The 288,358-nt window shown below is 39.6% G+C and overlaps 1 protein-coding gene and 2 long non-coding RNA genes across 4 annotated transcripts; 1 reads left to right on the plus strand and 2 right to left on the minus strand.

The window, feature by feature from the left end:
- Positions 1–3,093: 3,093 nt before the first annotated feature.
- Positions 3,094–22,022, minus strand: LOC125327138. The gene is made up of 2 exons (XR_007204140.1): positions 21,780–22,022; positions 3,094–3,523 (listed from the first exon to the last, which is right to left on the minus strand). It is a non-coding gene; the product is annotated as an uncharacterized LOC125327138 (long non-coding RNA).
- Positions 17,438–86,592, plus strand: LOC125327137. 2 transcript variants are annotated; one of them, XR_007204139.1, is made up of 6 exons: positions 17,438–17,929; positions 62,348–62,444; positions 62,701–62,803; positions 64,845–65,005; positions 67,980–68,161; positions 85,704–86,592. It is a non-coding gene; the product is annotated as an uncharacterized LOC125327137 (long non-coding RNA). The 2 variants fall into 2 exon arrangements; XR_007204138.1 differs by lacking the exon at positions 17,438–17,929 and having other exon boundaries at positions 57,285–62,444.
- Positions 32,602–218,403, minus strand: SPON1 (spondin 1). Its single transcript, XM_048306230.1, has 16 exons — positions 217,938–218,403; positions 211,278–211,384; positions 184,118–184,251; positions 163,666–163,739; positions 162,870–162,992; positions 158,835–158,983; positions 63,803–63,867; positions 43,377–43,578; positions 42,363–42,503; positions 41,967–42,042; positions 41,347–41,529; positions 40,867–41,037; positions 39,659–39,826; positions 38,616–38,780; positions 37,082–37,345; positions 32,602–36,344 (listed from the first exon to the last, which is right to left on the minus strand). Exons 1-16 carry the CDS (start codon positions 218,158–218,160, stop codon positions 36,181–36,183), a joined length of 2,409 nt encoding a protein of 802 aa, XP_048162187.1. The 5' UTR covers positions 218,161–218,403; the 3' UTR covers positions 32,602–36,180.
- Positions 218,404–288,358: the final 69,955 nt, after the last annotated feature.

Raw genomic sequence — 288,358 nt, forward strand, 5'->3', positions numbered from 1 at the left:
GTGAGGGCTGCGTCACCGAGAGATGGGAAAGTCTCATGGAATGGCTGCAAGGGTGCTTTCAGAAGCAATAAAGCTCAGCATATGCCAGCGTGCTGGAAAGCAGGGGAAAAACAATCCAAGCATCATCTCATACTTTTTTGAATCTACAGAAAGTGAGTCCACTCTAACTGCACACAAGTGATGCCCTTTGGGATTCCTTCTCATCCTCTCACACACCTTCCATACAGGGACTCATACAAGGGAGCAGGGCAGTTTCTTTCACTTGTATGATTCTGGCAGCAATTTAGTCTTAAATGTGCAGCACAGGAAGCATATTTTCAGAAGCCTACATGGAGTAATTCTAGCTGGTAGATGACCCAAATTATTTTGTGCCATTCACAGTAAATATGTGTAAAATGGCAAGGTAGCTCTTTGTCCTCCTAGCATGTGCAAGCTGACTTCCAGAAACATGATCTCCTGAGAAGTTTGTGTATACAGGTAGCTACTTAGGAAATTAAAATGTCAACGATATTAATTAAAAAGAGTGACATTGGTCCCAAAGATTTAAGTGAATCCTTTCAGTTTATTACCTTATAGCCTCTCTCTTGGTGTGATGTAGTGCAACACGTGTATGGCAGCATCACAAGTACTGGTAGGCAACTTACTAAAGCATAAATTGTCAAAGGTTTGATAGTTTTTGATACCCAATTTTACATATTACATAAGGCAAACTACTATCTAGGGATTGTTAGTGGGGGAAAAAGGATGCTGGAGGCTGTACGAACTGGTTTATAGAATGTGGTTGCCTGAGAGGGTAGAGAATTGGACTGGTTGACCCAGCTGATGTCTGTGTTCAAGTGACATTGCAAGCCATCATGCTGTACATGCACAAGAAATACCCTCCTACTGTCATTTTCTGTTGGCAAACATCAACTAGGACAGATTTTGGCTTCAGTCATTATCTTTTCACCTAAGAGTTTTCTTTTTGCAGGGAGTGCATGGTTTGAACATCTCTGTTTTAAAATACAGAATAGGCACTTCCTGGAGGGTATTGACTTGGTATTGAGATCTTGGACTTTGGTTTAAGAAATTTGTCTAAAGCTTTAGTGTGGAGCCTTTGTGGTTGCTGGATTGTGGAGAATTGCCTTCGTAAACCTGGGGGCCACTAGTTTGTGTCTTGGCTGAACACTGTTTGTGTACAGGCATCTGTTTGTGTCTTTTGTCTTTGCCTTGTGGTTTCTCCAGTCAACCTGGAGAGAAAAATACAAAGGCACGGGTGTTCAATGTGTGTGGTAAATGAGACGTGCAGTCATTTTTTGACTAGCAAACGGCAGTCTGATGGCCATGTGAGAGAGATGAAAGGCTGTCATTTGCTGTTCAGAGCATTTTCAGTGGGAAAACACACAGCCTCATTATATGGAAGCATGAACTGGTAGACACAGGAAGGTAAAAGGGCTGGAACTGGAGTCTAAGAATTTTGGAAATGAATTGCTTACTAAATGTGATAAACCCCAGAACGGTTTAGAAGAGTGTTCCAGTTTGGCCAAATTTGGAAATATATCCTCTGAGACAAGGCAGGCTATAACCACCCCTCCCCCACCAGGTTCGGGAAAAAATACATTTTCCTTGAAGGAAAGTGAAAGAGATAAAAACTATTTCTTTAACAAACACACAGGAAAAGGATAATGATGCTAAATAATAAAACCTCCCGCTCTGCTGAGAGAAACCTGGGGGAAAATTCAGAGTCCTTCCGTAGATCTCTCTTGCCCTCCTTGGAGCTGGGACGGGGTGGTGGGCCCACCTCCAGGGCCAAGGCCTCAGTGGAAAGTCCTCCCAATGTATTCTGATGTTGAAACCGTCCAGCAGAGGGAAAAGGAAAAAGAAAAAAGAAGTCCCAGAGAAAAACAAAAGTTCAGCTCTCTGGAGGAAAAGGAGCTGAGGAAAAAAAAAACTGCCGAAAAGCTGGCTGGAAAGAAGACCAAGCCGGGTGCTTCCCTTCCCTCTCGCTCTATCTCTGTGTGGCCTTGAACAAGCTGCAAACTGCTTTACAAAAGTTTTGCTCAGTTTTTCCTCCCCCCTCTCAGGCTCAGTTTAAAGGCATAGAAAGGCACAAAAATTAATTTCTGGGCATAGGGCAGCGATATGGGATATACATCATAAAGTCACTCCAAGACAAAGAGGGAGAACAGATATTTAAAACAAATACGTCAGATCCTCGGTGAATAACTGGTCTAGCTCTAAATAACTTCTGGTTTAGAAGTGTTTCATTTTTCAAGAAGAACTGTCTTATGTGACAGTCACTGTAGTATAAGGCTGAAATGGAGGACATCAGGGAGGAGGCTGACTGGATGTTGAAGAGTGTTGCTGATGATGCAGTGAGGAGACAACTGAAACAACACAGAAAATGATCACAGGGTGGTCAGGATGGAAGGGACCACAGTGGGACACCTGGTCCAGCCTCTCTGCTCAAGCCGGGCCACCCCAGAGCACATGGCACAGGATTGTGTCCGGATGGTTCTGAAATATCTCAGGGAGGTGACTCCACAGCCTCCCTGGGCAATGTGTCCCAGTGCTCAGTCACTGCACAGTGAAGAAGTTCTTCCTCAGGTTTAGGTGGAACTTCCTGTGGATCAGTTTCTGTCTATTGCCTCGTGTGCTATTGCTGGGCACGACCCAGCAGAGCCTGCTCCATCCTCTGACCCCTCCCTGCAGACACTGACACACATCGACAGGGTCCCCTCCCAGCCATCTCTCCTGGAGGCTGAACAGGCCCAGCTCCCTCAGTCCATCCTCATAAGAGATGCTCCAGTCCCTTTATCATCTCTGTTACCCTCCACTGGACCCGCTCCAGGAGCTCCATGTCTCTCTCGTCCCAGGGAACCCAGAGCTGGGCACAGCACTCCAGATGTGCTTCACAGGGCTGAGCAGAGGGGCAGGATCACTCCTTCTGGGAATGCTCTTTCTGATGCACCCCAGGAGAGCATTGGCCTCCAGCACACAGTTAATAATTTGCAAAGAAGCTACTGATGATACATGACAAGGCTAAACCATGGAACAGATCTTTGCCTGATGTAAATCAGCATAGCTCCAGGAAAGTCAAGAGAGGAATTCTAATTTGTGTCACAGCTGGTAGTTTATTCTGTTGAACATGTATTTTACTTCTTTATTTTCCATGCAGGATCAGAGTTACTCATCTGTTCATCTCTGTACTCCAGCCAGGATTCCCTCAGTTTGATAATCCTTCATTTTTGTGTAATATCTTAATCACTTCTGGTGCAATTGCTTAGGATATTGTGGCTATGCAGAGGATTGTAATTTGAAGTGAGAAGCAAAGCAGCTGGAACAGAAGAATTCATAATGGTGATAACTGAATTTTTTACTGTCTTTCATCTCAGATGCTTCATTACTTTGGTGATGGCAATAGAGAATACGGAGTGTGGAGAGTGAGGTTCCATCGTGACGGCAACCTGTGGTTGGTCAGTCCTTGCCCAGAATGACACCTGCTGGCCCATGGCACCTCCTGAATGCAGAGGGAGTCTGAATCCTGTATTAAAAGTACAAGGCAATACCCATAAAGTATCAGCAGAATTATGACAGAAATAATTGTTTTTGAAATACAATGGGGTGATTTCCCCTAAGGCTTTTTTTTTTTTTTTTAATTAAATATATTCCAAGAAATTGCCTCCAGACAGTAGTTACTGTGGGATAAAAATCTCTTTCCATAGTAACTGTTAAATTTATAAAATGCTCCTGGAGTCTCTATAGGGAAGCACATTCAAAGCAGGCACTGGGCAGGTCGTAAAGTGGCTGCTCTCAGACCTTTTAACACAATACAGTTATTTACAGACATTTGTTCCTCTGAGGAAACATTTTAGACCTCAGTCCTCTGATGTCAGACTGGGCTAGTAACATTCGATCTATTACAAGTCTCTGAGGTCTTTTATGACTGGTGCAATAATAGATGTTTCATGTTATGACACAATATGGTTGAGAAAAATGGCAGAGTACCAAAAATATAGTAGAAAGTTTTGTATTTTTGTGATGTGATGCTAGTGGGACAGGCAGAGGATGGTACTTTAGAGCTTTACGTAGCACAGAAGTGGATATGCTCTGGGACCATGGTTAGACCCAGGGAAGCTATTTTGGATAAATAGTTAACTAAACAAGGTATGCTGAGGTCATTAACGAAAAGCCATCGTTATCGAACCAAAATTATTCACAAATGAGGGTCAAAGATGCAAATTTTTCCCTTTTGAGTTGTGCTCTATTTTTAGAGCTCCCGAAATTAAGCTTTAAAGGTGAAAAGAGGCTTTGATTAAATGAAATGTAATTTCAGAAATAAATTCTACATTTCAGATGGAACAGAGCTTTCTATTTGGAGAAAACGGATATTTTTTGTTCTAAGTTACTTTTCCACTTTTTGGCCGAAGAGCTGCATTTCTGTGAAGTCAGAACACTGGGCCAGCCTGTCAGTGCTCCTCACCTCAGATTCCGGCTGATGTGGATGGAAGAGCCCTTCCCACTCAGGGCTCACCTTCCCGCTGCTCTCCCATGACCCGCTGCTGCTCCAGCGCTTCCAGGGCCTTCCCTGCCGTGCCTCAGCTCTGCCCATCCCTGCTTCTCCCACTGCTGCCGTCCCCGTGTCACCAGGGCCAGGGTGGGGACAGGTCCAGGTGAGCTGGTGGCAGCCGGCGGCGGGGGCAGGAGATGGGAGCTGGGCTGTTTCGAGTTACAGTTTGCAGACGGTTTCCAAAGTGCTCCATCCTCCCTTTAGCTGCTACCGGATTCTCCTGGGGGATTCTGAGAGTGGTGACAGCTCAAGGGCTCTGCCTGCCCTCGGTGGCAGCAGAACTGTGGGACGGGAGCTGGCAGTGCCCGCTCAGCCCTTCGTCTGCTGAGGGGACAAGTGGCACCAGCTGCCTGCCGAGGGGAGTGGTTCTCCGTGCAGTGTGCCCTCTTTGATCGCACTCTCAGCAATCCTAAAATGCTATTGCACTTCAGCCTAATTTCTGCCGCTGTTTTCCATCTTGATAACATGGCTACAGTGAGTTCTGTGTAAACTGATTATCTGCCCCTCGGGCCGCTCTTTTGTTTGTGCTCTGTAAGCCCTTATGAGAGGCTTTTGTTTCCCACAGATGTTGATTGTGTTGTACTGCATCAGAAGGAAATGATCTCTGCCTCAGCTGAGGCTCACTTTGAACATGCTTTTGCACCGTATCCATACAATGATTGCTCTTGATTTCAGGAGAGGAAAATTAAGATATATAGAGCCAGACACCTTTATGTTCAGCTGTCTGAGCATGAGTGTGTGGTCTAATACTTTTTTGGACTTTCAGTGAAAACAGATTGAACTTCTTTTTACTTTTGCCAGGAAAAGAAATTGCAGGGAAAGAAATTATATCCTGAAGAGCTCTAATTCCTTTGAGTGATCTGAAAAGCAGTATAAATTTCTGGGTGATAGATGGCAGAGGAATACCCAGACAACACTGAATCGTTCAAACAGCTCTACTGCATGATTCCATCACACCCCCACGCTCCCCCTCACAAATGAAGCTGGTGACAGTGGTAGATGGCTGGAGAGATAGAACTGACAAAATACAAGGTGGCTGAACCCTGGGGGGGTTACAAAAACAGAAAGCAGACTGAACGAAGGGAAGTTTTTAAAGATCTGAAATGCATTTCATTTTCATCAAAAATTCTCATATTTTTTCCAGCTGCTTGCCTAGCAGCGTGGTGTTGTGACAGCAGCTAAACCTTGGAGCGCTTTTCAACCCTATAGAAGAATAATGCAATTTCATGTATTGGTTTGTTTTTCAAATGAAATCACGCCAGGTTGCATGCTGTACTGTCACTTGTTAGCAGGGCAGGGCTGGCCAGGGGGCTGCCGAGCAGCCTGGGTACGTTCTGGTGTCTGGGAGCTCAGCAGCTCCAGTGCTGCCCCTCCTGCCTGGATGTGCTGAGCTCTTCACCAGTGAGTAAACCCGGAGTAACTTACGTCTGTTAGGCCTTGTACAAACCCTAATCCTGCCCCCCTCCAGGAACCAATCTGCCTGTCTCTCCATTAGGAGGAATTTATGCTGCTGTGTTATTAGCTTTCCTTCTCTGTTGCACTTTACTCTGAAGGAATAATAGAGCTCTGTATTATGAAATCTCCTTCCATTATTTATCAAACCAACCACATCCTGGCATGACTTTGCTTTTTCCCGTTGTAAGTCTTCCAAGCCAGAACTTAATAAATAGCCTCTGCACAAATGCTACTGTATCCAGGGTGGTCTGTATAACTGGAGTGCAGTTCTTTATATACCTTGGTGGATTTGGGATCAGAAATTGAATTGCCAGATTCCTGGATGCATTTTGAAAAAATACATCGACACTAATTAGGTATAAACATAGATAAACTATATTCTTTTTAACTGCGATGCTTTTCTTTTGCACTTTGAATTAAGAATTTTATATTGAAACATAAATAATTATATGGATTAGTAGCTGACTGCAAAACGAGACAAAATAAAAATCCAGGTTGTCTTGAATTTAAGTGTTACAACACTTAGCTTTTTGTCATTGATTGTACAAGCACAGAGTCCAGAACTCAGATTTAGAACACAGACTATAAGATGGTTTCTGCAAGAACTTAAATTGCGGTGGAAGAGATGCTGCAGAATAAGGTTAAGCACATCAGAATAAGGTTAGGCACATCTGAAGAGCATTTCAAGGTAGCAGGAGTGCAGACCAGTCTATGAGCACCTACTTTGAATGAGTTGAAAGAGAGCAGGGATGAAAATTAACTCATTGTCATGGAATCAGAGCCCCAGGAGCCTGGCTCCGTGCACTAGGAGTGCATATTTCTGTGCCATCTGCTGAAGCTTGGTACCTTTGGTCTGTGTTGAAAAATGCACAGAGTGCACTCCTCATAAATTGACTAAAAGTAAAGGTAGTGGAATGATCTTTGATGTAGCAGCTCGGTGGTTTGAGCCTCAGTCTCGGCAGTGAAATAGCAGCAGGTTCCTCTGGAGATAATTCATCCTCCCTCCACCACCTGCTGCAGGAGTGGGAGCAGCGAGGGATGAAGGGGCTGGGGAAGGCACTTTGTGTTACAGCTGCTGGTGCTGTGTCCTCATGGCAAGGCAGGCTCCAAAGACCACAAGTGGAAAAATATATCCTACAGAGAGAGAGTTTGGCTCAAGGCATCCCTCAGGACTGAGCAAGTCCCGTGCCTCAGTAGTCTCCAGCTCCCTGTTTATGTGCTCTCTCAAGAAATGGTCGTGTTGGTTTTCTCAAAAAAGGAGAAAGTGCTGGGCATGTTGGGAGACTACAAGTTTAGATACCTGGAGAGTTTGAAATTCAAACTGGGAGTTGATTCCTTCCACTGTTACTCAAAAGCTGATGGGTTTTTCTGGGACCTTCCCTTACCCACCTAAATCATGCAGTTTATTGCTTCATGACACTTTAAAAAGCTGTAAAAGCTGATGCTGGTCTTCAAAGTTGCACTTAATCTCAGAGTACTGGTAAGCATTTAGAATGAAATCTTAAATACTCCAAGTTTGAGGCTTTACTATAAAAATGCTTAAGTAAAATTAAAAACTATTGCTCCTGATGACTTTTCTTTATGGCAGAGCTCACCCTTAAAAAGGTAAAAGTGTACTTTGATTTCTGTCAGCGTCTTCAGATTTTCTGGCAGTGAGAGGCAATATGATCAGTACTTAGTTTTCAAATTAGAACCTCTTTTAAGTCATTTATTGATATATTTTTTAATTAATCACTCCATAACTTGTTTTTTTCAGACAGGCTACTTCATAAGGGAGAAGTTTATCAATAGATTACATTTACCAAACCACAGGAGCATTGCATATTGTTGAGGTATTTACAGCTAAATTCTGCTAGTTAATGGTTTCTTGTTTTCTTTACACTGATTTTGTCACATTTTTGGGTTCAGAGTATAAAAATTGACAACGTGAAATGTTAAACTGGGGATTGACTTAATTGAAACTTTTGATTTTCAATGCTTTTGATTTTAGTAATGCAGAAAATATTCCAAATTCAGAGTCTTGGATCTTCTCATCAGAAAGGACATACTTCTCAGTAATACGTTGTCATGTTTTGAAATCTTTTGAGGGCTGAGGGAATATGTACTGAAAATAATCAACTAAACTGGTTTGGGCCTTGCGAAGCCAGTCTGTCATGGAAATGCATTTCAGAGGATGTGGGGATGTTTCACCAACGTGGCAGACAACATTGCTGGTACTGATATGTTCTGCAATCTCTCTGCTGAGTATGAGCTCTTACAGCCAGATTTCATGCTCTGGAGCAAGGATGACAATCCTTTGCATGTTCAGTAGGGGGAAGGATTGAAAGTCAGGGCTAAACTGCACTTTGGCATAACCAGGGAACACAGCTGTGTAGTAGAAAAAGAATGTATAATACATATAATGTAATAACATGTAATAATGTAAAATGTTCCCTTCTCCATACTCTCATAGATCACTTCTTTTTCTCTGCTGGTGTGTCATGTCGCATCTTTCCTAGGTTTGCTCGGAGTATCCTTTCCCCAGTTATGTGTTATTGAAGCTGATCTAACTTTAGTGAAAAGAATTATTCAGAAGCAAAAGGTTCTCGTTTTGACATGCTTTCTCTCAGCCTCAAAATCTCCATTTTCTGTTGTTCTGGAAACAAAAATACCCTGTCATCTGCAACCACCCAGTGCTGCTCTATGGTGGGTCTGATTTATTCTGCTGCCTTGTGCAGAGCACTGGTGCTGGCAGGTTGTGGCAGTCCAAGTTTGGTGGTGGTGGTGGTGTGGGGAAGCTCAAGAGCCATCTGGTCCTGTGATGATGGCTGTGTGAAGGGCTTAGTGGGTGCAAGGACGTTCTCTGACCAACTAAAATGCATTCAAAGCTATTTGTGGTGCTGTGGAAGCCCTTGATAAAGCCAGACCCAAGATTTTGAGAGAAGGTATTTGTGTGTTGTGCATTATTTACATTTCAGGGTGCATCAAAGTCTCCTGATCTCAGATACAATTGCTGGTAGGGAAAGGATTTCTGGATTACCCATGGCAGAAAATGAGGAATTGCCTGGTGGTGGGGGAAGGAAACCACATCTCAAAATTCACTGCAGGTTGTGAGGGCATCTGCTCCGTCCAGCACCGCTGCTCCTGCAGGCAGAGGGGTAAACTCCAGGTCCAAGGCACCCAGGGTAAACTCCAGGCCTAGGGCAAGCCAGAACCTAAAGCACAGAGTGCCATAAACCAGAGTGGCCTGAATGATGATTTCAGTCCATCACCTTGTCGCTATCGATTCGCGTTCGTTGGATTGATGCAGGCAGATTAAATGTGAGAATGAACAAGCAGAGCTACAAGGAATGACCTGCAGAATCTTCCAGCAGTTGAACTCGCTGTACAAGTGCCAGGATTTGATCAAAGCGTGTCTTTGTATGACTGGAATGTAAGGAAGTTTTAGGATGACTTGAAGAGAAGGTCTCATTATTTTTGTTTGAATGTAAATACACGGATTATTTCCTTTAAGAAGGAGAGAATGTTTTGTTCATACTTTTTTCTGTCTGTGTGCTGGGAGACACAATATTACATAAATATTGGTCAAAGCAAGCCATTTTTGATCTCTGTACTCCCTTCAAATCCTGGGTGTTTGTCATGAAAACAAAACCAGCTATAAATCTGTTATATTTATTGCTTTGCATAGTTGCAAAGACGACTTCTACTGAAACCCCTTCCTTGATAAGTAATTAAAAATTTACTCACTTGCTCATCCTTTTTGAAAACATCTTTGTAGCTCATTTCCGAATTTAATGAGCCTGACTTCAAACTAATTCAAGATTTAACAGCTACTTTTACTGCTGAGAATTGTCAGCAGCAGCCCTGGACAGACTGTTGACTCGTTCAGCAGGCAGAGAGGCAGAAACTCTGAAAGCAGCCTGTGCAAAACTCTGTGCTCTCTCCAAAGCCATGGCAAGGCAGGACACGAGTCTGCAGCTGGCCCACACCTCTGACTCTGAGGTGTTGCTCACCAGTTGTGTTTAGAACCTGCTGGTTTACACTTACTTCTGAGGTTTCAGCCTTTTGTTTACTAGCGTGTGTCCGTGCCCATGCCTGTAATTTGCTGGAGATTTCCATGGGATTAGTGCACAGGAGAAAAAAAGTAAAAATTAACCACTCTGCCTGTGCCCATCTCGATAAGTGTGTGGTTTTCCAATGCTTTACAGATGCATGAGTGAATGCAGAAACTTCCTAATACTCAATCTTCCTCTCAGGTTCCCTTGGATGATGTGACATGATGTCTAAACTTCAGTGACAGTGTCTTAAAACTAAAAGGGAACCAAAGAGAATCAGGCAAATGGAAAAGGCAGGATTTTCTCCTGGTTTGGTGAAACTGCTGCTGCTTTTTTTGTTTTTTTGAGGAGGGGGGATTTCACCTTTACTGTGCTGTCACTGGCCCCTGTTAATATACTAAACTTTGTGGTGGTGAACATGGCCTGACATGCTGATCACCTCTTCATTTTAAATACCTTTGTACCTGCAGCTGAAACACAGCCTGTAAGTAGATATTGACCTTCATCCAAAAATTAGGCTCTGTTTTATCATCTCTTCGGGTTCCAGCTCCAAGTGTATGTATGGGTAGTTAGATGTGTGAAATGCAAGAACCAGGGACTGTTAAAGCCTGGGGATAATATTCTGCAGCATTTTAAACCCCAGATATCCCTTGTCAGTGCAGAGAAAGCCCAGTTATGTCATTATTCTTTTCCTCCTTACACAGGCAAGGCTGGCATGGTGTGCTGGAGAAAGTAGCACAGGCTGAACATTTTTCCCGTTCCTGGTTACCCAGTGCTGGAGGCAGGAGGAGATGGGTTTAGGATCTAATGGAATAGAGTTATTCTAATGTGCTTGTGCTCTGAGGGTTGCAAATGTGACAGTAAACTGTAATCCCTTTTCCTCTTTGCTTCTGTATAATAAATTGTGTTTACCAATTTCCCCTTATAGATCTGCACTAAAATAAAATGTAAAAAATTGAATATGTAATTCAACACATATAGGCATGAAGGTTGGTAATATTTGCTCTAATTGTCTCTTTAAAAACGTATTTATTAGTAGGATAGTCATAAGTGAAAATATGAGATGAGCTTGAGTGGGGCTTTTTAGAGTTTTGGGGTTTGTTGGGGATTTGTTTGTTTGTTTGTTTGTATTTTGCTTATTTTCTTCTTAGTCTTATATGTGTGGCTCAGAGGGTCTAAACTTAGAGTAAACTTAGTTGATCAAAAACAAATGTACAAGGTTTTGTGTCTGTGCACACACAATGTCCTGACTGTGCTGTGGTTTTCCTGCTGGGATCTGGAAACAAACTCACCAGGACCTTCTTCATCTTTGCTCTATTTCCCCTCTGCTGTCTGTGCCTGGCTGATGTGTCTGAAGGCCTTTCCTATAAGTCAGGCTGGCAGAAACAAAATCTTTGAGAGGCTTTATGGAGTCTTTTGTTCTTCTTTTTGTTCAAAGGAAACTTTGTTTGGTATAGGATTTTAATTTTGTTTCAGGGACTAAAACGATTTTTGTTCTTTCCTTAATAAAAGAGGGTTTCCTCAAGTGATACAGTGATGTCAAAAGTATTTTAACAGCTAAACCCAAATACTGAGATGCCATAATTTATACAGCAGTAAAATAAGAGTCCCTTTTGTAAATGTGTGTTTGTTTTCCTTGGTACAGCCTTTCCTTGTACAGACCCCAGAAGTTCCACAATCGCCTTTGTCAAAAAATCACTGAATTGTTTCTGACTGGAAATAAATGTTTGTCTTAAGTAAATCGTAAAGTGGGTAGCTGTAGGATTTCTTCCAGGCAATTTGCTTCCATTATATATAGAAGAAACACGCTAATTTGTATTTTTTCTATGAAGATGTAGAGTAGACTTGCAGCAGTCAGACTGTTTGTTCACAATATGATTCCCGCTTGCATTCCTGCTGCTAAAGAGCTGGCTGAAGGGGAAAGCTGAGGCTCATGGACAGGAGGCTTCAGCCAGCAGAAACAGCCTCTCTTAATTCTCCCAAAAATGCTGTTTGAAGCATGATGGATTTACTGTCTTTGCTGTCATCAGTGTCAGACGTGTCTCACAAAATACAGCTCTCGCAGAGCACACCAGCAATGGCACAGGGATGAGTTCCCCCCAGAAGAGGTTGTGTGATTTAAAGCTCAAGCTGAACTCACTCCGTGGCTGCAAATGCTCTCTTAGCTGAAGATGCTGCCTGTGGGAGGGAAAATGGGCGCTGCCTTGGCTGGGTTTTCTGGCAGCCACCCCTGCCCCAGTGCCTTTGCCACGTCCTTCAGTCCCCTGCAGGCCTGGTGGCTGTGCTGGATGCTGGGCTGATGAACTTCTCGAGAATGCTCTGGCGCCGTGAGTTGTTGGCAGTTTGTAATCAGGGCAATTTAAAGATTCAAATCTTTAATCAGAAGGAAAGAACCCTTCAGAAGAGGCATCTTAAGTGAAAAAGAACTTTTGGGTCATGATTTATTATCTACTTTGTGCCAAGATAATCTGACAAATTAGAACTGAAAGTGTTGTTGGGTATTACTTCAATTTTTAGATTTTTTTTCTTCCCAGAAACAAAAATGCACTATCTGTTCCATGCTCTGTAAAAACACAAATACAGAGTGGTCTGGGTGGTAATAAAAAGCCTGAAAATTATATTTTGCCAGATGCCTCGTCTCTTTGGGGCTTTCCCTCCAGTCCAGACCCTCATGGGTTCGTTAAAGGAAATTTCCTTGTGTGAACCGAACAGAATTTTCCTGAGTCCAGCTGATACAGTCTTTACACACAATATTCCCCCTCAAACTAGATGAATTCCAGCAAGACAATTGAGTATTTATTGTGTTCCTGCTCTTGAAATCAAGTGGGCTGTTTTTAATCAAGTTTCATGTTGAATCTATTATTTTACAATTATCTCATCAGGAACATTTCCAATAGGCTCTGACAGAAAGACCAACAATCTACAGAGATCAAAGAAAATCATATAAATTACCTTTTAAACTATGAGCTGGAAGGACAGTAAGCTCTGCATTACTGACATAACTAATCTCCAAACCTCACAAAATTTGCCTCATTCTGTATGAGTAACAGATTTTGGTAGGTTTTTGGTTTTTTTGTTTGGGTTTTATTAAATAAATGAGTAGAACATTGCCTGGTTTTTCCTTAGCATCAAGGGAATTTTAGTTTCACTTTATTTTCATGTATTGTTTGCTACTGCCTTTACAAATAATGTAGCAAACAAATATGTTTTGGAGCTCTTATTCCAAGAGTTCTCTTGTATTTGAGCGTCCTCCTTCAGACTTTCCAAATGGGAATGAAGAATATCTGAACTATACCACAATAGTGACCTGTTCAAACCCAAAAACAAACAAACAAACAAACAAACAAACAGACACCAGAAAAAGAACCTCGGCACTGTGTCACTGCAGTGCGCTCTAACCATCATCTTCTTCTCTTTTTCCTTGACAGAATATGGAAAAAAATCACCCATCTTCAACAGAAGGCAGAGTCACAAATCATCTGTTCTTCCTCCATTTTCTCCCTTGCAGTTCTTAGCAGAATTTGAAGAAACCTTATTTCTGAACTAAAGCAAATTCACTGACCAAAAATGTCAATGCACCTTCCATCGATGGATTTAAACAGTGAAATTATGCAGAGATTTCCCAGTGTGTAAATACCCAAATTAGTAAATGCTAGAAATGCCAGCAATAATGCCAGTTCTTGTCCTATTTGCTTTCTATATTTGAAATCCTGTATAACCTTTGCTGAAACCTTTCAGAAAATTGAAGTAATCTGAGTTTAGCTTCCTTTGTCTCAGGGGTTGTTCAGCATATGTGTTTTCCTCTGCTCTTCCAGCCTTCAGAAACTGGTTCGTTTAGCATTTGACAAAAGTCTGGAAGTATGATCCAAATCCTTTTGGTTCATATAAGATTTTAATTTCTGCTCAGCTATTCAGTTTACGCTATATTTATTCATAAAGAGAAGTAACAACCCAAAACAGATGGCTCCTACTTTATAGTAGTGTTGTTATTTTCCGAGAGGGACACCCTCCTTTTGCCCTTCTCCCGGTAGACATGGGTTGAATTAAGTCAAGAATCCAGGAGTTCTATTCTTTGGTCTTGAAGTGGTTTTCCTTGAAGTTGTGCATTTGTAAATTGGATGAATATGTCCCTATTCCATTAGAAAAGAAGCAGACAATAGTGATCATAAGGGATCATAAATATATCTGCTTTTTATATTAATTTTGTTCAAATCTTAGCTAGATTAAGGTTATAATTTTTATTAAAAGTATAGATAATTTAAAATATAATAGTTTTTGACATTGGTTGTATGATCTGATATTCTCTTTCAAATTTTCATAGGAAACTCCCTTTTTTATTTTAATTTTTATTACACTATGTCCTCAGTTGCCTTCCATATGGTAATGGAATAACACAGTGAATTTAAATAATGGTCCTCTGCTAGAAGAATGAGTTAATATGTCCAGCAGACAACTTCTCAGTGTCCCTGCAATATTTTAAGGAGAAAACCATGAAACAGTACCTGCACTGATCTTTCTTTCTCAAGCTTTCACATCCAGTTGTTGCGTTTTTTCCAGAGCACCTGCTCCTTCAGCTCCTTCATTAGGTTTTTTTTTTTAAATCCCTTGTACATGTGAGAAAAAACAACTGTTTGTTTCAGGTTTCTTTCATTTTAACCTGGAATTTAAAAGCGTATTTCCTGTTCCTTCACTTTATCAGTAGAGAATAAAACTGTGGGATATCAAAACTTGAGAATATTTCTGTTGCAGTTATTGTCTAAGGATCCAGGAGCAGGGAGGGCTGTAGGGATGGGTCAGATTTATGGCTGGACTTGAGGATTTGAAGGTCTTTTCCAAGCTAAGTGGTTTTATGATAGGTAGTTTATTTTATTACACCACCTGGCATGGTTAGAAAGTGCATTGAAGCTGTGGGGCTTTTTAACTTTCTATCACATCTGAAAAGGAAGAAGGGTCTCCAAAACAGAGCAGCTCTGAGACACTACAGCAGGGAAAAATCCCTCATGTATGAGGGATTATTAAGCCTCTAAGTATGGTGACCAAGCCTGCTGAAGTTTTACTGCTCTTTAAATTTAGCATGGTCGCTTTTTGGAAAGTGTGATAATTAAGCAGATATGGCTCCTCTGCATCTTTTTATTATTCTAAGGCAATGCAGTGACAAGCCACCTCTAGTTTAATGGGAGAGCTTAATTTTAAGGAGGGTAAGACGTTGAAAGCAAAAATATATACTTTATACTTCATCAGATTTTCCAGCTTAATTTCTCCTCTGTCCTTTTTATAACGTAGCTTTAACAGTAATAATAAAAAGTGAAGGCAGGCACACAGCCTACAGATATAAAAGAAGAAATTGCTACCAAAATTTAGTCTATGCACTGACTTTATAGCATAAATTTGAGGAAAACATAAACATTATAATTCTGTTTTTCCACTTTAGGGCTGTTTCATTGTCTAACTCCACAACTGAGAGTATTTGTTTCATTATAATCACCTGATTATTAACGACACAGTCATTGAGCAATTGAATTGCCAAATTAATAACTCCCACTATATAAAATTGCTATAATGAACACTTATCTTCTTGAACATTACAAGCAGGCTGGCCTTAATTTTCTATCCTTTTTTTTTCTTTTTTACTTATGATTACAATGTCATTGGAATATAAAACCTTTAACTGGAGAAAAAGAATAAGATTAATATTAATATCACCATCAGGAATAGTCAATAAATCAGTGTTTTCTGTCAAGAAGTCTGTAAAGCCATTAGCACACTTCACCCTCGCACATCTGTGCGAATGCACTGTGTGGCACCACTCTTCCCTCCAAGTTCTTTCCCAAGTTTGTTGTTCTGGATAATTACACTCCTCTGAAAAGTGTATTTTCCTTCCAGCTCTGTGTTTGTGCAGTGCCTAAATTAAAACCCCTCCTGTTCTGGCTTGGAGATAATACTTTATTGAGTAAAAACGATGTGTATGAACTGGAGAGAAGGGACAACTTGCTGCTAAGCCCCCAGGCTCGTGTGGAACTTAGGGAGGAGGTTCAAAGGGTGATCTCAGGGGCTCTGCAGAACTGCTCAGTGCAGTGGGAGGCTGCTGTGTCCCTACCTTCACTTTCAAAAGGCTGATTTACAAATTGCTGCTCTCTGAAACCTTCCTGTTAACACCGCACATAGATGGAGCTGCTGCTATTTACCCAATACATTGTCTTATAAATAATAATAATAAAATTATGGAGAGCTTATGTGGAGATTAAATGTGTTTCCCCACAGCAATATGAATATTGACTCTGGAAGGCTCTTCCTGCCAGAGCAGAAACATGCAATTTTGTTACAGCCTCAGAGGTAAATACTGGTATTTGAACAGTGCTCAGAAGGAATAATGAAGTGTTTTAGTAGCTCCGTGCTTCATTTATATAGGTTCAACAATTTCTGTGAGTTCTGATCATGGAGAGAAAAGCTTCAGAAAATATCCAGTGTTTAAAATGTGGGAATCCTACTGCACTGATTTTGTGATAGGCTTCCATTTATATGGGATTCTTTCACATAAGTTTGAATTCTTGTTAAAATTTGACTGATATAAATTCTGCTGTCTTAAGTATGTGTCAAAAAATGACAGGTAACATTATGCTGGTGGAATCTGGATCTCTCTAAGGGGAAAAACAGTCCCCAAAATGCTTTCCTTCCTCCACCTAGAGGGAGCACATTGGGAAGCAAAGCAGAAAGAGTGAGTGGAAGGGGCATTACTAAAGGAGACAGGAGTTTCATTATTGCATTATGTGCCGGTTTGGCCAAATTTAGAAATATATCCTCTGAGAGAAGGCAGGTTACAAACCACTCCTTCCCCACCAGATTCAGGAAAAAACCTTTTGCCTTGAAGGAAAGTGAAAGAGATAAAAACTATTTATTCAACAAACACATGGGAAAAGGAAAATAATGCTAAATAATAAAATCTTTCGCTGTGGAGAAAAACCTGGGAAAAATGTCAGAGTCCTCCCTTTGGTCTCCTCAGAGCTGGGGCTTGGCCCAGGGCCAGGCCCTCTGTGCCCGGTGGAAAGTCCTCCCGATGTGCTCTGGTGTTGAAACTGTCCAGCAGAGAAGAAGGGAAAAAATCGGAGTTCCAGGAAAACAAAGGGCAATTCTCTGGAGGAAAAGGAGCTGAAAAACTGGCTGAAAGCTGGCTGGAAAGAAAGCAAGCAGGGTGCTTCCCTCCGCTCTCGCTCTCCCACCGCAGCTGAACGCAGAGAGCCGTCTCTATCTCTGTGTGACCTTGAACAAGCTGCAAACTGCTTTGAAGAAGTTTTGCTCAGTTCCCCCCCCCCCCCCCCCCCCCCCAGGCTCAGTTTAAAGGCATAGAAAGGCACAAAATTAATTCCTGGGCATAGGGCAGCGATAGGGGATACACATCATAAAGTCACCCCAAGACATATTGCACTAAACATATGTAACAATCTCATGTATGTAACTAAATCTGGTCCAGGAAAATACACCACACGACTTGGAAGACAGAAGAACAGGTTGTCCTGATTTACAGTGTAAGATCCTGATGTTTTAGGGGTGCTTTCACCCTCCAGTCAGACACAGAAACCACAGGGAATGGGACGGGGTGGCTCATGGAATAAAGTAGAACACGGTCAAAGGCAAGAAAAGGTTAAATGTGAGGAGAGCAGAAGAAAAGAACCAGTGAGGAGCTGGGCAGAGGGCTGCAGGCACAGAGGCTGGTGCAAAAGGGCATCTCTGGTGGCTCTGTGACCTTTGGCAAAACATTTCTCATTCCAGGGCTGCTTCAGCTACAGCAGGGGATTTTGGAATGTGAATTAGCTGATTTCAGAAGGTGATCTGTTTCATGCCTAGACATCCTGTGTTTCCTGGCTCACTGTTCACACAGCCTGTGTCTTCTAAGGTAGGTAACTTGTGGTGTCTGGTGAGGGGAGGGATGAATGGGGGTCTGAAAGCTTCCAGCAACAAGAGAGAAAATACTGCTGAGTGAAAGAGCTTTGTGTGGCCCTTATTCCCTGATGTAGGACCAGGAGCATGTACTTGGCTTTGAGACCCCATGTGTACTGGGGGTTCATCCTTGTGTGAAAGGTGTGTGTTAAGAGTGTCAGACCTCAGGTACCGGTTCAGGATATGGGATCTGAGGGAAATAGGTGTTTGTCAGGGTGTCAGCAGCTGAAGAGTGTCTGAAAAAGAAAAGTTTTGTCATTTTTTCTGATTAAAAGGCACCGATATGAAAGAGCTTGTACAAGGAGCCTTTCTTGTGTTCTCAAACAGCACCTCTGTTCTATACACCCATACTGAGATCAGAATTTGATTCTGAAACTCATTCTGCAAGGTGATGTGTATGAGGAAAGGGAGAGTGATCCCAGACAGATAATAAATACAGGAGAATTATGTCAAATACTGTTTCAGAAGTGTTGCAGATGGAAAATTACATCACAATATATTACACTGAGTTGCAGTGGAATCAATGTCTGTTGGCTGGAGCTCTGGGTGTCACAGTGCCCTGCTTAAAGCTGACCTCCAGCCAGCAGCTTAAAAATCAGGCCAGGAGCCACGGTGACCACTGTTTTTTGAGAGTAGTTTTTTCTCTCCAGATTGAGGGTTTCAAAAAACAAAATGTGTGTGCAAATGCATAGCATCTCTGTTGTTGTTCCCCTTTCCTTGAACTCTGTTATTTTCAGTATTTTCAGAATATTTTTCAGTTGTTGTGTCTTCAACTTTTCCTTATTCTGTTATTTCAGGAATAACGCTCCCCCTCCCCCAAACCTACTTGTTTACCATCTGTACTCAGCTACTGAGAAACAAACAGAAGCTTCCATTGCTAATCCCTGTTTAGAATTATTTTTCTGTAGCCCCTTCAAAAGCTTTCTGGGGTCATTAATGCTCAGCCACATTGCATTTCAAATCAAAGAGCCCTTTGTCTATGGGTGGGTGGAAGAGGGCTGCTTCAGTCAGGGTGCTGCTGAAGATGTGAGGGCTCTCCTAGAGGCAGGTCTGACTGATACAGGAGTTGGTTAAATCCTATTAGAATCATTAGAATAAAATTACCGTTTGTTCCAGTGTGGCATTTCCATCCTTTATAAAACTTCACTGGGCTGAAATTTTGCTGGATTCTAAAGTGCTGTGCATCCTCCTGAGGGCACGATTTGCCCTGACAACTGATGTGGATACTGCTCCTGTATTTAAATATTCAGTATGCAAACGTTTGTGCGGGCATCATGAAAACTTTCTGTGTACTTCAAACTGGAAGCAGAAACGAAATCATGCATTTGATTTACAGAGAGAAAGGAAAAAAACCAAACCCACAACACGCCCTGCAGCAATGGAATGAGAATATTTTAAGAGCCTTAGGCCCTGCAGGGGATTATAACTAGGGAGCACAGTTCTTTTTTCCCTCCTCTGATCCACAGCTGCTCTGCTGCAGCAGGTTTCCCTAACCAGCAGCCTCCCTGTGGGGATCTGATCCCTCTTCTGCCTCCCAAAGTGGGGCATGCAAGGCACCAGGAGAATAAGCTGGATAAAAGGGCTGGATGAGTGACTGGGTGTTGCGAGAGGAGTGTGAACTGTCTTGACTCCAAAAATGCCTCTGTTTTGTGCAATCCTGCCTGTGGCACTTGTAAGGCTGACACCTGCATATGTTGAACCCATTCTAGGCAAGGCAGACAGCTGGATTTCCAACAAATATTTTTTTTCCAGAACACATTGTTTCCTGCTGCTTTATGAGCTGAGGGATGCAGTATCTTCACAGTCAAGTAAAATTTAACTTGTGATGTGTGCACAGCATACCATGATTTTTGGAAGGAGAGTTACCTGTGTCTCCTATGTTGACTATGGAAGGCATAATATTTAACACTGTCTTCAAAACCATCAGCAAGTACCTCCTGAACCTGCCTTACACAACATTGCAACATACTTTTTCAAAGCAAATCAACCTCTGAAAGTGTTGGTAATGCCAGAATTCCGGTTGCTCGTGCCGCAGCAGAGAGATTTCCACCTCCGCGTTCTCAGTTTGGCAGGAAAAGTATTCCCTAATTTGCTTGGTGTGATGAAAGCCGCCTCATCTGTTCTCCAGCCTTCTGAAACCAGTGTCTGTTAAAAGGCAAGGAGTATTACGGGGCTTGAGATTTGGTGGTGACATGGGCCTGTTGGTTTGAAATGATTTTTCATTTATGCGGCTGTAATTATTGTTGGTTAGTGTAATAATTGCTGATGATGGTCAGTAGTTGTCTGGTACCAGCATTTCACAAATGCTGTGACAAATGGCAATGGTGAGAGGACACCACTTCGTTCCTCACGAGTCCAGCCTCATGAGTCACATCCTGGGAGGTCCTGTAACATACAGATCATGTCACTGATGTTAGACTGAATAAATATGGATTTGCTGCACCCCCATAGTGATAAGGGCAGCTAAAATCCCTGGCTGCTTTAAATTGCACCTCATTTCTACCAGGGATGGAGAATTTAATGAAATTGTTAAGCAGATGAAGCATTATAGAGATCGTTTTAGACAAAATGAATGGCTTTAGCTAATACTGTTCTTCTGAGATGGAAGGGAGCAAGTGTATCAAAAAGCATCATGTTTAATCTCATCATTTTCCTCTACTACAGGCTTTCATGAGTTATTAGGTGAAGCTATTTGGATGGAAAACATGTACATAACAGATGAGTATTTCACTCAAGTATGTTATTTAGTTTTTGAGAGGCACTGTTACTTATGATCCTGACCAAAATGATGGATGCACTCAAAGGGGTTAAGCTGAAGCCACTGCTGTATGAATCACCTACCAAAATCCAATTGCGTCGGAAGTGGGGAAATGTGTAGAATGTGAGGATTCCTGTGTACTTGAAAATATGAAAATAATTATCTGAGCATGTTTTTGTGCAACACTGCAGGAGCCGTTTCCCTGTTAGAGAGAAAGCACAACTTCCTTGGAACACCTGGGGAAACATGACAGAGTAGCTGGGTATTTTTTGACAGCTACAGAATCCACCTTTTTGGATTTGGCAAATGTGCAATTTCTGCTGCTATTACACCAGAGCTGGCAGGACAGTGCCTCAGCCTAGCAGGGCCTGCAGCTGTGTCTCCCACCGGTGACAAAGAGGAGCTGGTGGCTTGTGGCACTGCAGGATGAATGTGACTGCACGGGGGACAGGGGGAACATGGCTCAGCTGAGCTCAGCACGTGTAGCTGTAGCAGGGCTCACCAGCCCTGCCTGCACCGTGATGGATGCAGCTGATTAAGACAAGTCATTAGGAGTGGCTGCCGTGTTTGATTAATTCAATAATAGGCTGAACAAAACGTATGGGAGTGTGTGAGTGGAGATACAGACTCTGACACCGGCTGTATACAGATACTCTGGCTTTGACAGCCTGAAATCTATTAATGCTTTAATTAAAATGATCTGTGGAGCAGATGAGGAATACATCAGGACCACTCTCACAGGAGAAACAGCACCAGAATGTATATAAAGCAGCTGTGGTTCAGTTTCTGTTATTTTCCAATGCTCTTTTTATGCTCTTATATGGATATGAAAATAAAATATTTACAACTTTGTATATTTCCTTTACCATAATCCTTCCCTTCTTCCCCCCTGCCCTCACAGCACCTGAATTCTTTGAAAAAGGAGGAAATTTTGATGTAAGTGATGGAAAGCAAAGTAGATGAACCCACTGCTGCCTGGATATGCCAGGAGGCAAATGGATAGAATCAAGTTTTATCTAGGATTTAAGACACCAAAAGAATAACTTACCTGCCTTTTTTGTGGTAGAACTCTGAGTTACTCCTCCAGTGCTTCACCATTACCTTTTCCAGGGTTTTACTGTCTCCATGTTGATACTGTTTTGTGAAAAGAATTCTCCCTTCTCCCAACTCTTTTTCTAGTAATGTGTAAGTTGCAGTTCTCCTTTTAAAGCACTCAAGCTTTGCACTTGAACCTGCGTTGCATTTGAAGAGCCCAAGATTTATTCTCTCCTTGTTAAAGCCCTTTCCCCTCCGATCATGTCACTGGCTGGGTTAAAAGCTCTTCTCTGGTATAAAAGCTAATTTTGTTTCATTGGTGACGACAAGAACCATATTTACAGTGGTTTGATTATTGCATGACATCATTCTAGGACAGATTAAAAATACATCCTGACATAGATGTGGGTTGATGTCAGACAGGGGAGCTCTGAGCCACGGAGTGGGTGGCCTGAAAAGTTGACTTTTCATTATGGTTCCATCATCTAAAAGCAGAACATCTCCACCACCTCCTTCTGCAGACTCTCACCTCTCCAGTGCTTCCTAGGATGGACGAGTTCCTTCTTTCCACTTCACATTTTCTTTGGAATGGCTGATTTTGTAGTATTTTACCATTAAATTATTCATGTTTGCTCACAATTTAACGTTTGCAATATATACAGGGTCAAAATATAGACTGGCAGAGCTGGCAAAAGACAGAAATGGGTGTAATGTATCAGTTCTCTAATTCTTAGTGGAATCATGGAATGGCTTGGATCAGAAGGGACCATAAAATTCACCTTGTTCCACCCATCCTGCCATGGGCAGGGACACGTTCCACTAGCCCAGGTTGCTTAAAGCAGTATCAGCTCATGTGGAGTAGCAGCCCTCTCCTGGTTTTATTCTTAGGGAAAAGCAGAGTATTTTAGAGAATTCCTGTTTATTTTTAATGAAGAAGATCCAGTTTTTGCACTTTGTAGCTCTGGGAAGTGAGACAAGCATAAACATTTTAACCAAAGGAGAAGAAAAAAAGTATTTTGGTTGCCCTAGGGGGATCCAAATGAAAGTAGAGTTTTTGAAATCTCAGGCAAAAAAAGCTGTACCTGATCCACCTGGGAATTACATATCAGGATTCACGGGGTTTTACATAGTTCCTCCTTGTATAATTTGGTTGCATGGGGGTTTCGTGGGTCCAATACCTTCGATTTACAACTCATATAAAAGTTATGTGATTTTTTTTTTTTTAAGAATGCTGTAGAACAGATTGATCTTTGCTGGTCTTCTACTGGAGTCAGTGGAGTTATGCCATGAGGCCAAAACTTTCTTTTACCTCATTGTGATGTTAAAGTTAAGGATGCTTTAAACCGTCAAACAAACAAAAAACCAACCAACCAACCAAAAAGCCCCCAAAGAAGAACAACAAAAAAATCAGGTGTCCAACCTTGACAACAAAATGTCCTGGGGCAGGAGGAGAAGGGGAATAAAGGAGATGAACAATGAGATCTCCTGGCTCTCATCTTCTCTTGGAAAAACGTTAAAGAAATGACCCCTTTCCCCCCAGGAAACCCTGGATACAAGTAAAGGGTATATTATGGAAACTCTTTTTGTAGCCACCAAAACTGGTCGTGGTATAGAAGCAGATTATGGGAAGGATTGGCACTTTTGTTGTGCTTCTGTGTAAAATGAAGCCATCCCTGTATGAAGTGTGTACACAATGTAATGAAACCAAAGGATCTCTAGAAAAATAAAATCAAGTGATTTGTGAGTAACAGCTTGGTTTTTAAAAATTTTTGAAAAATATCTGAGTCATCCTCAGTTTTGCCTGTCAAATCACTGGTGCAAGGAGATATTAAAATGATATTTATTATGCATTTGCTCTGTTTTCTCCAGCCGTTTGTTTTGTCACTTCTTTGGCTTTTGTAACACTTTTTGCCTTTTGTTGCTTGTTTCCAACTTTATGACCAACTGAAACATTAGATTATTGCTGTGGGGATCCAGCACAGATGGTTCAAATCCTGGGCTCAGCACATGGCTCCAGAGAGGGCTGGGATGAGGGAGTCTAGCTCTTTGCTGAGCCACTCCATGGTAGCTTCTCCCTCCTCCATCTGGACGTCTGTAGTAGCCCCAGCCCTTTTCCTCAGTCCTGGGGAAGCTGAGCCTCCTCCATGTGTTCTGTCCTTGGATTTCCTGCCTCTTTGCTTATGCCAGTACAACATGCAGTTCTTTCCCTTCCTCCTACAAAAGGACTTGCTTGGTTCTGATGAGAGCCACCACTTCAAGGGAGGGGAAGGGTATTTCTGCATGTTTTACCTCCAAATGATTGTGAACAAAGCTTGCAGGACCAACTCTCTGCACTTAGAAACCCCCTTTTCTAGCACATACAAGGCAAAGTCCATTCAATGTTGCAGCAAGAACTTTGCACGGGGCACTTGTGTTTCATAAAAACCACTGAAGCGGATTTTAGATAAACAAAACAAACCCCTCCCATACTTCCATTTAAAAATCATGAGATTCACACTGGTTTTTTTGTACTGGAAAGGTTGTTTATTTTGTGAGGCAAGCTGCTGAGATAAAGTCCTGTTGAGGAGGGGAGGAAAAATGTTTGGGGTTTTTTTGCTGCAATTTTGCCTGCTGTTCTCAGTTATTATCTGGAAAGTTGTGAAATTCAGTTAAACCATTTTAGTCATCTCTTGGCTGCGGGAAATGTGTAACGGAGAGTTGAGGAATTATGAAATTGTTGAAAAGTTAAGTATCAGCCATGTGAATGTTATGTTTCTGTACAATTTCTGCTGACTTTTTTGCAGCCAGACATACTCTCAGTTTTATAGGGCTTCCAGAGAGATTGATTAACATTGATTCCTTTAAATACTGAAACCAAAAACAATGAGAGGATCCTCAAGAGTTTCTGAAAGAGCAAAGAAGGTCCAAGAAATGGTCTTTATTTCCTCTTAGACACTGAAATCTTGCTGAAGTCACCGGGCAGTTTGGCTTTCATAGACTTATGGAGGAAAAGTACTGAACTAAGTTACGAGCATTAACCCAAGTGTGGCCTGAGAAAACACCAAAATTACTTTGAAAGCACCCAGCCATTATTTTTCTTGGTAAGATTTTGGAGAAAATATTTTTCCAGTTCTGAACCATCATGTTCTTTATTCTAAAAGGGCTTTTTGGAGGACAGGGTAGGTGTAGGCTCTTCTGCCCTCTGTGTGGCTGTAGTTGTAAAATGCCAACACATGGCACCACCAGCCAGTGAGCTGTTTGGAAAAAAAAAATCCAGAAATAATCTCTGTCAGGAAAATAAAGCAAATGACAGCTGTGTATAACAATATAATGCCTCAGAATTTAATGATGAGGTAAAACTCCTCCCTGTTCCTGTCTTTGCGTTGTTCATTGCCATTGTTATTACAAATGCTGGAGTAGATGGAGCAAACAGCTCCGGGTTTTTGTTAATATGGAAGTTATATTTTGCATTTTTATGGTTCTTCCTCTGCATGATGGGTGCTCTCTACCATGTGTTGTTGAAGCCATAGCAAAGTGTCCTGTGGAAATATCAGTTCAAGACTATTTGTACCTCCCCAGTTTGTCTCTGCTCCAGGGCAGTAACATGCAGCCCCTTAATTTTTGCTGCCATTTTAAGCCAGAGTGGTGTCCAGAGCCCAATTCAACCCCACAAAATGCTGTACCAGGTGGTGTGGACAGTCAAAAACAAGGAGGTGTTAAGGCCATTAAGCCTTTTTATCTACCCAGCATTTCATGGTGTGGAACAACAAGCTGAGGGAACCATCTCATAATTATGTTAATCATTAATGATATTCACAGCTGCATTTAATCTGAAGTGAAGCCAGTGTCCTGTACAAACCCCATCTAAAGGGCAGAGACAGATGTTGAGCAGCTGAGAGCCTGCTGCTGGCCTTCTGTGTCACGAGGAGCTGCAGCACTGGCAGCACTCAAAAGAGATGGTTCACATATGGCAGTAAATCAACAATGATTCAGCCAGCAACCTCTCCAGAAAATATTATGGGGCAAAAATACATGGTTTAAGTAAACATTATCACACAAATATTCACTGTCCATACATCACACAGATGTACCAGCCAGTGCTTGGATGACTGCAGCCTCACTTAGTCTGATCTTCAGACAATAGATTTTGTTCTTTTGGCAACTCATATAATAATACAGTAGCAAAAATCTCCTTTCATGGTAAACGTAAATTCAGAGTTGTACATGTAAAAAGTATTGTGCATATCTGGAAAATATTACATTGGAAGCACTGAAAGGATATGATTGTCAGAGGGTGAGACTGAAATACGAACTTCCAGCAACTTTTCCTGTAAGTACTGAGAACATTTTTCCTCTTTTGCTCCTCGGCTTTTGGTGATTTTTAGTGCTTCCATGAATTCCTGATGAAGTCTGCCTAAGTGGTGGACAGGTGTAACTTATCAGGGCTCAAATGGGGAATAGCATAACCATTAATCACAGAGCAGGAGCCCTGGGCAGAGAGTCAAAGTGCATTGTCTGCCAAGCACTTTTCTGCAGATTACTTGATAACGATATTAAGATTGATCACACGGTGCTGATCTTTTAGGCGATGTGAGCTGACCCACTTTTAAAGGGGGTTAATTTGCAATTTCACTGTAGCAAACAGAGATAATGTAATGCAATTTACTAACAGGATTCCAAACATGCATAACCTTAACCCTGTTTTGGGAAGAAAGTATGACCAATTCACTTTGTCAGACCTCTTTTCTACAGGGAAGGATCCTTTTTGCAGAGGTTTTCAGGTATTATTATTATTATTATTACACTGAAGAAATACACAGTGAAAAGAAAGGTGTAAAGACCTGTTACATAATCTACGTGTCACAGAACAATGCCTGATCCAACCTACTCCCCAACAGGCAAAAAAAGTGGGAAAAGAAATTGTTAACAATCCTTTACAGATGAATTCTTCCTGCTAAATCCTAAGTACCTGCTACAATGAGTGGTGGGTTGTAAAAATTAGTTGTGAGCAAAGCAATACCTGAGGATCTGAGAGACCTTTTCCAATGTAAACAAATCTATGTTTCCATGTTCTCTTAAGTGAATTATTGAAACACCTGAACAATCCTACCTATGTTTTAGGTATGACAGAAAATTTTAGATTATTACTCTTATGATCAGAAACTAGATTTTTAAGAGGGAAAGTGTTAAGGAGAAGATGTTGATGTTAATTTATAGTAGTCATGGCAACCTAGTTCTTGCTTTTGTAACATTCTGGTCTTACTGGATTTGAGGGAGGGAAGAGGGAACAGGTTTTGTTGTATCACAAGCAAAGTTTGCTCTGCTGAGACTGTGCTTTGCTTTGGCTTTTCAGTAGTTCTGTTACCCAGTTCCCAATTGCTCCAACCTAATCCCTTCATGCCAGCAGGAGTAGCTCAGGGAAGACAACAGACCTAAAGGAGCAGTTTGAAAACGGAGGGCTGAGCAATCAGTTCCCTGCTGTTATTTATGGGATCGGTTTTGAGGGGCCTGGCTCTTCCAAAATGTTCAGCAAGAGGCTTCAGATGTGTGAATTGTTGCTGCAGGGATGTTCTGTGGGCTACGTACCTAAAGCTGAAGCATGACAATACTGCTGGGTTTAACAGTTCGGGTTCTCTTTCACATCTGCCATCAGCCAAAGTGACTTAGCTCCAGAGTGCTGTCTTAATTAAAAGAGAAACCTCGCTCTCAAGAGATGGTGGCATTTCAGAATGTGTAAGGAGTCAGTTCCAGGTTGGAGCTATGATCAGTAGGAGTCTGAAGGACTGACCTGCCCTGAGTCCCATCAGCTTTGGCACCGTCCGACCCTCTCGCTGTGCCTGGTGCTCAGCAGGTCTGGGTTTGTGTGGGTGAGCCCAAAAACATCAACGCCAAAAGGGCTCTTCTGTTTCATGGGGAGCTCTGCCTGCTCCTGTTCATCTCCCAGCACTGCCTGAGCCTCTGCGGGAGCGTGGGAGGCTGGGGAAGAGCGGAGCATCCTGCGCTGGAAAGCTGCTCTCATGCTGCCGCCTGCAGACGTGTGGGAGCAGCTCAGAGGGGCTCCAGCTGGGCTGGACGCAGGTTATGGGGTTTGCCTGCACTTCTCTCTTCTGGAAATACCTTCAAGCTGTTACTTAAAGGAATTCAAGATATTAGTTGAAATTAATTTTTCCTGGAATGAATTAAACACGAAAATGGGGCATCTTGACAGGTATAACTGAGTTGCCCCCACTTAGAGAAGGCATTCTGGTTTTGGTCACCACAGAAATGCAAAGCTCTAAAAGATTCATCTGAGAGCAAACTTCTTCAGGAAGGCAAAATATTAATTATGAATGTATTTAAAATTATAGAAAATAGAAATACCAAGCTCCAGACCTGTTTGTTTGTTTTGGTTTTTTTCTTAATAGTACTTTAGAATAAATGCAGCACTTCATCTTCTAGCAATACAAAAGGGAGCAAATCTATTTCCCAGGTGTCCTGTTATCCCTATGGCCACAAAAGACTTTACAGAAGTACAGCTCTGCTCACAAACTACTGCTTCAACAACATTGCCCTTCCTGAAATGTGGCAGGCAGGATGCTCTGTAAGCCAGTGCAAGCCATAATTTTTCAGCTAATGGTCTAAATATAAACAAAAATGAAATCTTGGTGAGAAATCTATGACTTTAAAGGAATATTGGGTTGGCTGGCAGTTGTATTTTATATTTTGAACTCTAAAATGAGGAAATCAGCTTTTTTATAGTCTTAAAATAAAAATGTTATGAGTATTCTTCGAGTACTGTGTGTTGTAACCACCAGTGAAAATTGGCATCTTAATTAGCAGAACAGTGTCTTTTGCAAACTAGAATTAGTTTGTCAACAGGTACTTGGAATAATATGAATACATGTTGCTCTTATTGAAAATTGAAATTGTGATTTCAAATCATGATTGGCAAAAATAGAAAAAAAAAATTAATAATTTATCTTTGTTGATAAAGAGCTGGAAATGTTCTGGTTTGTTAGGTGACTCATGACCTTTTTAAATTATATCAAAATAGACAAGGCCATTGTTGTCTTGACTTATAAGATGGTTCTAATTTTAGAATGTACTTTAATGTGAATAAAGAGAAAAAGCTGTTTTGAAATAGGTAGCTCATGTGAAATTAAGTAATACATTTAAACTTTTTAATTTCAGCTGCAGCAAAAATGTTTCTAAATTGGTACTTGCATATGAAGTCTTTTAAAGTTTTGTTTAACCCCCAAAAAGATTAATTATTTAAGGTTTATTTTCCTTTTTCTGATTCAGAGCTACAAAACTTTCAGGGTACAATGAACGAGCACCTGTCCTAAACCTGAAATCCCTGCTGGGACACATCCCTGCCTTTGGTCCAGTATGGTTTGGTTCCAGCTGGAACGTTTTGGATGGAATGCATCAGAGCATGTGTTGCAAGCCCTGCTTACAGGAGGACAGGGAATTGGTGCTGCCTGCATCACTTAGGACATGGCTCTGGACATGACTTGGATGAAATAGCTATGGCTGATTTTCTTATTTTTGCATTATTTATGATAAATGGCAAATGGCCTTTTGCCATCTGTTAATGGTGTGGGGATCACTGCACGTGACACAGTAAGTTTTAGTGGATGGCTCTCCACAAACACGATGCTTTCTACAGGCTTTTCAAGAAGAAAAAAGCAAACTTTCCAGACCTGTAAGCTTTGCTCTATCTGAGCACAGAAAAGATTTCCTAGGTAGGAGAACTGTGTGATGGAGCTGGCCATTGCCCTCAAATTAAACAGGAGGAGGCTGGGGCTGCATTTCTGTGCACAGGCTGTCATTCAGCTTTCTTAGCAGTTCTCAGCCATTCCCACCTCAGAAGTGCTTATCTTTATATGATAGTGGGGAATAAAATAATGTCACCACAACTATACAGGTGCTTTACTGTCTTCAGTACAGGAAACCTTGCCCGAGAAGAAACTAGGCACCAAAGTGACTTCTGAGTCACAATGGCCTCAAAATCCCATATGTAATTCTAACCCTGGGTTCAGCCAATGTGTTTTCCTCCTCAGCAATCCTGGCTACAGCCCCCAGCTCAGCTGGGTTACCAGCACCTTCACCCTGGCACAAAAACTCCAGGAGGCTGGCTATGAACCTGCTCTCCCTGACCTCCCTTGCAGGAGTGTTTGAAATCCTAGGCCTCTCTCTCCTAGCCAAGTAGTTATTGCCTGGGCTGAAGGATTCCCTACTTCTAAAGATTGATAAAAACACCTTTTTCCTGCAGGGGAAGGTACGGATGCCTCTCTGGAAGAGCAGTCGACAGCTGTGGCTTCATGGGCAGGGAACAGCAGAGTGTTACTGTAGCTCATTTCACTGCCTGCTCTTACCCCCTTCCCATCTGATTTGCACCCACGAGCATTCCTGGGCTAATTAAGGCAGGCTGGGACAAGATTCCAGCCTCCCTGCGAGGTGCCTGGCATGGCTGCAGGGGTGATGCTCTTGGTGTTAGCAGGGAGTGGGCAGATACAGGGAGAAAAATGCTGATTTAGGGCCTGAGAGTCTCTTGCCACACTGATACTCCGCATGCAGGCTTGCCGGCTTACTTGGGTTTATGTTTTGTTAGGTCTTTTTTTTTTTTTTTTTTTTTTTTTTTTTTTTTTTTTTTTTTAAACCCACACGCAGCCGTCTGCGTTGGCTTCCAGTGCCATCTAGTGGGATGTCATTTTATGGCTCTAAGAGATGTAACTCCAGTTAAGACATTTCAAGCCTTTGCGTGTGAATACATTGATTCCTTTCTGTGCACTACCATGTCCTTCAGGAATGATCCATTTACAGATATTTATCCTCGTTTCTGATATTTAAAGTGCATATAAACTGGAAGTTGAAACCTGTAACAAAAAAAATATAGATCTGTTTGCAAGTAGATGGATTGACAGATGTTTGTCTTTTGCTTTAGTGGAGACTTTTGAGAGAGCATGCAAATGTTCTGATGTTTTAAATAGTAGAGCTGCTTGTTTGCACTGGGAGCACTGTTTCTATATTGCGCACCTCATTTTCTGTGTATCTTTTTTATCTAAGTGGTATAAAATTATATTCTGCCATTCATAACGTTAGGCACTTTGAAATCATGACATAGAACATTTTCAAATTTTTTACTTGTAATCTAACTCCATGGTTTCTAGACACTCCTTTGGTTCCCTCACTGCCCAGATGGTCTTAAAGGTACTGTAAGTAAAAGACTTTTTTTTTTATTTTTAACTTCTGACTTATGTGGATAAAGTAGTATCTGTCACCTCGAGGTTTACAAGTAAAGTGTGGGATCTGTTATTTATGTTTTTATCAGCTGTTGGCCCAGCTCCCTTGGCTCATAAAGAAGTATAAATCCTAATCCCAGCCTCATCAGTTGTATCTGGGGAGGTTACTTAAGGAGATTTTGTGGATGTGCCACTGGCTACTCCTGTATCTTGTCCTTGCAATATCACAATATTTTTGGCTGCATCAGTGGGAAGGAGAGCATTGCTTGGAAAGGTTCTGTGTCATAGCCATGTGTCCTCTTTCCTCTTTTTCTTTATATGCATGTGTACTCTGTCTCTCTCTCTTTTCAGATACAAAGGCAGTTTAGGTCCAGCTGGTTTGGTACACACCAAGCTGCTGTGTGGTGCTTTCTGCACTTGAGCCTTGGTGGGTGAGGGTTTAAGGTCTTTGAAATGCATATAAAGCACATAATATAAAAGACCTATCTCAAAATACCCTGCCATGAAAAGGAAGCAAACTGTGAGTTATGAGAGGCTTAATTTCTGCTCCTTTTGCAAATGTGGTACTTACACAGAGAGGGAGGACTCGCCCGTCTCAGTGCTTGCAAGTTCATTACTGATGGCAGAGTAACTGAGGTTCCTGAGGGCTTCAGTGAAGAAGATGAGAATGCAGAGCTCCCAGCATTAACATTTTAGGTGCATTAAGATAGCCAGACCACATGTGAAAACTGTCGTTGTCTACTGAGCAGGTAATGTGCCCACCAGTTATGGCACAAACGGTTCTGCCTTTTGGAAAGCAGGGGAGGCAGATCTCAGCATCATTCAGGTGGCCTGTAATTGCTTTGTTTTGCACAACACTACGTGAAGTGACTGAGTCCCATGGTTGAAAGTGTTGCAATAAAAATATTAAATGGGTTTGCATGTGGAGCAAAGAACACTAAGTGCCTTAAATGTGGTAGCAAGAGGTCTAGGTTTCTAGCATATTTCAATTACTACCTCCAGGTTCCCCTCATCTGGTGACACTTTAGTTTTAGGTTAGAGGGGTTTTTGTGAACACACAGGCCACTTTTAGCTGGCTGCAAATGTTACAGACAATTGGATTTCTGGAGCAGCAGCATTGCTGTGTGGCCTCCCTCACCTCCGTGATTTCTGTGGAAACAGAATATATCAGTGGCACACTTGGACCCGCAGTGTCCCAAAATAGTTTTCTAGTAGCACACAAGATCACTCAAAGGTTTCACAAAATCTCAGACTTTTTGAGAGCTTATTTTTAACAATTTTTCCTTTCATGTACCAGCAGGCTTTAAAATGGCTTCTTTTAAATAGTTTCTCTTTTATTAAAAACCGACAGTGGCAACAAAACCCACATGAGAGTAATAAATACATTATGTGATGTTCCTAAGGTACCCTGTGATTTCAAAAGAAAAGAAACTATTTGACAAAGACCTTGATGCAAACAACTTCCAAGTAGAAAGAATGACTGGTTCTAGAAAAATCCACTCACTCCTGATATCCTGTTACCTTGAACAGGAGTAAAATGTAAATAAGAATATGACTAGACTCATATTAATAAATGTTTTGTTGGTGTACATAATCGTATTATTTGAACAGAAATCTCATACAAGTGTAAAATTCATAGTAAAGATGTCTTTATTCCAAAATAATAATAATAATAATAATAATAATAACAATAATAATGTGTTAGGCAGACAGCTACAAAACATCTACACAAGACTTTGGTAAGAAATGTTCATGGTAGCTTTTTCATAATTCCACAGCAAACAAAAACAACAAAGGAAATCTAAAAATGCAACCAAACAAAACTTTGTTTAACTTGTATGCCACACACACAGAGTCCTACTGTACATTTGTTAAGCCCCTAGCTTTTCTTTTTTATTATGTGTAAAGATCCTATAGTTTGTATATTAGAAAAAAAACCATACGCACAATGCTAAGATCTGATAGTTGAGGCCTACAAAACTGGTGTGACATCTGTGCTTTCAGTTCAGCAGGATTATTCAGGACATCAGAACGGTAACAGTTCTTATTTTTATTGACTGGTAACCAGTGCCTATTACACTACTAGAAAGTTTACAGTAACGATGCAAGACTTCTACATATTGTATGTCAGAGCTTTATTTTTTTCTGAATAGAAAATCAACCTCTTATTTTTTTAATCATTTGTTTGTGTTTCTTTTTTTTACAAAATGTAACAAGCGTAAATGTTTCTCTTGTACCAAGTTAGAAGAAAGACAAGTGATCTGTAAAATGCTTCAACAGAAAAAACAAGTGTGAAAAGCTGAGCATAAGCAGGAGTGGTCACACATTTCTGACCCGGTGCAATCTACCTTGTCACTTCATGTATTAACAAGGTGGGGAAAAAAGCAATTTGCAACATTAAGAACTTTAATGAGCCTAAGAGAAATGACTGGAAATCACACTGAACAGCCTTCTAAGAGAGAGAGAAAAAAAGTATGTGGAGAATCAAATTAGTAAGAGCCACGGAGAAAGGAATGCCAGATTGTTTGAATGGACAATTTTGTGGGCATGTTCAGAAAGGCATTGTGTGTTTTCCGTAAGTGTATTTGGACTATATGGCCTTTGGCAAAGGGAGTATTTAGTGGGACAAAACAGCTTGATGTACTGGAACAAACGTGAAAATGAAAATACAACACTGGGTTTAATTGATTATTTGCAGAAACAGGCACGGTTTTGCAAGATAAGCTTGAACAAGTGGTAAGGGTTGATGAAATAAATCTGGTTGCTGAACTCAGCAATTTTTTTCTGTTCAGGAGAAACTTCTTCTGCTCCCTCCACCCCAGGCTCATAGATCCTTCAGAGCCTTTAAAAGCACTCTGCCACACATTTTATGGTCAGAGATTACTTTTCTGAGTGAATGGCCTCAGCTGGGACAGCCCTGACAGCTCAGCCACAGATGTGGCTCTGCCCTGGCCGAGCCCCTGGCATTGATCATTGTGGCCCTTCTCTGCAGTTTCTTCACCCAAAACAGCTCAGCTGGTCACTCCTCCCGTACCTATATCATTCCACTGGGGTTTTTTTGTTGTTGTTGTTGGGTTTTCTTTTTTTTTTGGTTATAAAAGTGTAATGTAAGCTCCTAAAAGCATTAGTGAGGGCCAGTCTTGCTGCTATGCTGTAATGGCAGTTCTGTAGAGACATAAACTGCAGAATTTTTCAACAGGCACAAGGAGGCAAGCTATCTGAATTAATATTATGCAGTAAGCCAAGCTGTGCAAAAAGTAAAATGTTTGGTTTTAGCATTAAACCTTGTTGTATTCTTTTTTCCCCTGGTTTGGTTGAGTATGGACGTGCACCCATTTCATTTAGCAGCAGCAGGAGAGGGTTCACACTGCAGCTGGGTTCCATTATTTCCCTGGCCTTTCCTTCATTCCAAACCTGCAAAAAGCAGTAAAATCCCTTGAGAGGGCGGGATGTGATGGCTGTGGAAGTCCTGAGCAGCCCTTGCAGTGTCCAGTGGAGGATGAACAGCTGATGAACAGCCCCACAATTAATGCCACCAGCCCGTCGAGCCAGGTATCTTTGTACCCATTGTTCAGGTACAGAGGATCCCCAGCGTGGTGGTGGTGAGGAAGAAGAACAGCTCAGAAGGTTGTAGTGCTCAGCAAACAGGGACATTTAAAACCCAGGTGTCAGGTCCTCAGGGTAGTGACTGAATGCTAAGGAAGTGAGTAAATTACTTAAGGCTGGTTTAAAGAGACCATTAAAAAAATTTCTCTCCATTCATTTCTCTCAAGCTTAAGAGTTAGTTAGCATCAACAGTCTTTATTTTCAGTGCATTGTTTTTATTTCTGTAGAGACATAGGTGGATGCTGCCTTGCTTGGACCAAAAGAGAACCCTTCACCTTCCCCTCTTAATGTCAGATTGTTGAACTTACAGGACAATACTGTATTCCAATAGCAAGTGGGGCCCAAGGGTGTCGCTGACTATACCTGACTCCGTGTAGGGATGAGAGCTAAATTCTGCAGAAGGTGGGGTGAAACAGCAATTAGAAGGATGAGGAGGTATTTTCTAATCTCAGGCAGTTTGTTGATCACTTAAGTAGTCAGGAAGGGCATTTAACCTGGCTAGTATATCTACAAATGGGTAATTCTCACAAATTTAGTAATTTTTAGATTACCCTATACTCTGAGTAAAAAAGACATAAATGACACTGCTGTAAATGTATTCTTGGGCCAATCTATAATTAGTTTTTTAAAATGACTGTCATTTTCTTTCCTTTCAGAGGCTCATTTCAGTTTTAAGGGATGCATGAGAACCTGGCTCACCTTTTCTTGACCATTTTTGTTTTATTATAAACCTGTTTCCCTCTTCACCTGTGATTAACATCCTCGTGAAACTGAACCTAATTTTTAGTGTCTTTCATGTGGAAGACTTCCTGTGACACAGCTGCTGCAACACTCTGGGCCAATTTTTACTAGTTCTGTATCCAATTTAAAAGGCAATGGATAGACCCAGTATGGACTGCACATACAATATTTGCATGTTTTCCTTATGTGCTGTCTTGACTGTGATTGTGTAGTGGTCAGACATCACTACTGAACTGCAAAAATGATTCCCTTTTTAAGTTTTGAAGAAACAAAGACCTCTTTGCATGGACCACAGCATCCATGTGAAGAAGAGTGTTGAGGATTATTATTATAATAACTATTAGCTTAACCCAACAGTGTAAAAAGATAAACATGCACCTTTAATGTTATTGAACCAGCATTACTGAAATTACTCCTTGGCATAGTTGTGTAATAACAGAGGCACTGCTTTGGATTTTCAAAATCAGATCTAGAGAGAAATCCTCCCACAGATGAAGCTTTCTGTCACTTTAACTTAGTTTTGTTAGTATGCATGCATCCCATGTCTTTACAAGTAGTATTTCTATATGGCTATTCCAGGTCCACAGATATGTCTGCATTTTAGTTAAATAACTCATTATGACTTTATTATTTTTATGCATTAAGGGCTGGCTGGAGTACCAAAGATTTACTCTCAGCATAAATCCGTGAGGAAGTATTTATAAAATATTTTTCTTGCACCAGCAAGACTAAAAAGCAAAACACACTGCAAAAATGAAAACTAATATACACTTTATATTTTGTTGTTGTTGTTGTTTTAAAAAAACAAACCAAGGTTGACTTTCCATTTAGCTCAGAGTGCATCACTTGGAGCCTGGTGTTTTGTTAACAAGGATGGACATTACATGCTCTTAGCTCCTTTTTGTCTTTGCAGCTGGTAAACTGAGTGCTTTTGGACCTCTTCTTCACCATCATGTAGCGCTCCTGAATTCCACCTCCACACAGTGTAGAACATTCTGTCCAAGCAGTCCATGGTTTCAGCCTACAAACTGAAAAAAATCAGTGATTTGATTAAGTTTTCAGTAGTAGAAACCCCTGCTAAGTATAATCAAGTTGTGTTTGTCAAACATTGGAAAAAGTATTAAGAAAGAAATTTAATATCTACATCATAAAAGACAGATAAAATTAAGAAATTGTTAAATGTCATACAAGCATGAGCCACAACTTAGCAGTAATTCCTATCCAGATAATGTTAATTATACCACAAGACACTATGTTTTGGTGATTGTAGGAATCAGGACTTGATGATACAGTCTCCCACTGGAAAAGCAGTCCACGCAGATCTCTTGGAGCAGCCTGAGTCTGAATCAGACTGTTGAGGTGGAAATCAGTTCAGTTCTGAAATTCAGCATTGGATCCAGGAAGAAGTATTTCAAATGTTTGAAGCTAATTGGATGTAAAGATTACCCCCCAGCTCTGCAGAAACTGCAATCAGTCCTTTGCCAGGTGTAAATGTTAAACTTTTTCACACTTCCGTGTGAAGCAGCTAAAATATTTTTAGTGATGGGACATGGACAGATGTGGACCTTTCTCCATGGTGCCCTAAGCTTAGGCTGGGTGATTTTGGTGATGGGCAAGCACTGAAAGTGGCTGTGTTTTATTGTATGGCTAAAACCTTCCCCAGTTGGAAATGCTGAAGATGCTCTCACAGAATGCCGTGGAGCTGCTCACAAGCTCCTGTCATGCAGAAAAGCCATGAACACACCAAAAGTGGTTTCACACTCACCTGGATATTGCTCACTATCTAAATTCTTCTTTGCTTGTTCACTTCTCCTTTTATCCCGGGCCTCCTTCCAGCGCCTTTTTTCCATCCCCGGGCCCCGCAGGCACTTCCTCACTCTGCATTTTGTACGTTGGACGGTCTCTGGGCAAGCTGTTCCTCCAAACTGGGGCTCGATTTTAATCATCCTTGTCCTGATCATGTGGCCCTTCCCACAGGAGGTGTTGCACTCGGACCACTGGGACCACTCCGTCAGCTCACAGTCGATGGCTGCAGAGAATAAGAAATGTGACACAAAACCCATGAGATCTGAACACAAGGTCAAGAAACACAAGGGTGTGCCTGATGAATCTTTACACCCCAAATACGTGAACTCTACTTAAGCCTCCAATCTCCTCAGCAAATGTTTAGAGGCTGCATGTCAAAATTTTCTGAGTCCATTTCTAGCAGAAGTATTAATTGACACTCCCCTCAATTTCTTCTTCAAGAGTGGTGCTGGCAGATCACTAAAATTACAAAGAACATATAAAAAATTCTCCTGTGCCTTTTTCAATTTTCCCACCCATCTGTCTCTTTTGTAATGAAAAGCTGTTGAAAATTGAGTTATATTTAAAAATAATTTTCTACCTCTGAGATCTGAGCCTTGCTTTGCTGGCAGTGTTATGCAATAAGCCATATTTGCCAATACCATTATATCTTAAAAGTTTTCATCTTTCAGCACTGCTTAACACTTATAGCCCCAGTGAATAATAATCAAAATGATATTTCACATTATTTAAGTAAAGCTGAATGAGCAATTACAGTGTAAAAGCCTTTTTAACCAATACTTTCTGTGAAAAATAATGTAATTTGTCATGAAACCTTGTAAACCAGCTGGCAACAGGATGCTAAAAGCAATCATATCTCATTCATTCAGCAGTGCCTTAGGCTATCACACTTCACACAGACTGAAAAGCAACTAGAAATTTGCTCTACCCAAGAAGTGGGGGATTTTAATGGAGTAAGGTAAAAAAATCACTGCAGCTGCCTCCACACCATCCAGCAGCAGGTTGCAAAGTGATACTGTTCAGAGATGTATCAAAAGTGGAGAAAGCCTCTTTTGTGCCCTTTCTGAGCTAAAAGAATCACACAGGTGATTTCAACTCTTCTTTCTTTCCCTCCTGGAACATGGTCTGCATTTGAGTTATAAACCATGTTTTATACTTCTGACTCATTTCCTACTGGGAAGTTGCCTGGAGCTGTTAGTGTGTTAAACATGGAGAACTGTATTCCCACAGCAGTATTGGGAGTCAGCATAGGGTGAAGTAAGGCAGGCTGAACATAAGACATGGTTGTATTCCAGCTCTCAGTTGGTGAAAGTGGATGATAATAATAATAATAATAATAATAATAATAATAATTAAAAAATAGATTTTTAAACAATCCACAGTTGATACCCTGCCAATTTAAGAAGTGATGCTAAGAAAAGCTGATGGAGGTTTGACCCATCAATTGTGACACATAATTAGCCTCCTCTTTCCAGGGAGTTTTCCAAACTCACGGCATTCGGGCAGCATGCACTTCTCTGCTTGCTCCAGCTCCTCGTTGCAGTCTCCAAGCTCAGCAGCAGATTTCAGCATCCTTTGCCGGGTTCTCATTCCCTTCCCACAGGTTACACTGCAGTCACTCCATTCAGACCAGGGAGAGAGGAGGCAGGGGATGGTATCTGACAGGAAATAAAAAGGGAATGAATTCTTGTTATTAATGATTTCTTATTATAAATAAATTATGAAGGTATACATTTTGAAAATGGTACAGCTGGAAAATGTGCTACATTTTATCTGTCATCAGCCAATTATACTTTCTTGTCACAAGCTGAATGGTGTTGCTGAAGAAGCTCAGGAAACTTTCTATTAAATTGAAAGGTTTGCTTGATTTAAATATCTTTGCTACCTTTTTGTATATCTAAGTCATATCTGCTGGGTCCCAGTGCATCTGGGGAATAAATAGTTTAAGGAGCTATGTTTTAATCATAACTCCTGTAAAAAAAAAAATGGATTGTTGCAGTGAACAGAACTGGAAGTCAACTTAATTTAGTCTAAGAAGTGAAACTTCCATATTTAATCTACCAAAAGTATTTTTTAAATTATCTCTGTCTTTGATGAAGATTTAACATTTCCTAAGAAATTAATAGTGACAGTAAGGGTGAGGCTGGCTGACTGCACAAGAGAAACACCTCAATTTCTGACCTCTTCATGGGTTAAAAGGAGTGGGCACTGTTTCATTTGTTTTTTTCTAGCCTTGTGGTCAAATATACCTCATATTGCATAACTTAGAGTTGTTTAGGTATGGCTTGCTGATACATACACCACTGTGTGGGTCATACAGCAACAGGATACCACTGAACATTTTTGATTGATGCTCTCATCCTGATGCTGAATGTGCTACTTAATGCACAGTCCCCAAGGTTTTTCTCCTAATTTTAAGGAGAACAAGGAAAAGCAGCATTGCTTCTGGTTTGGCTGTGTTCTTTGTGTGTTGGGACAATGTGTCAGAAATGATGTTTGTTTTTGTAGCAGAGCAGAGGAACTCCTGGGCACTCACGGCATTCGGGCATCATGCATTTCTCTGCCTCCGTGGTTTCTGCCTTGCACATGGATCCATCAGCAGGAGTCATCTTGATCATTCTGTGCCGTCTCTTCATCCCTGTGCCACAGCTGGCACTGCATTCATCCCACTCGCCCCATTCAGTGACCAGGCAGCTGCTGGGAGCTGTTCAAAGTGGACAGAGAAAATTGTTCATAGGTATCACAGGATCAGCTGAGTTGGAAGGGACCCACAAGGATTATTGAGTCCAACTCCTGGCCCTGCACAGGGTCATCCCCAAGTGTCACACCATGTCCCTGAGAGCGTTGTCCAAACACTTCTTGAACTCTGTCAGGCTTGGTGTTGTGACCAGTTCCCTGGGGACCCTGTTTCAGTGCCCAGATATCCAACCTAGACCTTCCCTGACACAACTTCGGGCCATTCCCTTGGGTCCTGTCACTGTCACCAGAGAGGAGAGATCAGTGCCTGCCCCTCCTCTTCCCCTCACAAGGAAGTTGTAACTGCAATGAGGTCTCCCCTCAGTCTCCTCCAGCCTGAACAGACCCAGTGCCCTCACCGCTCCTCACACGGTTTCCCCTCAAGGCCCTTCACCTTCCTTGCGGCCTCCTTTGGATGCTCTCTGTAACAGTTTAATGTCTTTTTTATATTGTGGCACCCAGAACTGCCCCCAGCACTTGAGGTGAGGCTGCCCCAGCCCAGAGCAGAGCAGGACAATCCCCTCCCTTGCCCAGCTGGTGATGCTGTGCCTGATGCCCCCCAGGTTGGCCCTCCTGGCTGCCAGGGCACTGCTGGCTCATGTTCAACTTTCCATTGACCAGGACCCCCAGGTCCCTTTCCCTGGCACTGTTTTCCAGCCTCTCATTCCTCAGTCTGTCTGTACATCCAGGGTTGCCCCATCCCAAGTACAGAATCCAGCACTTTCCCTTGCACAGCTTCACATGGTTGGTGACTGCCCAGCCCTCTCAGTTTGTCAGGGTCTCTCTGCAGGGCTTCTCTGCCTTCGAGGGAGTCAGCAGCTCCTCCCAGTTTTGTATCCTCTGTGAACTCACTTAGTATCTCTTCCAATCTTGCATCCAAGTCATTTATTAAGGTATTGAAGAGCACAGGGCCTAAGATGGGGGACCCCACTAAGACTCATATAAAAAAGGATTTGGGCAGTGCTCCTGCCATTGGCTGGATTTTATAAAGCTGAATACAATACTTACAGCATTCCTCATTTACAATACACTTCTCAGTCTCTTCAGTAGGCACTTTGCACATGGAGCCATCCTCAGGGAACTGCTTTACGTATCTTTCCCTGGATCTCGTTCCCATCCCACAGGAGACGCTGCAGGGGGACCATGTGATCCAATCAGACATCATGCAGGTGGAACCATCTGGAACACAGAGAGTATTCAGTTGTGGGTATTGAGAGAACTGCTGCCCATTTCTGTGCAGCATCCCTTTCATGCTGCCTTTCACACTGTCCTCTCCTCCACTGCATCCTTCACTCCTTTCCTTTATACTTCTGGATACTTCATCCCCCGACACAGCTGAGATGCAGAATTGACCACAGACAGCTTCTTCAGCAATTTTCTCTTTGCCACAACTCAAGCCATACTACAGCAACCAACATCCCTAAGAACTCTGAAGGAAAAGTAAACTCTACAAGGTATTCTTCTCCTGCACCTTCCATTCCTGGTTACCTTCATCACTGCAGCCTGGACCCATGCAGGGCTGAAAATCCTGGGTGTCTGGGCAGGGCACACTGAGGTCCAGCTGAGCTTTAAGCATTCTCTGCCTCATTCTCTTGCCCTTTTCACAGGTAGAAGAGCTGCAGGCCGACCAGGGGGACCAGTTTGAATATATGCAGGTCTCAGGGGTGTCATCTGAAAAGTAACGAAGGGCAGTGAATGTTAAAAACAGTCTTCCATTTTCTTCCCTTTACTTGGCTGATGATTACTTTAGATTCCAACAGGACATATTATTTCTTTCTGCATTCTATCCTCTCCATTTTAGCCCAGAAGAAAGAAGAATTACCAATTGCCAATTTTCATTAAAAAAAAAAAAATTATTTGAACCCCAAAAGTCTTCTCTCTTCTATTGCCTGTATTGTTACTGTCATCTCCTAGGTATACATGCAATTTATTTTCTGTATAAAGGAAGGCTAATAGAAGAGACCAGAAGAGATGAAAACCTAAATCATTGTTTGGCACTGAGTACAATTTTTGCTTCTAAGTCAGTTTTGTACCTTATCTACAAATGACAGTGGGGAATGGAACAAAATATAAATTATTAGTAACACACAAACTAATTTCAAACGTACCTTCTTCTTTTTCCTCCGGTGCTAGATCTGCCACAATATCATCTATGTTATCAGGAACGATATTGCACTGCTCCCCCTGCAAAAAAAGGATTGTGAACACTGAAAAGAGGAAACCCATCCTTGAGGGGTTCAACCAGTACATTGCTGTGTCTGCAGCACCTTTTTCTCTTTGAATTCCTTGGCATATGTAAAGAAAATCCCCAGCTGAGAAGATGAAATAATTACCAGAATTAGGAGAACTAATACTTTAAGACAGTTTAATTTTTTTCTGCTGTTGTGTTTGCTGTGGGTAGGTTAAGGACTGTAGATTTGGAGGGAAGGGGGAGAAAGAACTGATTGGTTTTTTGGTTTATTAAGTGCATTTTTGCTTGCTTGAGAATTTTACTTATATTCTACCTTTCGTGCAATTCTCTCAATGACAACTCTGGCCACCAGTTTGATAGATCCTCCTTCTGGGTCATAAAATGGGCTTTGAGGATGATCTAAGCTTGTAAGTGGTCTGATCTTCTCCTGAGGCACTGTAGGTTTGTTAGGAGACTGCAATCAAAAAGAAAAAAACATGTTAAAAAATAAACTAATGATTAATAGCACAATTAATCTGCAGAAATGAAAACTTCTTTGAAATGCTAAACTGCAAAATTCAAATGTAAGTTGAACTTGGTACATTTGTAATTACTGGTGAGGGGATTTTTTGTTTTTGTTTGGGTTTGTTTGGGGGTTTTTGTGGTTGTTTGGGGTTTTTGTTTGTTTTGGTTTTGTTGTTGTTTTTCTTCTGCTTTGCTGTAAGAAATAGTTGAAGCTTTCTGTGCCAAACAGAACAGTTGGCATTGGATGGGAAGAGGCCCAAACTCAAGTTGATGTATCTGCTGATGGCACTGCTTTGATCTGTAAAAGGGGGTGAGCACCTAAAGGCTTAGCTGTGACCAAAGTCCTCTGTTTATTCAACAGGTGAATATAACAGGTGAACATGAATAAGAAGTTCTTTGCAGTGACCAAGCACTGGAAAAGATTGCCCGGAGTGCATGCAGAGCCTCCCTTACTGGAGATATTCAAGAGCTGCACAGAGTCCTATAATCTGCTCTAGGATGACCCTGCTTAGATGGGGATGTTGGAGCAGACGACTCATTGTGGTTGCTTCCAACCTTACCCATCCTGTCATTCTGTGCTAATGATACCCCAGGTGAATGTAATATTATCCCATTCATACTAATGCTGAAGGAATTCAGGCAGAACAACCGACAGTTCAGTGCAGTTAACATTCGTTTAAATGAATTTTAATTCATTTGAAGAAAAATTTTTGCTGGAGTAAAAAGTATAAAGGCGCCTAGGGCATCACCATGGATCAAACAGCTTTCCTACCTCACTGCTTTGAGGTGATATATTTGGCTAAATTACAGATAGCGCCTATACCTCATAGGTGACGCCACTGTCCGTGCCAGCATCCCAGGGGATTAAATCCTGCACGACCTTCTGGACCCAGCCACAATCCTTGGTGCAGAGATCCTCGGCAGAGAGCCCCACGTTCCAGTCGGGGCTGGGGCCCAGCATGGTGAGGAAGGACATCAGGTGCCGGTGGCGATCCACGGAAAACTCAGCAGAGGGAGCAGCTCTCCTGCAAATCCAGAGGAAGAGTGTTAGTAACTGCGGCAAGGTTCGCAGCCGGAGGGAATTGAATGAAGCTGGTGCTTCGAGCTGGGAAATACTGAACCACTCCTGGTTTGTGGGGATGGCTGAGCAGGGCCGGGAGAGGGCACTCCCAGGTCCCAGAACCCAGAGACCTTCGGCATCATTCAAGGAGGTTTGCACTTCAATAGGCGAAAGGGATATAGAGATACAGAGCTGCAGCAGTGTGCTTATGCCTCAGTGGCATAATAATAAAAAAATCTGTCAAAACACTTGCAAAAATTAGGGCTAAAATGATGCCATGATGATTTTTTGCCTTTCCTTTTATACCCCTGTTATACCTTTTCAGAACTTCTGTATTCCTAGTGCTTTTTGCCTACATTCTTAGACTTGTTTGTTCAGCTAGAAGACTAAACCTTTTAGAAGCTTCGTAGCTAGGGATCAATTTGCCCCAGACCCCAAGGAGCTCTCCAGAACACATTCTGTAAACTAAGATAGAACCATCCAGGGGAAGGTTCCTTCAAGCCTCCCACTGGGGAATCTTTGATAGCTATACTAATTAGTAAGACCTATAATGTTATACCTGATCTTTTGGGGGTATTGCCATCTGCGTTTCAGTGCATTCGACCTGGACACGGTGCACCTAAGGATCCTTAAAATAAATACCGAGGTAAAATCCCTTTTTCCCCTTCTAACCGTGTATGACTTAATTTTAAGACCAGGAAAAGGCATCAAAATAGCAGAGAAATACCCCGAGGCCTTGATTGCTGGCTTACATTTTACCCCTGCCCCCAAAGCGAATAGGCGCTCTAACGCCAAAAGTTCTTGGAAGTGCTACTGTGTGTGCAGAAAAGAACTCATTAATAGAGTTTTAATGCTCATGTAAGTGAGAGATGAGTGGTCACTGCCAGCCCTGGAGAGTTCAGCCAAGACTTTGGCAGACTGCTGCCAGTGGATGTGAAAACGCCTCTGTTCATCCCGCCTTCGTCAGCGCTCCCTTGGGAAGCAATCTGCTGAATCATGCACTGCTCTGCCCTGCTGACAGCAGCTTCCACATTCCTCTGCAAATGGCAATAAAATCAGGCCTGGCTGGAGGCTTCTGTTCACAGAAGAAGAGCTGGAACCCTTTGTGGCATTTTTCTCATGTGGAACAACAAATGCAGAATTATTTAAAATATTATTTTGGTAATTCTGTTCTAACTACTGCTCTGATGTCAACCCAAGTTTTCTTCAGCTACAGGACTTGGGTTAATAGAGTCAAGTCGAGGTTTTGTTGGTTTTTTTTCAATTTTATGCCAAAATACGCTGGTTCAGAGCATCTAAAGGCCACATTTATTTTAAATGTGAGGTGTTTTTAAAGTGTTATTTATCCTTCCCATTTTAGTTAGGTAACCAATAATAATGCCCATGCATGCATAGCAGTGCACAGACACTGTTCTACTGTAGTCATACAGAGTTTATTCTTCCTATAAATGCTTATAAAAATGTGGTATTATTTGTGGGGTTTTACTGGCTCATAGCACTCTGAGCATATTAATAAAAACAGAACAGCTCAATGACAATGACTTTTTAGTAGTTACCACGAAGTTTCAAAAGTAAGATATCTAAAAGTTAGTGTATTTAGTGCCTCTTTAAGAGGCAAGTTAAGAAGAATTTGCTAATGTGTAAAATGTTCTGGCCACTTCTGTTCCAGAGTCTTTAGAAGTTGTTTCTTACTGTGCAAATTATCTTACATTGAATTAAAGACTCTGAGAAGAAGAGTTGTTAAGTCTTTAATGCCATTAATCCTGCCTTTCCCAGAAACTAATGCAAATGACTTTTTTTTTCATTAGCGATAGAAGCCTGATTTCAGTTTGTCTAATGCAAAGTCATAAAATAATGAATGACGGTATCAACTTCCTTCAGTGAATGCAGTATCCTGATGTATTTGTCAAGTACAGAGCTGTGATTAGTCTTAAAAAGCCTATTAACTGACTTCAAGTAGCTAAAGGATTTACTGCACTATAAGGATTTCCAAGAATTCTCTATAGGAATTCTCTATTTCAAACAGTGTAAGCAATACACTGTAAAAATAACAGAGAGATGGGATCTTTAGATGGAGAATACGTCTAATATGGATGTGGCAGAACAGGGACAGGGGAAAAGCAAGTGGAGAGCAGCTCCTGGCACCTGAGCTGATACCAGATCAGGTGGAATGTGTGGAGTGGCATTGCATTTCAATGCCCTGTCTCAGAAAAGACAAGAGGCAGACACAACTGCACCATTTAAAGGCAGGAGGCCGGGAAGCACTTGATCACTTGACCCAGAGTGATGGAAAGATTCTGTCACATGTCAGTCTGGTTCAATTAAGGCTTTGAGTTCTTTGTTAGGAAAACTAATATTAATCATGATATTAATATAAATAAAAATGTTTGTATTTAAATTATAACTATATTTAAATTATAACTATATCAGTGTTGAAACCCTGTTAAGCAACACTACAGTGTGAGACACACTGCCTACAAGACTTAGGATGTGTTAAATATCAGTAAACTTGAGCCTGCCGTGTTTCCAATTCAGAGCACTTTGCCAAAAATTACCTATGTTCTGCTCCTTTGTTAGGGCAGATAGATAATGTTATGGCCATTTCACTGTATTTTGTCCTGTAACAATTTAAGACAGAAATGTGAAAGTTCACAGAAGTCAAATGGAGGCATGTTCTCTTCCTTCCTCCACTCCTGTGCAGACGTTTTCCAGATGCACACAAATTTTGTCTGCAGTGCCGGGTTGGAAGTTGTATATGCAGTGTTTAAGAATTCATTTAAAATACACACTAGCATAAACCACAGTTGTTGCACTTACTACTTTATTATTTTTTGTGTGCATTCTTGTAAGGAGTACAGATACAAATTTGAGCAACCGTTGTTTAATGCTGCCCAGTATCCAAAAGCCAGAGTCCTTCCTGAGTTGCTGTAATTAAGGGGAAATGGGCTGATCTTAGGCACCACCCAAAACTACTACCCAGGTGTAGGGATAGGCACAGACCAGACACATACAATAGAAAACTCTCGTGGGTTTTGTTAGCTTTTTAATAATCTGACAAATTTCTACTGCTTCCAGTATCCACATGAATGACAGATTTATGAATCTGGCAGGAACCTAAATTCTTCCTGCACCCCTCAGCAGCACATCTAGCTGAAGTGAACTATGGATCTCTGTGAAGGAAACCAGTGTAAAAATGTACTCAGCACACCCTAAACCCAACCTTTTTCATTTTTGTATTGTCAACACTTTGGATAAAATAGGAATTTGGATCATCTTCTTTCTCTTTCAAAGGCTTTTAGATTTAAGAAAGTGTTCTGCAACAAGCTGAGCATGTTTGGTAACGCCCACAGGAAAGCCTAAAGGGTAAATAACTTGTGAATTTTCTGCAAGAGACAAATGAGTCCCTTTTCCTTCCCCTGCACAAATACATGTTTAAAACCAGTGTCAAATGAGAGTTGCAGAGCAAATCCTGACCATTAGGAAAGTGCCAGGTGAGGACCTTGAGAGCCCCGTGGGGCAGGGGAACCCTGCTTTCCTTGGCTGAAGCAGACAGTACTTTTCCACTGTGAGCCTGAGCAGCCTGCTGGCAATTCCTGTCACACAGCACAAAGTGAGGCAAGTACCAGGCAGCGTCCTGCATCCTAATAGTTTCCATTTTCTTTATTTCTGTTCTATGTTATTTTTGTTGCCGTGATTAGGATCTCCAGCTATAGGGATGCCATATACTGAGCAGTGTAAGAAAATGGTCTTTTTTTTCCCTCTCCGTTTTTGTGTGTGTGTGCTATGTGGTGTTTTGAATTGTGGGGTTTTATTGGTTTCTTTTTTTGTTTCCCTTTTTAAAGCTGAAAGAGCACAAACATGATTTTGCTTCACAAGTTTTCTCCCTAAGTGACAATCTAGTTGCTATCACTGCTGAGGGTGGGGGTTAAGAAAGTCTTTGACAAACCAACAGAAAACTCAAGTTGCTGCAAGACACATTTTTGAGTGTTGAGTCAATATTATTGTGTTCTACTGAGGTCCACGAGAAAGGTAACCGAGCATGCATAAGGAAGGTGGTTGTGTAGAGTTGCTGAATAGAAATAGCAAAAATAGTATTTGGCAGAATAAAACTTTGTGGTTACTTTTGGTTTAATATTTGCTCAGCAAAGTAGAAGAAGTGATTAGCAAGTAAAAGAAGAAGCAAAAGGCAGCCTGAGCATACACCCTTTTCTTTTTTGGTACTAACTAGCTCAACAAATAAGACTGTTTAGAGGGTTGAGATTGTAGCCCCTTTGAAATTAAACTCTAATTCAAGCAGTCTTATAGATTTTATGCAGGGGGAAAAAAAGTCTGATCTATACCACGGATTGAATAAGTATATGGAGTGTAAGGGTGTTTGAAATAGCTTACACCTTTCCAGAATTTTTCACAGAGCTATTAAGGTGTAATCATCCTAACCCCATTCTTAGAGCCTAGATCCTAGATTTATTTCAGGATCTGATCTCACTTGTGCTCAGGATGATGCAGTAGCCCTTTCAAATAGGAAGAAAAAAGTGGAAACAGAGAAACTATTCTAAGGCTGATGCCTGTCAGAGGTGGCAGGGAGCTGACAGCACCATGGACCACATTGCCATTGCCCTCATCTCAGTGGTCCTGATGATTGGAAAACACAATTTTTTAAAAAATTAAGAATTTAGCTGACTACTTGACCATGAAAACAGAGTATTTTCAGAAATACTAAATGAATTTTCCATTCTACTTCTAGTAAGCAAAAGCAACATCCTTCCTTTTCTTTTCTTGCACTGCAGCACATCTACAATTTCCAGGATGAACATTCCTATTTACTCATCTTTAGAACCTTTTGCTATCGATACAAATAACACTGTGAGCATGGAAACACACTTTCACACTCTTGAACTTTCTACCAGCAGCACCTACGCAATATCTGTTTTATTGAACACACTTTAAAGTCATAACATCCTGAAAAGTGAAGTAGCTTCAAATAAAAGAAAGGAAGAGATTTAAGATCTATAATTGAATGGAAAATACTCTTAGAAGTCTGCAACTAACAGAACAAATTAGATGGTGTATTTAGATGATGTATTACTGAGAAAACCATTTATGAAGTAATAGAAATTAGTATCACTGCATGGACAACAACGTTTTACACACAGGGATCAACACCTAAACATAAACCCAGAATTTCAGGTTGCACAGAAGGAGGAGGAGGAGGATCTTTAGTTCTTATTAAATGCAGGGAGGTAAGGACTTTAGCTTATGAATAATTTAAACATGTGCATGTCTCAAAAGGGCCAGGGAAAGGAAAGCTACAATTATATGAGCACTGAATCAATGAAATGTGATTGACATCCATATAAAAAGTTGAAAAGCACTTTAATGTCAAGTTGTTGGTTTCTCTGAGCACCAAAACAGAGGAGGTGACAGTAAGAGTTTGGCTATTTTATTTCATAAGGAAAGAATGAAGAAGGCCAGAAAACTTCTTACACATTTAGCATTTGGACTGTGAAACCCCCTACATTACAGCCTCTTACCTTTCTGTGTGTCAACTTTTAAAAAAATAATGTTGCTATAACCAGCTGAAAGGGGTGGATATGCTATTACATATTGCACTAGGGGGTTATATCTTTACCACTGGCATTTAAACCACTTATCAGAACAAACATTGCTCTAAAATATCATTAATCTGAGTGTTTTTAGAAAGCATTGCAAAAGGAAGGGACTTTGGGCACACATGTTTCAGGCATTTTCATACTGTCCTCTAAGCATGCCTGGATTACTACTGTAGATAATAATGATATATTTATTCATTAACACATCAGCTCTTTGATTTAATACCTTCATTCATCGATGGGCATACCTTAATGATGTGATGAACAAATGTGAGCAGGTTTTCTACCCTGCAAAAACTTCTCAGGTACCTCAAGTTAGGACTGCAGTTTATGTAACTGTGGATTTTTTTGTGTCTTCTTTGCAGTCTGTCACAAACAAGGTGTGGTTGTCCCACATGGCGCTGGCAACACTTACTCCTGCTTCGAAGAGCTCTATGTGCCTTCTTAGATTACTTACAATTCCATATTAGATCACATTTACAACCAAACCATGTTTCAGGAGTCACTGGATGGATTCAGGAAACATCTCTTCTTCATTTCCCAGGAGGTTTCAGGCTACAAATTGTCTGCCTGGAGTAATTACAGCTGTATTTACAAAGGAAATCCCACGGGATGTTGTAAGAGCACTTGCTTTGTATCTATCTCCTTTTTCAGCTGGCTGGTCTGCAAACCCTGCTTGGCCTGAGAAACAGCAGTGGCAGAGCAGTTCTTCAGCCTGACATAAGAACCATCACAGCCAGATGTCTGATCCTCTCCTCTCCCATTAACAGCATCAGATAAACAGCACAGATCTATTTATGAGACTGGTTAGCAATGAACTCTGATTTGTTATCAATTTAACTATTCTGAATATTAGATTACAGCAAACATCTCCTTTTAACAAAAAATACCGTGAGGCTATTGACTGGAATACCTTAAAAATATGGATACTCCTTCAAAATCCTTTAAAGAATGTTAAAGTAGTACTGTCTTTCTTCTCAAAACCATTTAATTTGCAAATATCCTAAGATGGGAATTGCATTTTGCATTTCCCCAGTCCCAGTGTAATCTCTGAAGATGCCCAGCACCGTAATTAATACAATGCACATTCCAGTTCATTCAGCATCTCTCTCCATCCAGCATGCACAAGCCTTTTGGAGTCTGGAGATGAGCACTAGAGTAAATGTTTAATTATCATTTCATTAATAACAATGCAAAGGGGTAACAACCAGCAGGTTGAAATTTTGCAAATAGAGTTCTGCTCACTAGTAATTGAAATGGCAAATTGTCCCAGTTACTGGGTGAGTATTTACACAAGAATGAGGAGGCAGCATTGGTAAGGACACGTAAAATTGCATGGAAATGATGCTAACGTGATTACTCACAATATTATAAAGGGAAATTATTTTGGCTCAAGGAAAGGCAACAGATGGTTGGGAAATAATCATAAAACTGTAACTACCGATGGGAGGAACATGTTAAGGGGGAAAAAAAAAAAAGCAAGGACAGAATGGGATGAGGAAATTTGATTTAACTGGATGGCCATTAATTTCCATGAACAACGAGTATGCAGTTCTTGCAGCGATTGTTCTTAGTTAATTCTTTTCTATGTTTTAATTCTCCACATTTTTCCTTGCCTAGTGACATTTGAATTTTAAGTAGAAAGTAAATGGTGTCAGAAGATGGAACTGCCATATGTGCTTGCTCTGACAAAAAAATGGTTGATACAATTTTTTTTCTTTTCCAACAAACACATATGTTCTTACCTAGAACTCCTTTTTCTTGAGATCGGATTATGAATTTCTTAACGTGGGTGCCAGACCATCTGTCAGACAATGAAGTTTCCCTAGGTCTCAGTAATACACATTACACTTAAGACAATGCTTTTTTGTAAGTATGATCTATTTTTTGGATTTCTTTTTTTTTTAGTCAACACTTAGTAAATGTATATAATTTTAGGTGGCACTCAGGTGACATGGATTCAGGAAACAGGGTACTCTACAAAAGCAGGGGAATGGATACCAAGAGAGGCAGAAATTTGCAGCCTTGGGCTGCTAAAATACAACTCAGCAGTGTTTTGTCCTGATGTCTGAGAAAAAATAAGAGACTGAGTTAATTTCTCATTTAAATGGAGCTCTGTAGAGACATTAAAACAGAGCAACTGAGTTGTGAGGGCAGCCTATGTTCTTGGGTTTACTCATTCCTGTTAAGTTCCTGACTTATCAATAGAATGGAAATTCATATCATTAAAGATTTTATCTTATATTAGTTATCCAAATATATACATGCACTTTGAGCCCAATCTCCCGCATCTCAAATAAAAATACCTATAATTTTATATGGATTTTTTAAAAATGTGTTATTTCTGAGATATATCTTCTGAGATTTTTGGGTTTGGTATAACAAATATTTCTACTTTGTGGGAAAAAATAGAATCTATATTTAAAGAAACCCTAAAGCACTAAATAGACTTTATTTTTTCAAGATGAAAAAGAAAAATACAATTTAGATCCAATTCTTAAATGAAAGCTTTCATTCTGAAGTCAAAGCCTTTTAGCAAATGTGCTTTGATTAGGTTTGCTGATGGATTCTCTGTTCATTCAACATAAATTTCTCCTGCATCCAGCTGTCAGGAGTTTAGGGACACAACTAAACCTTCTAAAGTCAGGCAAGTGGGGATCCCCTGAGGGTTTGGGGTCTGTAGGACAGGACACCAACAGTGTGAAGGAATAAGATGCAGCAGGAAGGAAGGATGTACCACAGGAAATTTGCTGACATGAAATACAGTTTAACCATTAGCCAAATGCAGAGCTGGAGCACTCAGAACTATTTCACAGCTCCAGAGGAATTTATGTATTTTCCCCCAGGTTATCAAAAGTCACACCTGACTTTTTCCCTGTATTTTGGTTTTTTATATTGGATTGTCCTCTGTGCATTACTGTTTCTGATTAGATTGGGGGTTAGGATTCTATTTTTGACAATATTAAACTTCACTGGACGAATCCCAGTTATCTATAAAATCATAAAAAAAGAAAATAGCTGAGCCAGACACATCATTGTGTTGCCATAGAAACAAGAGACTCTGTCTGGCCTCCTCATTCCTGTCGTTTTGTACACGAAATCTCCAAACTTTGAAAATGTTTCCTGGTACCACACTGTCATTTTGTGGAAGCAAACTCAGTTTACAGAGGAATTGACAGATATTGGCTTTTACCCCATTTTAGGACAGACAGCACAATGTGACAGTGGCAGATGACAAGAGAGATAAGGATTCCTGGGGGGAAAAAGAACCCTCCAGAGATTTACAAAAAATAAAAAGTAACGACCCATGCTGTAGTGGCACCATTGAAACAAAATGCTGCCTTGCAAGAATAAAAATACCTACTTTATAGAATATATCTGGGGGAAAGCAACAGAAATCTCTGCAGGCCATCATTATTTTAAATTCCTGGGATGCATATCATCAAGTTAGTATGACTTTTAAGGCTCCAATTGTACATCCGCATTCATAAAAGATTACATTATAAAGATCAGAGCTATCAGAACATCATATCTTTGTTTTTCTTGATGTATCTTTCGGCAGTAGTGAGTACCACAGAATGCCTAGAAAGTTCTGGGAGTATTAATTGGTACTTCCAAAGCTTATGTCTAACTAGATCTATTGAAAATCTAAAGCCAGAAATACTATTTTTTAAAGATTGCACTCCTGTTCCCTTCTGAGGAGTTGACTGTGAAACCTGAGTTTTTTAAAGACAAAGCATCATCACTGCATAGCATCCCGTGAGGAAGCATTTTTACCACACAGCTATGACAAAAGATCTCATCCAAAAATTAAGTACATTAATATGAAAAAGATTTTTATTTTAATTGAAGTACTTTCCTTTCTGCCACATGTAAGGTATTTTTCCTCTGAGAACTGGCTTCTTTTGCCCTTTTTTATATTTCCTGAGAACGCTTTTACTCTAAAGAAGTTAGTTTCTAAGAAAATCAGCTTGAATTTGACCATTTTTTACTTTTGGGACTTCAAGATTTTTTTTTTTTTTTTTACTTGTAATTAATGTAAGGAAAACATCATTATTGTGATAAAGAATGAGGGTTTCCCATTCCCATCTGCTTATGTATTATATAAATTCAGGTCCTGATTATGTCCTGCAAGAGTGATTCTGCCAGCTGTGATATGGGGTTGAAATGCCAATTCACATGTGCAGCCTTCTTCTACTTCCTCCTGCAGTTTCACCAGAACAGCTCGCTTTTAACTATTAGAGATTGTTTTTCATTCCAGAAAGCTTTAATCCAAAAGTGTTTCCCACATCAGCCTGAGCTCTGCATTCTGATTTAGTTCTCCCTGCATTTCACTGGATTTCACTGTGGCCTCTGCAGAATTTGTGCTCATCCATTTATGGCATCTCAGATAAGGTCAGTTTCTGAAGAAATAATGAGCTACCAGATGTTACCAAGCAATCACAGGGACACTGAGATTTCTGTGCATTCATTAAACTCGGACAGATTTGGAGGAGTTTTTCCACTCATTGGCTGTCAAGTCATTTTTCCAAAGGATGACAATACAAGACCTCAATCAATACACAGCTATTATAACATGCTAAACACAAGTAAAACTTTGTATTTTCCTCTAGCTTGGCATGAAAATTTCAATCTGCATACTTAGCATGCAGGGGTTTAAGTATAGACAAGACATACCTCACACAAAACCATTTTAAAATATTCCCAGAGCGCCTGTTGAAGGGAAAATACAGCCCATACAATACAGCATTACAACTTCTATTCTTGTAACAGCGTAGCTGGAGCTGGAGAGAGCCACTTAGGGAATTCAAAAAATACTTTCAAGCATCTCAACATTTAAATCAACTCATCTGTCAAGAGAAAAGCATATCATAACTCTTCAGGAAAAAAAAAAGGTATTTTCTTTTAGGATAACATAAATCCAATGAGGTGTCAAATATAACCACATTTCACTCATTACAATGGCAAGTCACTGAGAACGAATTTGCAACTCAGACAATTCATCAGCCTATTCCTTGTTTCAATTTTTCATGCCTTAGCTGCCAGCAATTTTATTTCCTTTTATTTTTCGTTGTTCATGATGATTTGTTATCAATGAGATGGGCCTGTGCAAATGTCATTATTTCTTTGCTGGAAGTTTTGCTTCCCTGGATGCAGCTGCTGCTGATGGGAACGATGTAATTGTGAATTCAGAGTAGGTCAGGCACTGTGACACTGCTGCTCTAAAGGCAATGACTGGTTTGGGGTTTTTGGCTGACTACCCAACCATGTACCAAGCAATGGTCACACCACTGTGGTCAGAAACCTTTTGCTGTTGCAAGCTATTAGCAGCAATTAACAACATAAGCTATTTTTGCCCCCAAGAATCCCTAAAAGTTCATTAAAGCTGTCTTCAGGCAATAGTGGGGCTCTACCTTAGCACATTCACATTGTACCAGTTTGAAATCAGATATTCTTTTTGAGCTGTTCGTGCAGTTCACTTTACTCTATGGAGTGATGCTGTTACTTTGTAACAAGAGTTAACTCCACTCACCTTTCTTATTGAAAGAAACTTAAATGTAATTCACCACAGGCACACCGTAAGGTGTTCAATGGGTTAAATGCAGCTATGGAAGGATATAAAAACTTGGAAGGCAAGAAAATGCACAAACTTTACCATTTTAAAAGTACAGAGGAAGTGGAAAGCAGATAAATGCAGTATTCACCTAGGAGAAAATGTCTAAGAAGTATGCATGAAAAACAAGCATTTTAAGGAATATAAGAAGGAGCAATAAATAACGATCTTCCTTATTTCTATATAACCCTCTGTTGACTCTTAGTCACATAAGAAAAAATTATCCATGCATGATTTATTTTTCAAATCATTAGGTGGAACAGTGTTATAAGCAATTTGTATAACCAAATATTAATGATATCCAGTGCAGAGATGATTAAAGGACTGTGATACAAGCTTTCCTTATCCCTTTGGAGACAGCAACAAATAAAATGTAGACAATGCCCATTACAGCTGGTTAATTGCAGTACATCTGTATTTTGCCCTTCTGAATGCCATTTAAACCCAAACACAAGTGTGCATGTTCAAATGTGGGGTTCTGTTGGGTTTTTAAAAAATCTCAGTTGGGTAATCTGAGAATTTGATTAATTGAGCAACAGAATAATTTACTCATTTCTATTGCCCATTTTTATAAATTACATTCTGATACCAATATCACCTATTTATGGGCAGCTACTTATTTATTGCAAGGCAAGCCAAGAAAAAATTTCATCTCTCCTAATGGGACAGCACAAGGGTTACATCAACTGAAAACGAGCAACCAGCACCAAATTTACTCAACTAATGCAAAGCTAAACTTTTGTGACCTCATAATATTTTAAAATAAATTATGGCACAATTTCAAATATTTTAAGTAGATGGATAGGAACTGGTAGAAATTTTCCAATGCATTTTAGTTTGCAAGCTCTGAGGAATTTGGTGTGGTACTTGTGAATAGTTCTAGCAATCCTTAATAAGATGTTCTAGGAAGACTAATTCACAGAATTAACTTAGAGACATTGTCAGGTCTCCAGTCTGCAGAGCTCTGGGTGCTTCATTATTTTTCATCTCTGTTATCAAAGCTGAAAGGTGCATTGATTTGAATCTTCCCCTCTCAATGCTGATTAAAATTTAGTAGAGACCAGCGCTCAGCGCTGCCACTGGGATTCCAAGAGAGACACAGCAAACATCTGGCTCCAGAGGAAAACAGAGGGAGGATTTCTAATTGGGTTTGGTGTGCTGGTGTGTCCACACTGAGCCAGTAAGGGAGACAGGAGCTGGTGCAGGGCATCCCTGGGTGTGTCCATGTCCTGCTGACACAACTGATGGACCAGCAAAGATGTGTGGGTTTCCTGAACACCTAAACAAACTCTACAGGCTCTGAACAAACACTTTCTGGCCCTACAAAAAGTGTAGCATTGCCTACAGCAAGTGAAAGCAGCTCTATGGGAAGGTCATTTAAGGTACATGTGAGCAGTAAAGGTGGTTTCATTTTGGTGCACTCACGCAGCAGCTGAGGCAAGATTTGGCAGCAGAGGTGTTGGTGTGAGTTTGTGCTGGGCACTCTGAGCTCGTGCTGGGGACAAACCTTGTCTGAGGCTGCACACTGGCATCTTCTCTGCTCTTTTTGTCCTGCCAGGCTCAGTTGGCTCAGACCTGGGCTGCTGTCATGTGATTTCAGCACATATCAGCACTATCTGACATGCCTTAAAAAATGTAACTGGCATAAGCTGCACGATTATTTGAACCTTGGCGTTTGTAATAAATAACTGCAGTGGACTGTCTCAACATTAAAACATGATACAAGGGAATAAGCAGCTTGGTTTTACCAAAATCTGAGGCAACATTTAAACAGAGAGATAGAAAAATTTTTTTTTGCTCTAGTAAAATCACTGATCAAGGCCACAAATCCACTCTGTACATCTGCTTCTTTTTTCTCCAACAGTGTACACATTAATCTCTCCAAAACAAATCACTCCAAATGTAGGTAGCACAACAAGATACTGATTTTGATTACAGCTTGTAAGTATTTTTTTAATATAGGTCTTATTAAAAGAAAAGTGCCAGCTTTAGTTGTGGCTTATGTGCACATATTTTATCCACATATGCAGCTTAGAGAGAAATAGATAATTCATACAGTTGAACTGGTAAATTAATTTCTCAAAATCTCCAGACAGAGAGGTATACAGATCAATTACATAAATCCTAAAAAAAAAAGATTAATTCTATCAGATTGTCTGACAATCTTAAAAAAAGATTCCTCAAATAACATTTATTTTATAGGACATCACAAAAAGGAATGTCTACTTGAAACTTTGATTCTAAAGAACTACTTCATCTATTTTTAATTTAATGCAAATGTTGTAATTTTCTCCTATTTTCAGTGCAGAGAAATGAAGCAAGTAATAGAAAATCAATTTCAACTAGATATAAGTAAATTATAATTTACTTTAAAAGTGCATCTTTGGTTGAACAGCAGCTTTGTGGGTTTTAAGTTGAATTCAGTAAATAACAGTGAAAAAAAGGAGACAAATCTAAGTGTTTTCTTTTCAAATGTACCTAATTCATGCATTCTGTTTTAAGTTCTGTAAAGGTGTTTAAAAAAAAAGAAGGTAAAACCCTGGAAATAGAGCAAGACATTTCTGTTCTCCAGGAACAGTCTCTATTCCCAGGCAGCTAGGAAAGGGAAAAAGCCATTGATTATTAATTAATTAGCTAATTAATGAGAACATGCAGCTGATCTGTACCCATTCCACACATACCCCCCTCCCCATCTTACAAAGTTGTTACCTCACTGTTTGCCAAACATTTTAGAGATTAATTCCCTTCAGAAAGCTCTGCTGTCTCTCCTCCCTTTTCTGAAGGGGAAAATCCTAGTGATTGCTTTCTTTCTCTGGCTAATAATTATTCAACTATTCCATGCAGAACAGCAAGGCTTGAGCTGGAAGAATGTGCTGTGTGATAGTGGTTGCCGGTTTGAATTTTACATTCAGAGGGAGGTGTCAACATACAAATCTCACCAGGGGAAAGCAGAATCAAACCCAGACATTTCGTCCTTGGGGTGATACCCTTTATTTGGCTGAGCATATGCCTGTGTGGCTGACTTAAAAGTTATGCTTGAAGATCAGGCCTTTACTGATTAAACAGGCAGGGAAACAATTAAATTATGGAAGTTTCAATATGGTTTAGTTGCAGTCTGTTGCCTGAGAGAGGTCTGCTCATCCTTATGAAAACATGGGGTTGTTGGTTATATTTTTATCCATACAGTAATGTCACTCGTAAGTATTTAAGTATGTAAACACCTCAGGAACTGAAGGACTGTGAATTAGGTGTTTACAGCCGCAATAAATGGAGCTGTTTAACACTGAAGAATAAGATGAGGAGATGGTGTTATTTTCTTACATTTCAGAAGAGAGCAAGGAGTTCCAATTCTGACTGAGGATGTTCTCTATCTAACAACATCTAACAACATCACATCATTCAGTGATCTAAGTGTGGAGGCTGTTTTAAGGCAGGAAAGTTCTATGGGCACAGGAACAGAAGCAATTTACAGTAAAGTAAGAAAAAAGAGTGCAAAAGTTAAAAATTTATATAAAATAAAAGTAAAACGATAAGCAAACCAACACAGGAACCTCAAATAGACACATCTGTGGCCTGGCTTTCAATTCCCAAATGCTGTAATGGAAACTTATTGATCAGAGCAAATCCACTGCAGGATCAAAATGTACACCGAACATTTTTTGTCAAATTGTGACAGAGGAATTCTGGAAGATTGAAAGAACTTTTATTCAAGAATAAAGGGAGGAAAATGCAAGCAAGTATGTCAGCATTTTCCCCTCCAGCTTGTATGATCTGTCAACTCAGACTTACTTTGGATCAGAACAGTTTTTCTTTTCCCACCAGCTTTCTGTAAATTACTCTTTGATTTCTGGAACAGTTTAAGTCACATTATCTAAATAATGCTAAAAACCCATACTTGGGAATATGCTGTCCCGTTTTCTGATACCCTCCATGCAAGCCAAGAAAAACAGCCCTAACATCTCTGTAGTCAGAGAAAAGATATCACAGGGATGCAAAACCTGAAATGGAAAGAGGTTGATGGGATAATTTTAGGGGATGATGGGGGAACCTTATTAAAATATAAACTTTGGACTAAATACTTCCATCCATGGGAATTATAAAGGAATAGGCCTCCTTTTATGCTAAGCTTCACAAGTGCTTACTGGAGCGTTCTCAGGTAATCTCTAAATAAATGGAAAAGAGCTGCTTAAGTGGGGGAGAAAAAGAGTAAATCTGGGCACAGCCCCGAGCCACTGGGAAACCACAGGACCATGGCTACTCACACAGACAGCACGGAGAGGTGAAATGGAAACAGGAGAGACACTAAGGAAGGAAAGGATAGTTTTCTAAACTTCAGATAGTTCAGAATTATAGTAAAGAAAAGCGCCTCACTTCAGGGCACATCGGTTGTAACTAGGAATGGAAAGGTAATGGAAAGGTAATGGAAAAGTAAAAAGGTTGGAAAGAAAAAGTTTTTGCATCAAAGAAAAAAAAAATAAAATGAGAGAGAAGTAAGAAAATTCTTGTGTATACTTCAGAGAAAGCTAACCTTTCTAGATGTCAGGTACTCTCACCTGTTTACCAAGATAAAACACCTTGAATTTTTGCATTGAAATATATTTGCTATAGGTTGACCTACTAAACTTTAAATTTACATACTGGAGAATAATTTCCATCCTGTATGGGATCCATGTTTGTATTTATCAGTGGTAGGCTGTACATGTACACAGAATTTCAGGTTCCACAGTGTTGCAGAGGTCTACGTGCTTCCCTGGTTTACAGGGAATACAAAAGACTGATTAGAAACAAGAATTGCAATTCAAATATTTCTTTTGTGTCTCAATAGTGATGTCTGGATTTGAAATAAAAGGAATAAAGGAATAATGAGTACAGCCCATTAAAAAAAAAAAAAAAAAGATGTCATATATTTTGGGACAGGGAATTCAAGGCAAAATTTAAAAAGGTACTAGCTCCCCATGAATTTGATGCATATTAACTTCAAAAGTCTTGCCTTCCTTATCCCAAATTTTTCTGTCATGGCTTGTTTATTTTACAGGTACCAGATATGCAGATTCGGATACCAGTGGTACTATCTGGTTTTGATATATTTTATCCTCCATACTGCCAAAGGCCAATGATTTGCAGCTGGGTATGAAAATAAAATTTGACTCTGCCTGAAACATGGCTGTGAGGGAGGGAGAAATGAGCTGTGCACTTGTTTATACAAGAAAGATAAGAAAAACTACTTTGATTTGACACCATGCTGTAGACTGATACCAGTGTGCTCAAGGAAGAATGAACTCCCTGCGAGTACTTTAAAGTCAGAATTTCAGGCACACAACTTGGTAATTCAAATATAAGCAACAGCAAAATATTTTATTACTTGCTCTGGCACTCATCCTTCTCAGGCTACCAGTGATGCTCTTTCAGTTAGGCAACCATAAAACTGGTTCACAAATATCACCCAAAGCTGTCTCCTACGTGGAAAAACTCAGGAGAGTTTTCTGCATGCTGGTGCCCCGAATTAAGAAACTGAATTAAGGAAAACGAAGATGAGTGATAGGAGGAAAAATAAAAATGGAAAACAGTGACAAAGAGTGGGCACATACAGGAACTGAGGAGAGGATCAATAAAAAACAGACAGTGAAGTTTGGCAGGATGTTGTTTTCACATTATATCGCACTGGGAGATGCCAATATGCTGAACTGTAATTAACAGAAAGCATTTCAGAGAATTACTTACTGTCATTGTATCCTTCCCTGTTAAGGGCTGACAGTTTGTCTCTGTCCCTACTGTAATTTCTTGTATCTGAACTCATATCTGAAGCTAAATAACTCTCCCTGGGGAGACACTTCATGCCCACTTGGATCTGCACTTCTTCTCCATTAGCAGAGGAAAAGCTCCCAATTATATTTCCCTCCTTATCTCTGGTGTCATGAACCGAAGACTTTTAACACCCTGGTCAGATTTAGACACAGACTTACTCACTTCATGCCCTCAGTATCGACAGAGCCCAAACCTTTTCTTAATGAGGTGTGACTGGCCGCGGGAGTCACAGCCTCACTGACCGGGAGCAGAGAGGCCATTTAGCTCCGTGATGAATCCCTGGGAGGTGCCCAGCCAGGACCATCCTCCCACGCTATTGGGGGTGACCAGAGTGGAAACACCAGGGCTCAGCAGCAGCTACTCAAGATGCAGCAAGAACTGGTGTCCTCCGGAAGGAGAGGAGGTGCTGCAGCGTCCCTCGCTGTTTGGGGGAGCTGGGACAGGAGCCAGGTCCAGGGGCAGGCTGGAATCAAACTCAGCCTGAGAGCAGGCTGAGTTTTCCAACTTTTGACACTTCACACCTCCATAAAGAAATTAATATCATGCATTTTATAATTGTTGTGAAGCACACTCGGGAAGGTTTTTATGCTGGGCTTATTATGGCACATTGTAATGTCACCTTGGCACTACTGTCACACCCTCTTATCCATTACATACATAACCAAGGATTATGCAAAAAAAAGAATATTCATGACTTTTAGTCGACTCTTGATTAGTAAGATGGTTGTGCTATGCATAATGATAGAAAAAATGTTTATCCTGAGGAGCCATTATCCAATACTTGCAGAGCTCTAATCTAAATTCCAAGGGCAATCCATTCTAGAAAATGGGAGGTTATCCACAGTTAAAGGATATTGAAAATTTTGTCCTCTTGTGAAGCTTAGATCATATGTTTTAAGAGGAATCAAAAAACAGGACACCATGTCAAAATATGATTAAAAAATATTGTTTAAAAAGCCAGAAATCAAACACTACCTGTAAAGTGAAGGGTTAAGGGAACCCCTGCAGAGCATTTGAAAGCAAAAATGCCAAGATTTATTCTTTTTGATGTTATTGAAAGGTGAGAACTGTCATCTAGAAAAGGTAAGAATTGACTGAAAAAACATGTGGAGGATGTTGCAAAAACATTTGCAGGCATGTCTGTGAAAGAATATGCCTTAGAAAGCATCTGAAATTGTTCACACTCAAATTTTTGTGAAGTTTCTCAGGGCTGTACAAAGTTAGGAATTGTGTTTGGGGCAACACACTTCAATTAGCATTAATTTTTGTGATGTAATAATATATTCAAGATGATGTGTTGAGACTTTGGAGCAGGACATCCTCTCTCCAGCTTTCTGTGAACAAAGCACAACCCTGCTCTCTTGGCAATGCCAAAGCCTCCCAAGCACCCACAGCAGCCAATTCTAGGTGGTATTGTTCACTTTGGTAACAGAAACATCAGACATAAGTGTTGCTTTAGGAAAGTGACGGGAATTGGAGTGAAAAAATAAACGGCTTGTTTCAGATCGAGAACTCATCAGAGCACAACAGTGAAAAAGTTTCAATTTTAAAGTCTTAATTTGGAGTGAATGGAAAGAAGGCAGGAAGGATAGAACTGCTATCCACAACTACTACATGGCAAACACTACCAAATCCAAATCCTGGAAACCTGCAGGATAGGACTGTAAATAAGGAATGCCATTATTGTCACCTCTTGCATTACACAGGCCAAAGAAATCTAACCTGCAGCTCCTGTGCAGAGCCTACAACTGTGGCTGAGGCTTGAAATATATTCCAGTGGTGGAAAATCCATCTTATGCTCAGGTAAGCTGCTCTCAAGGTTACTCACAGTGGTAAAGTCTTTTCCCAAACCATTTCCTTTTCATGAATTTCCTTAGCTTCCATGCTAGGAGGGATTTCATACTTTGATACTTTGGTGTTGGCTTTCTTTTTTAGTTTGTTTGTCGGGTTTATTTTTTTTTTCTAGATTAAGGAGGGATCAACTATCAGAAATCTTTTCACTATTTAAGCTGAGTTCACCTTCTAACCTTTTTTTTTTTTTTTTTTTTTTTTTTTGCAGAGGGGAAAGGGATGAAGTGAATAGCTTAAGTCCTAAGCTGCTTAAGAGATTCTAAGCCCCTTAAGGGTAGGGGATGTTTTCTGAAAACTGAACTCTTTTGCAGGTTTGTTGGTTTTTTTTATTAACTAACCTTCAAGTTTTCACATACTTTCTGAAATGCAGATAACAAACTCAGACACAGTGTTTCACTAACTGCTTCCAGGAAACAGGAATCGGGACTATCTGTTCTGTACAATCTTGCAGTAAACTAATTGCCATGCTTCTCCAAGGGCTTAATTTACTGCCAGCTAATAGGGTGACCCCTTCTAGTGGGTTCTCATCTTTAGTCACTTCTTGTAGGTCTCACTCATTTGGGCTTGGATAATGAGTATGAACTTTGGGCCAAGTGTAGATAAGTTATCCAGGAACCACCACCCCTACCCCAACAATTCCCCCACTTCCCCTGAAGAGCCACCAGGAAATTCAAGAGCATCCTGAAAGAGAAGTTTTCTCCTCTCTTCTGCTGAGTGCTGGAGAGCCCAGAGTCAGGATCCTGGGAAGCAAATTTCTGCCTCACTTGGTGAAACATCCTGGCACCACCAGGACCATGAGGCCATCATGGAGTGTTTCAAGCTGGCATTTTAAAGATTGTTTTTAAAGAAAACCCTTTAAGAGTTTTTTGTTGGTGGATGAGTGTTTGCTGTACCAGTGCATTGCACAGAGTGTGAGACAGGATGCCACAAAATGCTGCTACTCCATGCAGAACAGTATAACATATTTGAGAAAGCATTGAATAAACATCTCCCTTTATGTGTGGGAGGCACAAACTCCATGAGATGGTCCTGCTGCAACAGTTAGCCAACCAAAGCATGTAAAAAATGAAGAGATGCTAAAAAGCAAAGAAAGAGAGAAGCAGATGTTGGAAAAAAACCCAAAAACCAAAAACCAAAACAAAAAACCAAACACCCACCACCACACACACGCACGCACACAAAAAAAGTTGAAAAACTCATCTATCAACAAATTTTTTGATTGTTTTTTTACCAGAGTGAATGGTTAGAGCAGCCCATTAGCCAACACCCAACACAAAGCTCTTGAGACAGACAATTCCCTACTTACTTACACATTTAGAGGTTGCCAGGCTGGCCACTGTGCTTTGGCCTTGATGACTGTTAAAACCTCATCGCTCTGTGAAAGAGACAAAGGACACTTTTACAATGAGAGCAATATGTTTTGCAGCAGCAAAAAGTACAAGGCACTAGATCATACTGTGACTATGAGCTTTAAGCACCAGCAGCAGTTTGCAGTTTGGTAGTTTTGCATCATGAGCTGAGGGAAAGCTTCCACCAGGAATTCACCAGGTTGATACAAAGCAAGGACAGAAAAATTGCTCTTAACACATTACAGATCTACAGATAAAAACTGTATCAGGCAACCTAGAAGACCCTGTGAGCATGTATGATATGTTATTTATTATCTGTACATATGTAAGGATGTGTGGAAGGATGTAGAGGCTCCATGGTGGATGCACTGCTCTGGCAGCACGTTCTCTTTGCTCTCCATTTATGCATGTGAGAATTCCAGGGTGAAATGTAGCAGCCATCTGTGGAAGCCCACGGTGCCGCAAAGCACTGCACAGAGATTATTTCCTAAAGTCTGTTGTAATCCTTGCATCAGCACTTTTAAACTTTATATGGCTACAATAAACTCAGGACAAAGGCAGGAGACCATTAACAAGTCTCTGATGCCCAAAAGACATCTATCACACTTCTATAGAAGCATTTTCCCCATCTCCCTTAGGAATCCACACCAGTAATTCACCTGGAGGGACACAAAGTTCACCATTCACTCCCACTATTTCTACTGTCTTTTAAAAATATTTCCCAATTAGACCAAGAAACCCACTTCATATATTACCAGTAATTGGCACTTCCAGCAGAGCTGACCCTTCAGTTTAGTGATAACAGTGCCATTCCTTGCTTGATAGCAATAGCTCTGACACTCCAAACTAGCCCTAGTCCATATACCAGTTCAACCCCAGTTCAAAGAAAACAGATTTCACTGGTTGTTTCTACCATTCTCAATATTCTCTGAGTCCCTCTTTTTACCAAATCAAGGGCATTACAGAGCTGATGGGCCCTCTCTGTGACCTACAATGCTTCCAGTTTCAGGAATATACATGAGACATGACCTCTCCCATAATGTGAGTGGCTGGAAAAACCACTTTTTGGCAATCGCTTTGATAAATCCAGATGCCTGGAAAAATCCTATACTGCATGAAGTGTCCTGAGCTAAGACAGCTGAAAATCCAACTCTACAAAGGCAAGTAAGTATAAAGATATTTTGCCAAGCTCCCACACTACTGATACAGTTAGAAAAAAGAGAATTTTGTGATGACAGGGAGCAATCAAACAGGCAGCAGGGCTATGCCAGCAGGCAGATCCTCGGGGGCAGGCACACCCTGGGTGAGCAGCACCAGCCCAACACTCTCTCCCAGCCTGCTTGATCCATGAAGGAGAGATTCATCACATCCAGGTTCATATAGGGCAGCCTTCTTCTCACCTCCTTGCTTTCAAAAGTAGAAGAGACAGTTTTGCACTCAAAGTGGTTTAAAAAGCAACTGATTAAATTAATGAAGTTAAAGGTTTGAAGTTAAAAGACTTCTGTCTCTGACAATGGAATTTGCCTCCATTTTTAGTTTTCCTAGTTTCAATACCCTAAAGCTTTCCAGCCAGGTATATCATTTACTTGCCTTGAGAAGAGATTTGAGTCAAAATTATTAACTGTGCATTTTACATCCCAATGAAAGTCTGTCATGAGCATAGATGGCTACGTTTATTAAAGTAATACACTCCTTATCTAATAGCAGGCAGTAATTATGTCACTAGTATCAAAATCAGTCATGTCTGAAAGCATTTCAGCATGTGCTATTCGAATTAAAAATGCACACCAAGAGTAGACGAGCAAGGACTAATAGCTCAGTAGAAAGTGCAGAGGGAAGGAAATAAGGAACAGAGTACGGAAGATTCAGACATCCCTGAAATTTTAAAGGAGGTGAAAATTCAGATGCAAACACTGAATTCATGGACACCTCCTGAATCAAAATTAAAGAAAAAAAAAATAGAAGAATGCGGTGTTCTGTTGAGTGTGGAATGAAAACACACCTTTTTCACACCTAGAGCTCTTTGACAATTACAAAGGATTAAGCTACAACTTGAGTTAAGTCATTACTATTCCAGACTGATATTCTAATGACGCAGGTGTCCCTATCACGCACATTTCCAACATTTCTAGTGAGGTCTGGCTGCCAGGCTTGGGGATCCCAGCCCCACTTGCCACAGGCGTTGCCACAGTCCTGCATCTCCATGGCCTCCTGCAGGATCATCAGGCTGGGGAGTTCCTCCAGAAAGCCGTGACCTTCCTCTGCCTCCAGACTCTCTAGCTGACCTCCATCTTTTTGAGAATAAACACAATAAATTTAAAGAGCCCACAGAAACTGACGCTGTCCAGGAATTCACAGCCTTGCGATCGATCCATGGATAGAGAGCAATCTATGGAAAAGCTACTGTGCTTGGATTTGCCAGCCAATCTCTGTAGCTGTAATTATTGGCAGGTGGTAGAAGCTGAGAGGATAAGAAATGCCTGAAGAGAAATCCACAAATTAATAATAAATAACCAGCTGATGTAACCCCACTGCTTTGAATAACCCAACTGCACAGACTTTAGAGTAGAGAAAAAAAACCCACTTTTTTTTATATAATAAAAATGTAATTTTGTTGACATTCTCTTAGTGCTTGCTGCCCTACATTTGTACCCATTTTACTCTTCATATCCCCAAAGTTTTGCTTTAATTAAAGTATTTTAAGTAAACAAAATCTCGAATTTCCATCAAAATATGGAAAAGAGGACTAGGATGTTTCACTGTGGTATGTTGCAAGTTGTCTTGTCATCAGTTTTGTATTTGTCTTGGAAGCAATTATTCAGAAGTAATGAAACTCTTACATTTTGGCAAAGAAAATGAGATTGTTTGTAAAATGATGGAGTGTCAAAATGTTACACTGTCAGGAGAAGTTAAGGGGAAGGGCACCAAAGCTCCTGCTTGGAGCTGATGAAAATCCCTTAGGTCAAGTGTGGTTAGACATAATCACTGACAAAACTTGGTATAAAGTCTTTCTCCTGAAGCTTCTTCTCCAATTTCTGTTATTAGTACAATTATAGGATTCCAGCTTCCATTTGAAGTAGAATGGCTCCTTCTCTACGTGCTTAAAACTTGCTCCAGTGAAGCCAAAGTGGTTTCTATATTAACTTCAATTTAATTTGGATTGTGGCCTAAATTAAAACATGCAAAAATAGCAAACAACTCTCCTTTTCTCCACATCCACTTTCTACACTGGTATTAAACCTGGGGGTGAGTGTTTGACTCAATCGCTGTTCCCTATGGAAGTACTGTTCTCCAAAAAGTCCAATAGCATGATTTTAAAAGGTTGATACTGTCATTCAGATACTGACAGCCTTACTGATACTCTGAAGTTGTTAAAAATTAATCCTTTGCTTTACATCCATTTGTTCCTGCAACGTAAAAATGAATGCTCATGCAGAATAAAGTAATTAAATGACAACACACAGAACCCTGTGGTATAAAACCACTGCTAAGTTAAAACCTTTTACTGTGCACCTACAAAAGATTAAAAACGTTTCCTCACTTCAAGAACAGAAAGTGGGACATCGCTCAAAAAGGCAGAATTAAAGATAGAATTTGATTAGAAGTCTTTCTCAACCAAGGGGACTTAAAACTACATGTTTGAAAGGTAACATCCATTAAAAAGTAATGAAAGCTTTCAGCAAAAGTTTTAAGTATGATCTGAATGCCTTTGGAATAAAAGAGAGATTAGTAGGATCTAGAGAGCCATGTAAGTTATCCCATGTGGTCCTGCCACTTTTTGGTAACCAACATGATTAGCATCTATTCCATACTGGAAGTTATTTCTAGAAGTTTTATTACTATTTTTATTTTAGGTGTGCCAAATAACATTAGAAACTACTACTGTGCAGATCACTTAGCACTTTGTGATAACAATATGATTCCGTTCAGCTACACAAATTGCTGTGTTATCTGACATCAAAATCAGAGTCAGAGTCAATGAACTGTGGGAATGAAGAACACCTGATTTGGGCCAGAGCTTAATTTCACTCATTTCATACTGCTGCTGCTTGGCATTCATTCCATTGTTTTAGAACAGAGAACATTTAATTCCTTCCACAACACTCCTCACACTGTCTGAATGCCTTTCTATCCACAGTGGATTCATTTTCACAAGACTCTTAAAAAGTAGAAAAAGCAACATTATCTTCAGTTCCCAGAGGATGAATTGAATGTCTTCTGCAAACAAACCTACATATCTGAGTTCTAAGATAGCATCTTCCCCTGCAGGATCATCCTTCCCCTCAAAAATAATTTGTTATTAAAGGAGAAAGAGATAAGGTGAGCATAAAAAAGTGTATTGCACATTTCTGTGGGGAACCAAATGCTATAAAAATTAGAATGATGTAGTGCTTTGGAGGGATAGTTGGGTGCTCTCAAAATCTGATCAGTCTTTTTGATTGCTATAAATTGTCCTCATTCCACCTCCACTGTGTGCAGACAAACAGAAATCACAGAGAAGAATAAAAACCCAGTCTTGCATTTAAAGTATTATCTAATGCAAAATACCTGATTAATTAATACTCAACAAATTATGGACTTCCATGGTATATTACTCAAAGCATGGCATGTTTTCTTGTATTGATAAAATCTGTAGAAATCTTGCCTACCTCGGTTTTGCAGATGTATTTGAATGAAAAGGGACACTGATGTAGGCACATTACTGAAATTTGTAAAAACCTTAAAAGAAAAAGGAAGTAGTTGTCTTTTCTGTGATAAAATATTTTTGTGATAAAAGCAGAGCTAAAATGCAGTTCAACATGCAGAGATGTTTTTAGGAAAGTATGTACAAAAGCTGGTTTTTTCCAGTTCTTAAGAAAGAGCACTTTTGAAAAGGCTAAGCTTTTAGTCACAAATTACTTCATTTGAGAGGGAAAAAAGCCCATAATTAAAGACAAAGGCTTATTTTTATCATTTCATGACAACTAAATTCTGTTTAAGTCTATGAGTGACTTAGATTCAGGCAGATTATACTTAAAGCCACTAGCACAGGTTTAGAATTATCTTAAAAAACAGCAAATATGCATTTCAGCCAGTGGAATTATACCAGGACTGTGTTTGCCCATTTTACTTTGACTTCTCTATGTTTATGACAGCAATTTTGTGGCAGCTGAGAAAGCCACACATATTATAAGATATATAAACATGCCTGAATGGAATTCATTATTTGATCATAGTACCTACAAATTCAATACTTCTCTGTACAAATAGCCATTTCTTTAATTAAAAAGGTCTTATTTATTTCCTTTGAAAAATAGGTAATGTCATTTCAGGGAATACAAAATCTGAGTTTTTCAGTTCACCAATTATGAAAGTCTGAGGGAATTTCCAGGCTTTTAATAATAACCAATCAATTACTAAACACAATTTTGGGCTTGAGATAGATACAGAAATACTGCTGCGGTGAAACTGAATAAAAACAGAAGGAGAGCTGGGCATTTAAATCTATTTCTGAATTGTTACTGCCTGAAAACATCCCTGCTTCGGGAGAGCAAATAAGCCAGCACCTCAGACAGTCCCAGTTTAACTGCTGTGCTGTACAGGAAAGCTTTCCTGAATTGGATACTTAGCAATTTTGTATTCACTTTTACAAAGAAAAACCTCTCTGTCAGATAATCAGGCTGAGAATTTTCCCCAAATGTGGGTATTGTCCACATTTCCCAGAAAATACGGAAATACGTGTTAAAGCTTCACCATTTCAGGATTTCGGGATGGTGACTGCGCAGATGTTAGCTGACACTGTGTGTTTTGAAATAAGCTTTCTAAGGGTATTACAGGAATTTTAATTCTAAATTACTAGGATGGGATGCAAAAAGAAGTGTGTTCATTGTTAATCTGACTACAGATCCCAAAAGCACTGATTCACTTTGCATTGACAACCTTCTGCATTACCTGTCCCACAGGGTTTCCTTTCACTGAGGTGGAGGTTTCAGGAGGTGAATGTAGGCTGAAATTGATAACAGAGCTGTTGCTACTGGCAACATTGAAAATCAGATGCGCTGGTTTATTTCCATGAAGGTGCAGTTACATAATCTGGGGTGTTCCCACTAAAGCAATAATTCATGTTTTCTGGAGTATAAAGCTTAGCAGTGTGTGTTAATGAGCCCTAGGTATGCTCTGAAGATCTGAGCTCTCATTTTCTCTGCCTGAGCAGATTCCTTAGAAAACAGTCTCCCTCAGGAATCCACTTCTTGATTGCATGATGATTTTCTACTGCACATTTTGCTTCATTCTACATTGAATGCTTTGCTGTCTCTAGGACCACGAAAACATTCTGAGATCCTAAATTACTTCGCCAAACCCAAGGGAAAATCTATTTACTACAGTTCACCGTGGCTACTTTTTAAAGTAGGGGATCAAACTAGATTTTGGAGCTGACCTTAAGTGGTGCAACTCCTACTCTCTGCTTAATAGGTTTATCCAACACACACCCTTTTGACCTCCTCCTGTCTTAAATTTCCCAGTTCCATCGATCCTTTAGCCTAACCCAGCCTTTGAACCTAAGTGCTACAAAGCTACTGCTATTTTAAACTCTCAAAAGTTTGGACACCAGAAAACAAATGGGGAGAAAACTCCAGACAGCAATCCAACAGATTCTGTGTGCAATAAAGCAGCTGTTATGCAACTGAGTGGCAAAACAAAACCTGCATTCACTGGAGATAATGATAAAACTGGTTTAAATCACTAGGTTCACTCATCAGATTCATATTCACGTAACTACAGCATTTTTTGCTCAGGCTCCTGGAAATAGTTTCAAAACAGTCAAGGATGAAAGCATTGAGACAGGCTCTTGGGCATGCTAGGAATAAGTGAGTCTCAACTGCTTAAATACCAGCAGGAAACCTCAGGAGAAGGCTGGGTCTGGTCTGAGAAACAGCCCAGGGAATGGGAGCACAGAACAATTCTGTCATCTGGTAAATGCTGGCAGTGAGACTCCAGGTGTCACAATTATTCTTCCTGATGCTTTGCTTACACATTAGCCAAATGTGGGAGCCTGAACAGAGGAGAAATAATTATTTGGATAATAGCAAGGGATTTTAAATAAGACCAGCAAATTAGCTCAGAGGGTGAGCTTTCCTGACCCTTGATAGCACTTTGACAAATCAATGCAGGGGATTTTTTCCATTCAGGATGCACAATAAAATTTTCTCAATGTGCTTTAGCTGCTGTACAGAGGCAATCACAACAGCTTAATTTCCCTTCAGTAAAGGTATTGTGTCTAAGCCACCCTTTACCATTTCTTCTGAAAAACCCCCAAATCAAACTCACCAAAACATCTGACCAGAAATACAGCTTTTTAACAAATTGAGGAATTGAGGATCCTACCATGAATTATATTTTCTGTAATCTGGAAAGCAGTATTCCTTTAGGGAAATCAACTTAACATCCCTTCCCATGCCCAACACGTTCAGCAGTGCTGTGACAGGACACTGCCATGTGGGCCCTTCCTCTGGCACACTACAGCCTCATGGTTTATGCTTTGACATTAACCTGCCTCCGAGTTTAATGACCAAAACACCTGTGTCTGGGATTTGGGATAAAGTCATCTCAATCTCTTCCAGGACTTAGGAGAGCAGGGTTTTAAGAGGAATGTCAGAGATTTCTCCAAGAAATGGAGGCGTTGCCGTTTTTCCCGTCAGCGGCTCCCTTTACCACCTCCTTGCCTTGCAACTCCTTTCCCCTTGAAAAGCAGCTCAGTCAGCACTGTGTGACTCCAAGGACTTTCTCTGCACAGAGAGCAGCTCCAGTCTGACAGCCCTGATTCTGCTTGTGGACTTTAATTCTGCCTCAGCTTTGCTTCTGCACCCCTGTAAGTGCAGACAGACAGAGAGGAGACTGACTGCACTGCCCATCTTGCAGGCACGATTGGCTTTTAGGGGAGTGGAGGGCCTTTGTTTTTCTCTGGTAAGGAACTCTCCTGTCCTGTTTCCCACTGAGGATTTGCAAGGGGGTCTTTTCTGGACCCCATGGCTCAGTGGAAGCCTCTCCCTGACAGTTTTGTCTGACCCCATCCTTAGTGCAGTAAACACTCAGGTGGACCTTGTTAAACCACTGGAGCAATTTCTCATTGAACCCCGTTAATATTCTTGCTTCTCTCTTGCAAGAAGTGCATCTCCCCATCCACAGCATTGGGGGCAAATCCAGAAACTGAGACTGACCCTGAAAATTTCCTTGCTACTTAGAAATTTCAGTGGTCTGGGTGTAGGTAATGTTGTCATCCATCTCTGAGGGTTCACTCTTGCTTTCCAGCAGTTAAACAGCAGGGAAATGGTATTTTATTGAGGGTTTGTTTGGTTTTTGGGTGTTTTTTTGTTTGTTTGCTTGTTTTTGTAAGCTATTTAGCACTAACTGTTCCCCCACAACAGTGTAGGAAGTGAGATGAACATTATCTCCCTACCTGGTGCCCACAATACTTGTTGCTTCAAGAGCTTCAAGTATCTTTACATCAGTTAATATGACTACACTTTACATGTGCCACTGAATAATTAACATTAAAAGAGGAATTACATAATACTTACCGCATTAAAAACAGTAGGAGATGCTACTAGAGTGACATCTGCACTTGATATAATTAATATACTAGGGAAGAGCTAACAATTCCTCTGTAGAAAGTACCATTTGGGTTTCTATTTGCTTGTTTGGAAAAGCACCAACAGAAGAGGAAATGAAGAGTTAAACCCTGTAGCCACAATGCCGCAGGTCATCCTGTAGTAACCAGATGTAAATGGTTGATGTTGTCTCTGTAATAAGCCAGACATGAACAAAGGTGTTTGTCTTAAGGAACATCCCTAAAGTGCTCTGGAAAAACCCAGGGACATCAAATTGGTGAGTGCAGCTCTCATGTAGTTATTTTATTATCAGAATAGTTCTGAGTTAAGGATCATGAACAGAGGCATGCACTCTAAAAGAAGGTATTTGCCATATTGCACTGTACTCACAATGTTAACTCTAAAAATAAGAATTTACTGAGAAACAATCACGGCAGCAAAGTCAGGATAAACTAAGTATTTTGGTTTTAGCTGTGAGATACCACTGACTGGTAAGGACACACCTTAAGGCTGTTGCCTCAGTGCACTGCTAAAAATGCTTATTGTGAGGTGCATCCTTTGTTATTTAATGTGGTTGTTTTGAAATTGTGTGTACACTGACCTGTTTATAGGCTTATCTCTAAAGCTGATGTTCTGAAGTTAGGCTTAAATTTTAGAGCTTAGCTGCTAGCCATGTTATCATGACACAATGCATTCTTATGCCATGAAACAGGCATTTTGAATATTCCATGGCAGGTTCAGTCCCCAAAAAAAGTCACAGTAATTGCATATTTAATAGACCCCTGGTAGTTCTCATTCCCTTAGTAAAGTGCATATTTCTGTTGTGATCATCTCAATTGTATTCCTTTAGGTCTCTAATAAACTCGTTTCTAGTAACTCTGTGATCAGGATTGTACAGTATTAGATTTGTGCTCAATTCTCTTAAATCAGGGCTACTATGTACAGATATTTCTTTTCCCTCATTTTTTATTTTCTCTCCCTCGAGTCCACTCTGACACCAGGCTCCTGCTGGGGGATTTCCAGAAGAACTCTGAAGACCACCATCATTCACCACTTTATTTGTACAAAAGCACCAGACCAGACTGGTACCCACTGAAGTCCTAGTTCCACGTGTTAGGCCACTTTATTAAAATGCTTTGCTATCTCTTAAAATAAAACTAGGTTGTTTTTCTTTTTATTAATCTCTAAAGAGATTAGAACAGCCCCGTTATTGAAGGGCAAACTTCCAAAGTGGTTAATAATTGGAGCAGCAAAGCAGGGTAAATGCCACATCTTCTTACCAAACCAGTGCTTGGACTCTGTCCATTGGAGTAACTTTAAGAATACATCATCCTGTGGCTAATCAGAAAAAATGTTTTCAGCATTCATGTTTCTAAGGCAAAAGCACTCAAAATTCACAGGGCTGTCCCTTCTTGCCTTCTCCTGACACTGCAGCTGCACACTGAAATAAACCGATGGAAATGTTTGCTCACAACAGAATTGCTGGGTTGCTGCACCACTGCAAATGGTGAGAGTCTATTAAATATGCAATTACTGCTGCATTCTCTCAAGTCTGATGAACCAATTAATAGCACTTTGTATTTCATGGCACCTTGCCTCAAAGAATATTAAAATGCTTTTAAATAACAGAGCTCTAGAGCTCTCCTGTAAATCCTTTGCACCATAGTGCACAGAAAGTACAGAAAAGTTAGCAGACCAAATAAACCACTTACAGTTCAGAAAGTTTTTTTTCCAAGCACCCTGACAGAGTTGTCTGTCTGACTGCCAAGGCTTCAGCACTGACCTCAGCACCACGATGACACTACAGGCCTTGCCAGAGTAAGCCTGACAATGACACTCTCCCTGCTCTGATGTAATAACTCCGAAGTGACACCAGGTAATCCACAAATGAAGGTGGGGGCACCAAACTTTCTCTCCTACACTGAATGACGTGTTGTTCCACTTTCTGAAAACCAAAGCAGCTACATGCAAACATGGCACCATCCATAATCAATTTAAATTTGTGGTTAAAACATTGATTAATCCCGTGAGCACGATCCAGCTGTCTGAGAAACACATTAACTACATTAATTTTGTGCAAACTAACAAACAGATAAGGATAATCTATGGCTCAAACCACACTTTTCACAAAGCCAAAACCCATGTTAAAGTCACCTGAAAGGCAAATTGTAAACCAGACCCTGAGCAGGCACAGCTTTGAAGAACAAGTGGATCTCCTTTGATATGCACCTGGCTGTAACTGGCTTATAAATGAGGACACTTGTCTAAGGAAGGGAGGTGAAAATTTTGAGCAATTCCTTTCCCCTAATTCCATCCACAAAGCTGGACACCTGCTATCTCTCATCCTGTTTTGATTCACTGCATTATTATCTATGCTTGGAAAAAAAAAAATCAACCTTCAGAAAAAATCCTTTCCAACGATTAATTCACCCTCATCCATCTCTACCCGAGTCAGAAAACAAGTGACCTTTAGCCACTCCATTCAGTCTTGACAGTCATAATGTCAAAACTAAGTTTTCTGCACACCAATAGACTTTGTACAGTGCTATTTGCTGTGCCAAAACCCAAACAGAGGACAGAACATTTCACAGGAACTATGCAAATGAAATAAAAGAGAAGATAGAATATGATCTAGAAAGAAATCCTACAGTCAGGAAAAAAGAAAATCCAGTCTCCAGTAAGATCTATTCTGATAGTAAGGAAAATCTACATAATATTTTCAAAGTCTGGGGACTTAGATCCTGTACTCTCTGCTGATGAACAGTTCCTGCTGTCTTACACGGTCTTTCTCCCCCACCACCCAGCTGATTAATGAGTTAAACACAGTCAATGTTCAAACTTTAGAATTCCCTGAAATTTTAAGCATTATCTGTTCCTGTAGACTTTCCTCCTGTCAGACAAACATTTGTGAAAACTCTGGGAGCAAAACCCACTTCTACTGAGCCACGGTTTAATGCTCTGAACCACCCAGCTACAATTTCTCCAAAATGTCCTGCTCATTTTAGAAATGAAAGCAAATTTCTTTCTCAAAGATCTGAAAAGATCCCAATTGCTCACAGGCTTACACCTTATCAATTATTCATTTTCTGAGTCAGAAGTGCTCTATACAACAGGCAAGAACATTTGAAAGGGCAGATATTGTTCACGAATAATGTTAGTTTAGTTCTGAAATAACTGAACTATACAAAAGTTATGACTCTTTTTGAAGAAGGTACTACTTGCCGTAAGCATGACCAGGTGAATCCAAATTTAACACTTTGTAAGATATGATCAGAGTTCTGAAGTAATTAGGGTTTTTTTATTTTCCACCTGTTTTACATGTAGTTCTTTGTACCTTTTCCAGGGGCAGGGACTGCTCTGAATGCCTCTCTCTCCCTTACCAGTCCCAATTGTATCAGTCCTTCTCAAAGACTTCTCTTAATCACTGCTTCCTATGGCTCCACAAGAACTTACACATTAAAGCCTTAAGCATTTACAGTTTCTTTTTCTACTTTCAGGTCCACATTTCTCCTGCTTTGTTCTGCACAACTCTTCTACTATAAATCACAGAGCATTATTGGTCCCATGTGGCTGCATGCCTTTCATTTTTGTGAACTAAAATCCAACCATCTTATTGACTGCAGCTGCTTTTAAATACACTTTGGTGTCAGCAGTGATTTACTTTTTAATTATATTATTTTATTTTAGATGAGTGGTCCTATTGTTTTTTTAACAGCTGCTTTAAAGGCAGTGCTCAAGTAAATGAAACCTCAGCATCAGAGCAAGGAAAACAAGCTAGTTCACAATTCCTTAACGAAAGAATTTCCTACAATAACATTCTTGACGAAAATATCACCACACTTCCCAAATGTTTTACATTTCAGTGCGATGATAAAGGGCGTCATTTCCTTGAAGTATGTCCTAGCTGAGCATTCTTGGGAGATTCTTGCTAAAAAGACCAGCAGGGACTGTACAAAGATAAGATTATTTCTGTCTCTCTTCCAAAAGCCTGGGAGACTGTTTTACCAGTTTTCTATTTCAGTTGCAAAGACAAGTTCTGAATCAAACGCTCACCTAAATTAAAGACTAGGGATTCGATCTGAGGAGAAGGTCCATTTTTGCCCTCTGATATATGTATGCAATTTGTCTGCAGCAGCACATTTATACTGCATCTGGGGAAATATTGAGCATATAGGTAAGCTGGTATTTCTCCAGGGAGAGATTATAATCAGTAAAAACAAAAACATCACAATCCATTGCAAAAATGCACTCTAGGCAATGGAAATGGGAAGCGAGAATGCATTTGTGATCGTGGAAGGTACAAGTTTATCCATGTTCTGTGGAGTTGATTTTAAGAAATATTTCATGAAAAGAATAACCTGGGAATGCACTGTATATTGTTTCTTTCACACATGCATGAAGCATCAGATATTAAAAATATTTATTTAATCCTATTAAACATGTGATGCACTTTCACGACATGGAAACTTTATGACCACAAATGATAAAATTGCCCACCAGTTCAAGATCAGGTAATTGCTTTCAATTTCTACTCTACTGGACTGTTCATCTGGCTGAATGGAGAACAAGGTATTGTACATTTTTGTAACTTTTTCTTTTTTAATTTAATATATAGAGTTGAAAAGTAGACAAATAAAATCTGTGGTCACTGTTTCTTCTGATTCTGTGTATCTGCCAAAAGCCCCCAGTGCAGTGCAAGGATAATTTCGTAGTGGGCTGTGATATTTTTTTATTTTTTTCCAACTCCTTTTGTCATTTTGAAGGTCTTTCTCTGCTCCTCACAGCATTCGTCTTCAAAAGAACAGAGAGGAGGGGACAAAGGGAAGGAGCAGAAGTTTTAGGCTAATGAGTAAACAACAACAAAATAGTTGCTGTGAGGGTCTTCACATGACTTTGAATCTGAGCCTTGTTTATTCAGCACTAGAAATATGTTTGGTTGCTGAAAAATATGTTAGGATCAGCCAAAGCCATTTTCCATGGAGCAGCTTTCAGCCTTTGTCCTAACTCTGAAGTAAGGGCCAGGAAGAACCCAAAGTGGTGATCCCTGTGAGGCCACCCCAAGAAATCATTAACCACCAGTGTCTCCATCTGCTCATTAGCCAGACACGACTGCAGCTGGAACTGAGCTGTGACAGTCTTCCCCTCACTCTTCCACAGATGTTCAGACTGCAGGTGCCCTCCAGCTCTGCAGTAGTCACATTCAGAACAGCAATGATCTGGCTATCAGAGTTTCCTGACCACTTCCAAAGGGCACCTTTCCATTCTTCAGCCATGGACTGACAGTGGAAAACAAGCCTCAGATAAATGCTAACCATGTACTCCACTCTATTTCGGGTCAAACCCTTGCTTTCAGATGTAAATATTTATCTGCTGAAACGAAAAGCTTTTACCAGCATTTCTGAGGATAGAATCTAACTTTTGTTATTAAACTCAAGAGGTCAAGCATTTGTTCCTGCTGTGATCCCTTGCTAGGCTTGAGCAGGGAGTTCTTACAGAATTCATTAGCTCTGCATGTTTGGGTTTTGCATCTGTTTGCTTACCTAGGCAAACAAGGGGAGATAAATTTAGGAGCTCCATCATTCTGCAGCCCACAGAAGGCTTCATGAATGCACAGTGCCAGCATTTCAGAATCTATATCACCTACATACCACTTAATTCCATTATCTTAACAACAACAGTAGCTCTGATGTGTCATGGGAACCTCTAGGGCCTAGAAATTACTTATGAATTATGTGAAGCATAATCATTTAAAAAAAATTTCAAACGTCATGATTTCTCATTCTACTTCATGAACATGCTAGGGAAACAAAAAAGACATTCAGCAAGTTTTCATGTCAATGTTCACAGATTTTTATGCCAGAACAACACATTGAAGGTGAAGAAAGAGCTTTGTGTGTATTGCAGTGAATACAGAATTTCAGTCGCATGGATTTGATGAACACCATAATGCGGGGTTGTATTAAGTGAGACAAACACATCAACAAAATGTCATGGAATTTTTTGTTAGTAACGACACAAAGCCAAAGACAGGATCCATCTCTGTGCTTGGAAAGTTCCTGGAATGTTTTGGGCTCCAAGCCTAAGAAAATAAAATGGATGTGTTGAGCAGCTCACAAGTGTTTGCAAGTTTTCTGCTTTTAGATGGTCAGATTCCACATCATGGTCACCCGTGGTATTTCGAGTTCAAAGAACCATCTAGGTAGATGTATGAAATGGAAATATATTTGCAATCATTATGGTTAAAAGAACTATGGCAGATTCCTGAAAATCACATCCTTTTCTCCCTTTTATTAGGCTACATCTGGATTTTCTGAGCAGCTTCAAAAATGATTTCATTTAGAGAGGAAAAGAAGGAAAAGGAAACAAGAATCAGAGAGGCATTGAGGTTATTGCTGACATCTGTCTCAGAAAATTTTAAAAGGGAGGGAAATAGTGGATCCATTTAGTTCAAAGTGATACCTGGGAAATATATTGCTATGGATTTCTGTGAGTCAAAAAGGACCATTCTAGAAATAGACTGGGAAAAGGGCACAATAGTCTTCAGCCTCTCAACTGGAGAGCCATTTGCAGGGGGACATGCTGTCATCTATTAGTCTAACTTCCAGATCTCACAGAAGAAAAATAAATGCCCTGAAGAGACATCTAACAGGAATCACTGTTACATTCACTTAGAAATTTATGTTTGCTTGTATTTTAACATAAGGCCCCTGGAGGCACCTTTGCTCTCCTGAGAAGCAAGAGGCCCATCTTGTTTGTAGACCCTCCAGTACTGTGTTTTTCCAAAAACCTGGGCTTTTATTCCAGGCTGTGAAATTGAAATGCCTTAACAAGGAATTTGGCCTTGGAAAACCCTGTTCTTAAAAGCACCACAAGCTATTACTGCTGTTATTAAGGTGTGATTGAAGAAAGTCCAAGATCTTTATTAGCTTGCAATGCTGGAAGATGGGGTTTTCCATTTTAGTGGGAGATAGCTTTTTCTTAAAATAACTTCAGTGAAAATAATCAATTGCTTATTAATCTTTGGAGCATAATTTCTTCTAGAATACATTAGAACTTAAGGAGTCATTGTTAAACAAAATGCCTGAAATAATCCCCTACTGAATTCATCCCACTGATTTCCATCTAGCTCAGGAGGCAGCTGATGGCTGGGGCTCTGTAGGACAATCTCTTCTCAGCAATGGCAACTAATCAATTAGTATGGCACTAGCTAACACCTTCTGAAGTCTTATCTTCTCATCCACACGTTGCTTCTGCAACATCTGCCTCAGGGGTGAGCTGTATTTTATCTCGCGGCAGTACGGGACTTGTTCTCATCAATGTGTGCAGGATTCCAGAGAACTAAAATTCAGTAAGAGCTGATTTATCTAAGTGTTTGACATTTCTTGGCTGTTTTGTAAGTGAGGGCCCAAGCACAATAAAGAATATAATGTTGCTATCTGGTAAGAACTTGTCATTTATTCATTATACTCACATATCTGTAAGGCAAAGTTCTTGTCATAAAGTTCTTATTGTCTGAGGAATGGAGAATTGACTCTTGAATTACAGCTGCTCTTGTGCAGACTAATATACAATATAGTATTGCTATCACATTGCCTTAAAAAGAAAATAACCATGAGCTTGAGAGATTATTTTAGAAGAAGCAGATCTCTGTTTAATGAAATAACAGAGCACTAGCCATTAATAGTATTTAAAAGTTAGTACTACTGTTACAATTCTGCTATTTTATATATAAAACATAAAATAAACTTTTCAATAACACATTTTAACCTGCAGTTAAAGTGCTGTAATTTCCAACATGCATTCAGCCAATCTACTGTGTAGCATAAACACTTAATTTTATCAGCAATTATGGCATATGTGAGTGCTTTTATTGTATTGTTTGTATAAATAGGGCTCTGTTTATACAGACATGGTGGTATTTTAAACAATAATGAACAGAAAATAATTGGCTTCCTTCCTACTATACTTCACACAAGCACAGCATAAATGTCTTCAGTCAAATACTTGCTTTTTTTTATTACAGTAAGTTTTTGTTACTGAACTTTTCTAAGAATTCCTTCTTTTGCTATGGGAGCATGGAAAACAGCATGCATGAAAACTGGAAGGCAGTCAATGAAGAAGGAGTTGGTATGATTTTTAAAAAAATAAAAAGAAGATATTAATTCAATGAACATATTGAATCAGTGAACATCGAGATTTTCTACTCTGAAATATAAAGATGCAGCTTGTGTAAACACACTTCAAATCTGCAGGTGCTGATCTAGTTTCTACATATCCTAAATCCAAATCTGTGCATGAAATAGAGGTGCAAAGATATATTCACACTAGGCACAAGACTGATAACTGAAGTTTAGAAATGGGCTCTTATCTCTCTTGGTAGCATTTTTCTGGGATGACACTCCATGACAGGAAGATGCCACCACTGATTCCACTCACGGATTGTCTTGACCCCTCTATGGCTGTGCTGTCACAATGCTGAGGCTCAGACACCCCCAGTGCTCCCAACTAAATGAGTTGTGAGAACATTGCAAGAAAAAGGAAGACAAGGAAGAAATATTCGTATTTATTCAATTACAGTAATTGAATAAATGAGATCCAAAAATTAAAATCAGTATGCCAGTGCTCTAAGGCAGAACAAGAAGAGAAGTTTAAAGGGTGCAGATCCCTCTCTGTTGCTCAACAAGGACAATTGGAACAGGGATTTCCAGGAGGAATGGATTTTACCTGGGAGGCTTGTATAAGCATGCCACATGCAGTGGTTTTCAAAACAATAATTGTTAGCTGAAATTAACCCTCATAAATTTCACTGCCTTCATCTGTGGAGCCTCATCCCAAGCAGTCCTGTTAGCAGTCCTTTCAGCTTTGAATATGTGCTGCGATGCAGAATAAAATGTAACTTCCTGCTTTTTATTTGATACTTCCAATAGCATTAAAACTGCTATCCCTGCTACCTTGCCTGAGCTAATTAATATCCCACAACATGATGAAAGCACCCCAGCGTGGATACATTAACAAGATGGTATTTGGTGGGTCTACAGTGACCTGTGGTATGCCTGATGCAAGAACAAGCAAGTCTTTTGTTAATGAATACATTCACGTCCTAAGCACTGAAACCACTGCTTTATCCTGTAATACTGCAGTGATTAACATTAATTAATTTTCACACATGGTATGAGAGAAATAGCAACCTCATCTTCCTGTTTCAGTATTATTCTCGTCTACTGGTTCGTGTGCAGGTTTAACCGTCTCGTTTACTCCTCTTTTCTCCCCATATATTTTTAACAACCTGCTGCTTTTTGACTTGATAACTTCCTAGGGCATGAATTATCTCTGTCTTGCATGCCTATAAAAATATAACACATCTACGCCTAGAGGCCCTGGTCAGGTCCTTAAGGCACTGCTGCAACAGCAAAAAATCAATAATACTTGGTATAGCGGAAATGAAAGAAGGTTTCTGTATGTGAAACCACTTAGGAATTAATGGCTTTGTAGGTACGACAACAGAGTCCTATCCTAATTCCCTTCCTTTGTCCTTGCTGATTGTCCAAGAGGATTTAAGCTGAGGGGCAGGTGACGGTTTCTTTCTGTAGGATAAATTCGTTTGCGCACATCTTTGCTGCCACAGATAACCAAGTTTAAAGCCAGTTTGGGGATTTGTGCATGAGGCTGCGACCACCAAACAGCAGGAGAGACACACACATAGGTTTCACTTCACAGAACCTGACTTTGGGGCATACTTAGTCCCTGACTCTGGTTAAACTCCTGTGGGTTTGGAGTCATCTCAGGTCATTGCAAGCAGCTCACAGTGTGCCCAAACCACTGCGCTTGCAAAGGAAGCATCTCTACGTGCCTTATTCCCCCACATTCCTTAGTCACTGGTCAGCAGTTCCCTATGTGGATAGAAGGATTTTCAGCCAGTCTAGACCACCAAGGCAGACACTGTGCTGTTAAATACCAAAAGCTGTGACTGGCAGAAAGGGTGGGTCATTTTCACAATAAACACAGGATTTTGCCATGTCATTTGAAGCCACTACCGCACACTGCAGTCAGGAGTGACAAGTTCCTGTCCCAGAATCATGAACACTGAGGGAGACATGAGTATAAAGAGAGAGGAGAGAGAAGAAGATTATATTTTGATTAAGGCAGTATGTTAAAACCATGTTAAGGCAATATGTTATATATATCCTTTTGTAGTACAACCTGTTATTCCTTGTTAAGCAGTGTTCATAGCAGAAGAGGAAATCAGGAAAAAGACACTTTATTTACCAAGACACTGGGTAAATCAAGGGTTAATATTATTACAGCTGGATGACAGTTTTTCAGTGAAACAATGCTAATTTGTTGAGATCAAAAGAGATTGCAGAAATACATATTTGTTTTGATTAATTCCTTCAAAACTTGGGCAGCTTTCTGCTGGAAATACATTCGGTTTCCCATCTAGCAAGCTGCTTGGGAGCTTGGGATCTCATTTAATTTGCTCATGGCTGCTGCTTAAAGGTCTGACAAATCCAGGAGCACACTGCATATGCTCCTAACGGGGACTCAGCTCCTCGCTCAAGCCATGACTTTTAGGATTTTTTGGCTCCCTGCCATGGAGTTGAAATGAGGTTGATTCTCTGTGCCACAGCTCTGGCTTTCCGAGCTGCCTGTTGGCTGTGGCAGCTGCCCAGACGAGCGGGCAGGGGAATTGTGGGCTTCTTGCAACACTGGGAGCCTTGCCTGAATTGAAGTCTCTTCCATTACCCCAGCCAATTTTCCGGGAGTTGAAGACAGCCATTTCTGTCTCACTTTTGGAAAACAAACATGCAAACAAAAAGCCCCAACACAAAACAGCCCCACAGAAGCAGAAGGAATATTCCAGTCTGCTGGAAAGGCAAATATTGTGCTGCTGAACAGCTATGAGCAGCTGATGTGGCTGTCTTGGGCTGCCTGTTTATTTTAGGCCACTCTGAGTTCATCCCCATTGCCCACGGATGTCACAGTGAGTCAGGCTTTTTTTGACTGGGTGAACTAAAATACTTGAGATGCTGGAAGAGCATCTTGAAGTGCTTCACCCATTTCACAAAATCATGTATGAGTACTTAGGAATGCCCCCTCTTAAAAAAACACTACTCTGCCTCTATATATCCATAGCCTATTACTGTTGATTAGGAGATTAAAATGCAGAAAGAGCTCTTATTAAACAGAAAATGTAGTTTGGCTCCATCCTTAAGCAAATTAGCACCCTAAACAGGATTTCTAAGTGCATTTTAAAGAGAAACAGCTGTTATTAAGCCACTAGATATTTCGGCTTAAAATGGACTAAAAAGTAGTCTCATTTAAAGAGCATGCACAAGAGATGTGGGAGGGAGGATGATTATCTATATTATGCATGACTGAAAAGCAAGCTCCAATCCTGTCTCTTTGTGCATCTAAATGGTGTGGAGACACACAATTAGAATGATGCACAAGGAGAACGTGAGAGAGTAGCCTTGGTTTGGAAGCTCTGTGGGGTTTTTGAGAAGCATGTGTCTCTGTCTTACATGAAGGGTACACCCTGCCAACAAAGTCCCCAGCCAAATTTCGTATGTCTCTATCTAAGTGGTGCCAAGCACATTTCTGACTGGAGTTTTTGAATAACCCCTACTTCTCAAAAAAATTGCTCTTGACTTCTGCTGATGAAAAATAATACTTCCAGTACTTAACCCCATGGAGTCAATTTTCTCGATGTAAGTTTGCAGTAATGGGGAGTTTTTATACGTGTAAATAATGTTATTTTTATGGTCAGGTTATATGTATGCATATGGAAGTCTGACTGAAAATCTGTCCCTTAGAGTATGAACCAGTTAAATAAAAAGATGTGTGAAATCTTCAGTTGGAAACACAGATTTCCTATGAGTAAAAATCTTACCGAAAACAGTATTTCACAATTTTCATATTGGAAAAATTTGTACAGCATCGCTCTACCATGAACGAATAAAACTGTTTCACCCTGCCGGCCCAGACACCACAATTTATCACATTTAAATGCAAAATTGCCTCAAAAGAAAAAAATTGGGTTGAATGCTGAATAGAAAATGAGTTACATTCATACATCCTAACAAATGTGTGCATGCCTAACAATGTGTTCTGTTGACAGTTTTTAAATATTCAGTTCCCTCATTGGACTCAAAATCATTCTGCTCTCTGAAGAAAGGTAAAAAAAGCTTTCAACTCTTTCAGTCTGAGAAAAAAATAGCTGAACTCTTCAACTTGATACTTCTTTATTCTGACCTTTTTAAAATCCACTGAAAATTCCTTTTTTTCACATCTGGTCATTCCCTGAGTAACACAACACGACCCCCTCTTTGTTCTGCTCTGTGACTGATTAGGCTGTACCTCACTCATGAAAATGAACATTGATTATTGCTGTGCACCTTGCCTATGAACACACTTTCACTGCTCAGCTCACTGTGCCTACAATCCACGTGTGTCCCAATTTATAATGTTGCAAATGGATTCAGTGGAGATGTGAAGATAAATGGCATTGCTGTTCACAGGTGGAGGTATCCACAAATGAGATGTGTGTGCTTGAACTGGACTGTCAATTAAAGCATCTTGGATGCTTCTCCCTTGGCAAAGAGCTGTGCTCAGTAACATGTTTATAAACAGATGTACATAGCTTTTCACATTCCATTTTTCTCAGATGATGCCGTAGAGATTAAAATGCATTAGTGATTGAGCCACACATATAAATGAAATAAACCTCCCAATTAAAAACAAAAAAAAAGAGTAGAAAAACAAACATAAAAAAACCAATGGTGCGGAAAAAAATAAACCATCAGCCACATGCTGAATTAGAAATTATCTGTCTCATTGGCAGCTCCTGTGACTTTGCCTAATTCCTCTGACCATAACACAGCTCAGGGACACTGAGCCGTGGCAGGTGTGAGACTGAAAGGCTGAAAACATCCCCCAAAGTCCTTTTTACCACATTTATTCTTCTTTCTGTGTGGAATGCTCTTTGCCTGTACACTGAGAACTGTAACCAAACACCAAAAGAGCAGGAAGGTTTTGAGGCTGATCTGAATTGTATTCAACCCAAATTAGGTTTAATATTTAGGGGTTTTTTTATGGTTATTTTAGCTATTGCCTCATTTAAGGGCATTTTTCTTCAGAATTGCCAGTGACCCCAGATTTCAGTTATTGCTGGGCTTAAATGCAGTAGTCAACCATAATGCTGACTTTTATAGTGTTTATTATGTTGTTACATTGTATTAGACTGCTCTATTACAATCCCCTATCGTTTGTTACAGCATTCCAGAAACACCCCAATGAACTAAGGCTGCTTTCCAACCACGAAAAAACTGAAGGAAGATGCCGTGCATCCATATGGACTGAGATACCACTTACAGGCAACACTCTGAAAAACATTTATAAATTGAAGTAATGACAAAAGCTTTCCAACCTTTGCAGAAAAGCTGACTGGTGCGAGAGGTTTTCCCTTTATTCCATTCTGCAGGTGGCACCGTGTTATTTGCTAAAATCTAGGGATTGCTGTAGTCTCCTAAGCCCCCACATGGCTCTTTCCAGTCTGAGGATGCCAGAGCTCCTTCAGCAACCTGAAGAAGTGACCAGGTTTGACAGTTTTTGCCTGGAGTTACCACTTATTTCTCAGGTCTTTGTCAGTAACAACTTCCATTAGTTCACCTCAGAGGCATGGATAGGTGGAGTAATTGGGCTTTGGGGATTTTGATGGCCCTTTTTTTTTTCAGTTGTGCTGATCAGTTGAGTACATTTCGGCTACAGGGAGCAGATGGGAGGATCATTCTTGCCTCACATAATGACACACCAGGAGAGCATAAAGCTTCTGTGTGCTCCTCCATGCAACACAGGCACAAAACTTTATAATGGACATGTTCTCAACTCAGCCACTGAATATATCTACAATGCACATCCAAAAAACCCCAAACTTATCTTCTCCACAGCATTACCTCTGAAAGTGCCCTCCCTGGTTCCTGGTACCAGAGCAGGCCATGAGTCTTTTTGAAATAGCTCTCTTCTAAATGTAAACTGTTCTCATGTGTGGTCAGCCCCTCTCTTTCTGAGAAATGAGGATGATCTTCATTTATAAACTGCAACCATGTTTGTGTTAAATGTCTTTCTTTGTGGAATGAGCAATAAACCAGAACGTACTCCTTTTGATACTCTGGACAGTATGAAAGAGCAGGATGAAAAGTGGGACAATTAAAAATAAAAATATATATAAAATATCTTCTATAAGGAAATCAAAATCTCTCACCCGATATGCTTTCAGTCTAATAACTGACTTCGTGTGTAAATAATCATATTTTTAACAGATTTTGGGTTTTGAGGTACTAGCAGCCTAAGACATAATGAAAAATAAGGCAGTCAAGACCAAAACAATGACATTTTAGTGCAGGAAGATGTAGCTGACAGTTAATTCTGAGCTATAGAGCTCACATCAGGACACTACCTTGTTCAAACTGTAGCAGTATTTACAAAGGCATTGAGATGCTTTACTCCCACCACAACCAATTTCTAAAAGGTAAGGGCAATCCTTTTCTATCCTTCAGAAATCTTTTGTACTCTAAGAATATTACATGCTTGGAAAAAGAGTATTCCACGCTCGGAATATACAGTCCTGAGAGGCACATGAGTGGCTGGCCCATCCCTCATGTCACACAGTGGGAAGGACAGAGAGGGACACCACATGGGTGTGCTGCCATTCAGAGGCAAGCACAGGCTGGAGAAATGGGCTTTATGAAGTTCAACAAATGGAAATGGAAATACAAAGTCCTGCACCCAGGGAGAAACAACCCCATGCACCAGGGCAGAGTGTGTGGGCTGACTGGCTGGAAAGCTCTTTTGCAGCAAAGGTCCCAGAGGTCCTGGGGGACACCAAGCTCACCAGGAACCAGAAACCTTGTGACACAGGAAGAAATAATGGAAAGCATTGCTCAGAGTTGTAGCAAATCTCATCCAGTTGTATTCAACAGTTGAACATAAACTAGTGCTGCTGAAAAACAAAGGACACTCGACGGCTTTAAATTCACACTTCAGCAACACAATTAATTTCCTTGTCAAAGACAGGAAAAGTGATATCAACCCAGCTGCAAAAAGGTTACAGACAGAGCTGTTGTCTTATGCTCATAATTAAATATTTCATTTACAGTTTTTATCAAATGTTAACTAGAATATGTTTCTGTCAGCCTCCTCTAGGATTCCATTTAGCAGGCAAAACATTTCCATCAAAAACTCGATTTCCATTTGTCTCGGTTTTGAAAGACAGGTGTCTGCTAAGGAAGGCAGAGGCCCCCCTTGAAGTGGCAGATATAACCCCTTTTCCCTCCAAGTTATTATATTTTGAAATCAAGGGCCTTTAGGCAAAGATGTGGGAAATAGGAATAACAGTTCTTTACTCTATATATATATATGTATATAACCAGTCAAACAAAACAACAACAACTCTGGCAGTAACAGCAATCACAAACCCAGTGCCAGCCCTCTCGGCTGTCAGGCCCTTTCCCCTCGGGTGCAGTTCCGCTCACAGCCGGCAGAGATCGCTGGCGGCTCCCGGTGAGCAGGGCAGGTGCGATGGTTCCCCCGCGGCTGCAGGGGGCGCTCCGGAGCGAGCTCGGGAAACCCGCGGCTCTGGTGCCCTGGGATCCCGGGAAGGGATGGAACAAAGGCTTCACAAACCCCTGGGCAGTTGATCCCGGGCTCTCAGGAACAGTAGGCTGGAATGGCAGGGACGAACGCAAATCCCGGGTGGCAGACGAGATGTATCCAGATGGGAAAACGGAGGCCCAGGCAGGCAGGGCGAGCAGGGCTACAGCGTAGCGAAAGCTCGAAGCAGCAGCGGGGCAGGGCAGCCACAGCTCGGTCTCCAGCAGGGCAGGGAAAGCGGCTTTTGGGGTCCCGGCGTTGCTTCCAGCAGGAAGAAAGAACGGCCAAAAAGAAAGCAGCAGCAGCTCCTTTCTCTGCAGCTTCTCTCTCCGGACGCTCAGAGCGAACTGTCCCCACACCCAGGTGTAGACAAAAGAGTAGCCAGGCCCGCCCCACTCCCCTTTTTGTCTTTCTTAAGTACAGCTATTTGTCCCCTAGCAACATGCATATGGGAGAAAATTCCTTTAACAGGAAAACCTAAGACTAAACTAAAACCCCAACATTATCCACCCCGAATTTTTTCCCATACTAACATGTTACATGAAACTTAACTTTTTTTAACCATATAAATCTATGCATTACCCAAATTATATACAAATATACATGCTGATATTGATACAAGTGCAGAGCCATGGGTAGTTCACCCTAAAACAAGGTCCTCTTGAGGTAAGCATCGGGTCTCTCCATCCTTTTGCATCACCCACCAGGTGCAACCTGGTCCCTGAGCAAAAACAACCCCACGGATGGGTTTGTCTTTGCTCAAGGCAGACTTTACCCAAACAGTTTTTCCAAGCATACCTCTCATGTGCACCACTGGAACCTTATCTCCATCTGTTGTTTGTAGGGGTTCGGATTGGGCAGGGCCTGCTCGGCTGGTGGAACCTCGAGTGTTAACTAACCAGGTGGCTCTTGCTAAATGCATCTCCCAGTTTTTGAAAGTCCCCCCACCCAGTGCCTTCAAGGTGGTTTTAAGCAGTCCATTACACCGCTCAACCTTCCCAGCTGCTGGTGCATGGTAAGGGATGTGGTACACCCACTCAATGCCATGTTCTCTAGCCCAGGTGTTTATAAGGCTGTTCTTGAAATGAGTCCCATTGTCAGACTCGATTCTCTCAGGGGTGCCATGCCTCCAAAGGACTTGCTTTTCCAGGCCCAGGATGGTGTTCCGGGCAGTAGCATGAGGCACAGGGTAGGTCTCCAGCCACCCAGTGGTGGCTTCTACCATTGTGAGCACATAGCGCTTGCCTTGGCGGGTTTGAGGCAGTGTGATGTAATCAATCTGCCAGGCCTCCCCATACTTGTATTTGGACCATCGCCCACCATACCACAGAGGCTTCACCCGCTTGGCCTGCTTGATCGCAGCGCATGTCTCACAGTCATGGATAACCTGGGAGATACTGTCCATGGTTAGATCCACCCCTCGGTCTCGTGCCCACTTATAGGTGGCATCTCTGCCCTGATGGCCTGAGGCATCATGGGCCCATCGAGCTAGGAACAGTTCTCCTTTATGTTGCCAATCCAAGTCTATCTGGGACACCTCTATTTTCGCAGCCTGATCTACCTGTTTGTTGTTACGATGTTCTTCATTAGCCCGGCTCTTGGGGATGTGAGCATCTACATGACGGACCTTCACGGATAGCTTCTCTACCCGAGTGGCAATGTCTTTCCACTCTTCAGCAGCCCAGATTGGTTTTCCTCTGCGCTGCCAGTTTGCCTTCTTCCACCTTTCCAGCCAACCCCACAGAGCATTGGCTACCATCCATGAATCGGTGTAGAGGTAGAGCATTGGCCACTTCTCTCTTTCAGCTATGTCCAGAGCTAATTGGACAGCTTTGAGCTCAGCAAATTGGCTCGATCCACCTTCTCCTTCAGTGGCCTGTGCAACTTGTCGTGTGGGGCTCCATACAGCGGCTTTCCATTTCCGGCTAGCGCCTACAATTCGGCAGGAACCATCAGTGAAGAGGGCGTATTGTCTTTCACTCTCTGGTAGCTCGTTATATGGTGGGGCTTCTTCGGCACGTGTCACCTGCTCCTCTTCTTCTTCAGAAGATAACCCAAAAGTCTCACCTTCCGGCCAGTTTGTAATTATTTCCAAGATCCCAGGGCGACTTGGGTTTCCAATTCGGGCGCGCTGCGTGATGAGGGCAATCCATTTGCTCCAAGTAGCGTCGGTGGCGTGATGCGTGGAGGGAACCTTTCCTTTGAACATCCACCCCAGCACCGGTAGTCGGGGTGCCAGGAGGAGTTGTGCCTCTGTGCCGATTACTTCTGAGGCAGCCTGGACTCCTTCATAAGCTGCCAGGATTTCCTTCTCAGTGGGAGTGTAGTTGGCTTCAGACCCTCTGTAGCTTCGGCTCCAGAATCCCAGTGGTCGGCCCCGAGTCTCACCAGGCACCTTCTGCCAGAGGCTCCAGGACAGACCATTGTTCCCGGCTGCAGAGTAGAGCACGTTCTTCACCTCTGGTCCTGTCCTGACTGGGCCAAGGGCTATGGCGTGAGCAATTTCCTGTTTGATCTGGGTGAAGGCTTGCTGCTGTTCAGGGCCCCAGTGGAAATCATTCTTCTTGCGGGTAACCAGGTAGAGAGGACTCACGATCTGGCTGTACTCGGGAATGTGCATCCTCCAGAAACCTATAGCACCTAGGAAAGCTTGTGTTTCCTTCTTGTTGGTCGGCGGAGACATTGCTGTGATCTTATTGATGACCTCAGTGGGAATCTGACGTCGTCCATCTTGCCACTTTACTCCCAGGAACTGGATCTCTCGGGCAGGTCCCTTGACCTTGCTCTTCTTGATGGCAAAACCAGCTTGCAGGAGAATTTGAATTATTCTCTCTCCTTTCTCAAACACTTCGGTTGCAGTGTTCCCCCACACAATGATGTCATCAATGTACTGCAGATGTTCTGGAGCCTCACTCTTTTCTAGTGCAGTCTGGATCAGTCCATGACAGATGGTGGGACTGTGCTTCCACCCCTGGGGCAGTCGGTTCCAGGTGTACTGCACGCCCCTCCAGGTGAAGGCAAACTGAGGCCTGCACTCTGCTGCCAGAGGAATGGAGAAGAATGCATTGGCAATGTCAATAGTGGCGTACCACTTTGCTGCTTTGGACTCCAGCTCGTACTGGAGCTCCAACATGTCTGGCACGGCAGCGCTCAACGGTGGAGTCACTTCATTCAGGGCACGATAGTCCACAGTCAATCTCCATTCCCCGTCAGACTTGCGCACAGGCCAGATGGGGCTGTTGAAGGGTGAGTGGGTCTTGTTGACCACCCCTTGACTCTCCAGCTCGCGGATCATCTTGTGGATGGGGATCACAGCATCTCGATTTGTCCGATACTGCCGGCGGTGCACTGTCGAGGTGGCAATTGGCACTCGTTGCTCTTCCACTTTCAGGAGCCCAACTGCAGAAGGATTCTCAGATAGTCCAGGCAGGGTGTTCAATTGCCTAATGCCCTCTGCCTCCACAGCAGCAATCCCAAATGCCCACCTGAGTCCTTTTGGGTCTTTGTAGTAGCCATTCCGGAGGAAGTCTATGCCCAGAATACACGGGGCCTCTGGGCCGGTCACAATCGGATGCTTTTGCCACTCCTTCCCAGTCAGGCTCACCTCAGCTTCCAAAAGGGTCAACTGCTGTGATCCCCCGGTCACCCCAGCGATGGATACAGGTTCTGCCCCCACATGTCCCGACGGCATTAAAGTACACTGTGCCCCAGTATCAACCAATGCATCATATTTTTGTGGCTCTGATGTGCCAGGCCATCGGATCCACACCGTCCAGAAAACTCGGTTCTCCCGTGCCTCTTCCTGGCTAGAGGCAGGGCCCCTCTAGCCCTGGTTATCATTCTTTCCCTGGGCGTACATGCTCGAGGTACCTTCAAGGGGATCCGACATATCATCCTCCCTTCTGTAATACCTGGCAGCTCGGTCATGGGAGGCTGAGGCTACCTTCACCTTAGCGGAACCCCCTCGGTTAGTGCCTCCCTCCTTGAGTTCACGCACCCGCGCTGCCAGGGCAGAGGTGGGTTTCCCATCCCACCTTCTCATGTCTTCCCCATGCTCACACAGGAAAAACCACAGCTCAGCTCGTGGGGTGTACCCTCTCTCTCTAGCAGGGGGACGACGGGCTCTGACTTGGGGGCCTGTGACTCGCACTGGTGCCACACTGACCCTCCTCATCTCCTCCCTCATCTCCTCCCTCATCTCCTCCCTCATTTCCTTCCTCATCTCCTTCATGTCCTCTTTGAGGTCCTGGACCACAGCAGAGACATGAGCTTTCAGCGGGCCATTGATCATGCTGTCATAATGCCTGAGCCTGTTGGCAACAGAGCCCACTGTTTCTCGGGTATTGTCAGCATCAATCGTTGCAATGAAGGTGGTGTATTGCGATGGCCCTAGCCTTGCCAGGTTCCACATCATCTGTCCTGTGCACCTGACCTTATCGGGGTCATTATCATGCTGTCCATCCTTCCCAAAGAGTACCTCTAATATTGCCACCTCTCTTAGCTGTTGGATCCCTTGCTCGAGTGTCTTCCACTGCATTCTATGATGATACTCCTGCATTCTTTCTTTGTGAATGAACCTTTCTCTCACACTCATTAAGAGCCGCTCCCAGAGAGAGAGAGGCCCTGGCTCCCTCACAAATATCTGGTCCACACCTGGGTCCTGGGTCAACGATCCCAGATACCTTGCCTCACCACTATCCAGTTGCACACTTGTGCCCATAAGGTCCCAAACCCGAAGCAGCCAGGTGGTATAAGGCTCACGCCCCCTTCGCACAATGTCGTTTCGCATAGCACGGAGACTGTCGTGCGACAGGGACTCAGTGATGACTTCTGGCTCTGGCTCTCCTGCTGGTTGTGAGGGCCCTGGTTGCCCATCATCATTAACTGGTCGTACTGATTTGGTCTTATACTTCCTCCTTTGCACAGGGGCGACTGCTGCTGGCTGTGGTTGTCCTTGTGGTTCAGCTGAAGCCTGGACGGTTGTAACATCCGTGGGTTCCACTGCTGCACCATCGGACTCACCCTCTTTGGGGCAGGGAGAGGGTTTTTCACTAGCTGAGGAGGTGTATTCCCTTAGCAATTGGCATATCTCCTTGCGCACCTGGCCCATCTCCTGGCACATCTCCTTGCGCACCTGGCCCATCTCCTGGCATATCTCCTGGCGCACCTGACCCATCTCCTGGCATATCCCCTGGCGCACCTGACCCATCTCTTGGCACATCTCCTGCATCCCTTTTGCCAGTACCCCCACCCAGTTTGGGTAGTCCATTTCTGAGGTGGACTGTTGGGCAGTATCAGTCTGTGGGGCGGGATCTCTAGTGTCTGGGGCTGTGGCAGGCTCTGGCTCTGGGGTAGGATCTCTAGTGTCTGGGGCCGTGTCAGGCTCTGGGGCAGGATCAGGCTCTGGGGTAGGAACTCTACTCTCTGGGGCCATGTCAGGTTCTGGGGCAGGATCTCTAGTCTCTGGGGCTGGTGTCCGGGTAGATATCCAAGCCAATCTCAACTTATCCTTGAATGCTAAATAGAGTAGGCCTATCAGCAGCAGATGGTTAGTATTCAGAGGGAATTTAAACCCTTCGAAAATTGATGGGGTGGGCCCAAAGAACTGGTTGAGGGGTTGGGAGAAAACTTCCCCTGGTGTCATTTCCTCACAGAAGGTACCATTGTTAACATAACCCCAAAAACATGTGCTCAGTGTGTGATAGCTGTTTATCCATGTGCCCACATTCCGGAGGAAGTTAAAAACCCATGAATTCCTCACCTTCTCGACCCATAACGCAAGCTGGATAACAGCAATGGTAGCCTTAGTCAGAGGACCCATACTCAAGTAAGGAGCTGCAAAGGGGAAGAATATAGCCACGGCTACATGCCACCCAAACCAGGGTAAACTAGACCACATAGTGCTGCCTAACAAGGTTCCAATATCCAGCACACAAAATAAAGTTATCGAGGAACTGTTATTCCTTTTTCACCTCTATCTCTTAATGCCCTCAGGCCCCACGTTGGGCGCCAAGATCTGTCTCGGTTTTGAAAGACAGGTGTCTGCTAAGGAAGGCAGAGGCCCCCCTTGAAGTGGCAGATATAACCCCTTTTCCCTCCAAGTTATTATATTTTGAAATCAAGGGCCTTTAGGCAAAGATGTGGGAAATAGGAATAACAGTTCTTTACTCTATATATATATATGTATATAACCAGTCAAACAAAACAACAACAACTCTGGCAGTAACAGCAATCACAAACCCAGTGCCAGCCTTCTCGGCTGTCAGGCCCTTTCCCCTCGGGTGCAGTTCCGCTCACAGCCGGCAGAGATCGCTGGCGGCTCCCGGTGAGCAGGGCAGGTGCGATGGTTCCCCCGCGGCTGCAGGGGGCGCTCCGGAGCGAGCTCGGGAAACCCGCGGCTCTGGTGCCCTGGGATCCCGGGAAGGGATGGAACAAAGGCTTCACAAACCCCTGGGCAGTTGATCCCGGGCTCTCAGGAACAGTAGGCTGGAATGGCAGGGACGAACGCAAATCCCGGGTGGCAGGCGAGATGTATCCAGATGGGAAAACGGAGGCCCAGGCAGGCAGGGCGAGCAGGGCTACAGCGTAGCGAAAGCTCGAAGCAGCAGCGGGGCAGGGCAGCCACAGCTCGGTCTCCAGCAGGGCAGGGAAAGCGGCTTTTGGGGTCCCGGCGTTGCTTCCAGCAGGAAGAAAGAACGGCCAAAAAGAAAGCAGCAGCAGCTCCTTTCTCTGCAGCTTCTCTCTCCGGACGCTCAGAGCGAACTGTCCCCACACCCAGGTGTAGACAAAAGAGTAGCCAGGCCCGCCCCACTCCCCTTTTTGTCTTTCTTAAGTACAGCTATTTGTCCCCTAGCAACATGCATATGGGAGAAAATTCCTTTAACAGGAAAACCTAAGACTAAACTAAAACCCCAACACCATTCTATTGAGGATAATATTTTGCCTCGTATGTGACTGAAAATTATTCTTCTGGTATTTTTTAACTCTAGTGTTTCTGGATACCTTATTCCCACATCACACGGATATGCAAGATGGACACAGAGCAAAAGCAGCTTGATTATTATTATTTACAGTATATTTACAACAAGGCATCTTTGTTCTTCTCTGCCAGTACAAAGAGATCTTCATTTGATCTCAGGAACAATGTATGGAGGAACCTTCACCAACAAGCTGGTTTACTTTGGTGTGCAATTTGAGAATATTTTCAATGTATTGAAGATCTGTGAATGAGCTTGTTCCTCTGGTCCTCAGACTACCCAAATATAAAAACCAGCTGGAAAAATCAGTCAAGTGTAACTCTTTCTTAATTATCTTTAATCAGAATTAACTGTTGCTCCAGCCACGGGCAGAGGTTTGCACAGAAAAATGTCTGCCTTTTTAACAGCTTCAAACCTGCAATGACTCTTACTGAAATGGATTCCAGAAGATCCAAGAATGGTTACTGTCAGCTGGCTTTTATCTGATTTTATTTGCACTGAGGAAATGAAAAGATCAACTACTTCTAGCAAAATAAAGTAAATCATATAGAAATTTGTAATTTTGAACGCAAGACATGAATTGTAGGTACCCCAGGACAGCTGTTTCTGTTCATATAAATTTAACAACAAAAGATACAGGGTCTGTTTTATAATCAGGGGGTTTGAGCAGACATTTTAGTGCAGTTAATTATGAATTTTTATTTCAATTTAATATATATTTGGTCTTGTATAAAAATTATAAGCAGAGGAGTATTAATTAGACCTAACAAATTACATCTCCAGTGGGCCATGAAACTCATTGAAATGAAAGTAGAATTGAATTTACCAGAGCCCAGGTCAATAAAACATTTGGAATTCTTAATTTTACTTCAATATAATTTGTGTTATTACTCCCCATAAAACTCTGTTTGAACTTTAATGTGAATGAATATCCAATATATATCTCTCAGAAAAGCCTTAGATTTCAAAATCAAGGAGCCATAAAGCACAATTCTCTACTGATCCAGAGTAACATGAAATGTACTTCCAAACTGGGGCACAGCTGCAACACCAGAAAAAAATGTATATATATATATTCATATTCAGTTTTCATGTGTTTGAAGGCCACTGTCAGACTGTCCTGCAGATTTAAATGGTTTTTAATAGAGTGGAGATGATCAAATCAATATGTGCTTAAAGACTAACTCAGGTTGCCAATCTCCATGTAATGGAACGTTATTTGAATCTCTCTTGGGCCTGTCCAAAGAAATTCTCATCCTGCATCCATCCTTTGGAGAATGTCCAATGGGGAGGAAAATCAGCTGACAATAGTGAGGGACTCAGCACAGACGTGGTGTAGGTGTCCCTCAGTGATGGGAAATCCTAAAAGGGAACCTAGACAGCTGCTTTGACTGTGTTGCCCAAATTATCTTAGCACACCCAGCAGATTTCTTCTCAGAAATTACAAATATTACAAAAATCCTCTTAAAACCCCTATTAGTTTGTTTTCATGTCCTTTTATCACTGCTACTAGAAAGTAGATAATTTTAAGAAAACACAGCAAATGGGAAGTCACAATCCAGCCATTTCTCCAGAGTGATGCCAATATATTTCCTTTGAAAATTATTGAATTTCTCCCTATGAACATATCGTTTGTATTCATTATTCTCCGTGCCAGATGGCAGTTTTCAGGCTATTGCACAACATAATGATTGTAGAGTACCAATAGTTCATACATGTTTTTACTCTAAAAAACTTTTCCCCCCGATATCCTTTCTACAGGATCCACAATATTTCCTCAGGTATTCTCTGTTCTTTCGCTACAGGAAACCTGAGAACTCTACAGAAGGTATTTGGTTGTCAAAGGAAAATTAGTTTTAGCAACTGACCACTTAAGCTGTGATCAGCTGTTGTGGATTCTGCTCTCACTTTAAAATCTTCCTCTAGAAAATATCCACATTGAGAACCATACCTCTGACACAAGTAAAAATCTCTCTGCTGATTTAAAAGAAACTATGAAAGCTCAGAAATTACTGCAATCTGTGGGGAGGGGGAGCTTTTGTTGGTTCCTTTGGTATTTTTCCTATAATCCTATCTTAAATCTTTAACTGCTCCTTAACAATGAAGTACGGATGCACGTGGCCAAAAGAAACCCCAAAAAACCCAACCAAATAACAAGTAAATCTACACACACACAGACACATTAAAAAAAAACCAAACCAACAAACCAAAAAAAAACCCAGAAAAAACCCCAAATAACCCTGTGCTATCAATTTACCTGGAGAAAAAATACATCTGTATTTCTCACAAATGTTCTGCCAGTGGGTGACTATAACAACAATAAAGAGATAAAACAATAAATAACAACAATAAAGAGATAAAAAAGCCATCAACAAGCTAGAGAACATGAAAAGGTGGCATCATTTTTGTAACACCCAGTAGATCACTAGCCCGGAGCTGGCAGCACCATTCACAGGAAGAAACAACTCAATTCCCAGTGCCAGGGTAGTCTTTGTAGGCCCAGAGAGCAGAACAGAAGAGATAATGAGATTTGCATTGTGCATACTCAACTATTTAAAAATAAGTTGACATCAGCAACTCATTTTAGTCCAAGTTGTGAAGAGCTACAACTCCTGATAGATGCCCATTTGAGCTGGGACCCAGGAGCTTAAATACTCTGAGCACATGGCTGACTTCAGTGACCTTATTTCCTCCCAGTAACAATTAGAAATATTTATAGGCACTCATGGGCTTAAACTTGAAAAGGAGATAGATGAACTAGTGAGATCCTCAGCCTTGGTCCTCGACTTTCCCTTTATTTTCTTGATAAAATGTGGTTTTTTTCAACAATTAAGTTCAGACAGCTTTGCCTGTTTTATACCCACACCATGCCTGGAATCAGTAAAAGGATAAATCTCTACTGTTCATCACCCAGCATCTCCAGCTGTTCTCTGGGAGTTCATATGTCATCTAAACAGGCTGAGGGAACACAGAAATGACACATTCATGGCACAAGAGAGGGGGACACGGTCACAGTGGAGGCTGTTAATGGACAGGTTAACTCTATGCTTAACGTTTGGAAGTACCAAAAAATTGCAGGCAAGGTTCAAGTCAGATGTTTTTATTAAAAAATTAATGAGGCAAAAGATCATTTAATGTTGTAATGATCTCTCTCTCCTGTTTTCTCAGAATATGTCTTAATGATTTAACTGCAGAGATAGCACAGGTGGCCACAAGTTGTGGGGAAGGAGTGATTGTGGCCACTACCCCAGAGAAATTAGAGTTGCAAGAGAAAGAAATGAATGGTTAGAAAAATAGAGAGAATCTGGAAAGCCAGTGGGGCAAAAGGGATATAGAGCCTGTTTCCAACTGAATTGGCAGAAAGTCAAGGCCTGTCAAAGCAATAAGTGCAGTAAAACTGAAATTGTCAGGCACTGTTAGTCACCCTGTTCATGTGCTGGTGCTATTGGAAGCATTTAAAAGAGGTGTCAACCACTGCTATTTAAAAACACAGCCCCCACTCCACCCGCCCCCAGCCCGCTGCAACCACAACAAGAGTGAGAAGAAACCATCAGGCTACTCCACACCTGTGTCCTGTGGCTCTCCAGCAGTGCTGGGAAGGAGACTGCCCAGGTTCTGATTTGTGAAAGATGCAGAACGATGCTGCCCTGGCACAACTAGGTACACGCTGGGGATGGGATACTGAAGAAAGCATTTTTTAAAGGCTACACAGAGAGAGAGGGGCACTGTTTTGTATGTGGATATCTGGATATTTTTTAGGTCATTCTCATTTCTAGAATTTCTGATGATGGATAAATTATTTTTAAGTGTATTATTCTTCCTAAACAATCAGAGACCTCACTAATGAAGACTTCTGAAGTACATGTGTATGAAAAAAACCCCAAGGTTTTGAGATGCCACCCATGCCTGGAGCTGCCACCTACTGAGGATCCTACAATCTCTACTCCAGTGGCAGTACAAAACATGCACCACATTACTGAAATATTAATCTAGGTAATAAAGCAGGGGTAATGGTATTTGCCTAGTAACAAGAGAATATGGAAATTCATTAAAAATTGGTACGAGAGACACTTGCACTTTAGAAGATTATAAATAATACATAGCGTCTTTGATCACACTATTATTAAAATTAATACATAAAAATTTTCTATCCGCAAACTCAATAAATAGTAGAGAAGATTATAATTTGCTGACACAGATAACACCCTCTGATCTGCAGATTCACTCCTTTCCCAGGTCCCTAGGAACGAGGCCTCAGCACACAGCTGTGTATAACCTTAGCAGCCATTTGGGAAAAAAATATATGGAAACCTTGACAAAAAATCTTCATATGATGCAAAATTTGGCAGTGTGCTGCAGAAAGTCAAGAACAGATCAACCATTCTGCAAGGATCACTTGTTTAGTTCAACTGATTGGCTGCAGAGGTTGATAAATACATTGAGATGGAATACCTGGATTTTAGGAACAAAGCATGCAAAATATATAATCCAAAGAAGAGGATCCCAGAAAAACAATGCTGGAAATGGCTTAGGAAACTGCAATTTAACAACTAAGATGAATCATGAAGACTACTAATTCAGACTCTTGTGTATAATATGGTAAATAACAAGTAGGAGAAAGGAAATTACAGTATTTGTCACCTCGTTATGTGGACAAATGCTAGCACTGGCTTCCACAAAAAAAAAAAAAAAAAAAAAAAGTGAGAAAAGTGTGAGGGAGAAAAATTTTTAAAAATGCAAAAATATCCAGATAAGGTAAAAAGACTGTCTTAATGAAAGATTTCAGACACTAGATTTATCAAATTTCTTTGCAGAAATGTTATGGAATTAATTGATTCCTGGGTTTTTTACACCTTAACAGTGAAAATACTTCACATAGTAGCTAGTTCTCAAATCTGGTATGCAAAAATCCCCACTAAAACCCCACAAAAACGAACAAGATGCCAGTTCCTCAAGTAAGAAAAGCCATATTATTAACTTTGCCATTCTGAAACAACCTCTCCACCTCCACCTTTCCTGAATAAATTAGAAATGTAACTTTCTCATTTGCAGGTCTTTAGATTAGCAGTAAGCTTATGAATCAACCAAGGAGCTTCTCTGTTAAAGAATGACAAAAGTAAGAGGATATTTCAGGGACTGGCAGAAACATTGATGAATTTAAGTCACCAGTTTTTTAATTAGGCACTGAGACATGACGGTGCATGAATTATTATGATATATATCTCATTTGGAACTTGCTAGCTACAAATAAAGAAGCATGACACTGTTTTCTGATAATGATAAACTATCAAAGATAAACATTAGCACACGATTTGCTTACAGGAGGGTGTTTAAAACAGCTGCAAAGAGTGAGATGATCTCTGCTGTGGATCATTCACCAGGGCAAATAAAAATAAAACATCTGTGAGGAAAGGTATGAGAGAGGTCATGTGAATAATTAAAAGGAATTGAGAGCTCCTTTAGGACAGCAATTTTCCCAATGACAGGGCTACCAAAGCTGGCCCTGGTTCAGCTGCTGGTACTGACTTTGGACAGAAAGGCTCATTCAGCCAAGAGGGTTTGTAACACATGAAAAGGTAAAGCAAAGTTTTCAGGAACAGGAGCAGCCAAGCACACGTGTACAGGAACTGGGTGTCAGAAGGTAGAAAAGATGGAAAAAATAGTCTTTTAAAGTTTTGCAGGGATCTGTAAGGAGCTGCTTAGGTCTAACTGGGCAATCTGCAGGTTTCTGACCTGACCTTTTGGCCTGTAAAGTCAATAAGCCATTTGAGTGGATATATATCTTCCCTCCCCCAACCTGACCAGATGTCCTTGAGAGCCAGAGATGCCCATATCTTTTTCACAGAACCACTTTCAGAGTTCAGTGACAGCTGCTAATTTAAGTCCTTTAGGCTTAATTTGGGTGTGCAGCTTTCCTTTTTTTTGCATCCCATATGATGCAAAAAACCTCTTACCTACTACTACTACTTGACTAATGAGTAAATCTTACTGCACAGAATTCTTAGGAACTGATCTGACAGGAATTTGCACATTTGTTAGCAGAGGAAAATCAACTAATACACTTTAAATAGAAACAAATGAAGTGGGAGAGCTGCACTCCAAAGCACCATCATGCAAGGCTATGGGAAACACGGACACACAGTTTTGTGGGAGCAGATCGATGCAACAATCATATATGATGCCCTTTAACCTCAGCCACTGGATGTAAATCGTCTTCTCTAAGAATTAAAGGACATAAAGCTCATGGTGCTCAGGTTTAAAACTGACAGAAAGACCGGGGATGACACCTGAATGACTTTAAACTTGAGGTTACTGTCACAGGACTCCACAGGACACATTAAATCATTCAGGGGGAGATAGGCCAGGTTTATAGAGAAGGAATTAATGGGGAAAAGCATGCATAGCTTGGGAAGTCACTGTGCTGAATACTTTTTTTGTTTTGGTTATGTATCTGCTCAGTGCCCAACATTCTCACCTAATCAGTTATTCACTGATGTTGCGACATTGCAATAATTGATGTTTTAGAAAAAAAAAATGCATTTGGAATTTAAAAGCAATGAAATAACTGCAGTTGTAGTTGATGGATGGAGCACACCTTATGTAAAAGCTCCTTTGAAAAGAAAGAGCATCCAGTTCCTCTGCTCTCTCCCTGCAAGATTTACACTGGACTGTTTTTATCATGGGGAAAATGCAAGAACTGCCCTCTCCAATAAAACAGATATATTCTCCGAATCCTTTTAAAAAACAATACCTATATGAAAAACCATTCAACCAAGAAGAATCTAGTGAAATTAAAGCATCTCACTATACTACAACACTATTTTTTTCCTTGGACAGCCATTAACTAAATTAATTACCTCGCTGCTGAGTTAATTAGGTAATATTAGTACACAAATACCCCAACTAATTATTCTAAGCTAATAAAAAGACAAGTGCCGTCAAACATGTTTGACACAACCATATATGCTGAATGTAAATTTTCCCATTTGCTTCCCAATCCAAATTTAATTAAAACATTATAAATATCAGTCATTCTCATAAATGAGTTTTATAGCATCACAAGATAACCATTCCAGAAAAATAAATGAAAAGACAATAATCCCTTGCATAATTATACTGCCAGTTAGAAAGAATGAGTTTAATAAATAGCTCATCAAGTTCAGAATTTTAACATGAAATGTTCACCAGCCAAATAAATGTACCTGCAGCCTAATTGCCTGAAAATGAGCCCATAAAGATATGAAGGAAACATACTTTTTTATTGGCCTCATAATTGCTCATTTGGGCTACTTCTTTCCTGTTTTCCAAGGAACCATTTTTATAGCATTAGTTATTAATGCAGACAAATGTTATTAATGAAGACAAATCTTGACTGCCATCAGCTTTTTGGGCCCCTCAATACTGTCATGTATGTTTTTCTTTTTTATTGTGTTCACAATGAAGACTCAGATTCATTAGTTTCAGGTTTTGTTATTCAATGGCAGTGTGATTTACAAGAGGAAATTCAAAGTTTTAGGCCAATACTAGTCATAATTCAGAACTAAATATAGCACCTAAAAGCTTACAAAATGGGTAAGAGTTGATAATAAAAGCTTTATAAAAGCTTTTTTGGGGGAGGGTGGTTATGCTTTGGCTTTTTCCAATGCATTTGAAAAGAAAAAGAGATTTTCTGACAGTTATAAGTTCACAGCCAAGGGCACTAAAAACTCTTCTTTCTTTTAGGAAGGTATTTTGAAAGTTTGCAAAGAGAACACGATCTTTTTCTTTAATTGAGATCCCGTGTGCTGGGGTATAGTAATTTTTTCAGCACATCTCTGCACCCACCATTTAAAGAGTTATGCAAAAGAAAAAAAAAAGGAAGAGTTAACAATAAATACTACATGAACTAGGGAAAACAGACCTATCGAAAATACATTTAAAGTAACATTTGGAAATTCCTGTCATTTCTGCTAGAAAAATACGAATCACGTTCAGCAAACGTTCAAGATTTTCATTAGAAATTTTAATTTCATTATCTAAATGAACAAACTATTGCTTGCATATTTTTGTAAACTAAACCAATTAAATGACTTCATTTTGAAAGAATGAAGTACAATCTTTCTTGACCTTATCGTCTTTATTTCTGTCATTGTCTCAGCAAATGCTATTTCTGTGGTTCAAGAAGCTTAAATCTATTTAAAAGGCCAAACACATTCTCTGGTTGTCACTGATATAAACCAAAATAGGATTTAATTTTTTTGCCAGCGCCGCTGGCCTTTTCAACTTGTGACCTAGTCCTAGAGGTTTTGTTCAGTTTTTAGAGTGTGGCCCTGTGAGCAGGTTGCACTACATCTCCCCAGAGCCCAAATTCTTTGTTTGAAACCTTGTCACAAGCCCATCCTCATGTGTATTTTAAGTAAGTATATTATTTAAGCAAGAATATTATTTGCTCGTTATGAATCTGAGGATCTAGGGGTCAGGCAGAACACTGAGGGTGGCAGTACCAAGGCAGAAAGATGTAACTGTAAAACACTGTGCCCACATTAGCACACAAAAACAATAAGCAGGGGAAATCACATGTGTCAGAGTAGTCAGGTGTGAGTCATGACTATTTATTGTCCTGTGGAGTTAAGAGGTGATCCATTCGCTACTTGCTAATTAAAGCATGTTCTATGCCAGCTCTTAAGCCAAAAATATCCCAACTTTTGTTCATATGTTGTGAAGAGCTATCAATGAGGCTGGCTTTTGACCCAAACTTATTTGAAAAGTGTGCAAATGATTATTCTCTAGAAGAAAGGCTTTTAACTAACTTCATTTATTTGCTTTAAGACAACTTCTAAACAACTATCTTTTTGAAAGTAACTTGGAAGCAACAAAGAGAGAACAATCAGACCAAAATCCACATGTCCCAGCCTGCAGTGCCCATCTTTCCAATTCCCAAAGGGTTCTCTGACACGAAGACCTGTGTTAGAGTTTCAGAGAGATGCCCAGCCAGTGTCATGGCAAAATTCTGGAACAGGAATTTATTTCTTTTTCCAGTTACTCAAGGGCTAAGAAAGATTCGTCTGCTTCAAATTTTTCTGTTCTATCACCCCAAGTCTTTTAAACTCTACAAAGAGGATTTTACTTCTCCCATCTATTCAAAAGAGAGAGAGAGAAAAAAAAGAGGTGAATGGAAAGAATGGAAGGGGAGGAAGAAAGAAAAGCTGACTGGCAGCAAGAGCATCTCAAAGAGGCGTTCGTCTTTTGTAGGTCTCCAGAAAAGAGAAAAAAATAAAAGATTAAGATTCAGAGGAACACCTCTGCTCACATGACCATTTCCTTGTCTAACAGAAGCAAAGACAGGAGAACAAAAAATCCCAAGGCTTCCTACACAGATGGAAGGAAAACACTGGGTGCTGCTTTCCAAGAGTCAGAGATCCATAACCAGAAGGCTTGATCTGAGTGCAGGGCTGTGCGCCTGCAGCTGCGGCAGGACCTACCTGTCTGCTCTGCTTCTCAGGGATGTCTCTGGGGAGCAGGGAGCACGCTGCTCTAGAGATCACCTCTCCCAAATTATTATCCCTGAGGTGGTGGGGGGCCTGCGTGCAGCAGGGGACAAGCACATTGTTCCCTATCGGGGTTTCACTGCACGGGAGCACGACCTTCCTCCAAGTGAGGTGGATAAACTTGTGCAACAAAGGCAGCATGGTCATGAATCTTGTCATGGTTTTTTTGCAGAAGTACTTCTTTCTAGTAAGAGAGTTCTTGTTTTCAGGCACTTTTTCCCGCCATAAGTTTATTTTTTGCTGGTTTTCTACTTTTGTTTAACTTTATGCCAGCCTTTTTAGACACATAGTATATAAAGCTGGACATGTGAGTGCCCTGAATCCTGAACCTCATAGCAGGGGTGGGAGAGTAGAGGGAATGAAAAGCATATGTTTATTTATCAGTACTTAAGCACAATCAAACAGACTGTATCACCTCATTATTCTGACAACAGGATCTGCCAGGGACCACTGCCATATTTCTTTATCAAGCATGAGAGCAACTGAGAAATACAGACTATTTCCAAACTGCTGCAGACAGTGCACTCCTGATTTTATTCTGAGTTTACAGCATTAAAAAAATGTAGCAGGAGATAAAAGATCCACTGAGTGTGGCAGCACCAGCCTTAATGGCATTTCACTACCACTCACTTTCACTTTATCTCAAACAGGCAGAGATGGGGAGCCAAATGGGGAATCCATTTTCACAGGGCAGATATCAGTACAATATCTGCCCCACCATCTATTTACAAAAATCTCCCTGCTGCTCCAGCAACCACTTGAGCATGAAATAGCTGAGTTCCAACAAGTTAGAATTTCTGAATTCCTGGCGTAACTGGCTACAGTAAAACCCTTCTGAAGAAACTTGGTAAAGATTATTCTAGCACAGGGCTAAATGAGCAGCTTTAATTTTGTGCTACTTCTACCATACCTTAGATCCACCCAGCAGGGAATCTGAGAAATCTAAAAACTATTTCTTATATTATTTTCTGTTTTCTAGTTACATGCAAGTCCAGTATATATATATTTTTTAGAAGTCTTGCACTTTCATTTAGGTGATTCAAAGTTTCAGTCAAGACTGCTGCCCTGTGTAATCACTGGCATGAAAGAAAAGCAGCACCTAAAATATTTTTCCTTGCCACACTGTCTAAAGCTGAGATCAGTTTGGAGCTCAGTTCTGATAGAATACATGGCCCTTATTTACCAGGAAGAAAAAACTCACTGGGCACTTCTTAGTGATCAAATTTAATTAGCAAGGACTAGAAAGTTTGCTTTTTGTCTTAATGCTTGGTTTTATACAACTAATACAAACTAAAATTTTAGTCAGATTTCTATACTACATCTGCTCAGTAGTTACAAGGAGAAAACACTATTTTCCCATTAGCATTATTCTTTCTAAATGCATGAGGACTACAGGGATTGACACTGACATCTTCCTTTGAGAAAGAGAACTTCCCTTAGAAAACTCATTTATTTCTTCTACTAACAATCATCTTCTTGAACTGGTAATAGTGGATATACTAGTTTGATTGTCCTAATCGTCTAAGAAATTCAGATCAAATACAAATGTGCTAAATAGCTTTGACCAGAAAATTAAAGGAGGAGGAGGAGGACCCACTCTGGGCTGTTTCCAGTTGTCAAGGGTCCAAAATGACCATGGCCAGCTGCAGTCCCAGCAACATCCTGGCTCCTTCCTTGACCTTCCTGGAGCATCTCAGGAGTGGCTGAGATCCAGCAGCAGCACAGACCTGTTTCCTCTCTGGCAGGGTTTTGTGCCAAGCCCTGAACTAGCCTGCAGAACCAGACTCATCCACCTGCCTGCTGTTGGCCTGGACAGCCCTGGCCCCAGGAAGGCACTTCCCTCTGTGACAAGCAAGACACTTGAAAAATTAGATTGAAGAGAAACTGGAAACTGCAAGTCCTTACCACCAACAGAGACAGGATGGCAGCAACCCTCTTCTTTATGCAAGAAGTATGTTTGGGCACATTTGGGGCTGTGCCAGGACACAAACCCCTGGAAATCTCCCTGGCAGAGCTGATTGCTGTCCTTATGAAAGCACTGGCATGCCTGTTCCCAGCAGGTGCCCAAGGACAAAGCCTCTGGAGGCACCCTCAGGCTGTCATATGATTCCATGAAAGGAGCAGCTTTGCAGCAGGAGACTGATGGAAATCTCCAGTGCTTTGTACATCCTGACAAATGGAACAGTTTCCTGGGAACTGGAAGCAGTTGGTTTAACATTTCTGCACAGTGCAGACAGTGGGTTTCTAGACGTGCAAGAAAGTCCAAAAATGTTGCTTATCCAGTCTGGGCAAAAAAAGCCCTAAGAAAGTCCAATGTCTGAAAGCTCTTGTGGGAGAAATTCAGCTCTGAATTAAGGTGCAAATTTCTACCAGGAAGGCTATTAAATATGAGAATATCTCTGATGGGGCAGGTTTATTGGGACTTGAAGTATTTAGGGTATGATTACTTTTGTTCAAAATTGAGGGTTTGGAAGATTCTGAGGGCTGAGCAAACAGATAATAAACAAGAAAACAGCTTTGCTACTTTCAGGTCCCAGCCTCTATAAGGAGATCAAATGTCAAGTTATTCGATGCAGTAGGAACTGTGCAGTGAAGGGATTCTTCAGGTGAGATAAGAACAACAGACATGGAATTGGGGCCTCCTACTTCACTGTTAGATTACTTCAGCTGTGTTTATTCCATGTATTTAGAACTCCCTTGCATCAAGCCTTCTGTTGCCATCTGTGTGCCAGAAACCTCTAAGCCTTTTGCTCCACTGAGCTTTGGAAAAAACAGAGGCAGAATTCTGACTCCAAAAACTCTTCACTTACAGATCCAAGTTACTGACATTTCTAGACCTAAATATAAAATACATTCAACAGCTATTACATCATATTATAGTATACTGTAATATAATAATATTATTATACATTATATTATATAACGTTATAATTATGTATAATTTTTTTGCATGTGAAAGATGGGGACCTTTCAGTCCTAAAGGTTGGTTCTCACTGTTCCTCTGCCACCAACACCATTCTCAGAGGACGCTCAGCTGAGCTGGGGAGTTTATGTTTTCCTTATGCAATTCAGCTTTGCCATCTTAACTTTTCAGAAGCAGGATGACTTTTACGAGGCAGAGAACAGTGCATCACCAGAATTTTTAAGCATTGGCACCTCCTCTGAAAGGCTGCCACAGGCATTAGCTCTAAAGCTGTGGAGATGAGTTAGGAATTTGAGGATGCAAAACTCGTTTCTCAAATAGCCATCATCTCCCAGCCGATGACGCACCATTTCCCAGCACTGCTGTCTTGGCTGAATTCCAGTGGGATCTATGCCTATCAGTGGCATTTTCTGCTTTATTTTGGTTTCCTCAGCCTAATAACAGAGTTGTCATTTAATTATGAGTCACATGCTCTAGCATTTTATGTAATTTCTGTATGCTTTACACACACCATTATACTTCCTATATGGAAAAAAAAAATATGGCAATCCAGATCATTATGAGAATTTAATACAGAAAAATCTAAAAATTGTGTAGAAAAGTGTATCTCTCTTGCAAATATTTGCATTGCCATTTCACCCCAAACAGGCAGCAGATGATCAGCACACAGGCAGCAAATATCTGCCTCATTTTCATTTCCATTTCCATGCCTTATCCTGCAGTGGCAATGGTGTTTCTCTGCCTTGCAAATAAGAACATAAACATGGAACATCTGGATGTTTAATGGGACTAAAGAGACAGTGGTTCCAAATTGTTCACTAAGTGAATGTTATTCCATATGCCAAAAATACTTTGACAGATCCCCTTGAAACATAATTTCAATTATATATGCCTCTGCTCTCAAAAGCTGAGCTGTAAACATCTGACAGCTTCACTCAGTGAGTCTGCTTCCCTGGGGTGCTCAGAGTCCAATCTTCCGATTGAAGAATTAAGAATGCATTTTGCTCATCATTTCTCTTCTCTCAGTTAAAGATCTGAGGAAACTTGTGTCTATCTGCTTCTTATTAACAGAAACATTCACAAATCTCTCGTTAGATATTGACTTAGCCAAACTAACAAGGGCTATAGATCAATAAAATCAGGGCCATAATCTAGGAAAAAATCAGATTGCTCAGTGCCGAGGATAGTTTTATTTAGTGTAGGGGAATATAGACATTAAAGACACGTGAGACTACATGCAAATTTCAGGCAGAGCAAATGGAAAAAAAAGGCCTTTTCTCTACAATTAATAGCATTAATATAGAAATCCCTAATTGAGAATGAGTCCAGAACTCACCCATACTTCAGAACACAATTTAATTTTAAAAGAATTTTTTAGGAAACCTTGCACAGTGGATGGATGGCAAAGTCAAAAGACTGAAAGCTACCAATTATCTGTGAAAACTGTTATAGCAGTATATTATGTGAACTATGAATCTCTGATGGTTCTCTGTAACTTAAATCTCTTTTAAGATGAGTTTTCTTACCTAGATATTCTTTGCTCACAGCTGACACAGAACCTTTAGTTCCCATGTATGGCATGCTAGTTTTAAAACCCCTTTGCTCACACTTCAGATGTTTCTGAAATCCATAGAAACTTTCCACTGAAATCCATGGAAATTTTCTCCCAACCCTCACTACAAATGAAGTACACAGAGCTTTAGAGTGGCTGCTGTCAGAGTGCATGCAGGATGAACCCACTACCAAAAAACACAATTAAGACTTGCACAAGGCAAACAGGAGTCTTCAGCAGTGACCCTTCTCTAAAGGCTGGAACCGTTCTTTTAAGGAATAGGTTAGCACAAACACTCATGTGGAGAACTACACTGGCTAGGTACACTGAAAATATTTATTGTAGCCCAACTGAATAAAAAATGGATATAGATAATACTAGAGACAATCCTTCCCTGAGGCAGTTTGGGCTGTGCGCAGAGGTTGCCCCAGCATTAGTTCATTTATATCAAGGAGTTTAGGACCCAAAACTCAGGGAGCAGAAAAAAGTTAAGCCAACTCAGCAGATGTTTCTTCCCAATCAATAGGTTTTGTTTCTGTCTTGAAGAGGAGGTCACCAGAGTCCCAGGCTGTTTAGCCAGCCCTGAGGCAGGTTGCTTAGTGATGCCTGCTACAAAATGCAATCCAGAAATGCTCTACATTTCTGGAGCTGGGATCACACTTCCTGCTCAGCCCACCCAGAGCTACACTGAAAATGTGTAATAAATTAAAGATTGCTGCTGCCCCTGCAGTTGGGCACCAGATAGAAAATGCCCCCAGCTTAGTGGCCCAAACAGGACTGGTTGAGTCCAGAGAGGTGGCTCCCAGAAGTGGCTGATGAGACTTGGGCTGCACTGGTGGCAAATTAAAGATTAAAACTAGACTCCATCACAGGCTTTATGTTTTGCTTAAACACACCTAACTGTAAAGTTACAATCTTAGAGAACAGCTTTTGAAATCTTTACTCAGTTTTAAAATGACTCAATCATCCAGCAGATCTTTCAGAAATTTGTTTGATTAGGATGGAGTTGGTGAGGGAACAGAGGCAGAAAGAGTCCTGAGTCAATGACTTCCCCCTAACCAAATAAGAAGTCCCAGACTAATAAGCCACAATTATGGTTATGGAAAGTTTTGTTGGGAGGCCCCAGTGAAACATGTGCACACGGTCAGTTTTGTGAAATAGCAAGGGGACCATAATGCAGCCTCCAACTCAGGGATACTCCGTGGGTGTGTGCTTTATCTTGTCACCTCTGCATATTTGATCAAGGTGCCGATACAGGAATTTTAGTGTACATACAAATACATACATACATATTGCCATGCTCTGTAATGGCCTTCAGCATCCTTTTGGCACCTAGGAATCATTTCTTGGTCCCCTCCCTCCCCTGCACATGAGTGCTCTACCAGGGTTATCTGCTTTTGAGTTCTCCTTACCCATGTTTAACTTCCTTTTGCACAACTCCTTAGCAAAGGCATCTGTTCTGTTGCTACTGAAAACTTGCCAAAGTTTCGTTTTTCCTCCTTGGTACCACTTTTACCTTTTCTCTATGTCAACTTGCTGGAGGGAAGCTGGGCTCTTCACTCTGACTCTCCTTACCAGCTTCATCACACCCTCCTGTGCCCAAAAACACACCTTATATTTGTTTGTCCTCTATCACATTGCCTTACAAAGCACAAGTGGGAAGCACCAAGGCTGTACTTCACACATCTTGCCCTTTTCTGGAAGCTACTGCTCTTTACCCTCCCTCTATCACAGTCTCAAATTTGATGTGTTATCTCCTGCCTTCCCTCTGTGTACTCAGTGCGTTGTCCATGGACAGGTTTGGCCTCTTATAAGAAGTAAAAAAGCTGGAAAAAAAACCCCTAAGAATCCAATTTTTGCACTAGCTACTTTTGAGGACTCCCTATAATTACACCCACACATATTTTCCATATAAACAATAAAATAGCAGGTAAAAGAAGCTGTGGAATCATAAATATAGAGGAAATGACATGTGGGCACGGAGACGAGTAAAAATGGGATTAGAAATTCAGGCAGGAGGAGAGAGATAAGTCATAAAAAAGCCTTTTTTGTGGTCCACCCCTCCCCTTAAAATGAGGTCCATGAAATGAATAAGACTGCTTATGGATTGGCTGCTAATAAATTGCCATAACTAAAGAGAAATTAATAAGGAAAACCTTCCCATGTAAAGTGAAGAACATATATGTAGACCAACAATTTGGGTGAGATAATTACCAATGTAATTTTGTTAATTGGGACCAATGTAGTATTTTTTTTTAGAGCACTGCCATAAAAACCAAAATGTTGTTTTTACATGCAGAGAATCTGCCAAGTGTTCTCTTTGTACCTGATGAAAGACCACACAACCAGCTTACTGAAAATCACTTGAAGAAATTTAAAGGCAGAATAATAACAAAACTGCTAGAGGGAAGAACAGGAGAAAGTCTGCTGTAAACATGAGAATATAATGGGAAGAGAGTATAAAAAAAAAATCATGTAAGACTACTGTCACCTGGCTCCTAGAAAGTTGAGCATGGCATAAAAACAGCAATGATGGTGACAGGAACAACAAAATGAATCCTTTGTTCATTAATGTTAAGGCAGAGGAAAAAAGATTTGTTCTTCCTGCTATTACAGAATATTTATCTATGCAAAGCATCATTTCAAAACTGCTGTTCTACAACAAGCAACCACAATCTATTCCCTGGGTCAGTTTGTTGCCCTCTTGTCCCACTGCAGGAATGCTCTTGGGGCTGTAACTCAGAGATGACTTGGTTTGTTTTAAAAAACAACTTGAGAGAAATAAGAAAATTAGAGATTTGGGCATCACAGAACAATTTTTGAGGAATTCATTGGAAATGCCAAGATAAATATTGCATCACAGTCACTGGTTACTGCACACCAATACTTGGAATTTACACGGTCACATTGGTGAGTGCAATTACTCCACTTGGGAAAAGGGAAATGTCCAGAATTGATACTTTTCCTGCTACATGCTTTTGTGTTTGTGGGAGGGAAAGGCTAAAGTTTGACAGGGTTGGTTATGATTCTTTCTTTCTGCTGCTGTTGGAAGGAAACTTCACTTTCATTCCCTGTCCCTTTTCCAGAAACAACTTCCTACTCTCGGAAGTGCCACATGAAAACTCTCAGCCAGGTACCTGCTGGGGGCTCAAATGCAGGTGTGCCTGAGGTCTGGTTCTCCAGACCATATGAAATTATTGGGAACAAACAGCAAAATGGAGAATTAGGGACCTATCAGGGAATTGCACCAAACCCAGAAGTTATGTATTTCCACAGTTTCCATGACTTGTTTAAATTCTCTATCTAAATTTTATGTGGCAATTTGGCTGCTATCTTTTGTCTAATTAGAACTAAATGTAGGCTCTACTTTAACTCTATTAATTCCCTTAATGTCATTATCTCAAGTTTGCAGAGGTGCTCAGCAGCATCTACACTGGTGCCTTTTACATAAGGTTCATTGCTTTTCCAAGTAATAATGCAGGTTGAGGATTCACAGCGTGATTTAGTTAGAGCTAAATAAGAATGATTTGAATGAAAAGAAGAGGCTTCTTAATTTGTGCTGTGATTTGTTCCTTTTGTATTATCACTGCTTTTCCATCTCCCCTTTAATAAGATGTCTCTCCCTCCTGGTAAATATCTGTCTACTTGCAAGGACCTTTGCATCTGTCTTTTTCTTGTCCTATTTTTAGTGCACATCTGTTCCTGTTTTGACCTCAATTCTCTCTCATCTGGGGCTTAATTTTTCTGAGTCTTCCCACTGCCAGTTCTTCTCACAGCTGTCAGATCCCTTCTCTCTAGCAGATCCATAATTCTGTTGGTGCTGAATGCCTGGACTCCCTCTCTTGGCGTGGTAGGGAGAGGCAGCTCTGCAGGATGCCCATGCTCCACTGAGCCTCCTCCTTCACCCAGCCCCTTGCTCCCAAACACTGCCCATGTGGGCAGGTTCCAGAGGGGACAACTTGCTCTCTCTTTTCTCCCTGCACTGCTTTTGTGCTTTTCTGATACCTCAGAGTGTTACCAACCTCTGGGAATTGAGCTTGTTGGCGTGCGTTACCAGCGTGACAATAAATGCCACTTTTGTTCCTTTCATAAGCTGCATCTCATTTTTCTTTGGATCAGTAATGAGGAAATTTGTTTTGTTCTCCCTCATTTTTTCTCTTGGCAGCAGAATTAGGAGCATGAGCAGGAAGATTCAGGAAGGTCTGTACTCTCTGGCTTTACTCAGCCAGAGCGACACGTTTGCAAAGGAAGTGTTTGTCCTCATCTCCTCAAGTGCATCTGCTGATGCTCCTAGTGCTGCTGCAAACCCCAGGAGTGCCAGCGTGCCCCGTGGGGGATGCTGACAGCCCCGATGCCTCCTGGCACTTGGCCCTGCCCTCAGGCTCCAGTGGCTGTGAGAAGAGCAAAGCCCTTTGCCTGCCCTCCTTGTCCTTCCTGAGACCACTAATGCTGTTGTTGCTCCATTTGTATAAACTGATTTTGAAAAAAGAGTGTCATGGCTGTGCAAACAAGGATCAGCTAACGTAAATATTTTCCCCTGTTTAGCTGATGTGTTCAGTATTTTTGTCTCAGTCAAGTTTCCATGCAGTTTCAGTGTTATAAAACAGCAGTGTAGCACCCAGATACATTAACACTTAAATAAGACACTCGGGCTACTCTGTACTCAGTGCATATTATCCAAAGGCCACGTACACCTTTAGCAAATTCAGATAGCACAGTGAACATGTCAATTCTAGAAATTTCTGCTTCTAATTGCATGTAACATCGTAGGAAAGAGGTACATACACTGCAAACACTGCTCAACTGAAACATTAAATATTATCCCTTCTGCTTTTCCTCCCTCTCAGAGCACAAAAAGAATCTAATTAACATGCTCAGTGTTTCTCCAGAATTCAATCCAAACTCAAAGTATGCTATCAAAGGCTTGAACATCAGACAGAAAATGATTTGGGATGACTGAGCTATCTCTAGAAATACATTAATTTAACTCTAATGGGTCCTTATGAAAAATGATCCCAAGTGCAGTTAAGAGGACTTTACCTGTTTTTAAGAGAGAATAATAAAGTTACCAGGAATTTTCTCTAATCTTAAAGCTGTCTTGGAGTTGCTGAGTACGATCGTGTAACTTGACAAATGCAGCAAATCACAGTAACTTGTGAGCAGACTTGTGCGTGACATTTTTCTCTTCAGCTGATCTTTTCTCACTGAAGAAAGTTGCCTCTCTGTCTTGTAAGAGACAGAATCTGTCAGGATCTGCAATTTTTCAGGTTCTCTCCAATTTCACCCAAGAGTGTCATTTACAGGTTTTGCATTCTCTTTTCCTTCTTTGAAAAAAGAAATTTCAATATATTAGATTTCAAGCCACCCTGATAGCATTTCCCAGCCAAGTAATTCCTTTGATGCAGTATCCTGCACCTCTACCTTGCAGATGATAAACCAGGTTTAAGCATTGTTTATCACATGCTCAGGGCTGGTGTGCCATTTCAGTAGATGCAGGATGCTAATCAGCTAAATTATAAAGAAGAAGAAAAGGTGCATAATAGCTGTTTCTCTCAAAATCCCCTTCTGGACTGCACTAAAGCAGACCTTCCCACATTCAGCACAGTAAAGGAGCAGCTCACTATCACCTATCAATTTTCTGGTTTATGCAGGCATCTTATTCTGAACACATTAAAGCAATGTTGATAAGAGCAAAGTGGTTTACTTTTTTTAGTCTAGATTTCAAAGAAATGCTCTTAAGAAGGAAGGTATGTCAAAGCAGCAGTGCCTTACCACAGCACTCTTATTAGCATTTCCTCAAAGATGCCTTTGACTTGGTCCCAGCTACAAAGACAAAATCTGCATTTGAATAAAGATATTCAAAATGAAGTTGAAAATTGTCGGGGTCTTATGGAAAAGATGGACATAAGCCATAAAGCTGAAATGTAGAAAGAGAGAAAAGACAGTAAGTGAGCACAGATAAGCAGCTCTTGTGTGTTAGATATGGCTTCAGAAAAAAAAAGGAGCAACTGCTTTTTTTTTTGGGAACAGCAGCTTCATGCTGATCCCAAAAAGCAGGGAAATTTCAGTCATTTGACTTGTCACCAATTACCACCAGTGCTAATGCCAAGGAGGTCTTGCAGTGTCTCTAAATAATTACTGCCAAGATCACTGAAACAGACGTTCCAATATTTCCAGGCCAGTGTGATGAGAGCCTGATCCTCCACAAAAACATATAACAAACCCAGGGAGGATAATTATGCAGTCTCTATGAGACCATTTTTTCTCATAAACTGAGGCAATTAGGGTTCAAATCTCAGTATGCTTCTTTTCTTCTATACTGTTTAGTTGGGCCAAATGTGTATATAAAAATAAACATTAATCACAGTTTTTGAAATAATTTTTTTAGAAGGGGACTCAGAAAGGATCACAGCAATGAATTCTACATTTCCACCACAGGAATGCAATGTTTGCCAAACCCCATGTTTTATTTCTAACATTAGAAATGTGGGTTTTCTTAGATATTATGCATTAATTGATTAATTTCTCAAATTAACAAAAAGCAAGCAAGCAAACAAACGAAGTCTAACATTATGTATAAATCTGCCCCTTTCAGTGTTTTTCTTCCAGAAAAACAACGGACAATGACACCTCATCCTCATTTTATTACTCTCCTTGTGACTCCATTCATAACCTTTCTCAGTTATAAATGACTGTATTCAGGGACAATGACTAATTGTAATTTAGACAGATCAGTCAGTCTAATCTCCAGGATATAATACTTAATATAATAAAGTTTCACATAAAATGCTTGCCAAGAATACATTGTCTTTATCTTGCCTGCAGTGAAAAACAATGAAGAAACTTGGATCTATTACAGCTTAGCTGTCCAGCAATATTCAGAGGTTTCTCTTACAGAAACATATATTTACCTTTTTTTTATTCCCCATGCGCTTTACTTGTTTGTAAAATTCCTTACGAGTTCCCTTAGCTTGCTGTACATTTCATTTACCTCAGTTAATGTTTCTATGGAGAGTCATTCTTTTTTCTTTCATTCACATTTCATTTTGGTTCACTTAAACTCTCTGAGAACTGCATTTCTTTATTTATCCAAATGTGTCTTCCTGGCTTTCCACTTCCATTCTGCCAGTGGTTAACACAGTTTTTGGTGAAAGAAGACATTAGAGTTCAAACGTGTTTTCAAAATGATTTTGTAAGAAAAACCATTCAGATAGAGCATGAAAAAAATTTAGATGTTACAACGCAATTTTTTCAAACGAAACCTGTTGGAACATCAGTGGGGATAAGTGGTGAATTCTAAATAGCTTTAAATAAAATCTGACACTGTAAATCTGGCACTGACATTGTCATTGTTATCAAGCAGCTGCTCCAGAAGACAGAGATTTCCTGAATCTTCCAATAAAAGATCAAATCTTTAAAGACTCCTCCCTCAGCATAAATCAGTGAGGAATAAAGAATATTCTTTTTTTTTTTTTTAAAGTATACACAGATTTAACAGGTGCTATTTGCTTTTACATAAGTACCTGGTTAGTTTCTAATTACAATGTTGATGGTAATCTCCTAGATTTAGATTGCAAAATTTTGACTGATGGACTTTAATATTTTAAATTTTGAAAGGAACAACTAAAGGCAAGAACAAATAAAAATATCCCCACTGGACAACAGGGAGCAGGACATTTGAACAAATTTACACATAGCAGGAATAAAACTTTGTTTAACTTCATTTGGGATCAGGCAGATAAAGCAAACACTGTTTATATCCTGATTTCCTAACTGGAAGGTTTATGCACACATTCACACATCATTACACACCACTCAATGTATATAAAAAAAGTTCATTATAAAACCCTCCAATATCCCAAAAACTTCAGGCTTTAGTCTGCACCAGTTAAATACGAATGGGTCAGATTTACTTGGAATAGCACAGAATTGCACATCAGGGCATGACCAAACCAAAAATAGTAACTTCATCTATCTGGAAACAAGAAATTCAGTGTCTGAGAAATGCTGCACTATGACTCAGGACCACTTATAAAGATATATTGCTGTAATAGACCAAGGCAGGAATTTTCTTTGTCAAATACCACCAGCTTACACTTTCTTCTTTTATGCAGGTGGGGCTTTTTTGGAGAGATCTTATTTCAAAATATGTAACTCTGAACATGCTCAGGAAGTAACAGACTGCATGGTAAATAAAGGAAACAAACGCAGGTTTCATGAAAGGGGAAGGCATACAGGGAGTATAATCTTAAATTAGTTTGGTAAGGGAATCATCATCACAGGTAAAACCCTCAGCCTCTGCACAGCCCTCCATGGGCTGAACCACTGGTCTACTTACTGCATTATATTAATATTTGTATTATTGCTTTTTATGAACTGCAGGGACAAATGATAGAACTGCACTGATATAAATATTTGTCACAACAAACTGTAACTAACATCACTTCATCATCTTCATATGCTGGGAATTACTAACTCCATCAAACTTGTTACAATGCCTGCTCTACATGGTTACAGAAAAACAAGAATAAAGAACAAAGGGAAAAGCCACAATTTATCTCATGAGTTTTCCTCTTGTGGCTTAATACAATGGTTACCATGCTACCTTGTCAAGCTGGAGATAAATGGAACAGCTGGAAGCTGAAGCCTAACACAGTTTCAAGCCTGGCTGTGCTCACACATTAAGAAATGACTGGAAGCAACCTCAGCTCAAGAACTGAGCACTCTGAGAAAGACATAATTCCAGAAAAACAGTATACTCTCCAGCTATTCTTTCTTTTACCGTCTTTTTTTTTTTCCTCTTGCTGCTGTCGAAATGTTAGCATCAGTTGGCACAATTTCTGCTCCCCACCTGCCAACATTTCAGTAAAACACTGATCATTCTGATGAGAAAGATGAAAAAAACTATCAGGTTCAAACAGAAAGTTGTATAAAGTTCATGCACGATTCAGTCTCCTGAAAGGCTTTTTAGTCTATAGCATAAATCTCTAGAGCTCAAATGTAATAAAGAGGGAAAATAGTGCAGGAAAATGAGTCCTAAAATTTTAAAGACCACATTTTACCCTTGTTATTCACACAGAACATTACCTAATCCAGTATGGCAAAAAAATACCCAGCTACTTTTGAAACAAGCAACAGGGAAAACTTGAGCATAGCACGAACACAAGTGTTTTTAAAATGTACGATCCCTGGCAATGTTATAACTTTGGCACCAAGGTTTTTAATTTCCTGTATGTTACAATTCTAAATGTAAGAGACTTGGATACACTTGGGTTTGTAGAAGAATGGCCCCTCAACATAGCAGGTGTCACCCAGCTCGACTCTCAAACTCACAATTTTGACTGCAATGCTCTCCCCCCAGCCCAGCCCATGCATCCAGCAGAACAAATGTGGGAAAATTCTGCAGTGGATCACAGAATCCTCCTCCACAAAAGGCCAGGAACGACCTCTTCATCTCAATGCAGAAGCAGCTCCAACCTGCAGCACTTTTTCCTGAATCCAAGATCTTAATAGTCTCAGTGCCAGTCACAAAATCAATTTTTAAATTGGAAAAAACTAAGCTCAAAATATTGTAGAAACAGGAGGCATCATAATCAGAAATGGCATAAAATTGTTTGATTTTCAATGAAAATATTACTGAAATAGTCTTTATTCAGCAAGTACTTTTCAGCTCTCCCACTCAAATTCCTATGTCTACAATGCAACATATTTAAAGGTTTTAACCGTTTTCAATGATTTCCAAAAGAACTGGGCTGCAATATGTAAACATGGATCCAGAAGCTGAAATCATAAACAGGTGAAACATGCTCTGAGGAATGAAGAGAACTGATTTCCATTTGTGAGGAAGTTAACTGCTGGTAGGTAGCTTGGAGCTGGCTAGTTAGATAATTTATTTTATTTAAAAACAAAATGTTTGCACAATAGTAGCAGATTCTAGATTTCTCTATTGGTTTTGGGTGATAAAAACCTTTTCTGTGCCATCTTTGTCTATTGGAAATTGCACAACTGTAACTTAGAAAAGTTGGTGAGCTTTTTTGGCACCTGTCCTGTTAAGTAATAAAATTCATTCAAATTGCAGTATTAAATGTTTGTATAGCTGTTTCCATGTGTGTTGGGTGGCTATAGGCCTAAATGAAGCAGAAAATTAAAGAAAAGGAAGATGAGAAGCTCTAAGCAACAAGTTACAGTGGTTTTTTCTCTCAGATGACACAAGATAATTTAAAACCTTAAGAGCTTTCCTCACAGAAAAGCCATACCCCTCCATTTTTCATGATCTATCTTGTACTTTGTTATAATGAGAGAAAAACATTCTAACTATATACTTCCTCAATCTGTCCTTGCCCCTTTCAAATACAAATGAATCCTGTGCATGAGCCTGTTCTGGAGTGGCACCATACAGGAATTGGACACATCTTTCCAAAATTAGGAAAAAATTATTTCTTTTCTTCAATAATGCAAAACCAACCCCCATTATCCAGCTCTGATTATGTCCTTCAGATGGCTGAGAGTCTTAAAAAACCCTCTCTCACCCTTAACTTTTCCTCTCTATAGGTTTGAATAGATACATTAAACAGACAGGAAGCCACTTTTCTCAGTTGCACTAAGAGCATTTAAGGCTTATTTTTCAAGTTACATGAAATGCCTTCCTTATCACGGCTGACAATATATTCTGTTTTTTCAAACCACCATGAGTGTCCTTAAAACTCAAGGCTGATGCTAAGCCCGCATAACATGGTAAGCTGCTCTGCAAGATATCCACACCACTGCTGCAGCTGTCTGCAGCATCAGCCCTGCAGAGAGGCTGCCCATTTGGTCAAAAGGCAGCTCTTCTGAAAAGCCCTCAAGGATAAGATCACTCCTGGTTCGAAGGAGATTTGGGGTTTGTGGCTTTGGAGTGAAAAGCTCAGTGAAATACTTCACTGCACAAACAGCTACGCCTCAGAGCTGTTCTCCAGTGCAGGTATTTGCTCTCCAGTTTTGCCTGTGGTAAAGCAAAGCATGTGTCTGCAGAGGACCTCAGGCCTCTTTCAAAATCCTCTATGTTGGCAACATAATTTGATGTAAAAGGCCACAACATAAGTCAGATAGCTAAAAAGCTTTTAAAAGAAATAATTTTAAAGTTTCCCACATGGGTGTACTTACACATGTAATGCCTGCTGCTTGCCTGTGTGTATATAACTTCAGCAAGAGGAAAGATGCACAGTGCTTCTTGCAGTTATATAAGAAAGTTTACTGTTAGATATATGATTATAGAAGAAAAAATACTGTTTTAAAGGTTCTCTGAATGACTGCCTCCACTGGGCAGGAGCTTGGTTATGAGGAATTGCTCTAAGCTGTTGGGATCTGTTCGATAGTTGATCTCCTTAGATCAGTGGCACACATTTTTGAGTGAGCATCAAGGGCTGGGGTGTTGCTGGGGGTGCTCCTTCTGCTTTCAGCTGTGGGAACAGACTTCCACCCAGAGACGTGGGAAGAGCAGACACAGCGAGTGTGAAGGCACGTCAGAGGGGAAACTCCCACCCAAGCAGAGCTGCTGGACATAAACTCCTGTGGACAAGCTCCTTAGCTCAGCAGAGGAGAGGCTTTGCAGCCCTCCCTGGCTGACAGGTACTGTGGGCGCTCATGCGATGCACGCAGCACTAATTACAGCACTGCTGTCCCTGCTCCATCAGTGTCTCCCTCCTGGGCTGCTCAGCATCCCCGTGGCAGCAGCTCATTCCTCTGACTAATTTTAGGCACGCGGGCAACTTTTCCTGTAATTAGGCAAGAAGCATATGGCTGTTCGCCTGTACCTGTCACCAGCCGCCGTGCTGAGCTTGAGCAGCTATCACTGAATCCTGCAGGGAGCATTCCCTGGACGTCCCATGGCGCTGGTGCTCGTCGTGTGATCACCACGTGCGCGGCGTGTCAGATCCCATCAGCTGAATGCTGTCCATCAGCTCCCAGCAGAGCCACGCTGCTCCAGCTGCTGAGAGCCAGCAGCGCTTCGAGACGCGGCACATGGTGCTCTCCCAGGCCCCGGCAGCCAGGGCACGGTTTTTCCTTATCCAAACCAAGAGCCAAGCTTGGAACTGGCCACCTCCCATTTGCACCGGACCTGACCCCTCCTTCACCCAGTTGAGGAATGGAAAAGTTGAAACTTAATGGATTGGATAGACAAGAAGGTTTAAAATACCCACCATACTCCCCTTCCCATTTTTCTTCCAATTCCTTGATCGTGAGCCAGCAAAGGATTGCGAATTCCAAATGACATATCCACATGAAAGAACCTCGGGGATAACATCAGGGTTTCTGGAGATAATCTCAGAAAAATCACAGCCTCTGCTACTTCTCTGAGATTCTTGATAGGTCTAATAGGATGATTTTACTCGTAACGCATATCTGCTCCTAGACAGGCAATGTGATTACCCAGCATTGGATTTCCACTGTAAAATTCAACTTTTTTCCCCATATGGCAGTAATTGCAGTACAGGATCTTGGTAGGCGTATAAAACAGAGAGTACAAGAAAGATATATGGCAGAGGCAGACTCTGCCAGATCTGAAAACACTTCTATGCAAATGGAAAGCTAAAACCAGAATTTTGACCTAAACAACACAAGTGTTTTCTCAGGATTGGGAATCAAAATAAATGTAGGTATTTAGTTTAGGTCTATCTGTGTATAGAGCAATCATCTCATTGCTTATTTTAAGAAAATTATGTGTAACACAGATTCTAAATAATGCTAATTATACAAATCTTGATAAATGTTGGAGGGAACATCCCTAACTCTGTGAAGATATTGGCTATTCCAATAGTTTTTCTCTTTAATTTGAATCTTTGTCAGTAAAAGTAAATCAATAAGGTAGGGCTCAAGGAATACTGAAAAAAATTAAATGAGAAGGGGAAGAAAAGGAGATTGGTGCAATTGATTTTCTTCTCTTTTGAAGCCTTTATGCCAAGAAACAAAAGAGCAGTTGAGAGAGCACTTACTGAGTCTAGAATGACCAGAAAGTTAAGGTTTTACTAGGAAACAATAAGGGCCACATGAGCCAATATAACTTTTTTATGGGCAGTTGTGATGAGAATTTTTTTATATATATAAAAACAAGGTCCATTTTTCATCTGAAGTTCTACTGGGTGTGTTCAGAGTGGCATTTCTGCAATATATTACTTTTTATTACTTCTCCTCTCTGTTAGCACTGCAATGCTACTTCAGAAAATAAGAAATCTTTTACTTTATCTCACATATAAAACACAATTCTTAGTAAAGTCTACTGTTGCTTCCCTTTTGCACATGATGACATGAAGTGATGATACCAACAGTCTGAATAAGCCTCAAGTGATATTTTGGTCTTGGTACCATTTTTCGAAATTAGAGGTTTAGAACACCATGGGAGCACATCTTTCCACACAGATCTGCCTATATTTGATAATAACAGGAGCTTTATCATCCAATTGGCATTACTAGGTATTTCATTTTTCAAAGGGAAAGTTTTAGAATCTTATTTTGACAACATTATTTCATAGTGTCTCTATAGATTGTATTTCATAAATCTCTGAAAAATAATTTTGCCTCCAAAATGATAGCCATACTCATAAACCACTGGAAAAAAACCACCATACATTTTTTCCTTTAAATCCTGTTGTAAAGGACTTAAAAATTTAGTACTCCTTTAACTCAGTCCCTTGTCTACGACAGGTTCTTGCTAATTTCAAAACCTCTCTAAATCACCATTAGTTTGCTCATTAGAGACGGATGTTTCCTCCTGTAACTGCAGTGTGGTGCACTGAAGATGTGGATCAGAAAGTCTGTCAGACACATGAGATGCTGCTCAGGCATGAGAAACTGATCCTCTAAATATTGGTCCACAAGTAGATCTTTTTCAAATCATGAACATGACTGCCTAGAAAATTCTATTCTATTATTTTCTTAAAGGTGGTAGGGAGAGAAACTTATCACTGAGTAACATTAATTAAGTGTAAAAAATGCTTTGTTTTAGAAGATCAAAACTAATTTTCTCTAATCCTAAAAATAAAGATGTAGGAAATGCCTGTTATAAAGGAGGATACTTCTGAATTAAAAAGACATAAAATATTATCACAAATTTTCTCCTGCTTCTTTAAATCTTTCCAATATTGGAAAAAAAAAGATCAGTAAAGCACAATGGTTTTAATTCTTCAGCTGTTCCACCACAATTGTTGCTAATAGCTTGGAGTGCACCATCCTAACATTATATAAACACAAGTTAGTGTGCTAGGAAATAAGAAAGTAGTAAATAACAGTGTCTCCTCATCTGTAATTAGGAAGCCATAAATTCCAAGCAAATGAGAGGCTTTTTGCTTCTCATATGTGTGTGTGTGCTCGTACAGACAGAGATGCTTCTCCTGTGCTGTAAGAAAATCCTGCAGCAACTGCAATCTGCCTTCTTGGGGGAGCCACAATGGGCTGTTTGTTGGAACAGACTTTGCTTATTTAGAAACCACAGAAACCCATCTCTGGCTCTGAGAGTACTGTCTGCTTACAACAAGCTCATTTTATATTGGCATTGTTAAATTCATTTACTGAAATAGCTCCAGGCTCTACAAGCAGAACCTCCCTCCGACCTCCCCTCTGCAAAGTGAAAACAAAGACTAAATAACTGTGAGTGCAAAACAAGCATGAGAAGTACTTGAAAACAATAACTGGTTAGGCGAGCAGCTATTTAAAATATTAGTAAATCAGCATGTGGCTCTGCAAAAGAAGACATTTAAAGCCTCTCCCATTCCCTTCCTCATTTCTCATTGTTCTTCCAGAGGCATGAAGCAGTCAAGAACAGCATTTGTTTAGCATTAGGAAAGACCTTGTGTAACTGAGAGCTTGGGGAAGCCTCAAGCCCAGGGCAGACCATTTATGAATTTGGTAGGACAAAAGACAAACCTGTATTCATCAGTATGGCATCCTCTGGAGAAAACTTCTCTCTTTTTTTTTCTTTCAGCAATAGATATAAACAACTTTGCAAAGCAATTCTGAGATCTCAAGGAATCCCATTATGACTTAATATATTCCTATAAAAGATACTCTATTTCCATCTTCCTAATAGGTTTATGTACCATACTTTAAGGCAACACACACACAATGAGCATAAATTGTTTATACTGCTCTGCAAATCACTGAAGGAGTTATATATAGTAAAGGAGTAATATACATCAAATTAGCTTGTAAAAGGCAAAGCAAATGTAAGATGGATGGAACAGCAATGCAGAAAAATAAGCCTATTAGTACTGAACTCAGCAGTAACATTTTGAACTACTTTAATTAATACCAGCCCTTGCATGCTTGTGGCAACTGGAACAAACAAACAGATTATTATGAGGTGTCAGTGTTTTCCAGCCTAAGTAAACCCTCACATGATTATTTATGATGGTTTAATTGTCTGTGAGGAGAAATTTTTACTTTTGATTTTACTACATGCTCTTAATTTGTTCCTGCCTTTCCAAATATTATTTCAACGTCAATGCTGGTAGAGAAAAACATAACCTGAGAAAAACATAACTACTAAGGGCAGCTTACCAGAACTGGTGCTGTACCCCAGAGTAGGTGGTGAACAGCAGTCAGATAAGAAACAGAGCCGGGCTGCACAAAACATCTCCAGGCCAAAAGATCAGACAAAAAAATTCTCCCAGGCTTCTTCTTTCAAAAATAATGCTTTTATGCTCTGTGGTGAAGCAATTAAGAAACATTTTTTACTAATAGCTTTTTCCATCTATTTGAGATTGGTACTCTGCACAGCAAACTCCTTACAGCATAATTTCCCTCAAATCGCTCATGATCTTATTTCCTAAATATGGCTCTATAACAAACTTAGAAACAGGCACTCTTAGCAGTAAGTAGAAAAATCTATTTTGATAAACAGAGTCAGTTTAATTTTTACCCTGCGTGAGGAAATAATTGATTTCCAGCATGTCCTGCATAGTACATCATTCTTCCTCCATGGCAAAGTTTACAGAGGTGCTGCATATTTGCATCTTCCATAAGCCAAGCAGCACTAAGTAGCAGTTTAACCAGAGGATGCATAATTCAGCAGCTCCCCAAACTTCTTTGTTCACAGCCACACTGAATATGTTTCCGCTTCAATTCAACACCATGAGGATCTTTGACAGACAAACGTGTTACTCCTGCAAATTTACACATACACACTGATCTTTTACACATTTCCAGCACTCACTTTTCCTAGGATGTTTTTATTTGGGTGATCTGTTCTTACCACTTGCAGTTCTGAGTTTCCAGCTACCCTTACACTGAATCAATATTGAAATGATTTTCATACCAAGCTGGTTGTTCCCCAGTAGGAGAAACTGCGCTATGTGAGACAAAGATCTGCGTGAACAACTTGGTTCTCCTAAAAACGCACCCCTGTCTCTATCCCAGGAGTGCAAGCTCAGAATTCCATCTGCCATTGCGTTCACTGGAAGAACGTGGTAGAAAAGAGGCAGGCAGCAGAGACAATAAGCTCCTTTGAGTACATGGATGCTGGGATCCATTTTTCCAACCGTGTTCCTTCTCTGAGGGGACTTCTGGGCAGCATCCCAGGAATTCAGCGGGCTGCACCTATACCACGCTTTGTCGTGTTGACTGGAGGTTTTGTGCTGGTGGATGGGGTTAAAGAAGCAGTAAATAATTCACTTCAGTTGAAAAGAGAAAATAGGAAACAAGGGAAGCTCTCCTGAGTCTCGGTGAAAACTAAGAGGTGAGGGATGTTATCTTGATTCTTTCCAATGCCCAGCTTATCAACGTGTCAGAGGCAGTGTGGTAATGAATCTCAAATTCCTGAAACAAGATCAGCAACTGGAATTAAATCCGCCTCTAAGAAATGGGACCATTGCTCTGAAGATTTCCTTCATGTTTAACTGAATGTTCCCTACTACTCTTCTACATGGGGCATTTCTGCTTATTAAATACCAAGTGGAAGTGTGTTCAGTGCACCCAATTCTGCCAAGCCACCCAGACAAAACTCAGACTATTTCTCTGAGATCACAGGTCAAGCCATTTTATAAAAATTTTCCTTTTATTCTTTTCAGGAGACAGAGATTATATAAAATCCATCTATTCTGTTGGCACTGTCAGACCTCTGCAATACACAGGTGCTTGATGTATGGTTTTAGCTTTCCAGACGTTTTGATACCCTGTCATTCCAGTAAGCTACTGAGATTGAAAAGTGAATTGAGTGGAGAGCAGGAAAATGCCTCCACTCCTCTGACAGCCAAGAAGAATTTCACAAATGCTCTATTCCCACCGAGGTATCAACAGATAAGCACAAGCTCTATTCCCATTCAGGTGGCACCTGGCCTGTCACAGGAATGAAGATGCATTGTCTTCTTGGGAACGGGATGAGAAAATGCAACAAAACATGAAGAGTCATCAAGAAAATCTGCATTAACCTCTGTGACTGAAAAACACTCTGCTTCTGCAGCTCCAGCTAAAACCCACAAAGCAGTGCGAACAGATGGATTTGGACAGAACTGCAGAAGCATGCAGGCCTTTTGAGGAGTTTCGGATCTGGGTGCTTGTGCTCAGTAATTATGTCTAGTGGATTAGATGTCATCAGGAAACTTTGTTTCCTTATGAAGTTATGCTTTTTGATTTAAATGTTTTGCATGGTTTGCTCATATTCAGCTGTGCAGGGCTGTTCTGTGTAGATTGCCCTGTTTAAAAAGAATGAGAAAAAAGGTATTTTCAAAGCTCATTTGAAGGTGGAAGCATTATTTGGTTATCCCCAGCTGCAGCTACTGAGCAAGAGTCTCAGGTGGGCAGATCCACACACTAAAGCACACGAAGAAAAAAACCCAGCGAGTGCCTGAGAGAGCTTTGCAGTCTGGCTCAATGAAGTCTCTTAGTGTCATCTACAGCCTGGCACAGGGTACCTCAAATGAGCCCTGTCTTCTGAAATGAACAGACCTCAAAGAACCTGCCACACAGAAACATCCCATTTTCATACTTTGTTGTGTTGCCTGTGAAACCTCAAGTTTTGGGCTTGAGCAGAAATTCATTGTGACTGAATGAAACCACAAGATTTTGTCCTCACAGGAGGATAAAACATGATTTTGATTTTTTTTTTTTGATGAAGGGTGAGCAGAGGAACACAGCCAGCAATAGGCAATGTCCCCTACAGCCACTCTACACAGGATATCAAGGTGGCACGTTTTACTGTATATGGCTTTTAAGTCCTCTAGGTACAGATGAAACCCCACCAACTCCACCATCCTCATACCCCTCCATTCCTGAAGAGAGCTGCTGCATGCCACATGCAGAGCTCTCCCAAAACATCCTCAAAAAAAAAAAAATTTAAAAGTCACAAGTAATTTTTTTATGTTGGGCAGGAAGCAGGAAATCTGGATAGTCCCTATCAGAGCTGGTTTTAGAGACCAACCACCAGGAAAAATTCCTTGTTGAGGAAATGGTGGGGAGTGGACTGCAACTGTAGACTGCGTGAAACAGCAGAGCAGGACGACCCAGCACGCACACCTCTGCTCAGAGTCCTTGTGAATCAACCTTCTCCATTTGAAAATGCTGAATTAGCTTTTCCAACCAACTCTACTGATAGTCCCCCACCCTGGTAGGCGCACAATGGGGGCCAGGGGGTTACATGTACCCAAGCAATTGCTGTTTTGTACCATTATGGTCCCATTTATCCTCTTTCCTTGTGTTGCCTCTGAACTAATCCTCGTTGGGATGGTCATGCCGGATCTGCCTCCCTGAGTGAGCATTAGCAAAATATCCTGGCTGAGCTGCTGTAGGAAGAGAGGTGATCTGCTCAGGAGTAGATAGGAGGATTAAAAGAATGAGGATGAAAATTAATTGCTAAGATTTCAGGAGGCAGAACTGACTGAGACGAGAACGGACTAAGGAAGAGGTATGGAAATCTCCCTGAACTGACCATCAGGCTCTAGGCAGTGCAAGGGCCCCCAAAATGCCATACAGGGACACCATATATTCATTATCATGCAGGCTTTAATATTTCTTTGTTCTGTCAAGATGTGTTAGGCACTTTTGAGCTGCTTTATGCCACTGCTGCCTTTTTCCTTCACAGAAATTCAGAGAAGCTTCCTTGGTGCTCATACACAACAATAGGATACAGGAGAAAAATAACTGCTCAGTTAAGATACCTCCGATGGGATAAAGCTCTTCAACTAAGCTTCCTGCACTCAGGCTGAAGAGAAATCTTCTTTACCTCAAGGATTAGGGCTATCATTCACTGAAAGGAAGCTCTTGACAATACATGACACTCTCCCTGCTGTGATGTGAAAATGGACTTTTCACCTAGTTATGAAGAGACCCATTGGTCACTGGGCTGGTTTTTAATTTTAAAAATAGGAAACTTGTACCTTTATTAAAATTAAAAGCCTAGTAATTCTTTGAGTAAAACCATAACATTAAAAGGTTTTGTCCCTAGGAGCATGTCTCTGATACATGACAGTAAATGTGTAAATTTGCTTTGATGTGCTGTTATTAATTTAAACATTGTCATTGCATTACAAGATGAAATGGTCTAAACTATCAGATTTACTCCTGCAAGATTTTCCTCTCTCTTATTTTCAACAGATTTTAATTTTCCCTTTTCCTCATGATATTTAAAAACATTACATACAATCTGGAGAATAAAGAAAATGTGTTCCTGTTACTTTTGCTCCAGCCCTAAAATAAAGCATCACTAAGACAATAAACCACCAGTTTTACAGCATATTTAGCCTACAGAACTAAGCAGAAAAGCTATTAGAAATTCAGTTGTTCATTATATTAGATACAAGGTTTGTCTTATGCTTGTAAAATTTGATCAGAATTTCTTTCCTTTTAGTTCAAAAAGAAAACAATTTCTCATTTTCCTAGAGCATCCCCTGACAGATACTATAAAATTTCATTGATTCCATGTTTATTATTTGGTAATAAAAGCACAGTTAATTCCCTGCATTGTAAAAATGTAATTAATACAAATTAATCCAATGGGTTTAAGTTCGTATGAATTACCACACCAAATATTTGACATCTTCAAGTTTTTCCTAAATATATATTTTAATATATTAATTCTTTTATCAGAAAGCCTCATATACCAGTAGCATCTAACTGTACTGTTCTCCTAATATTTGATTAAGGATATTTTACACAGTTTTTTTCTGATCAGTGGATTTCTCGGTGTGTAGCAAGCATCCCAAAACCAGAATTATTAGCAGATTTTTCCTTCCAGCTTATGGCAACTAAAGCTTTACATTTCATTCATTTGCTGAGTTCTTTGGGTTGATATTCTTAAAAATATAATTTGGGTAAGCCTTAACAGCGTTTTGATTCTTTTTTTCACAATTATTCAACTGACCAGATTGATTAATGCCAAATGAAGAAATAAGGGACTACACGGTTGGACTCAACCTTAAAAGTTTTTTCCGACCTAAATGATTCTATGATTCTACATGAAGTACAAAAAACCAGGATAGATATGACTAATTTTTAGGCTACATTAAAAAAAGAAATCAAAATAAAAAAGAAATGCTGCAAAGATTCCTACTAAAGATTCCTAAATCTATGACATTGCAGCTTCTACACTGGTTTATTTCTTGCCATATATGGATGCAATAATATAATTTAGGACTGCATTAAGGTCTTCACTTAATTAAACTGCCTGATTTCTACAGTCACCACCTTACAGAACAGAAACAAAACCAGGGAACCTAATTTTTTGGCCACAACAAAAGTGGAGAAAGCAGGCTTAGGTTTCTTAGTACTGCTCCCCCATGTTCTCTTTACCACCTCCAGGGTGCCAGATCATCCTTTTCTTTTCAGATTTCCTGCTCAGACCTGTTTGGAAGGAAATGAGAAAGCAAGGCAGGCTGTGAATATTTATTTCCACAAGTGGTTTTGCAGGAACCCTGAGTCAGACTGTGAATGCTCAATGCACTGAACATCAGTCTTGCAGTCCACAGCACCCTAGCAGAAAGACAAGTAACCTGGGTTAATCCTATCAGGCATTCAAATAACAAAAAAATGTTATCCTAGAATATGAAAAGTGCCAATGCTAAACAAGTGTTTTGGAAAGGCATAAATGTGCATAAAAGCTGCATTTACAGGTAGTCAATAATCTTACTAGATGAAGACTCTGCTGTCTCTTCTAGAGAAACATGATGACTCCCACCTTCAGTAAAGCACTCAGAGAAAAAACACCTGTATTCTGGTAGATAAGACAGCCTGTATTTATGTTCTTAGATAAAATTAAACATCATATTATTGTCATATATATATACATCTATATCTATATATATCATGGAATGTAGTCCAAAAGAAGAATTATGAAAAGAGCAATAGAGCTTTTGTCAATTATTTCATAAAGAATTAAAATTTCAGTGTGATAGAGAACAAAATGGGGCAATTAATATAAAATACAGTAGATAAAACCAGGAACAAGATAGTTACTATTCCTATTGATACTGGAGTAGAGTGAAGAAGAAAATAATATTTGTTACAGGACAGAATGGGAAAATAAATAGGATTCATAGAGACCTTATGAATATTAAATTTTGCACAGGGAAACCTGGTGTTTGAAGGTGTCCTGGGCTCCCTAGGGCATGATTAGGTTATGAAATGACCACTTAAAACCAAAATTTTAAAGCTTGTACAACGTGATGATGCTAGGAAAATAAAATGTTTCACATACATTCTGCAAGAATCACTGATTTGAATGTTGGCAATTAGGATGGCAGGACAAGATATTTGTTTATTTGATCATAAATGAAGAGGAGAAGACCCAACAGCAGGAGTGACATAATTTTAGGCACACTCAGCATACAGAATGGAAAGCAGCAGCGAACCCGAGGTTCTACATTAACTTTAATGACCAAGAAAGGAAAACTTAAAAAGCTGATAAAATGAGACTGTAATACATAAAGAAATTAACAGGCTTATTCTAATGACCAGCAACATTTTAAATTTAACCACCGAAGCCAATCATGGGGTGGTTTAAATCAGCATGACTTCAGTCACTAACTATGGTTATATTTTTGTACTCACTGAAAACTTGATCCCTAAACTCAGCCATCTAGAGGACAGCCACAATCCAGTCACTGGGGAGACTTAAATCTTGAGAAATATTACTGATATAGCTGAGAATTATAAGATGACCTGAACTTGCTGACTAAAGAAATTGAAAGTTGTTACCTGAAGCACAAGAAGCATAATAAAAGGCTCAGCTATGATATTAACATTCGGAGTCCATAATTTTGCAGTTCTGCATTTTTGGAGATAAATAGCAATGTTCCATAATTCTTAACAATATGTAAGGAAAATGGGAAAACTTTTGTTGGTGATGCATGGAGAATTGATGAAATCAGATGCTCACTAATCTGCTTTATTGGTTCTGAGGCAGTTGAGGAATCCATGTGTCAATCTAACAGGCTCTCTGACATAAACCTGACAATACCCATTTCATGAGATGGTCATTGTCTGAACCAGGTCTGTCTTTCGACAAAGTTGAAGCATTTTCTTTTAAAATATTTGAGTTTTATTACCTGAATAACAGTCTGAGACCCCTTTGGTTTGGCTGGGAGATGAGTTTATTTTAGCTCAGTCCCTCTTACCAAATCAATTCCATGACGGGGATTCATCCTGACCTGACAGACCTCTGACTGCAAGGGCAGCACTGCATCCTCTGTCTTGGTGAGAGCCACAGTCAGAGACAGTCTCACCACAAGGTTCTCCTGAACTGTTTCATTCTCTCAAGTCTCCCAGCCCAGGGCAAAAGGTGCTGCCCAGCAAGGACAGGGGTAATGCTGCTTCTGTATTTTACCAAAGTTCAAAATGAGATTCTGCCTTCATTTGGACAGAAAAGTGAGAGCAGTGGAAGATGCTCTAATGGCTCAAGCTCCACTGAGAAATATAAGGGGGGAAAGCAGGAATCCTTCTCTGGCACTTCAGGAAAGTGTTTTATATTGTTCTGTGTTGGGGAAGATGAAACAGGAAAGCCTTGGAAATATGATTGCCTGACAAAAGATTTTGGGAATATGAAAACTACAGGCAACATCGAAATGAAAGCCACTTTTGAAATACCAGGTCTTAGTTACTGAACAACTAGAAAACAATGGTATGGCCAACTGAAGTAATCCCCTCTTGATGGAACAATACCCTCTGCTTGCAAACAGGTCCAAGGGTCAGAGCAGACCCTACTAGCTCAGCAGAAGGGGTCCAAAGAGTAGTTTTTAGAAGTTAAGATGTAACACTCTATGGTAATATAAGAACTCTTATAGGCTGTATGTAAATGCTATAGGATTTGTATCTTGTATTAGATTGGTTAGTGACAATTAGAATATTCAGTACAGAAGATGATTTATTGTATTGTAACCAGGACTTCTACTCATTCTCATTCTCACTCTCTCTCTTCTACTCATTCACATTCTCACTCTCTCTCTCCCACTTCTACTCTTGCTCCTACTCTCTCTCTCTCTCTCTCTCACCCGTTCACTCTCTTGCTCTCTTGGGCCTGCTCAGAGCTGAGTCTAGCAGCTCTGAGCAGTGCCCCAATACCCACGCCCTTTACAATAAACCGGCTGTGTCCCAAGACCTGCCTATAGAGATCTCTCGTCTCCATCCGTCACCGTCTACGTCCGGCCGTCCCGACTGGACCCCAGAACCCCGTAACCTACAGTTCTGGTAGGAAATACTAACATAATAAGTGTCTGAACATGACTACAGCACAAAGGCAAGCTTGAAGTTTGCTTCACGAAGTAGAGAGCCTGAAAGGCAGCATCTCTCTGTGTTGTGCCTCTCTGCCCTTCTCTCAGAGGAAGATAATTCATCTGCATCTTTCTCCTCTAACCTCCTGACAATCTTCTCTAATTATCTTCACCTAACACAAATTCGTTTTCACTTTCCACCCTTTGTTCAGGTTTGCTCAGTAGTTTTCAGATTTACAGCTGACAGATGAACAGCACAATCACGTAAACTGCAGTTTCTTAGGAAACCAATCTAAAAATGAACATCTAGGCTTTTCGGATATTTTAACCACAGTGTTACAGTTCAAGATCCATGCTAAAGAAGAACGAATACATGTGACAAAGAAAAGTAAGCATTCAAGTCCTTTGAGAAGCTGAGGTCTCATTTGTGTTCCCATGCCCTGGCCTCTGTAATTGATAGATGCAGAACACAGTACATGCTGTGGAGAATTCAGATACTCAACAGCTTAAGGAAGGGGCCACAGTGCACTGAAGATATATATATAATATTGGAGCCAGCAGGAGGCAAGCTGCTTCCGAGTCATATTTTACCCTAAAATACTTGGTGAAGAACACAGGGATGAGTCTTGGGGTTAGAGACTTGTTTAAAGAGTAAAGAAGGGTGTAAATTATGGACAGATGGGAGGTTATATACAGTTGAAAATCTTGCTGTCTTATGAAAGCTATTACAGCCTTCAAGGTCTTACTCAAAATCTCAAGGAGTTGGATGACTTTTAAAATTTTCTCTTTTTTACAGAAAGATCCACTTCTTTTATTTGTAGCCCAATAGCTGGAAATATAAATGTATAATCAAAAAATGAGCACTTACAGAAAGAGAAAGATTCCTGTTCTTCTAAACCTCATTTTCCCCTGTTCTTACACATTGATTTCAAAACAACTTTCAAATGAATGTTTGGTTTCTTCCTTTTTTTTTTTTTTCCTGGTTAAAACTATATATTGTGTTAAAACTATGACTAAGGGACACACTAATTTGTTGTGGAATGTACAAAGCAGCAAATAGGTTTGGAAGATAGTTAAATTAGGAAAAGAGTTAAGGCACTCGATAACCATAAAGAAAATTCTATTCATTCCAAGCAGTTCTATTCCAAAGCACTAACGTTTTTTTCCATTATATATGATCAGATAAGACAGAAGAACCTACAATGAATGAAGATAATAAAGGAATAAAGGTGTTGTATCCCTAAATTACATGGCACAATGAAGTTCCATGACCAAAGACTTTTCATTGTTTCTCTGTGAATTACTCTGAAGAAATACTTTAAGTTAAGAATTTGAAAAGTGCAAAGATTTCTGAAGAAAAAGCAATTTCTTTATACATAAAAAATATACCTTTAATCTACATTTTTTAATTTTTATTTTTAATGTATAGGTTTTTTACATGTGGCAACTGCACACTATTTATAGCGCACATTAGGTCACCCACAATTTCCCCACATAAAAAGCTGTCTCACCTGTATTTGGAACTTTTTTGTTTTACTTGGATTCGTAAGACTCACTAAACAATCTGGTTATGAACTTTATACCCCCATTAGAAAATCAAGATAGATATAAGAGACATCTGGTTATAAACTACTTTTTTTTACATTTGCTTTTCACGAGGAAGCATTATTTCACACTTGGCTGTACGAAGCAATTGTAAAATAAAAGTGATTTTGTTACGAGACATACCCTATGTTGAGCCCTCACGTTTCACCTCACTGTCAATGTTAACAGCTGTGTTGTGATTTGCTGAAGTGAGGAATCAGTGATACAAAACCAGATAATAACTCTCATGCTAGCTGTAACAGCAGAAAAAAAAAGACTTTGTAAAGCACCTGAGAACTCTTTTTGAAATAAAAGATGCAGCTCTTGAGGAAAATAGAAGGCAACAGGCATTTCCCTGAATAACCCTGATTGTATCCCTGCTCAATCTATAATATATGAATTTCAAGTACTACCAAGTAGCACATTCTTATCGTTACTTTTTTTTTAACTCTCTTAATGGATTTTGTTAAACCAGGAAGAGCTACGTACAACTCAAAGGTTTATTATCCTGTGCTAGGTTTTTCTTGTAATTGACACTTTTTTCACTTTTTGACAAAATTCATAAATATTAAGGTTCACCTTAGACTATTTCAATCTTGCTTCAATTACCATCATCTGTTAATACCGCATGTGTGACATGACAAGAATATCACTCCCTGAAAGTTGTTCACTCTCAGCCAATTTTGCAATTGTCTCTGGCAAATTATTGCATTAAGTGCATTTCCCACCTTTCCAACAGGAGCCCAGTGCAAAAGCTGATAGGCACCAATAGGCTCACACCTTTCTAATTCATCTACACACGATCCTGTCACACTCAACGCACTACAGGACCTCCCAATTAGATTTATTTAACTATTTTAGAGGTGAAACAAAATTGTGTTGCACATGAATAAGGCACAACAGAGCATTTCAGTACAAACAATGAGCTTCCATTGCTGCATCAAGGCATGCTCTGTTTTGAGATGAAGCCAGAGCTGACTCAGAAGAAACAGGTGATTAAACTTCAGTCTAACTGCTCACTATTTGTACATTCAAAATACTAGTTGTTTCAAAAAGAAGGTGAGTATAGCAAAATCTAAAGAAAAGAGTGAAGGTATACACAGCATAAATACCTTAACTTCACAGTCATGGCACTTTTATGGTTCAGAATTTTTATGGTTCAGACTGTTTCCTGGGAAACATGTCTGAAAAAAATATTCAAGAGCAATTAGGTCCACAGATTTATGTACATTTAGAAATTCCCTGTCAAGGAGGAAGATAAGGTATTTGAAGTACTGACAGGTTCTAGCAGCCAGACAGAATGGGGACGGATAAAGGCATGAAAATTTGCTGAAGTCTTTTAAAATAAAGTAATTCCTCACACAGTAGTATTAAAGTCCTACTGCTGTTAGTCTGCATTGTCAGCAAACACCTTAATGAGGAGGTCACAGACAAGCTGCTTTATTCTACAAGCACCATTAAGCCTATTAAATTTATTTCCACCTTATTGACACAGTTTTGCATTTGAAAGCGGGTACCAATGGCATGAAGCCACTCAAGAGTTATTAACATTCAAACAAAAGTCTAATTTCACAGAAAGCCAAAGGTTCTGAGGGTAAGAACCAGAGCTAGGAGGGAGGCATATATGCACTAATAACTTTTCCATGGAAAAGTAAAGCCCTTCTCTGTCTGTAACGTGAGAGGATATGAAACAGGCTGACATGTTGTGCTTACGGCCACACACGCTCAGATCCTGTAGTGATCAGAGCTGTACACGCTGTGAGCAGCAGACAACCAAGGATGGATCTGCAGAACTGCTCCCCACATCTTCCTTGCATGTCAAGAACAAGCAGGGCTCGGTGTTGGCCTCACTTCTTTGGTTGATTGAGGGTGGCAAGAGTGGTGCAACTACAAGGTCAACACAGAAGCTAAAAACACTTGATGATGGGGAAGAAAACATACAGAGAAAACTTTCTTGTGCCACAGCTGCAGCTAAGCACAGTAACATTCTTACAACCCAAGAAATTATATTTAAAAATTTCCTTCATTTATATAGTTCTCTTTAGATTTTATTGTCTTGCAGTTGGCAGGGCTATCAGGGCTGAAATCCTCTCACAGGTGATTCAAACTAAAATCTACTGATGTTTGTAGAGATCTTAATCTAAAGTTGTGTCTGGCACTGTAGCAGCTGTTTCTTTTCTAAAAAAAAACCCAAAAAAACACCACCAAGACAAAACCAAAATTGTTTGACTAACCAAGATTCTTTTCACTCTGTTTTCTCCTGGGCTTCACACTGTGATTTAGAAAGAATGTGTGCATTGGAAAAAGAAGGGAAGAATGGCTTCCAAGGTAAGAGAGAAATGATCTTCTATCAGGTTTGTTTTGGGAGCATCAGCACAGTAGGCAGAGGCTAATATGTGACAGTGATTCAGGATATTTGCTTGGGGGAATCCTGCCTATCAAGACTCCAAATGGACTGACTCCCTCTGCAAGGCTGGGAAATCTGCTGTTTGCCAGTACCATTTTCATTACTGTGACATGAGCCTAGCAGTTACTGCTGCAGCAGAACCAGACTTGTCCTTAACTGTCTTCCATCATCTCTCACAGAGATTTCATCTTCCTCAACACAAATTTTGTTCTAGAAGCCAAATTATTTTGACTCCTCTTCTATGCCACATTAAATCTGTGGATTCCCTCCCAGTGTTGGTCGTATTGGGTGGGTGTGACATTTTTCATTCATATTCTTTCTGTTGGTCATTTCCATGCATGAAATCGATTTTCTACTCCCATCACAATCAAAATCAGTTTAGCAAAAAAAATAGAATTAGGATGAAAATAGGAACCTGTTGGAAGCATCAATATTTAGAATAAAATATTTATGTTCTTAACTTGAAGTGTGTGGGTTTGTTCGAAATCACTAATTCTATAAATTACTCCATCACACAGTAGAGATGGTGCATGTTCAGATGCTCCTTTGAGAGCCATAAAATATACAATATAACAGCAAAGCTAGGGAAATAAAAAAGAAAAGAAAACATAAAAAAGCAACCTGTTTTACCTTGTGAAAAACCTAGGATGAATTAGATGAGCTTTTCTGCCCCCAAAAAATGCAGAACTTTAGAATTTTGCTCAAACCACTTTATCTGTGCCCAGTTCTTCGTACCTACACTGGGGATAAGAGCATGTCCTGGCCTTTAAGATGTGCCATAATATAAAAGACATTTTGAATGGAGTCTTCAGGCAACAGCAGAAGCAGTGGTCATCAAATAAATCCTGCAGGTAATGTATGGCTATTAAAAGAAACCAAGCAATTAATGAGACAGGCTTGGATTTCTCTCTCCTGTGCCCAAGTCCTAAGCAATTACAGGGGGAGCAAGAGCAGAACCACATCCAAGAGCTATGGTGTGCTGTGATGCAAATAAAACAATTAGGAACCAAGGAATTAATAAAGCCTTCATTTGTGTCACATCTGAAATATCTAACCAATATAACTGGTTTTAATTTGACACTTCTTTCTAGGGCATACGACAGGAATTTAATTAAATCAATACATTTCTCCTCGATGTTAAGTATCCCTTTTTTTCATGTCTATACTTGCATCTTGACCATTATTAAACTCAGTAACTCAAGTCAAGTAAATGTGAAAACTTAAGAGGAAAAGCCTCTGATAAGTAGACAATTACGTACAAGGGATATTTTTTTTCTATTTTTAAATACTATTTTTGTTTCAGTGGAGAAAACTTTAACAGCTTCTAGAGCTATTTATCAAGAAGGAGGATATTAGGGAATAAATAATTATGGAAATAATATGCAAGTGGATGACAAATTCACTGAAAGTTTTCTGATAAATACCTCATCTTGTTTGCAAAGTTTACAGGTGAAATTTTGGGAAATGTGTATAGGAAAACCCAAAATGCTACCAGGTGAATGTTTTGATGGGCATCCTGGAAATTTTATCTGAATTTAGGACAAGTTGTCCTACATGACAGTGAAAATGTCTCCTTCATGGGACAAAGGTCCTGTAAACCAGTTATTTTTTATAAATACATCTGAAGAGAGAAATTCTTTAATTTAATACTGAGAAGAACTTGGTTTAATTCTGGGGATGAAACTGTGAGTATGAATCAACACTCAAAGACCAACATCCACAGAACTCACAGCAACACACCACAATTCTCATTTTAAAATTTTGCTCTGTATAAACAGAGTCCTGGAAAAAGGAAAAGAGAGGGAACAAGAGCTCTATTCTTTACTTGGAAAAGAAGGAAACAAGATGGGCTCTTTGCTGCTATGCTCCAGGAAAGTACGAAATCTCATTGGAATGGGAAAATAAAGCTGGAATATTAAACCCTCTCAAGTACAAAATGGAAGGTATGGATGCAAAAGCTGGTGGTTCCCTTCTACCAGCAACCAAAATAGCTGCAGAAAAGTTTATTATCAGTGCTTAAATCAGACAGACTGTTGGGTTAAGTTCTTGCAAGACCACTATATCCTTGATTTGAGGATAATGCCTTTTTCTAATAATTTTATCTCTAAACTAACTTCATCTATAACCAGCTTCCAATAAAAATCTCCCACAGGTACTAGTCCTTGCTTTAATGTGAAAAGGCTCAATCTACCCATTCCTTAGCAATCACTTTACTCCAGGTATAAAGCAGCCCTGTTTCTAGAATCCAAACTGATTGCAGTGATCTGTGTCGTTCCTGAGGAGAACTTACAATTTTTTTGTCATTTGCAAAATAACTTTTTGCCAGCTTTGCACTTCCCAAGGGCACCATAAAGAAGAATGTTTTTGGGTTTTTTCCCTGTATATTTCAATCTGGCCCAATCAGCCTTTTTTACTTAAAAAGATGGGGATTTGTATGGTTTTGTTGCTTGGGGTTTTTTTAAATTTGCTATTGAATCCTGAATCAAGGTGAAACAAGTGTAAAAAGCATTCTTGAAAAACGTATTCTGCACTCATCACCATTTAAACAGATCAGGTGAACCAAGGCACCTCAATAAGAACAGGATTAAGAAAATAACCAGGCTGAATTATGCTTTTAACTTTAAAAGCGATCGTTGTGTTTACCTCCAGAGAGCATTCAGAGAGAAATGGCTCCTATTAAAGTGATGATCTCATCAACACATGGCAGCCTTTCTCTTCTCACTGCCTCTCTTTCTCACTGTGAAGAAAATAGAATTATCCTTCTTCTTGGAGCCCATCTTATTTCCTCACGCCTCACAAACTGGGAGAAATGAAGGCAGTATCATCAAGTGTGAGCTATTGTGGAAAGGACAGGTCAAAATCTTTTCATTCACACTTGCAGATGAGCAACATTTTTAATAGGATTTTAATGAATTCCTATAGAATGTTCCTTCTTCTCTTCAAATAACGATGGAGTGGTTTGCATTTTGCCTTAAAAATATTGGAATGATCCATCTCTCCTTCACTCCTGCATGGGGTATTAAGAGGAGCAGCACACATTTCCTTTCTTGAAGATGAAAGGCACTTAGTAATGTTTTACAAGGCTTTGCAGAAGCACAGACAATATTGACTGTCACAAGAGATCCCTGTCCTGCCTGGCATCACAGGGAATTCACAGGCTGACTGTCAGCTATCAGAGAAAAGACTGCAGAGCCCAGTGTGGAGGGATGCAATGGCATGGCCAGAGCCAAGGAATCCCGACTGTTTTCTGCCTCAGACAGAAGTCAAGACAATTTTCTTTGTCCTGATAGAAAAAATAAACAAGAAAATATATTCTACATTACTCATCCTGTTTAACTAGTTAATAGTCTCACTAACTCTTAAGCAACAAGTTCCCATGCAAACTAAACTTGCTCTTTCACCTCACAATTGGAGTTCAGTCTCAAGCATCCCTGGAAGTCATGTACAGTCAAAAACACCATTCAAAGGCAGTGGCCAAAGAAAAGACCCTTTGACTTAGTTTTTGATTAAAACTGGCACACAATGCTCTTCTTTCACAATTTAGTCTTAGAGATAACACACAATGGAGAGACATCAAAGTGAAAAATACTTATTGATGGAGGTAATGAAGTATTTCTGCCGAGCAACCAGGAAAATCTTTACAAATATCTTTGTCCCTAAATTGGTCCAAAATTTAATTCCCAGTTTAGTCTTTGATTTATAACATATGCAAGGCACTTAACCACTCTACTTTTACTCACCAGTAAAAACTTCTATAGCCAATTTGTCTGAGTATTAGGACATTTATTTTCTTAAATATTTTAACATGCTTTGAAACCATTAGATAAACCCTGTGTGAATAGAAAATATTACTGGACATCTCTGTGGGAAAAGCATTCTTGCCTTAAAGATGCCATCCAGGAATTACATCATCAGTTAAACAAAATGTATAAAAAATTATAATCCAGCCCCTCCCCCTGCATTTTGGTATGCTTCACCAACATGTATTATATGCATATATTTTTATTTATTCTCCCAACACCATAATGAGAAGGAAGGGATGAAAAATCTCTTTTTTCCAAAAAAATTGTAAAATTCTGAGGAGACATGTGACTATCCCAAAGAAAAAATAATGTCAAGCATAGTGGTGACTCAGTAAAGTCCAAGACTACTGCCTAGTCCCAAAATGGATATCCCTTTATTTTCCTATATTTTAAGGTCTTTCTTCTTAATCCCTTAAAAAAACTAGGATCTACATGAGTTCAAATGGCAAAATAGGGAGCTCATCTAAGAGGAATACAACAGGCAGCCCTCAGGCCTGCTGTCCAGCTCAAAATATCCACCAGAATTGAGGTTATTCCATGCCAGCAGCAGGTTAGAAAAACAAAAAGATCCTCAGCTGCAACCATTGAGACACACAGGTTATTGCTCCTTTCAGCCTCCCACATTGCATAGATCTTCCTCTTAGGTGGAAGTTTGACTGCAGGCACTTCAAGCACAAAGGCAGTGCTGTGTTAGGTAGACAATACCCAACCTCTTCTGCTACAAAAAATTAAATTTTACAGCATCACAAAGCTCTGTTTTCTGTAAAGGACAAGATATTTTTTCCTGCTTTATCAAACAGACCTACAGCACAGAGGTAAGAAAAGCCATTCATTTCACTGTTACTTGTTTGAGGGGGCTGGTGTCTGTGTTGCTACTTTTGTTTCTTTTAAAGTCACCAGCACATGGGAAATCTTAGAGGCTTTAGTTGCCATCTGGACAGTCAAAACCTTTTAGGAGTATATAGGAATTCGTATAATTTACCTGTAAATTTAGCAGTGCTTCACAGTATCTTTTTTTCAGTATATGCTGGCCAAAACAAACTGGAATGGAAACAAAGGCTGGTGTTTCTGAAACAGATGTTATAAAGTCATAAAGGCAAAAATAAAAACTGACAAGGGACTTACAAGCTAGTTTATTATACCTTCCACAGAAAAAAAAAAAACGGTGAAAATTTTTCTCATGTAATATTATAGATGAATGAATGGCTAGCAACTGAATTCTTTCACTTCATTTGAACATCTATTTAAAGAAAAGGATATAAACCTTTCAAACTCTGCCAAGTTCCACAATTAAGTACAAAAGAAATGGCCAAATAATGGCACTCACTCTGGGAGAGGTTGAATCTTAGGTGCTCTTTGAGAGAAACTTGTTGCAGTGGGGATCCTGCAACACGCATATATCAAACCAGGAGTCCCGTGGAAAGGAAATATATATATGGACAGACAGATTCTTGATAGCTGTTTCAGAGATGTTTATTTCTCCAGCCGCATGGCCGGGGCTCTGCCCAGGAACTGTCCCAGTCACGGGACCAAGGGTCCTTCTGCCCGCGCAGGGAACACAAACCAACCAACGGGAACGAGGCTGAGCAGGGGCAGGGAAACCCCGTGTCTGTGCCCTCAGGGCCCCTCTCCCAGGGCTACACGGCAGGGGAGGGACCCCAACACCTCACCCGTTTTATTTTAATAAAAGGAGAATGAAAACAACTGGATAAACATAACAAGAACCGTTTCAAAACAAAACAAGCCACCCTCCTGAGCCTTTAAATGTCCAAACAGATTCTCTGGAACATCTTAGGGCTGACAGAAGGGAGACAGAACTCTGAGCATGCTTTGTGGGGAAACTGAGGCAGGAGAGGGTTTAACTTCTTCCCTCCCCCTTTTCATCCCCCACTCGGCATTGGAAAGGGATTTTTGGGGAAACAATTGGCAAAAGCATGGTTTTGTGAGGGAAGCCATGGATGAAAAAACGGATTGGGAATACACTGGGGGTAATAGGACATAGGGTAAAAGGGAAAGGTGGGATTAGGAAAGGGAAACTGTAGGGGGGGCTTACAATGGAGATACTGTCTAACATGACTACGATTTTTTGCATATATACTGCCTTTTACAGGAACACCATCAGGCCCAGTGACCTGCGATGCTTGTAACCCTTTTCTCCCTAGTACAATATTAAATTCCACCACCTCTCCATCTCCCAAGCTTGGGATGCATTTTTCAGGGTTATTCTTTTTAATAGCAGTTCTATGCACGAATATGTCTTGCTGGTTGTCACACCTTGTTATAAAACCATAATTTTGCTTAACATTATACCATTTTACTATCCCTAAGGTCTTAGTTGCTATGATCTTTTCCTTTTTCCGAGTGGCTGCTGTTTTCTGTCTCGCTGCGTCTTTGCTCTCTCCTTCGGTCGCTCCCGTGTTGGAATTGTTGGGGCTGCTGGTGCCTGCACGCTCTTCCCGGGGTCGCGTTCGGGGCTGCGCGGGCCGGGCCGGGCCGTGCCGCTCAGTTCTCCGTGCGTCGCCTCCTCTGGTCGCAGCTTCGCTGCTGCTGCCGGGCGCTGCACCCACGTCTCGGCCGGGCCCCCGAGCGACGACTCCCCCGCGCCCCGCTCCAGCGCGCGTCTCGGCTGGGCGCGGCTCCGTTCCACCGCCACCACCGCCAGCCGCTGCCCGCGTGCCGCCCCTCTCGGCCGGGCGTTCCCGGGGCTCGCTCCCCCACGCGCTGTGCTGGGCCGTGGGAGCACCGCCGGGTCCCGCCACTCCCCGCTCCGCCACCGACACTGCGGCTCGCGTGGCTCCGCCCGCACGCGGGAACTGCCTCGCTGCTGCTCTCAGAGCGCTCGGTGCACGTGGCCTGGGCCGCACGGTCCCTGCGCCAGGCTTCCCTTCGCCAGGACACAGCTGACATTGCTCAACAGTCTCGGTAACTAAATAATATTCACGAAAATATTCTTCCATCGGCATATATTTTGACTCCAGTATTAACTGTGTCCAAACGGTTTTCCAAAAGCCCTTGGTAAGAATTAAATCCCAAGAAACATAGAAAAAGTTCTTAAACAACCATGCCAGGAAGTGTTTCAGTTCTTTTTGAGCTTGAATCAAGCTAAAATTTACAAATCGTTGTTCAAGAATCATTTTAAGTTTAAGATAAATGTCCATATGCGGCTCTGAGAGCCAAGAGTCTTCCCACGGTTCCTCCATAGTTTAGATATGGAATAGCAAAGCAAAACCAAGAAGAGGAATCCAAAGTTTCCAGGGTTTACTCACACAAATCAGTCGCTTAGGGATCGGGGATCGTTCTGCCCGCATTCTCCACCATTTGTTGCAGTGGGGATCCTGCAACACGCATATATCAAACCAGGAGTCCCGTGGAAAGGAAATATATATATGGACAGACAGATTCTTGATAGCTGTTTCAGAGATGTTTATTTCTCCAGCCGCATGGCCGGAGCTCTGCCGAGGAACTGTTCCAGTCACGGGACCAAGGGTCCTTCTGCCCGCGCAGGGAACACAAACCAACCAATGGGAACGAGGCTGAGCAGGGACAGGGAAGCCCCGTGCCTGTGCCCTCAGGGCCCCTCTCCCAGGGCTACACGGCAGGGGAGGGACCCCAACACAAACTTAGAATACAATTTCAGAAAAAGGTCATATATGTTTACTAAAATGCTTTTCAGTGCAAATACAGGAAGATTAGAAAGAAAGAGGAGATGAAAAGTAAAGGTGGGACTGAACAGGTAAAGAACTGACTTCCTCTAGTTTGCACAACAAAAACATAAGAAATGGCAGTGCCATTGCAGAAAACATCACAGATAAGTGTCAAAGGATCAAATTATCTTGATTATTTATTGTGAATATAATTGCAGCCCCTGTCTCCAGTGGAGCTCCACTGAGGTGATCAAGCTGCTTACTGCAGTTCTGTCAGAGCCTCTGTTACGAGGGGACTCAGGGGCACAGTGACGGGCTTAGGGCATGTGGATGCAGTTGTCCAAAGCCATAAAAAGAAGAGACAGTCACTGACAGTGGGGTCAACACAAGGAACCCAGCAGAGAGTGAGAAGGGCCTCCAGGAAGGATACTGATGGTGACTCTAGAAGAGCTAGCGTCTTCTGAAGATTATTCTACAGTGTTGACAAGAGTGACACATATCCCATCATACCACTAAGTGGAGCACAAGTAATCAGCTAATTACCTGTTTTACATAATGAGTGAGGGACGTGCTTTCACCCAAGGAAAACTGATAAAAGGAAGAAATATCATTTGCCGTAAGCATCAGACGGGCTGTGCTTCCAGTCAGTGACAAGGCAGACCAAACTTCAGAGAGATGTGTCAAAACATGGAGTCAAGGAGAAAAGAGCACCATCAGCCCAGGCTGGGAGAGGCAGCAGTGCTGCGATCACAACTCAGAACACTGAGCTGCCAGTGTGGGTGGCTGAGCCAGCCCTGGAATGTGGGAGCACTCAGGAAGGGATCTGCAGCAACAAAACTGAAGCACTGATGGAATTAAGGGGTTGCTTTGATGGCAAAAATTATCTTAAAGGTTAATTAGCCCTGCATAACCTCACAGCACCCTTGTAGTCCTCCCAAACTGCCCCTTCTTCCAAAAGTCTCAAGCTCTCCTCTTTTTCCTGAGTTCCAGCCGAAGTTCTCTGTTCAGCCAGGCTGGTCTGGCCCACCAGCTCATCTTTCAGCACAGGGCATGGCCTGCTCCTGTGCCTTTTAGGACTTCCTTCTTGAAGAATGTCCAGTCTTCCCGGGCTCCTTTGCCCTTCAGGAATGCCTCCAAAAGGACTCTTTTAACCAGTCTCTTAAACAGGCCAAGGTCTGTCCTTCACAAGTCCAGGGCAGCCATTCTGCTAACACCCCTCCTTACTTCAAGAATCAAACATCAAATTTCATGATCACCATTCCCAAGACAGTCTCCAACCAAATAAAATCACAGAATGCCATTATAGCACACCAGACTTCTTGGGGAAAAGGGCTTTTCCCTCAGAAGACCTCAAGTATTACAGACATTAACACCATCATTAAAAAAGCCAGTATGATAAACATAGGCTAGAATATCCCAAAGCTTTTCATTACAATTCTGGATGTTATCAATTTGTTAATTACTTCAGTAATCTCAGGACAGAAAAAATTGGCCCAGAACAGCACTGATAGAGGGATCTCACACTCATTAACAATCAAAACTAATGAATATTGATACTTCTCTGAATGTCTGGGAACACTGTGACCTTGGAACCATGACATTATTAATAAAGAAATAATCAATAAAATAAATCTGACTGCACTTTCTCCTGATAATAATTACTCAGTCATTAATACCATACTTCTTTTGCAAAGTTTCTCTAGCTTGGTGGGCAGTAAACATGACCCTTACTGACAAGAGCATCTTTGCAGTTATGCTGCTGCATATATTTTATGTATTTTATATGTTTCATTAGTCAATTATAAAATAGAAGTATCCTTGATGCCCTTTGAAAATTGCTTTTACTGTTTGAAACATTCTCTTTTTCTCCCTTCGAAGAAAAGAGCATTGGAGAAAAGTAAGGAGGGACTATAGTGAGTAAGGGAAACACACACTATTCTGCCAGCCTAAATTTCTAAACATAAACTTTGGGGTTTGTTGCATGATTGAACACCTCTTTACAAGCGCAATTTATGCTTGCACACTGAAAATTGGGTTATTTAATGTCTTTACATACTCATATTCTCCACTGTTATTTGAAATATATATATAGAGAGAGAGAATATGATCTTTGACATGTTAATTAAAACCTATTAAAAATTCTATAGCAAGCAATAAAGTTTAAATTGTCTCTCTAATTTTAACCTGCATTGCAACTGTGTCCTGAATTCATATAACCATGGATAAAAAACTTGCACAGAGAAGAGCATGGGCTGAGCAAAACATTCTGGGCCTGACACCTAATTAAGTTATACTTCCTCCAATGAAGAAAGTTCTTCATCTAGTACTGCGTGTTACAGTGGTTCAGGGCTTTATGTAAAGGACCATCAAAAATGTACCTGAAGGCAGAGTCAATCTTTATATTTGACAGCTCTTTCGCAGTAAGTAGCAAAGTGAATATTTTACTGCTTTATGATCTAATGACCATTCTGTTTAATCTTAATGGAGTAAAGATGAGCAAGAAAATATGCTTAGGGGATACACTAATGCATCAATTATGGAGAGTGGGAAAGTACTTTAAAAAAGTACCAGTAATCTATTGTAAATGAACATCTCAATAAGCACTCCTAGCCACAGGGAGAGCTGAAAGAGATGCATTAAAAATCTACTCAGATTCTGCTCATTACAGATATGTTCTTCTCAGCTCTTAAGTAATGCAGCAATCACATAATTAACTTTTGAAAAGAGAAGCATTTAAAACAACTTGTATCTATGGAACACTGCAGGCTTTCTCCTTATTTTGTTCAGTGAAAATGAACTTTTCCATCTACTTTCCCTAGCATTGCTGCAAAAGGGCTGAGGCAGAGTGGCATTTCTCCTGAAGGTACTGCAAAAGTATAAACACGATTCCACAAACCAAGCAGATACTAATTTTTGGTCAAAAGAACAGGTAAAGAAAGATAAATAAACTCGTATCCTGCTTCACTGTAAACACACTACCCCATATCAAAGTAGATACTTGTCTCCTCTGTAATTTCATCCTGAAATGATGACCTGAGTTTTACATGGGAAGGTTTTAGCTTCTTAAATAATTTTGATTTAGACCTCAGTCCTGTCAGGTGACATGGGATCACACAGCCCAAAAGATCTGTACATCCCAAACCCACACACTATCTCCAAGGAAAAAGTTTACAGAACTTTCTGAGTGAAATCAGGCCTGCTGTGAAAATGTGAAGAACTCATTCAAGTGCTTAAAACGATGAGGAGCCTCTCAACTGAATCTAAAGAGCTGCACTGATACTACGTGCCATAATTCAGGGAAAGATGCCTCTACTCAGGAGCTCTCAGGACAGGGAACTCTGGATTCTTATCTTCACAGAATGGCTTCAGTTAGAAGGGATGTTAAAGATCATCTCATTCCCACATGCAGAGATACCTTCCACTATCCCAGGTAGCTCAGAGCCACATCCAACCTGCCTTGCACACTTGCAGGGATCCAGGGGCAGCCACAGCCTATCTGGACAATCTGTGCCAGGGCCTCACCACCCTCACAGTAAAGAATTTTTTCCTAATATCCAATCTAAACCCTTTAAGTTTTAAGCCATTCCCCCTTCTCCTGTCACTACATGTTCTTGTAAATAGTTTCTCCCCATCCTTCTCCTACTTTGAACTTGTCTGCAAAAGCCCCAATGAGCTACGGCAGGGTAAATCGCCTGTCAGAACTGTTACTCTGCTCTAGAACCCCTTTGTGCAGCTTCCTTCCTTTGCTTGCTGTCTTTCAGTGTCTTGGAACACTACTAAGCTAAAACACAGGGAAGCCACCTCTCCATGACACCTCTTGAGCTGAGGAGTTAAAGCAGCACAGCTGCTGTGGGTTAAAGTCAGTCCAACCCTCACACGCCCAGGCTGTCCCAGGCAGAGGAGTCTCCAGTGTGCCAACATGCACTGACTCACCCAGGCAGGCTCCCGACTGAACGAAGGAACAGGAGTATCACTGACATGAATGGGACGTGCACCAAGTCTGCCCAACATTTTATGGAGAGAAAAAGAAACAGGAAATATTAAAAGTGGCACTTGACAGAAAATTTACTGACAGGTTTTTTGTCTTATGAATAGGTGTCTACTGTGGGTATATTTCTTTGCCCGTATAACTCAAATGAAACCTTTTTATTTGGCTAATAACATAGCAAACCTTAATTTTAAGGAGTGATTATTAAAGTGAATTTATATGGGATGTAGAAAAATTGCATTTCCATTTGGAAAATGAAAAAGCCTCTGTACTACAATTCTAAGAAGATCTGTGTGTGGGATTCAAACTCATGTACATTAAAAAAAATTCAACTTTCACTTTCCCATCAACACAAGCTGTTTCATGAGTATTTCAGCACAAAGTCTTGTCACGTAGCTTAAATAACCATGAGATTTTATTTCTTTGCAGTATTGTGGATTTTTTTAAGCCAAGGAGAAATGAAGATGTAGCAATAAGCCTCGGTGGCAAATAATTTTTAAAAATTTCTGGATGTCTTTCTTAATCTAAAGACTGGGGAGATGTGTGCATCTTGGGTTTGAGAAAGCAGATTACTACTATTCATGGCTGTATATTAATCAGTGACAAGTCAGCCCCTTGATAAAAGTGCAAAAGCTAGTGATGCTCAAGCAGATTCTAGATAGTGGATCTGGTTACATTTTTATGTCTAGCTACAGACTTTTGATGTAGTTTACATGGATAATGAACTTACTATAAACAGTTTCCTCATGTCTAAACATTAAACTATGTATATTGAAGAGCAATGTATGTTTTTGTATATTATACACATTTTTATACACACATACATTCCACTTTGTGTACATTGCTTTAAGCTAATGATGACAAAGATCTATTTCTTCCTTTAGTTTTTATTTTAAAAGCACGAGTCACATTGTGAAGTCTTCAGCAGAATGCACTGCACAGAGCTGTGGAAAGCTGCTTTTAGAGGACCATTCTCAGCTGCTGGAAGAAAAGAAGCAAAGAAATTCCCATGTTCTGAAAATTGCTCTGAGAAAGTAAAGCTGTGAGCATGGAGTAACAGCAGTGATGCAGCTGAGTGTTTAAACTGAACTAATTGTTTTGGAAGAACACTAAAATGCTGCATTTTTGATGTTTTGAAGCATAAATGTAAGGAACAAGAAAAAGTGCACTAAAAAGCGTCTGGGGATTTAAGTCAGTATTGGATTAGAAGTACAAGGGTTTGTCTTCCACCTTCTGCAAACCCACGACGGCCCATTTTCCCTGTCTTCATTCCTCTGACTCTCACAGAAAATCTGCAGTTCTGATCAAGGTATGCTGAAAATTAAGTTCTTCAAGAAATCACCCATTCTCTTCCACTATCCCTCCACTGTCAAATAATGCAGGAATATATATCCAAACAAGAGCACTAAAATCCCATCTCATATCATTCAGTTTAAACCATCCTGAAGCACAAATGCACTCACTCTTTCTGATTCTTGCTTGGTTTAGAGGTGCATCTGTCAGATATTCAATAAGCAACCCACAAACCTGCAAATAATATCAATAATTGATCTGGCTTGTGAATCAAAATAACACCATTAACTGTGTAGCCCAAATGTTCTCTCAGTCTGTAATTTAAAAATGCTTAAAAACTCTTTCTTCTTTCCATAGTTCAACAGAATTCAAAAATAGAATTTTAAAAAATTCTGTTTTCTATGTTGATACTTAAATAAGATACTTTTAAAGCACCGAATGCACTAAAACTATTGAAAGTATTCAAGAGTACAGTTATAAAGGAAGGAGAGAAGGACAAAAATCATTGCATCCTCAACATCTAAATTAGTATTGCCAACTTATAGGGAATATAGCACAAACAATAATTTTAAGATGCATCCCATTTCTGTAAATAGATTATTTTATCCAGTCTCTTAGCTAATTTTTTTGTCCTTTCCTAAGATTGAGGAGTATTTTATAGAAGAAACCATATTAAGAGGATAGACTGATTTGTCCAAACAAGATGACTCGCTATATTGGTAAGGTGCAAGGTGTTTAAACACCCCTGAGACAACTCCAGATATAGTGATGGCCTCTTCTCACTCAGAAAGAAGAAAATAAACATTTGAGGTACCCAGTGTTTATCCATCAACTTCCTTGTTGTGGTACAGCCTAATATCTCCCTTAAATTTCCACATTTTTATTTGAAAACAAATTTTCTGTAGAACATTTCTAGTTATGAATATACCTACTTTTGAGCCCATTGTTTTATATCATTTGCTAAAATACTGGCATCAAATAGGGGTGAATGTCAATGCAAGTAACCACTTGCATTGGACCCTCTCTACTCTCGATTGGCTCCTTTCCAGTAACTTCTGTATGGCTTCTTTCCCACAGAATGATCCTGAAATAGCAGAATACACCCCATGCTATAAGGAGGGGTATTTATTTGAAGGTATCACTGACTGAAGCAAGAATATAATAAGCTGAGGTGTGTTTAAAGGAGAGAGCTGACTGAGGGAGAATCCAGAAACATCGTCTTAAAAGGAATCTAGAGTTTGTTACCAGCAGTTAAGTACAACAGCAGACATTTTCATCCAAGCCGGTGTTAACCCTAGAAGCTGTTTCAGGCTGCAGCATTTATTACAGTCCCTAAATTCATGCATAAGTTCTTTTCCATCCATATTTGACTGGTGAACTTCAAAGAAACGCACAACCTGCAAGCACGTCGTTCTTTCCTGAGCTAAAGTCTAGCCAATAACATTAACCTCCCCCCCACTAAAAATAAGTATTCCTGCTTCTGGTTTTGACTGACAGAAACTACAACACATTAGAGGCCTTTTGGATTCAGGCTAGAAAAGCAATCCAGGAAAACAAAGTTAAAACTTCATTTCAAGACTTATGAATATCCTCCCTGTTCAGTGTCTTGAACTAGTTGATCTATTACATATTAATACAGATGCAACATAATACCTGAATATTTCTATTCTCTGAACATTAAATGCCATAAATAAATTTTTAAATCAGTCTCTGTGATCGAGATATCTAACTGAGAAGAGCTGTCTTGGAAAAGGACACAGGCTAAGCAGTGTTTGTATGTATGATATTTGTACCATGGTATTTTTCTAACTGTTCTGCTGAAATTTAGGTGGAAATAAGCATTTGATACAGAGTGGGAGTTCTGAACTGAGGTTTCTAAGCAAACAACCCCCCAGAAAGTTAATCCCAGAATGACAAACTTTGCATTGTGGGTTATTTCTTTAGTTTTTGTTCATGTTGAAAATTTGTCTGAATAATTAAGCATTTGCAAGTCAAATGAGCTGGTAGGACTCTTCAGCCTCAGCTGTTATTGCATGCTGTTCCTTTGAACAATATTTACAATGCAACAAGAGAGAAAACAAGGAAGATCCTGTGGTTCCTGACAAATGCTGCTAATGAGAGTTCAGACCCTTGTTTAGCCTTTGCAGCATCTCCTTAATAGGCAGCTGAATGCCACCGGCTATTCAGCCACTGCATTTTAATTACAGGTTGAGCCACTGCAGAGGAAACTATTCAGAGAGAAATCGACTGGTCCCTAATTTAATTTTTAGTTGTACTCTGACCCTTAAAAAGCAGACTTTGCTAAAGTCCACAGGAGTTTGGGCAGTGTCTCCCACAGAAGGAGGAGCCCAACCATCTGCTCTGTATACCTGACAAACAATTCAGCATTATTGGTGTTACCTCTTCTGCAGTTTGTGTTACTTAACATTCATCTTGTGTTGCTTAACATTCAGCTTGTGTTGCTACAAGACAGTTCCTGAGTGCCTCAGAGTCACTCAAATGCAGCTGCTCTGCCATGTTAGGATTCAGAGCTGCCATTCCAAACCAGAAGAGTTGCAATTAACACAACTAATTTCTCTAACCAGAGTCTGGTGTTAGGAGTGCTGAACTTCTGCTATCAGGTGGAGCTGGTCCCTCAGTATCAGCAGCACAAGAAGAATCACCTAAAATGCTCGTGTTTTAAAAGTACAACAGTGGTAGACTGAAGGAAAATAATTTGCAAGTAATTTCATCACATCTTTCCACTGGATGAATCTGCCACAGGATGGTAATAATTGTGTGACAGCAGAACAGCATGATAAGATCTAACTGCAGGAAATGAAAAGGTAAGGTATTTTAAAATACAAAAATTAGCAAATAATGTCTAGCAACCCAATCATATTGTCCCAAACAGGTGACATTTCCTTGTGACTTTTATGTCTGTGTACTGGAGAACCAAAATTATTGCATGCACCCAAATGAATGGATCTACCATAAGCAACAGTTGCCCTCCTCTAGCATTGCTTTGCTGCAATCCAGACAGATATCAAAGAGCCAGAGAAAATCTTCATAAGCTTTGATGGGCCTCTGAGCTATTAGAGAGATTGAAAAAATGGTAGGAATTTTGATAAGTCCCATTTCTACACAATTTAGCATCAGAATTCACTGAGAAGACAGGTCTTTGTGTTTAGACTGCTTTTTTTTTTTTCTTGAAGGGTCTGTTTTCTGCAAAAAAAGTTTGAAAATCTTTTATTCAAAGAGAACCTGATTACTGAAAAGGTGTGCTTCTCCCTGTTTTATATTAGAAATGGACGGTCTGTGATGATCAGAAGAAAATAAGCAGCAAGACAAATTGAGGCAAATGAAGGAGAAATTAAATGTTGAGCTAACTTAACACTGTAACTCATTGTTTGGTTATGCAAATCATTTCATATCAATTACTGGGCAGTTATTCAGAGGGCAAAATCTCAAAGACTCCCATAAAAGTTAGAGGTGTGAAACCTTTGGAATTCATTAAGCAACATGAGAACTCACAACTTGGAGCTTTAAAAATCAAGGTGCCTTATTGATTAATCAAATAGCAAAAGGCTGATTAAAGCACAGAAAATTAAACAAATAAAATTAGTTTAGTTTTTCAAATATTATCTCTCCTTGTTTATTACCAGAAAGAACAGTCTCCAGCTGACAATGGATGAGGGAAGGCAGGAAGAAATGAAGAGAAAAAGCATTATTAACTAAGCCATTATTTTGCTAAAGTTTTGACCAAAGGCTAAATAAAAGTTCAAAATTATATGTTGCCTGGTGTTCCAGACCAGGGAGATTACCACAATAATAGAAAAAACATTTTGCACAAAATGTGTTCAACATCTGCCACCTCTCACAACCCTACAAACAGAAGAACCACACATGGAGTAACAGTGGAACAAGGACTGTGCTCTCATCACCAGCAGTTTATCCATAGGACAACGGTATTTTCAGAGTACCCAAATAAGCACAAATTTTTCTGTTCAGTTTTTATTGGCTGAACTAATAAAAGTGTGTTGAATCTTTCATGTTTTGGCCCAGAAAATAATACACCACTTAATAATAGTTTGTCAGAGCTTAATTTTGTGAAAGAGTCATTACCTTCAAGGGCTTTTAGGCTAACAAAAGGTGTTTTGTGGCACAGATTGCATCAGTTCACTTTTTATTAGACAAGCACATCTTTATTGTCATCAGATACTAAAAAAAGAATGGAGTTGGGATGAACACTTTTGTTTGTTTTTTAAAGAAAACAGCACAAACTGAATCATTCTAATTGCAGTTTCCAACAGAAGTTTATTAAAAGATGGACCCCCCCCCCCCAGAAGAGAGGTTCTGAGCCCTGTTGTACGTGTTATTTATTGGCACATAAAGCTTCTCTTTATGACACAAGTAGACAACAATTTCTTTCTGGCGGAAATACCTTATGAAATTTAGCACAGTATACAAGGGTTTCAAAATTCCTAATTACCAAAATGCCAGAGATTTTGAATTATTACATAAGGTATATCTTCCAAAAGGAAAGCATGATAAATCTACCATTTAACCTTTTCAAAAGGCGTTAAAAAATACCGTAATTCAGAGGTGTATGCACAGAGTGCAGAGCAGTCTAACTGAGCAAACAGAAGTCTAAAAACAAATTTATGACCAAGCAGCTTGATCTGTCCAGAATTAGAATAAATCCCCCACTAAAACCATGCTGTCAGGCTGTAACTAAAGTGGGAAGCATGCTGGGACAGAGTTCTGCTGCTTCACTGTTACACCAAGTCCAAAACCACTGAACATTTCTATGGGCTTTGCACAGAGACCTAAAGGGCTTTGGGATCATTTGGAAGAGCCACAGTGATGCTTTTCATATCAGACTTCATGGCCACAATAATTTTCCTGTCTTTTCAACAGGGAGAGGCTGGTGCCTCTGAAATCTGGATGGGAACAAAAATGCCCTCCCTGGGGACTGACGAGAAAGGGGCTCTGTGTGTGTGTGTTAATGCCATTAACTGAAGGTTTGGCTAGGCAAAGGTAAAACATCCCAGGTGGCCAATTCCTTCTGGTTTCCATCAGTAAGAATAACAGCAGGAATGTCAGTATTAGTTCATGGCAAAAGACCCTTCATTTGTTCCAATCTCCTCCTGCAATGAAGGCCAAGCCACCATGTTGTCACTAATTTTTTAGTTCTTTTGAACAAACAGAGACTGAATAATTTCAACAACAACCGCAGTTTCCCAGTGCAATTCCCAGCCTAATTCCCAGGCATTGTGTCAGGGGTATCCTGGTCTCTGAGGTGAAGTGTTCAGGGAGAATTTTCAGCTGTTCTGTCAAGCACAAGTCAACTGAGTTGAACCTCCCAGGTTGGCTAATTTTAACCTCTCTAAGCACACAATAGCAGCTGATTCAAAAAGCAAATTTTGAGCTTGTTTCAGTAAACACAGTAATTTGCCCAGTGCTGTAATAAAAGGTGATCAATATCCTGCAGATTTCTCTTTGTAATTCAGGTGATTTACCAGCCTCAGCCAGGAAAATCTAGTGACCCCATTCTTCTGTGGAAGAACACAGCACTGCCTTACAAAATGGGTAATAAAATGATAACTATTCAACTGAAATACTGAAATTACCTTAAAAAAAATCAATCAATCAGGATGAATCCAACTATGAAGTTACTTTAATTTTTACTCTCTTTTCTTTTTTTATTAAAATAATCCAAATCAGGACTATTTTGTAGAGACAAATGTTTGGATGGAGTCATAACAATTGCACATTTTTTTCTATAGAAATTTTTTGTTGTTTCAGGTTTCACCTTCAATTCACACATTATCATGTGTCTAAAACTTTACAAGCATCTTCGTGAAAAACAGAACTTGTTCTTCTGAAAGGTCTGGCGGCACAGTCAGCTTTCATCTGGGGATGCTGCAGACAATCTAAGAAGTCATCCCACTGACTGACATTTCAGAGAGCATTAAACCAAATCCGTAAGAATGTCACCTATGGCTCCATAGGGAGCATGCAGAGAGTACACACTGCTTTTTCTGGAGAAAGATGCAAGCTACAGAATATTACTTATCTTGGTTTAAAAAAAAAATTGTTGGCAAAATGACTGCATATTTATTCAGAGATAATTAGGCAAAACCAAATTATTTCTCTTAAGGTGAGAGATATTTAAAACAATGTTTCTATTTGAATCTTGTCCCATTAGCCTAGGACATGAGATTTAGAATTACACTTTACTCCTTCTGATTCATGTTTTAACCATCTTGGTTTTTTGTTCATTTGTTTAAACAGAGCAATCCCAATTTGAATGCAAAATTTCCCCTTCAAATTCTGCATTCATTTCCTATGAGCCTGTTTATCAAATGATGGGTTCTGGAGAATTCAGAATTTCTCAAAGTGAGAGTGTGAATATATCTCAGAGATATGTGAGGTCAGAGCACATTCTTCCCCTCACATAATTCCTCTTCCATCCTTTGTTCATTTATAACCCCTACAGTGTAACGCATGAATTATCCTATTGTACACATCAACCACTTGACAGATTGTTTTAGTACAACTCTTATGTGGCCTGGCTTTCCTTCCAGGCTGCCAGGAACACTTTAACAAAAAGGCTGATTAGTTCCTTTAAGTTCTCCCAGATAAACAAACTACAAAGCAAGTTTACAGTGCCCAGGATCATCCATGCAAAAATCCCACACAGGCTCTTTACAGTAACAACACAAACCAGAGCAGCCCAAGGTGCCAGGTCAAGAAGAAAAACTGATGATGATGCAGCATCCTGTCATAGGGGGAGCAAATGTTCACGCTTGAGGATCTTTTATTTAATGACACGTAATTGTTAGGACACTTCTTAACAAAGCTCCTTGAAAGACAGACCTTTTTGTTGTTGTTGTTGGTTTTGTATACACTACAAATTTTTGGTAATAAAACATATAAATAATTAGATTTTTTTCTTTAATAAAACCTTGGGTAAGGCCTGTGACAGATGCTGGTTACATAAATATGTGTCTAATATGTGTTCACCTAAGAAACTCCCTACAAAACAAAGTAGACACCCAGCAGATTCCCAAATCCAGGTGTGGCCCTGGAAGAAGTGCCTTAACTGCAGTGAGTGAGCTCTGAGTCCAGGCACCAGAATTACAAAAGCTGCCTTTCCTGTGCTTTCAAAAACGTCAAAGCTGTTTGGAGAATGAGTTTAATGAATTGATCCTCCCATCAACCCACAATACAAGACTGGGAGGACAGCAGAGAGGGGAAAGAGAGGTAGAGTAAGAAATGGAAAAGGAGCAAATAGATCCTGGGTAAATTGAAACGTGGGGAAGGAAACAACATTATCAAATCACAAGGCAGGTAGGGATACTTTAAGGGACAAAGTGCAATTAAAAAAAAAAAAAAAATACCAGCCTGACTTACATGTCAGCAAATTAGCTCCTGGCATAACTAGTTCTGCTGTCTTGGTTGCAGAATTTTACCTCAAAATCTCTCAAAAATATCAGTGCAGCTTAAGAATATGTTAAAAAGAAAAAAAATTCAAATAATCTCAATAAAAATGTTATGGCATTTGATGACATGCTGCACTGTTCTAGGTAACAGCCAGTTAGAACACAGGCTCATTGCTTGGATAAACTGACCCAGGAGAATCATGAATTACTGCAGGGTTGACCCAATCAGACATCCCAGTGTTGGAATTAACTGCGACGTTCATTAATTTCATGTTCAATCTCAGCAGCCCCTGAAACTGTAGCCAGTTATTGATCTGAAGTGCTTTGAAAGCCACAAGGTGCTCTGATTTGAATCCTGGGTATAAATACATCCCCTTTTTGCAAACACATGGCACATAGTGACAAAGAAGCCAGGTTTGGTAAGCAGAGGCATGATTTTCATTTTTTTCCATATTCCCTTCAAATTCACTGCCCTTCTCCCACTACTCAGCGTCACCTTTCATAAATGCACCTCTGCTTGCTCCTCACCCCATACCTCCCCCTTGCTCCTGCTGCTTCAAAAGAAGACCTAATCTTTGAATAGTCCCAATTCAGATGTGCCAAACCCCTATTTTATAGAGTATTAATCAAGACTGTAACAGAATTTATCTTCTTCAATACAAAATTGCTGATTTCCTTCATTCCATGTGGGCCTACTACAAGAAAATACTGATTTCCCAAGTAAGCAGCAAAAATGGTAAGTTACATGTGGTATACACAATATTCTGCTATCATTTTCATCCATCTGGGTTTATATTATATTGCTGGGATAAAACCCAGCCACTTTTCGGCATAGGATCAAGGCCTACTTTCTATTTCCAAGTACACCAAGGTTTATGATGGGTTAAAAAATAATGCATCCATGATCACATTTTGCCCCACAATGAAATTGTTTTTTCCCTTTCATATTCCTTTTCTATCCCTTTTATATATTAAGTTATAAGCTGGTTTTATTTTATTTTTCTTGGCTTTGGGAGTTTCTTGTCAAATACACCAGCTGTTCTTGTACCATGATTATATACACTTAAGCATCACAAAAAAGCAAATTGAATTTAGCACACAAAGCTTTTCACTATACAAGTTTTCTCGCGAGCAAAACAGTCTCTGAGGTAATTTTATACTGTTTATATAAATATAATTGAATTTTTTTTTTTTTTTTTTTGTATCTCTTTGTGTAATCCTGTATACAACCTACCCTGTAGGTCTCGAAATACTGTGTCTTTGACATGCAGCAGTTACCAGAAGGAAGAATGATTAATCAACAATATCATCTTGAACACTGCTTTTACTTTTGCTGACTTCATCTTCAGAAGTGTCAAATATAGGAAAGATCCACACAAATGTGGAAAAAGTGACTGTATGTACAGAGGGCTTCGTGCACGTGTTCAAAATTAAGGAATAGATTATTTTCTTTGTAAAAGAGGTTATTAAGGAAAGCATGCTTGTGAACACAAATAATGATGAACAGGGAAACACGGCACTGTATGTATTTGTATAACACAACATGAGGTGATTCATCAAAAAGCAAAATGTAGCATTCTGCAAAGTGTATCTCAATGATACATAATCCGTCACTGTTTTAAGGCAGGGATATTGCTGGCTGTCTTCAAGGTTTTCTCTTAGCAAAAACTTTCATGATTCTTCCCAATTAAGCCTGAAAAGGTGAGTTTTACTTTGCTACCTCTGATTTATGCTTCATGTGGCACACAGATTTTCTAAGTCTAGAATGCTGCCACTTACTTGTCCTTTCCTAGACAAAAACTCTTGCCAGTATAAGAACAAGTCTAGAAAGACAGGAAGAGCTCCTTCTCTACTTAACTGAGAATTATTTGGCAAAATTACATTCAGAGACATTGTCAATGACAGACTGTTCGCAGGTCAAGAGAGGATCCTTTTTTTAAAGTATGCACTGAAATACACCTACCTGCTGTCGAATTTCTTCTTCCATCTTCACAGGGGACCCCAGCTCTGCAACTTGTTTGACACCTTCACTGGCATATCCTCCATACTCCCACAGGATGTAGTTCTTGGAGTGAGAACTACCAATGATCGCAGACCAGTGGTTGGTGCGTCCTTTTCGGGGGAAAAAAAACAAACAAAACAAAACAAAACAAATCAAACAATCATCAAGACAGCCTCAAAGCATAATTCCTGACTTTTAATAAAGTTTTGAAGTCCCCACTCTTGAGGGTTTTGCATGCTGTCAGTTCTCACTACACCAACACACCACATCTTCAGAGCAGTAAGAACAAGCCAGTGACTGACAGAAATCGAGCATAAAGCAGCCCCACAAAACAAATAGGCTTAGTATAGTTTTTCTTCACCAAAAATCTCACTTCAGAAAGTTTAGGAAACCTTTAATTTTAAATTTCTATGTCAAATATTTTAAAAGGAAACCTGCAAGGGAAGACTTCAGTGGTCACCCTCAGATTTAACAGCAAGTTTTTTCCTTACTGAAGGCACCAAAGTAAATTTTGCTGTATTCACTTCTATAGTCACAGAGTTTTCTTGCTCAGATTTCTCATAAGAGTTGTAGAGCTAAGCAAAAGGATTCCCATTCTTGTTTCTTGTCTTGTTGAACAAAAAAAAAAAAAAAGTTTAAGGAAAAAGTAGAGAAATAAGATGGAATTGAAAAGAGAATTGAGCAGAAATAAGGAGTCACAGAAGTCCCACAGTCCTGGAAATAAAAATTAATTCAGTTAAGTGTCAAATAACCTTCTGCAGATATATGGGCTTAAAGGAAAAGGGTGAGAAAATGAACTGCTCACACAAGAAGACAGTCTGGTAATAAGGCAAGGACTGTAGGAGATGAGGGAGTCAGAATGATGGAGTGAGACAATATTTAACATTTTTCTTTGCAATGTGAAAGGTAGAGAGCAGCAGTAAAAACAGCTGCAAACTGAATAAATGAATGAAAAATGAATAATGAAGTAAATAAAAGGAATGCAAATTTAAGATGTGAGGGGTGGAACAATGAAATTGAAGAAGACAGTGTAGAGAATTGTACAAAATCAGATGCAGGAACCTAATCATGGGAGAGTAGAAAATAGATTAGAAATAAAAATGAACACCAACAGCAGGGGAAAAAAAGCTAGAAAAGTGTAGGAAGCAGAATAGATAGATGAGGGAGATGGCCTAGCAGAGCAGCACACAGAGCCTTCACAGCTTCCTTAGTCCTAAACTTGGACCAAAATACACCTAACAGAGCTCTGAACTGTAGCAGGCCTGACGTTTTCAGAATCAACTAAAGCTAAGCAGTAATTGAGCCCTAAATGTGGAATAAAACCAAACTAAACCTTCCCTCCTCCATAGCTGAAGAGACTGCAATGTCAGGAGATGATTTCTTGATCTGAGATCTAGCAATTGGTCCTCAAATATACAGTGGCACCCTGTCAAAGCACAGAGAGGTGTTGTCACTCAGCTCCAGTGGTGGGAACTCCAGCTTTGCCCATCCTCTCTCCCTAGCACAGGGGTCTGACTGCCCCACAAGCCACAGACAGCAGCTTACCCTGAAACACAGCAAGTGGCACTGAAACTTTTTGAAAGAGAATAGTCCCTACAAAACAAAAATGTGTCACCACAGAGAGGAACCTGAGCGCCTGTAAGTCTTTAGTCAAATGGATAAGGAATTGTTCCCTGTGCTCCAAAGATTCTCTCCCCCCCTGCCCCGAACAGGACAGGAACATCTGATGCCTTTGCAATCAGAGCACAGCCTCTTCCACCAAGGAGCCCTCCCTGAAGACACTGGCTCTGCAGAGAAAGCTCCTGGCCCCCCTACCTGCCCAAATGAGCTGTTCCACATCACACCACATCTTCCCTAAACTCTTCACAAAACCCTGCTGCATTTGCAAGTGTTTCACTCCTCACCTTGAACCATCCATTTCTTATGAGAACACAGAGACAACTTGGTATTTCCTAAGCTTTTTCCTCTAACCATCAAAGAAACTTCTCTTTATGAGATAATCTGAGCAGTACAAGGCCAGAGCTATTTTGCATCCAATGTCACCCTCTAGGTCTTAAGACAGCGAACAGAACACTGACAGCTTTCCAGTGCTGTTATTTCATTTCATTCTTATAGTTTTGAGTAGTTTCTCAATTTATAGACTTATTTGTGTATTTTTGCAGAAAAATCAAGGTGCCATCACAACATGAGAATTTATCCTCTGACACATTTCACAGATGTGCTCATATCATATCGTATCATGATGAAGAGCATGTGGATTTCTGTTATCAAAAATGGGTGATACCCAGAGAGAAGAGATGCTTTGCACAAACTGCTTAATCTTTAGGGCTTTTTAAAAACAAATCAGAAAATAAAGAAAAGATGCAAAACAAAGTTTATGATCTGCTTTCTATTCCAGCCTTATTGATGGTACAAGAATAGAGCAGAATTTTTTATGGAGTGGCTTGGCAAATCATTAGTGATTTACCACAGTCCACAATGAGTAACATTTTATTTTGATGTAATTACTGCACAAGCTCAGCATTTTAAAGAACAATGCCAATGACTAGTTTTCATTTTTCACATCACTATATCTGAATGAGATCTTTTCCTCAACTTAGAAATTTTAATGTAAAATCTTATTAGCTGTTATTACTGAGATTAATCATGTAAGTACCAAATGGGCATTTTTTCACTTTTCCAGTTTAAGTAATATATTGATTTAATTCAGCATTTTGTAACTGGGGAGAGATAGCAGGCTACAGAGGGCTCTACTGTAGCAAACTATTGCAACTTGCTTATTTTCCATCATGCATCCATACCCTTCATGAGTTCACTGATTTGGCTGTAAAAGAAAAGGCCATTTATGCTCAGTATTACATCACTAAGTCACAGGAATTTTGTAGCTTTCAGTCACTTTCTCATGGCCTGTTTCTGAGCACCAGCTGAATCCATGCAAATAGTGCACATAAAGTTCACACTCAGCAGATATTTAAATCATCCAATAGCCTAAAAGAGCATTCCTGCAATTATTGGCTTTGCTTATTTTATCTCCCACATATTATGCTGACCAACAGCATTTGAACAATGCTGTGCTTCAAACTCAACACAAGCAATATTGCTTAGGCTGTTAAAACTATGAGCTGATACAAACCATATTTGAGTTATATGAGGATATTCTGACACTGGGACAATAATAATATTTTTTTTAATCAATATAAAAGGTCTCTATAATAAGCATCAGCCACAGAAAACGTAACAAAGTTTAAAGACCTGTAAATGTGACTCATATTCTTAAATACCTTCCTAGCCTTTTTTCCCACAGACTGTGGAGTCAGTAATGAAAGACCAAGTGCATAATACACAGTTTTGTAACTTCAGCTTTTTACAGATACTTAGGTAAAAGCAAACTTGCAACAAAAATACTGATTCTTTAGTTCTGACACTTAAAAACCGAGGCAGGCAAAGTTCAGAGGGTGTTTTTTATTTGGGTATTCAACCAACAAAGACAAAGAAGACAAACTGTTCTTAGTTCTATATATACAATTAATATCCTTGGGCAGCAAGATTCGAAATTCACCAACTCTAACTGAAATAATTCAAAATACTTTGAAGTAAAACAAACTGGATAGATTGGCATGGCTGAAAAATCAAAATATTAGTGTGTAACCCATGCTTTGTGACCTTTTTCTTAAAATCTTGCCCCCTACCCCTACATTAGAAGCCAGTCTAAGCTTCCAATAAGAAAAAAAACCAAAGGAACCTTTCTTCCCACAAAGATATCCTGCAAATGCAATCTCATACACATAAGGGCTCAAAATGTCAGGCACACTGACAGAAGTTACTGGTAACTTCAGTGCAGAAAGATCCATTGATTTTCAGCGCTGAATGTCAGCAGGATTCCATGTATGTCATAATTTACACTGCTGAGCTGTAAATAAGTGATTCTGTGTCACACAACCAGCCCCAACCCTCTTCAGAGCCCCTGTATGGTACAAGTAAAGGAAGGATACTCACGTGGAAAATCCTTGGGATGTGTTTTTTCTGACCAGTTTCCATAAAATGTCAGCCTGTATTTGGCAGTTCCACAGGCACAACAATCCAAAATTGGTTTGTCAGTCACACCTTCCGAGGCTGAGTCTGAAAAAGCATCAAAGTACCCACTGAAAATGGCTACAACTCAAAACCAGTGAGGACAGTGAAGCTTCCATAATAAATACTCCAGGAAATAAACCTGAGTTAAACATGGGAGTTTCTTTGCTTAGTTTTAAGTTTGCCATTAGACTCAACTACAACCCTGAAATATCTGTACCGTGCTTTTAAGTGGATGAAATGATTTAAATCTGCATTTTTTAAGTAGAAGGCGTGAAAATTTCGTTATCTTCAGATTCAAAAGGGGTTTGTTTCTGGTTTTTATCTGATAAGGACAAACCTCAGTTTATCTCAAAACACAATAGGCTGGAAATTTCTGACAGTCAAAGAATATGAATTCTCCAGTGGGATGCAATTACCAACTTCAACAGTTAGGTTTAAGAAATAGCCCAGGATTCAATAAACAAAGTTCTCTGGAAACCAATGGGTATCACACAAAGAGCAGGTAAAAAGTTGCAAGTATCACATTTAGGGGGAGGCAAGGAAGATTCTATGAGATGCAGTATACGTGAAAAGGAAGAACATAACTGAAAGAAAGATCCCAAATTTAAACCCGGATGAAACTGTTCAAGTCCTCCAAATCTTAGTTTGAGACAATGAGTTAAGAGAAATATGCAAAGCACAACAAGGTCGTCAGAAAGATGTTTTTACTTTACCTTACCTTGCTCACAAATCTTTTTGGTGAGAGAGCCCTCATCTTGAAAATAAATTATTCGCTTCTGCACGATACTGGCTCTATAAAGAGGAAAAAAAAAAAATCATTTGAAATATATTTATTTCTTAAAGCAAAAAGAAAATTAGTGATCAATTAGCAAAAGGAGAGAACTGGACTGCTAAGATATAGTTATACTTCCCTGTACTGACAACATGTTTACGCAATATGGGATTAAAGATATTTTTATCTCAATTTGAATTTTAATTTCATTGCATTTTACAGAAACCTGAAATATTTTCACCCCTAGAGAAGTGGTCATAGGCATATGGTGAGGATCTGTGCTCTTGGAATGCATAGCAGTCAACTGAGCATTCAATATTTCAACCAAATCTTATATTTAAATACTGAAGTTATATTCGATTTCAGTCAGAAAACAGCTCAGCTAAAGTAAGCAGCTGTTCATAGGAAACTACATGGAATTCTAAAGAGATAAGTACTTCTGATCTGTGACAGCAACTCAGTGCAAATATCATGTAAAACAGAAGGTAGAAAAAGCTAGCATAAGGTAGAATCTTTGAAAGCAATTCACAGGTTCCAAAAGACAAGTTGCTTTAAAATTAATTAAATCTAGAATATTTTATTGAGGCTTATAGTTCAAACAAAATGTAAATTTCCAAGCCTCGGTGCCTCAGCTCCTCAGTTGAGGGGGGCTGGATATATTTAGTCCCAAATAAACTTTAACTAGATTCTTTGACCATTTTTAACTATAACAATTTAATTCACATGTAAACTTTATCTTCTTTCTATAAGAAAACAGATTTTGGTTAAATTCAAGGACAATCTATGGACAGAGAGCCTCCTGAGGACAACGTGCTTTGGGAGCTGGCACTCTTCCTTGTTTACCAGTACAAGTACACATTCTTCCAGCAACATTTTGTACCATCACTTGTATTTAAAACTCTAAACAGCAAGGGCCAATTTCTTGTCTTACTTCAGTATTAGTCAAATAGTTCTCTTCATCTCTCTAGAATTATTCCTCACTCATGACAGCTCAAGTGAGAGGAAAAGTAAGACTGTACATGCTTAGATGTGTTGTTGCAGTCATGGAACCTTCCTTTGACAACGTCCCACCCATACTTATCAAAAATAAGATGCAATTTTACTGTACTTTCTTTGCCAAGATGCAAGGCCAGAGTAGGAGAGGAAGGAATCCTTCTTTTCACCTTATAAAGCACCCAGGAGAATAACTGGGTTTTGCAAATCTCTTACAGCTACATCTACCTGAAAAGGGTGCAAAAAACTGTTAATCCTTAACAGGGCTGACATCTCCTAAAGGAACATGTGGGAAAGGCAAACACAGGCAACCAACCAACACTGTGGAAAAGCAGCGTGAAACAGAGAAGAGCAAACTGAATTTTGGTAAAAGCAAGGACACGACTGACCTGCCAGTGTTTGGTGAAAGAAGATTCCCAGGCCTCATCTTAAGAAGGGATAAATCAGAGCCTGGAGCAAATAGCAGCAAGTGAATGAAACCCAGAATTAGCTGTATTTTATTGATTTAGGAGCTGCCAAGGCACAACTTAAAGGGTGGCAGAAGGCACTGACCAAGTATGTGAGAAACTTCCTGAGAAACCTCTTCCAGGGTTTCTAATAAGAAATAAGGAGGAAAAAATAAAACAAACATAACTACCAGAACTACTGCCAGGAAGAATAGAGCCCAATGGCCAATCTGTGACAGTGGCATGCTACCTTAACTTTTCCAGCCTTCATAGTGAAAGCCAAAGCCAAATTTAAAGACTTTTTGGATGCTACACTGCAAGGTGACAGAAAGTGGGGGTACAAGAAATGCCATGCTGATACAAGGAAAACTTCTCTCATCATGAGGATAATCAAAGAGATTTAACCCTGGAATGGGCTGCCTAGACAGCTTGTGCAACCTCCATCTCTGGAAATATTCAAAACTTCATCGGATCCATGCCTTGGCAACCTACTGAGGGAACAACCAAACTGATGTAACCTAGTTTAAGCAGAAAAAGGGACTAAATGTCTTCCAGAAGTCCTTTCCAACCTAAATTATTCTATTATCTTAATCCAAACAAATATAAAATCAGCTGTTTGATAAAGATCTCGATTTTGCAGATAACAAAGGTATTATGGGTATTTGAGAAGCAGTTACCAGTTATTTAAAAAAAAAAAAAAACAGAGAAAGATTGTTTGAAGCCTGAAGTCTACTTCTATTATCCTTTTTGCTGCAGTTAGTTTGTCACTGTAAAATGTCAAGGGAACAGTTCCTTTTCTAATAACAAAAGCTTCACAGCTTTCTGAGTCATTGTCTCTTCAGCTGTGTTTGAAACTATACGGTGAGCCAATTATTTAAATGGGATTTTTTATAGTGATTCCAAATGCACCAGGATAAATACATTATATGGCTGCATAAATATCAAAAGCAGGCACAGAACTTTACAAATACTCAATCATAAATTATTTTAAAATATTAACTGTTTTAATAATCAGCTTCTAGACTGAACACAGACAAAAACATCTGCTCAGTGTATTTGCTAGCTTTTATAACTACCTCTGTTCCCCCTTCTTTTTTTTTTTTGGACATAATTTTTATTCTGCTATAAAAGTTCTGATGTTTGGACTAAGGATTCTTTCCTTTGGCTTTGAGGTTTAAATAAAACAGCTAAAAATGGAATGGCTGACTTCTAGAGAGAGGCAAGAAAGCTTTTAAGAATTTACACAAGGTACACATCTGCTTAGTCTACATAAATCCTTCCCCCTGCTTCAAACATCCAGTGCTCTCTGAACCTAGGAAGGGGTAATCCAATTGCTTTCCCTCCCATATTAATATATATAAGTGGCTCTTCATGTTCTTGTTTTTCTTATTGACTTTTTTCTCTCTCTGACTATCAGAAAGTGATGGATTAAAACAAAAAAGAAAAAGGAAACAAATTTGACTCAAAAAATCTGTTTGTTTCCCAATTTCTTCAAGGCAAGGCTTCTGGATTTGTGCTAATGCTTTTCTATCACCAAACTAAGGAGCAAAACTGTGAGGTACAGGCATATCTACACCTGACAGCACCTGCTTTTATTAAAGAAAACCAACCAAATGAATTGTCCAAAAAGTGTCACTATTTCTGTTTTGTAGCTCTCACAGCAAAATGCAACAATATCTGGTTACTTCTGTAATATTTGCTCTGGCAGTACTACTTTGGAATGTCCCTGTCCTGGCTCAGTTTGGTCAGACCACATCTGAGGGCAGTGTGAAAAGGCTGCCTTGAAAGACTTCCATGGAGTAAGAATGTCCCTCTGCAGCACAGTTCCACAACAATTGTACCATCCTGCTGTGAAAAGCTCTGCCAAAGACACGGAAATTGCATTTGGGATATTAAGAAACAGGAAATGTCATAAACCATAAAAATTCAGACCAGCCTTGGGAACGTTCCAGTTCATACCAGAAACAGAGGAGTCAGTTAAGGGTTTTTTCTTTCTTTCTTTTTTTTTTTTCCCATAGAAACAGCTTTAGATTATTTTCCTCACTCCTTTTGTCAAATCCTAGCATGAAAAGAAATACTCTTATTTTGAATTACTGCTGTGGGTGTAGTGATGTGACAAAAGACGTAAGGAAGAGGATTTGTAAGAATTGTTCCTACGACATTTTTTAAGCTTACATCAAAACCATTAAGTACAATATTAGAGTTACATTTGAATAAAACAGGTTTTGTCAGAGCTGGAGAGGGTACCCCAAGTTTTACTTGGATATTGAGAAATAATAATTAACTACTGAGTTGCAGATAAGACACTTTTCCTGCTCTGTATTACCTGGGAGTTAACCTTGTCTTGCCCTTCTAGCTATCAGAATTATTATCTTTAATTATTCCATGCCTCACTGATTTAATTACAGTATGATAAGTTGCTTCCCAACCCAGAAAGCTACAGAGAACAATTAACATCATGTTGTTTTCTTTTTTGGGTTTGTTGTTTTTTTGGAGAGAAAGAATTTCTAAATATACCATTTACTTTAACACTAGAAAGTGATGTGAAAACCATGAATTTACATCTACTGTAATTTTGCTGGTGCTACTGGGTTTTGTCATTCTAATGCATTATTTAAGATGCTCTCATTTTATTTCCTACTACATGGTCTTAGAAAAAAGCCAACCCTGTGTTTCTGACAAGCACTTACAAGGTCAGGGAAAGCACAAACTCCCAGAAGTTTGCCAACAATATTTACTTCTTTTTCTAATATTTAGGAGACTTTTATTAAAAACAAATTAAAATTCCTCTGAAAGTCTATATAACCCTTTAGCTAATAGATGCCCAGCAATTTTTACACTGATAGTATTTTTGACAACTACATTCTTCAAAATAATTTTCAATGAGCAAAGTGTGCTGTCTCAGCCAGGACAGGCTCCATCTACACCAGAATCTGTCAGCAGCCAATTTTTAGAATATTGACAAGGGTCAATTCTAAAAATTTGCAGCAAACTATTTATTTTTTAAGGCATAACTTAGAAGCTAGAACAGAAGATACATTTTTTTGTTGTCATTTTGGGGGTTTTGTTCATTGGTTTTAAGCGTGCTGTGAACACAGTTTGAACAAACCAACCAGACTTGATACTTGATGTTGGATAAAACACAGTAACATTAACATGAAGTCGATCAATGTTGCCATAATTCCACATTTACATCCCTGCACAAGATGAGGATATTTTAACATGAAAAGCAATAAAACATGTTCACTTCTAAAACTTCAGTACAGACACCAGAGTATCCTTCTTCAGTTTTATTTTTTAACATTTCACATACACTGTCAGAAAATATAATTCAGAGAAACCCCACAGCAAGAGCAAAGCACTCTAAAGCTTATCTTAGAAATTTCCTCTTGCTTCCAAATCCTTCTGGTGTCCTTCATACCATACTCGGGTCTGCCACCACACACCTAGAAGGGAGCTCACTGACTTCAGGACTAATTTTGCCATCATATATAATACAACAAAGAGCTCTGAAGGAAAACACAGCTATACATGCTGCTATCTGATATTTTTCCTCAGGAAATCTCTCTGTTCTTTACTTGAATGGCCGCATGACATAAATGTTAAATCTAAAATCTTCAGGATAAAAAGTTGTAGTGATACAATAATTTCTGACATGACCTATTACTTGCAAAAAAAAACCCCACAAAACCAAATAAAAATCCAACCCCCCCCAAAAAAGATCCCAAAAACAAACAAACAAAAACAAACCAAAAAAGCAACATCACTTAAAGCCCAGTGCTGTTCATGGGCTAGATCTTCACCAAGGATTTTGATAGTCACCACTTTCTGTAGCAGTCTCCTTGAATTTCAGAGCTAAGCATTATAAATTATTCTGCAAAGGAAAGTCAGAACAGATTGGATAGGACCGAGTGTTTGGAGGATGGATTTATCTTATTATTCTAAGCAGTGGTTTTGCAGAGCAAGATGGAAGCAATCTACCAAAGGTGGGACTACAGGTTTTTTCCAAGCTAGTGAGCCCAAACTTAAAATCCTGTTATCTGATAACTGAGCTAACTCGTGATAAGAACCAATGCAAAGCACTTGTGCACTAACTAACAAACCCTAAAAACAAAATTAAAAACAAAACCACATAAAACCCTTATCAAGCTGCAATTTATTTCTGCTTAAGGTTTCTGCAACCTGTATGATGCTCACCCACTTGCACAGGGAACTTAAATAGTTGATTTCTCTGGGTGTTCAAGCCATGCCCCCTCTGCCAGCCTGCTTTACCTGATATGGAAGGGTGGGGAACAAAACCAACCACGCAGGCAAAGGCCACATCTCAAAACCTCCCTCATGTTCCTTCACCTGTCCCTAAGTTCCCTACTTGATCTGAGGTCACTGCTCGACCTCTGTTGATTTTGCCATTATTGCACAGACACAGCAACAGCATAATTTCCCTCTTACAGCATTGCTTTTAATCTTTATATCCTACTCATATTCCCCTCCCCTCTTGAATCACCTTCCCCCCACTCCAGGTTGGGGCAGTGAAAAAAAAAACACCATCTTTTTCATATATTAAAAAAACCCAAAATAATTAAAACTTAAACATGACCATGAGCACCCAGTTAATGAAGACAGAAAAAATTCCCCAGAACCTTAAAAAAATTGTTTTAAATCTTTAATATTTATAAAGCATGAAGTAAACTAATTTGAAGATAAAACAAAAAAGAGCTATCATTCTCCTACTATTTTTAGAAGTTGCATTCTCCTATTATTTTTTTAAAAGTTGTCAACTAGCAATATACTGAAATTATGTTTAAATGAGTAAATTATTTGCTTGTACAGACAAAAATTTGTCAAAAGCAAAGCCTACGCATTGATAAAATACTGATTAGTGGATAGCCAGTAGCAGGAATCTAGATTGGAATAAAGGATTTGGTGTTTTCAAATCCAAAAATAATCTTCACTTCACTAGCATTGACAGGAGCCTGAAGGTGAACGCCACAATTAATGGAACAAATTAACACCCACTGAGACAAAGATAACACAATTTAATATTAAAATGCTTAATACTGCTTCTTGAAAAAGACCTTACTATTATGAATGTATTTCCCTGAGGAAGATTTTTATGCAGTGTCTTTAGTACTTGAGGTTAAGTCGTGGGACTGGAACCATCAGAAGAGACTTGTCAGTTCTTTAGTGCAGCTGAGACAGATTTCATCTGTCAAGAATTAATACCTGTAACAACTGAATCTCGTCTACCTGGGCTGTTCTGAGAGCTCTCCCTGACAGCTGGGACTGCGCAGCCTACTGAACATTCAGCCACATAATGCCAGGAGATGCTGGGCATTTATGCTGCAAGACAGGAATGCAGAGAAGTGAAAGAAAATAAAGATAAAAGGGTTGATACCGGTTACTTTTCCACTTCCCTCATCCTGAAGTGGCAGCACATGGGAAGAAGGCACATTCAAATTGTATTTGAGAAATAGCTGAAAGACTACCCTGATCATACAACACATAATTATCAAAGAAAGACTGAATTAATCCATGAAATTCCTCTACATAATGAGGGTGGTTTTCAGCAAGCTTCTCCACCTACCCATTGTTTAGCATCTGCTCGTGGCTAAGAAGAAGAGTGTTAGAGCAGTGTCTCGAGCTCATACAATTGTTCTGCTTGCAAAAATTCCTCTCAGTAGGGATTTGCAGCAAATAGTGTTGCCAAACTTTGGTACACTGATTTTTGGAGAATGCAATGGCAGGGAACCTGTACATCATGGTCTTGACTTCAGCCCTAAAAATGCCAAAATCATACAACCTTCGCATGTCTGATTAGCTGCCAACACCAGTGACACTGATTGCACTTTTGCTACAACAGAGCAAGCAAATGATGGAGAAAGAAGAATTGCTAAACACATGAAAATCAGAAAAGTACTCTCAGGGCTAAGATAATAGCAGTGTTGAAGGGTACAGAAACACAATAGGAAATGGATCAAAAGTTGTCCAAGACATGCATAGGAAGGGCAAGAACCAAGTCTAGGCATATCTCTTTGCTGCAGCAGTGGATTGTCAGACTGTGGGTGTGATTGTATTTTAATGATAAATATTAACGCCCCAAATCGCTCTGGGGTAATGAAACTCCTTGGAAGATTGTGATTCCTTTTCACGGCGATTTAAAGCATTTTCTACACAACAACATACAGCAGCAGGGAGAGGAAACAAACCCTACAGTCTCAAGAAGCTTTGTGCCTCAGTGGGGTTCCTGAAGTCTCGTTGATCCGGATAAAGATCAGCATTTCATGGAGGAAGTGATTACAACTGTGCTTAGAGGAGCAGGGATTAAGCAAAAGATCCAGATTCTGTATCTCCCTCAGTCATCGGGACAAGGAGAGCACATGAATAAGACTATTAAAGGAGTACTGTGAACAGGAGTAAGCAGTAATGACAGGGATTAGAATGATAAATCACCCTTTATACTGAGAAGTGGGCATAGACTGGGAACGGGAATTCAGCCCTACCACATTTTATTTGGAACAAAAGTGTAGTTAATTAGATTTTTAACTTCCTTAGAAACTCCAAGAGGGAGATGTTTTAATGTGGATAATTGAGATACACCAAGTGTGATTAGAGATACAGGAGGAAATAGAGCAAGGGGTTCAGACACTGTGGAGACAAGCAGGGGTGCTCCTTCAGGTGCCTGTATGGGAAACAGGTGAACCCATTATGGGTTTGAGATTGACATCCAAGCAGTGCCATTTAAACATTTCCAAATGTTTGTCTGGATTTTGAAACTGAAGCAACAAAGGAAACAAATCTCCTGATCTTCTAGACAAAAATATAACTATGTGATTTTGTTTATTATAGTGGGGAGTCATTTGTTCCCACCAAACATTCAAACTTGAAAAAGAGACAGAAAAAAATTACATGCTTTGAAAACTAGAAACATATAAACATAAAACCAGATACACTGATGTTGAGGGTGTTTTGAAAACCTAGATGTGTCCCGCAATCTTATGCTGCTGTTAGGTGACACTCTAGTGACACCTGACTGACCTTCTACTGAAATCAATTACCAGCTTCAGTTTCACTTAATCAGAAGGGAATTCCAGCCTGAATTTCTTATGAGGCATGAGTGGCTACTGGAAAACCAAAAAATTTTAAGGACAGCACTTAGAACTTTATTCTCACTGAGCCAAGTAGCTTACTGAAAAAGACAATGCAAACACATATCTATCTAAGTACCTGTCAAATTTGCCTCCTCTTCAAGTTTAGCTTTATTTTAGTTACTTGCCTGAACATATTTAGCACTTTGTGAGTTGAACTGTGTGTAGCAGAAGTACAGATTACTATTGTTAAACCAGGAAGAACGATAACTCTTTGTGTTTCTTCGCCATATCGAAGACAATGCTTTGGCCACAATCAAATCAGAGAAATTAGATAAATGCCTTTCGTTAATATTTTGCTATTTAAATTAAATCTGATGAGCAAGACAACTTCTTTATGAACAATCATGAGATGGTGGTGCCTTTTATATGAGCTTCTTGTATTATCATGCATCTACTCCAGCCACCATTGCAAGGCAGTTGCATCATAAGAGAGCACTTATTAATTTCTCTGTATATAAAACTAGTGTATGTTCCATTTTCAGAGAATTCAATGGGAAGAAACTGTGTGGTGGGCAATCTGTAAAACTTAACTGAGTTGGTACATATTAAGATTATCGTGGGGCTCCACATACAGCAGTGAGAAAGCATCAAGCTCATTATCCCTCAAAGGAACAGAGCTGAGTCCCTCCCTAGACACCAGCCCATAACCCAGCCCTTTCTGCAGCAAATAAAACCCAGAAACCATTAAAAAAAGAATCTAATGTGCTTTCTGGTGCATTGCAAGACTTTAAACTAAATTCTGTTGGAGAAGTGAACTGATGAAGCAACAAATCCATTTCTTCGGGAAAGCAGGGCAAAAAGCATTCAGGCTGCTGCTGTTCAGAGAGCAAAGATACTTAATGCATGTCTAATGATGTAGAAAAGATGGGAAAAGTGGGTACCTAATTACTGCAAGGAAAAGAAAGGAATGGCCCACCCAATTATTGGTTGAATTTAGTGTTTCAATCCTTTCACAATAGCCTTAGAATTGTCAAATGTGGTAACGAGAAAGACAACATCAATTCATCAGCCAGTTCATGCAAAGAACAATTCCTTTTCTTGGTGTTTTTTCTGCCTTTCAGAATTTCTAAAGAACTGCAATAATACAAATAGCTGCTCCTTTAAGGAAACAAATCAGAATTGATTTTGTGGTGCTTCACATGAAGCAAAGAATCAAGATAAATACAGTGTTCAGGTTCTGAGACCCTTAGTGATATTACACACCACTTTCTAGGGACTCTCCAGCTAATAAATGCAAACTCACATGAGAACTGAAATACTATTCAATACAAGTAAGGATGGCCAGAATCCAGCACCTTGTTTATTCATCCATTTGCCTTTCATATATAGCAGAGCTGTGCTGGAAATTTTAACTGCAAAATGTGCTCTGCAGAACTGTTCTAGATTTCTGTGGGCATGCAGACACTTCACCAAATATTTACATCAGCCTGCCAGACAAATTTTTCAAATGAAAATTTCATTCCATACGTGCAGTATAGCTTCTTACATTTAAATGCAGGTTTACTTACACATCCTCACAGAATACAATCTTGAAATACTGACTGTATTATGAAGAAGCAAATGACCAGTTGTGCCACATTTATGACTAACTTAAAGTAGACTTTGTAACATCTAGGAACTACCAATGTGTCGTAAGAGTGAGACCATTCACTGCTAATCTCCATTCTTTTATCTGGGTCAATAGACATTTTGAATAATGGAGGATCTTGCCAAAATGTTGTAACAGCAGTTTTATTAAAGCTTCAATCACTAGACACATACTGGATAGACTCATTTGTTACTAAAACTAAAAATTAACCACATTACACTACTTAGCTTTTTAATTACCTCCTTTCATCATCACTGTACTCAGTTTACTTTTCACATTCACTGATGTGCAATGAGAACACCACCATACCACAGTAAGCAAAATATTTTTTGCATGACAGTGGGCCCACTAGAGTTCTGATTTCAATATAGAGACCAAAATCTCTTTATCTGTAACCTGCAGAAATAGTATGACATTTTGATTCATGAATAAAACACATATGTTAAAAATGTACCATAGTACATTAAAATAATGCCTTCAGTTCCTGACACAAGACAAATCAGTTCCTTAACATGAATTATCATGCATAACTTCAGGCAGTTATAAAAAAACTGATTTCAAACATTCAGTAATAAAAAATTACAACACTTCTGATGTCATCAATAGTGACTCTGCTGTATGATCTGAAAGGAAATCAAATTATTACTATCATTATTATTTCTATTCCTTTTCTCTCTTTGTTTCCCCTCACAAAATGACAATGGCCTTGAAGTCAAATTAAACATCTGTTTGCAAAATAAACCAGAGTGCTACTGACAGCTGCTGCCTAATGGCAAATGTCCTACAGCTGTCGGGCTCCTAAATTAACAATGATTTTCATTACAAACAGCAAACAACAAGCAAATTATGGAGCTGATATTTTTCTCCATCCCACTATATGAAATTTATGAAAATGCAGGCTCTACTAGAGACTCAGCCAGAAAGAAATCTGTGTACTGTTTTATTTCCTCCCTTGCAGGGAGCAAAATTCAGACAAAATCAGATTTCAGTGTAAGATACTTCATAGAACTTCCCTCCTGACATGTCTTAAATCCTTTTTTGCATTTTCCTCTAGGATATGTAAATAGAATTAATAATTCATTGAGGATTTATCTTTCTCTGATGCAAATTTTGTCAATAAGGAAAACTATTGAAAAAAACATTTCCTTGATTTTTCCTACATCTACTTAGATTTGTAAATCAAATCTTTGTAGATTTGCACACAGGTGCATCAAACCAGCAGACTTTTTCAAAACTTTACTTAAAATGCTTACATATTAATTACATCAGAAGTAGATGGCAGGATTTTTTAGACAGCAATGTTCTTATTTTTAAAGTAGAAGAGGTGGGCAGGGGAAGCTCAATCACAGCACACCCTACAATCATACAGTAAAGTCAGACAGGAGGGCTTTGGTAGTTCATTAAAGACCCTCTGACATCACTTTTTATGGCTTCCTTATTTATGTTCAAGCTTGGGATTGGGAAGTAGGAACATTAGAGAGCACTATGCCTCATTTCCTATTTCACATGACTTTTTTTAGTGCATGATTGAAACCCACAAGTATCCTTAGAACAGTGTTGGGAATCTGGAAAGACCAAGAAACTCGGCATGGATAATGGTTGGGAAATAAAAATGGAAGTTTAGAATGCCTCATTTGGTTTTGTAAAATGCCAAATAAGGATACAGGTGAATTCTGACCAATTCTGTGCTTGTGTCCACTGTTAACCTTAATATATAATTTTTTTAAGTATTTTCCCATAAAGTCTGGAGAAAACACAATGGTGATCAAAAAGGTAACTGATATAATTATCTTGCCATAAGGTATGTTGAACTTTTGTAATGCCTGAATTCCTACCCCACTGCACATCAGTGCACAATCTTTTTATTTTTTACAAAACAGCTAGTTTTAAAAAAAGACATTTGTGAAAAAAAATATAATGATATGGACCAATGAAAGTAACTGCATGTTCCTTCATTTTACCACAAAATGTGCTATAACACTGATTTTTTTTTTTTAATATGAAATTATTGCAGGCATTTTCAAGGTAGAGTGTAAAAAAATTTTAAAATACTATCTTTCATAATAAAGCCATAACTACATTCCCCCTGTTGCTAGAGAAAGACCACCACCCTTCTCCTTACTCTGTTTCTCTCATTGTTCTTCTATCGCTTTGCTCTCCTCAAGGAATAAACCCATCCTTGAGTAGCAAAACCGTTAAGCTCTTTTGCAACACTACATCTTTACAAACAAAACAGCATACGAATGAATCTAACTAGATTATAGAGGGTTACTTTATTAATTACACCATAAAAAAAGAAAGGTTATCTAGAAGAACACAAAATTACAAGAAAATCCATTTATAACACTTTCCAAATTCACGTGCTCCCACTGTGAAGTTAAAGAAATGATATTAAACCTGTGACAAAATGAAAGTGAAATGGTGTTTGGTTTTAAATGTAGATGTGTCAGTAGATCCAGGGGGCTGCTACCATACATATCGAGATAAAACATGCATTTTTACACCCAATATTAGAGCTAATATAAATATAGAAGCTATACAGAAATGCAGGTTACTCTTTCTTCCTAACACAAGTAAACTCTCTAGGTGTTTCACCTATAAAATAAAATACAGGGTTCTAAGTTAGTTTCATTGAAAAGTTTAAACTTTTGTCCTATTTGTTTAAAAAAATAATAAAATTTCTGGATGAAGAAAATATTTACTTTATTTTTAAGGACAGCATGACAGCAAGACAAGCTTTTCTATCCTGCACTGGTTTAGAGAAGAGTCACTGGCATCTAGCTGCTCCTGAGAAAACAGAGGCATTGAAAAATGAGTTGAGCTGTACATAAGAACTCAGCGTAAGAGGACAAGAATGGGCCCAAATCAATTCATTCCCAATCTATGTCCCTAGCCATTCAAAGCTGGGCACATTTCTGTTACATCTCCTAAAAGTGAAGAATGGGGCAAAATGAAGGCACGTCACAAGGATTGCATATGCAAAATCACACATTTTCTATCTGTCAGAGGTTGCATTTGTTCTCTGGACTGTTAGGATGCACAGAGATATCTTAGTTTGCTATCTTAATTGTGTAGAAATACATGAAATGTCTACACAAAATATTCTATTCAAGCTATGAAATATTAAGCCATACTGCTATTACCTGTATCAAAAATGAAGTTCAGAAGCTATTGCTGCTGTTATGTGGTATTTAACTGGAAGATAAAGATTTACCTTTTTTAAAAAACTATTAGTACAGAATTTTTTATAACTTCTCTGCACACAGAAGACTCATTGTGTCTACTAGGAAAAAGAATAAAGTTATTTATAATATGAGAACTGTTATCTTCTATCACTCCAGAAACAGATTGCTATAGAGAGCTCTTGCTAGCCAAGGAAGGCAGGTTGATCTCTCTTTTTTCTTGGCTGTTATATTTACTTTTAATGAAAAGCTGTCCATAAATGCTTTACAACAGTGCTCAATTGCTCCACTGTTAGTATTCTAATAAACAGTCAGGTAAAACTGTTGACATGAAGTGTCTGGACAATCTGAGAGGATGAATGGAAAAGACTGAATAACAAATTTAATATCTGATTCAAACAAGCTGGGCTTCTCTGTTGTTAGTTTTTACACTTGGAAAATTTAGAGGCATAATTTTATAGTGAATTTCTTGCAGCTCATCATGAGCCAGTTGTACTCATCTGCTTCAAAATAAAGAGTGTGAGTTTTCAATAAGTGTAAATCCATGAATCTCCCTCAAGTACAACCCATAAATATTCAGGAATCCTAAAAGAACATGTGAGGTCATAATTTCACATCTTTTGTAGCAAATAGGGTGCTTGATTTAAAGAATACATTCCATATAAAGCATTTACATAAACACCCAATTAAGTATATGGAGAAAGAATTGAGCTATATTTTAATCAGGCAAGTATCCCAAAAATCGAGAAAAATTCTATGTATAGAGGTAAGTAGAGCCAAGCAAAGAAAAGGAAACATTTTAGCAGTGAAAACGTAAGAGAGGAGCAAAGAATCCACTTAGAGCACTTCACCAGCTTAGTCTAGTAACCTAAATAAATTAAAACCATGTCCAACTTCTCCTCCCTCTGCCAGCTCATTGATACTGATGAGGGATTTAGGACAAGCATGAAAAGTAGCAAACAAATTTTTCAGCTGTAACTGTACATAATTCTTTGTTCTTTATTGTTTTTTAAGTTCAACTCTGTCATCATCTATCGGATGTTGCTTTTATATGACTGCAGCTTCCACCCACGTAAAGGAGTCTGGCAACTGGAACTTCTTTCTGTTAGCGGCAAATTTATGCAATATTGGTTTTGTGAGAATCATAATAACAACACTTTTAGCAAGAGAGATTCATTCTGAAATACATTTTTACTCTGAGCACCTCAGTTTGGCATTCCTCATCAACACTCCTCCTAATGCAGTGTTAATGACTTGTTCACATACTAATTTACACACCACAGAGCAGCTGCTCTTGTGGATTCTGGGCCTTGTTTTCCAGGTGCCTCGTGCTCCGTTTCTGGCCCAGGGGTCTCACCATGAGTTTTGAGTGCAGAGAAGAAATTTGGCTGCATACCAAGACATTTTCAGCATGCTTATGTAGTTGTGAACTCCTGAGGTTTTATGACATTTGGTTCTTCTTTTAGTCTCTCCAACACATTTCAGCACAGTGTTTACCAGGAGTGACAGGCCAAGTGACCTGAACGAACAGAATGCTTGAAGTTACAAGAAATCCAAAGGTTCAAAAAGCTCTAGCTGGAGTTCATTTGCCCTCAGAGCTTTGAAGCTTGAGTGGAAGAGGATGGTCAGAACCCACATGGAGGTTGGAAGCTGAGTGTTATATCCAAGGCCTAGACCCATGGAATAGAACTGAAGTTGTCCTCACAGATATGACAGCTTTGCTCCAGCAGCACAACTATCTAAAAGATTTTGCCAAAACATGCTTGATATACACTAAATATGCCGTAGTTTTTATTTAGAAGGCTGCAATTCTTTAAAATTCCTCTGCTCTCTGATTACATGCAAACAGGACCCAGCATAATTAAAATCATGAAGATAATTACATATTCAGGCAAACAAGAAGCTCCACACTTTTCCTCAGAAACTATAAAACATTTCCCTAGAGATGACTCAGAACACATTTCCAGAAACAAACAGTAGAGACAGTATGATGAATACAGTGCATTTCTGCAAGTACTAATGGTAATGAACAGTATTTACAGATACCAGATTTTAATTTGTCGGTTGTTTAAGCACGATATGTATAGCAGAAATGAATAACTTGTCTGCAGGAACTTTTGTTACATTTACCATACAAGTCACATGAGCTGTCTGAGAATTCAATTATTTCATGAGCCAATCACAAACTGTGGTTTCTTCTCCAAATGGTAAATTGAATATAACTTATTTGTGTGTGGCCATCATTTACTGCATTTAACAATTAATCTCAGCCTTAGTGAAAATCAGCAAATGCTAAAGGAGGAAAAGATAATTACCATCTCACATAGACTCTTCATGAGATCTACACCAGCTGACAGATTTACTCAATTTGGATACTAACAAGATTCTCTCTATCATGAAATTTTAATATGTGACAAGCTAAAAACTTGACAAAATTTTCTTCACTCTTGTATTCTATTACAGAATTGTAAAGGACTTGCAGAAAACTGTTTGCTCTGTATTTCCCACCAGTTACATGTGTCAGACCTTAACCCACCTGTTTATCACACTAAACTGAGACACTGTCTCGAGGAATACAACAAACCAGGTGAATCTAGAAATCTGGGGCTCAAAGCAACCTAAAAGAGGTGATTTTCCATCACTGCTACGAAGCTTTCAATAAACATTTATTGTCCTTTTTTTGGTCAATGGGGCAAATCACTATTTGAAACCCATACTTCAGACTTGCCCTGTTTAACAAGATAAATCTCCATTACTTGGAGGTTTTTTTATAGAATTAAGCACAGCCTCTGAATATTAGCTGTCAGATAAAAAAAATGCACATGTACTGTTCTACTTTTCATAAAAAGGAGACTATGCTAAACCAAGCATGAAAGTGCATACGCAGAAAAAAGGTGTTCCTTAGAACAGTTTTTACTCACTTCAACAAAATATTAAAACAGATTGACCAAGACAGGGTTCAAACCCCTGAAAATTTCTCTACTTCCATGTGATGATACCAATACCACCAGGCTCTGCCACTGCTCTACTGCCTATTGTAATTATTTTCTGTATAAATTGTACATCACGAAAATAAAGTTTTCTCAAGAAAGTTTTAACAGCGGGTTTTCAAAGATCCAAGAAAGCAAATGCATTCTGAAGAGCTCAGAAACCTAGTAAGTAGAGTTTAAAACAGAAACTTTTATCAGAACATGAAGGAATGACCTGGCCCTCCCATCCTGACACATGACACGTTGGTGTGCGATCAATCACAGGAAACAAGGGAAAGAAAACAGCGAGAGAAAGAGGTTGCACTGTGAACATGGAAACAAATAGACTGTGCACAACATGACAGCTGAGAAGGTCCAAATAGACAAACAGGAAAGAGGGCTTAAAGCTTGAAGGTCTCCCAAGCAGTGTGTAAAATAAAAGTCTTTTATCTTGTGTCTTCACTGAGACTCAAGCACAGGCCTAAGTGTGTGGATAAATGGAGCCTCAGCTATTGTTTGCATCCCAGAAGCATATTTAGTGCTGGCAGTTTCAGCAGAGTCCAGGAGGATTCAAACCTTTTGGGTATTTCACTGTCATCTCTTGTTGGGAATGAAGAAAATGCATGAATTATTCTCAACAAAACCACTGCAGTACAACATCACATGTTAATCCATTTTCTTCTTTTTTCTTCTCACAATTCTAAGTCTTCACACAGAAAAAGATGTTTTAGAAAGCAAGGTGGTGACAGTAAGTCAAATTCAAACATGTTTATTCCCTAAACTTTGTATTTTGCAGCCACCCAGAAAGCTAGCATTACACACACGTGTGCACATGCCAAATGATTTAGGATCCCTTACTGAAACCTACAACTACAGATTCCCATTTGTGTGTGTCATTTTGTGCTTGTCACAGCCACACTGATCACATGCTCCATGCCTAGAAAGCACTGGGAAGGCTACTACCCAAATCTGAGCAAGTGTTTCCACCAAAGCTACCAGATTTCACGAAATGCAGAAAAACAGCTGTTCCCAAATCTCACAACTAGCCCAGGAAAAGCTTCCTGGGAGATTCTATACTTAGTTATACCACAAGAAAAACAAACAAACAAACAAACAAATGAAACAAAATAAAACCAAAAAAACAAAAAACAAAAACCCCAAAACAACAACAACAACAACAACAACAACAAACCACAAAACAAAAACCTCCAAAAAACCACAACAACCCAGCTTTATTTGGCACTTAAACTGTAATAATTTTTTATGGATCAGTTATGTCTAACTTGTGACCACATTTAACTTTTCTATATATTGAAGTCAGTAGATCAGGGCATAGTGAAAAAGTATATCCTTGTGATCCAGAACAGGCTCCAAAATGCTGCCATTCTGTTTTGGAAATTCTAAAACAAAGTTATCATAGCAAGGATTGAAACAGATATGTACTGATAATTAAAAAGAATATCTGCAGTCCCATCACACACAGAAGAAAGAAAAATACACCGAGTTTGTTTCCTCTGAAGTTCAAGGTTTTGGAATTTTTCCATGATGAATTTGGACTTAACTCTTTAAAACAACACCTGCTTTTAGACTTTTGCTTATATCATCTAGAATAATTAAGAAATAATTATTTCCAATGCTAATGTACCAATAATTATTTCCAAATTTTTTCCAGCATTTCCATGCTATTCTATGGGAGCTGACCATAAAGAAGGTTTATGAAGAAGGCTGACTACAAACTCTAATTCAGATGCCATCAAATCTTTACATACAAAAGAGAAAATGTAAATGTTGCTAATGCCCAAACCCCATCAGTGATTGCTATGTATGGGGCCATGGAGGACAAACAAATGCCACATTATAATGTTAATTTCTGGCATCAGCAACTCTTAATATTGGTCATTCTTTCTTTGAACAGTCCTGGGCATGGAGCTGTTACCTTCTGAGGTCAACAGAGCAATCATTGGGAGGAAGCTTGTATTTCCCATATAATTTTCTCTGAAAGGTACTTAACAACTTCCTTTCATTTTTCAGCAGCACATACACACCAAAGACACCCACGACACACTGTAAATAGGTGGTCATAACACCAAAATTTTCATTTTCCTGGAACCTACATTTCCAAGCTGCTCTTTTATTTTCCCAAATGGATTATGAGAACTGGTACCAGTCAGCTAATGCAGCTCTTTACTGGCACTTCAGTGTGCCGTTGGCACTACTGATGCATATCCAGCAGCCTGAGAAGGTTGTAAGGCAGTGGTTCACTCTGTGCACTCTTTGAGGCAGTGACAATTTCATACTTTCATGTGCAGAGAACTGCAGTTCTGACTGTTACATTTTGTAGCCTCTCTTGACTTTTCTGCAAGAATTCAAGTACTTCACAGAAAAAAACAGTATTGAACATCCAGCATGACCTGACTGGCAGCGAGGAGAGAGAAGAAACACTTATCAAGATCCTGCAGTTGGTGGTACTTCACTGCATTCCTTCTCTGACAAGACCCAGGCAGGTCCCTGAGCTGACTTCAGCCACAGATTTTTGAGTTTCAGGGAGGAAAGTATAGCTCTTAGTTAATATTTTTTTTTATAATGGCAATTCTATTTAGGACAATAGTGAAGAAAAAATAAATCCATCAACTTGTGTTGTTGAATATCATTACTGGATTAAAGTTTAAATCTTGTCTCTTTAAAAAGCCACATAAAGCATCATCACCTTATTATTAATTTACTTAAATAGCAAGTGCCTCAAGCAATATTGGTTATGCAGCTACGAGGGGGTCAGTCCTGGGGGGAAGACCAAGGAGCTTTACTGATAAAAAGCTCTGCAACACTCAAGGAATCTTCTGGATTGCCAAAGGAACTCTCGAAAAATTCCATCTCTAAACATAACAGAACTTCTAACAGGTTTTATTGCAGCCTGAGGTACACTTGTCTGTAGTGAGCTTAAGAAAAGACTGTAAGTGTATTCTTGAGCTGCTTTAGTACACATTAAAGCAGGTGGTTCTTAAAATTATTACACTAAAACTGAGAAGCAGCAAGTAGAAGCACACTGCCAAAGATTTGAGACTGTTCCACAGCTAGAGTGGGGACTAGATCACCCTCACAGATGTGGAAGAGGGGAGTGTCTGTCTCATGCCCATCAACAAGAGGAGAAGTGAAGCACAGGGTGAGAGGAAAGCAGCCACAGGCCATTTTTGCTGGTGGCAATTTCACAGCCTGTCCAGAAATCAACTGCAATTTTAATAACATATTTTCCTGAATTGGTCTGAAGTATCTTCTGCACGACCTTTGTGATAGTGTTCCCTTAAAAGCCTAAAAGTCACTATCCCCTGCACTGAAAAGTCTCTTTGAAACACTTTGTCTGTGTTTCAAAGTCTGCTGCAGGGCATATTTTAGCAATTTTTAAGGCTTCTCCCAGACATGGATTCAAGGCAAGCAAAGAAATTCCAATTGTCCATGAATATTTGGCCAATCTGTCCAATTAAATACAGCAAAGTCTTAAGAGACACGAAAACGTTTCTCTGGCTCTCTTTATTTCTACAGACCAACGAGTGACCCTAAAGCAAAGTGCACCCTAAAGCAAAGTGCACCTTCCTCTACTGCTTGAAAAGCATGGTAACACATGAGACTGTGTAATAATAGTAAAATATCAGTAAATGATCACCGGCTCTAAAATTAAAGTATTCACCTCTAAAAAAATAGATCTGGTTTTACTGATAAAGGTCCATTTAGACAACAATGACTCTACAGAACATTCCTATTATTCATCTCACCTAAGAGCCTATTTTTTACCCACCAGACGGATGCAATTTTGATCCCAAAAATTAAGAATTTTTAGATTTTTTATGTGAAATGAAAGGCTAACAAGTTCAATTAGGTTTACTGACTTGATGCTTATTGAAGGCTTGGAGTTACTTTTGAATATTCAGGCTTTAAATTGCTAACATTTCACTGTGCAAGTAGAACTAAACTTGGTCAACTGTGTCCAAGGAGAAAAAAGAATTAAGAACTCCATTGGTTCCAATAAATATTAGACTCATCAACTGAGCTTTACTTTAATATGTGTTAAAATACTTACTTGAGAATCACACAGCCTGTCCCGGTGGGAGGAGCTGTCCAAAACACCTGGATGCGTGTCCTCCTTCTAGGTGTGCTCTCAGTCACAGCAACGGGACAATTGCTCATGAACTGTGTTTCTTCTTCATCTATGATCTAGGGAAATGGAACGAGAAAAATGGGAAAAGATAAGGATGTGCATGGCCAGTGTCTCTCTAGTGTGTTTTATCAGTTCGTGTTTTCTTTGAGTGGAATATTTATAATTCTCTCTGCTTAGCTCAGCACTACTTCAGTGAATTTATTTATAACATGCAGATTGCTCACTGAATTGAAAACAAAAAGCTCAAGAAATAAAGACAGAAGAATAAGTCAGTTCTAGGTAAAGATAATTCAGACCTTTCAGAGCATCACTGCAAATAACCTTTTTTGTGGATCCTGATTACTCGAGCTTCCTGTAAATATTAATGAACTGAAAATAATAAAAAATTTGTAATTTCAGATAATTGAGAATCCATTATTTAGTCCAAAACACAGACATTTTTGCTTTATTGATTGATTGATGGTTAACTGAAAAGTTTAAGTGGTACAAGTCAACCAGAGAGGTTGATTTGGAACTGGTGTTCTAAGGATTTTACTCAAAGGTGTCATGTCAAAGTAGCTTTCTCACTGCATATGTGTTTCAGGGATTGTACTCTAAGCCTTCTATTCATCAGATCTCAAAGAAATTTCATCAGAAACTGTTAAGTTTTATCTGGAAACAGGCAATGCTCTGATATTGCAAAATTTCTCTTCAGAATGCTCAGTGGTCCTGTTTCATTTGATGAAGCCACAATTCACACAACATTGGGTCAAAATTCAGGCAATGAATTACAAACCTCACCATTTTGAGGAAGAAGCTGTATTTATCAATTTATAGCTAGATTCAGCTCTGAAAGGGCTTCTTCAGAATCCTGCTTCTATCAACACACAGAGAAACACACACACATTTACCGAATAAAAATATTAAAAAAATAAAATCTTCCGGCAGTAAACATAAGTTTAAACAAGTATTTTGACAAAAAAATACTCCTTTGCATTCTTAAAAAAGGGTGGCAATACCTTTAATTGGGCCAGATCTGCTTTAGTGAGCAGGCATCCTCGTAATCTCACCCAAGGATACCGCCGGCATTCCCAAACATTTTTAGCCAAGCCAACAAACATTTCTGTATTTCCATGGTAGAATGAAGTGGCACTGGCCCAGAGGAGTGCTGAGAAACTCTATTTAGCTGGTCAATAGGGCAGTGGGTAATGAGTTTTAAATTTAAAGCCATTAATATGCTTCAAGTTTTTTAACGCTTCGTAGAATCTGTGTAACCAAACACAGTGTGCACATTTGCTGGGTTTTAATTAACGGGAAGCAGTGGGAAGCGTGGGATCTGGTGGAGGCTTAAGCTGACTGCAGAGTTTCTACTTCTGCTGGATACAGTGTAATGCATGTAAGCTGAGCACCAAGAAATCCCTGATCTACAATTCTGTTTCGGCCACCAACTGTACTTATTCCGTCTGCCTTATTCCTGCAAGAGTAAAATAAAGACATAAAACTGCCTACTTATCTCTCAGAAAGGTTGTCTCAATTATTTCAGGACCACGTCAATTGACCTTTTATCCATATCTCACACTAATTCATTCTCAATCAGAACCCAATTTTGGTGGGAGCTCTGAGAGAAGAATGAGTGATTTTCTACCATCTCATACACAATAAAATACTATCACACGTTATACAAAAGCATGATAATTCCCATTGAAAAGGCTCTTAGGAGATCATCAGAAAGTTCTTAAAAAGGACAGCTTTTCTAAAAAAATGGAAATGATACAAATTACTGTACAAATTACACTGGTTCCCTTGTCAGATGCAAGGTGCTGCTGCACTATAACTCACACTCTTGGATAAAAACTAAGAATATAAAAACTAAGATTATATGATTACATGTAAGTATGAAGAGGATTGATCAGATACAAGCTATTCCACAATGACCAATGAAACTTTTTCCCAATCTAGTTTAGCTCTTGCCTGGCAGACACTCCATCAATGGATGTGTCTTGAGAAGCCCAGCTGAAATGAACTGGCGCTCTCCAAGTATAAAATCGCTATTTTCAGTTAACAAAAACTTAGCTGCTATCACATCTCTAAAGATCATTCATCCAGCAGTTATCATTGCAGGCCTACCCAAGTGCATTTGCACATTAAGTAAATTCTTACCTCCAGCTGAACCCATCCTGCTTTTTCCACCAATGGTGAATGGAATCACAAGGAACACCAAAACCAAATCCAACAACGTAAGAAAGGAGTTGTGAGCAGCTGAGAGTAGTTATTACAAGCCGAATTTATGACTTGACTGCAAAAGCAGAACCTGAAATATGTGTTTGAATTCTAGATAGTCATTATGTTGAAGCACATCCTTGTTCCAGTTGCAGCAAATGAACATGGAAATGTTTTTTTCTCCTATTGCCTACTTAATTCCTGCAAATTAGCAAGTAAAGAGTTCTCTCAAGGAATACAGATGCCTATAATAAACTAATTTGAAAGTTCTGGTTGCTTTTTAGAACATAATCCTGGAAGAACAGGAAGTGGCTGAGCCTCAAGGCTACATCATGATTTCCTGCATCACTAACCATCAAAGCAGAAGAGTTATGCAATGAGTGTCTACTGGAAAATACTGAACGTAAAATCATAAGGTCTTCCAAAAAGCATTCCTTTGAAGGAAAATTGGACAGAAGCTTTCTCAGTAAAGACTCCTAATGTGGACAGAATACAGTACAGAACTTCTAAATGAGTTGGGAAGGCTCAAATGCCAGTTGATTTGAGATGATTAAAGAAAGTCATCTTACGATATTTAATAAACCCCAAAATTTTCCAGATTCTGGGATTTCAGATAAACCATCTCAAGCTTCTTTCCATATCCATGGAGGTCCAATACTTTAAAAAAAGTTTCTTAAGAGTGATAAGAAGGGAAGCCTGATTTATACACCAGGATTACAAATGACGTGATATTTTAGGGCAGAGGATGATATTATTACGCTCCCATGAAACACAGGAGAAAAGCAAAAGTATCCTGGCCAACTTTGGGGGAAAAAAGAGACACGTAATACAATCCTGATTTTTTTTCTGGACTCAAGTCAGACCACATAGGCGTGAAGGAAAGATTTGGCAGGGGAAAGGCACGCAGATTAAAACGTAGCATTTGCAAAATTATAGCTTCTAAACCCCAGGTTATCTGTAATGGGAAGTCTTACATTTTCAGGAATGGGCCAGCAAATTAACCACGCTGGACAAAAATCCTAAAACCAAAAAATAAACACTTGGCCAAAAAATCTGAATCCTCAGAGGAACAGATTTCTGCATGACTTACCCTTTCAAATCCACAAATGCAATGACATTAGATTTTAATATTCGAGTAAGGTTTTGGTGTGAGGTCTTTTTCCCCTTTATGATTGTGGTATTATTGGACCAATTTATTCCTTCAGGGAAACGAGTGTAAATCCTGAACAAGATTCCTGGATTTAACTGGGATTTAAACTAGTGTCACAACAAGTAGAATTTAGCTGAACTTGGGTAAAGCCACATACATGAAAGCACAGATATTACAAGGGAAAGTTTACCAGCTCCAGGCTCGGTCTTACATTCTTTGCATATTCCAAACACTGATGAGGTTGAGGACAAATTTTGGGTGTTCCTGAAAAGCAGGACTGAATAACTGCTTAGTTTTTAAAGAAAAGGAACAACTGGTTTTCTCAGAACTGGAATACTTCATGCTGAGTGACAGAGCTTGCTGTTTCTGGTTTCTATAAACTGTTAGTCAAATAAACCAGGCAGTTACACTATCCATAAATTTATATCAGCATTGAAAAAAAGTTTTAAAAAATTTCTAAATACCATACATCACAAAGGAAGGGATTAGTACTGAGTAGAAAAGGAGATGAAGTTACATAAACCCTCTATTGGCTTGTGTCCACTTCCTTAGTTGAAACCAGTGGCTAGGACCTTCAGCACCACTTCTTGTTCTGTGGACACATCATCACTTTCCACCCACTGAAACAGCTGCATTCTACTGGAACAATAGAATAAAAAAAAATAAAAAGAACCCAGCTAAAAGTTCACAAGATAAGCGTCTTTGTGGGCAGATTTCTTCTTTGGAAGAGCTAATATAAATGTTGCAAAACTGTCTTCTCCTTGAGGAAACTTTCCAATTATAAAAAGAACACTGGGTCTATGTAACCGCAATAATATTTAGCCTTTAGGGATTAATCTAGAACAAAGCTTATTATATGGAACGTAAAACTAATGATGTACAAAGTCAGTTTAAAAACCCTACCTCAAAGATGTGCTTCCCATAACCATATTCTTTGACTAAAGGACACAGCATTTCTGCCAGAGCCTGTGCTCAGAATCAGAAGATCAGAACAGGGACTTTTTATGCAGTGTCAGTAATCAATCTCAGTGCAGACTATGATTCAAGGCTGTATAGAACCACTGAGCATTGCTGGGCTCTCTGTAAGATTGGCCATCCTTAGCAATGCACCACAAGGCTGGAGATGTCTGATAAGGGTTAGGATTTGATAAGGGTTAGGGTTGGATCAGGGCTAGGGTTAGGATTTGAGAAGGGTTTGGGTCTGATAAGGGTTAGGGTTTCTCTGAAGCACTGAGAAAAAGGCAGATTTATTGAAGAAAGGCACTGCTAAAATACACTTGTAGATTATCACTAGGTTCTGGTAACTTCTAGCAGAAACTTTACGTAGATGTCCCACAAAGTTGCAATTAGAAATCAAATTCAGTTCTGTAATCATTACCTGAGCAAAAAAATTTTTGCTCTCAAGAATCTGCTGCGTGTTGCTCTTCAGCCCAAGTAAACCTGAGCTATATTATAGGTACTGCAGGATCTGTTCCAAGGTGCAACCCAAACAAAAGGAGAAAGAAAGCAGTTCAGTGTGACAAGAGCCTGAAGTGCAGTAAAGATACAGCACTACACACAGCCAGCTTTCACACTGAACAGCCTCTCCTGCCCAAGCCTGGCTATGGGAAGGCTAACAAAATAGCTGTTTCTTCTTTACTTTATATGTATGAAAAGAGTAATGAGATTATGTGTATTGGCAGAAACAGGTCACAGTAGCTTGACAGTATTTAGTAAATGTAAAATGCTATATTGTATATTTTTCTTGCTTTTGAACCACTCTTAGTTAACTTTAAATTATAACATGGTGATTTATGAAGCTTACACTGCAGACTTATGCTTGTAAGATGAAAATGGCCAATTAAGTTAAAGCTCTCTGTAAAACTCAGGAGATGAATGAGCCCAGACTGTTGTGAATTGAGGCAGTTTTCATCTAAGAGGGGACTTATGGTCCAAAGTTTCATCCTTTTTCCCCGTGAAGTTTCCTCCTTGACTGCAACATTAACATCTCTACGAAAACAGTTTGGTAAATTGATTCAAGCTACTTTATCAGACGGTATTACTAGAGGAGGGGGGTGGGCAGATAACCCAGCTTTTCCCTGATAACATTATTTTTATCGTCTCTAACAGAGAAACTGTATTAGGCACAGAAAGCAGCCATTATTCTCATAGCTATAAATCTCATTGCATTCCATCAGTAACTTCCTTTAAGTAGCTATTTCGACTAAGGATAATTCTCTTATTTCATGTGTAACAAGCAATTTGCAAACGCTAATTTCCAGCAGGGAAAGGACAAAATCTTTAAAAATTCGATCATCTTTTGAAATCCCTTCAAATATTCTAGCTTCTTAGCACATCCAGTACTATCCAACAGTGTTCATCAGAAACCAGGAATTGTTTTGAAGACTGAACTTGCTTTTCACACCTTGGCACATAAAGACCCAAAGTGCCCCAGCTGGCTCTTGCCAAAGAGAGTGCCCTGGCATGAGCATCAGAGCATACAAATTACTCACAGCACCAGGGGCACCAGCACAAGGAAACTGTGCAAAGGAACTTCGTGTGACTTTCTGTACCAAAGCAACGAGTCGCTCTGCATGACAAATGGCTTACTTCATTCCCACTGCTTGGTGCCCAGCCTACACAGCAACTTTTGCAACATTTGAAACGATGTGTAAGGATTCTGGGAAAGGCTGAAAGTTTTAGTTCAAAGAAACAGGACTTTTGGCTCACTTTAATGTACAATTTAGTCAAATTAGACCTAAATCTAGAGTAAATTTACTGAGGTCAGACTCTGTGATGACCAATTCAAACACATTCATTTGTGGGTTATGGAGTTTTTTCATTATATTCAGGCAAAAGAAATTAATTTGCTTTTCTGTGAAATGAGAGGCGGTTTTATGGTCTGAGTACATTTTAAATTAGGAAGCACAAAATAACAGATGAAAATATAGTAAATTTTATGATTGTAAAATGAAAATAAAGACGTTTTACTCCCAAAACTTTGTTCCAAGGATTAGGAAGCGGAGCTGTCCCATTGCAGCCCTAAACCAGACCATTAACCAGTGAGGATGATGGGGACACCGATGAAGGCTGTGCTCTAATGACCCTTAGCAGGTCCCCTGGGAACAGAGTCAGCATTAGTCAGAGCAGTCCTCTGGCCAGTTCCCCACACATGAGCCAAGGCCAACCCAAAATAGCAGCGATAGAAAATAAAATCCAATATTGAAAAATAAAAAAAAAAAATGGAGCACAGCCACTTAGGGTTCTCACAGGCTCTCATGGATTTCTCATTTCTGTCTTCCATGTAATGGAGGGATCAGAGTGCCAACAGTTCTTCCAAGATGACAAAAGTAACACACGCATTTTAGATGAGAATATAACCACAATAAACCTCAACAAAGATCCATGTAGGGTTCTCTGTGGAATACTTCCACAGAGATATTATTTATACTCAGTGTTCTGCTGTCAAACTATTTCAGTGTGAACATTATTTATGTGGCAAAAAATAGCCACTATTCCAATCTAGTAAAAAATAGCTTTTGATAGATGATGTCTCAAGTGCTTTAGCCGGGGAGAAACATTGCTTGCTGAAGGGGATATTGTATAGAAATCAACAGGTTTTAGATAACAATCACTTGAAAGAAGTAAAAGTTTAAGGATTTTGTATATTTCTTGTTTAGAGCGTAGAGTTAGGACTTTTCATTCAAGTCTATAATACAGAAATTTCTCTGGAAAGAGAGAAAACTGCTGTTAATTCCTAAATATATTTCCTACCACTACATCCAGACACATATAATGCAATTAGCTACCTCACATTAAAGAGCACATTTTAATCTGGTTTTCTAGATAGATGAAAAGCGTTGGAAAGTTGTTTAAAGAACAAAATGCTTTTGCAGCCTCATAAAAGAAAGTGATATAAAGCAAGGCAATGTGCATACAACCCTCGACTGGACGTGAGACGTGACTTGTATTGCTAAACAATTTTTCTCAAATCACTTTAGTGTAGTCTGTGAAGTAGGGATATAGACATTGAGCTCCTTTTTCAAAACAATATACTAAATGCTCTGTGGTAACATTATACTTAAAAGCTTGTCACACTTCCAATTGGTCTCAGCCTTTATAAACAGGAATACTTTAGGAAGAGATTAAATCTGAGATTCCAGATCTTCGGCCTCTTCTGTGATGCACCAACTTCTCAAATTAAATGGAAAAGTAGCTTAGAGAGTCAACTAGAATTTAAGCCAGGGAAATCCATGGAAGACATAAAGTTGGAGTGGCCCCCTGTGTACCAAGCCTTTGTCTCACTTTCGTAGAAAGAGCAGCCAAATTCTATCAAAGATCTCCCAGCTCGGTGCATTGATGCTCACAGAACCCAGGAAGCAGAACAACAACAAATCTGGCAGAGATGCAGTTTGACAATTGCATCTTCTACGCCAGAGTAGTTTTCCAGTGTTTCCAGGGATTGTGGCACAATTAATTTAAAAGGAAATTTAAATAGTGCTAAAAAAAGAACCTTAGTTTGCGAAAAAATAGTTTATATTTTCATTTGGCTGCACAGTGGGATCAGAAGACAAAACTTATTGTGTTATTTCTCTTATTTATCTTGCAAAAAGCAGAGACTTGCTATTAGAGCTTGCTCTGGGACCAGCACTGAAGACTCTGCTTGTGAGATGGAAGATGTAAATTCAGAAATCCGTTCTGAATTAGGCTGTTCACTGTCAGGGAAAGATTTTAAAAAATGAGCAACCTTCAGCCACTCTCTTTCCTGAACTGTTCTACTTCACGTATATCCTGAACTGAGGGGAAAAACCGGCTTGGCAGTCAGGTAATGAAAGCACTGATGTGTCTTCAGATCTCTGCTCTATTTATTTTGATGACTTTCCTCCCGAGTTACCAAGCCAGCCTCATCCCTGCTGGTCTAGTGAAGTGTTTTACTAGTGTTACAAAGCAGAGGGATGCAAGAAGAAGAGGCTGAGTGAAATCTATCCTGAAGGAGACTGGTGCTGTGTGGACAAGCATGTTTTAGGGCTACAAAACTCTCTGGTTCAATCCTTGTTCTAATGACTCAGACACCTGAACCTTCTCCTCCCCATCCAAGTATGAACCCTTTTCTGACTCATCTGCTTCAAACCTGGGAATTATATCTGGATGAAAATTCCGCCCCCCCCCCCCCTCCCCCCCCAAAAAAAAAAACCATTGTGGAAATCAATATACTCCATTAAAAGGGTCAATATATTGGTGTTTCTTTCTGGGAAGACAAGAGACCAAAATGTTTCCCCAAAGTATTAAGAATTACTTCTAGCTTGCTAGTCCAGGACTGCAATTGCATCAGTTCTAGGAATGCTAACATAGAACTTTTTTAAACATTCAATTAAAAAACAAATCAGAAACCTCCTTTTGCATTTATTTCTGATCCCCACAAACAAATGCCCTTTTTTGAAAAGGGACAAAACAGAGCTCCGAGCTTCCTCCCTGGCCTTCTGTGTTATCTTGAACCAGGGCACATGCACATAAACCAAACTCTAGCAATGCATAAAGCATATTACACACACACATTTCCCAAATCCATGTGGTAAAGAATTCATTCAGATTCTTTCTGTCTCAGCACAAGCCAAAGATTTATAAATATGCACCTAAACCATCTTCCAGGTCTTATGCTAAGCATACAATTTAAGCATAAGCATACAATTTAAGGCCATTAAAAAGTCAAGTGCAGAATGCTCAGTATCTGGCAGGATAAAGAAGAATTATGTTTATGGACATGTGTGCTGAAAGCTGCAGGACTACCTAATTACTGTGAGCAAAACTCAGCATTTTAATTTTTGCTAAATGCAAATTAAAATCTTGTCAGCACATTCTTTATTCATCAAAACAATATGAAACTTTTCATACTGGTACCAAGATTTTACTCAATTTCTGCAGCAACTATCGTTATCTGCCTGAGCCCATGTGTCTTTGCTTCTATTAATGTACAGAAATTTTTGCACAAAAATACCATTTATAAATGCTTGAAAGAATGTGCCTCCACTGTGACTAATAGATATTGCATTAGTAAGGACCTCCAGTCACCATTCAAGTCCAGTCAATAACATATTTCAAATGCAGTGGTCCAGAACTCCCGTTCACCCAGAAAATAAGCTTAAAGCACTCACACAGTTAGGAAATTTAAATAAGAAAAAAAAAAAGAGATGCTCTGTTATCCATAATGCAACAATAATTGAGAGAAAGCATGATCTAATCATGATCTAATCCCAAATTCACTATTCTTATTATCAGTTCTAGAAAGCTTAACTAAGGGCAGTCAAGAAAATGTGACCTTCATATCAGAACAAACCACATGGGCTGGGTGAGAGTCATTCCTTACTAATTACTACCTTACAGTAGTTCAGCAAAGTTGGGGTTAAATGATACTGATGAGGTGTCTCTGCCGTTTGAAATTAATTACATTGTTATCTTTTGATGAGATTATCTTTCTTGTATTGTTGTATACTACCAACATCTTTAGCCCCATAATGAGCAATGCATAAGTAATGTGGGTGCCAGAGAAATATGTGCTGTGGACTCTCAGAGAAGACATGGACCTTATCTTCTGCTCACACGGGCACCTCTCATTTACATTTCTGTGGCAAGGAACTCCAGGCTCATTGTCAATTCAATCTGAAACTCAGGAACTGCCATTTTTATTTCAGGAACAAAATCCCGGATAAGAACACACTTGCAACACCAGTCGATCAAAGAAAAAGGAATGTTAAATTTGAGGAGGCACATAAAACATCTGATAAGGAAGAAATTTTATAGTGGCTGGTCAAAAAACATATATAGATCATGCACTGAAGGCACCTTTCTGTCTGTCAGGTGCTCCCTGCAGAGGGATGATAAGAGCCTGCTTTCCTCCCCAACCATTCTCTCTTCTCCATTTCTCAGAGCATTAATTGCCAGCCAAAGGAGCCTTTTCTAATCATGAATTTGTGCAGTACAAAGTCCAGCATGGGCTTAAGGGTAGAGGGGGCTTCTCTACTAATATAATCAATAATTATATTATAGAGACGACACTTGTCTGAAATACAATGTAACAACTGGCAGCAAAGTACAAAGGAAATGCCTCTTCTACTCTTAGGAACACCAGAACTGGGGAAGGTCATTTGAAATACATAGTAAGATGTGAGTCTGCACATTTTACTGGATCAGCATTTCTCAGTTGCTTAGTTTGTTCAGGCTTTTCATTTAACCTTCATTTTAGAAAATATTACACTACTCAGCATTATGACAACAGTGCCAAGAATAGCTACCTCACTTGGAGCTCCTCACTTAAGAAGGGATTTAAGGATTACAGAAAATACATATTTTTAATAGCATTATTGTCCTGCTTGGTGTTGGAGCTTTAAAGCACCAGCAGCTCTGGCAACATGTGCTATTCATGTTCCTCGTGAATGTCTCAATGCCAAAATATACATCCTAACCTAGCTCAAGCAGATTCCACACAAATTCTCATAGCCTTTGGATGACTGTGTACAGAACATAATCTATTTCTGAGAGACTTAATCCACTGCTAAAACCACATTTACAGCAGAAATACCGGTGATCTGGAACTACAGGCTTTGTGCAGATAAACTTAAGAAGGCATTTACCTCCTTAAAAAAGCTCTCAAATCTTTTGCTTAACAACTCGCACCCACTGTGGGATCAGGACTGCTGCTCGTGCAGAAGAGCTGCAGGAAGTCAGGAGGGGCTTCTGGCAGCACTGACAGTAGTTGTGAGCAATTATAAAGCCACCAGGTTTTTGGGTGCATGTGAGTGTGTGCCTGAACGTTAGTCTGAGTCAAGAGGTAATAATCCAGGCTCCGGCTCCTCGCACTTTTGATAGGCTGATAAACTACTAATGCACAGCTTCTCCAATTCCTCCTTTCCCTAGAGGGCATCACAGATTATATGGGCTATTCACAACCAATTCCCCTCCCTGCCACTTTGCCCAAGGTTTTCTATAAAGCCTAATCTCATGTTCCCTTGAGCACCCTTCCAGCAAATCAAACCGGCAGGCTGAGAGTTTCCAAGAAATAAAAAGTTCTGCTGTCTCCCTTCCAGTATGAGAGGATTCTGATTCAGAAAGACACACTGCACTCAGACAACAGTTAAGCCATCGTTTGGCAAAAAGGAAACTCTTGTGGGCAGAACAGATTGCTTCTAGAGTGTGGTAGGCTCTCTTCAAACACTGACTGAAGTCCAAGTCAGTTAAGTGCTGAGACTAAAAGAAAAGCTCACATTAAAACATGGTTTTGACAGTTTTTTGAACAGTGTCTTGCCCTGAATGTTCATTATGGGAACAAAACAGTGACATGAGTAATAGAAAAGTAACCAAAAGCTTCAATGGTTGTATGGGTCTGTGTGTGAGGTTGTGTGTTGGTGGTTTTGTTGGAATTTGGTGCTTTTTGTGGGTTTTTTCCAAAGAGGTTCTCTATTGTCTTGAATACAGCAGTGCATTTCCTCATGGTATGTCTTCTGAAGGAAAACCATCCTGCAAAAAGGGATTCTGAAAAAAGTAGAGTAACAAAGAAATTTGGTAAAGGTTTTTAATAAAATTCTTAATTGCTCTGCAAGTTGAACTATTCTAAAAACAGAGCTGTAAAATAAAATGGTAGTGTATCAAATATTACTTGTACACAGATCAACACTATAACAACTGAGCTAATCTCAGGGCCATACACTGAATGAAATGTTCACTTAATGGTACTTCCGTATTACACATGGAATTTTGTCAAGACCTTGGCACACATTTTTTTAAAACCAAATTTAAAAAGGCAGTGATTTTTTAAGTCTGCTTCTGGAATTCTTTACACATTCTAAGTGAATTTCCAAGGCAGGCTGGATAAGAGACAGCAGATTTCTGAAGCTTCAGAGGAACCCTATATAAAAAGCATTAGACTAAGTTTTCAGCTCCTGCTGCTTTGGCATGTTTTGTTTTGAAATAAACAGGTTTCATTATTAGATTATGTCATTATTTCATTCATTAGATTTTGGAGATAGACCTCCCAATAAAAAAACTGTATTTCCATCTTACCATACATGCATATGGCAACACAAAACCTCTAGAAGAAACCACAAATTTATCTCAGTCTCAAAGGGATTTAATTCTGATGATTACGTTTTTCCAGATTACAAAGTTGTTTTATTTGAAATTTCACTAGGATGAGTAGAAATTCAATATATGTATTTGTAGACAATAAACATATGTAATTGTAGGCCTAGAGGGTGGTAAATACATTTTCTTTCAGGGGTTCCTTGCAACTCAGCATATTCCATGATTCTATCAAAAAACCATTTCACAGTGAGAACAATCAATCAGTTGAACAACCTCCACAGGAACGTGGTAGAGTCTGCATCTCTGGATGTTTGCAAGAAGTGGCTGGACAAGGGTTGAAACAACCTAATCCAGGCTTCCTTTCACATGGATGGTTGGACCAGATGTTCTTTCAAGGTCCCTTCCAACCTACACTGTTCCATGATTTTATGAAGTAGGCATTCAATGAATTTCTGTCTCTCATTTTTTATATGCATTACAAAGTGTATCTTTGCATTTCTTTGCCTTTTTATTCTCTACACTTAATCTGCTACAGGTAGTCTTTCCAATTTTGAACAAAGCTTCTTTCAGCCCCATGACTTCATTTTCTCACTATACTTCTCTCCAAAACACTTACACAGTGCAGCACCAAATATGAGTCCAGACAACACCACTTTCTCAAACAGATGAAGTGTTGGTGTGTAGGAATATAAACAGCTGTCCCTTTCTTCTTGACTCCCATGTGAGGATCTGAAGTGTATAACTGTGAAAGTTTTTATCTGAGAATTTCACCAGAAGTGGCACAAATAGTCAAACCCATCTACCTAAGCATTTGCAGAACATGAGCATGGAAGCACGAGAAATAACTCATATTTTCACTGCAGAAACTAAATATTGCCCTGCAGGTCAGCTCTAACTCATGAGGAGTTTCATGCCATCTTTCACTCCTAAAGCTGAATTTTGGTGATACAGGAAATCTATCTCAGTAGCTAGGGACAATCAATCACACCAGTGTTTGTTCAGAGGCATTTGATAGTTTCAATATTATTCTGAATTATTCTCAATAAATTTCAATGAGAAGCTGTGTAAAGCTCAAAAGTCAGCACCCTGGATCTGTTATTTTTCTGTGCTTTTTCATCTTCTAATCATACAGATTTTGCACAGGTGCTTGAGAAAATAATTCTATAAGGAATGCGACTGTAAAACAACTTTAGCAAAAAGGATAAAAACAAAACCTGGTTCAGAAGGGGAAAAACAGCTCCTCACAGCCAGAAATTCAACCACATCCAAAGGAAAAATGAATTTGCAGGAGATACCAACACTTGATAAATGACAGCTAATCTCCATAATATGAACGATGTAATTAGAGAAGTATTAAAATTAAAGGCCAGGAATCATATTTAATAGATTAGATTCTTATTACTTCTTATTTTCACTTAAAAAAAAAAAAACAAACCCCACAACACTTCCATGTTATACAGAGCATGGCAGGCATTACACCATCCAGTTTAGTAATCCAAAATACATGTAAATGTTGCTGTTTCTGATTCTGCGCCAAACAACAGGAAGAACAAAAACATAGTATGAATCCAAACACATTTATTTGTTTAAGTGACTAAGCCTAGAGTGTTGAGAGAGTATTTGGAGAAGTTTCATCACTTTAATCCTGTAGCAGGAAAGATTTGCTTATCTTTTTGATACGTACCAGGCCAACAGCTATTATTACTGGACCTGTTTTTAGGGTTCCTACCAAATTTATAAAACTAGACTGGGTTCCCCTATTTTAAAATCTCTTTGTTCTATTTTACACTCGTGGTTGGAATGTTACATATTTAACAAACATTTACTTTATGCATGGACAATATTTCCATGCAAGGAGACATGATTATTGAAACATTCCTGACTTGGGAAGCAAACATTGTATTGTGAAGAGCAGAACCCCTGAAGTTTAGTCATGGCTCAAGTGTGACATGTAATCTTGAGAAAGTTCCTTCAATATTTAACCTTCTGTAAAATGGATATCATCAATTCACATGCCAGGAAAAATATTTACGGAATTTAGTTAATGTAAAAACTTTGAAGTCTTAATCAGAAAGACAATATAAATGAACATTTGAGAGCTGTATTATATCCATAAATGTGAAAGCAAATGTGGAGGACTGACAACAGAAAATCATAAGGACAATGCTCTGTAAATTTAACTGGAAAAAATTTAGTTATGATTCCTCAAAATTCAAGAGAATATATCAAGTATCTTAACAATGAGTTTAGCATTTTCTCCTGCCTTTAGATTTTTAACATGTTTTTAATCCTGCAATATTCCTTTTCATATTTATGCAAGTTTATCTTACTAGGCTCAGGCATATCCCAAGTTTTTAGTGTACATAATGTGTATAGATGTAAAAATATGAACAGAAATGGTCAAAGTCCAGGACCAGCTTTCACACAGGTTGTATTAGGTTTGTTCCTCCCAAGAGGAAATCCCAAATCTCTCTCATAGTCAGCAGAGAGAGGGCAAATGCGTTCAGAAGCCTAAGAACACACTGCCATGTACACAATGTTCTTCCTGTGAAAGCTGCCAGTTGCATAACATCTGCACCACATACAAGGCTGGCTGTTTAGAATGTGGGTTTAATTCATTTTGCAAGAAAAGTAATCAGTGGAACATCAGATGAGTGAAAAGAAAAAAAAAAAACAAAAAAAGAGGCAAATAGAAAGTTTTGAGAAGGTACCATATGGATCTTTTTCATCTTTCAGGGAAGTCTTACACAATGTCTAAGAAATTGTTTGGAACACAGGGTATTGCAGCAGCTGAAGCCATTATATAAGCCCAGTGTCTAAATATATCATAACCCAATTCTAATTCATACTAGCACTTTGTATAACCTTTATGGACAATAAAACTGGGTTACTGAAAGATTCTAAAGGAAGCCAAGAAACTTTGCACAGTCAAAAACCCCACTGCTCCTCTGCATGCAGCTAATACCGAAAACATTTATGATTGTCTTAATCTGGGATTTATCACAATGTGTGGGCAGATTTTCTTAACAGGAAGGATTAGTGGTTGGGGGGGTGGGGGGAGGTGATTTACTGACTGGAGGTTTTTCCTTTACTCCTACATGTGGGATTCCCACACTATCATGTAAAGAGAGGCCAGAGAGAGAGGACAGCAATAAGAGGCAAACTGCTGCCGTAGCAACCATTTAAAATACCTCCCTGAAGCTTCCAGAAAGCATTCCTCATGTAATGGTATAAAATAGAGGGTTCATTTTCCTATGAAAGTGACCTATTGCTCAACAGAGACTGTAGTGAAAAGTCTTTCTCCATTTTCATTATTTGTTTGCTACTTTATGTCCCCTATCTCTCCTACTCTGTATTCTTCCTATTTAAAAGCAGTCTGTTAGCTAAAATAAGTTTGTGATGAACAGGCTAAAGAGAGCAATAACAGGTATAATTAAGTCTCCCATACAAGCAGAGTCAACTTTACTCATACAGCTGAAATGATTAGGAAGAAAGAAAAAAAAAAAAGAAAAAAGATTAAATTAATTCTAGGAGAACAAAACCCTGATGTGTGCCTGACAAATAATGAATAAACACTGGCAATGCCCTAAGGAACCTCTACAACACTACTGACTGTATCCAGATATATAATCATTAAAGTTAGAGAACACTAAGTACCAAAGCTACCTCTTACATACTCATTCTCTTAAATGTTTCTTTTGAAAAGAAAAGCAGGTTCAAATGAGCTGTGCCCACCCACAAGGAGAAAAAAAGAGGCAAGAGCAGCAACAGTGCCTCAATTCACATAGATGAGAATAACTGGAGCCCAGTTCAATCTGTGAAGTAAACAGAAGCAGGATGAAGGCTTTTCAATTTACACCTACAGCCTACAAATTAGTAAGCAGTCTGGTAGGATGAGCTTGCCAGGGATTGCATAATAACCCTACCCCCAGCAACAATGCAGGAATGGGGAACAAAATGGTAGCTCTTTACCAGCAGGGAATTTCCCCTTCTAATTACTGACTACTGTGACAAGCATTCTCAAGAGCCAAACGTCAGCTTTTGTGCAACTGGATCGGGCATTTCTTCATTATTGTTGATTTATTCTCCTCTGAAAATTAATTTCAATGCTGTTTTAAGAATCAAAAGTAACTATGCATAAAAATACAAAGTATCTTCTGGCAAATATTGCTTGAGAATTTATTTGGTAAAATAATTATTTTTGTACCAAAAATTCAACAGATTACCGGTAATTATGGCTTGTTTAAATATCTTGCCTATATCAGTATCCATTATATAGTCACTTGTCTATATCAGTTGAAACCGAAAGTACCTAATCCAGAAAATTCTGGTTTTGCAGAGCATGTTGTGTACATTCACATCCTGCCTCTTATGGAACCGTGAGAAAAGTGAACCTGGATAAATGATTTTCAGTTTTTCTCATAGCAAGTGAAAAAGGAGATAAAACGGAGCAGAAGAGGGATGGTTTGAGATAAATAGGTAAAAAAAAAAATGCAACCCTCTTCTGAGGAACACAATTACTCACAAGAAAATTTTCTGTCCCCTTTCAATGATTGTTCATATGTAGATTTCCACTTTGGGCAACTCCCAATAACAGGTCCTTCCAGAGACACAACTACTTGGAGTAGGAGTAAAGAACCATTTCAGAAAACAGAACTTGGTAACTATAGCGGCAAGATGTACATTACTTCTAGATAAATCCTTGGATTTGTAGAGCTTCATTAGAAAGCCAAGCCCTTGTAAGTCAGTCCTGAGGTAGCTCTTCTGATGGTATTTGGGATGGGAACATCCATACCATGGCTTGAGAAACAACCTGACTCAGAAGGGTCTGTGCTGAGGCCATACCTACTCATGGCTGTTCTCTGGTGTTTCCCTGCTAGAGACACACAGAAATGAGAGGCTGAGGAAAGGACCTGGCTCAGCCAAGGTAGGAGGCAAGAGAGCTCCTTATATTGAGAAAGGTCAGAGTGAAAGCAGCTACTCAGAGAAAGAGGAAGGCGGAGACAACCTTATCTCCTGCTTGAAGTGAAAGCCAGATCTCCTGACTGATTAGGCTGACAGTCCTGCGCAGGCAGCAGGCAATTCTGTCAGAGAGCAATTTAGCAGGTGAGAAACCATCCATGAAACCATTACTCTGAGAGCAGCAGTGACCATTCTCAGGAAATCCAGGCAGATCAAGATTCAGGGGACAGGCTGGGATCAGTCCAAGTGATTAGCAGAAAGGTCACAGAATGTGCTGAGATGGAAGGGACTCACTAGGATCATTGGATCTAACTCCTGGCCCTGCACAGGACCATCCCCAAGGGTCATACCATGTGCCCAAGAGCACTGTCCAAATGCTTCCTGAACTCTTCATGCTAAGGGAAGGGCACCTCATTCAGGTGATAATTAAGCAGAGGTTGGTTGAGGTGGACAGCAAAGACTGAAGAAAATCAGGATGTGGGATAACAGATCAGGAGAAATTCTGATGACTGAATTTGGTCTGTATGTCTGAAGAGAAGCTTTTGTGTAAGTACTTTCTTACACAAAATAGATGATAGAGACATCCTTACAATCCCAGGCTTCACAGAGATGAACAAGGTCACTTTACCTTGAAGTGATCCAGCATTGTGCTGGATGAGACAAGTTCTGTAAAAGTATGAAAGAAAGAGCAACATTATGTGGCTTTTTCAGTCTGGGACTCCAAATAGTTTCAACCTGGTCAGGGAAAGAAAACTACTTAAAGCTACATCCCAGCCTTACTGCACAGTTTTCTGAGAAAACAGATCAAAGGAAAACAAAGCATCCTGGTGAGAAACATGTCTGCAAAGTCTCTTGAGTAAAGACTAGCACTGAAGCAAAACATCTGATGAGATTAGGATGAGAGGGCGTATTTTTCAGTTGTGTGAGTCCTTGCACATCATTCTGAGGACATCATTACGGGTTTGCACTCATCACTGCATGAAGTGGAAATGACCAAAACAGTCTCTGAAGGTATGTTGAGATAAAGCCCCAAAAGGCAAACATGTTGAATGCACCAGAATCCAAAGATAAGGTCGTTTCCTGACTAGGTCTTGTATGGTTTTGAGGTAGGATAAATACACTGTGATCAGATGACTAATGAGCCTGGGTTGTTAGGTCATGAGAAAGAGCTATCACAGCAAAGACAACAATCAATTACAAATGTTCGGGACAGCAGTGGAAGTTGAAACAGTATCCCTTGGCAAACACCGAGAGGTCACTACCATCACTATAAAGGGAAGAGCTGTAAAGGAGGACTGTCAGGGTAGTCCACTGCCAGGTCTGGGAAGGCTACCTGTGCAGTCTAGAATAATGGAGGCTAAAAATACTGTCACTTTAATAATGCAAAATGCCTTCTGAATTCAGCAAGCAGTTCTCAAGACAACAGGCATAGCGAGCAGTACTTTCAGTCTAGAAGCAATTAACTCAGCAGTGAGTTGCAGTGAGAAGTGACCTGCCTGACTTCACTATGAAGCCTGGAGGAAGGATTTTGCCTACAGCAGCCATTCGTGAGTGAGTCAGGTGGGTAAAGCCCTGGATTTAAAAAAGCCATTCTGCTTCTAAGTCACCAAAACCTCTCTTAACACAGTGGAGGGAAAAAAACCAAAAACAAAACCACAAGAAAACTACAAAAAGAATAAAAGAAAGATCAACATTTAAATTTAACTGGGAAACCTTCTACTGGCATTTGTGTACCTTTAGAAGTCCAGAGGACTGACAACAGGATTTTCTTATAGTCTATATAACCTGAAAAAATTGTCGAGCTGAATATTGTTAAGTCTTTATCATCACCTTCATTCACCCCTCTCCCCTCTATCCCCACTGTCCCAATTCACATGATGGGAAAAGAAAACACATCATGAGAAAAGACTCTCAGGTACAGACATAATTCCATCTGTCCATAGCTTGTCATTGTAGGCTGGAAGCTGACAGTGCTCATTTGGAGAGAAGTGTAGGAATAAACACATTTTCCCAGAATAACTCTTCCTTTTAAACTCTGTGTGATTCCGAGGGTAGCATGCATGTCCAGATCCATATTATCACAGTGAGGATTACAGGCAGTGATAGCTCAAACAGTCCAGATTGGGAGGGAATACCTGATAAATGCTTTCTAACCTGATGCAAAGTGGATACGAAGAACAAACACTTGCTCTAAGGCCCCATTGATTGGAACTGACATGCTGAAGGTTCCCTGATGCTTCAGAATGGCAAACTACATCAGAGGTAATTCTTGGAGCATTTCAGGAAGGGATAGGAACTGAGAGATAAGCATGCTGATCTCTCTCGGTAGAGACACAAACTAGAGTAATTGATGACCGCCTTGGATGAAGCTGGTGAATTACAGGTGACAAAAAGGGAAATCTAGGAAGGAAAGCCTAATGGCAACATTATAAATTAAGAAAGAGCTGCTGAATAGATGTTTCAATGAACCTGGAGCCTACATACATCTAGAGTTATAACCCATGACAGCTGCCAGATGGCAACTGTAAAGCATCTGACTGTTGCCAGAGGGGCTAAATGTCTTTACTAAAATTTCACATGGCCCAGGTGCCACGATCTGAAGAAAGATGATCTAAGAGGGGACTTACAATAAGTTAGGCAGTTTACCTGGGCTGGAAATAAAGGGATATTTGAAGTAAATCCCTTTAGAGTCACTGAGATAGATACGTCCACTTAAACAGTGCCCGAGGAAGAACATACAGCTTTCACTGATTGACAAAACAGAGTTAGAGAGATCCACACTTCCAAGAACCAGACTTTGTCTCAGGGTGAAACAATTGCAAACGCAAAACTGGCTTCTAGACTGGAAGCAAGACCTGAACAGAGAACCCTCTTCAGGCATCAAATAATCCCAAACCCCGAGAGGCCCAGAATGGGATTGTGAACAGTGATGTGTCTGAAGAGCAGATTGGAACCTCCAAGGCAGAAGGGACCAGTGCTTCCAGGGTAATTTCCTCTCTTGAGGATTGATTTGTTAAGTGTCAGCGCCAAATTCTAGGAAACAATTCTTTAATGAGTCTCTTTGGAAGCTTCTTAGAACCAGGAAGTCTTGCAGTTTACTGCTAATCCAAAGAAGAGAATAAACTAATAGATATTTTTCTTGAACAGGAGATTTAATTAGGCAGTTCTGATATTTTACCATGACGTAGTCTGGCTCTGCTGCACTGGCAGTGTGCAAGGCAGGGCAGAAGTTACACTTGAGATAACCCAGCTCTGATAAGCCTTGGATCTGAAGAGGAGTCTGGAGTTTTAGCTAACCAATCTCAAAAGGCATGCTTCCTGTTTTTAGTTTTATGTTTTTAGAGGGTTTCTTTGGTTTGTATTTTGGCTGGGTTTTTTCCAAAACAGAACTTGAATCATCACAAATTAAATATTTGTTTAGGCATAAAACTTTCCAAAAAACATAAGCTCGTACTGAGACACAATCATCATTTGGAGTCATTCTCAAGAAAAAGCACTTCCCCAGAAAACATTAAAAAAACAAAGAAAAGAGAAAAATTAGATTAGATTAAAGAAAGACGACTAAATATTACGTGACCAGAAGTTAGACAGTTTTTTTTTTCCACAGCCAAGCAGGGAGATAGGGAAAGGGCAAAGCAAAAGACATGTCAGAAGAGAAACTAAAGCCAAATTAACTAAGAAATTTTGTGTTTTAAAAGTGATGGTAGTGATATAGCAAGAAAACACTTAGCGAAGGCACTCTAGCAAAGCTGAGATAAGCAAGTTGTTAACAGAAGAGTGAGCCCAGCTTAAGAGACTGAATCCCGTTTTTGTTCAGCAGTGAACTAACCTACTTTGCCAGTACAATTTAATATTTATTTCCTCTTTTTACCTGTCTTAGTAGTTCAAAGATCCACTGTAGTAAAATACATAACAAAACAGTATTCAGAAATGTCTTATATTTTCTGAATTCGGCTGTGAAATGTTAGGTTGGAATCATTCATCCTTACAAGACACAGCAGCCTGTTAGACAATCAGCTGGGGGAGTGCCCAAGGTGCAGCTAACCAGAGTCAGGTCATGCAAAACCTGGAAAATGTTATGATGTTGAGATTTTTTGTCTCATTCAAAGCACGAGCTGAAACCAGAACAAAAATGTAAAGGAAGGCAGTAAAAACTGCCCAGTTGGAATCCAGTTTGGTTTTTCTACAGCCTCATCAGTAGCAAACAATGACTATCAGAGCTGCTTCTGTTCTGCAAGTTCCTGGTGCTCATCACTCTCTTACATTTCCTTTTACTGTTCTAAAGCAAAGCAAAACTACCTCCTGGGACAATTTCTTAACCAAAATCTTGCCTATAAGTGGTTCAGGTTGAGGTTTTTCCAGTGTACCAGAGATATTTCTATTTAATCTCATTCAAAGCATTCACATTTTCCAGTCAGTGCTAAAATTGGCAGTGGCAGGTACTTTTCTGGGGATTTTTATTTTTGAACTCATATTTAATCCCTGAATATCATGATATGGAACCTGGAGTTCTAGAAAAATGGGTGGAAGGGTTTAATCAGGGTTAAACAATTCCACCCTACGGGAAAGGTGAACTAGAGCTTGGTTTACCATTATAAAATAAAGGGGGTTTATGCCTAGGATAATATTTGCAGTGACTCTTATGCAAAGAAAATTTGGGAATACTCTTACAAATGCAAAAGAAGGAGAAATTTTAAATTTTACAGACTCAGAATTCACGTCTACCTGCTTAGTCTACAAGTTCTATAGCTGGCATATTGTGATTCTTTCCTATTTAAAATACTCCTGTAATTATAGCTTTGGATCATTACTCTGTATGCTTTTAAGCAGTAAGATGACAGACTCTGTTTCAGTGATGAGACGCTGGGACAGGGAATGTAGAGAATGCAAACATGAGCAAAATACTTGGAAGGTCTGGGCACTTGTTAAAGAAAACTACATCATTTCATACAGCTCAGAATAAGCTATTTCCCAAGCAACCTGATGAGCTTATATTGGGATACAAGGTTAAAAAAACCCCAAACATACAAACCTAACAGAACATCAAGATTACCCAAGTATACCTGGATTTTTAATATAAAAAGCTTCAAAAATAATTGCAGTCATTAATTCTTTTAAAAACTACAAAACAACCTTTGCTTATAAATGCAAGAATAAATCATTTGAAATGGCTAAAAGCCTTTCAAGACTGCTTCTTTCAAAATGCAGTGTATCAAGATGTAAGGTTCCTATAAAATACTGGAACACAGCATTAGAGGAACTGCTTTTCTAAGAAGTTGTAAAGATACCTTTTAATCTAAATGCCTTGCTAAGCACATCAGCCAACTAAACAGCATTAAAAGAACTTTTGGGTGAACACATTTGGGTGACCAAAAACAAAGGACACGGTTGGGCTGTTGTTCCAGGGACTAAAGGTAAAGGACCACTTACCTTACTTAGCTGACTACTCCAATTTTCTTAAAACGTTTTCTTCTTCAGCACAGCCTCAGGCTTTTATAAATACCACACCTTTAATGAAACCTTCACTCTTGCTACTGCTGTGCCTGCTCACTGTCCTACATTGCTTTTGCACAAGTGGGTCGTTAAATTCAGTGACCTAAACTAAGAATTTTTTTTTTCACTCTAGCACAAAAAAAGCCGAAAGGACACCTCTGGGAGAACAATGAAGACACTTAACACTATCACAAAAATGCAGGTGTAAGATACAAATCTAACAAGTGATTATGCCAAAGCAGTACAAAGAAGTGCCTAATTTGGAGTCTTTGAGGTTCAGTTTATCACTGTTCATGTGAGAAATTGGTCATGTTTGCACACCATATTTTATACCGAGTGTTTAATTATCAAATATGTTCAAATAGCACCAATTATTTGGAGGAATGAATGGCATTTTGAAGGACAGGATTGTAGTTCATCATTTGCTTGAGAAATTGGATGAAGCCCTACATTGAAAAAGAATAAAAATGCATAGACTGGGAAGATTCGTCCTGAGCACAAGGCACTCCAAAGCTGTGCCACTCCAAAGGCTTACTCTGTCCAAATTCTGCATGATGTTATGCTGAGAGGCCAGATCGACTCCTGTGTACAATTCTGAGGAACACAGGACTGGAATCGCAACTTGACTGCAGGAAAAGCAAAGATGGGAGAAGACAGACTACAATAAAAATATGAGAATTTGAATAAGGAGCAGGTATAGAGTGTGTGGAATTGGAGGGAGAATAAAGAAAACTTCAGAACATCTGTCTCATAAGGTATCAAGAAAATTCTCAATTTAGGAAGACACCTCATAAGAGGGCAATTTAACCACAATTAGTGAAGACTCAGTTTGGATGTTAGTAAAAGATCTACAAAGTTCTCCTTACATTTTCTATTAAATATAATATATTTAATTGTTTAAACTTGGAGACATGAATTTGTTCTTGTTGACCACTTCAGAACAGACTGACAAAACATCCACCACAATTTTTCCTGGAATATTTATCCTTCCTCAGAGAACAAGGAAGATAGATGAGAAGAGGTTCAGCTCTACATTTCTAATAGTCTGCATTATTTATCAGACTGAATCTATGACACTGCATGCATATGTTGATTAAAATGGCCTATATAGACACTCCTGCAGTCAGTGGTGATTACTGCCTTCGGGTTTAATTTGCCTTCGAAACAATTTGCAGACTGTTGCTAAACATTACAGAAGAGAAAGATCAGCAGTCTGCATGACAAGAGCTGGGATTGGTTTGTGTAAAGAGGCCAATGGGACAGATACCCAAAGCTTTCACTGGGCCTCACTGCCCTCCTGAGTTGTACAATTACCATTGGCACAAGTAAGAGCCCTACCCCTGTATCCCCAAATTTCTATGGCTGAGTTTGGTATTTTGGATTCCCTAGCCATATTTAATTTAGCTATTTAACATGTGTTTGTGGGAGACAAAGTGATTTTTTTTTAAAAGGCTGAATTGTGTCCTGTGTGTACTACAAGGGAAAGAAAAAAACAAAAGTAAGTTGGGCTGCATTAAGTAAACAAAGAGTAAAATCAGATTTTAAAGTCTCAGCTGTCTCAGAGGAGAACAGATTTAGAACGGTGGAGCGCAAACTACACTTCTCTAAAGGTCTCAGGTATAGACATAACCAAAAAGGGTACAGAAAAAAATACCTGTCCAACCTAGAATTTTAACAGCTGCGCTATTTATAGGATCATGACCCTGCAGCTTGATGATTAATAAAGACTGACTGTAGCTGGTGACCTGCACGGTCACACTAGAGTAAATGAGCCATGAGGAGGTTACAGCAGGTGCTTACTGCACGTCCAAGTGGGCTGCAGCACTGCCCCCACTCCAGCTGGACTGTGACCCCTTAAAACAGCGCTTTTCCAGCCCAAGTGTACCACATCGGTGTCAAAAACTCCATGTTAGGCCTTCTTTACCACCTGGCTACTCCAGCACGTGCTCCTCTGCAGTACTTTGAGGCACCACCCCTGCTGGTCAGTCTAACACCCAAGAGCTGCGCAGAGCAGCAGCCGCAGCCCCAGCAGGGTCTGGCCTAAGCACAGAGTGCAGTCAGGTTTTTCTCCATGAAAGGTGCTGTAACTCACACTTCACAGCTTGAAAGTGGCACTCAAGAGGCTTGCAAATCAAATGCTTTACAGTCTCTAAGTCATGGAAGGAAAATTTTGTTTGGTCAGCTTCCGTTTCCTTCTATCCTGGTTGTACTGGAAAGTTTTCTAGTGTGAATGAAGCACTTGCTTCATACAGTGCTTTGCTTTGACTACTTATCTGAACAGTAGATATGTCTCCTTATGGAGGCCTGTAGCTCAAAAGCAGCATTTAATCTCTTGCCATTATTAAGGAATTTCCCCAGAGTTCTGTTCCACTGTGTAACTCGTTGAATGACATATGCTCCATCTGAACACAGGGAAGACAGAACTGCAAGTGGCATTCAAGTTACTGTACACACAGCTTGTCCTTACTCTGCACAGCTGTTTAGCCATCCTTAGCATCCTCACTTTCTAATAAAAACACAGTGCAAACCCTTGAAACAAACATCTTTTTTCTTCTGGTTGCTACCACCCAGCCACGATACAAGGGACATCTGTATCTACCACTGCAAGCATTCTTTGGATACTTAAAGAAGAATCTTACATCTGTATCCACAGAGGCAGAACAGGCAGACACCATCTGAATAAACTTCATTTAACTGTGCTAACGTGGGATGAGCATGGTGAGTACTGCTTGTGCCACAGATACAAAAATCTAGTTATAGATAAACTTTGGAACTCCCACCTGCCAATTAGAACACTGAGTTCAGATTGCAATCCATACAATGCAGCTAATTAAACAACCTTCCCTCAGCTGAGATCCATTGGGCTTTTTTTTTCCCCCTCTATATAGAATTTCCATTTGCTTCCCACTCTGACAACTTCAAAATGCCTCTGTACTTCAGCAAAGCTTAGTGAGTTTCTCACTGTGAATTAGACATAAAGACAAAACTCAGGCCAAATTTTTCTCATTAGCCCCAGCCCTAGAGATACTAAAAACTGAAATGAAGAAATTAATGATGACAAGCTTCTTTTAAAATAGAAGAAGCATCACTATTTCTACTTCTTAGCAGTAGCCGATCCTTCAATACTAGCTTATTCTTTAAAAACCCAACCTTATTAAAAAGTCTGTATTAAAAATATTTCTCCCAAATAGGAATGCGTTTCATTTTAAGGAACATGGAGTTATTCCAACCTCAAAGAAGTTCTCACTTATTCTAGATTTTCTTACAAAGTGTATGAAAACCAGACAGAGGCCTCTAAGCAAATTCAGTAGGAAAACAGGCCAATTACTTATTGAGTTTGCACATCATATTTGCTATATAGAAAAATATAGAAGAAATATAGGAAGAGATGTGGATTTCTCTCTCCTTGCCGATCACCAGAATTGGAACTTTTGAGTACTTCTATTGAAAAGCTTGAAACTTGAGGCAAGTGAAATCTTCCACCTAGAAGTCATTATTAAAATTACTATCAATATTATTATACATCCTGTAAATTATTAACACTATAATTCAGTATTTCTAAGCCTGGAAAGTCAAACAGCAAACAATACCTCATGTGAGAATCAAACCTACATACATCATTTCTACCTTCTTCTATAAATATGATATATATTCTCAATTTCCAGAATTCCCTGCATGAAGTAGCTGAAAATACCAGTTTGTGAATCATTACTCTGGATTCCAATCCTTTTCATAATAAAAATTTCATCCCACTGAATGTGTTCATTAAGTAAAGTACTACTGAGCATAAATAAAACAGCAGAATCTAATTTATGAATGATAAAACAGTCATTACAGCCATGGTAAACACTTCTCAGAGTCATATTCTACATCCCAGTGGACAAAAATATCAAGGCAAAGAAACACAAAACCCAAAATGTGAATAGAACAGTTCTGATATTTGCTTTGGATAAAAAGTTCAGGTGCCCTGGGGTCTAGTTCAAACAACTGATGCTCATTTTTAAGAGTGTGGAAAGGGGAGCTGAAGTCCAGGTGCAGGAACCTCGGTCCCTTGAACATGCATGGGATGTAAAACATGCTGTGTTGTCCTCATGTCAGCATCCACAAACATTTATGCTTACTTAAACATGGTCTGCATTCTGCTGGGCATATAAAATCTCCCTTTGAGCCAGGAAAGCAGTAAGGAAGACTCCAAGGAGTGTAGGTCAGGGAAAGTTCTCTCACCTGGAAAGATCCTGCGTGGTCTTCCTCTTTGTCACCTTCTTTTCCTTCCTTGAGGGCGATCAACGTGAACCCTCGAAAATAGGCAGGAGTGGCAGCAGAAAGCGTCACTGAGACATGATGAACAGAGAGATAACAAAAACATAACATTAACTGTGAAGTCAGCCACTTACATATAATTTCACTGCTTGAAAGGTGTGTGTTCTAAGTTGGCATTAACCAAAGCTAGAGCACTGATGACAGGGAGCCAAGCCAGCCAGAATACAGAATGTTCAGTCCAAGTTTCCACATCAGCTGAGAAACACTGGCATGAAATACCTCAGCTTTTTTTATTTTAACCCCACTTTTTTTTAAAGCACATTGATAATCTGCTCAGATCTACAGGAGGGTTGTTTTGCTGGCGGTTTGGGGGTGAGGGCACACATGTTAGGAGGTTTACTTCTTTGTGGGGGTTTTTTTTGGTGACAGTTTTTTGTTTATTTGGGGAGTGGGTGGGTGGTAATATGAGGGAGCACCTCCTAAATATTTAAATTCAGCTTTTGTCCTGGTCTCAGCACAAAAAGTGTATTTTAGTACACAGAAAGTCTCTCTGTCTGTAATAGCAGATGACCACATTGCCTACTCCAGCTCAGCTACACTAAACACTGCACTCCAGCTTCTGGAAATGGGGGATCTCAAAATATCCTTCCTCTGCTTCATCCTCAGGGCAAAACAGGGCACAAAGTTAAACTCATGGCTGAAGGTGACCTCTAAAGGTTGTGCTGCCAGCTCTGATTGCCAAACCAATCCCACACACCAGCAAACACCCTTCACACACCTGTCCTGACCAGGAAGGCAGCCCAGGATCCACCAGCAGAGAACAGATAACGTAATGCTGACTAACCTGATTTCACCATGCTCAACATCAGGATTAAATCCCTGATTTTATGCCAGTGCAAGATAGCTTTGTGTGATCTTTCTGTTTGCCATCAGCAGCACCCAAGCACCACCCAGCAACATTTGAGTTCACAGAATCACAGGATATTCTGGGTTGGAAGGGACCCACAAGGATCATCAAGTCCAGCTCTTAAGTGAATGGCGCCTACAGGGTTCAACCCACGGTTTTAGCACCAGGCTCTAACCAGCTGAGATAATCTCAGGGTCGTCAGCTGAGGCTCTTTTGAACTCTATCAGAAAGACAGAATGAGGCAGAACTTTGAGAAAGGACTTTTAAAATTGCCAAACTCTCTTCAACAACTTATAGGAATCCTTTCCTGAAACAGCGGTAAATTTTAGGAAAAAAAAAAAATTCTAGAATTAAACTAAAAGAGAGAGAAAATAGAACTCTTACTTCTTTAAAGTAGCTTTTACTTTAAGCATAATGCAGACAGCATCGCTCGTAGGACTTTATTGTCACACTCTCCAACCCTAACAGGCACAATAAAAACTGAAGACCACCCACAGTTTTCAGAGTAAACTGCAACTACCAGGGCTGCTCCATAGAAGAGTACCCACAAGAGACTCCCTCTCTCACAAACAGGCCATGAGGGGTTGAATCACATTGCTAAAAATTATAGATTGCCCTTAAGAGGTATGGATTTCAAAATACGCCCCAGAGTTCATTTGGAACATATGGAGAGCTCTTTGATCTATAAATTCGGTAGCAGAAAAATATAAAATAGGCTATGTGAACATTTCTAGCATTATGCAGCTGTATTTGGGTCTAAAACTCATGGTATTTGTACAAACACCTAACTTTTCTGACTATATGTGGGGAAAAAAAAAGGATTGGAAAGATTTATTTCAATATTCAAACTTTTGTGTAAGTGCCATGCTTTGACCTATAAACCTGCAAACACCTGTACAATCTGGGGTAGTGACTGGCATAATAGCAAGTCCCCCAACTCTCGAGATTTTCAACACACTTTTCATTCCATGGAACCTTATTATGTGGTTGAATGTCATGATTTTGAGGGAGAAAGAAAATTTCACATATTATATACCAAAACTGGGTAGAAGCATAATGCCATGAAAATTTCTGCTTAGTTTACAAAGTATTGCTCCAATTCATTAATTCATTTTCTGCCCAATAATTAGTATAATTAGTCCAATTTTGCAAACTTCTGCAGCTCTGTCTAAATGCAAACCCACAGGCAGGCTCTCAGTTGCTCTGAGAACAGCACACTGCTGAACTCAACAGAGATGAACACATTACTCCTGCTTGAACACTGACTCTTAGAAATTAACTGCCATAAAGGTCTTTTACATGCAACAATTTTTTCCATATCATATGCAATTAAAGACTCTGAATCACTATGAGTAAAAGGTTACACCATAAATACTTAAATATGTATGGAAGCAAACAGAGGATCCAGCTGCGAATTGACTCAACAGTTTTCATTTTCCTCACAAAGTTACGCATCAAACCAGTTTTCAAAATTTTGAACACCTACCTATGTAACAGAGGAGATCTGAAATGCTACAGAAGCATCAGAAAAAAAAGCAAAAGGAAGGTAATTCCAAAGCCTGACTCATAGTTTTTGAATGCTTGGGGTTAGCAATACTCCTGCTGTGGCCGCAGTCATTTCAACCCCGAGGAGTGATGCCGCCCTCCCCCAGGCTCGCTGCTCGCTCAGCAGCCGCATGCAGGCAGCTGTGCTCTCAGCTGGGCTCGGGAACACATCCAGCCGACAAGTCAAACAAACCAAGCCCAGCCGGAGAGTTCAGCCGGGTCCATCCCCAGGCGCGCTGTGCCGGCGGGGGACACACGGACACGGGGAGGGGCCGGCAGGGCAGGGACCCGCCCGAGCGGAGCGGGCCCGTGGGGACTTAGCGTCCGGGCAGCCTCAGCTCTGGGATAGCGAGCGGGATGTGTGCTTTGGTAGCCCTGAGCTAGGCCAGAACGCTGGGAACAGCTGGGCTGGGAAGGTTTCCGTCTGTGCTCGGAACCATCCGTGTGCTGAGGTGACGCGGGGCTCCGTCCCGAGCGCTCCCCACGCAGAGCTCGCTCCGGGGCTGCTGCTGGAGCCACCGGCTCGGGAATGGCACGGCAGAGGCTCGCACTGCACGGGCGGCACTGGGAAGCTGTCAGACCCCATCTGCTTCTCACAAGAGAGCGGCTCTTTGTTGCGTAAGAGCTGAGAGTTCTTAGGCTAAACTCTGCCATTTTAAACAACAGCTGAGTCCTGCTCACGCCGCGTTCACACTAATTAACTTCCACCGAACAATATGAACTTCCTGCAAAGATCAGTTAAATCTCAGTGCAAGCCTCAGAGTTAAGGATTTCTCTTTAAAGGGAAGATTACATACCAGCAGTTATTTTGTCTGCTTCCATGCCTCCGGCAAATTTCTAATTACTTTACAAGTTGCACTTTGGCACACACCTTCAACATGCTCCTCTTTCCCCAGTGTCCCAAGCTAAAGGTGGGGTGATCAAAGCAGTTGCTCCTTTGGTTTCAGGCAAGAAATCTGACTTTTCTCATCCTACACAATTCACATCCTGTGCTGTACCTTGCACAAGTACCAACAAATACATGTTCCATATTTTATCCGTATTTTGTGAAACCTGGGAATGGCTAATACGGTTACAGATTGAGTGCTTGTTTGCAAAGTGTTTGCATGTTGAGGGAAGAAGAAAGAAATGGAAAGAAAAAGACTCAACATTCCTTAGAAGACAAGTCCCCAAATCAGTGCAGTGGAGTGCAACACCTTAAATGAGCCTTTCCTCAAAAACGGAGAAAGTGGACTGACCTACAAGTGGAAATCCCATTAAAACCAGAAACAGCATCTACATCAAAGGTATATGTAAGGATTATAACTAGTCTTATCCTCCTTTTCTTCTTCAAAATAATAATTTCATTATATAATAGCAGAAAGTATGTCTGCTGCATGTTGTTAGCATTTGAAGTGGACATACTACTGTCTTTTTGTGGAAGCAATTTTATTTGCATTTTAATAGCATGTAACTTACCTCATTTTTTCATGGAAATCTCATGCAATCATTAATCTAACTCTACAATCAATAAAGCCAGGACTGGGTATTTTCAAGGATCATTACCCTGTAGCACCATCCAAACTTAAGGCTCATTGGTCCCTTTGAATGCAATGAGAACTCTGACCTTCAGTGGAAGCAAGAGCAGCTCCACCAAGGTCGAAGGTAACCAGCAGGGAGGAGAGGACCTTGACCATAGGATGGTGTGCCCACAAACCTGGTCCTACAGGAAGACATTTTTAATTGTCTGACAGGAAAACGTCCCCTTATTTACTGCTGCCGGTGCCTGCAGACGGAGGAGCTGAATACCCACCCACTCAGAGAAATTATTCGGTGCCCAGGGCCACTGTTTTCTATCACAGCTCCAGAGGTGGAAAACCAAGGCTCCACCCAGGGTTTCCCCTTAGGGCAATAGATTCTGATTGATCTAAAGGTGAGTAACTGCAGGGGAGCCATAAAAACTTCCCCAAAGGCAAATAGCAGCTGTGAACTGCGGTCTCCTGATTCCCACACTGCAAGAGTGCTGAGATATTTCCTCCAGTCATTGCAGCTTGAGAGTTTGATGTGTCACATCAACCGATGTCATGAAGATAAATGGATGTCCCTATACTGTCACTTTTGTGGAGTACATTTGCATGTACATTTAATTCCTGTGTTATCCACCTTGAAAATACTACTTTATTCCAACAGCCCACTACGGAATGTGCCAAGGATCCAGGTTGCTGTAAACCAGGCAGGGACCGTGGAAACAGGAATATCTGGCTCCAACCCTAAGCAGGTTGTGCAAGTTTCTGCCATGTTGTGTATCTAGTAATTTGCAGGTAAAAAAATACAAACAAACAGATAAAACCCCACAGACCTGTCATATCTCATTTTTTTAATCATTAGTTGGATTTTCCATCCTTTGCATAAAACAGTAATTAAGTTTCAGTTGGACTCTAGAATTGCCTTTGAAAACGAGCTCTCAAAACTTTCTGTATGTTGGTAGTTTTAACTGCTGCTGTAGGTAACATGTATGTTGCAGCAACATTTACTTGTGTTCTTCCAACAATTCCAGAGGAGTCCTGAAAGAACAATCTACACACCCTAATGTGCCACCTGAATACTTCAGTCCTAAGTATCAGAAACGCAGGCACATATTTTGTTCTACATTTTAACTTTTTACTATTAGCTGTAAATTTCTCACTTCCAAGCAGCTATAATAGCCTAATGTGATTTTATTAATTGAGTTCCTAATGCCAAGACCTAATATCTCCAGGAAATTAGTTCTGCTAATTCATCTGGGAGTTTCTTTCTTCCTACATTTCTATGCAATAGAAACTTCTTTGGTAGATGACTGAAAATGTCCAATAACATTTTTACAGAAGTGAATTCCAAAACTTTTAAAGAATGTTCACATTTGTCACTATCAAAGAACTTGGCACATCTTTTTCCTGCTTAGTAGATGTATCAAGTTGACATGCCACATGAAATCATTCAGGCTCAAGGTACTAATCCTAGTGTCTGGAACAGCTAACCAGCTTGTGGGAAATATGCATTTCCTCACATCACGTTAAAATAAAACAATTTTGGGGAAAAAAATCAAATCAGTATCGTGCAAAGTTACAGAATGGTGCTTAAAACAGGTGAACCATTGCTGCAGATGCATTTCTCAACCTTTGAAAAAACACAGTGATTATGCTACATGCACTCTTCTTTTCCCTATCTATACTAAGATTCCCATGTTCATGCAATGGGAAAACATTGTCTCAGCTCTTTACAGCTCTTTACCCTGGATCTAAGAAACACTTAGAAGAATCTCCCAATATTTTTTTTCCAAAGTGACACCTACAAAGTATGTTAGTTATGGTACCTAAAAATGTCCAAATTATTTTTAAAGTGCTTTTAAAATACAAGTTAAACAGTACATTCCAAGAAGGTTTATTTCTGAAGGCATTATATAGTGAGGCAAGAAAAGTGACCAAAACCTGCATTTGCCCATTAATTAGTAAAATACACTCAAATGTGCTTTGGAAGTTCATTTCAAGGATTGTAAGTGACATGCTCATGGAAGAACGAATGCCTCCATAGCTTATTTACAGTGGTCGTTAGCACTGTCTCTGCCTCTTTCCTGTTTGAACCATCTGTTCATTTACCCAGAAAAAAAAGAGGGGTGGGATAAACGTAAGTGGGAAATGTGGGAAGTTGGCAGTGTGCTGCATCATGTTTGCCCATATGCTAACTCATTATATTAACATTCATATTTCAGGGCAAGAACAATTAGCTCCGAGCTTCCTCTCCTTCCTGCTGAATGTTAAAGCTTCTCCCATGCACTGGGTTATATTTAAAGGGACAGGAAGAAATCCCAGATAAGTAGGTAAACGAGGGAAGAGTGTGCTTTGTATGGCTGCAACTTGCGATCCCGTGCGAGCGCTGAGCCGGTAGAGAGGATTCATAAAAGAAAGGAAATTTCTCTTAATGAGGAATGCTTGGGAGTAAAGTGATACACTGAAACCCAACTCCTTCTCACTTGTCACGGAAGCATCCCCAATAAAGTAGTGCGTGGGGGTATATTACCCTGTCTTAACCCACACAGTTACACACACACACGCCAAGAGGGATCCAGGGCTGACAGGCAGAGACTCGTTACAGCTCCAGAGCCACTTATCCTCACCATTATCGTTAGTATGGGATGTAGAGGATGTCCAACTTACCCCGGTAACTGTTTCCAGGCTTGTAAAATTCTGGATCGCCCTCCACCCTGAGGCTGAATTCATTGTACCCTTCCCTCCTGGTGCCTTGGGCTCGCAGGATCCGACTGCAATATCCCTCGGATTTCGCGGCTTTCTCCAAGGTTTCGTCAGAAAAACCCTTCGCCACCAAGGGGAAAGTCAGCGCCAGGAGCCGCAGGGCCAGCGGCTGCAGATGCGCTCCCATCCTCGGCGCTCCGCACAACTTTTTGTCGCCGGGGCGGCCGTGCCCGGGAGCGGGGCGGCGGTGGGAGCGGGCCGGGGGGCACGGGGGGGCACGGCAGGGCAGGGCAGGGCAGGGCAGGGCAGGGCAGGGCAGGGCAGGCAGGACGGGCTGAGCGGTCCCGGGCAGCCCCAGCCGGCAGCGGCCCCCAGCGTGAGCCTGCCAGGTCGGATCGGAGGGACCGGCTCGGCTGCTGCCGGCGAGAGGGAGGGGAAAAGCAGGGAGGGGGCAGAGAGGGAGGGGACGGGAGAGAAGGGGAGGGAAGGAGGGAGGGAGGGAAGTCTGATCTTGCCCAGATCCCGAACTGAAGTGCTGTTTTGTTTCAGAGCGTGTGATTAGCAGCTCGGTGGTGTTTACTTAGGCGAGCTGAATTCACAGGGTTTGGTGAAAGAGCGGAGCAGGGAACGCCGCTGTCTCCCAGACACCCAGCGCAGAGCTGCTGCCGCTCGGGCTGAGCCCACAGACCTGAAATTAATCACCCGCATTCCTGCCGAAGTCTATAGTTACTGTAGGGATAACAAGGCTCAAAGAATTTCCCGACACCCCTCCACCCCTCCCGTCTTTCTCCGAACCAGCAGACATGATAAACATTACCAACTAAACCAGCGGAGATGAACCCAGACAGCCCTCGCTCGCTGCACGTCTGACAAGCGAGGAGCATCGGCTGCAGCTCCTCGGGTACCACGGAGGGGAGAGAGAGATGCGGGGAGGCGGCTGTGCCAGAAACACGAGACCCATCCCCACAGCAGCCTGCCACTGTGCACATCAGAGACGCAGGCTGTGTGAGTGTGCTCGCAACAGCTGTGAGCACAGTTCACCTCCGTGAGCGTGGGAGGTCTGCTCCAACACTCGGGAAAATCCCAGCAGATGCACACAGGAGAAAGCAAGGGGAGAGCAGGGCTCATTATTTTGCCTTTACACAGGGCACACTGAGGCGCAACGACACTGAATGACTTATCTAAATCCACAAAAGAAGATTACAACGGTGGAAAAAAGAAAGTGAACCTAGACCCCTGGGGTCCCTAACTCCAGGGTTTTGATCCTAAAATGCTGTTCTTCTCCCTCTCCCTCCCTCCACTGTTTTGTAAGAGAAGGAGAAAGCAGGAAAGGTCTTCAAGCAGGACCTGAATTCTTTCAGGGTGACAGATGCACAAGAGGGCACAAATCCCTTTCTAACCCCTTTCTCCAGGTTAGGACTGTAGCAGATGGATGAATACAACTGCATTTATGCACAACTTCCAATAAGTACGAGAAACAGCAAGCAGTTTGAAGTCCTCCTGGACCCCCACTAAGGCATTTGTTAGCATCAGATTTGCAAATTTTTGGGTTCCGAACTTACCTTTGGAAGTTGATTAGCAACAACCTCATGTTGCATGCCAAATAAAGGTGTTTATCTGAGGTGTCTGTGAGGATGCAGGACCTTTCACTTTCTGAAAGTTTCCTTGCCAAGAGCTTTGCTACTCTGAGCTTGTTTATATTTCAGTCTCTGTGTTACATGCAAACTGTCACAGCCTCAAACTATTCATTCTCTAAAGATAATGTTAACAGTTGGATGAGATTTTAGCTTTTGCTGCAAACACAGAGCTACTGGCAATGTCCCTCCATGTCCGTGAAGAGGCAGTCAAGCTTTCATAACCACACTGAGTGGTAACATCCAAACCATAAGGACATGCCTGTTTGGACACCTGCTACAGTGGCTGTGGCTGACTGTAGAGACTTCCACTGCTGAGAAAAGTTTGATTAGGGAAGGCTAAGAGGTCTTTACAGCACAAGTTGCTTTTTCTGATCCTCACATCCCACTGGAGGAAGGAGAATGAGCAATCCTGACTTTCCAGTGTATTATCCCAGGTCCTCTGCTTCCACTCAGTCTGCTCCCTTCATGGTTGACCCTCCACCCAACCTGCCAGTATGGAGGCAAATTGAGCCATCATCTTTAAGGCATCAATATTCAGCCTGCTTTTGCTACTGAAGCCTTGAGTTGGCACAGTTATGCATGCTTCCAAAGACCCATGTTCATGTGGGTTATTAAGTGACTACAGTTCAGCAATGTCATAAACTCTTGGGTCTCATTTGACCATCATCTTCACCTCATTCATTTATGAGAACAAGCTTTGCTTTATGCAGGTTCCTCAGTCAAAGATGCCTTTAAATTTGATTAATTCTCCATATTTGACTTCTCATTTCTTTTTGCTGAGATTGATTGAAAAGCAATTACTTGACTAAAGAATTCCTGACAGGAGCTGCACAGGCTTCTGCACAATCCACCTTTGTTTTGAGACAGTGTTGTGTTCTAACTCAACGCTCCTCAAAGTGTTTTTAGTCCTTTTCAGATTTTTTGGTGTTTTATATGGTAACTAATTCATCAGCATCTATTGACTCCTAACTTTCAATAGATTTTTTATCTCTTACTTTTTAATTCCTGAATTGGCCCGGTCTGTTGCTTCTGGTACTTTTTTGTTCAAAAGCATTGTAAAGTTTCCTAGAAATGCATAACACAGTGTCTTGCTAAAAGTGAATGCTCCAACTTAGCAACTGATATAGACAAATTAACCTGCACTGCCTACAGCCATGAAATGAGTAATTTGTTGTAGAGATGGTTTAGAATATGGGCAATGTCATTAAGCATGGGCATCCTCAGGGTTTTCTATTTGTTCTACTAATTAGTGTGTGTTTGCCTAAAGCATCCAGCATGATGTATCAGTCAAAGATGCATGCAAACTGATGAGCCCAACCATCCATGGCAAATTTAACAGAGGAAGCCTCGTATCTTAGAGACTGCAGCGCTGCTTTCCTTTGTGCACTTTCTAGGATGAATAAAGTTGCTGTCCATGACCATTAGGCATAACAATCATTACTGGGATAATATTGCATCTGATGGAGCTGTAATGGTTGGAGGAAACTCTCTCTTCCCTCCCCCTCGCCTCCACAAAGTGGGCTTTCCTAACAAACAAAAATCATTTCACAAGATCAGCAGTCTTTCCTACTTTTTGTTTCCCCAGTAAAGGAGCCCATTTTTTCAAGTGCCGTTTTAGAAGAATGCACTAAGTACTGCAGAATAGCCCTGCATTGACTGGAAGATATGATAGGGGGCATTTAATTTTTTTATTTTCCTTCTGCTTCTATGATTTCAAATAGCTGTTTGAAGACTCGGTAATTACCTACAAAGCAACAATGTGCAGTCCAATTCTTGGCTACATGACACCTGATTTTAGGGACCCTAGACCTCAAAGTAAACCAGTGCCTCAGGTAAGTATCTGAACTGATTACATGAATATTAGACCCCTTAAAAGAGCCAGGTCACAGAGCAGAGGCCAAAAAATCCATCCAAAATGAAACATCAGGGTGGCAGGTGCCCTAAATCTCGAAACCATCAGGTGCTTGATAACATCTCTGGGCTGTAGGATTCACCTCCTTAAGCCCAGGAGCTTCAGTATTTTGTATAAATAAATAGAGTGATGATAATAACAGGGGGCTACATCTCTTTCACAAGATATCTGGCAGGAATGTTACCCTCTCTTACACAACAGCTAAAATATTCCTGTAGAATGTCAGAGATAGATGGGTTTCAGCTCCTTGCTTGCTTTGCAAGTCCTCAGATCCTCATGTCTCAAGAAGCTGCTAATTGTGAAAATCTGTGTCTTCTCAAAGCACTCTCAGTCCCTCATGGAAATTTTAGACTTCTAAAGTTGAACTGATGCTGAAATGAGAGAAAAGAAATTGATGGTGTTGTATCAATTAGAATGGATTTTCTGGAGACAGATCTAGGGTGCTTTTTCCTTCTCCTCTTCAGACATTGATTGTATTGGGATCAAAAGCTGTCCAGGGGTTCAGGTGATTACCTAACATCAAAAGTTTGCAGTAAGTGCATTCTGGGTACCTCTACCAAATTAAGAGACATAAGCTGAGGAAAGTCACCAAAAGATCTTTTCCTCATGAGCTAAATATTCCATCACAAGTTGGCTCACAGCTACCAAGACAGAGGACACTGCTCTTCAGGTGAAGGAAGCACGCTCTGGATGACTGAGAAACAACACTGCAACACAATCTGCAATAAAACCTTCGGTGACTGGGAGGGCAAGCAGGGAATCTGAGGATTGCACTTTCAGATATGCCTATCTCATTTTTAGACCTTTGTGTCTTGCTATAGATTTAGCTATTAGTCTAATTTGCATCTCTCTCCTTTCCCACTGCTCCAGCAGTCACAGTCAGTTTTTCTTAAACAAGAGAGAAACTCCCTCTATTGATTTAGATGGAATAATAATCCTGCTGCTATTAAAATCCCCTTCTATCTAAAGCAAGAACGAGGCTTTTCTAATACAGGTCATGCTGTCTGAAGCCTGTTTAGAAAGGGATCCAGAGATATCTGCTGTCCTGTTAGACAAAGTAAAGAGCTTGGGAGACACTTAAAATGATTTCTTACTTCTCTGTAGCACTGTTCTCGACTTCTTTTCCCTTAAGAATCCAAGCAGAGACAAGTAGTGACAGTAGATGTTTGCAGAGGTCTGTTCACCATTTACACCGCTGTCAGTCAATACAATGTATCTCCAAAATTAAACTTCCCAGCAGCTCGTTACATTTGCCTGTTCAGTCATGCATGCCTTCAGCATATTTTCACACTGACAATGCAGACAGTTTTCATTTCCAGGGCATTTTATAGAAATATTTTGTCCCTGACATGGTGAGAATAGCATCATACGTATTACTAGAGGGACACTGCAGTGCTGGGAGAAACAGAGGCAGAGAGCAGCTCTGTTCAGGCACCTCCTGGGCTTAACTGGGGCAAAACCTCAATGAAACTGGAAAACTGTGGGACAAAACACGTTTTGGAACAGCACAGAGGCTGCAAAAGATCTAGAAAAGTCTATCCAGTGCTCCAGATAACACAGGCAGAATGTAATTCAAACTAAACTTAAATGGATTTTTCAAGATCAGGAGTTGACAGAAGCTCATCTTCCACACAGAGTCTATTTTGGGGAGGAGGTTTGCTAAGGAAAGACCCAGGCTTCTGGGAGTATTTAACTCAGGGTTCCTTCCAATATCAGAAAGTAAATATGTTCTTAAAAAATCTCTCCCTTTATCCCACACAGCTACTCAAGATCTATCTTGGGAATCCCTGAAAACTTCCAAGAGTAGAATAAACAACCGGTTTCTCCAAGCCCAGTACGAGCTTCATTTACCCCTAGGAAAATTCACTGCTGCTAACCTGGAGCACAGCCATTTCTAGGTCACATCTCCTCCAATTACACCTAACTTTCTCCCTCAGCAGCCTCTGCCTTGAGGAACTTCCCAGTTTCCATGGACAGGGCAGGAAGGGGAGTGTTTCCTGTTGCTCCCTTTGGTGCCCGTGCAGCCTGGCTGCTGCCCCTCCCAGAGCTGCCCATCTCTGCTGCCCTGCAGTGGTGCCATCACCACTGTGTCCAGGTCACCCTGGACTTCACCTTTTATCACAGAGTATGAGTTCAGCTTGAAAGAAACCAAAACCAAACAACAACAACAAAAAAATCCCATAAAACCTCCCCCCAAAATTTCATCTCTGCTCCTTCCAACTAAGCCATACAATAACTCTACAGGAGTTTGTGTTAATTTAAAACCTTAATAGCAACCTAAAATTCACCATCTTGGTAACTTATTCAATCACTTCTCATTGATTTTACATGATTGACAGTTTTTCTTTATCAGCCTTGACCCCAGTGCCTCTAACTTGACTATATCTGGCTAAAATACTAATGAACAATAACCAAACTGAATCCAGTTTTTGACATCTTTGCTACTTAGAGTCAGCTATTAAGTGTTTTCTTATCACCATATTTTCATCCTTGAATTGCTCAACACCTGTAGATTGGCTGTTGCTTTCACCTGTTCACCCTGTTTTTGTATTTCTCCAAGACATAATAAAGTTCCTATTTTTTTCAGTAGCCGAGCTCTCAAAGGCATAATATAAATGAAATTTTGCATACAGAAGAAAACCTTTTTTTACCAATTTTCAGGCTGGTTTTTTTTCCAGGAAGAACATAAAAATCCAACTTACACTGTCTAAGAAAAGAAATGGTTTCTATTTAGACAAATAATTTATAAAAAGACACTAACCAAGTTGTACACATGCCCATTATTTATTCAATCAATCCATCCTCTTTTTCAAAAAGAATTTTTATAGTGATATAGTAAGTAATTAAATCTTCAGTCAACTCTGGTTAGAATAGGTCTTAATTAGACTGCAAACATGGAAAGAAAATGTGCAGTAACACATCCCACGAACACAACAGGCCCAAAAGCAAGAATGACACCATCTTCAGAGACCAAAAAAAACCCACAAAACCAAAACTAAACAGAAAAAAAACCACTCCAGAAACTAAAAGCAACAAAAACTCACAGCCAAGCAGATAAGGGAAGGATGAAAAATTCTTTGGGGTTTCTGGCACTGACCATGAAATAAAGACAGACAAAAACAAGAATAAATCATAAATATAAGGTGATGCCATCAGTGAACTCGCTGACACATTTGGGAACTGGGACTATACTTCAAGCACACTGATATTTGCAGAATAGAATTGTCTCCCCAAGCAAGCTCTCTACAACAACCTCCTGCTATGTGTTATGAATTTATTTTGCCTGTGTTCTCTTGCTCTATTCAATAGCTATTCCTTTTAAAGGAGATATTTACTGTACCATGCTAGACCATTGCATCTTCTTTCATCATTAGCTGGCAGGTTTATTTGAACCTCAGGCTGCCAAGTGCAGCACTCCTGTGGTTTATGGGCTGTTGACACTTCCCTTACAAGACCCATTGTCCCTGGGAATCTAAATCAGCTCCTTCTACCTCCAGCCCAATACAAATTTAAATATTTAGAAGTACAATGAATTCTAAAGGAGGAAGCGTTCATCTGACACAGTGTCCTACCAAGGAGAGAGCGTGGCCAAGCTGAAAATGCAGGACTAAGAAGAGATTTGATTTCAGAATTCATTCTGCCATGGAGCTCACCACGTCTCTCTGTAGCTCAGTTCCTTATCAGACAGGGTAGAAGAACATCTCCACGTAAAAACATAACCTAAGAATAGACAATACCTTTGTATTATTACTGCAATGCTTAAAACTTTACAACTATTAGAACATGGTTTCAAAGCAGTTTTTGCACAATGACAGTTTTTTCAGTTTATTTGTGCAATTCAAATTATACCAAGTATTGCTAGATATTCCTGTGGATCACCAGGAGCTCAGATGAACAACAGAGAAATTCTGCAGTTGAGGATATCAGAAAAAAACCCCAACAGTTCTCCAGGAAAGTTTCCTAAATCTCAGATTTCCAGCTCAAATATTAAAGGAGCTTTGGGAAATCTTCTAAAGATTTGCAGACCCACAGCTTCTTCATATCAAAGGAAGTTTTGTGTCTGTAATTTAAAAAGGAATCTAAACTATCTGACAGCAAGTGGGTAAAAAAATACATATATGAAGACATTTCAAATATGGATATTCATATACATGGGGAAAAATTATTACACATTAAAAGTTATCATTTCCTACTTGGTAAACAGATGGACAATCAAACACACAAAAGTACATTAACTCATTGTGAGTTTTGTGGACATGTCATCTTATTTTAATTGTCATCAGCATACAAGGCTAAAACTGCAAGCTGGTAATGCAAAACAGGTTTGTGGGAGGAGGAAATATCTTTTCCCAGAGCAGCTGGTATAGCTGAAAAAAAATCTACGAGCTTTCAAACACAGCAGCCCTTCTGCAGGTCTGAAAATGAGTTATTTTCCAGAGCTAAATGGATGTTCACAATGATTTCTCAGAGTTCAGTTGGCTATACATTCATTAGAAGATCTCTGAGGAGAGAGGTAATTGGTACCTATGAAGTAAAGAGGATGCTAAAAGGGAGGAAGGAGGGAGGTGTCAGGGAGAGAGGAGGACAGTGATGAGTTGGTGAAAGAGATATTTTATAGCCTGCAGAATAAAGGGAAGTTCGTGTGGGAGGGAATCCTGGAGAGTGATACCAGCCAATGTCTCCAGCAAGCTCCTGGGACTTGGTGTCCCAAAATGTGCTATAGTGTAGTTTGCAGGCTCAACTTTGGAAAGTATTTTACAAGTTTTCCTTAATGATATGAACAGAGAGAGACAGAGACACCCTTTGCTAGGAAATATTTGGGAATGGCAGCTGGAAGTTGTGCACTTGATGGATCTCCCCAGAGGTTCACAGGTGCACTGGGAGAGGATGTCCCTTTCCCTGAGACACAATCCATCAGTACCCACAAGCACAATGATGACTGGCAAACTGCCAGCAAACTACTTCTATTTGGTTTCTTTTCAGTATCTGTTTTCCAGGTCACATCTTTTGCCTGAGCAGACAATGAGGTTTGACAGGCTCCATCCAGATTTTGGTTCTGTAAACCGACAGAAAATTCACTTGGAATGTTTCTGGGTGAATCAGAAGAATTATCAAGGGAAATCCTGGACACAGAATGATGTACGCTACTTTAACCCCACCCGAAAAAAAGCCTAGACTTGGATACATTTATGAAACAAATCTATATTTTTTTTCCCTTTTAAAATTAAATCAGAGGAGCAATGACAGGGCATGAATTTCTCAAAATACCAAGTGTCCTATCTTCTCCTGCCTAAGGCAAACTATCACACAATACCACATTTTATCAGTCCCCTTCAGTCATTCAGATTTTTTCATTATTTTGCATTGTCACATATGAAAATCAAGTGCAAAACACCAGTGCCCAAAAATGCAAGTTTTACACCAATAGCTTTTCTTTTCTATGCAGACAACAAAAAGTTTCTGCTGTTAGTAAAATATGCTTAATTTGCTTCTTATCCTTTAAAATATCTAACCTCTCTTTCAAGATACTCTGTTTCATTTCTAATTCCTCAAATGTCAATGAATATACTTCATAAGCACTGTATTCTCCCTTATGTACGAGTAAAAGCACCTTTTAAAATTTTTTTTTAATTCTTTTTTTTGGTTAAAGTCAAGGTTTTCTTAAAGTAGAACAACTCCACAAGAAGGTTATGATGAAAGGGTCTATGAGAAATAAGTAGTCCATTACTCTAACATGTAAGGATATGAGGAAATTACATTGTGGAACTGAGCTTATCAGAACAAGCTCAGCAATCAAAAGTATTTTTTTTTCAGCTGATTCAAAGGAAATGTCTTTTAAAAAAATGAACAAATATCCATTATTGACTGTCAAGAACTTGTATTGTATGGAAACTGCATTATGCATGAAAATAAATATAATATTGTGCGTAGCATTTGCATAAACACGGTCAATTGTAATTGCATTCTGTATATTTTAGTTATAAATCACAGAAAATTATATAAAAATGTGTGCATATATCACAGAATCACTGAATATTCGAGATGGAAAGGGACTAAAAGGGTCACTGAGTCCAACTCTGAAGTGATTGGCCCATACAGGGATCACAACCATGAGCTTGGTGTTATTAGCACTGTGCTCTAATTGAGCTAATCTCAGGTGTCTCCACGTAAAATTCATATCACACCGAAAAAATAGTGTTTTCCAGTACAAATTCTATTCCATTTCAAATCCAGCCTCACCTACAACTTGTCTTCCATTCAGTTATGACTTGTACTTTCAATGGTATTCAAATAGGGCAGAAGTTTTCCAACTGAATGAATTATTCTTGGACCATTGTTGATCAAAACCAGATCAACTGTATTTCTTATCAAATATACCTGGCAATTAAGAGAAAAGTGTTCTGTGTGAGAATACTATGGCATAACCTTTGAAAAGCATTTGCAGTCCAAAATAATAATGATATTAATTATTATTTTATACCTCATTCACTTCTACAGAGACCTGCAGAACAAACCATTAAAAATGGTATGACATTGGTGCATTGCAGTATTTTTTAAATTTCCAGTACAGAACACACTTCCCTCTACCAAGAAAACGATTCAGAGATTCACCTGGATGTCTTCAGCAGGACTGCAGTTAAAATTTTAAAATTACATTAATAACTGCATTTAAAATATTTAATAATTAATACACATATAAGTAATAATTATCCACAATAAATAATTAGTTGTGATATAATATAATAATATATTATAGATATACACAATACAAGAATGTATAATTTTTATTAATTAATAAAGTTATTGCTAATAGTTAATTTAAAATATTTAATAATTAATGACTGCAGTTAAAATTACAAAATTACATTAATAAGTGTAGTTACAATTACAAAATAATTAGAAAAAATTCCTGCAGTTAAAATTACTGCAGACTAAAAATGACAGAGGTTCAATTTGCTCTTTTATTTTTTTATTATTGCTCATTGTTTTGCTCATAAGAACAAACTTAAGGGACATGGGCCTCAAACAGTTATTGTAGAGACTGCTCTTCAAAAGTCTTTATATTTGCCAGAAATCTGATCCAAAATTACCAGTCAGGTAAATTTGTGAAATCAACTTCATAAGGTGACAGCTGCCCAAATCATTTGAATGAGGACCTTGAAAATGCTAAATTGCCTTTAACTTAAATGTTAAGAAGCTATGATATTATCACAGGGATGAAATACATCTACAGTTGGAGTGGTGCATCCTTCTCCCCTCCTTGACAGTTAAACGATTTCATTTGTAAAATGTGTGAAAAAAATAATTTTCATGCTGAAAAGTTTCATTAGCCCTCTAGAGGTACATAAACATATCTCTCCTAGTTTTGTATCCACTCATTAGATCTGTTATTAAGAACTCATAATCATCCTCTGCTTCTTATGTCCACCACGAATGACTTGAGACAGTAATCCAGAAGCCATAAAGTGAAATTTTTAGTATTTTGTAGAAAGAGTCTTTATGTTCTTTCACTCAGTGAAATAAATCATGTTACTGCTCACTCAGTTCCACAATGGAGCCACTTATGAAAAATTAATCATAACACAACTACTGACAAATGTGCTATTGATGACTGTGATTGGATCCCTGGAACAATCCTATGAAACTTTATAGCAAAGAATGCACTGCACAGGCTATAAAACTTTCAACAAGTTATTTTAAAGTGTTAAGGTTTATAATGACATGCACAGAAGTGCCACTGTTGGTGTGTCACTAACTAAATCTCAACTAGCCTAGTAGGACATTATCATTTTCCACTGTTTGAGAAGGAAAAAATACATGCAGTCTGTTTACTACAAGCTCTAGACAGACAGATAAGAGCTTTTGAAAACTATAAAGCATTTGGAAAGGAAAATACATTTTAGCTTGTCCTCAGAAATTATTTGAAAATTGAAGCTGTCTAAAAACATAGTAAGATACCTTTGCAGATACGTGCACAAAGGTAATGGCATCAAAGGTGATTTAACCTTGTAACTATGGAAACCATATTCTTTTTTAAAAAAGCCAAAGCCTGAGATTATCGAAGTTGAGACAAAAATAATTCTCTAATGATATTAGCTATCTTCTTTACCTGGACAATTCATCAGAGGATAAATCACCATACAGGGAGCCGACCCACAACCTCTGAAGCAAAAACTATCCTACACCCTGAAAATGCAGGGAGAGCTTTTTGGGAGTCAAAATGCTGCCTGACTTAGCTCTCTTTGGAGACCCAGTCCTACTTGCCTCAAATTTCAGGTGAAGGGTCAGAACCACACATAATGTGCAAATTCAGTACCTTCATTTGAGCATCTTAATACATAGTGAGAAGTGAAAAGATTAACAAAAGGACCCTCTGATTTCCTTGATTGGACCTGTTTCACCCTAACTGAAAGTACAATGACATTTCTGCATCTTACCTATTCTCCCACTGAAACAGGGAAGATGTCTCTTAAAGGACAGCAGGTTGTTGAAGCAGAAATATCTCACACACAGGAAAAATTTGTATAGTATTTGATGAAATATGACATTTTTGAAAAATGACTGGAACATCTAGAAAAATCTTTGTTCGTGAGATGAGGTATCCTGTGTCACAGGGAACAGATGGAGGCAAAATGGGTCAGTCATAAATGCTCTTCTGTGAGAAAATTAGACCTAAAATTACTGCCTGGAGTGGCAAATTCTTAGAGTATTCATTTGCTCCACTGATTGCAAGATTTATGGTCACATGAAGGTCCTCACAATTTAATTTATGCAATGTATGAGGTCTCATAGGAAACACAAAATAATAGGCTGTTGAATCACAACCGTTGAAACGTACTGAAGAAAAGACAAATACAAGTAGATTTTTCCAGAATCAGAGAAAACCCAGCACTTCATGATTTCTAGAGGAACAGACAATCAAAAATAAGGAAATGTAAGCTTTGAGTAAATAACACCCACCTGTGTACCTGGAATTAGTGGCCATGAGTGAGCTAGGCTTCAAAAATACCTATTTAGAATTACAAATTACAAAAAATTACAAAATATCTGTTTAAAATTACATATTAAAAGAACTACAGCTTTTTGAGGCTCATTTACAGATAATACTTAGGCAGTATCAGTAGCATGGTCATGAAAGGCGTCAGGATAAGACTTGAGCACCTGAAGCTGCAAATACATCGGTAGGATCTCCTGAAAGAACTAAGAACCCAGCTGTGTTGTATTTTTATTTCATAATCTCATTTTTTCAGTGTTTTTTTTGTGTGACCTGGCACCGAGGCTAAATTATGCACTCTTACACACCCACAAAGTCTTAACTCCTGTGTGAAAATACACAGCAGTAATTTACCTTCCCTTTGTAAAGGCATCAGCGTTTACTACAGCAAGTGCAGGACATGACAGTAGCTGGTCGTTAATGCCTAAGCATTCATTTAGTTACCAACAAATCGATAAATTTAGCATTTAGAAATAGTTCCAATGTTTGTTTCATCATTTCAATTTTTTTCAAAGACAGAAATAAATGTCACACTTTGATTTTACCACAAATAATGTGGTGGTACCACTGCACATCAAACATTTAAAAATTCAAAAACCAAAAAAAAAACACCCCAGAAAAAACTAGAAACCCTTATGAAATACATTTCTTAAGCAGCAACTTATTCCTGTGTGATTCTCAAAGTCTCGTGTGAAGCTGGCAAACACAGAGGTCAGGAACCTGATGAAACATGTTTATAACTGATCTACAAAACGTTCATGAAAGCCAAATAAAATGAAGTGTAGACTGGAGGAACCAATGGGAAGGTGAGTAAAAAAAAATAACAGTATTTAGTTCCAGGACTCATTCACAGTGTCTGAGTGCTTCTGGTAGTCTTTTGGGTGAGTTAGATACAAAATAAAGGAAAACCTGTTTTTTACAAGATCCAGCTTCAGGAATTAGAGATATGAAGGCAAAAGATTCTCAGAAAAGAGCAGGTGTTTGTGTCAAAGCTACTTTGTGATAAATTTTAGGTCACTGTGGTCTCAGAGCTGCTATACCCCTGAGGGAAAGAATGGATTAATAACATGCAATAATCTGGGAACTATGGAGAAGGAGTGCCTTGATCTCTGATCTCTGGCTGGAATATGTGCCACTCTGGGATGTGGAGCAACCAGAGGTGATTCCAAGATTACGGCCAAACCATCTTCATATGAATATCAGGCATCTCATTCCATTCTTATAACTTTAAAGAATGATTTTAAGGCTTTTACATATGTTTTTTGCTTGATGAGGAGACTTCCCTGGCGATGGAAGCAAGGTAAGCCACCGCTGATAACAGGTTAACATTCCACAAAAGCAGTGAATCCACGCCAAAATAAATATACCTGGGGACATTTTAAGGAGCTGTATTTAGGAGCCTGGCTTTGTGGAGACATAAGTCTCATAAGGAGCCAAAATAAGCCCAGTAGAAATTCCATCTTCACTTTTTAGGAGATTCTGATGATTCAGCTGCTGCAGAATTGCATATTTTTGAGCTGCAAAAGATACCCAGGTATCTTATGCTACTGATTGTTCCCAAAGCTAAAGAAAATAATTTATTACAGAAGAGGTGAAAATTAAAGGTCAAACAATGACTGACTCAGTAGAGATGGTAGAGTAACAGACCAGTGTCCAAATCATCACTCTTTGCATATTACCAGCTTTCTTCTAATTTTTATGTAACTGATTACAATAAACAGGTTGACAATAGTAAAAATAAAAATAAACATTAAAAAAAAATAAAAACAAAAAAAAAGAAGATGATGCATGTAGCTTGTGTTGAAGAAACCTCAGTCAGTTCTGACCTGATTAAGGATATTTTTCAAGAGTACTCCCTCATAATGAAAATATAAGCCTTCCCCTGAAATGCTGCCAGGGAAACCTTCCTCTGGGATTATAATTGTCTACAGCAGCAGAGAATTAGACTAACTGGTGCCCCAAGTGGTTTTCCACTAATGAATTGTGCTTCTTTGTTTTACTTCTTGTTTAGATGTTTAGATTTCTTTAGGTCTTCGCCATTGTCCCTCCCCCAGAACATATGTTCTGCCAAATGTGGGGGAAGCTGTATTTTGGGTTGTAATGGCAGGCAAATGCTACATTACATAAGTTAGTTCTTAAAACCTTAGTCTTATCACAAAGAGAACTTGAAGTGCACACTGAATGTTTAGCGAAGGCAGAAAACAACACTGAATGTAGAAACAGTAAGGCAACAGAATTTTGGAAAGGATTAGTTTGTTCATTCCAAAAGTTATGTGCAAGAAACTAATCAAACAATTTATACTAAACTACAGAATAAAAGTGTTGTGCATAGCAGTGCTAAAAATGGGCTTTCCCCAGTGTTTTAAGCCTCCTTCGTGCCTAGCTAAGGTGAGTTGGAAAACACTTGGGCTCAGAGCTGTCCACCATTTCAGCCAGAGGATTGCAGGGTGTGGAAAGTATTAGTCAAAGATTAGAGTCATGATGATCATGGCACCTGCAGGAGAAAGTTGTCAAGATATTTCTAAATGGCCTAACAAGTTCATCAGCAGTGACTGATTAACCAGAGAAAGCTGAACTAGATCCACACATCCCCAGTCCAGTGGGAAATACTGTCATCAGATTAAGAGGGATCTCACCTATTCTTTAAAAAATCTGCCTTCTATCATCAGACTTTTAAATAAAAAAATCTAATTTCATCCTTTGGTAGGTGTACTTTATGTCATAGCTAAGCAGAAGTGTGCATGCATCTGGGAGCCAATCTCTAATTTCACAATTGCACTTTTTCAGATGGCTCCTTCTCATATTTTTTAATAGAAGACCAACGTATGCTAACAGGAGGAATAACTTTTTATCCTTCTGTTGTAATGTATAGCTTTGTACATTATTTATGGGTTCTGTCACTTCAGACTCATACAAAAACGGTGCTAAATCCACAGGGTAGCTTTGGTGCCAGAATTACACAGAGTCTCAAATTCCTCAGTCAATGCCACCCACCCACCAGATGCTTAAAGACGTCTAGTTACGAGAAACACCACAGAATAATAAACAACCTTAATATCAAAACAGATTTTTAAAACAGTGCAATTCCACAAGGAACTAATGCAGGAAAGCTCCTAATCAAAAAGGCTGGCACTTGCCTCCTGAGCCACTTGGAACATGTATGCCACATGCTTTACAATTACTAGATACTAGGAATATCTCAGTTTCATCAGAATATATTTCTGTTTAATGTTGTTAAGTGCATATGGCAACAGCCTCCTAGCTGGGTGGTGTATAGACAGGAACACATAATAATTAAAGCAGACCAGTCTGGGGAGGGGGAATTAAAAGCAGCATCACTTGACTGACACCAAAGGGTGTGTTTGGGGGGGCGTTGGTGGTTTTTTTAACTCCTATGAATCTTTAATACGCATCAGTCTTACAAAAGATCATGAATGTGGTTAAAAATGGTCTCTGCCAAGTTTTTTTTTCCCTCTAATATAAATTGTTTTTCAAATAGAAGAAAATATTCACTGCTGTGAATAAGGGTATGCGCCATACGTACACTCATGCAAGATCTGTGCATTTTCCTTTGTGTCCCTTTCACTTTTTTTTTAGAAATCCTCCAACATTTTATTTCCAGGCAAAGCTGGAAGATGCTGGAAGTAGCAATATTTAGAACAGTGATGAAACCTTGGTGCTAACTTCCCTCAACCTTCACTGAGTTTGGACCCTCAGTGACTAGGTCAAACAGTCACTTTATAAAATGTGCTTATTTGTCACACAAAAACACACAAACACACACAGCAGGGAAAAAACAAGGTTCATAAAACATCGTTTAGAAAATGTGTTTCCGTTCCAGAATTCACCTTATTCCAAAGAACCTCTTGATGAGATATAACAAGCTTCTTTTTTTTTTCAAGATCTCTTTTTGGGCAACGCCAAATTTATTTCCACAGCTCAAAGCAGTGCTGGGGCAAGCCAGGCCATGTGCAAGGTGGGATTTTATTTCACTCTGATGGAGCTTGTGCTTAGCATGAGAAACACAAGATTTATTTGAGGCAGTGCTGTAATTTCAAGGAACTGGAATAAACTTTCGATCTAATCTTTGGTCTTTCCAGATGAAGGTGTTCAATATTGCCTAAATTATTAATTTTGCCAAGTGACAGCCCATACTTTCTGTATAAGTCTTAGGCTATAGAAGGGAATTTTGAGCCCCTACCCAGGACACAGTATTAGTTTTTTCCAATGTATCAGTTTCAGCATGGCCAAGTCACTTAGGGTTCCTTGAGTTTCAGTTCTTTCAACAGCAGGATGAGATAATATGAAGAAGCCAGTTTACAATGTTTAGAAATACTTTATGACAATTTTATTATATATTTATTTCAGAAGACAGTATTTCCACAAAAGACTGGGCATTATTTCAAATACATGAGTTGTTATAACAGTAATAATTTTTTTTGCACTTCTAATGTTATTTTTAATTGCATTTGTTCTCAATGTCAGAATTTGTAGGTTGGTGATATCATAAGAACAACATAATTTATGTTTTCCTGCTCATCAGAAATACTTTGACAATAATAACTCGCTTCAACCATGAGTATGAGCTACATGCATGAACATTTAAATCAAAGGCAAACAACACTCAATAGACAGATTGTCACCATGGTGTTTTTACTTTGGTCTGATTCTGTTTATCATGAGAGGGAGAACAAGGACTCCCTTCACACTGATTTGTCCATCACAGAAATGTGCTCAGTGAAGTGATGTTTGCAGCATGGTGTTTCAGGTGTCTGTGCTCAGAGGGAGATGCTGGAGAAGAGCATTATTTGGCTCATTCAGATTCCGAATATAAAATGTATTAAGTAGATACACAACATTATGGAGGGATGGCAAGAGGGAGAAGTGAGATGCAATAAAGAGCAATTCTCTAGCTCATGTCACCCTGGAGCCTGTAAAATTAACCACAGCACTTGTGTGGATTTATTTTTAAACAGTCCTAGGTGTTGTTCAGGGCCACGCCACCCACAGCAGTAACTCCTTGCACAGCATTCCAGCATTTGTGCTTTCAGCCATAGGTAGGCAATGCAGGAACAATCAGGAGAAGGCAACATTTATTCAACTTTCAGAATACAAATGAGTCTTCAGACAAGTTCACTCCAGCTTCAAAACCCACTCTTACTCCTACTGGAGCTGATGAAAATTATACCAGAAACAATAATGAGCTTTTTCTTTTAAACCCTCATTTTATGTGCTCACTCCAAGGTTGCCTTAATGCAAGAAACACTCAGTGGCACTGGCAATTGTGCAGAGCTCTGCAGAGTTCATTCCAGATTGTTATGTGCTTTGCTTGACAAGGAAAGCAATGGCAGTGTCTGTTCTGCGTCAGTTGCTCAAATCTAGAATTTCACTGCAATTTTTAGAAACGAGATTAATGTTTAAAAGAATCTACTCCTGAAAATCAGAAGCACAAGAGTGTAAAAAATCTAACTGGACAATGGTATAATAAAGTTCCTGGGTTCCAGTGAAAGCCAGACCAATAAATTAATAGATGCTGCAATGTTGAGTAGGCTGCATTGATTTCCAGTTTTTCTCATAGTACATAATCTCCCTGCTTTATGCACAGGTACATTAAATAGAAATGAAGATCCTGGACCCAGGGACTCCAAATATCACCAAGCTTCACAAAACAAAGCACTTTTAAAGTAAAAAATTGATAGACTGGTTGAAGTATCTTGTGCATTTGAAGTAAAGTTATATATATTCAGCTATGCCATCATCAGCTGAATCATTCTGTCTGTAAAATAAAATATTTTATCAGTTGGTCCCACTAAGTTATTTTCTTGATACATCATTTATCCTCTTTATTTTTTGTTTTTGCTGTCATGCATTGGCCTGAAATATTTAGGCAGAAATGCAGCCTGACTCCATTCCAAGAGTTGCCATTGCCCAAAGGTTTTGACATGGTGGATTAGGATTCTTTGATCCTAAGAAAAGTAGAGCTCAGTTCATAGAGCCAAGGACCCCATGGCTCAAGCTGCAGAAATGGCATCCTGCACTGGGAAAAGACTACATTCTGTGGGTTTTTTCAAGTAAATCTATTGCCAGACCAAACCACAGAACCTGACCAACTGTCAGGAAAGGACTAATGGTAAAAATATATGTATTTTAATTTTATGTTAAATTATATATTTAGCTCATGCACCTCTACAAATTTTTCCTCGCTGAACTGTTAAAAGCATCTTCACAGTGACCTTCACTGCTGTATTGTCATAGTAGCTAGTAATGATTAATTTTGTCATATGAATAATGTAATTTCTTATGGATAGCAAATCTTCTACCTGATAACCACTTCTAGGTATGGAGGATTTATGTTCTACAGTACATCAATCAGAAAATGGCAGAAAATGGGTTTAGTTCAATCCAAGCAAAAGCAGTCATGTCTTCCTAAGTCTACTGTATTTCCTATGTACATCTCTATAAAGTAGGCAGGTGCCAGGTAGTTAAAAAAATTCCAATAATCCAGGTCAGTCCTGGATTAACTACTAAAATGTTACGTCACTTTTTGAGAAAATTCTTAGGGAAATTATTTTGGGAGAGTTGTTACTCAAAGAATTCAATATTTAGTGTCATCAAACATATTATTTATTTTTTGCTTGTCCAAGTAATCCTGAAATAACAAGGAACAAATACTCTTTTAATTACATTTAACTTCTGACTGTTCTTTTTTGGTCAGGGAACAAGGTGTGACCCAAACTCCTACAGTGGTTTTATGATTCAGCATTTAGCACAAATTGCCTACTGGCTTAGAATTTAACTTCTCTGACTTTCCCAGTTCCTAGAAAGGGCATTTATTCAGGAGGTGATTAAGTAATTTTTCCTTAATTGTTATATCAAAACTGTAAAACACAAGAGCTAAGCAGCAGCTTATTTACATACCAAAAGCTGGAGGCTGGTCTGCTGAAAAGTGTGTTAAATCCCCCAAAGCTTTCAACAAAGACTAGGCTGCAGCCTGAGAAATGTCTGAATCTATTTAGCACTTTCAGAGGAAAGCATAAGGAGCAAAGAAAAACCAAGGAAAATGTTTGGATTTCAACTTCCAGTATTTGGGTTTGCAAATAACTTCTTCTAGAGACCAAGTACAGCTCTAGAGCGCAAATGTTCCTAAATCATAAAAATGCTGGGCTTTGTTTAGATTCCCAAGTTGAAAAGCCAAGCTCAGATTTAAATGTGCAAATATTGAACACAATCTGAGCATTTCTATTTACTTGAAAATTTAATTCCCTGAAGAAATATTACAGCTTTAGGGATATATGCTAATTCTAATTGCATTTATAAGCCAACTGAACAAAACCAAACTCCCCAAAATAACTTCTAATGAAAAAACTACTCAGACTGGATGAAAGTTTCAGCAGCTACACCTCAATTGATATGCAGGCCTAACACAAGGCAATCTTAGCTAACTCTGTGGAGTGGGATGTGGCAGGAAGTCTTCTGTATTTTTTGGTGAATGTCAGAAAAGGTATTCTAACAACTATTAGTCTTAGAGCCTGAAGTTTCCAAGAGGTTTATGAAGCACCAACACAGTTCTATACCCTTGTCCCAGGGTGGGAAGATGATCTCCATCATTAAGGCTTCTTCAGGGATAATTAAAGCTTCTCCAGGGAGTACCGAAAATCCAGAAATTCTGATGCAGACATTTAGGACAGGAATAAATTTCATACTTCCTGAAGACTGACCTAGAAAAATTGTCATTGTGCATTGAGGAGCTGGGATTGAAAAATATCATTGAAGTGTGGAGACAACAACATTTAGGCAAGTACCAGCAAGTCATGCCCACACACACACACCTGGCAGAATATTTGCATGTTTCTATTTCAGTCACAGCACAAAGATGTTTAGGTCTGTCACAGAAAACAACCTATTACTGCTTTTTTCCTTGGCCCCATAGTCATATCTACCACTATTTGACTTCATTCAACCTGATCTTCATCTGATTTCAGACTTAAGTTTTAATATTTTTCTTCTTTTTAAATTTAGAAGGAGCCAAAAAAAGAGAAGTACTACCTCTCTGGAGACTCCCCAAGCCTCTCTAACCTCACTCTAATCACTTAGGGCCTGACAGAATATCAAAATGATTCTTGAGTTTTAAGACACCACCTATATTATAAAGAGGGGATACTTCTACCAGCCCCAGATCTGTTGACAGGGATGAAGTCCGGTAATGTTTGAGGGGTTCAATGCTTCCAAAACAATCCTTTATTTCTGGCTGGAGAATTATGTGCCAGGACCTGACAGCCTCCAGAAGCCTCAGCTTTCTGCTTAACAGAGATAAACAGTTATCTATTACACAAAAATGAAAGGAATCTGCTGCACTTAAAAATACTTTAGTGACGTAGCAACCAGGAATCAGTTACTTGCACTTGGAATTTCCCCGTCTTTGATGTCTTAACACGACGTGCCCAGGAAATCAGATAAATAAGCAACTCAGTGGGAACTATTTCAACAAATCTACCCATAAAATTGTGAAAGCTGAGTTACAGTTCAGGTGCAGTACTTGGAAATGGGATATTTTAGTTAGTCAATCATACCAAGATTAAAACTTCAAGACATTAAAACTCATCTTGTTTTCAAATAGTTTGATTACCACTTTCATTCTTTGCCTCCAGATCTGGACATGTTTTTAAAATATCAGTTAATTGTTCTGACACATTTCTAAGGGGCAAACAAAACAATGTGGATTAAAAAAAAAAACCAAACAAAAAACCCCCCAGAATTACAGTTCATGACTAAATATAATTAATTTGGGAGACTTACTCAGGATTTCCACATTTCCAAAAAAAATTATGACTTATGTCCATCAAACATAAATGATTAATTCATTTTCTAAGTTACATAAATTAAGCACTATCTTCAAGCAGAAGACAGTGTTTCGTGTCTCTTACACAAGACCAAGGTCAGGTGATCTGTAACAGATGATAGTAGTTCTAAATGGCTCATAAGAAAGACCTGAAACTATTTTTGCCAAATTTTGTCCAGTCATCTCTTAGATTAAAAAGTATTATGCCTGTATATTAGAAGAGATTTTTATCATTCTTACCCTGAAAATCAATCTTATGGTTATTACCCTGCTGGATCTGGAAATTTTTACCAACATTGGTGTAAAATCCCGAATTTTAATGACAGGATTTTGTTCTCTGGTAGCATCTTGTACAAATAGCACAACTGTAAAACTCTTTAAATAAAGAGAAACATCCTTAATTTTTTTTTTTTTTAAACAAGATTCAGTTTGTGTTTGTCCACACACAAAAGAATAAGGCTTTCCACAGCAGACAACCTATTCTCACAGATTAGACATCTCAGCTTTACGTTTTATTTTAATCCCAAGAGGCTTGGAATGGATAGCATTTATCCAAATCTCTTCTTATTGCTGCCGTTCTCCGTTAAAGTCGGAGGCCAATTCCCCAAGGTTATCTACTTCCAATATATTAATTAGGTGCATGAATACCTTTGAGGATCTGGAACGTCAGATTTCTGTCATACTTACATTTATTTATGTAAACTATGACAGCAATTTCCCCCAATGCCACTAACCCAGCAGCTACACGTAACATCAACCAGCAGCTCTCTAAGTCCCCACCACCAACTGGATTGGCAGTGAGGTGGCAAGGCCAGCTTTTAAATCCGCATCGAACCGAGAGAAAATAAGAAGGACGAAGTATTCTTTAATCCTATCCCACAGCCAAAGCTGTCCTTGCTGGCTTTCCTCAGCTGATAAGGCCGGGATGTCTGGGAACGAGCTTGGGGGAAGCTGCGGCGCGGCCGGAGCGGCAGCGGCGGGGTGCGGTCAGCAGATGGCGCTGCTCCCTCCCAGCGCTCCGCTCGGGTCCCCCATTCCAGCTTCTGGGCACAGCCGGCCTCCGCTCTCCTCCTCCTCCTCCTCCTCCGCCGAACGCGCCGCAGCCTGCCAAGCTGCCCTTCTGCAGCAGCACACCTCGCACTAACCCTTCACAGAGACTCTTGCTTAGCGAATGAAAGAGAGGGGGAGAAACACGCACTCGGGCTCTGGGTTTCTCCCTTTAATACCTAACGATGCCATGGTCTTTCCAAACCTCAAGTTACTTTGTTTAGAAAAAATGCGTGCACTAATTGTGAAGAGAGATGAGTTCCTCCTCCATTGACGGGCACGGGTTGTAGCCCTCAAAAGCTTCCACAGCCATTCCTGGAGTTTCATCTGATGCCTTTTCCTGGTCTTAAAATCAAGAGTCATACACGGTTAGAAGGGGAAAAGGGATTTTACCTTGGTATTTATTTTAAGGATCCTTAGGTGCACACGTCTAGGTCATATGCATTGAGATGCACCCCACCGAGTGTGTCCCCCCCAACATCGGGTATAACATTATAGGTTTTATTAATTAGCATATCTATCAAAGATTCCCCAATGAGAGGCTCGAGTGAGCCCCCCCTCCCCAAGGAGCCTTCCCCTGGATGGTTCTATCTTGGTTTACAGAATGTGTTCTGGAGAGTTCCTTGGGGTCTGGGGCACACTGATCCCTAGCTACGAAGCTTCTAAAATGTTTAATCTCTTAGCTTGACAAACAAGTCCAAGAATGTAGGCAAAAAAGCACTAAGAATGCAGAAGCTGTAAAAAGGTATAACAGGGGTATAAAAGAAAAGGCAGAAATCTTCATGGCATCACATCCACTTATCCATCAGAGAGACATGAAGGAGAAATTGCTGAAGGAAATTGCTTCCTCCCTGAACCAAACCAGACCGTCTCTGCACCATCAGTGGATAGAGGGTGCTGGGAGCACCACCTTTCGCATGACTGGTAAAACCAGAGGTCCTGAACTGCTGCCACAAGCCCGTGCAGGTCATCAGCTTCCTGCCTGCTCCTATTCCATCCCACTTCCAAACACAGCCTTTCCTGTTCTACCCTCACGACTATTTCTGTTCCTCTGTGTTGCTGAGAAATTCTTGGTTTCCACCTCAAAAAGACACTTAGCCTTTAGATAAATTTTAGGTGGTATGAGCAAGATTAGCAAAAATGTTCAAGTATATAAATATGTATAAAAGGATGTACTACAATTAAATCCTTAGTGGGATGCAGTCAGTTACTTAATCCGTTTATAGGATTTTGTGAATTCTTGCAAATCCAAGTATATCCATGTACTATCCAAGCCCACGCTACTTGCTTAGCTTGCCTGTTGTCAGAAGACTAATTGCTAAAGAAGTAACATGAATGACCTTGAAAAAATCATAGCATACTCTAAATTCTTTTGATCCATTACTACATTTCTGATCTGCAGACAGAAGAGATCAAAAGAATGACCTGGTGTGAAAAACCTTGCATGTTTTACCAGTAAATGTTAGGACTGGTCTGCTGGCCTCGAGCCACATGGGAAGAAATACAAGGAACATGAGACAGTTTTCATGATCCTTATGATTTTTTGATTCATTGGTGAATTTAGACCCAATGTTCAAGTCATAGAAACATTATATACCACTTCAAAATTTTGTACAAAAGGTATGAGACTGTGACAAGAACAGGACCTAAGAGACTTCTTGGTCTGTCCAATTGAAAGAGAAGAAAAATCTTAAAGTAAGACTTTCACTTCGTTTTGATCCTGACAGCTATAACTGAAACTTGAAAATAGTAGTGTACCAAAAAATAAAAAGTAATGAAAAAAAATTCTACATGGCCTAAAATCTCAAAAATTTGTTTATTCCCTACAGATGCTTAGCAAATGAGTTGATTTGATTCTCATTTTGTTCATATGAGTTCAGTCAGATAATTTACTCTGAGCAACACCTTTTCTGTGAAACAGAAGAGAGGTTTTATTATATTTTTTAATCAGCTTTAAAGGAATAAAGCCTTACTCACACAGCCTTCTTACATTAACAATGATAATAAAAGCCAGCCCCAATTAAAGTCACTTGGTCATAAAAAAAAAAAGTTGCAGTTGACCAGTAGAGTTTAAGCTGGCACTAAAATGTGATCTTACAAATGATGGTACAGCCCCTCCCTTGCTTTATTCGCTTTTTTTTTAAGAAGGAAACATTAACTCTAGACCAAAACCTCTCTTATGAAAGTTTCTACAGAATAGTCTGGTCTAGGAACACAAAGGGCCAGAAAGTTAGGCAGCCTAGAAAGGGAAATTGCAAAAGAGAGGTCATTATAGAAGGGTGTGCTGAGAACACCTTGTCAGCCAGAACAAGTGAAAAAGCAGAGCTTTCCTCTCTGAAAAAACAAATATAACTACCAAAAAAGTGAAGACTTTAAAGTGTATTCTTCTGAAAGAAAGGCCTTCCATGGGAAAGAATGCCATTTCCAGTGTTTTCTTATGTGGAAGAGGTAGAAATAGGATCTTTTTAAAAACAGGAAAAGCTGGCACTTCTAGGACTGCTGGGAAGCCTCTGGTTATTTTTCTGTTCCAGTGGTTAAGAATTGAAAGAGATCATGTTCATGAAAGGTAACGGACCATTTTTTATTGCATTCCAATGCCCTTTCCCAAAATGTTTTTACCCAAGGCTGCTCCACAAATGCTCATCTACATCCTCATTACCATTCTTGGAAGACTTTTCTTCTTTTTAGCCCTGCATCTTCTAAAAGCCCTCCTAAATTTCCTAATTTTCAGGCAACCTGTCAGTGGCTTGATAAAAGCTTCAGAAGGCTGGGAAATGGTTCAGGAGTTGAAGAAACTAATAATAGAGTTCACAACATCTGCTGATATTTGCTTATCACTAATCATAGCCTCCACTCAGGGGATTTACCTTTTTGGAGAGGCTGATGCCAGCTGTAAATAAGATGATGCATAAGAAGTATTGCAGAACAAAAACAACACAGTTCTTTCTTTCCTTTTGAATTTTTATGCATCTTTTCAGATCACAATTACATTTTACATTTTCTTAAGCACTTCAGCAAAAACAACCCAGTTATTCAACTATTCGTATGAAACAGAAATTATATTAGTTTGACAAAATTATTAATTTAAAATTAACACCCATCTTTTCCTGGTTTTGCTCTTTGTACACAGCTAAATAGAAAAGGTTTTTAAAACTTCAGTGACAGTCAACACACTTTTGCAGCCAGTACTAGAATCTTCCATACCTGCTTCTGAGTTATTCAACCTACAAGGCCAACAGTGAATTTTATGATAAAACTGCTATGTTGACCATCCTGCCATGAGATTTCAGATAAAACAAGCACATTTTCCTCATGTTGCTTGGTTGAATTTTCATAAGCACCATGGATATGGTTCCCCAAATTCTTGTATTTCTCTCCAATTTAGATAATCTTTGTACAAAAAGAATACTCAGCAAGGATTAAAAAAAAAAAAAAGAGGGAGAACCAAATCAACAACAGAATGATAAATAAAACAACTCTAAATTAAACCCTGCCACAACTAGAGCATAAGTAGTTATGTTGTTTCTCCATAAAATTAGGAAATGCTAATAAGTACTAAAACCATGACATTGTTTAAAGGAGATAAATATTATATGTTTCCACACATGTATTCCACATATGTGGAAGACTTAAATAACTTTGTAAAGAAAGTTTGCATCCTGCCAATTTTTAAGATAATTTGGTACCAAAAACTAATCTTAAGCAAACTTTCTGAAAATCAAATTATCTATCACATTGTATTTAACATGTATTCTAAAGCAAAATTCTGTTTACATACATTCTGCAGCAAGTATACCTTGCATTATCATTAATTACTCCAAATTAATTAACTCAGGCTTCCACAGTAATGTTTTTCCCCACTCCCGAACAATTTCACCGTCAGTCTCTGAGAACGGCATAAAATAGAATCTCATTCTTCTAGTGGGCTGGAATTTACTTCTCACTGAAAGATTCTTTCTGGTTTTCACTCCACACAAACCAGAATTTCTGTTTATGAAATCTCCAGCCCTAAAAGAGAGAATTTGGAAACACACAGCAAAACCAATAACTATTTTTCACCTCACAATGCTACACAAAATATCAGGACTGCAATTAGTTTGATAAGCTTGGCAAAATTTAAAAAAAAATAAATAAACAACACCCCCCAAAAAGAAAATCCCAAATTTTACATTTGTTTATAATTGCTAGAAATCACGTAACATAACATTACACAAGAGGACCCCAAAACACCAAAGGAAACTTGGAAACTTAAGTTTAGAAATCTCCAATACATTGATTTCCTGAGAAACTGGAGGAGTCTTAGAAACTTGGTAACTGTAGAAACATTTCTGCAGGGCTCTCTCAGCTATAAAACAGGAAAAACAAAGTTTCATGAAACATTTGGACTCTCATAAAATATTTTGTGTTTGGGTAAATTCATAACACAAGACCTGGTGCTGCATTTTTGCATATTGATCTTGCATCTTTTTGCATTTTGATCTTGAATTTGAAGAAAACTTCACAGTCACTATCAGGTAATTTATACACTAATAAATGAAAGAACTCTAGTTGTTCACCACAGAGAAGTGAAAAAGTTCTGCTAAGTTTCAAATCTTTAACAGATTTTTTTTTCTTACAAACTTTAATATAATTCATTTTTCACATCACATGGGGGACAGACACATTCAGATTAATTTAGCATTTGCTTTTGAAGCTCTTTCAACTGATACCAATCTACTGATGACAATGTACCTCTACTTTTGAAGCAGGAGAGCTCATCTAAATCTACTGCAAACTGACAAGAGTAAAATAATAACAAAGGCATAAAATCAGAGGGGGAAATGGGATATTAAGTGATTTTTGCAAGAAACATTTGCACTGGGAACAGTAATTTGCTACAACGTATATGCAACCATGTTTGCTACCATAAAGAAGTATTTGGTCTTTTTTTAACCTGCAGAATTGCTCATTTGTTTAAATTTCTGTTTATTTCAAGCTTTTGTTAAGGCAGAGTCTTTGATCTTCACCTGTGTAGGCCATAAAGAATCTTTATGCCACCTTTTCCTTAGCTTACTAGGTGAGCCTGTATTTTACCCGTATAAAGTTATCCCCACCTTGCTTGCAGGGGGAAATGGGTAGCTCTTAAATACAACTTAAATACAACTTAAATACAAGATTGTTAATCTGTTAAATTGGCTTTGAAGCAGCGAAGGATTTTTTGGGGTGACTTTTGGGGGGGGCAGGGTGGGGGTGGTGTTTTATTGGGTGTTGGGTTATTATTTTACAAGTTTAGGGTTTGTTGGGGTTTTTTTAATTCTGAAAATACTTTTGCTATTGGTCTGTAGTTGAACGGTTACCAATGTTCACAATTCAGGTCTTGGAATGAACCAAGCCAATGTAAGACTCCCAGTGGTTTTAATGGGATCAGGATTTGGTGCTGTAAAACAGCTGGCTGCTCTCCTCCTAAACTGCAAGAGACCCATAATGTCATTTATTATGTGGCATTAAAACTATGGGTGGTGTAATGCCTGCTCTCTGCATCATTTTACTGTGTGCATATTGTAGGTTAATGTTGTAAGCAGCACAACTCACTGCAGTAAAGTTTCCTGGGAAGGAGCTGCAATATGGAGTAATTAAAATTACAGCAGGATTTGCATTCTTAACCTTAATAAGCAATTCTCTAAGTGTACAAAAAGCAACATTGGACACACTGACTTAAAAAAAACAAAATTGGGTATCTGCTTAAAGCTGATTTAATTTTAAGAATGACAGAAACAAGTGTGCTTCCATTTGCCTGATTTCTGAGGAACTTTCCCATTAAAGTTACACCATATTTAGCTAAAAATATTTCTGTATGAAAATCAGATAATCCCTCACATGGGATATACAGTTTAATCTCTTTATTTCAGCAACACTGACAGTAAATTAGAAATGGAGAAAGGCATGAAAGAAAATAGTTAAAGATAATTTTATTAATTTCACATGCTTCAATTATAGGGCAACCTCATTCATCCATTCTCTGGCTTCTAAATCCGATCCTGTTTAGATTAAATAAAAATACATTTTGTAATGAAGCCTTATGTACATGTTTTCCCTCAGTGAGAAATCATGGGGAAAGCCTTAGGGTTTGTAAGTACTGCCTATAAAGGGAACAAAGTTTTCCAGTAAGCACTTTAAAATATTCCAAATAATTCAGAGAAAAACCAGATTGTTTACATATAGCAGACTGAGAGAAAGATCTGTGTGCATACACCATCCAAAAAGAAGTAGAGAATCCAAAACTCAAATGCTTACTAATCACACAGTGATTGTGTAGAGTGGCTTTATCATGGGTTCCTTCCAACAAGATAGGCATGGGAAGAAATATAGAGCAACTGGGGAATGGTTTCCTGTAGTTGTTCACAGCCTGTTCTAAAAGAAAAATCTTTAAGATTTCCACGTACTAAATGCAGAGAAAAAAGTTACTGTTGTGGAAAGTCCCTGAATACACCAGAATATCCAAACATGGGGGTGAAGTTCAAGCCCAAAGTGTGGCCAAAAACCACTGTAAATAAAGAGGCCGTTAATGATTCTAAATTGTTAAAGAAAGCCATACTAGTCATATAAAGTCTTTAACATGTTTATTCAGAAGGAAATTTGCAGCTCATATAGGAGAGAAACCACTTTTGTTTTACTGTGAACAACACTGAATCTGGGAGAAAGAGCTCCCACAGATATAAGAATAATCACAGCAATCCACAGTCTGCTCTGCATTTCCATTTTCATGCCCCTTCATGCTTTAAATAAGTGAAAAGTGCTAATGAACTCTAATCTTTAATGAACTGAGATGCAAAGCTGTGAAATGTCAAAGGTTCCAGATTCTGTAAAAATGTTGACTGGACACATTGCAGAGCATTTCTTGTATATTTTATTACATGCCTTTAGCAGTATACTCATTCTTAATTCATAAATGTCAACAGAAACAAGATGAGAAAGTCCTACCTAGAAAAGGCAAGGCCAGGATCATAAACTACACAAAATGCTGGCTTTTCAGAACACATTTCTGTGCTGGCAGAACTCAGCCCCTACAAGTACAAGATTCAGTGTCCAACATAAATCGGCTGCTGTGAGGATTTTGCAGCCTCTCTCTGAATATTTTCAACAGCAACATCTTTCTCAGTTTGGCTGAAAACAATCACTCAAGACTGAATGGTGGAAAAAAAAATAAAATGGAGTAGCAGTTGTGTGGGAAAGAAGCAGCTGAAACCTCACTATTGAGGAGAATGCTCTGTTCTGAAAAGCCCTCTCCTCTCCACAGTGACCTTGGTGATCCCTCCAGTTCTGTGGCTAACAGTATCCATTTCTAACACAAAATGTCTCATTTTTTTATAGGTCATATAAATCTTATCCAACAATTTCTAAGACAGGATCGAAGTATTTCATGTCTGTCTGGCTACCACTTGGTATTTCCTGTGTCATTGAGTAGCATTTTCCATCCCAACCCCCTTCCCTTCAAGGGCCGCTTTCCTCTTGGAACACAAAAAAGCCAGTGAACACAGAGCCAGAAATTAGGCAATACGCTGCCAAATACTTCAGGTATTCCTTTCTTTACAGCATCTAGTGTTACATCGCTCTAGATATTCCTAAAGCAATATATGCAATGATCCAGCACCATTTATGTGTGAACATTTCACTTAAATGGTAAAATCCACCCAGGATTGTTCACAGTCAGAGTTGCTACCCTCTGTTTGAATAGCTTCTTATATTACCTGGCCAGACCACAAACTGCTCTCTCAGGATTTTTGGTTAGGGGATAGGGAATATGGGACCAGAAATTATATTGAGCTGCACAAGTTGCTGAATATGCTTTCCATCTCTTCCTTGCACCCCAAGCAAGGATAAATATAGAAAATATCAAACAACCAGTTGCACGAGAGATCACTCAGAGATCAATACCTATTTGTAATTTTTTACTTGAATAACCAAAGCAAATTAAAAAAAAAAAAAAACCACCCTCAGATACATTCCCATATTTCTGGTTATTTGGTCAAAACAGACCTTCACCTAAGCAGCCTGATTTTTCTCTACAAGGTTCAGCTTCTGATACACTCAACCTGCCTTTCAGCACAACTTCCAGATCTGTGGAAAAACATACATCAACTTGTGGGTTTTGGAGACACCAGGATCACTCCCACAACAGCCAGCCTGACCTGAGGAGCACTGAAATCAGAAAGTTTATCAGATAAAGTAAATCCCACTTCCGCATGTCCATTAGCCATGCACTGAAATCCATTTTCTTGGGGGGGCCTCAGGGCACAGTTTTTGTCAGAAGAGCAGCAAGATAAGCATCTTAGATTAAGATGCTAATTTAAAACTTCATCATGCAGCTTTGTTTTCCTACTTGCAGATGAACCTTTCAAGGTTTCAGATATACTATTCCTTAGGTAAGAACCACTTTTTTAAAATCCAGTCATTTACAGATAGACTATCTCTAACAAAGTTAATGAATTTAAAGGAACATTTCATTGTACAAAGAACCAAAAGAATCTGACGGAGAATAAGGCACTAAAATGTCATACCCTCTGAAAAAGATCCCAGTCTAATATTCAGATTGACATTGGCAAGGCAGCAGTTGCTCTATAATGACACAGTCTTTTAAAACGTAGGAAGATAAATAATCAAGAGTGCCCAGATTGCAGATTCTTAAAAAATCAGGCTTTGTTGATGAGAAATGAAGTAAAATCTGGGAAACCACAAACAGTGCAGCTCAGTCAAACAAAACTCATCCATGTCAGTAGGATGTATGCTATAAGATTCCAGTGAGCATAGCCTTTTAAAAAACATTCAAGTACAAATAGTTGTTGCATGGCTTTGTTTTCCAACACTTTAAAACACAGTATGTTCATTAAAAAACATCTGTTCTTATTACAACACATCATAATAACTGTTAAGGAAAATATTTTGTTTTAATTATTAGCAGATGCAGCTTGCTTAGAAATGTTTCTTTGAACGTATCATTTCCGCAAAGGTGACTAATTATTATGATTAGTTTCATTCTTTAACCAAGGCAAGGCAAGCACCATCAGCAGCAAATTTGTGGCCAGACAGCTTCAGCACCCTATATTCTATTCTATTGTACTATATTGTACTATATTATACTATATTATATTTTTTCCCAGATGAGGGCAAGAAAGTTGATTTTTTTGCCCTCTTGGGACATCACCAGAACACTTATCCAATGAGTTCTGGTCAGCTGTACTTCTGCAAATCCAGCAGCATAACTTCTCTTGCAGAACTCTTCCTGCATCAGTAAAAATGGATAAAAAAAAGAACAAAAACCACGCAGCACTTACAATCTAGCCTGAGTTTTCAGATACGGGATTTATCAAGCAACACTTTCAGCAGTAAATATACTTGACATTTAGTTGCTGAAGTAAAGTAAATATCGGACTCAATAGTGTCATTTTTATGGAGTAGAACTATACTTCAGAGTATATGTCAAAAGTGAAATTCATTTAACTAAACTGAAAAGAACCATCTAAAGCAGACAAGGGATATGAAAATAGGTTGATACAAACATTTCAAAGATTCTTTTACAAGGTATCCCTGAGGAGGAGAAACTGTTAGACCATCCAAGAGCATTATCCTGCTACCTACAGAGACTCTTTGTGTAGGATATTACATTTATGCTGCAAAGACTTCACTGTCCATTAGAGTAATTTTGATACTTGTGTGTTGTTTCTCCTATGATATTATACACTCCGTGCTTGCTCATTAAGTCCCAATATTTGTTTGTCAAGAGCGTGTCAACCCAACAACAAATCTGGAGTTCAAATTTAGACAATGCATATGATCAAGGGAAAAAAGCAACATTGAATTCTCTGTCGCCTGGTGTGAACTCATTACCGTGTATTTACATAATCTTGTTTTGGAAGCTGCTGAAATGACACTCTGCTTCTGAACCTGGTGTTTTTAAGAGAGGCTGGGAAGGAGGGGTGGAGGTGTTGCAGTTGGTGTTATGGAATGGATAGACTGTGCAGAGCAGCCACAAACAGGCTGAGAGCCTGTGGGTGAAAATGAAGGAGCAGGCACAGCACACCTTGTGCCTGGGGTCCACTACAGGCCACCTGACCTGGGGAAGCTGTCGATGAGGCCTTGCTTCAGCTACAGGAGACATCACACTCCCAAGCTCTAATCCTGCAGTGGGATTTCAACCACCCAGATGTCTCCAGGGAAAGAAATACAGCTGTCCAGGAGAACAAAAAGAAAAACTGTCAGGTCCACATGTGAGACAAGCCAGAGTAGGACTATTACTGGACCTGGTGCCGGTGGTATGGATAAGCTCATCCGAGAAATGAGGACTGGAGGCAGTCTGGGCTGTAGTGACCATTCCCTGGCTGAGTTCCTCATCTCGAGGAACATGGGTCTGGCAAAGAACAAAGTCAGGACCCTGAATTTCAGAAGAGTGAGCTTCTAGTTTTTTAAAGAATGAATGGATGAGATCTCCTGGGAAACTCTCCTTAGAGATAGCAGAACTGACCAGAGCTGGCAGGACCACTTTTCTCAGGAGCAAAAGAACTCTCCATTCTGGTACAATAAGAAATCAAGCAAGACAGGCCAGAAACTCCTATTTTACCAAGGGAAGAAAGAAATACCTGGAGAAATACAGACCTCACCTCTCTGAGAGTAGATCTTATGGAGAAGATCCTTATGAAAGTCCTATTAAGGCCTATGCAAGACAAGGAGGTGTTTAATCAAAAGGGAACTATGGTTATAAAGAAAAGCCTTCTTGATGAGACTTGCAGCAGTAGTTTACAGGGCTTGTTGTGTCCTTCAAAACCACCTCTGCAAATTTCTGCTCTCTGGGGAGGATGTAGCAGAGCAGGTCTGTGTCTTCAGGCCATTTCATCTGAGTGTTCCATGATAGCATGGCTAGTTATTTATATTCTTGGCCATTGTCCATGGATAAATGGACAGGAACCCTTTTTTCACTAGATAAAAAGAGAATCACCATTATTCTGATGTTTTGGTATTTGTTTTCCTTACCTTGGGGCAGTAAAGGCTGAGAACAGCCAAGAGAGAAAGGAAAAGTGATGGCTGGACTAGACAACGCTTGGACTTTACAAGAGTAGCTTGATTTTCCTACTGAAAGGATTACTATCAGCGTAACTCACACGATACATGGATAGATTTAGGAAGTTGCCATTGGGCAAAATAGAAATTAATACTCTTAAATTTGCTTCATACCCCACGTAGTGTGTTTCCACTTGTCCAGCTGAATTCAAACACTCAGCTACTGAGTACCTTTTCCCCACAATAACTGCTGATTTTGCTCTTCGGCTGCAGAGCGTCTTGGGCCCAGTTCATGCAAACAGGCCGATTTCCATCTCTAGAAACCCAAAGAAATCACAACTACTTCATTATGTATGAACTTGTAGAAGAAAAAATCAGTTACTTGTAAACATTCACAAGCAAGCCATGCAGTAAGCTATCAGAATTCAAGTATATTCAATATAATATCTTACTGCAGGAAAACAATTAATCTTGTATTCAAAAGGATTACAATGAGCTTGAAATATTTTGTTGAGGAAGCCAACTTTTCAAAAGCCTTTGTAATCAGCTCTGTAACTAAAAGGGGGGGAAAAAAAGAGCAAGAAAAGGAATTCACACCTGTGCTATCTAGAAGATATCTGTATAAAATAACTGACTAAACAAAGCTGCACATTTCAGATCTGATCACTTACTTAAAAAAAAATTTCTAAAATAAATTCAGCCATCTTTATCAAGCTCATTAGTTGATATGCATTATTATCTCATTTAATTCATAATTTGCAGCAATTTCCCCTTTCTGCATGCTGAGGCATCAGACTGTAGCTTTCCATACAATTTAGTGTCATGTTCAGTTTTTAATTCCTCTTCCATTTCTCCTTTCTATGTTTTTTGAAACTCAATATCTCTTATTCTTTCTTCTTCTTGTGAATTGCTCTCAGTGACTACATACTCAGCTCTCTCCATCATTCTTCCTCTTTACAGGAAAGAGTTTCCATGAGCTGGGCAGATTGTGGTGGCCCATAAAACTCATACTTCAAGCTATCAGGAAGCCAGAAGAGCCTGGAGAGAGCAGGTACAGGTTATCATACCCTGTACTCAGCAAGGTTCAGCATCCCTGCCTCTACCAAATGTCACCATGTGGTTGTTCCTCAGGCTAGCTGAATAGAGTCATTCTACTTCACCCAATTTAATCAGACTCCACATCCATAAGGTCCCTTCTAAAACCACCTCTTCAAATGCACCTTCCCCTTATCCTGGAAAGGAGCCTTCCTGTTTCTTCTCAACATGAATAAATGTATTCACTGGTTCCTTTGCTTCCGCTCACCTTCTTTCCTTTCTCCCACCTTTTTGCTTCCACCATGTAACACAGAAAGGTCTCTCATCTGCTCTCCTTCTCTAATCCCTGCACTTGCCTAGTAATATTAGGCTGCATTGGTTTTGGCTGGGGTAGAGTTAATTTTCTTTGCAGTGGCTGGTTTGGGGCTGTGCTGAACACAGGGTTGATAACACAGAGGTGTTTCTGTTATTGCTGAGCAGGGCTTGCACAGAGCGAAGGCCTTCTCTGCTTTTTGAAAAGCCATGCTGGTGAGGGAGTTGGGGGTGCCTGGGAGGGTGGGAGGAGACACGGCCAGGACAGGTGACCCCAACTGACCAAAGGAGACATCCAGACTATGGAACATCACGCTCAGTTTATGAAGTGGGGGGAAGAGGGAGGAAAATGGGGACATTTGGGGTGATGGTGCTTATCTTCCTAAGTAACCATTACCTGTGGTGGGGTCCTGCTCTCCTGGAGAAGGCTGAACACCTGCTTGCCCTTGGGAAGCAGGGAATTAATGCCTTGTTTTGCTTTGGTTGTGTGTGTGGCTGTTGCTTTCTTTATTAAACTGTCCTTATCTCAGCCCATGAGTTTTGTAGCTTTTACCCTTCCCACTCTCTCCCCGATGCCACTGGTGTGGGAGTGAGCGAGTGGCTCTGTGGGGCTGGGCTGGGCTGCTGGCTGGGGTTAAACCAAAACATAAGCCTGCTTATATGGGTTTCTCTTCCACCAGCCCTCAGGTTCTCTGTTTTTAGGAATTAAGACTTTGTTCTGCCTGTACAGCATGTGACACAATGCCTGGCCCATGATTAGATGTCATTACAGCTATGAAAATAATATCTCAAAACCATTAGCTTTGTTTAGAAGAGAAATTGCTATTTTCTCTGAAACAAAGTAGATCTGGATTTGATTACTGTCTAAATCTCCTGCAAAAATATTACAGAAAGCCAAGACAAACTAGGGAAGTTCATTCCATGAATTTCTTAGAAATGCTTAACATAAACTTTTGCAATAGAAGTCCCACAGAATGCGACAATGAAATCATTATTATTAACTTCTCATGTCCTTTTAAATTATGATATCATGTAATGTTTTCCTGCAGTTTTTAAAGACTTTGTTCTTTTTAAATTCTTAGTAAAAGAATCTCTCATGTTTAGTTAGGCCAAAACCTGACCTATCTTTGTACCAATTTGTGAGTAGCATGCCTGGAAAATGACCATGTGAAAAAAACGGGCCACAAATAAATGCCTTAAAATCTACCTTAAAAAATTTCTATTTATACAAGCAAGCAAATGCACTTGATGTAAAAAACAGTGGGACTACCAGCTGAGCTCTAATGACCTGGACCATTTAAAGAACATCAATAAGCTCAAGGTTACTTTAGTAACTCATCTGTGACGAGAACAGAACTATCACCCAGTGAGGCAGCCAAACTCTTTTGTCTTCCAGACTCACCCTAAGTCACCTTAGTGGGCTGTTTTGTCTTCTCTGGATCTCACTGCCATGTAACTGGTGAATTCCAACATATACTATCTCAAATATTCATCTCATTATTATAAATTTGTTTCCAAAACATCCAAGAAACACAGGTGGAGCTGGAAAAGTTTTGCAATTCATCCATTAAAAAGCTCTTTTTTTTCCCCCCTTGAAAATCGTGATTTACAATATTCCAAAATAGACAATTACAGTTTAAAAATAACCAGCTATACTCATCTAAAATTCCAGCCACAGCCCAGGAAGTGATAATTGATATGTGTTATGAAAACTCACACTTATTATGTTGTGTGGTTTATATATAACTGAACAATTTCAGAGTGGTTAACACTGTAACACACTGAGCTTTCTCTAATTCCAGAACAGTATTTTAGGTTCATCGATAATTAGATTCTCTTTTGTTCCTCAAAAAGTCAAAGGTGGTGCACAAGAGATACTCAAACTAAAAGCTAAAAGTAAGAAAGGATCATCATGGTGTGCATGTTCCATTCATGATTGTCACTGGAAAGGGTGTCTGACCCAGGTTTGTTTCATATTTGCGCACTGAGCTGTTTCCTCCTTTTCTCCACTCTTTCTGCTGAGAATATCTGGACCAAAAGGATCACGCTTTTATTACAGAATTGCAGGTCTGTTTTAATATAAGAACTTTGTTCCACCCATCTCCACCTCCTTCCCAGGGTATAAAAATAGTTGTAAAAAACAAACCTTTCCCACAGAACATCCTCCTTTTTTGAATACAGACATTTGCTAATCTGTTAATTACACCAAACTTCCTTTCCAACACCTATGTCTTTCACCAGTTATTTATAAAACTCAAAGTAACCCTGGTCCAACATTTATTTGGCACCTCAGAACTGCACACCTCCTTCTTCTCCAAGCAGTGCCTTAGGATGTTCATTGCAGACTATGGAAAGAAGCATTTCATTTCTGAGAAGAAAATCATTTCCAGTGCTCTTTCTGAGCCCCACCAGAAGTCACCAGGTGATGGACATGCAGGTGCTTGTCTGCCTCAAGGCAAAGATCACTCACTGTTATTGTTGCTCTGTGTCAGGTACCTTTGTGTCTCTGCACAATGACAGATAACTGCTGTAAAGCTCTGCCCTCTCCTGTACCTCAGGCACTCAGAGTGACCATGTGAATGCAATTCATTTTAATGATTGGTTCTGTTCTCTCACACTTGTAGCATATTATTCAGTAAATTAACTTTGCCTCTCTTCCCATTCAAAAGAACACCATGAACGGCCTTTCGCAGCACAGAATATGTAATTGATTCTTTTCCTTTGACCAATGATGTGATGGTTTGCCCTTGTTGTACAGTCTATTAATTAACAGATAGTCCTAAGAGTGCAAAATATTCAAATATTTAGAAATAGGAATCTATGTGCCCATTATGAGGTATATGGAGAGAGGTCCTGCCCTTAGTGCAACTGAGAATCAAAGGTGCTCTCAGATAAGTGACCTGAAACACATAAAAAATATAGAGCCAAAATCTAGCAGTCTCCCCAGCTTTTAATTTCTTTGATATTTTATACCAGAGCATAGCTTCTAGCACTCTTTTCTTTCACTTTCATTTTCTTTCTCTCAAAAAAATAATTTAGCAATCTTTTTTCCACAGGGTTTTATACTATCTGAGAAAGTATATGTAAATATATGGGAAATGAAAATAGCAGGCTGATGGGAATACTTTGGTAAAATTGTACATGAATAAAAGATGTGAAATCATACTGTTATAAATGTCTTCATCCATTAAGTTTTAGTATCAAGTAAATTTCCAGCCGTACAAAACTGATCTCTTCATCTTTCTTTCCCTATAGAAGTCACAGTTCACATTTGGAATGTAATATGTGCTTCATAATCAAAAGAAAATGCTATCAACTCTCGAAATTTTCCTCCAAATTAGTAAGTCAAAAGAATTTAATTCCCCTGGCATCAAAATATTTTGTTCATGGATGAACAATGGAAACTATTAATATGTACATTTCCAGAGTTATATTGGAGCCTCTGTACATCATGGAAAAGCACGCTATAATTATAAACTTTCTTTCTTTATCCAATCATGCCATTACTGTATAGCTAAATATATTACATTCATAATTAGGATTAGATGACTCGGTACCTTACGACATATATTATACACATTGTTTCAGATATAATTTTTTGTATAATCATGCAAACAGTGAATTATTTCAATTTAAACTCTTAATTTGAACTCATTGTAGGGTACAATTTATTCACCAGAATAGTCTGAGAGATGAGGAAAATGGAAAATTCAAATGTGAAAAAAAAGGTTGGAAAACTCCTCTAACATTATTGAACCCAATCATTACCCCAGCACTGCCAAATCCCACTAAACCACGTCCCTAAGTGTCACATCTATGCACATTCCAAATCCCTCCAGGGACAGTGACTTCACCATCTCCCTGGGCAGCCCATTCCACTGCCTGACCACTTTTTCAGTGGGGAAATTGTTCCTAACATCCAATTTTAGCCTTCTCTGGCACAACTTGAGGCCGTTTCCTCCTGTCCTGTTCCTTGTTACCTGGGAGAGGTGACCAGGCTTCACCTTGCTACAACCTCCCTTCACATAGTTGTAGAGAGCAATGGGATTCTATGTCTGCTTTCCCTCCCTTTAAAACAGGATAAATTGGGGAACTTGAACTTCTCCAAAAACTACTTGATACCATTTGCAAAACTAAACTCAGGAATGGTTCAGGCTTTGGTTCCCTTTAATTAACAAGCACAGAACCTCGATGTATCTCAGCTTCAAGTTGAGACACTCCCTCCCTTTGAATCAAGGCCTACCACATAAAGAAAACCAAATCCCATTCTGAACTGATACTCAAAAATAAAGATAGCCAAGTCTTAGTCAATGGTGAATTTCAGAACATAAAAGTATATTACAAAAAAGACATTTATTAAAGATTGGCAAGACTTCAGCAATGGAGGTAAAGCTACAATCAAATGGACATATTTCCAAAAAGCAAGGCCAAAGAGGGACAGTGAAAGACATTTTATTCACTCTCAGGTGTTTTCCACTCTTCTGACACACAGCTAGCATGTCCATGTTCTATTCAGGAGCTGCTCATGTGTTGTAACAATGATGATAGCCTGTGAGATGGGTGGGGGATGCCTCCAGAATGATGAAAGAGCACAGCTATTTGGTCTAAAATCCCTTTTATATGCACTGGCATGAGCTATCCCAAGTATTAGGGGACAGAAAATAACAGATACATTGCAGTCAGACATTTCATTGATCTGTCAGAGAAAAACATGAGAGTTTAGAAGTTGTTCTCAAGTTGCATAACAAGTTGTTTCTTCCTACACATTTTACTAATTAGAGAGAAAGAAAGTTGCTAAACTGAAGAGTCTGTTTATGCCCATGTGATAGACTGGGGGGGCTGGGAGAGGGGGCTTGTTTTAATTGTAGAGGCAAGAAGATACAAAATTCTTGCATTTGCTGCTGCCAGGTTCTAGGGGAGTTTTGAGCTAAAAGCAAGGTCTGTGTGTTTATCGTGTAATATGGAATTATCAACCGTGTACAAACTCATTTAATAAAATTTAAAGTACTAACATTTTCTTCAAAAAGACTGTGTCCTAGCTGGAATCCAAATTCAGTTTTACCAATCCAGGTCCTTCTTCATAAAAACAAAAAAAGCCATCACAGGTTACATAAAATTTTCCTGCAGAACTGAGGATGGGGAAATGCAGAAGAAGAATTTAGATGACAAGGCAATCAAAATACACAACCTACTCCCCCAAAAGTCTGCATATCATGCTCCCAAGCCCTGCTTTTTTGATTTCAGAAAGCTAAAAATAATTGCTTCCATGTACATTTGTGCTCTTTTAAATTACCTGACCTGCTAAGAAAATAAGATACTGTCTGTTGCTATTTTGGAATTTCTCACTAGAGATTGTTGTACGGAGTATTTCAGAGGATTGTCTAAGAGTTCATCACCTGAGAGTTTCTATTAATGACACAGGCAACAAAGGAATTTTAGCTTTCTAACCAATTATATTATAGAGTACTACCTAAGTTAATTATTTTAAAGAGTGTGTAGTTATGATCCAAGCACAAAACTTTAATGAAATATCAGTTATAACCAACTTATAATATAAGTGTCATAAAGTATTCCCAACAATAAGGAATACAGAGAAAAGAGTCTTTTTTTGTTTGTTTTTCAATTTACCACTTTCAAACTCCATGGAAGACCTATAAGCCTCTTGCTGCCTTTCCAAGATTAATGTTGGTTTTGGGAAGATCAATGATTCCTTAGCCACCAGCTAAGGGAAAAAACTTTTCATTTTTATATCCCACTTGTCAGTTTGTCACAGGTAAGAGTGAGTATGTATTTGGGTCCAATAGGCTCATAAATAAAACGAGTAGTGACAAGAGCAATATACTGGGAACTGCTAAAAATGTTTGATTTTTATGCCTGTTTCTTCCCTCATTCCAATCTCAAAAACACCTCCATAGGGTCTATAAATTTCCAAAAGAAGATGTGCAAGACCTCCTACAAGATGATGTGTCTCAGTTGTCATGCTTTGACACAAATTAACCTGGTACACAGCTTCCCAAATTTTTTTGGTGGATTTTAGCCTTCATTTGCCTTTGAAGAGGGTAATATACTGAATTTACCTGCTGTTCTTCACATAATGAAGGAGCAACTTCTTCATTTATTACAAAGCAATAATATGAGCAACGTATAGATTTACTTTTAATTAATAGTTCACAATACTTAACATCAGAAGTGTTTTGTGGTTTTTAAATATTTAAAGTGAGATTTTGACTGATGGCAGACAACAATTCCTAACAGTCACTCAAAAATGAAAAAGATTCATAAAGGCAATCATGTGGAGAAAAAAAGACATGAAATACACAAGAAAAGAAAGAAAGAAAAATATTTAAAAAAAAGAAAGATATGTGGATAAAATCTAGTGACAGAGAGCTCATTAATGGCAGTTGAACAGAACATTTTTTCTGTCACCTGAGATAGAGGTTAGGGAGCAGCTATTGGAAGGGAGAAAATAAGAGAAAAAATGTGAGACAGGTCCTGATATCAATTGTATGATAAATTATATTTTTAAATAAATAAACTATTGCAATAATAATTTTTTCCGCAAAAGCATCAGAATAAAATCACAAATTTTCTTCATAAAATTGAAATTTTGACAGTGGTTCCTTCAAAAAAATTAAATCTAGATCTCATTTCCAGAGAATCTGTTGGAAATATCAATTGAAGGCTTTCCAACATTAGCAAATCTGTATTTCTAAATTTTGAGTGCCTACCTTACTCAACTGTAATTCTGCAGAACCTTTTGCTACAATTTAATTGTTTGTTACACAATTTCTATATATGATGGGATGTAACTTGCTAAAACATTGCAGTACCATGTGTCTGTACAGTTTTATTACAATTTGGTAAACAAACAAAACCAAAAAAAAAACCTTGAATGAATGAGCTCCTCTAATCCAACACAAAGAACAAATATAGAAGATTTAATTAGATTATTCATAAGAGTCAAATACCAAACAGTGAAAAAAAGACCACCACATTAATCTCTAAATGTAAATCCTTGAAAGACCACTGAATAATAAAAATTCTAACTGCACAGTCTTGAAATCTACAGCAACCATTACAAACACAGACTGGAGACAAAGCTGGAAAACAGAGGCAATTTCCTTCTAGTTGCTATTCTAATTCACTTTCAACTGCTGAAAAACATTACAAAGCCACTAGAAATCAGTGTCTAAAACACACAGATGTCAAAAGATTCCACAGTTTGACATCAGTCCAAATAAAACTTATAAGCCAACTTCCGAAAAATCTAAGACTGGAAAAGTATGGATTCTGTTTCCCACATGTGATTGTACAGACGTCTTACATACAGTTTTTATAATTCCATTGTTTTGGTTCCATGTCCTACTGGAAGTCATCAAATGTGCATTGTTCCAAACAAAATGAAGAAATGGGATACTAATCTTGAGCACATATAAAGCTTCTGACAATGGGAGCTGTTGAATCCAATTGGATACCGAGTTCAAGGATTTCAAACCATGAAACTTCTCTCCTTTCCAACACTCATCTCTCTACTAGTTTGGGTAGCACTGCCTTAGATGTCAAGTCCTTGAATTTACCCCTAGTGCAAAAGAAAATTAATGACAAAAAGTGAGCTCTAAAACTTCCCTAATCCTTCAGGGCTCCTCAATACATTGCATAGTAAGGAAGAAGCCATTTCTTCTCTTCTGGTACATAATTTCTTAGGCATTAACAAAGATGAAAAAAAAGTAAGAATAACTGAAAATAAGTCACATGAAAATAACATTTCATGAGGGAGAACAGGAGGGTTTTGAATGTTTCTGAAATCGTGTTGAAAAGTCAGCACCTGCTCCAACGGCAGGAATTTATTCCCCATGAGACAGCGTATTTAACTTCTTAGCCATGTCAGTCATGCACAAAGGAAAAAAGGCAAATACTTCTTTCGCCAAAAAAAGTATCTTTAGCACCTCAATATCTTTTAATCTTAGAATAAACGTAATTTAGATATTTTTATTTGCGGCATAACCTGTGCAAATTATTTATTCATACATATTATTAATTTGTATTTTTACTGGGACGCCTCGAAGAAATCAGTTTTAAACCAAGTACCTGCAGTTTGTTCCAAAGGCTGTGCCCATGATTACACTGTGGTTTTTTTCATAAAACATCTCAGGCAAAAGCACTTTCACAAAAGAGTCCAGTGTTCTCCAGCTGAAAATGGGACTTCTGAGCCACCTCAATATAAACATATGTGCATGGAACAAATGCACAGGAATACGTCACAGGCTTCTGGGTGAGAACTCTGGATACCTGAGCATTGCAGCATAACCGAGAAATGGGAACCATCCATTTAAATCGGGAGAAAGAAATGGAGGATGTTCCAATACTCCCTCAAATTGAAAGCCAGTTCCACCGCTGCCTTCGGTGGGCTGTGGGACAGGCACACGGGTGTGGCACTGCTGACACTTGAGACGATGCTTGGAGTATGTTTCCCCAAGGGAAAGAATCAAGGAGCAAGAATCTGCAGGATTGAATAAGAGAAGCCCACATCCAAATGGACAAGAGACAACCACTTGACTGAACCTATCCAGACCATTCCTGAAGTGCAGAACCTCCCCCGGAACCTCATTTCACTCCGTTCTCTTCACATCCGAGGTGGGCGCCAGAACCTGTGGCTCCTGAGGGCCCCAGGATTCCATGACTCGAGGAATCCATGGCTCTGTGACCCCACAAATGAACTCGAGGGCTGTCCCAAGGCAGCGAGAGAACGTTGGTGCCAGCGGGAGGGAGGGGCTGCAGTGCAGGTGCTCCAACAGCTGAGAGGCAACTCCTGCTGCTGCTGCTGCTGCTGCTGGTGGCAGTGCCGTGGGGTGGCTGAGCAGGGGCAGCTGCAGCCCTGCAGCCTGCGAGGCGCTGACAGCTCAGGGCAGAGCCCACTGACCCAGCTGGGGATCGCAGCTGAGGACGCACACGGAGAAGGGACGCTGTGCCCGCGCAGTGGGCAGAGCAGGTCTGTGGGAAGGAGGGAGGGCGGGTGGATGAATGCCCTGCCCAAGGCTGCCAAGGGAAGGGCTTTGGAAGAGCAAGGGGGCCTTGAGCTGACATGCAGTCCTTCAAGGACCCAGCTGCCAGCTCTGGCTCGGCCCACGCTGAGCAGGATTTCATCAGGCCTTGGCTCAAGCCACCGGCAGGGTCAGAAGTGGTGGGAGCGGCTGGAAAGCAGGGCCATGCATTCCCTCTCCCCAGCTCTTTTGGGAACATCTGGCCAAGGTCTCCATTGTCTGCTTGCAGCCAGCGTGGGGGCCCTTCCTCTCCTCCTCCTCCTTCTTGGGGAGCCGGGCTTGGTTTCTTCTGCCATCTGCAAAGCTGAACTTCTCTCTCCTCAAACCTGGCCGTTCATGCTTTGTCTCTGTGTCTCGCACCTTCGTCCCCTTCCTCCTCACCACGTGCTCCTGGAGCCTCTTTGGGCAGCTGGCTCTGGAACTTGCAGCACCAGGCATGCCCTGAGGAGCACCTCTGGCCTCCAGCCTTTTGGCAGGGCTAGCAAGGATGCCAGAGCTTTTCTTCCAGGGGCGAGCTGCTTTCCTTTCTCTTCCTGAGGCAATACAGTCTGAATCTGGGCTCTTTCCGCCTTTCTTTCTCTTTCAAGGAAGGATCAGCCATGAGCGAAGGAATCTTCTGGATGTGCCTGGTGCTGATGGCCGTGGTGGGCGTCAACCAGCCGCTCGGGCCCTCTGAAAGGAATGGAATTGTTCCCGAGGACAGGGAGGAAATCCTCCAGAGGATGAAGGTGCGCCAGGTGACACTTCAGCTGCAACAGCTGCGCCTGGAGAAGGAAATTGCAGACCTGGAAGGCCCCCGGGAGGCTCTGGCACAGCCTGCATCGCAGCTGGAGAGGAAGATCCAGCGGCACACGTGCGCAGTGTTCGGCTTGGTCGTCCCCACGCTGCTCATGCTCTGCAGGCAGCGTTGGAAGGGAGCCACAGCAGAGGACGCAGGAGAAGGAGACACTGACCCGGGGCTCCTGGGGAAAGCCTGGAAAGGAGTGGCCTTGCTGACCAAGCCCTTTGTGCTGCTCAGGGCCATTTCCATCTCCATGGGCAGAACTGCAGGGTATCTGGGGTTAGTTGCAAGTAGGCTGGTTCAATTCCCCTTGAAATTACTTCCTTCCACCAAGGACTTTGTGCCTTAAGAGGTTAAGTATTTCCTTTGTGTACGGACTGTTAGAAATAGTCTCTGTATTGATTGTCAGCAATAATCTGTATTGGTTTAGTCTCCATATTGATTACTAGAAATAGTCTCTCTATTGATTATATAGTCTGTGTAATGATTCTTATAAACAACCTGTATAATTTTTATACTCTCTGTATTGATTGTTAGAAATACTCTGTCTAGGATGTTTTATACTCTCTGTAGTGATTCTTACCAATTAGCTCTATAGCAATTCCTAAAAATAATATGAATTTTTTGTTACGTTCTCTATATTGATAGCTAGAAATAGTCTCTGTATTGATTCTTTTAAATAGTCTCTTTAGTGATTTTTATAAATAATCTGTATTGATTGCTATACTCTCTGTATTGATTGTTAGAATTAGTCCCTGTATTGATTGTTATACTCTCTGTATTGATAGAAATAGGCTCTGTAGAGTTTCCTATAAATAGTCCTTCTAGTGATTCTGTAAAATAATCTATATTGATTGTTATACCCTATTGATAGAAATAGTCTCTGTATTGATTGTCAGAACTACTAGACCTCTTAAGGTTAAGAAGACAGATTCAAGCAAAGCAATAAACTTAGAATTCTTTGCTTGCAACCACATGACTTCCTCTTCTCTTTTGCCTCTGCCATTGTCCTTGCACTGTGCAGTCCTCTCACAGGCCAAAACACAAACACCGGAGAAATAGAGACCCTGTGTATAAAACACAGCTAGGGGCAGGCACTGCTCTAAATGGACAGACATTTAGAGGAGGAGGCTTCAGAAAGAGGTTACGGACATTGTGACTGGAAAGCAGGCAAAGAACACTTTAGCACGAGCTTTCCCTCCTCAGCAAGAAGGGAGGCAGACAGAGGAGTTTGTTTCAAGTGAAGTCTCACACTGTCAGCCAACGCTGGCAGCAAAGGTGGAGAGGCGGAGAAAAAGGCCTCAGTATGTTTAGTGCTGATGACTGGACTTCAATGATGAGGACAAAACTTTCCTAGCTGAACATTCGATCTCAACCCCATAGAAGTTTGGGTAGGAATGCCAGGAAAGGCATTTCACTCCATGCATGCACGAATGGATGCTGGAGTGCAGAGCGCACCCTGTGAACTTCCAGGGTTTGGAGGGATGTGAAGGAAACACTTTGCACGCATGGCAGAGGTTGTACCTCTGTTCAAACAAGTGGGAACCGCAGAGTGTCACTGCATCCCATTCCATAGGCAGTGCTTCTCCCAGCATTTCTGGGTCAGGAACATGTACAGGACATGTGACAGGGAAGCTGGGCAAGCAGTGAGTGCTGGACCAGGATGGCCAGAATGGTGCAAGAGCCAGCACCAAGCAGGCTGATGCACCCAGACCAATCCCATCTGTCCAGGGCTCAGGGCTGAACACACAGCCTCGCCCGACAACATCAGGTGCTCTTCCCACAGAGCCTTCTGTGGAGCTCTGGGTTGGCACTGTCAGCTCCTGGCTTTATTTCACAGCAGAAAGAGACATTTTCCTCTCCTTTTGCCCAGCTTAGCTACACAGATGTGAGGATGGGAGGCCATCTCTCCATCTGTGCAGCTGTTGAACCTGAGAAAGCCAGTCTGTAAGGTTTCAAACAAACCATGATCAAGGACTACAACCAACAACACAATCCCACACCATATCTGCATTCCAAACCGGGTTGTGAAGCAAAGACTCGGCCTATACTCTCACTTTCTTCCAAAGGCTGTGCCCATGATTACGCTGTGGGTTTTTTCATAAAACATCTCAGGCAAAAGCATTTTCACAAAAGAATCCAGTGTTCTCCAGCTGAAAATGGGACTTCTGAGCCACCTAAACATGAAACATATGTGCATGGAACACTGCAATGCAATAGGCCATAGGTTTCTGATTGATAATATGGGGTTTCCCCTGTCATTCAAAAAGCACGCCTGCACCCTGTGCATTTCTTCCACCTGGGGAGGATTTAGCAGAGCCTTTCATTAGTGTCTTTCAAGCGCACATGGCTAGTGCTTTATATTCCTGGCCATTTTCTATGCACAAAGTCCCTTTTTTTCCCCCTAAATTGAAAAACATCACTTTGGGTTCCAATGCTTGGTTTATATTTTCATTCTTACCTTGGGGCAAGAAGGCTGAGAACAGCCAAGAGATAAAGGAGCAAAGGGGGCTGGACTAGATGAACCTTACATGTCCTTTTCAATCCAAAATATACTATGATATTGAGACTCCTTCTTGAGAGGATGCAATCACCCACTTTCTGTCTGGACAAGCTCTCCAGAGAGGTTTGCTCCCTTTTAACTTCTCACTTTCCATTTCTGCTGAGCTTTTTAAGTTGGAAAATCTTGCCTAGCAACTCTTTTAATTTTTATTTAGCAAGGCAAATGTAAGCATCTGGGACAATTTTCACTTGAGCAACATGTTTCATGGAATTGTAAATGGCATTGCCCCTCAAGATTTCTTTAAATTGCATATGTATTTTATACTGTGTACAGAATAATGTATAGAAAATCCACTATTATTCTAAACAAATATTTATCCTTGACAGATTGCACTGCATAGCACAGCTAGAGGAAACAGGAAAAAGGTGTCAAAAGGCATCAAAAACACTCAAAAGCATGTCTTTAATCATTGCACCAAAGGATTCCAAAAGAAAATATGGAAGTACAAAATGGAAGCTCTATGTATAGCTTAGTACAAAAGAAAATTATTTGTCATTTAATCAAAGGAATTGATTGATAGAAGTTGAAAAGATTAGTGCTACATCAATCATGTCATTTACTTTTCAAAAGCTCAACGAAGTTTTTTCTTTCAAGCAACAAATTTACACAGCTGGACATCTAGAGCAAAATGCTGCTAGATATAATACAGGGATGCTCATGATGAGATGGAAAGATAAACAGCTTTCCTGCCTTACACAAACATCTGAGATGTTACAGTAAAGCCAAGTTGAGACTTTTAAAATCTATTAAGCCTATGACCACTTATATTCTCAAAACTGAGATCATTTTGTTTAGAGTACTCAGGAAAGGGAGGTTTAAGGACTTAAATTTGTTTTTAGAATAGGAAGAGGCCGGCTTTTGTACTGGAATATCCAACTCTCAGGGAATATTAGCATTCACCCACAGTCTACTGTAAGTTTTCTGGGGTGAGGGAACCTGGCATGATACCTTCTCTTGTTTTGATCTGATATTCTGCCTTAAAAAAATGAATGGCTGCAGTTGTGCCAAGATTTGCTTGTTTGTTTGAAATGAAACAATGTCTTCTGGTCAAAACAGAAAATTTCTCTTCAGCTCCAGAGTTCATGGTGTGGAGAAAAATGTTTCCAAACTAGAGCCTAAAACAAATGCACCAGTCTGTTCCTTGGTGTTTGCTCATGGATAATACCTCTTAGTGCTGCTAGACATTACACAAGCATGTGAAAAGGCTTATTTAGAAATCAGACATGTATCATCCTGGACACCAGTAAGTAAGTTAATTTCGAATATAAACCTTAGTACAGAGACAGATTCCTAACAGCTTGCCCCAGAAATGGAGTTATTTAGTGACCTGTTGAGGTCTAATGCCTCCAAATCAGACTCACCACTAGGCAGTCAACAAAGCCAGGGACTAGATTACAGCAGTGGTTTTGGAGTGCCTACAAAACTTCCAGCAAATCTGCTCCAGATTTTTCTGGCACCATTAGCCTCCCACGGTACCCACACACCTGGATTTTCCATTACCTCCAGCCACAGCTCTAAAGAGAAGGGTGAATCACCACATCATCCACTTTACCACTAAGTACTGCTCTATTTATGTTTCTGGAAGACAATCTTCATAATGTGGATTCAGAAGTTTATCTTAGAGAAAGGAGTCAAGGAGTACAGCAACATATCTTAGGTTCCACTGAACAGTTAAACAGAAAAATGGTTTTTATCATGTTTTAGCAATGTAACATTTCCTTTGGTACCATTTCAAAAATCCATGCACAAGAACAGTCTCAATGCTGTCCAAGCATATGTGGGTTTTTCAAACACCAGCTTTGTGTTCTTTAACACAACAAAAGCCTTGCAAACAACTTTTTCTCTTTTATTCTGTTTTCTATTTCAGGATTTTTTAAAACGCTTTTCATCTCTATCTCCCCAAAAGCATCAGCATGCTGCTTTATCTTACAATACCTTGGATCTCCTGTTTGTGTGCAATGGCCATTAAATGTGTCCACAAGATGCAAGCTATAGTATATATTATACAATATATATTCTGGAAAATGAGAACTGAACACTTAAGTTAAAGTCCAGGTAAGCAGACTTTTCAAAACTTAGGACAGTTACCCACCTGAGATGAAAAACTGGTAGCTCCTGAGAGCTGTGGAATTCAGGAGACATTTGCCACGGTGAGCAATTACTTTATTTGCCCAGATAGGTCTACAAAATACAAAATAAATTCCCATGAGGCTGCATAAATTGTTAATGTTCCAAGAAGTTCTCTTTTCATTACCAGCTCACTAGAGAGACGTTATTCCTCTTTGGAAAGAAACTGACCTAAAAGCATGCATGCCAATGTTTTCATAACATAAAAAGAAGATAGTAAATGCAAAACTCATAACGGATTTACACATGTGACATTCTCTAACCACTACCATATTAAAGCATTGATTTGATGATAAATCACTTGTGTCCAAACTTTGAGAAAATGATTTCAAATAGCCAAAGATCCCTCTGGCTTGGCACCACAAAGCTCCAGCAGTGGCTTTAAAAGAGTCAGGTAATACTGAAGAACTTGAAAAGTTTACACAACATTCCTTCCTCAAAGTACACTCCCCACCCCCAAAAACAAAGAGGATTGGGAAAGTATCTTTGGATATGATAATCTTTCTTGATTATTGTGTTTTAATGTTTGAATTGAAAACTAAAGATACCTACTGGATATGTTTATGAAATAAAAATAGACCAGGTTACTCAAGGCTCCATCCAACCTGGTCTTGAATTCCTTTGCCTACGTGTGCATATTTGCAAAAGAATAAGCAAACAGACAGCAAAAAATTAGGCTAAAATAATCAGCCATGTGAACAATAAAGGGAAGCACTGTCGTACCAGAACAGGTGGACAAAGAAATTCAGTGCAGCTTATTCTTTGTAATAGAATATAAAGTGCATTAACTTTCCTAGGTTCCATTTTCAAGAATGCTTATTAATAATGCATCATTTAATTTAACAATGCCTTTTAGTAAGAAAAGAAAGGTTAGTGATTACAGATTTAGTGCTCCTAGATTGTGCGTGTAAGGAAAATGCTGAAATACCATGTACAGCAAAGTGCTGCAGCTATTAATATAATCTCTGAAGGGTTACAGATTCTGTCTTTTAAGCAAAAATATCAGTGGCATTTGGAACTTTGTTTAAAACTGCAGACTGACAGAATGGGGACATAAAAACATACGGCAAAAGAGAATAGATGCAGTGAAGTTATACACATCTACTTGCTATATTGATTTTTAAAATATATTCCTTTATGGACATACTTTTCTCTGTTTTCACAAATTAGTTTTCTGCAAAGTGCCTTCTGTGATACAAAGAATGATAATTGGACTTATTTTTAACATTAAAAATATGCAACTTAAACATCTCCTCCTAGTGTGATGGTCTTTTTCTGGTAAATTGTAGAGCTATCTGTCAGTTGTCTTTAGTACTGAGTACTTTAAAACCTTGAAAACTTAAAGTGATGAACCTAAGGTAGTTTAAGAAAGTTTTACATTCCCAAATTTCATTCAGTGTGTCATAAACTAAGAACATCCTACTACAGTGGAAAAAAGATGGTCAAATAAATAAATGTCCGTTCTTGCACAGGGATGATGCCTTAGGATTTTAGCTTTTATATTTTTCATATCCTTTAATTCTTTAGTGTATAATTCTAAACTCCATATAGACTGTTAGCTGCTGCTCTCCCATTTTGGTCAGACAAAACAATTCCTCTCTAGGCCTGAAGCTCAAGGACACCTTACTGTCTCAGGCCCTGACAAATGTAAACAAGAGTGAGTTGGGGGGGAGCAAACTTGGGGTAATGACTTCATTACCTGAAGCTGTAATTGGAGGATTAACCCCCCATATGCAAATGGATCAAACTTACAAAAGTATTAAAAACTCGTGACTTCTTGTCCCTTTTGGGTGTAGCCCCCAGGGGCTTTGACTGCCCTGAATGTACCTGAAGGCCCTTCAATAAATATAACCCCTTTTATTCTCTTAATTTTGTCTAGCCTCTGTTTTTAGGTAGCCCAGTAAGGCACCAGGGAAATGGCTCAATACCTGCTATTTACTAAGATTACCACTGTTCACCTTAGATAGTTCCTGAAATATGAAGTGTACAATGCCACAGAGATGGATTGTATTATCACAACATTCCCTTTCTCTCCAGATCCAAAAGCAGCTCATGGAGGTGTGAGATTGGTGTAACCTGTGAATTAGACCATCTCAAGCTGTGAGCATGCACAAAGCAGCAGAAATGGAAAGCTAAATTTCTCATAAACCCAATGATTTGACATATCCTATTTTCTCTCTACTTGCTTGCCTCTCCTGAAAGCAAGTTAATTCTTCTACTCAGAAACAGCAAGCATGTTCTGATTTCTATTTAACCATTAGGAAGAATAACTTGTGAAAATTTAAGTCTTAAAGACAGAACTGAACTAAAGGTCTGCCTTCTTATTGCCAGCAAACCTCGATCACATGTAGATTTTAATGTAAACCTGCAGCTTGAGGCCACATTTCTTTTCTCCTGATGATCTTCCTTGTGATTGCAGTGTATAGTCACATACTGCACTGGCATTGGCACTACAACTGATAGTGCCTGCAATCATTTAGGAAAGGTTTAAGATGCATTTTGCATTCATTTTTAGCATTCTTATTTTTTCTTCTCGGAGAGTTTGCTTTTTTCCTCTAAGAGCAGTATCTCAAAACTAAGCTCAGAAAATCCCTTACCACAGGATAGATCTTTGAGGGCTGTCAGGGAAGCTGAAAGAATAAGAAGTTGAGAAAAAGACAATGCACCTAAGTGCTGTAACATCATCTGACTCAAGTAAACACAAGTAAAACACCAATTGCAATTGTTTTAAAGACCTAAGGAAGAAGAAATTTACAATAAAGTGGTACAGAACCACTTAAAATAAATTTAAAAAATTCTTGATTTACAAATGGAAGGGACAAGCACAGACTCCAAGGCATAAAACCAGTAAAAAGATTCAAAGAATTATCACTACTCTTGCCTTTGGAGACATCCATTATTGTTTCAAGAAATCCTAGATGATAACAAAAAAAATAAGAACATCTCCATCTGTCAGGTACTCTCTTTAATAGAGATCCTAGACTAAGGGGAAGCTGGAATGCAACAGAAATATCTATCAAACAGCAATTGATACCACCTAGGCATATCTCACTCCATTTTTTTGGCTGCTGAGGATACTTGACAGCAAATGCATCTTGATCCCTGCTACTCAGTATGTTGTACAAAGTAATATCTCCCAGATTAATTGGCTTAATTTACTCGTTTACTGCAATCTTCATCTGTAAAATGGGGTATCTGGATGAAATGTAATGGACTGTGAGATGTAAAAAGTCACATTGGATAAACCTAATGGTTCTTTCTGCTTCTCAACTAGAAACAGAGGCACTGTCTAACCAGCACAGTTTACAGGGCTTATATAACAATAGGTTGACAACACAGACACATTTCAGACTAGAAAAGTTACAGGTGTTAAAGGTAAGATATGAGCTAACAATAAATACTACAAATTCAGAACTCCAAATGAGTACTAGGCCCTTTCAAACAAGCTGGCAGAATTGTCATCACCTGAAAGTAGGAAAACTTGTGTACAGCACATCAACCACTCTCTTCTTTCCCCTTTCTCACAGTCTCACCAGCACTTACAGAACACCTCTCTTTGGCATATTTTTTCTGTTTCAGCAATCTCATCAATTTTCTTCCTGATTTCCTTTGACTAGTCTTAGCAGCTGCTGGGGTATATATCCAACAGAATGTAATTTTTCCCTTCCATCCTCACATCACCCCACCTGCAGAATGTCTCTCAAGCACGGAATTTGTTTCTGCATATCCACAAAAGTGAGATAGGCATGGTTTAAGGCTCTACAATGATGTAAATAAGATATTCAGCCTATGCCTCAATAATTTATTTAAAACAACAGCAATATTTCTTTTATCCTAGTGGACTTTATATGAATATACATATTCTTTAATTTTCTTATGCTCAATCATCATGTCTGAAACAAGGATGTAATTATGTAAAGTTAGCATTTGGATTTACAAAAAGCCAAGCCAAAACTACTAACTGAAGAAAAAGCACCTTAATTAAGTACTACTTTTTTTAAGTAACAGACAGTACAAATATTTTTCCGGAATTTCTGTGAGACTGTTTAAAAATTCATCAAAGCACTTCCACATAAAGTTGGGCTTTGAAATATATAATCAAACTCAGTGTTAGTACAGATCTCCCTACCCATTTTGAGCTTGATTGCCTAAGGACGCACAGAAAACACGACCACCCTCTATGCCAGTCTCCCTCCTCCAGCCCTTACATCTCCAAAACTGTTGACCAGTTTCCTTCAAAGACAGAAAAACATTAAAAAGGCTCAAAAATAACAGTATTTCCTCAAGTTCAAAAAAATGTTTTCTAGGTATAGAACAGAGATTAATGCTGTAGACTGAATCACATCCTGAGATGCAAATACCTTTTAGCCCTAGCTGTCTGTAGCTGAAGTTTATAGAGTGAATCTATTTTTGCTACCTTCCTATTTGTTTTGTTGGATATTTAATTAAAACCTTAAACATGTACAGAAAAAAGAAACCCACTTTATGCATGGCAAAAATAACCCTTCATAAAAAAAAGTTCCGAAAACAAATTAAATTGTGAAGGACAAAAAACCCAATCCTGTTTCCACAAATCAATAGAGTGAAAAACTCTCCATATTGCAGATGAGCCCTCGTAAACCATGCAGTTCAGTGGTCACGTATTAGGTTTTCTGTGCAGGAATATATTGAAGCACACACTTGAAGACAAGTGCAGCTGCCTTGGATGTTGGATAAACAAATTTCTTTAGCAGGATGGGGGAAAGGTATATTTTAATTTTTTTTAACTGACAGCTCCTTTACGTTGAAGGTGTTCTCAAAATCCGAACATCATCTACCTAGTTGTTATTGAGAAGAAAGACTACTAAATAAATCTTTTAGCACCCTCTATCTGTTACATTTTTCCGTAAGTCTGTTGAAAACTCAGCAACAGGAATAACCTGTGGTTCACATTGAAAGCTACCACAGAGAGGACTCTCCACTGTAATAGAGTGGAAGAACTGAAGAGGTTGATACTCTTGATACTCTTACATTGTGCAACATTTAGCACAGCTGTAAAGCTTAATAGCCTGATGCAATTAATCTCATCCACATTTTCAGAATTAGACTCCTGACTGTGTTCAGAGGTTGTTGGGTTTCACCTTTAATATTCACTCACTACTAATTTTAAAAACAATTATTTAACATGCAAAAACTTACAAATTAGCTTTTGGCAGAAAATTGCATAAGTTGGATTTCTTTATAATTCATGTTCCACTGCAGCTGGATTCTCACAGAAGGTACCTGAAACTCTTTACAAGGCAATGGTATGCATTGGAACTGGCAGCTATCTTTGGTGGGACACAGGTGAAGCAAGGAAGATGAAAGGCAAATGAAAGAGAGGTACAGAGGAAGAACTCCCTTGGTTCCGATTTTCTTCCTTGAATTCCATGCTTTCAGGAACCAAATCTTGTGGGGAAAACCCTAAACAACCACCAACAAATTAATAAAATCTGTCTACCTCTACCAACTTCTAATTCAACTTCTCCATGGCTGTGTCCATTGACACCCAGTAGCCTGCACAGCCCGGGACTCGTGGCCAGGGTGACATTGCTACGTGCGTGACAGAGCTTTTTTACCAACCCTAGATTTCCACAGCATACTGGTTCTGGAGAAAGGCACTGCCAATCAGTTCAGAAAAGTTTCTCCAGGCATAGCACTACTGACAAGAACACAGGGAAATATTTTCACCCTCAGGAACTTGCCTGTGACTGGCAGCTGATGAAAGACTTCATGAGAATTCTGAAGCAACATGTACTCCATGTGGCAATCTGTCCCTTCGTGTTGTACTGAAATAAAACAGGAACTCAGTACATTTTCACAGAACTTATTATATTTTATCTTTTTTTCCCCTGTTAAGTGTAGATTCTTTAGCAACAGGCTTATGCAACTTGTCTAACAATCTTTGTTAAGTTTAAGAGCAATACACTTCCATGTCCAAGGTCTTGAAGTAACAATAAAATGATGCAGTACTTTTTGTCACCTCCTCCTGAAAAGTCTCTGCTTTGAGTTGGCACAACAGCCCCAGCAAACTGTGATTGCTGATGTACGAAATGAGAGCATTTGTTCCATGAACAAAGGGAAAACAGAGTCCTGCAAGCTCCCTGCTCTGCTGAGCTATTCTCTGGGTACTACACAGAAAAAAAGCAACAGCACTTTTCACCAGCATCTCAAATTAATAGTTCTCATTTGAAACAATGTCATCTATTTCTGTCAGAGTGAGTCTTTTACAGCTTCCACAGCCCACCTCAGGGTACCTCCCATTCTGAAGACCCTACCCAGGCAAACCAGGATTCTGTTTCAATAAGGACTTTATCATTCACCCTGAAGCACTGGGTCCCACTGCTGCAGCCCCTATATATGGTTATTCCATGAAAAATACATTCTGCTGTACTCGACTGTCTTACTGCCTACTATGAGTGAAGCGGCAGGTCTAGGCCATTTGTATGTTGCCTTGCCCTACTTCAAAAAGATTTCAGTCAGAACTTGAATATTGCCTTCTGATACGAACACAGAAAAATGCCTAAAGCTATCTGAATTAAATTTGGCACAAAACAGTGCTCTGAAAGTATTCTTTAACTACTTTTAGCCTACAGCAAGGGCTTTACAGCCAAGCTATAAACTCCCTAATAATAAGATGCCTAATAAAAGTGCTGACAGACCATTCACAGCTTCAGCAGTGCTCATTAAAATGCACTAGAATAGAACATTCTCAGGATGACGGATTTCCAGTGCCCAGGAACACCCAATACCTCGACAGGCACGTGCATTTCTCAGCATGTGCACCACAGACTCACTCCTTCTCTCTGGACAGCTTGGAATTACATTACTTTCTGAAAAATAATGACTTTGGCACTGAATATTAATGACCTGTTTAACAACTAACATAAAATCTTACCCTACCTCTGGAAGTACACACAACTTTAACCAATATTTCCATAAAAATTAACTTCAAAGGAATATTTTTACTGAAAGATTTCATAATGGATTTCTTTTCTTCAGGGCTTTATTTTTTCTGGGTGTCCTAACTCTTCTATTTTTTTTCCATAAATCTGTTTAATTTTAAAAATACATGTACATGCTACAGGATTTCCCTTTAATTGTACAAGCTATTTCTCTGAAAGATCAGGAAAGGACATAAATATTGTTTTCTTTTTTAAAAGTCATATGTTCAAGCATTTAGAATACACAAAAGTACTTTGGTACTTGCTCCCAGGAATAGCAAAATAGCATCCAGGCTTGGATTAGTAGTCTGCAAACACAGGGGCTGGGAGGATTTTAGCTCCCGTGGAGGAGATTCCCAAAAAGCAGCAAACAGAGACCTCATAGATGTTTATGAGATTTTTGAAATTATTCTGAAATTAAAAATTCATAGTGGAATTTATGCTTTTGTTTGATGTTACCTCCTCCTCAGAGCAGGGATAACTTCAAGGGTAAGTCAAGGGTAACTTCAAGGATAAATCAGCTTGCTTATGGTCTTGTCTCATTAAATTTTGGGTTAGACTAGAGGTCCCTTCCAACCCCAGCTATTCTGTGATTCTGTGAATTTTGAGTGTCTCAAGGAAAGAGGTCCTACATCCTCTTTTGGAAAAGCCTATGGCAGATTCAGACACACATTTTCCCCCTCAGACCACAGAGATGCTGCTCTTAATCCTCTTGAAAATATCTTTAGCACACATGTAATCACTAAATCTTTACTGAGCTCTAGTGTGAGGGCTGAGCGAAGCCCTGACATGAGAGTCCAGGCCCAGTCATCTCCTGGTTCCAGTGACTGTGAGCAGTTGGTATGAATCACAATTTAATAAAATGCAAAATTGATGCTGAAGCTAGAACTGATATCCCAGCCTAGCTCCTGGAATCACCTGCCACTGGAGCCATCCCTAATACCTTCGTACTCCTGTTACCCATGCAGAGCAGGACATAACACAAAGGAAGTCCCACTGACTCCTTCAGTCACAAATCCCTCCCAGGTAATGATTACCTTAAAATACAAATGGAATTTTGACACACAGCCTTGCTGGCAGGACAGTGTTCAGCAGAATGCTTAAATCCAATAACATGAAAGGTGCAAAGAACAAAAAAGAATATTGAATAAAGAGCACAGGTAATACTTCACTACTTAGATCTTAACAGAGGTAAATGCATTATTTAACTCCAATGTATATAACCAAAAATATTTCTTGTTATAAATCTTCTCTGATTTAGAAAAAGTAGGGGGTTTTTATTTTTTAATTGTCTATAAAGCATCTGTTTTCCAGCATGAAAACATGATTTGTCATAGCAGTTATTGATCTCTACAGAGTCTCTAATGGGACTGGCAGTCACAGAACCACACAATGTTCAACATCCATAATGCAGCCAAAGGCAATATTTCTGCTTTTACAAGGCACTCTAGCCTGAAGTACCAGGTTATTTGAAACATCATTTCTTAGTGGGAAATAGCTGTAATATACAAGGATTCAAGTTGTCAGTTGCCAACTACTTTTTTTTTTTTTTTTTTAAGACCTGAGTGACATGTACAACACATTTTTTTTAACCAAACAAGTTTTCTTTGTTGCTCAGGAATGGCTTCTGGACCCAACACTGTCTAATGCTCATGCTACCACAATTCTGTAGGTCAGAAAGTTCTCCATACATTAACTACTCCTCTTTTATGGTGACCTATCTATTCAAGCTCTCTTATTTAGTTAGGCCCTGTATCAGATAAGAAAAATAAGAGAACAATTACAGAAAATTACAAAATTCTAATAGCAGATATGCTACAGAATAGTCAGAGAAATTACACCCTCATTCCATGTAATGAAAGAGTTCAAGAATGCCAGGGGTCTCAGAACAGATCTTCAGCCACAATTACAGATTTTCTTGCCTTACACATTTCTTCTCATAGTCTTAAACTCTTGGATGCTTCTAAGACATCTAGATACCTTCTGCAGCTTTTGCCAGTGTGTCCAGGACAGTACTTTATGCCCTTTCTCTGCTTTGTGAGAGAGTTCATGCATTCTCCCATATTTCTGTTACAGAATTCTTCGTTAGAAACCAGAATTTTACCTATAAGAAATCAAATACCCAAGAATTTAGCCCCTTATTACCCTATCCATTACCTTATTACAGAATTTAGTTTCTTTTAGTATGTTTTCTAAAAAACTTTCCACTTTATTCTCAGGAATCCTTTGCCAGGGAAAAATATGAGACTTCAGATGGACTGTCTGCTTTTTCCAGCCTGAGGTCTCAACCACAAGAGATTCAACATTCATTGGACTCAGATTTGTGCTACAGCTGTCAATTGTTCTCTGGTCCAAGCAATTCATTCAGGTTTTACTTGCAGCCAGAACCACTGATTCAAGGTCAGAAATCTTTCTATCACAGCTGAAAAATATTTCAGGTGCAGCTGAGCACCACTAGAAAAAGGGGAGTCTTATGCCCTATGAGAAAATGGTTGCTAAAGGAAAAAAAAACTTCAGGCTGTTCATTTATTCCATAAATGAAGTTCATTAAAATCTCCCACAACAAGGCATCTTCTCTGTTACTCACATTAATGAAAGTCTAACAATTTAATTAAATATATTTGCAACTGCAGTTCAACCACCTTTTTCTTTCATCATGATTTTTTGGTCTTTGATACACTTTTTAATGGCAGAGGGCCATTTCTTTTGTCATAAAATGAAACAATAAGAAAGTCCAAATCTATGCCATACAGTGAATCCCAGGAAGCTGCAATTTCCCCCTCATCTGCAGACTTTACCAGGTGGCAAGGTCACAAAAAACAACTGCTTAATTTATCAAACAAATTTCAAATCAGAAAAATAAAACCAAAGCAAACAACCAAAACAACAACAACAAAAAAGCCCTACCTCAAATCAATTTCCAGTTGATGCAGTGTTGTTCTACCTGATCCAGTATTTCAGAGCATCAGATAATAAACCAAAGTCACAGCACAAAATCTCTTTAATAGCGTAGTAAAAAGGGAGTTGTAAATGAGGAAGCCTTAGGGATAGATAAAAGTACACAGCAAAGAAAGGCAGATGAGTATGAGAAGCTGATCAGGTTCACTTACAGTTTTCCAAGACTGGATAGGCCCTCATTTTTATAAAGCTTAGGTTAAGGTTAGAGAAGAAAAGACCACAGAAACTTTGAGATTACCTGTCAAACTGTAAGAATGCATTGTATAGAACATTAACAAAATCAGATCTTAACTACTGGTATTAAAACATACAGGATTTTTGAAAATCTAATCCCTGATATCTTGAGAGCCCCTCCAGAACACTTGCTTCAGAGCTGTCACCATTTCAGAGGATCCAGAGACAAATGTCCATTGTGAGACATCAGTCAGATACTAATCCTTTATATGAAGTGGTACTTAACACATGAGAATACTGAACTTCTCCTGATACAATTACACAACAGCCCGTGGTCCCACAGAGGCAGGTGCTTGTTACAAGCTCACTTTGACACTGAGATGTCTCCTCCACGATTGTTCCACTGCCAGTTAGACACCAGCTACTGTTTGATTACTAAAAATGTCTGTTCCACAATAATACTCCGTGCTCCAACTACCAAAAAACCCCATCTAGCTCAGCTGCAATGTACTTTGTATTTCAAGTGTCCTGTTTTGGGGATAGAAGGAGTAAAGCAACAAGACTATGTAGGATTACCATACCAATACACTGTCATATTTAGATTCACCCAATGCACCTAAGAATTTCTTATCATTCCTTTGTTGAGCCACATACAATATGCTGAAGAATTACTGAATGGTGGATTTTTGCTGCACATGTCAGATTGAAACCACCCCTCTTGAAAGACTTTCCTACTACTCTAGTCATGAAATAACAAAGCATTAATCCAGTTGAAATGAAAATCTTCTTCCAAATCCTAGGGTTTATATATAGATACAGTTTTTAATATGCTGAAGATTAAAAATGGAGGAACATAAGGATATCCCTGTTGGGATGTTTCCCTGGCATATTATTAGAAGAAAGATATTGGAAAGTACATCCTTGCCCATTCCCTTAGTGTCTTTGCATGGACTCATTGGCCATGAATTTGAATCTACCTCCACATCCTTCTTTGGCAATAAATCTTAGAATTCCAAGTGCTTTCTTCCAAGCTTTAAACCAAACTCCTTATAGTTTCGTTAATACACTGTAGTTCAAACATTGCAGGATAGGGAAATAACAACTCTGCATTCATTTTACCCATGACCTTCATGATTTTGTGAACATTGATCATATCAACTTTCAGCCTTATTATCTCCAGCTGCCTTTTTTCCCAGCCTTGTCTCTTCCTTATAAAGTGACTGCTCTGTTTTCATTAATCATTTTGACTCCCATACACAAATATATTGTGAAAATCATTCTCCCCACAGACAGACATAAATAATGCATGAGCTTCCTCAATACCTCTTGATAAAGACTCAACTGCAGCGCTTGGTAAAAATGGAGATGAATTTTGCTGAATCTAGCCCTGAACCTGTGGCAGGATTAGATCATTGATTTGCCAGATAAGAGATACAAGAAGCAAGACAGGATCATGCCACAGGTCAGGAGAACCCTGGAAATTTTAAGTGTGATACAGACCTTTGCCACTGTTGTCAGCCAGAAAAATTTAAAACTATCTTATGAAAAATGCCACCGGGTTCTTCCCTTTCTCAGCAGAGATTTGTTTGGGTTGTTCCCCAAATAAATCACCGCCAAAAACAAGGAACTCTTAGAGAAATAAAATATATGCTGGTGTTAGGAAAGACAGTTTTGTAGGGGAGCTACACAGGTACAGACTTCATTGTTTAATCATGTTTCCCACTCTTCTTTTACTTCTTTTATGAGATTTCCCTCATTCAACATCCTGAAGGAATCCAAAAAGGCAGTGGATAATTCTCAGAAGCACCTTTAACTGAGCATCATTTCTAAACAGGAGTGAGGTTAACTATAGTTCGAAGCATTTGCAAAGTTAGAGCCTGGCTCCAGAGTTATTGGTGAAAAAAACCCTGGTGCACAGGAGCTGAAGGGAAAGCAGTGCATCTCTGGAATTGTTGGTATTCCAATTTACAGGACTGCAATTTCCCTGTGCTTTAAATAACAAAAGCTTTAGACCTATTTTGAGTGCAGTACTGTATTATATAAGACAGTGTCCCTCTACACTTACTCCAGACTTCAAGAGTGGGATGTTGCCCCCTATCACCACTATTTCACTGAAAAAAAGAATAAATTTGGAAATTCTTGTCTTGCAGAACTTGAATCACAGCAGAACATCTTGCTTATTTTTTCTTGATATATGTAATTTTCTCAGTGTTTTACATAACATAAATCTGAAGAGTAGCTCTGCCTCACTTCAAAATAAATAAGGGATCATTTGAACTGTCAAAAAGAAAATGCAAAACATTGCTTTCTTTCAAGCCTGTAAACTGGATTTTCTTAACAGTAGAGATGCATTTTGGTTTGAGTCACAAATATCTCTGCAAAAATATATAGCCACACACATATACAATTTTGGAGTTTAGATTTGGATGAATACACCACTACTGATGGTGCTTAGGCAGATCACAGCACCCATCTTTCTGAGAATGCCTCTACAGAAACTGAAGCAGCACACACAGTTAGGTTCACCACCCTGTAAACATTGTCTCTATTTTGTAAGAAGCAGTCACTGAAAATTAAAATTATAATGACACGTGAAAGAAAGAGGTTTTTGTGAAATAAAAAGCATCAACTAGAAATATACAGAAGTCTTATGTCAAATGAAGCAGCTATTTCCATTTTATTTGCATTTCAGATTACCTGCTAGTATATTCTTTCTCACCAACACCCCACCACCACAATCAGTAAAAGGAATTTGGCTACTTATAACTAGGAAAAAGTGCCATTCTCATGTACTTTAGAACATTTCTTGCACAAATTCTGCTTGCAGCAACCAGTTTCCTACAAAACCTTCTTGCCAAAAGATGAAACTGTGTAGTTTTACTCAAACAAAAGTTCCTGTGAGAATTCTACTTAAGGACAGATTAAAGACTGCACATTAACACCCAAAGGCTAAAATTTTCAAAACATGCAGAGAATTTAGATACTCTTTTTCCCACCAGTTTTAATCAATGATCTGCTTTGAAAACCTCAGTCCAATTGTGTATTGGATTAAAACAGAAGACCCAGCTCCTGAGGCAATTCACAAGTGGATCTCCAGATTTAAACAATGCCAAGTAGATAAGGAACTGGCATCAAGGGGCAGGGCTTTCAGGAGTGTTTACTCATATTCTTCATTGGATTTGATCACAGAATTTCCATTAATTTTAATGGAGCAGAGTTCAGACATTTACTGTGCTTCTCCAGTATTAGCTGATTTATAATGGCTATCTATCTGTTATAGGATCCATCTTCTAACTTGTCATTCCAATCCACTCCTACCCTTGGTTTACAGCACTTTATAGATTCACAGACCAAGTATATATTACAGTTTAAAACTGCTAATAGCAGAGCAGTATGAATCCTTACCCAATTATTGCCTCCATCAGAGCTGGCTTTTGTGCAAAGCCATTGGTTGTATAACCACACACAGCTACCATGAACTGAACACCAATAATGTCTAAGGATCTGAAAACAGTTAAATTTGGCAAGAGATTTTTTCTGGTGCCCCGCACATTCACCTAGACCTGTACTACCTTAGAAGCAGCACAGCACTTCAAATCCTGATGTGAATCTATCTTAATGCATTCTTTCATCCAGCTGTGAAATAACAGAGGTTGAACCAAGGTTCCGGTTCCAAGTGTTACCATGGTAAACAAAGAGCACGTCCTTGTTTCATTTTGTACCCAAGAGGCAAAATCTATTTAACCCAGTATCTTTAAAGAACCCTTATTTCCTGGCCTTCTAGGTTCTTCAAGGTTAAAAAACCAACAGATTCTCAGTCAGAGCTATCAAAAGCTGAAGAAAACTTGGTAAAATTTGCTTTTCCAGAAGACATTATCATACCTTCTATAGAAATCTTCTTATTCTAAGATGGGTCACAAGAGTTTATATGCATATTATCTCCTTAAGATCTTGATGAATGTGGTTGCTATTAGGTATTTTTGCGTTTTGGATTGTGATTGCAGCTGGCATAATTTTTTCTTTTTCTTTTTTTTTTTGTAACCATTACCTTGCAGAGAGAAAATGAATTGGTTCTTTCACCTGAACATGTTAAAATCAGACACTGGAGCACACTTCTAAATGAAGAGCCCTTGAGGAAAAGGAAAAAATAATTTAAAAGGGTTTAATATCTAGATTGCAGTTCTAAAAATCAAGAAGTTTGAAAAGTTTTCTGTGAACTGTTTAATATCTTTAAGCTCCATGACATCAGCTTCAACTCAAGATTTTACAAGACCTGGCTCACTTGAGCAAAATTTTAAATGAGTCTTTTCAGTGACTTCAGCAGTTTTTGGTCAGTCATTCCATAGCTACTTAAGAGGCAAAACCACAAACTGCGGCCAAAAGTCTCTGAGTAAGCCCTGAGATACAGGCACAGAGATAAAAAAGTAATTTCACCAGTGTACATCCCAACATGCAGCATCATATATCCTTACAGATAGCTTTCAGAGTGACACAGAGCTCTACATCATTTAAAGACTCTGCTGCCTTCTGGGACTTTTCCTTTATATAGTTGAAGTGGCTTGAACTAACATTCATTCACGCACAGTTGCACCAACCATCCAGGAAGCACAAAAAAGAGGAATTTTCTTATATAAACTTCTTTTATAAACATTTGAAAAAACACACTTGGCTAAAACTTACACATTTTCCAATGAAGAGTTCTTCTTTTTTTTAAAATCATTTACAGTGGCTTTAATTTCTTTCAGAAGCATACTGATTTCAGTGCTTTTTATATCAGCAATTCAGTTTCAATACACATTTGTATCAACCTTGATTAGGCTAGTTTGAAATATCTGTATATCTCATCCAACTCTAGTCAGTGACAAAATAGCACAATTTCCTTTTTGTCTGCTCTCCCCTATTTATTAAGGAGTTTGTCTAAACAGCTGTTTCACCATATTTATATATTAAGAATTATCTACTCCATCACCCTTTTCTTCCCTCTTGTAACTGTACCACTTGTAGTACTCCTAAAGTGGCCTGTGGTTTCTCTTCACAAAGTTTATAGAGATACGCAAAGATGAAACTTGCTTATCTCATAAACTGCAAGTTTTTAGTGCTTCCTTTCTGCAATTTGTGCATTCTAATAGCATGTATTCCCTTTGTGTTTTGAGAAAAGACAAGATATTAAATCAAACTCGCGACTTTGGAACTTGATAATGTCCCCAAATCACTATTTGTCCTGAACTGGTCCCTCCAAGCAAAACAAACCCCTCCTGAATGAAATCATTTTCTTGTCTTGCCTGGGATAACAGCATCTATTACTATGTACACTGCCACCCTGGCAGGCTTGCGGGAGCATTTGTGTGACAACTCCTAAAGCACTTACCATGCAATACTTTACAAGAGGCTATTTCAGCTGTGCTTGTGCTTCTGACATTCCTGTTAGCAACTAAGTGTTCCCTGAATTTTTCGGAATATTTAATAGTGGGAAAAGGTTATCTGGTCCTGGGGATTTTAGAAGGTCTACACATGACAGGGAAGCACGAAAGCAGGTTACCTATGAGCAACTGGTAAATGGGAGCCTCAAGTCTTTTCCCCTACCTGCTATTTTTCCTGTTTGGGCTCAAGGATACAAGACACTGGATGCTTCAATAACATTGGATCTACAAAGACAAGAGGTGATCTCTCTCTATATATAAATATATGTGACTGACTTGTTAAAAAACAACAATTTCCCATTGACAGTGGCTTTTTAACCAAAACCAGGACATGTTAACAATCACAGCTGATACAAAAACGTAAGAGTTAAATCTTATTAAGTTCAAAGTCGTTAAGAACTCCTGCCTTGCCTTAAACACTCTCAAACTCTCTTTTAGTAATAACTCTAAAGAATGGGTTCTTCATTCCACAGATATAAATGCATGAAAGGAAAAAAGACATTAAGAATAGGTGGATTCAAATGCAGGGAAAACAGATTCAAATTAGGTTGCGAACACCTCATTCCAAGCACGCCAGGAAAGCTCTCTGAGAGAGACATGAAACCAACAGACAGATTTCCTTTCACATTTGAAGCTGATCAAAGCTAACTGTACAAAGCTCTATGTAATCTAGGTGCCAGAAGATTAAACAACATCCAGAACAAAAGGAAACACTTTTTTTCCTGAGCCACTTTGTCTGACCAGAACATTATTTCATCAGGCCTTTTTCCATCTTCTAGTTCAATCACATCATCGCCAGAGTAACTACCTGAAGCTGTGCCGTCACGGCAGCCTGAAGAGACTGATGTCCTTTTTACAGCTCAGCTGCAAATCATGCATCTAAGACAGCTTTATGATTAGGTGTGAGGGAACAAGGAGGAAAGACAACTAATATATCCATATTTTAATATGGATCTGAGCTACCTAATGATAACAACATGTTGATTTGAACAGCTACTCACTGCAATCTTCTAATTTACTGGCTAATGGAAGAACTAATTTATTTTATGCAAAAATTCAAAGGAAAGTTCAAGCAGATAGCCTGAGAAGCATTCTATAAAAAGGTACCTACTTTCAAATGATTGATGCTGCTGCAGCTATCTGCAAGGCATTTCCAACAGATATTGATTTTGTTGATGTGAAATTCATAGATAAATATTGCTCCACAGAACACCCTGTTTACAGAATTTTGTATGAGACTAAGAAGAAAAAACTTTTTTGATCAAGTAAATGACTTAGTAACAAATGTTGCTTTGGAAAAACTGAGAAAATTTTTTTCCTGTGTCTGCCTCTTTAATGAAAACATGGAACTGATTAGTGAAATATGCATAAAGTAAACGCATTTTCAGGGAAAGTGAAAATGAACAGTGATTTTTTTTTTCCCCCCACAGAATATGAAAGTTAAGATATCCCAAAATTTGGGGGGGAAAGGTGGGGGAATGGGGGGATGGAAATAACAATTTAAATTGGGTATTTGTTTCTGGATTTTCATTTGATTGTTTGGTGTTTGCTTTGATTGAAGATGAAGATGAAAAGGGAGGCACTTTCTCCCTCCCAACAAAGATGTTGAGTTTATGTGGATGTGCCAGTATTTTTTTCTATCAGAAGGAGGGAGAGGTGATACATGCCAAGGCCTCATCATTTCAATCAGAAATACAGCAATTCCAGAGCTTGTAAGAGCTTTTTCCTGCAGCCTCAGTGCAGGCAGAAAACTGGGAGCACAACTAATTGCTCCCTTTCATAGGAAAAGACATAAATTTTAGCACTTTTAAGGGATAAGGCCTAAAAAATGAAATTGAAAAAAAGTATAGGAATATTCGATACAAAAAGATAATTTTCCTTTTTTGTTTTTTGTCTTTGGAAGCGGTGGAGTGGAACATCTCTACGTTATGAGGCGGACGAGCTCTAATCAGCCCCCGTGGTAGGCCGCGTCCCTGTGAGAGGAGGCACGGCCCGGCCCCACGGCGTGGCAGCGCCTCGGAAATAAACATTTATAAAGGGGCACCAAGGGGTGAGGGACAAGTGGGACAAGTGGCCGTGACACCTGGCGGTCGGAGGAGCCGCAGGCGAAGGGACAAGGCGTGATCCAGCAGGGATTTCCCGGTGAACCGCGCTGGGAGAGCCTGGGGGAGGAGCTGCAGAGACGAAGCGTCGTGGTTCCCACGCCCCGTCGCCTGCGCTGCTCGGGAGGGAAAATTATGCTTTAATCTGTTTTTTACCTCACCATACAAATCTATTTTCATCGGCAATAGCTTAACCTCCCCAAGTTGAGCCTGGTTTGCCCACGACAGGAATGGGTACATTCTCTCCCTGTCCTTATTTTGACCCAGAAGCTTTTCCCCATCGTTTCTCTCCCCGTTCTGCTGAGGAGGAGGGTGAGAGAGCAGCGGGGTGGACGCCGGGCAGCCGGCCAAGGATGCCCTCCACACACAGACTGCACCTGTGCTTCGGATAAAAAGGAACCTTAAATCCATAGGAAGCAAAAAATTTAACAGAAAAGAGCTTAAATGCTAACAACAGTGGGAGAGCTCTCTACCTGCACAGAAGCATGACCCCAAGTAACCTGATCATCCCCCCTGCTCTCAGGTATGACTCATTTAAGTGCCCATCTCACACATTGCTCGAAAATGCTGCTGTTCCAGCAACAGGGCTTCCAAAAAACTTTGTGGGTTTTTTGTTTGTTCTTTTTTTTTTACAAAAAGTATGTTTACCTTTGTCAGGAAGGCTATAAAGTCACAGCCTCTATGAGTAAAGAAAAGTATGAATGTTCCCTTATGAAGAAACTTCATTCTAACATCTGTACTATGTCTTTTAAAAATGGAAATTTAATCAACATTCAGAATGATATGCTGATAATTTTTGAGAGCTCTAGTTAAAAGCAATGGCTTACATTTTATTTATTGTTTTTGATTTTTTTCCCATCACAAAAAAAGAGATTCGTGTTAAAAGTACCGCCCAAGTACCTCCTTTTGTTCAGTTTGCTTCCTTGAGACTGTTTAAACAGTATTTTATGGAGTACTATAGTTGTTATCTACATAACTGCTCTTTATTATTTCAAAGCACTTAACATTTGTCTTGCTTTAGAATCCAGTGCTGAAGCTCCCACTGATATCTCTATTAGCAGAGCTAGGACAGGGCTAGCCAAGGTTTGAAATGTCTGTTCTTACTCACTCAGAAGTTAATTTTCTGCCATAGTGTACAGCAATTAAAATTGACAAGAGAAATACCTGTTTTAAAGGATGAATTAATAACTCCATTAGTCCTGATTTAATTCCAGTGGGAGTGACCACTATCTCTCTCCTTTGAAAGGCAGCAACAAGTTGCACAGGAGGTAGGAATGCCTCACCCAGCTGGGTAACTCTGGACACGGACAGAGAACAGCCTCCAGAGCTGCCACTTTGGGGACAATTTTAACACACACCCAAAGCCATTAAGAACAATTTGGAGTGGAAGTCACTGACCCTGAAAGTTAGCTCCGTGATTAATTTTATTGCCAGTTATTGCATTTTAAAGTAATGTTATTAATATGAAATTGTACCTAAAATGAGGCACTTGTGCAAGTCTGAAGACCTGGATGCTGCCCAGAAGAGAAAAGTATTTTTCCTTTGTTCCTCACTATACATAACTCAGACAAAAAAGACAATTCCTCTGAGGAAAAAAAAGTAATCCAGCCACCTTTATAGGCACAGCCCTTTATTAAAAATGTAAATTGAAACTCAACTGCCCATGTAACCTTTACCTCTCACTACTAGAGTATCTGTTAAGCTACTGTCTGATGGAATAAGCAAAAGGCTTCCTTCTCATTTACTGGGTGACTGACTAGCAGTGCTACACTTTCAGTCATTATAACTGCAGTGTTGGAGATTTTGTTATTGTTGTTGTTGTGTTGATTTTTTTTTAAACAGTGCAGAATGATAGATCTGCCAGACACATTAGAGAGCAAACTCTCTTAAAGTAATGCTTGCATGACCGTTTCAAACTTAACAGTAATTAATTGACCATATTATACTTCCATAGAATGACATCATGAATAAAATGTAGAATATTCTTCTCATGCAGTTCTTTAAAAAAAAAAGTATCACACAGCAACGGAAGCATCAGGTTTCAGAGTCATGCTCAAAGCTTGGAATATTCCTCTTGGAGGTAACATGGTCCTCAGGAGTTTATTCCCTATAAAATGCAAACTCAAGAAATAAAGCACAGCATCAGTTCTTTGGTTTATGTATTTAGGCTTGAGGTTATGCTGTCCCTGGGCAACAATCATGTTTCATTCTCCCCAGACTGGCAAAATAACACAAGCTTATGTATTTGATTTGATGTTTTAATGGATAATTAATCCAGATCAGATGGCTTAAAGCAAGGAACACTTATTTCAGCAATGTACCTGATCTGTTGACAAGACACTATTCTAACTACACTTCCTTGGAAGAAAGTCAGCCTGCAATGCTGACACATAAAAAAATCCAAACTTTCTGCCTACAAAGTTGCATTTTACCTTCCAGTTTTTAAATATTGGCTCTGATGTGTTATTACACAGATGAATATATTAGCTAAATTGATCACAAAGCAAATCTTACAAACACTAAAAAACCTGAAGCACATTGCTAGTATGAAGATGCTAGGAAAAATAAAATATATTTTTGAAGAAAAATGTTGTCTCACTTTATTTTTTACAAATTTACAAAAGAATGTGCCTGCATAGCATGTGTTGGGGGTGGAAAAGCTATGAAATAGAATTTTTTTTCTTTTTCACCAATAACTTATAAATTGATGCTAGAAGCATATTCTTTAAAGGGTGACCATAATGGTAGCAAAGATGTTTTAATTAAAGAGCTTGGGATTTAGTCCACTGGAGATAGGTAAAGCTAACACTCACTGCATTGGACACTTCACGTGCCAAGTTATTAGGATGGGGATAAAACAGTGAGAAAAAGGCAGAGCAATTAATTTGCAGTCAACTTCTGTTTGCTGATATGCATCTGTGAAAGGAAGGAGCACAAAGGAGGAGGGCAGACATTCAGAGACAGATACTGCCTGTGAAAGCGCCCTGGGAAACAGACTGTCCTCATTGTCAGTAGAGCTCCTACTGCAAGAGAACTTTCCTCCTTGGCTGGCTTCCTCTAGATGAAAACGTGACAAGAAGTGGATAAATGTGTACAAATGATGTTTGACATCAGTGAATTCAAGCCATTCTCTGTAGGGTGCCGGGGGGTGGGGGGATAAAAAGGCAAAACCCATAACATTTATCCATGTTAAAAGTAGGCTGTTGTGACCTATTCAAACAATAAAACAAGAATAGAGAGGATAAATTGCCAGTTAGTCTATATGAAATAAATGTCAGCTTAGGTTCAGAATCACTAACAGTCAATGTTAAGGGTGTTTCTTGAAATAACTAAAAGTTGTTTCACAATATGATTGTGCTTTTGAACTAAAAGTTTTTGAGATTCTTATGTAACTGTGTTTCCTTTATGCAACTATCTTTCTTCATGTTGTCAGCATGATTAGAACATGA

Source organism: Corvus hawaiiensis, chromosome 6 (genome assembly GCF_020740725.1).
Source record: "Corvus hawaiiensis isolate bCorHaw1 chromosome 6, bCorHaw1.pri.cur, whole genome shotgun sequence".
Classification (NCBI taxonomy): domain Eukaryota; kingdom Metazoa; phylum Chordata; class Aves; order Passeriformes; family Corvidae; genus Corvus; species Corvus hawaiiensis.

Coding starts and splice junctions, on each gene's coding strand:
- SPON1 (XM_048306230.1), bottom strand. CDS start 218,160: ATGGGAGCGCATCTGCAGCCGCTGGCCCTGCGGCTCCTGGCGCTGACT. Junction 42,043..42,362: donor TTGAGAGAATTGCACGAAAG/GTAGAATATAAG, acceptor CTTTTTTTGCAG/GGGGAGCAGTGCAATATCGT. Junction 36,345..37,081: donor AGATAGTGAGCAATATCCAG/GTGAGTGTGAAA, acceptor GATTTTTTTCAG/TTTGTAGGCTGAAACCATGG.